The sequence below is a fragment of the Caloenas nicobarica genome, chromosome 6 (assembly GCF_036013445.1).
Source record: "Caloenas nicobarica isolate bCalNic1 chromosome 6, bCalNic1.hap1, whole genome shotgun sequence".
In the NCBI taxonomy this organism is placed as follows: Eukaryota; Metazoa; Chordata; class Aves; order Columbiformes; family Columbidae; genus Caloenas; species Caloenas nicobarica.
The window spans coordinates 20,522,835-20,757,107 of record NC_088250.1 but is presented as its reverse complement, the minus strand read 5'-3'; the positions used below and the strand labels follow the sequence as shown (position 1 = coordinate 20,757,107).

The window sequence follows — 234,273 nt, the reverse complement described above, 5'->3', positions numbered from 1 at the left end:
GCTTAAGGCTTGTAGGGAGTATGCAACTGCAAATCAATCCCTAATGCTTTACTGACTTGCAGCATTACCTGTGCAACAAAATGTGGCCCACTGTCAGAGGACATCACAGTGGGTGCCCCAAATCGGGGTATGATATCATTTAACAAAGCTTTAGTTACTTTTCTAGCTTTATTAGTTCAGCAGGGGAATGCTTCTGGCCAACCTGACAAGGTATCTGTTAATACCAGCAAATACCGATACCCCCCTTTTCCAAGGAGTTTGGAGAAATCTATTTGCCAATGTTCTCCTGGTACATTTCCTTTCTCCAGTTGTTCCTATGTGTACCTTATTTACAGTATTAAGATTGTTTTCCAGACATATTTCACATTGCTGGGTCACTTGTTTCCAAATAGTATATAAATTCACTCTTACCTTTTAATCAAATCGTGGTATAGGGCATGAACTCCCCAATGAGTTTTGTCGTGTTCTAATACAATTTCCCATAACATACTGCAAGGTATAGTTTACCGATGTCGGTTTGAGGAGACAGCCTTCCAGGATCAGAGACATCATGTTCATAGCTGTCCCTGTCTTTTCAGCAGCTTGTCTCGCAGTATAATCTGCTAATTTATTTCAAATTTTCTGACCAGTTTTTCCCTTTTGATACCCTTTGCAGTGCATGATGGCAACTTTTCTACTAACAGTACAGCTTCCAACAACTGGAGTTATCATGTTTAATCTGTTTTCCTTGTGTTCTTAATAAACTTTGTTCTTTTAAAATGGCTCCATGGGCATGCGTCACTCCAAAGTATACTTTGAACCAGTCTAAATATTAATCTTCTTCTCTTTGGATAATTCTAAAGCTGTGTGAGTGCAGCTTTCTGGGCAGAAGTTGTAGGAGGCAAAGGTTTAGCTTCGATTACCTTGTGGGTAGTTGTCACCGCATACCCAGCTTTATATACTCCTTGCTTTACACAGCTACTTCCATTGGTGAACCTGTCCATTCCACTTCTCTTCTAAAGGTTGACCTGGAAAAAGCTTTAACATAATCTCTTGGCTTGAAAGAAAAGACTTAAGTTTTCCACTTTACCTCGTTTGAATGTTATTATTGCTTTCAATTGTTTGAATAGGTCTCATCTTAGTAACAATTTTGGAGACCCAGGCATATAGAAGAACTTATGAATTCCAGTTTGTTTTCCCAATTTATATCTGATTGGCTGTAAAAGGAATCCTTCTCTTGTTGGCCAATAGCTCCCACTACAGTTACAAAATTTTTATCTAATGGTATCAAATTCTGATTCAAAACCGAAGATGTTCCAGTATCAACAAAAAACTCAGCTTCTTTTCCCTGTTTTCCTCTTCTTTCTCCAAAGCTTCATCATCTGCCACCTCAGAAGGTGAAGGCACATAATCTGCACATAATTCTGCCCCCTCGTGGGGACACATAATCTTCTATCTCATCCTCCCCTCTCATCAGGGGAGTTTTCTTTCTTATTCTACACACTGAACAACATCGTTTCAGCTTCCCCTGCACTTTATTCTGCTCCCTTTTTAATGTAAACACAAATGGATCCTGTGGTGGCAAGTTAATACCACATTCTTTCTGCCACTCTGGGTGTTTTCGCAAAGTGAAAAATACATCAGCATACATAACTTGACTCCATTTTCCTTCTCCCTTCAAGAATAACATCAAAGTGCCATAACTCAAAGTTTCATTAAGAGGCCACATTTCCTCATCATCTAATTCATACAATAGCCACTGATTATAGTATTTCATCAAGGTTTCTCTATTCACATTATCACCAGGTGGTTCCCCAGTCTCCTGTGAGCTAAAATATACCCTAACAGGCTCTTTTCAGAATACCACTACTATGCTGTCCTCCCATTATGCTTTATACGGAACAACACTGCTGATCTTATTACAAATACAAACTAGGAGTATTACTACATATATCAATACTCCACAGGTAATACTAGAAACTACCCACGTCATACAATCGTCACAATTTGTACTCCAAGTTTATCCCACTCTCTCCAAAACTTACGATTAACACAAAACAATTCAGGCACAAAGCTCAAATCTATACAACACTCAGCACTACAGTTAGGACATTTTACAACATAGGTTGGATCACAATACCCACACTTCTCACAAGTGTGAACCACAGCAGCTTCTACTGTGTCTTTAGGCATTAAAGTGCATAACCAAAACCAAGGTGCATCCAAAAATTAAACAAAACCACGGTATGCTTTACGGCTGTATACAAAGCTGTCTTTACATGGCAGCAAAACAATAAAATAATCAATACCCGAAGTTTTCCACACAAAAAAATCCACAGAATACCAAAGCCATCATATTCCAGAAAACCAAGTAACCAAAGTATACCTGTAAGGTGCTAACAACCCGGTATATGCTATCCTGTGTAAGAATTCTGTATCATGACTTGTGGCTAGCCCAAAACAAAATGACGGCGCTCAGATTTCAGAAAAGAATGCCTTCTTACCAGAGGTCCTTGTCTGTCCCCGCAGCAATCTGACTGAGATGAGGAGTCTCTCCAGAGAAAATTCCAGGGTGCACCAATAGAGTCCCTGACTCAACAGGTCCTGCAGCCAGACAGAATCAGCTCTCCTGCCTGGCCCGCCAACTGAAACAAAGAAATAAACTTAACAACAAAGTCAATTATCCTGTTAAGCAGGCATTCTTTATTGACAGTGCTGGGGAACACTTGGGATCATCCACAATAAGTGCCCCAACAACTGGATGTTCTTGTGTTGCTTATATTCACACAATTATTGCATATTAATTACAATTTTTGGAAATTTTTAACATACTATACATCTATGCTAAGAAAAAATTGCATAATCATAAGCTTAGTATGAAGTTAGTTAAACTTGATCAGTTTCTTACTTACAATACATCTATTAATTGCTGGTCAAATATAAGCTAAGCACTCTGCTTCTAAACAATGTCCGAGTTAATCTTCTGTCTCCCTCTTGTCATGCAGTAGGATCTAAAACGAAAAATATCCCCTGGTTTTGCGGGTGGTTAGAAAGCATTTATCATGTCAATTGGTTAATGATGGTTACATCTTTTGTAACTTAATCACAGTATACATTAATTTAGTAGCTTCTCTTCACTAGATGTAATGAAATTGTACCATACTCACTTCTGGCAAGGGTCTCTTAATGACTTACTTTTCCCCAAAAAAGAGAGTAAGAAGGGATAATGAATGAAGACAGAGCAAGGGCCTGCCAGGCAGTGTAACCTTGTTTCCATGAGTTCATGTGTTCGGCTGTTAATGAACAGTTGTTAATAGGCATATTAGCTTTATTTACAACATTGACGTACTGAGATTTTTTTAACAAGTACTGGCAGCAGACAAGAAGACATATGTACCATGAACATCCCCAGTCTTGCATATACTTAAGTGTGATTAACATGTGCCTGACATACTGTAAAAAGAATAAGGTGTTTCCCTGCTCCGCCAAAGGCTGCTCTAGGGGCGCTGGTGTTCACTGGTATGTGTGTTTGTTGTGAGTGCTGGGCTGGCTCTACAGTTCTGCTCAAGAAACCGCGAGCACATGCTGAAGAGGTGCATTTTTTGCAGCTTGAGGCCCTGCTGCTGCCCTGGGACACGGCTGCTCGGGCTGCAAGGTCAAGGCAACGCGTGGACAACGCGTGAGCGGTGAGCGTTTCGTAGCTGGGAGGGGTGTCACAGGGCGGGCTGCTCCTGAGCCCTCACAGCCGCCTGTTCGGTCAGTCCTGCCCAGCACCGGCCGCGCCCGCCGCGCCAGCACTTGCTCCCGCGCAATGGCCGCGCTGTGCCGCCAGATGGCGGGCGACAGCCTCTGCTGGTTGAATGCACGGGGCAGGCTTGGTGCCCGCCCCCCGCAGCGACTGGAGCCGAATGGGTGCCAGCTGGATGTCGAATGATAGCGCTTGAAGGAATCACAGATAACTATAAAACCAACTGATATGAATGCAGAAATGGGCTGAGCTTAAGCTAGTTCTAAATTCCAGAGTTTTGCTGGCCATTCGCTGACTTAAGCCAAGCCAACCGCAGGGCAGGGTGAAAATGTGTTTTGAAGAAAGCTCAGCCTTACAGGCAGGGACTCGTTTGAGAACTTGTAATGCTGAAGGAAAGGCCTGGGTAGTATTTCCAGCCTCTCAGTGATGTAAGTGCTGATTGTGGAATTAAGTTGGAGAGGGCAGGATAAGGATCAGTGATGTTGGATCATGGCACCCTGTCTTTCTCAATTATATACAGGCTTTGTCTGTACTAGTCAAATAAATGTGTTCACAATCACTCCCTACCATGGAGGCCCCACTGGCACTGAGCTCAGATTCTTTGGTTTATCACTTGGACTTGGACACCAACAATCTGTCTCATTTTGGATTTGAATCCTGTAATGGTAGGCAAGAATCAGACTATAAGTGTTTTTTAATCTGTAAGTGTTTGTAGTTCATTTCTAACTCACACTTTGTAGTCCTGCTCTGTACATTCTCCATGGCAGTGCTAGTGGCTTAATATATATTTGCACAGCCCAGCACACAGTGTCTTGCACTGTGCTGCACCTTCTAGTAGCAATGTTAGCTCAGAAAGCAAAAAAATCTTCAAATTGATTTGGCTGTAGAAAGGGGGGGAGTGTTTCTTTTTTTTGTTTCTTTTTTTTTTTTTTTCCTTTTTAAAATCTGTGGTATAATGGGGAGCCAAGGCCTACCATAGCATAGTTTTAAAGTGAAATACTTAAGGTGCAAGAACCAATCTCAAAAATACAAAACCAAACAACCCACAGCTCCAATCAAACAGAAAACTTCATTTAGTTCAGGTGACTCTCCAATAGTTCTGCTCCTGCAGCCCTGGCCAAAGAATTAAAACATAGTAATCTGCCCTTCTACAGAATATCTAAGAGATTTGCAGATGGTTAGCGAGCTTGTAAGCTGAGCAAGGAACAAACACATCCTTTTCCAGAAACACAATTCATGTTTATCCTTAGGCCTTGTTGAATACATTACGTTGTCAGAGTGCAGCTAGCAGATCAGAATGTCACCTAGGTGGGTGACTGCTGTTTCTTAGGAACAGCCTTTGCACATTATTTCAGTTGCAAGTTAGTACCAAAGTGCTGGCTTTGTGCTATGACATATTTGGCATGTGAAACAACGTCAAGACTTAAGAGTTCGAAGGCCACAGATCTGGCACGTGGAGAGCTGCTCTGGCTGAGAAGGGTTAGGTGGGGTGCCTAGTTTTGTTACCTTACAGCAGGAAAGTAGCATCTCTAGCCATCAGCAACACGTCTGCCTCTCCACTGCCCGTCCTCACACCTGGAAAGGCAGAACTTAGCCCTAAGAGAAGGCCGCAAACATTATTACTCTGCACTGACAAGTTGACTATGGCCTACCAAATAATCACGTCCTCAGCCTTTGAACTTTTATGCTATGCAAGCAAAAGGTATCTTTCATCCTTAGTTGTGCAATGTAGTATTTTTACTCTCTGAATAGTTTCCCATGTTAGGTTCACAGTTAATCTGTCTTAAAAGCTGCATTCCAACATTGCTCAGCTCACCACAAAGAAAGAGATTCAGAGACCACAGAGATCAGGCTCCCCTTGGGCAACCCATGGCAACAGTGAAAGCCACTTCTGCCAACAAACAACCCATTTTAATAACAGTCCTTGTCTGAGAGCTGTTTATGCGGCCAGCAAGTGGTTGCATATTCACATACCTTGTTTATGGTCCTTGCAGCTTAGGTGAGCTATGAAACCCCAACAGAAGCTAAAAAAAAGGAAATGACTGATGAACTCAAGTTGCAAAGCCTATGGGCGACATAGGCTTGCTAGTTATGTAAGAAAACTCTGCAATGGAAGATTATATTAGCAAAAGCAATGCAGAGCTATGAGCTTTACGTTTGACAAAGAGTGCTAGATGTAATGGAGGTCACTGAGGGTCAACTCATCTGGACCTTGTGATGTGCAGAAAGGACATTATAGCACTGCCCGGATCCTGCGCCCTAAAGCCACCTCTTCACAGCCATCATAATTTATCAGCCAACATCCTCTGCTGGCAGCTTTCATGAACAAACGTGTCATTTCAGTGTTCTTGCTCCTAAATGAACAATAGTCACAAATACCAAATCTTCGGCCAACACCACTACATTCTCACCTGGTATAAGAGAAATAGCTTCCAGTTCTTCATACTGGGGGGAGAGAGAGTGAGAGAGACTAAGCAAGGATACAGACAGTTCAGTTGCTAAGACTTAGCAGTGACCATCTTGCTGCCATCTTGCCCTCATCCTTCAAGCTGATTTCCCTGAAATTCTGATTTTTGAATCTTCAAAATAGTCATCTTTAAAAACAAACTGAAGATTTCAAACCTCCCACCCTGGCATTTGTAAGTACCCATTGTATGTGCACAACTGCAAACCCATACAATGGGTACTTGAATTGGCACATACCATCAGGCAGTGCTTAAACAACTTAAAGTAATAACCTGAGAACTGAAGCTAGCTCAGAAAAATAGCACAACTTATTTAAGAAATACTAGAACTCAGAAAAAAAAGTTGAAATTTTTTATAAATAGCAGCTCAGCATTAATGGTTACTAGGCATCAGTCAAGTTTTATCAACTGTGATGCTAAAAGATTAAACTATAAGAAAAGATGTAAGACGCTATTTCACAACACTGTTTATGCCCTCAGGTGAGCTTATGTTCACACGAAAAAGGGAACAGGAAAAGCATGGTCCCAGGCAGCGACACTACTAAGGCTCAGAAGTCTGATGATAGGAGATGTTTTTGTACATATAAACAGCACGTGGGTAATATCCTTTTAGAGAACAACTGCTAAGAAAATAGAAACCAACTGGAAGTCTGTGTATTGCCAAATAACACGCTGGGCACTGGAAATGGTTGAATTTATAAAACAATTACCTTTTGTTCCAAGGTTACATTTTTATTTGAAACAGATTTCTTACACATCTAACCAGTAGCACCTATTCAGAGAGAAGACCAAAAAAACCCCATCACCACCAAAACAACAACAATAACAAAACACAAACAACACCACCACCACCACAAACCCAAACAAAAACAACAAACAAACAAAAGCCCCACACTTGCTCTCTGGGCACTAACTGTTTAACAATGAAAAGGAACTTACTGTTCCTAACCCACTTCTTGACTGTTTTCATGCCTAAGTACAAAAAAAGTAACAAAAATAACATCTTCTGGATCGCACTGTGCTTGTGAATATTTTAAGCCTAAAAGTACACATCATAAAGGAGTAGGAAGACTTTGAGGAATCTGGGGTGAAATATCGAGAACTATGAGGAACTGAATGTTTTTCAAATGCTCCTTGGCAACTGCCATATGTCACATACAGAAGCATGCTTGTGCATCCTTACCTGGCAGCTTCACGTTGCTGGAGTTCAGTGTACGCATAGTCTTCTCCAGAGTCTCGTATCAACTTGCAGAAGTAGTTGCTTCAGCCTTGACTCCTGTCCTCGCAAAGCCTACCTGTCAGCCTACCATCTTCTGCCTTCTACAACTTGACACCATCTCTCAGTAAGCACATTACTGGCCTCTTCTCTGAAGGACTTGCTGCCTCTGTGGCTGATGCTGTATCTAGTGCTACAGAAGTAATATTTCAGGATAAGGCCTGAAGGCATCTCAGATTCTTGTCTACTATGTCACCTTCCTCCCCTTTTTCTCTTTTTTGCCTTACTCCCCATGACATTTTTAGATAGGGCCTTGTAGTATCATTCAGAATGGCTAGAAAGGGTGGCTAAAAACACTGGGAGATTCCTTGTGGTGTACAGGAAGAGAAATGCTGGAAGAGAGCTGCTAAAGGACAGGCACCAGCTGTCTTTCTCCTTGCTAATCACTGCCTTTGGCACTCTGCACAGCAGATATCCTGCTGTCACCTCTCACCTAGGACTCCTCATTTGCCATCCTCCCACGAGGAGTGCCTGTGCTTTTTTGAACTAGGAAGGAGTGGAAGTCGGCACCCACATTCGCTGCCTAGTGAGCGCTGTGGTTTCAATGGAAGACGCAGGCTGGTCTGAGGGAGGATCACGAGTCAGCCAGTGGGAAAGAGCACCTGCAGACATCGTCCTGAGACACCACAGCCCATCACTGCGAAGGAACTGCAGCAGTTTCCAAGAGGCGGGTTAGCAACAAGCAGCTCACTCGCATTCACTGCTGTTGCCTGTTCAAGGAGAACTCTTCAAAAGGATTAAGAGTAGTAGAAAGCTGTTGTTGTCACACGTGGCTGAACTTGAACAACCTCTACAACTGACTGTGATGCTGAGACCAGCTCATGAGCACAGTGCAGGCGTTTGCTTCCAGCCCTGTGTGTCGTGCAAGGGGGATATTGGCTGTTTAGACAGCAAGTGCACTTCACTAGAGGAGGGTGTTTGATCAGTTTTGTACATATCTCCTTGTAAAGACCAGAAATGTGCTTTCTGAAAGAAAGACAGTATTTAAATTTATTAGGCAAATAATAAATAATGCCCTCAGCCTCCTGTCTGCAGCAGTCTCCAAGCGCTGGTCATATGGCATCTTTCCAGACCACATGGCAGCCAATGAGGCAGAGTTGGTGATTATTATTTCACCCACCTTTGGCAGGAAATAAAACATCTGCTTTATCCTGACAGTGGGACTCCCCAGCAGTTAGGCTAGGATGGTTAAAAAGGCATATAATTGAAAATTATGTTTAAGGCAGCAGAAGGCAGTGATAGACTTCTCAAATTTAGTAAGACTTCAGTCACTGATACTTCAAGAGACATGGGATTTTTCGTGGCCGTAGCCAGTCAGGATCTCTGTTTCACAGCTCAGTCAGAGAGAAAGCTTGCTTGTGAAAAAGGGCACCTTTTCAGCTGGGCACAAGGGACAAATGGTTGTGGCTCCAGACTGCTCACAAGTGGAGCAGCTGTACTTGCTGCTGCTCTGAGTTCTTCTGGTTGACAATGGTATTTCTCATTGCTGTTCAATCATAAGGCAGTGTTAAGTGATTGAACACTGGGACTATTAATGTGAAAATGCAGCATGAGCAGACATGCCATTCTGTGAAAGATATAAGCAGATGAAGATAATTTTGGGGGTGCAAAACAACTTCTAAGATCATCTGTTCCCCTGTAAAGTTAAAACAACAATTATTGACTATGAATGAGTAGCCAGTGGGCTGACTGAATAGCTCAGCTAGGTGGTGATGAAGGAGAAGGACAGCTGCAAGTCTCACCTCCTAGAATGGAGCCCTAAGTGGTCAAAAGAGGCACCCTCAAAAAGAAGGAGGAGTATTTACTGCAGGTGATATGGTTAGAGTGGCCCAGTGGAACTGAGCAAAGGGAACTTTAAACCAAATACTTGTAATAATTATTCCTGTGTCTCAGGATAATCTGCGTAACAGTCTTAGCAGGGAAGTGTTCTAATTGCCTCCCAGAAGAGGACAAAGCAAAGTCTTGGGTTCAGCAACCCAAAGAGTAATCTCGTGCTGAAATACTGGAGCATGATGAAAAACATTTGCTGTTTTGTGGGATGCATCTTGCTCTACCCTCTTCGTATTCAGCAGAGCCTGCTTACAGACACTATAGTGCTCCTCTTTGAACTGGTTTGGCTCAACGGGTGGATGGGCATCTAGTTAGTGGTGGTCATTTTGGAGGGAGGAGGGTTTGTAGAATCTTTAGTCTATGGAGAGTCACTGAGAACAGATTCCAGCTGGCTCCAAGCACTCCCATTAGGATGTGACGCACAACGAAGTCTTAAGTGAATGATGCCTCTGAGTACCCTTGGCAGCAGATAAGCACAAGCACCCTGGCACGTATGGCAGCACTGAAATGTACAGAGTCATAGTCATCATTGTGCCATCTCTTAGGAAACAGCTGACTTTGCTGCAGTTTGCAGCAACAGATGTGGATTAAAGCCTCCAAAAATTTGTAGTCATTTGAGTCAGTAGTACATACTGAAAGGGAGCCTGAGTTCAACCAAAGACACTACTGAAAAGCAAAATGAGACTTTGGTAATATCTGCTTTGCCTACTGCACCCACTTCTCTACTGGCTTTGACTGCGTCAAAAAAAATATCTGGTCCCCTGCTGCTGCAGGTAGCTGCTGTCCTTTGCTCAGCAGTAAAATCAGCTATTGGAGCAGAGGTGTGGCAGAGACTACTCCTCCAGTTATGGGCTCAGAGCTACTAAGGCTGGGCAAGATCCTCACCATCTTCCACTCAACCTGCTGCGGTGTGCCCACCACAAAATGTCACCAAGGGTTCATGTTAAAGTTCACATTCCTGGATGGGTTGAAGCATATTTTGAGAAGGAAGTCAAACCTCAGCTGATAGTGGTGGATTATATACCTACAACTATTAAAAATCCTACTGTGTTTTGTTTCCCTTACTGCAAGTAAGGGGCTATAATTTCTTCCCCTTTATGGTCTTTGTGATATTGTGTGAAATGGCGCTTTTTTTAAGGGTACACTGCAAAAAGAGTGCCTTGTTAACTGTTGGCTACACATTCACAGGTGTCTTTGCTGTCAGTTATTGATGCTATCAAGAAAGCTGCATCCCTTAAAAGGCTTCCAGCTGAATTTAAGCTCCAGGCCAGATACTTTCTCTCTGCAGGGTAACTTTTAACATCAAATCTCACTGGAACAAGAAGGCTTTAAAACTAGGAAAAAATGAATAAGGAAATCAGTGATACCAATTATATGCCAAATGAAGATAAGTCCCTCTGTCTCATTAGCACTGTTTAATTATGCTTGGATTTAAATTCTAAATATAGTTTATAAGAATTCACAAGGGTGAGTGTTTGCTTCCACTATTGTAATCCTCTCCATATCTAATACTTCTCTCTCCTATTAGATCAACAGTTTTGAGGACCTGTCTGAGTCATAAATAAAGATGCCAAGACTTCACCCCTTAGAAATTCAAAATGTTGGTTAAGCAATGGCTTTTGTTTGATATTTGCATTGCTGTGAGGGTCCAGAGGTCTCAGCTGACTTCTCAGCTTCCTGTGCTGGGTCTGTGTGAACACACGGAGAGAGTCCTTGCTACAGGGTCCTACACTCTTAACAAGGCAGAGGCAGAATATTTTCAATATGCATGTACGCATGTATTAAAGCATGTATGTGTCTTTCTGTCTGCTTGTCTATCTATATCTCTATCTATCTATCTATCTAAATGCAAAGCATCAAAGTTTGCAGGAATTTGAATCTTTTCTCCCCAGTCTTGGTCAAGCACTTGACCCTCTTTGGGATTAACTTTAACCTCTTTACCAGTTTACCACTACAAACCTGGTAACAAATATGATTTCTAACTACATGACTCAGTCCAGCTACTAGCAGATTTCAAGAGGAATCTAGAAAGCCCCCCTGCATCTGGGTCTTCTATCAACCCCTTCTATCCAGGGGTTCAGCTGGGAAAGAAAGGAGACTCATTTTCTCACTCCCTGGAGAAAATGCCCCAGAGCCAGTTTTCTGCTCACCAAGAGGAAGCCTACCCTTAGATCATATACAACATACCTGTTCAAAACATCATTGAGGGAAGCTCTCCAGTTTGAGAAAGGCTGGATTTAAACAATCATTTCTGCACCAGCCAATGCTAGAAGGAGGAAATGGGGCGGTTCAGCAGGGAGGAGAGAAGCAAACATCCTTTTTCCCTTCCAAACTTGGTTAGAAATTCAGTGTTAAGATGACCTGTCCAAGAAGACAAAGATTTCCAAAACATCATCAGCATTTCTGAAAGCAGAGCGACTGAAAACACTCACCAGTCTTTGCTAATCCTTTATCAGTGGTTTTGTTCGACTCAGAAATACTATTAATTAATCTACTATTGATTGGGTGAGAATTTCACTGCCCTCCAAACTGCAAGTTTATCGCACTTATGAAAACATTTTACATTTGCATCCTGGATAAGTATGTATCTGTCAAGAACAGATGTAATTGCTTAGTCACGGTGTGCAAAGGCATCTGATGCTCAGTGTAGGCTCAGCTTTGGGTGTCCAAAGGAGAGTGAACATAGATATAGTATTAGATATGAGCTTCAGATGCTCGATTTCATGCATGAATAATCAGTTTTGCACCCATGGGATAATTAGAACACCATGTTCTTCCTACAGTAGTTTAGTCAGGGAATGCTTAAAAAAAGATGGTGGGTTTTTGTAGCTCCTGCTCTCTAGAGATTATTATGCAGAGATGGTGCTGAGGGCTTAGATGCTGGTAGCACCCAGATCACTGTGGTGGCTGCTGTGATCGTTGCTGTTTCTTGGAAATTTTGGTTCTTCATAATCTCTCAGCAAACAGCACAGACCAGCATGGGCTGTGTGCTAGGTCTCTCTCATATGCCAAAAAAGCATTTGCTTCGTCAAGTATTTGTGTGTTGGCACTAAAGAAACACTAAACTACCTGAGGGCCCTGCAGTAAGTGGTGTTGACTCACAGAGGGATGTTTTCTACGTCTAGTGGTGGCTTTGCTAACTGCTGCAGAACATCTCTGCTGTTTGCTGTCCATCACTCCCTTGCCCTCCTCTTAACAAGACCGATTTTGGTCAGTGAATTAAGCTAGTATGCCCCCCACGAGGGCAGGATTAATAGCTGTTGTTCGGAGGGGCGCTCTTTGTTCCAAGCCCTGGCTGAAAACTTTCCTCTTTGTGAAACTGAGCAGAGACCCACAAACAACACTGAAAGCAGCCTCTAATCTCTGGCAATTTAGAGGGGTGTAATGCAAACATGAAAGAACCTAACTGCTGGATACAACTCGTTGCTTTAATGAGAACATGCCCTTGGGGTTTATGACAAACAAATTCCAGTTGCTTTATTGCATTGTGTCTGAATTTCCCCCTGTCGTTTCAGCTGGATACAGCACACTGTTGGATCATGTCTGGAGAAGGAAGTTATTTGTGCAATTGTGGAGGGAAGGAGAAAATCGCTGGCAAGATGTTCATATGATGAAAATTTGAGTATACTGGTAGGGTAGCCAGCTGATTGTCCCCATCAAGAGAGGTGCTCCTCCTGAGGGAAAGCAGGAACTGCGAGAGTAAGCCTGGCTCTGGGGGAGCCCCTCTTCCTCCAGGGAGCACAGCCAGGAAGCCTGAGATGAAAGCGAAGCCCTGTCCTGCCCCAAGCTGAGAAGCTGCTATTTCCAGCAGTGTCTCTCCCTCTGCTCCCCATGCCCACAGCCACTCCCCAGCAGCTGCCCGGGGGCCTTGGGTCAGCTCTTGGTCCTGGCTGAGGTGTTACCCAGCCAAAAAGAGCACCACATTTTCACCCAGGGCTGCCAGCTGATGTGACCTGGCACACAGCTGAGTGGTCATTGGTCTGGAGGCAAGGGAGGCCCTGGGTGCGAAGGGCTCGGGGGTGAGCCTCGCGTTGGCTCACATCAACAGCAAAAAACACGTTTCCAGCTAGGAATGTAAAACTGAGTGGTATTAAGCCCTGGTCCAACACCAAGAGCATCATAGCTCTCACACCTTTCGTGACATAAACCAGCATTTTTCCCTCCAGACATCCAAATGAGTGCAAAACAGTATTTTTAAGTATTAAGATAGAAAATTCTAGTGTACAACCATATCCTAATGGAATCAACTTCTGTGAAGCACTCAAGACAATTTTCACATTAAATATTTGTCTTGGGTCAAAAATATAACAAAATCTTTTGTGGTAAAAGGATATTTAATTGCCTTAAAACACAACAACTGTGCTATTAGGATTAGTAACCACTACATTATATTCTTTAAGTTAAAAACTCTTGCAGATCATATATTGTAGTAGCTATCACTATTTCTTTCATCACATTATAAGTTAGTTTAGAACTACCTCCTATCATTAATCCACTTTTGTCAGCACAATGTCCTGTGAATAACATGATAGAAATTATAAGCAGTGAGTATCACAAAGAAATGTGTGACTTAAAAATGATAAAATGATACTTTAAAAGGCTTCTGAGTTGTGATTCTATCATTTCAAATAGCAAGAATGGCAGTAATAAGAATCAAGTCCAAAGCAGAGAGAGAAAGAGCTGAATCACAGTATTTCCAGTCATTTAAAATTATAAATATATTCTGTGAATCTTGCTTCAAACTATTAAATTGCAATCAATGCGTTTTATAGATTCATCATTATACTATTTGAGCACCTAAGGGTCCAAAGTTTCCTAATAACAGGCTAGGACTTACCACAAAAATTGAGGAGACAAAATTCAGAATCGTTAGAGTTAACTTCTTTTATAGATCCTTTTCCCAAACACTACAAGTCAATACTGCCTTGAACTCAAACAGAAGCCAAGTTTCACTGCAGAAGCTTTGATTCTTATTTCATGACCCTTGTTCCAAGTCAGATGGATTGTATAACCCAGGAAGTTTTCCTCCACCCTTTGGTACACCTCCCCGTTTTACATTAGCTGTAAGAGAGTTTTCTTTTAGTATTTGTTGAATCCATAGCAAGCCAAATACAGCTGAACACTAGCAAATACTGACACTCAACGTCAATTTCTAGGAAAATTAGTGTCGTTAGTATTTAAATCCTCTGCCTGCACAAGGCAGAGAAGCCCTGGCCCAATATCCCAAAGGGATGAGCAGTCCTGAGGGCTCAGTCCCAGCATCCGCTGCTCTAACATTGCCAGGCCCAGGCTCTGTGTCACACCAGTGTGAGATGCAGACAGGTAAGGTAGATGTTCAGCAGTCTGAACACAGCTCTGTGCTTTGCCATCTAGTGGGCTCTGGGAAAGTGTCTGCTTCCTTCTCCCCTGGGCTGCGGGTAAGCGTGTCTGACGCAGGTCTCCAGGGGCAAGCCAAGTTTTAATGCACCTCCCTGATTTTAGGCTGAGGCAAATTTATGAGCAGCAAAGTGCTGCTTATAAAGTTGTGATGGTTCAGGCACCACTACTTGTCCCCCTGTGCCTTGGGCTTGCTTTCTGTATATCCAAATGTGAAACACAATGTAAAACTTTGCCACTAGCTATTGTAGTGATTCACCTTGTATCCACCCAGTGCGTGGTGGCTGAGTCCAAAAGTGTTCTGGACATACAGCAAGTTGCCTAGGGCCACACAGCTGAAGTGTCATTTCAGTCACACCATCTGTCTGGAGCCTCACCTAGCTGACTCCTGCTTGCTTTTCCTCCATTTCAAAGAGGATTGGCTCATATTGGCTTTTCTCCATGATCTCTATGTTCTGTCTGAATTGCTCCTTAGCATAAAACTAGCAAAATCCTTTGCAAAACCCAGAAGGAGAAAAACATGACCTGACTCACTGAATAAAAAACAGAGGCCTTCACATTGCCACCTGATGTTAACAGAGTAAACCAAAGCATGCCCCAAAATAGAAAAGCTGTCTCAATGTAATTCAGCTGAATTCTTCTCGGTGGTGTCTGAGATAAGGAGGAGAAAACCCACTCTTTACAGTTTTCACCATTAGGACCATGTTTTGTATAAGATATTACCTACATATTAAGGTTTACACTTTACCAATACATTAAGGCATTAATATAAGTGGAAAAGAATTATGTTCATGAAAAACACAAGAAGTTAATACATGATAAAGGATGAGAGAGGACTAATTCTCCTATTTTATCTGTATGTGTTTTGTTAATGGGGTAATAAGACAATAACCTTAATGTGATGCTAATTTGTTAGGTTGGAATGTGTTTGGGCTCAGTCATAAAACTGTCCTGACATCTGATAGCTCTAAGACGACAATTTATGAGATCAGGCTCGGCATCTGATACATCCTCATGTAACCTTACAAGCAACATGATGATTTCATGGTATCATATAAATATACATGAACGGACATTTAGCCAATGGAATAGGATGCTCCGGTTTCACTATGGGCAAGTTCTCATATGTAGTTTGCCAATTAATATGTTACTTACTTGGCTTTGCGATAGAAGGACAGGCAGAGAAGGTATTCCAGTGCTCAAATTGGTGATGAGAGCTCTGCCAGCTGCCACTGAGCCACAGCTGCAAGCCTGAAAAGAACCATTTGTGCACTAGTTATAGTGATTATTTTTATCATGAAGAAAGTTTTCCATTATGCAAATGTACAAAGCTGTGCAATAACTCTTCACATGGCTGTTTAGAGGGACAAACCTAAGAGACGGAAACAAGCTGCACCAACTTGCTAAATCAGCTCCATGTATGTGACCATTTGGCAGGTCTCGTTCCTCTGTCATGCTCAGCCCAAGGGCAGATGAAATAGAAATCTGGGAGTATGGTGGAATGTGTTTTATAATACTACTTTGAATCCTTTAAGTCCTTGCTAGTCCCATGGTGGAAACTGCTGTCCTCTCAATCTTGGTGAAGGGAGCAACTACACAACCCCCATGTGCATCAATACTAAAAATAACAGGAAGCCACAACCCCAGGCCATGTGCGAAACTGATTCAAACCCTGTGGATGCGTAAACAGGTTTCCCAAGAGTAACAGCAACCACAAGGGTGATGTCCAGGGACTGCTTATGTTTTTTACACTGAAAACACAATGGCCACATTACAGAAAACGGCGCTGGTCTCAGGGCTCGGGGCTGCGTACATGGCATTCTCTTCCCAGGAAACACTTGTTTCGCTGGGCTGCAAAGTTGTGCTCTGCTAAATACCATGGCACAGCTTTCACACAAAGCAAGAAAACACTTCACTTTGCTAGCAGGCCTGCTGGTCTGATGGTAGTGCATCCTCTGAGGATATAGCAAACGTGGTTTTGATCTCCAGCACTTTTTAAACAGGAAGTCCCTGTGTGTGTTTTAATAACGCACAGAAAAAGATACCCACAGATTTGCACGAGGGGATTCTGAAATTCAAACATCATGTAATTTCTTAATGATATCTGATTAGCTCTAGAGACACTAGATACAAAATGAGATTTCTAGGGAAAGTATTTTCCTTTGATTTATGCACAGAATTTTACTGGCTTGAGAAACATAGCACAGTGAAAAGATTGCAAAGTGACTCAATTACTTTGAGCAAAAGAGAAAAAATAATTTCTTTAACAGCAAGAGTTTTCCTAACATTCTGTTAGGAGTTGAATATCTGAAATAAATAATGCAAGAACCTCACTTGTTCAGAGTATAACGTTAACTCCGAAGGATACTCAAGAACCACGCATGAAGTTCAGAATGAGATAACATAGAGGCTGCACAGAAAGCAAGGCTCGTGTACAACACAAGGCAGGGAACTGTTCTTCATGCCATAGTGCATAGGACTGGAAATAACAGGCTTAATAAGCAGCAAGAAAGACAGGATGCCAGGAAAAACTGGAGTGGACTCCTTGGATAAATAATGTAGCCTCCACTGATATTATTCTTTAAGAATAATATGGGCAAATTTGTCAGGATACAAGCGAACTTGAGCCAAATTTGGGTCCTGGAAGAGACTAGAGAATTTTTCAGGGGTGCTTGCCAAATAAGCATTGAGGACCAAGTAAAACCTGTTTCATTTGTGGAAAGAGTATGTGGAAACACACTGGCCTCAGGTGGCAGATATGTAAGGCCAGGCCTACAGGTTGGCCACTCAGGGGGACCTCTTTATTTTGTTAGACTGTGGTCATAGACACATGAAATTGCTGGATTATTCATTATTCCTCTGGATAGGTTTGCAGTCCTACCTTTCCTACAAACACAACACAGTCCTCAGCTCTCCAATCCATGGCTTCCTGAGGCTGGGTACGCTCCAGGCCTCAGGAGAGGTATTTACACGCAAAGCCCAAGGCAGGATCACACTGGGACTGTGGGATTGCCGTGCCCTGGCCCCGCTGAGGTGGCAGCAGACGGCCATGGCAGGCTGACAGGCACACAGCGTGAGGCCACAACAACAAAACACCTTCAGACCGTGCTGCCAGGCACCCCCCACCTGCGAAACAAGGGTCCTCCCTCTCACAGCAGTTGATACGTAGAAAAAATATGTTAAAAAAATACAACAGCAATCGCGAGGCTGAATTGTTTTTGACACTGAAATCAGGAGACTCTCTTACCACTCTGCCTCCAGATTTTGCGGCCATCCCTGCCCTGACACCCCAACCCAGGCCCCCACGCTGGGCTGGCCTCCCTAGTCCCCTTTCCCAAACCAACCTAACACTTTGGAGAAGACCAGCAAGCCCTGGGGGCTCTTTGAAGAGAAATAAATGTCCCAGATACCCCTCTCAGCCTTCCTGGCGGCCCCCTTGCCGCCAGCAGTGTCCCTCGCCGTTCCAAGCCCTCTGTAGAAAACACGGCGGCAGGTCAGGCGGGGGCCCAGCCCAGGGCCTCCCCACTGCCGCAGCTCCTCTGCTGTCACAGAAGCTTCAGGCCCCACAGAGCTGAAATCCAGAGCAAAACTGCAGCAGCAGCGCTGCTGGGGACCTGCACCCCCCCAGACTGGATGTTTGGTGTCCTGCCCCGCTGGAATTGCTGCAGGCCGGGGAAAACAGGCCTGGCCAGGCTGGCAGCCCTGCCTCAGACCAGCGGCCTCCGCGTGTTGGGGAAGACAAAGCTGGAGCAGGAGCACCCGGGATACTTCAACTTCCAGGGCGTGTTTTCCTTTCCAAAGCTTGCTTATTTTAAACCACACTTTATGCAGTCACCTGTTTGGGCTCCCCCGAGCAGACCCGGCTCCCGCACCGGGTCCCGGGCGCAGAGCAGCCCCCAGCCGTGGCTCGGCGCCTCCCGCGCCCCTGACCCGCGCACCGAGGGCTGGCAGCTCCGCCGGCTCCTGAACGCCGCCAGGCTTGCTCAACGAGCCTCCACGAAAATGGCATCTATCAACCAGTACAGACCAAGTTAAGGGCGAGTAACTTCCCATAGTGAAATCCGAACAACTTCAGTACAAATATAAACAAAACAGAACTGTGCCTAAACGTGGCTGTTTTCCAGCAACAACAAAGCCAAGCATTAACTCTGGCTGCAATGACCTGTAGCACCATAATCATAATTAAAAGGGCAGAACTTCTCTAACAGCCACTTCTGTTTCACACATAGGGTTTCTTTTATTAGATAGCAATGTAGTATTTTAGGATCTTCCAGTAAATGCAGAAATGTTAAAGTATTTATGAATTTAAAGGAAGCCTTGTACGGGGTGTTTCAAAAAGAAGGAACCAATTTCCATTCCTATTATTAGATTAATAAGAATTTAATAAATATTATAATAAGTGTTACTATAGCTCTTCCAACTTTTAAGAATATTATAATGCAACTATTTCAAATAGTGCAGGCATTTTCCTTATTTGTTTTGAACATTTTTCCACCGGAAATGTCTATCTTTTTGAAACACACTTTATTTCCAAGGTTCATTAAAAACTACCTGATGAAGTTTAACCTCATTCCTTTTGTCTACCTGCTGCTAAACGAGAAGAGAGCTTAGGAAATCTACTGGATGGATGACAAGTGATGAAATTAGTGAAATGTACATGAAATACAGAGTGAACAACCGACGGATGAATTACCTCGGAGTGGATCAGCGTTCCTTCATGAGCAGCAGTAATTCGGGGTTCTAGACTCGGCCTCAAGGGTACTTGTATCTCCAGCACAAACTGCTGAACACCAGGCACCAAACACACCAACTCAGACGTCTTCCTGTGACCGCAGAATGACTCCACATGGGGATACAAAGCCTTCATTAACTGTACTGTAAGATGCTAACACAAAAACAACTCTGTATTGGAGGTAAAAATCTTGCAACTTTGATTCAAAGGATGAGATAGTGACTCTCATTTTCTTTCATGTATTTCTATATAGAACTTTAAGGTGACTGCCTAGGTTTCAGAGTACGTGTCATGTATTCAGCCACAAAGCCTATTCCCAGATGCTAACAATAGAAAAAACAAGTCTATATGTAATTAGTGCAATGCATAAATCGTCCAATTTTTAGGTAGCTGTAAAATTTCCAGTTACTTAAGTAGTCCTTTAATACATTGCCAAACTTCCCTTTACTAGGGGTAACCACAATACATTCCAGATAAATAAAAATACAGTTAACACAATCCTGGATCTCTTCCTTAGACAAAACATTCTTCAATTTAACTTCTGATATTGACACATGCAAAGTAAGAAGGAATGAAACCTAATGTGAGCCTACAGCTCATTCTCCTTGAACCCTGCACTCAGCCTTGTGCTGCAGAGGGTGAAAAGGATGCAGTCCCAGTACTCTGGTGTAACATAAGGTGGAAAGAGTCACTATTTGAGTCTAATTTTATTCCATCGGCTAATTTTATTCCATGGTTAAAGAATTCTAGAAGGACCCGCTGAAATACTAAAGTTGTTTTTGTGAGGTCTATTCAGTGAAATGATGTTTTGGTTACTTCTACGACAGATGTTTTCGAGTTTCATGGAATCCTCCCCTGTCACCTCCCATATTACTGAAATTAATTATTCTATTGTCGGCCTCCTGTTTGTAATTAAAGAGAGTTTGCTTTAAATAGCTAAGTGTAGCTCAGTGATATGGTTAGCTGATTTGCCCTCAGTTGAAATGCAAAAACACACAACAAAACCCTTGAAATTTCAACTGTCCTTGTTTATTACTGTTTTGGCTACATTCTCTACAATTTCAGCAGCATCTTAAAGAGACAGTTAATGTTTCTTTATGTACAATGAAAACAAAATGGCTTGCAACATCAGAAACAAGAGCAACAGTTTAACTGTACAATACTAAATGAAAACCTGTGGTAATACAGCCTCCTTTTTCTGCAACATGGACAAAATTACATATAGGTATTCAGCATCAAGAATGGGATAGTAAAAAGAATAGTGAATGGGAGAGAGATACACTGTTCTGAAAAATAAGTTTCTACCATACAAGGCAGTTTGAAAATGTTTCACATTTTAAAATATCTGTACAAGCCACAAGAAACATCTCCTTGTTGATAGGAACTTCCTGAAGTAGAGAATAACCATGAGCAACTTCTACATCTAATTATCAATGCGCTCCGCAGGTTGAGAACGCAGTAAACTGACTTAAGGAACTGTACTGTATATTGCCAACACAGATCTGGTTTACATGCCTTGATTGTTAATGAATTACCTACTCTTAATCTCTCTATAACGTACAGTTGACTTGCACCTTAAGGAGGTCATTTGATTCTTTCGCAAAAGTAAAAGCAACATCATTTAGCAGCAATTAAAAGCGCCTTGAGGGAGACTTAAAAAAAATACAATATCCAATTAGAAAAAGCCATACTTTAAACATTTGTACAGGAATAAGTTGCTGAAATTTAACTGAAAATGTGACATCTGTACAACAATTTACAATAGAGCTAGAAGGGAATTTATCATTATTCCTGCATAGAACATTTATACATGACCTGTTTGCATTTGGTTTCATACTGTTGCTTGCTTTTATCAGAAGCCTGGAAAGTTTCACAAGTTTCAATACCACAGCAAGTAGAGTATTTTTAGAAAATTGAGCAGATTTCAAAATTAGCAATCTATTTGAGAAATAAGTACCAGGAATTCCATTAACACCCTTCCGATCTAAATTCAGTGAAACACCACCACATTTTTGGAGGTACAAGCCTGAGTTGCCAAATAAAATACTACAATTTTATCTGAGGAATCTGAAACAGAACATATCTTCGACTGTCTCACACTCCTTACTTTGGTTTCAAAAGATCAATGTCTTGGAAAGATGGCAGTTTGTTTAGTTTATAACCAGGCACGGAATTTTTCCTGTGTTTTCAATTTGCTCACTACCCTTTTTTATTTAAGTAATGAAAAACTACCCTTCATGTTAGAACTTTCCAGTATCAACCAAATGTACTGTAAGTATTAAAAAGATTATTTACAATGTTCCCCAGAAAAAACTAAAAACCTTTTCTTCAGTCTTAAACACAGTAGACCTGTTAGTGTGTAACAGGCAGTGTCATCCTTCAATGTTTAAAGGTATTTCTCAGAAGGGTACACTTATTCACAGCCCATGATCCATTCCAAACCTACAAATGACACTATGTAGGAGGACTTCAGTCTGAAAACACAGTTATCAAACTTGTCCTGTGTAAAAACACTCAAATGCTTTCAAGCTCAAGTCTGCATCTGGAAACTACACAAAAGTATCATGCCATTCCTCAGCTGGAGAAATTTCAGTATGAAATAATGCTTGACGTAGGTGGCGTAGGGGATGCTGCTAGCCCAGTCATATGCAAGTTTCCTGAAGAATTTGATCTCCTCATATGAGGCAGAAGATAAGTATCATTAGCCAGCTGGTGGACATCAAATCTATCCTCTTTTCGGTATGCTAAACAGCGTCTGATAAAGGCCTAGAAAAGAAACGTAAAAAGTGACAATACTGTTCTAAATAATTACATCTGCTTTCAAGCAAATATGCATGCCCTCCTAGATAAAATAGTTTCTAAACAAATTCTAGTTCTTACGTAAATCAATTCAAATGATAGTGTAACATTTTACTGCTGAGTCCAATGAAAAAATGTAACATCACAGCAGAAAAAAAATCAGCAAATTAATTGGCTTCAAATAGTCACACTGCAAATATTTATTTCCACATTTAGGAACTACACTTACAAGTAAAACATTAGCATCTCACACAATCAGAATTTTGCATGTGTTATCTCTGAACAGCTTAGTAAACACCAGAAGCAAATGTCAGAGGATGAAGAATAGATGGAAGATGCAGGGATAGAATTTCAATGCTTTAGTTGACCTTTGAAAACTGTCATTACCATGTGGGCCATGATGGAAGAGAACAAAACATAAAATTTGACAGTGGTGGCTGCCATGTTCAATAGGCGTTAAATATCTAATAGACTATTTAAGAAACCACTACCTAGCTAGAACTCCTTTCCCAGAAAAAAACTCAATCCCATCTGCTTAAAAATATCTAATCAATTGAAAAAAATCTGAATCTAGCTTCAGGACTGTTCTTGAGACACTATGTTGTCTGATGTTCAGGTCCATATGATGTCTGCCAATCATTTGGTGCTGAAAGTTTCTGTCAAGTCTTATGTCTAGCATACACATAACATTTGGTCTCCTGAGAGCTTAGGCTTCAGCATTTAATGACAGAAAATCCTTATTATTGCTACAGAACTAATTAGTACATCATTACTTAATTCAGAACTTAATTTAAAAGAATAACATATCTTTTCTTTGATAAATCTGTTCAGCTGTTTGTTCTTTGCTCCAATTAAAAACTAGAGATTAAAGGAAAAAATCTGTGATACAAGTTCCAAAGAATCCTGCTAGAATTTACTTCTATCATTTACATATCCAGCATGAACAAGGTGGAAAATTAAAATCACGCGTATCTGTTATATATTCCCATGTTCTCGAATATTTTGGATTTTAATCACATTCTTCACAATAAATCCTCCATAACAAATGAATTGTCAAGAGATGTTTTCAAGATCCTCAGAGTTAACAGTTTGTGTCTAAAATGTTTGTAAAATACTTCATGCTTCTGTGGCAATGTAGGCACATTACTGCGATACAAAGGAGAACATTGCACAAAATACAAAAAAGTGAGGATGATCAAAGGACAGCTACACTCTGAAAACTAATACTGTCATTTCAGGTTCCATATTTATTTCATCTCCATGTTCTCCCCATCAGAATTTCAGTTTACAAGCTGTACTTTTCCAACTGCCAGGCCTATAAATTTGAAAGACAATTTAGATTCTACACAGTCATCATCAATGGTCTGAGTTTACATGTTAGTCCGAAATTGTTTTATATAATTTCCACCAGAGAATAATTTCTCCCTCTCTCTTACAGCTATCGTGGCAATGTTAATAAGAGTGCAGAACACCGAAAGTTTATTTTAGTCTTTCAAACAAAAAACACAACATGGAATACAGAGAGAATGTAAAACGAGTTGCCAGTTCTCTATGTTGAACTGTCTATTCTTTCTGGACATCCTCTATATAAAAACTACTAATGACAAAGAAACACAAAGTTAAAAGACAGGGATATAAACTATCAACATGTAATGTTATCAGTTACATGATGTGTATTTGTCAACTGCATTCAAAGGACACAATTTTTCCAAATGGGGGTAAAAACACAAACCCAGCAAACAGCAAACCAACCAAAAAAAACCCCAGGACAAACTACAATGCTTCAACCAAATTTTTGTAACTTAAACTACAACTTGCTCACTAACACTACTTCTAGAAAATATAACCAATGGAAATATAGCACAAATTGCAACAGCAGGTTTATGTATCCAAAAGACTTATTTTCTTGGGAAGTTACAGCCTCAAGAAATAAGCGTCCTTCCCTTTTAATCTTCAGAAGCTAAATCTTAACATTCCTAATTTTTTTTGCTGCTTGTGTCCCAAATCTAAGTATGTTTAATTAGCTGTTGAAACTTGAATAGGTATTTTTTTCAATGAGCACATCTCTACTGCCATAAACAGATCTTTCAAAGACTGGGACAGTTTTACAAACAAATAACACATACATAATATTTTCTTCCATATTCACAGAATTGGACTTGTGTTACGGATGCTCACTGCAGCAACCATTTGGGAAATGACCTTAATCTGCCTCTGAATAGCTAGTCTGTGGAGATGAGTTTGATACTACAGATGTTTCAAAAGAAGATTTTTAAATACAGGAAACGCTGCCATCCACACCTTTGTGGTAGATCAACTATTTTTGCAGTCTTATTTCCTGAACCAGCATCAACATATCTTACAGATTCTTAATCTTAAGAATTTATGTTTCCAACCTCAGTTTTGAGTTAATAAACACATCCTATGACCTCTCAAGGGGAAGAGTATTAGCAGGCATAACCTCCAGGTATTTGGTAGTCAAACAGTTCTTTAAGCCAATAGGGCTGCAGAAAATAACAATCACTATTTTCAGAAAGAGCTTGTTACTGTTAGCAGAAGTATTTCACAAGAACTTGCAGTGAGACAGCCTGAGTGAGGCACATCAGGTCCTCTAGGAAAAAGCAAAGCAGACAATTTTCGAGGCAGCCTACTTTAAAATCACTTGCAAATTTCTGGAATATATATATAGTCTCACTTTGAAGTACATGATTTTGAGAAGTCCCAGAGTAAGTTTGCTTAAATAAAAGCATCAAAATACTGGTTCTATTATGTTTTCCTACACATTTAGTTACTACATCTCACAGCATTCTTAAGTGATCAGCAATTTTATGGCTGAGTCTTTTATGATGAATATTGCAACCGTTACCCAGAAATCGTACGAAAAGTTACCTTGGCTTCATTGCTCACGACAGGTTTGACCGGGAACTGAACTTCTGTGGCTTTCAGTATTGTATTTTCTTGTAAGATATCTTGCTGTGATTGATTGTGGCCAAATGGCTGAAAAATAAGCACATGATTTTCTTCATGAGAGTTATCCAACTAATTTGATTTCATAAATATTTATGCTATAGTAAGTTTTTGCAGTGTTAATATAAATCGCATACCATTCTGTAAAATAAAAGAGTTTCAGTCAAGATTTTCTACATTTCTTGCAATATCAATGCACACCACCAAAAAGTAACACAAGTCATTTTCCATGTAGATTCACATCTTTGACTATAAGTCAGAGTCTACTGGAAACAGGCATTTACACTAAAACTCTAAGATGTTCAAGCAACGTTTTCCTTACCTTCCTACCATAAAGGCATTGGAAAAAGATTACTCCAACTGACCATACGTCAACCTTATTAGAAATCTTTGGTGGCTCTTTGCCGACTACAAAACACTCTGGAGGCAAGTACCTGGAAAACAGAAATGCATCTCAGTGTCTGCAAGTAGACTGTGGCATCACTAGAACTTACTCAAACATCAGATTATATGAACACTTCACATACACATCTCTGATCTTTTGACGACTGCACAGTTGCCTTACGATCCACATTCCAATATCTTGCACACCCATCTTAACTAACATCACTGTTCTTTGTATAGTCGGTCAGTCAAACAGAAGGTCTATTTCACAGAAATGCAAATACTAACATTCTTTACCCAAATCAGTAATTGTAACTTTTTTTTTCTTTTTTTCAATTGGGATCATAGGTTAAATATGACCCTTCTCCTTCTATCAGAGCAAGAAAAGAAGAAAGCCATATAGGGCATTTTACAGCAAGGCCTGGTTTGGAATCAAAGATAATGTAGGCATAACTTAAAGATCCTTTACATAAGTTTTAAGTAAGAAAGATGATATTAACCAGAGGGGTATATGGCAGACAAAGGTGATTGCTACTTCCATTCCGATAATCTGCAGGAAGCCACGCTTAAAAAACTGAAAGTTGAGGAAGTTCCTGTGCCATTCCTGAATTACCAAAGAACTGGTAAAATGGACTCTTCTTTAAAAAACCAAACAAAACCTCCTGTATATATCAATATGGGGGCAGTTAAGTATTATTTACTATAATATCTAAAATTAAAAAATGCATAAAAATCATTAAAACAACTACAGACCAGACATTGTTTCATCAAGAATATATAAGGCTCTAAAAGAATTTTTGAAGAAATATTTGTGGAAATGGAAATAAACAGAAAAATTAGATACGAATGCAACACAAACTTCGCACAGTATCACAAAATCTCTTCTGGAATACTCATGTACAATTCTGATTACAACATTCCAGAAAAATAAGCTTAAAGTGATGAAAATGCAAAGAAAGCTACTAAGATAATCTGAAGAATGGATAGTCTACAATTCAAGGAAAAAAACTGAAGGCTATAAAAACACCAAGGACTAAGTACCAGGAAGGGAAACAACCTATTTCAGAGAGGACAGTGTTGGCACAGGAACAAACAAGTATAAACTGGCCACAAATAAACACAGTCTGTAAATTACAAGATTAGGTTTCTAATGATCAGAGAACTGAGGTTATGAAACACACTTCAAATCAGATTACTGGGGACAAAACACTAACAAAATTTAACACAAACGTCTGTAAGTTTATGAAAGAGATTCTGTGAGCTAACTACCTGGAAAGGTAGGTAACTGGACCCAGTGACTGAGGAAACCCCTTCCAGGACTATGCTGCTGTTTGTGCAATTTGTTCCAAACAGACTCATCCCTCACCTCAAACTCAATCAAAAGATTTCTCTCCTTAATGAAGATTTTGGGCTTAGAGAAAGCATGAATTAGAAACACAGAGATTCATCATGAACCTATCATGGTCACAGACCTCTTTTGATGTCTTAGTTTACAGCACCACTAGGGCCTGTGGCATTTTAGATGAAATCCAAAGGCCAGAACTTTTTTACATACATTCCTACAATAAAATATTTAAATTGGTGTTTAAATAGGTAAAAGCATTAAAAACAGCAGCAAAAGCCTAACACTTCTAAAATGCTTCAACTTGAACAATCGTCTTTTCACAGCATGTGCACATTGGCATCCAGGCAAGAGTATCTGTGTTTTCTTTTATAAAACTTCTGAAGGAAAAGGCCAAACATTATTATGTGCGACTTCCAAATATGGGAAAAGTTGCAGAGCCAATGGGAATGCCGCTGGCTTCTCTGTTTAGAGTTACGCTTCAGCTCCTGACTCTGATCTTGCTACAGGCAGAATGAGGAAAGAGCAAATGAATTCACAAGTAATAACCTGGCCAATCTAGGCTTTCTGCCCCACCCACCCTGACACAGCTACCGTGCACCCAGGCTCAAAGAGCTACTGTGCCATGAAGAAGCTGCATCTCTAGAGAGCAAATTGTAGAAAAAGCTTTTCTCTAAGCAACAAATGCGTGTTGTCATTCCTGTTCTGTAGGCAACTCTAAATCTTCAGGCTTTTGGACAAGCATGCAAGTGCACACAGAAAACAAATCACAGCTGCTGAGCTGTCATTAACCTTTAGGATGGAACAGTAAATACTCTTTTGTCCTAAGGACGTTACCTGCTGGTAATCCCTGCTCTAAGATTTCCAAGAGCTAAGCACCCACACTTAATCATCATAGCTCTGTCAAACGTCTTCAACCACCTGCAGCCAAAGATTAAACACCTGCTTCTTCAGGGAAACCACGTTTCTAAATCATAGGGATCGTCTCTGCATTTTTATATATATCATATAAAAATAAACCACACACACTCAGACTCTCTTATCTTACTTCTTATGTTACCCTTCTAACCTTTGGGAACATCAACATTCACAGCACCGCACAAAAATCTTTATTTGTCATCCGTGTTAGTATTTTTAATTCTAGCTCTCTCTCCAAATTGGTTTTATGAGAGAGCATTTATGAAATCTGAACAATGACCCAGAGTCTAAACAGCAAAATCAAACTAGGCATTACCAGTAAGTTCCTGCTCCCTGTGAAGTTAAATCCATTCCATCCACACCATAGCTATCATCATCCATTATTTTGGACAGGCCAAAATCAGTAATTTTTATTTCTCCACATGCTGTTCCATCTACAAGAAGGATATTACCTATTCGGGAAATAAAAAAAATTTAAAAGTTACCACAAAACAGCTAACAGAATGTTTTATTTTCAAAACCAGGTTCAATTTTCAGGAACATCTAACTTCACGAGGGTTAAGTGACAACTTTACATCATCTTTACATCCTCAAGTTTAGAGTAACTTGACCATGACACATTTTAGTGCAGTCTCAGGACTCTTTATGTTATCATCATCATCTGAAATGGCTCCCTCAGCTGGGAGCTGGCTGGACAACCAGGAAACACCAAAAAGTAGCGAGGAAATACCAAAACATAGTAGTATATGTTACAATGAAGTTCCATATTTTTCTGCCCAGAAAAAATCCTACACCACATATTTCATGGCTTGTATATCCCACCAAATCATGCCAAGAAATTACAGCAATTCTAAGAATCTTACTCCATGTGTTAAAGTTGTGCAATAATTTCTTGATATAAAAGTAGTTTGAAGTTCCTCAGAGAACAAAAACTAATTAGACCAAGAATACATTCTATACAATTCCATAACATGAGAGAAATCTGTATGAAGAATTTGTTACACAGCAGCAAGTAAACAGGCTGGCACAAGAGTTACATTACCAACCCCACGCTTGCAAGTGCAGCAGACTGAAGCACATGAAGAACACAAGCATTGTTCATGCAAGGTGGGAAAACAAAGGCCGTGAATTCAAGACATTACATAATTTATGACAATGCTCATTATTAATTGTAAAGAAAACTTCTGTAAAGTCCTGTTTTGAAGTGCTTATGCTGGGATGCTGCAAGTGATTACTTATTTCAAGCCTTTGCAGACTAAGAAATACATAAGGGAAAAATTATTTATACATCAGCATTCCACAGTGATCAGACAGGACTGAGCCAACTAATGATCTTACCTGTTTATATTGCTAAATACCAATGTATGTATCTATGTGCTATATGATTTTTTCTATAAATTCAAATCAAAATAATACAAAGTAGGAAAGTTATGACAAAAATTTTTCCACAGAAAAGAATTGGTTTTGGCAATAAAACTAGAAGGAAAAGTACACCCTTTTTTAGCTGTTCACAATAAGCCTGACACACAGAAGATAATTTTGGCATTTTCAGGCATGAATAACAAACAAAATAAGGGATTAAAAAAAAGATTACATTTTTAATCATAACATTCCTCATTTACCTGGTTTAAGATCATAGTGTATAATAGGGGGCTTGATCTCATTGAGATACCGTAGTGCATTTACTATTTGCATTACAATGGACCTAGCTTCCTTCTCTGACATCAATTTATGTTGCTTGAGATAGAAATCCAAGTCATTGCCTTCACAGTATTCTAACACCGTGCAAAACCTGTGTTAGAATTCAGAGAGACAAAATTAAATAACATATCAAACTGCACAATCAGAAACGGAGATATGGCAACCCAGTTTGATCCTGGCAAGTTTAAGAACAGCTGTCTGAATATTAAACTATATGAATGAAACTGTTAATAGAACACACGGCATAACTATTAGCTTATGAAACCTGACATCAATCAGAGCATTCATACTCACCAGAAGAGAAAACGCATCCATATTGATGAGAGGTTAATTTAAAAACTCCCTTAGTTATGTAGGTATGTTTCTCAATATATTCACTATCCCTTAGGATGTGACACAATTTCATGCAAAGAGGTGCAGCCCAGTGACCCTGTGCTACACTTAGGCTCATAATGCTCCTGATGGAAGCTTCCCTAAGCTACAGCTGCCCTGCAGCAGCCTTTGCTCTGCGCAGAAACATTACAGCACTGCATGTCCCATTCACCCTCAGGACATCCTGCAGGGCTTACTAGTCAGGTGTTGCAAAACACTGTTTTCATGGCTTTATAGAAGGACTGCAATATTTAGCTGAGACAAAATTCTGCAACTAGTGGTTTTTATTTTTAAGTCCCCTTAAGGAAACCCTAAATGCTTTGCCTGAGAGAAAGAACATACTATTTTTGTTCAAATACTCTTCATTTCTGTTTATCTAATATACAGCACTAAAATCCTTGCCAAGTTCTAGAAAACGTGTCATTTTATGTGCTTACGTATCTGTATCCAGGGAGAAGTAGTCATATAGTTTCACTATCCGGGGGTGATCCAGTTCTTTGTGTATTCTATACTCTCTGCAGGCATGTCTAAAAGAAGACAGATACATTAACGTTCTACAATCAATAAAATGCCATTCAATTTAACATACGAAGCGTAAGTCATTAATATTTACTTATGGTAGTTTTCTTTCTTTTCATCTCTCCAGCTTTTGTTAAGCTGGTGAATCTTCACAGCAGCATATCTTTGTTCATAAAGATCAAAAGCCTAGAAAAGAAACCCACAAATATGAGGAAGTTATAACCAGAGATGACAAAAATAACACCAAGTAAAAAAAGGAAAAAAGTTGTCATTTAATTCACAAGTCTACTGACAAGTCTATTGTAATGTTACCTCCCTTCATGGGTTAATCAAAGTTTCCTCAAACAGTGTTTAAAGAGTATACCACATTATAATCCTTCTGCTTATTTAGATTCCCTCCCTCCCCTTGAAAATTAAATGTACAAAAGTACATGCCTCAAACATTAGATTTAGCAGACCCAACACACTCTACCTTGTACACTTCACTGAAGCCACCTCGGCCAAGTAAATGGAGTAACAAATACCGCTCATTCAACGTGGGGTGATCTTTAAATCTCGAAAGAAAAAAAAAAAAATTCTATTTAAGGTATACGAATTGAGTCTAAAAGTTAAACTTCTTAGTACTTTTTCTGAAATGGAGTTTTGTTTTTATTAGCAATACCTAATATGATGAACAATATTTCAGTACCTGTTGACTATTTAGGGTACAAATGCTACCACAACACCACCATCAAACCAGTCAATTCTGGCAAACTTTTTCTTATTTTTCTCTATTTCTGTAAGGATAAGAAAAGCACTCTTAAATTTAAACACGTGACACAAGGGCGCTCTCCTTGTTTTACCAAATTTTAGAGAAGTCCCAAACTTCAGCTTTCTGGAACAGACGAAGCGGATATTCTTCTAATTTCACATGAAACATATTGTACATACCTACCTCCTTTTATCAAAATGTATTTTATATAACACTAAGAAGTTAACAAATAACAAACAGCAATATAGAGAAAACATACTTAAGAACTGAATATCTGTTCGTCCTCTAATCAGAAGCAAGAAGAAACCACTCCTTCCAAACACAAAATGATGCTGCAGGACAGAGAAAAGGACCATACTCTCTCCTGAAATACGCAGAAGACAAAGTACATCCTTCCAGCGAATCAGGGGGAAGGGAGGTGAATAGCCATCATATTTCTAGTGCAATGATGAGACAACTATACTCATGAATCTAGGGCCAGTTGCTACTTATCCTCCATAGAAAACTCTAAGAAAGGGTTTAGGGCTAGTCTACTTCCATGTTCTCTACAGTTTTGGAAGTATGGTCATAGACAGTCAAGTATTTGAGGGAAGATGCATATTCTTGGTTATTGTGTGCCTCTTTTAAATATAAAACTTTCCTTTTCCTCACTACGAAAATACATATTTCAACACTTAAGACAATAAAAAATCATAAACAGTAAGTAATGCACTCAGTGTAGAAGAAATAACAAATGTAGAGGTAGCATCACGAGGTCATTGATGGCATGTGAGCAGTAGACCAATCCTTTAAAACCACACTCAGCAAATTCAGATTAATACTGGTCCTTCTACTACATGCATGCCTCTAGTAGAGCCAGTCATGTGAACCTTACCACATTCCCTCTCCACTGCTGCTTTTGCTGCTGTGTGGCTCTCCGTGGCTCAAAACCTGCACCTCACAGGTAGCCCCAGCATCACGTGGGCTCTAAATCCAGCCAAGGAAACCCTAACCTGCACTCTCCAGTTCTCCTGTTATCCTAGTGCGGTTGTAAAGAACACATGCAGACATACAAGCCTATCCTCTCTCAACAGGGCAATACTTCCTACTCTTCATTGTCAAGGCTGGAACCCTGAACAGGTGAGTTTGCTGCCTACTTTATATTTGGGACACTTGGGGAGGGCATCCATGGGTAGCAGGACGTAGAGGGGAAGGCTGCTAGAACAAGAAAGAGGGCTCGGCTTTGCACCACAGCTGGAAGCTGAAATCCCAACAGGATCCGAGTCAGGACCCAACAGCTGCTTTGCTTCAGAACCCTCTCCCTTATCAAATGGCCAAGTTGCCAAGACATGTTAGGAAAGACAGCAGAGGCTACAGACCTAAATCACTTTTGCATTGCTCCTGTCTTCTATACAATGAATGTAAGCTGCAGCTTGGCCACTTGGTAAATACTCAGGTATAAACTTCCACAAAAACACAAACACACAGTTTAAAGCTTTTCATTCTGTACCATAAAATGTGTCAACATTGACTGCAGAAAGGGAGCAGTGAAGGTGCAGTATTCTAGCTGTCCATGTCCTGTAACTCTGTTTTCAAGTAGGACTGTAATTTGGACATTCTTTGCCCCCCATATGTGATATTTACACAGCCAAGTTCTGTCATTTTTCTATGGCATTTATTACTTCTTGATGAAAGATCTCTTTTAGAAAAAAAAAAATCTTCTAATGCAAGCACTGAAGATTTTAAAAGGTCATAATTTAACCTGCAAATAATTGCTTATTTCTTTTTTGTACGACATTTATTTTTAAAAGAAAATATCCTGTAATTTAATTGTAAGCATCAACACCTGTTACTTTTCATATCTAAAACACAACACCAATTTAGCTACAAATTAGCACTATTGCCACATGGTACAAAAATTTTGCGTATTCCTGCAGGGTAGGTATGGGGGCCATTAAAATAGTTAAGTACAATTTCATGTGTCATTGCTTTAATGTTTAGAAGTCTTAGTGTATATGTAATTCTACTGTGTCTAAAAAGTAAAAAATAAAATCCTGAAGTCTTAAGGCTACTCTTTCATAAATATTTCCTAGCGCAGAAAGAAAGAAGCACAGTCCCATCAGCTCCTTCACCCTGGCTGCTCCTTCTCCCCTTGCACTGCCCTCTCTCCTCATGGCAACATGAGCATTTTTGCAAGTGGGGCAAAGAACTAGACCAGGAAATCAATCTGGGGTTAAAATTAATCCAGATAAAGAAACCACAGGAACTAGTTTTAACTTGAATCAATCTCCAGCGTCTGTTCAGTAAAGAAATGCCATTGCAAGCATGTGAGAGCGAACAGGGCAAGGGCATAATGAAGGAGGCAGGGATAGGCAGAACCAGTTCCTTCCCAGCACCAGCGCCAGCTTCATGAGCTGGTGGAACTGTGGTGTTAGTGTTTGTATTCGCCATTGTGGAAAACAGACTCATTTTTTTAGTTATGTAATTATTACTTTCAAACCTACATAGTAATAATTAATTTTAAATAACAATTTGACATTATGATATATTGCCATGCAAGCTGAAGTACAGAGTAAAATTTAACCTGACTTTGCATTTTTCCTTCTAGGTACCTGTACCTAGTAGGAATGAAATTACAGTGCAATAAAATCAAAATTAATTTTAATTCCATCACAAAATTGCTGCTGTTGTTTCAAACCTCCCCACCATATTCCTGCATTATTGTCAGCTAAGTGAATTGCATTAGCTTCTCTTACAAGTATTTTTTTTAGCCTAGTAATATGGTCTAGCAAGTTTTAGCTCTCCTGCACTATAAGCTTTGAATATATGCTATTTCTTGCATATTCAAAACAACCATTAATAAGTTTACCAAATTATAATTCTATTTTTTTGAAGCTTAAATAAGTTGGTGTCTAAAATATACACATAAACAAAGAGAACGAGAAAAAAAAAGTATGAATGAGCCTCTCTCCTGTAGGTAAAATGTGATTTTAGAGCATTATTTTAAAAATAGACATGCAAAATTAAGACACTCTCTTACTGTGAATTATCTTCATTATTTATTCTTTTCAATTCTCTTATGTGAAGATTTCTAACTCTTTCCAAACGTTCAAGTTCTGCTTGTATTTCAGCTTCCTCCTGCAAATGAAAAGAATTAAATATAAAAGCTCATTTACTCCCCATTTGAAAAGGATATTTTTACCCTTGCATCAATACTAGTGGTGATGGAGGAACATTACATTACAAAACCCCGCTGAACTAGAAGAAAGCACTGGTTTTCTCTTAAAGCCAGAAAAATTCAGAAAGATAAGGCAAAAGCCTGTTTCAAGGAACCTTTCTGTCCATGAACCCACAGGTAATGGGATGTTCGCAGTTTTGTTCTGCACTGTAGGGATGCTATTTGAAATGAGAGGCAGCTGGGTTTTGTGCCTCAGCCAAGGAAAGAAATTATCTGGGAAGCGGTCTGCAATTGATGTACAAAGGAGAAAAAACTGAGCTATGTGCAGTTATAGATTTTGTACAAATGGACAAATTAAGAGAAGACATTTAAAATATTTTGAGGCTGAAGTTCAAACCAAAAATGGAATAAAAGCATATGTCATTAATGCAGAAGTGTTCTTAAGGTGGCGACAAAAGACACCAAAACCAAGTTAATTTAAAAAAAGATTTTTCCATTTATATCTTATTAAAACTAAAAATGCAGAATGTGTATACCCTCAGATTTTGAGTGCAATTTCAAAAGAAGCATCTCAGGTAGGAATACATTCCCAACTAATTTCAGCATTTAAAATTATCTCATCTTTATGTGACATATTAGAGAACACTGAAATAGTTGTTTATTCAGATTCTCTAAAAAAGTAAAGAATTCACAATGTCTAATTTGTGGAAATCTATGCATTTATACTTGAAGTGAAAAAATGTATACTCATTGAAAGACACTCTAGAAAGCATTATATCAATGCTTATATCAGTCAGAGTTAGTACCTCTAGAACTTGAAAGCTTGAATAATGGGGAGACAAAATTAGTCCATAAGAGAAAGCTCATAATTATGGAATTATTGTAGCTGAAAAGGAAAGAGAAGGCCTGGCATCTGATACGTATTTTTTTAGTAGCAGTGCCAGTGGAAGCAGTGCCTCACATAATCTCTTGTTATTTTGGCACAGCCTCTTGTATGGCCACATGGTAAACCAAACTGGAAAACTAATAAATCCTTTTTTTTTTTTCTTTTTTTTTCTTTTTATAGTAACCCTCATAAAAGATACATATTTGGTTTTTGAAAGAAGGCAGATCAGTTCTCCAATTTATACTGTGACTGCACAAGCTGGTGGTGCTAGTAAAAGCAACTGGGCAACGAGTCAAGGCACAAGGGGACAGAGGCAGAAGTCAGCAGAGGGGAGAGAAAATGCCGTAAAGCTGGTGTTTCCAAACATTGTACATCATAAAACCACACCCTGAAACAACAACTGTATTTATATAATCTAGAACACATATTAAATGATGACATTTCAATGAGTTGGGGAGTCTGGACCAGATGATTTCGGTGGATATCCTGAATCCTTCTCAATAAGCTAAGCAAAAAACCCCCTCATCCCAAAACAAGACACTAGATGAACCTCCACTCAAAAAATGAAAATCAAATTCCTAATAATTTAAAAGCTGGACTAAGTAACACTAATCTGCCGGCAGATCTGGGTGGACCATTTGTTTTTCCTAACATATAATGTCAAGGTTTGTGGGGTTGGTTTGTTTTTGTTTCTGGGTTTTTATTTGGTTGGTTTTTTTTCTTCTCTGTTTATACAATGTTAAACTCCTTTTTTTTTAAAATATTTAGATTCATCCTTGCAGTTCTCTGTTAAATACTCTGCAATGATATGCAGTTCCTCATAAGCCAATAGTCCTTTACAAAGAATTCTTGCCCTTCTCCCCCTGCAAAAGGCCACACACTTATACACACACAGTTGTCTATGTTCTTCCCAAAGGCTGACAAAAAAAAAAATCCATCAGTTATGCCTCTTTGGGGCTTTTTTGTTCATATATTATGCAATTCAGTGGTTCTTGAAATGTGGTTCATAGGCCAATGCTAGTCCAAAGAGAACTGGCTGGCTGCATTGTTTCCAGCTGTTATTTAGGACACTCAGGCTGTGAATACCTTTAAGCAAGAATGAACCAGCTTAGCTGCCTCAGGTCACTGCTGTATAAAAGGAAGGGAGAAAACAAGAGCCTCTCTCCAGGACTGAAGCTGCTAGTGGGAAAAGAATTTCCTGAGGAGCAGAAGGAAAAGAAAACCGGTGGTGGCAGCATGTACAGGGCACCAAAAAGAAGAGCACCAGGAAAGCATCTGGAGAGTGCAGAGGAGCAGATAGCAAAACAGCAAATGCAGAAGAACTAAAAAATGTAACCAGCAAAGAAGCACTAGGGAAGAAACAGCCATGTCAAAAGATAACAAAATTGTTTTTCTTAGTTAATGACAAAATCTGCATCGCACATAAGAATTAAAGCACAAGTATGTATTTTTGTTCTTATTTTCAGATATATTCAAGCATGATTTCCTTGGAAATAGCATTTGTTTCCCCTCTGGCATTTAGTCAAGGAAGTTCCTTCTTATACAGAATACCCCAGCATCAATGCTCAAGGTGAAAACAACATTCAGGTATTAAGCAAATTTGTAACAGCTTCCTTCATATGTTATTTGAAATTTTCATTAGACTTCAAAAAAGTTAAAGCGTGGGGAAAAAACCTACAGAATTTCACGTGAGGCTGGTGCTATTTCTGAAGCATTAACAATAAAGAACCATGTGGGCCATCTACTTCACTAGGGCCAACAAGTTTATCTGCAGATTCCATACCACAGATTCAAGTACTTTCTGTCATGTTCTTTAAAAACAGCATCAGTGTTCTCAAGGGGCTCAGTTCAGTTTTTTATATGAGGATTTGTAACAGGTGACTTCTACATTTGAAGAGAACAGGCCTGAAACAGACTTCTTGAAACATTTCAAGGGGAAAACCACTATGATCTGTCTTGACTGAACATCTCAAGAACTACTGCTCAGCACATAAATGTACTTTCCTCTCACACTTGTTGAGACATTTTTGCCTGCTTGAGCTGTCAATCGTTTTCACAGGTTACTCCTCAAAAGCTTTGCTTGAATAAGCAATAGTTTGTTAATATCATAATTCTCTCACTACACGGATTTATTAGAATGATGGGCTTCAAGAAAAAAGTACTGTTTGTTTTTTTTAAAAGTCAAAAACTGGAGTAAAATATCTGATTGCAAAAATAATATAACATACAGAAAAAATATTTTCCATAGAAGTAGGAAAATTATATTCTCTCTTGTGATAGGTAGTACGCTGATAGCAGCTGAAGTAGATACTATAGATGATAAAAACATTATATTCATTCAGAAATGGAATGATTTATAAATTGGACCTTTTTAAACGTCAAAAACTAATGTAAAAAGCCCATATATCAAATTTGGCTGACTCCACTTCCTCAGCTCTGGAACAAGAGCAGTATTGGTGGCACCATCACTGTTACAAGGATTCAAGGAATCAGTACAGTGTTAGAATGGATGGACTCAGCTACTACTACCCTGTACTCTCAGTGTTTATGGTAAGTTGCATTAAAAAAAAAAAAAAAAAAAAGGCAAGCCATGATTAGGCACAAAATTGTACAGCACTTTTAGTATTATGTTTTGTAACCAGATAGCTCCCAATAAGCCCTCTTCTTATTTTGATAGTACTAGTTGTTAAGGTTCGGAGCATGGTAAAAAAACCACAAACAAACAAACCAACCAACCCAACCTCAGAATACCATATCAGATACACACCTTTTTGAGATGTCCTAATCGAAGTTTGAAAATTTCTTCTTGTTCATGATACTCTGCGAGAGTCAAGCTGAAAAAAACCCCAAACAAACATGTAATTATAGCTTTTACATGATGGTAAACAAAACAACAGCATTCTTACTTAAATACTACAGAAAATACAGTATCTTATGTGAATTATTTACTACCACAATACTCAGACTACATTTTTGAACCATCTGAACATCTTGGTTTGTAATTTCAGGGTAAAAACGTACTTATATAATGCCTCTGTGTCTGGTGTTCTGGAATATTAACTGTCTCTCCCTGTGGACCATTTCTGTTCTCTCAGATAGCCTGTTAGATTCCCTGGGTGCATCCTGGATCATTTCACCATCCTGGTATTTTTGCTGATCCTACTCTGGTGCTTGCTTCTCAACTGTAACACTTAATGAACCAAAGGATGGAGATCCAGAAACCAACTAGACAAGACTGATAACACTGGATTTCTGAGCTGTGATTTAAAGAAAGTAGTGCAAAATCATTTATTCCAAGTTCATTAACACTATATTTTGCATGAAACCACAAATTTAGTTTTGAATTGGCAAGAGACTCTTTTGCTTGTTCTCTTTTCATCCTCCTTCCAGAACAGATTCCTGGCTACAATTAATTTAGTGGTCCCTCACTGCCTGTAGACTTGCCAGCACACAAAGTCAGTTATCATTCAGATACAGGATGGACGGTCTAATATGAATTAGTAACTATGAAACTATTAGAAACTACTAGAAACTCATGAACTGACCACATGCAGTATCCATCTGACAAATGAACAAAAAGGACACAGAAGACAAACAACCAAAGAAAAGACACCAAAGAGACTTTAAGTTCTGGAGAAGAAACCATATGCGTATGATGAAGGGGAACAGGATGAGGAAGGAGAAAGAGGTATGGCCTCCTTAAAAGGGTTCACACAAATCGCAATAAACAAATTAAAATGAAACATTTTATTTTTTTGCCTAGATCTATTATTTCTTGCATGACGCAAAGCTAAAACTAATAGCATAATACATTCTCACAAAGTCCATATTTTAGTGGGTTCAATTATCAACTGTCCTGGGAAGATAAGTTACACAAAGTGTTTAGAAGGCTACACATGCTGTTCATATTGCAAGTCTAGGGAACTAGAGTGTCTTGAGAATCACCAGTGGTTTTCCCAGAGGTGAGGGACACCAACTCAGATTTCTCTTAAAACAAATGCCAACTTCAATAAAATGTTCAGAAATCTAATAAACTGTAAGACTTCTTCCCCCCTTTTAAATTTGAGTGAAGTTTGCCATAGTTTTCAGAATTCTAAACCCTGTATTTATTTGGTCTCAAGAGTTGTTTATAAAGCAGTGCATCTTTTCAGGATAAAACTTGGTGGTTTTGCAGCTTTCATAGAGCCCTTTCCTATTCCTGATTTTATAAATACTGAATCTCACTGCCCCTTTTCTGACTTGGCCAGGACAGGGGATTGAGTTGACCAGATATTTTGCATGAATATCAGTGAAACTGCTGGATTCTTTTTTGACCACAGCATCTTTCCAATAAAGACAAAAGGCCCCTTAGGTCTGTTGGGACTGAACGTTTATATTATTTTCTTGGCAGTCTCCTCTGGGTTTAGACAATTTATGCTACATCTTAAAAGAAGAGACATTAAAGAAAATGTGGGAAAGCTGGCAGTGCATTCTCTGTAGAGTCCAAACAACAGCAAGAAACCTAAGAAAACAATGCTCTAATTCCTGCTCTAATGCATCTGCTAGACCTATCAAAGAGACTATCAAGGCCACACTAGACAACTCACAGCAGCATCCCTGACATTTTTTCAATACTTCCACTCAAACAGTGAAGTACCCTAATGCAGACTGAGGTCTCAATTAAAAAGGCAAAGGATCAATGCCGATGTGTTATGAAGTTGAATATTGTTCCTTGCAGATTCTTGTCTGTAGTATAAACTACACGTTTGTGCATCTCCAGAAACGCAGACAATAAAGTTAGCCTTTCTCAGAAAGGAGGCTTAGCCAAGCTGAAGCACACACGAAACACACTGAAAATACAAAGTTTATGACATGACCTTCCAGAATTTTCATTGAATGCTGAGAGCTATAAAACCATAGATCCCCTGAAAAACTAACTTAATATAGGAAAGCTGGTACTTTTTACAAAACCTCAGCTATCTATGTAGAGTTATGACAAAGCACCTAGACAGCTCTTCCAAAAAGTTCTTAAATAGCCCTCTTGAGCACAGAGCACATTAGACGTTATACTGAAAACATTAAGATTCGAAGTCACTCTTTCCATATTTCCGTGCTATATCCCAATAAATGACTGTTTTCCATTTTTCTATTTCCTTACAAATCTAACTCTATTAGAGGCACAGCATGATTCACAGCAAGTTGAAACTGTTATTACTGACCACCACACTTTGGAGGAAGGCATATAAAATGCTGAACTGTATGCAAACGTAGTCACTTTAGATTTTGTTTGTTTACTTAAGAAAAACAAAACTTTATTCCCTCATATTCAGAAACATTTACTTTTTTTTTAGAAGTAGGAGTTTATTACTTATCTATAAATATACTATACTTTATATTAATATTAAAATAGAATAAGATGAAGCGCAGTGAAACAGTGACAGTGTGCGTGCTGTCTGTTTTTTAGGCCACCACCCGCCACACAGGCTGAAAACATCCAGCCCAGAGACCGCTTCCCACCTGCATCCACCCACCCGCATCCACCCACCCGCTGCCTTTCCTGGGGCAGTGGAACGCTGGAAGGACCTTCTGAAAACAGAAGTCACCTATGAGACACCATCATTTCCCAGAATCATAGAATCTTTTCAGTTGGAAGAGACCTCAGGATCGCCGAGTCCAACCGTAACCTAACTCTAGCACTAAACCATGTCCCTAAGAACCTTGTCTAAATGCCTTTTAAACACCTCCCGGGATGGTGACTGCACCATTTCCCACAGAAGTGGTTGCTCCTCCATCACCTGGGACATACAGGTCTCATCGGATGTGGAGGAAGAACGGTTGAGGAGTACAGGGGTGGGACGTTGGTCCACTGACTAAACCAAGCTGGGTGGTCAGGCCTGAGGCTAATCTGAGGAGCGCTGGGGAAGAAGGGCAGCTGGGAGTAGGTTGCATGAATTGGTCTGGTAACAGTCTGGTCCTGACTCTGATATTTTCTGCTCAAGACTACCATGCAATAAATGCTGTATTTTAACTGTCTACAATCAAATGAACTATCATAAACATGCAACAAAATCCTGAAATTCCCCCCCAAAAAGCACTGGACATGTTCTGTGCATGTAGTGTAACTTTCCTCTGACCTGTAGGGCCATGGTGTACCACCTGTACTTGTCACTGGAGGACAGCAGACAGCTTACTTAGCCTGAAAAGCTGGATTATCACCAATTTAAACATTCTTTTTAATTAACAAAAAAAGGCCTTCCAGCTGTTTAACAATGTTTTCATAGCCAAATTTCAAAGGCTTTGACATGGTATGCATGGGTAGCCATAACCAATCTTCTCTGCACTTCTTCCTCACAAATTCAGAGAAAATCTATGATCAAAACACACTTACTAGTGGGTACAGACAAGACAAAAAACCAAAATGGCCTTCGTTGTCATGACGATCAAGCCTGGCACATTTACAACCATCTCTCCTCCCAACTATTCCCAGTTGAAAACTCATCCTGGCGACACAGGCACAACAGAATGTGGCCATGCCCCCAACAGCCATACACACATCAATACAAGTTTTTGGCCTCAATTTCCAGAGCGCTCCTTTTTTGGTCCAACCTTATTCTCACTCTAGTTCCTTGAATTTCTACAAGGGCAGGCAGACACTGACCAAGTCAAAGCCTCCCATGAGGTCTTTTCACCCATTGTTTCCATGTTTGCCTTAGAAAGAGACTGCCTCAGGAAAGGAGCTTGTCCTGCAAAGCCCAGACACATTGTTGGCACTCCAGCCTGAAAAAGCTTCTGAAAATATTTTTATTTGTTCCACACAGAACAGAATGCTCCCTCTAAATGGTGCATTTGTTCAGCTACAGTAACAAACTCCACCAGCTCCCTCTGCTCTCCTATCCCCAAGTGCCTGCAGGGACAAGGATGCAGGCAGATCCCACGGAGGCACTGGGAAGCAGAGGAAGGTGATGAGGAAGTGAATACAACAGACACGGCTGAAGCTGCACACGAAGGACTACGTCACCTAAACTAAACAAAACGCCGCTCCTAGAAATAATTGTCAAGTGAAATAAGAGATGCTTCTAAGAAGTAGGGGACTGGCATTATAATCCCTCAAGTCTCCAAAGAATTTGGAATAGAGTTTTCAAACAAATGTTTCCAGGGCTAAGAAGGCAATCTCTATTTCAAATAAATGTTTTTTCTTTAAATAAATTTCAATTTATTCCTTTCATGTAAGACTAATAAAATTACTTTGCTCAGCAGAAAACAGATTTCTCAAAATCAAAACTACTTTTTAGTTTTGGTTGGGGCCACAACAAGGGAAAGAACGATGGAAAACCAGGACAGTGTTTAGACTCATTTGTTGCATGTTATTTAAACACCAAACTCTCCATTCACTCACAGGACATTGGCAGATGGCGACTTCTATACAATAACTTCAGTGCAAAAATTTTGCTTTTAAATTCCTATCAGAGACCATAGTATATCAGGCTAAACTAAAACAATGCCCTTATTAAGAATGCCTCAGACAACACCTTCAATTAGTTTCAAAACAGTTAACACCCATTTTCAGAAAGGGTTTCAATAATATTGGTTGGTACAAAGCTATAGGTCATCTTGTCAATATCTGCAGCTGGAGACATTTTCTAAAGCTAATAATGCAGTGGCAGAGACAATTGTTGCTAATAACTGCTAGCAAGTTGCTTGCTTGTTTAAAAAGATCTACCTAATCACTTGCATATATGTTGTACTGATTTACTACTGGTTTAGTTCATTAATCTCAAGCAGCTCTTCATTTCCCCATGCCTCATATAAACAGAACCTCTTCCATTTGGCTACACTAATTAACATCATTACTTTTGAAGTAACACAGGAACAGTGATAAGCACAAGTTAATAAGAGGAAATCACATACAGAAGATGACAAATTCACTTTAAAATGGAAGTGCACAATAAATAATTGTTTTACCAAGATACACAAAACATATTTAAATCTGTACTGAGAAGCAGAGAGGAGTCAACACATAATACTGCTATACAAAATTATAATGAATCCTAAATATGAATTTTTTAAAAAACCATTTCAAGTAAAGGCCTAAGAGCATGCTGTGGCTTAATCATTTTGTGATCTCAGGACACGTTCCAGACCTTCTCAAAGGTCTGAAATAAAATCTATAAGCTTATCATATAGGCAAGCAATCTCATATCTAGATTATACAATGATCAAATTAGGATACTTAAAGGCAAAACAGTTTTGATTCAATTATAGCTTACATTTATGCTAGCACTAGATACAAAAGGACAATACCGATTGTTCTCTTGGCAATTCCATAATCAGAAAGCGTTTTCATGTGCCATTTAAAATGTAACTGGTTAAGCCAAATAAAACCAAAATTTGAAAAGCTTTTAGTAATTTGGAAATTACCTAAAACTGCATTACACTAGAAAATATTCAGAAGTCTGTTATCAGGAATTAATTTTATCCTACTTAATAATTAGAACATGTCTTCTGTATTTTTTCCCAAATTTATATTTTATCTCCTCCTAAAGCAGCAATAAGATTACGGAAATTTAACACAAATGGAGACACGGCCAAAAGCCATCAAATTACAAGTTCTGCAATTTTTCGGGTCTTTTCCACTACTTACATGTTACTTTTAATAACAAGAGGTATTACATTCAAACAAAAAGGTATTTTTAACATGACAGTCATCTTTACTGTACTATTCAGAAGTATGAATTCCTTTCTAAGAAGAAACGTAGCACTAAGTATTACTAAATAATCAATTGGAGCAATGAATCTTCAGCACTACAAAAATACACAAGTAACACTAACCAAGATTTGCTTATATCGCAAGCCTTACTACTGTATTTTCATGATTTTGTCACAGCCAGTTTCACAATGTGAACTTTAAGAATGATTCATTACACAAAACATATGCAGCTGTCTTCAAACTGATGGTCCAAATGTATGTATTTTGCAGATCTAACCAGAGCACCCCCAGAAGTATAAATTACTACCCTCCACAAGTGAGAGGTGACAGGTGACCACGTTCAACACATGTAGTCTACTTCCACAAGGTAACACAGATTAATTTCTTAGTCTTTTTAACCCTAGTTATTTACTTTTTTATTTAAACTAACCAGCAACAGACAGACTATCAGCTGCAGCCTCTCAGCATCAAGGGCAATATCTAGTATCTCCAAGCAGCAACTTCTTAAAATAGTCAAATTAAATGTCAGGAACACATCTGTCTGTGCCTTGAATTATACCATTTCTGCCTGCAGGAAAAAAAAGTCACTTGAAAAATGGAGAATTCTTTGATAGCTCTCAATTTTTATGTTTAAATGACAAAAACTTTCAACATTGTCAGTATGTGAAATGCGATCAGTAACTTCTGACAGTTGCTCTCAGGATCCAGCATTCAGAAGGGAAAACAAAAATATTTTTTCCGTTTCTTTTTAGACATGTCTTCAAATACTAAAGGCTGAAAAAAGCTTTTCTTGTCAGCTAAAGACTGTTATATGAAAAATGAAAAGATCTCTTAACTAAAGGAGAGGCTCCTAAACCAATGTGGATCATGAAAAGTTCAACAGGTATCAGTGGCATTACAAGAGTAGGAAACCAGAATAAGGACTCATTTAGATCAGAAAAACAGAGGAACATTGCATATACACAGAATGGGCCTTTCTCTGGTGACTTGACCAAAAATATGTTGGACAATTGTGCAGCATCTTCGTAGGCAGTGGTGCAAATTTCCCTAACATCAGCAAGTCCTCAGTGAGAATATAGCTGCTGAATATACCGAGTGTCTTTTTATGCTGTTATTTGAATAGAACTCACAGAGACAATATCTGAGAATTTATGTAAAAGACTGATTGAAATGTTAAACTTACAGCTGTGGTAAATTGGGTCTAACAAAGGGATCGTTTTCTGCCCCATTCACAGCTTTATTTTTCCTCTGCTTGGGTTCAGAATTGGCAGATGGTGCCTGAGAATTATTTGTAGTTGGAGGCTTTCGCTTGGCCAGGAGCTTTCTTTGCCTTTCAATGTCTTCCCTTTGTTGATTCACCCATTCTTGCTGCCTGTAAACCCCAAAAAAAGCTTTATTAAAGTTGCATCATTTTTCATTTTTTAAAGAACTACCTTTTTATCTGATAAAGCATCAAGAAATTTTTAGAAAAGTTACAGTACATGTGGATATGTTTCCTAGGAAAAAGAACACCAATGTTCTTCATGAGGTGGAAAAATGTTGCTAAAGTTTTGGCACAATCTACTTTCAAAATATGTGGTCGAGGTTTTTTTGATTTTGGGATTGTTTTGTTTTTGAAAGTGTTACACATGATTTCTGCACTAGAAAATGGAAAAAAAAAATCTGAGCTGGTGGATACCTTCTTTTATACCATCAAAAGAAATGCAACAGTGTAAATAGAGAGTACCTGATTTTTATAGGCCAAATACTGAATTTGATATGACCATTCCAAATAAATCATCGCTTTGGTTGTATGGCAAACAATTACAGCTTTTATGCAAAACAGAGATACAGATTGTTTTTAAAATTGTCTTAAAAAAACCAATACCCTAGGCAATCACATAATGCTAAGACTACACATTGCCCTTCAAAAACTAAAATCTTGGTGAATTACCTTTACATAAACATATCTCCAAAGATGGAGTCAGACTCATTACCAAAGAACATCTTCTGAGGCATTGCATAACTATTTTACCACTATCTCTGATAGTCTCCCAGATCCTTTTCCTTGGCCCCATCTCTGCTGAAATACCTGTTGCAGCAGCTCTCTTCCAGGTGGCTGCTGTCCCCATCCACTTGCACTAGACCCTGTCTGAGGCTGCCACATTTGTCACCCATGGCACTGAGGAGCTGGATGCCTGAAAGAGCTGCTCCAGTGACGGATGGGCAGGCAGCACCTGCCTAACCACTGAGAACCTCACAGATCTCATCTGCCCCAATGATCACCAGTGATACATGGTTAGCTGCATGAAAAAAAATCACTGATTCAGTTTTATAGCTCTTACTACCAGCTGAGCTGGATAATTATGTGCTGCTCATTTAGTACATTCATGCTTTTCTAAGGATAGTCACAATCAAGTGAAACCAAACTGTCTTTCAAAGACATCCAGCCTTAGTATTCTCCCAGTTGATTAAGGGAGGTCTGTACTGTATTCTCAGCCTTTAAAAGGCAAAGCAAAATACAGTGTATGAAAAACTGCTCCAATCCTAGAACCTTAGTAATAAAACAGTCCACTAGAGGGAACTAACAATTAGTCAGAATTTTAAGAACATAGCATTTACTAACTTCACAAGATTTTGAAATGCAAAGCCATCTGTCCACTGTTCAGTAAATGAAGCACCATGACGAACTGTTGTAAAATGCCCCAGGCGTAATCTGTCTTGCATGCTCTTCTCTCTGCTTGCCAGCTTTTCCTGTGTGCTCTAAGAAAACAAAACAATATTCATGTTTAGTAATACTAAAGTGTTCAAAAAGTCAGTAAAACACCCAGCTTTTTTCCTCCAACAACTTTCTAAGGGAGGGGTGAAAGGACAGTAGATGAAAACATCTTTTATGTAAAGTAAAAGTACTCTTTTATTACTTTACTCATTTATTCTAATTTCTGCAGAACTCAAATATCTGCAGTTGTCAGAATTGGTACTAATGACGATTGGTGCACCAAAAAAATTAGAGTTTGACTCAGTTTTCCTATAGTTTGCTGTTCTTCATAATTAACAAAACATTTTATTTGTAAATACCGCAAAACTGGTAAGAGTATCAGCATCATACAGATATATAATTCAGATTATGTCTGTACATGTCTATTATACTAAATGAGCCTGATCAGATATCAGAGAGAGAGCACCTACTCTACTTAGCCGGGAAACTCCCTGGACAGAGCATCTGTGTTACTACTTGTACCAAACTGACTGAGCTCAGGAATCTCTACGTGGGAGCGCACTGCAGGTAGACTGAACCGTAACCAGATACTCCCTCGCAGAAGCAGATGCCCTTCTCAGAACCAGCCACTGCTACCACATGCATCCTTGGGATGGGCTAAACGACTCAACCTGCCCAGTCTGCTTCAGCATAAGAAGAGCAAGCCCTGGGAACACCACTAATGGACAGAAACTTCTTTAATTGTTACATATGCTTCCTTCTTAGGAAATGCCTACAGCTCAAACTCACACACGCACAAAAAGTGAGAAGTTGACAAAATTAGGATTTCTGTGCAAACAGACTCCTAGACTGAAGAGGAGGCCTGTACGGCCTTTCATGAAAAATGGCCTACGGGATATTCTCAGTCTGAAGGTGCCCACCTAGCACCATGCTGAACGGATCTGAGGCATTTTTTGCCCGCAGTCCCCCCACACTGGAACTTAAAAAGGACTGCAACAATTTATGTATGGCATGCTAGCAAGGAAACTCTCCCTAATTCTCTGACGGACCAGTCTGTGCCCTTGTATCTGACAGCAGCATCTAGCAGCTAGTGTCAGGAGACAGCCTTGGCTGTTTACCTTAAACTTTTTTGTATCCTAATTTGTAATAATCTGATTTTCTATTCATTTTTTGTTAGATTTTTTTTTTTAATAAGGCTATTTTAAAGAAGAGAGAAACAAGCTATCCTTGCCTTTTACGAAATTGTCAGTTTAAATATAATTGGCATTAAATTTGCAATAACTATTTCTTTCATAGTAGTACGAAAGTAAATTATCACCTTAATTTGTTTCCATTAATCCTGAGCTAACATAGCATTTTATCATTTTATAATCGAAAATTGTCTCAGCCACTTAAAACGTCTTGCAAAGAGATTTTATCTGTCTCGTCTCCATAACCGATTATGTTCATAAATTTTGCCATCCACTGTAATCTTAAAGTTAGTCCAGAAAGTTTGCTACCTATTAACTTCTTATCTTTTATGCTTTGCTATTTCTGAATTACTCATGATGGGAAAACTCCCCTTAAATTAAAAAAGGCACTTTTTCCATGATCTGAAAAGGTCTCAACATTTTATTTTGCCTATTCAGGTTTATAAAAACACTTACTGACAGATAAGAGACCACGAATATGAGCAAAAAAGTTAAAGAGAAAAAGAAGGAGTCATAATGGACTTCTATGGCATGCTAACAGTTTTTATCACAAAGATTATAAAAGTAGTAAACTTACCTTTTCAATTAGGAGCTTCTTACTCATTGAAATACATTTGTTTAACCTTTCTTTATATTTTTCAAGTAGCTTTTGTTGTTCATCTATTTGTCTTCTAAGATCACAGTTAGCCTAATAAATATATACAAAATATGAAGATATATCGAAACACTTCGCACTGAGCTGCACTGTGCATTACAGAGCATTCAGCATACAAATAATACATAAAAGCATTGTACCAAACACTTTTCCATTCCTCCAGTGTTAAACTGAAAGTTTAATTTTAGCTCCAGATCCTTTACATCTGATTGCTGAAGTCATGTGAAATCCTAACATTTTTAATTTAAAAGAAAAGAAAAAATTCACAGATAAAAGTTTCAGTTATCTGAATAGGAAGTTTAACAAGTTCCCTATGTTACAATTATATTTAACTTATTACCTTAACAAAAACATAGCAATATTATATTGTTTAAAACGAAATGATTATTAAAAAAAGGATAGGATTGTCTATCCATACTACTGAACGTGCTAAAAAATGGTCTTCATGTACAATTTTTATAATGTATGACTGCACAGGTTAATATGTACTTGTCCACATATAAACACTAAACAGACTATTGAGTTGTAAATACAGGGTGTTTTGTTTCATATTTCTATGTATTACCTTTCCAACACTTCTTTAAAGAGCAAAAGCATTAAGATTTTTTTTCTGAAAACAGGTCTTAGAGCACAGTATAGCATAGGTTTCTTACTAAAAGTAGTTATTTATTGCCCGTAATAATTTCTGTCACAATCACCTCCATTCTGAAACTGTCAAGAGTTGTCCCACTGATAACTGCTACTCACAGATGGAGCAACAAAAAACCACCTGTTACATGAAATTATATTATGAACTTAAGGAGTTAACCAACTGCCTGCAAAACAGCATCAGCTTTCTTTGTACCTTCAGAAAGCATATAAACCTATTTAAACATTAACTAGACATAGCACAGAAGCAGAAAAAAAAATGCTTATGCATTTTGTTTCATAGACTTCTAGGATTTTCAGAAAAAAAAAAATTACAAAAAAGAAAAACTTGTTTCACCTTTTAATTTAGGTAACTCCAGGGTAATTTTTTAAAACAAGGATTATTCAAATATTTAAAATACTTGCTTCAGATTCACTGTCTGTTGTTCTGAATAAACGTCTTTATCCCATGTCTAACACTTACCCTGAGTAAGTCATCTATACGACCTTCTTTCTTTTCCAAGTCTTGATTTTTATTACTTTCTAGTGCAGCTAATTTCAGCATTGTGAGATCAGTCTAAAAAGAATATTTTGAAATATTTATCCTTTCCTTTAACAATCACAGCATTATTTTTCTCATGCTTGTTAGGTAGAGAAATAAACTACTTGAAAACATCCAGCAAGACCAGTACATCTTATTTGCATGTGTTTCAAAAGTGACATGGAAAGTTCTTATTCAAAACTGCTTTCCCTCTTCATGAGAACAACTGTGAACAGTTGGGACAAACCACTAACAGTGTTAAAAGATTTCATCACTGATTGAAAAGCTATTGTTCACAAAAAAGCATACAAGACAGGGCAAGAATGTAAATGTCAGCTAATTACTTTAAATTCTCTGTATTTGATCAACAAGTGAAGTAGCCTTGTTCTGACTAAGTTCTGAAAGAATCTATCATGTCAGAAATGGCACAGAGAATAAAACAGTTGCTTGCAGCTTTTAAAAGTCATGACAGAACTATATCTTGATCGTCTTGATTGCCATCTCATTTTTCTTCTTCAATGTCATATTTTAAATGCAATACGACAACAGCAGCTGTCACTTCAAATACTGCCTGAAAGAGCAGCCACTACTTCTAAGATCACACAACAGCTAAAATCTGGAGCAAAAGCTTACCAACAACATGGTCACCTACATGGTCATCGAACTACTCATTAAGTACATTGTTGGAAGCCGAGCAAGTACAGAATACAAAGCTAAGCAGAAAGACTTAAACCATGACCTACAGAACTCAACAGAAAAATGCTTTGGCAGATTGTAAAAAGCAAAGCTTTTGAAAGCCTTTAAGAGTTTAGAAGTTGAAAGACAAAGAAACAAACATGTCTATAATTTTTTTTTCTACAGTCTGAAGTGATACAGGATAGCTCTACTCAAAAATAGTTACCTGAGTAATTTTAAAAGATAACTGCTTTGGTTGCGTGATAGGGTGGTCCCCGAAAGCTAATAAAGTAGGAGAAGGACTATTCTGTCGAACCTGGAATGGATGAAAACGAAGGGTTTTAGATACAATTGTAACAACCAGTTACGAACACAGCCTTGTTTACAACTATTGGCAGGAAAATCATATAGAATAGAGAAATAAGGTATCTTTATTACAGAAGATACCACTTGGAGCACTGCATTGGGAGCTACCACTACACTGTTATACATCAGTTGCAGTTTAAAAAGAATAAAATGTATTCTCTGAGAAAACTGAGATTGTCACTTTTGGGAAACAGGCAAAGATTTAAGACAATATAAGACTGACACAGGGTGATGTCAGTCTTACAAAGACTTATTTTTCTGATTCTAAGCTTTCACAACTCAAAAATAATGTGAGTTATTTTTGGAGTGGTTATTTTCCATGGGAGAACCAGAAAGGGGAAGTGTGTGCAGATCAGAACACAAATCCTGTTAATGAAACTTCCCAAAACTCACTAGTTTGTGTGAATGAGACCATTTTCAAGCCAAATTCCAGAATCTGTATTACACTCCACACTGTTAACACGAGAATGTCTGGAGTTGAAAGCTGAGGTCTACCAGCAGAAAAACCAAATCCTTTCTGTAACTGGTGGAATCTGTTTCGCCATTTAGAATCACATGTTGGTATGCTTAACACTGAAATACATTCATCAACGACTTGGATGAGGGAATTGAGTGTACTATCAGCAAGTTTGCTGATGACACCAAGCTGGGAGGAGTGGCTGACACGCCAGAGGGCTGTGCTGCCATCCAGCGAGACCTGGACAGGCTAAAGAGTTGGGCAGGGAAAAATTTAATGAAATATAACAAGGGGAAATGTAGAGTCTTGCATCTGGGCAGGAACAACCCCAGGTTCCAGTATAAGTTGGGGAACGATCTGTCAGAGAGCAGTGTAGGGGAAATGGAGCTGGGGGTCCTGGTGGACAGCAGGATGACCATGAGCCAGCCCTGTGTCCTTGTGGCCAAGAAGGCCAATGGCATCCTGGGGTGTATTAGAAGCGGGGTGGTTAGTAGGTTGAGAGAGGTTCTCCTTCCTCTCTACTCTGCCCTGGTGAGACCTCATCTGGAATATTGTGTCCAGTTCTGGGCCCCTCAGTTCAAGAAGGACCGGGAACTGCTGGAGAGAGTCCAGCGCAGGGCAACAAAGATGATTAAGGGAGTGGAGCATCTCCCTTATGAGGAAAGGCTGAGGGAGCTGGGTCTCTTTAGCTTGGAGGAGCCTGAGGGGTGACCTCTTTCATGTTTATAAATATGTAAAGGGTGAGTGTCACGAGGATGGAGCCAGGCTCTTCTCGGTGACAACCAATGATAGGACAAGGGGCAATGGGTACAAACTGGAACACAGGAGGTTCCACTTAAATATGAGAAGAAACTTCTTCAGGGTGAGGGTGACAGACACTGGAACAGGCTGCCCAGAGGGGTTGTGGAGTCTCCTTCTCTGAAGACATTCAAGACCCGCCTGGACGCCTTCCTGTGTAACCTCATCTGGGTGTTCCTGCTCCGGCAGGGGGATTGGACTAGCTGATCTTTCGAGGTCCCTTCCAATCCCTAACATTCTGTGATTCTGTGAAATTGTGCATATGAGGAAAAAAATTAATTAGCATGACAAATGAAGAGAATATTAAAATGATACAGGCAAATTAGGTATCAATTATTTAAAACCAAAATTTATCAAAAACGGAGCTTTTAAAATCCCAAGTTAGGGGTTCGGTTTCCTCATAAGTAACAAAAATCCTCCCCTTTTTTGTGTGAGGCTTGTGAACATCTGTCATTAGAACATTTCAACATATCTTCAACACTTTACATAATTACTTTGTATTTTAAAATGATGTTTTAGAAAAAAGTTTCAGTGTTAATAGAAAATTTTAGTTTTAATATTTAACTTGATCCTTTTTTCTGCTGTTGAAAGAACGAACTCCTCCCCAGGATTCCCTCCTTCGAAAACTCTTCACTTCTATATAGATTCTTTTCAATTATGCTACTTTTAGACTGTGAGAGTATCTCCAGCATTATGAAGTTCACAAACTTACAGAAGAAGGAGCGGAATGTGAATTCTGAGGAGATCGGATTGCAGGAGGTACGCCTCGCACTGGACTAGAGCCGTTTCCACCTTGGTACTGTGGAGAAGATACGGACCTCCAATTAGTTAATCTTCTTATCAAAACACATTATACATCTACTGAATGATACAGCTCATCTGCACACAGAATTTGTAAATTAGACGGTATTTCTTTTATTAGTATAACCTTTGGTCATTCAAAGAAAAGTGTGAAAGAAAATGGTTTTTGTATTTTAGCTCAGGCTGCACCAAGAGACCACTGCATCTCTTCTTCTAAGGTTTAATGCTGATAAATGTACATAAAGAAAAAAGTATCCTCTCAAGATGGCTGTCCATTACCATCAAAAAAATTGTAATACAAAAAAAGCTAAAAGTAAATTTTAAAGCTGAAGTAAATTTTACAAACACACAAAAACCTTACCTCAAAATAGTCACTAATCTTGTGACCACGTCCCCCAATATTCTTTCCTGAAACAAATATATTAATACATTGGAATCGATTAAATAAATTACTTACAGATATGTCTTATATTTTTATCTATACAGTAACTATAGCAAGGTCTTACCACTTGTTAATTGGTTTTCTTTGATGTGCTAGTATGTGATCTCCCTATGTAGATAATCAAGGGATTGTCCATAACAAAGAGATCAACCTATTCCATTCATTGAGAAATCAGAAATTAAGTCACACTTCAATTTCTTCAATTCCTAAACCAAATCAGTGCATGCCTAGACCTCTTTTAGGTAACAGGAAACTCATCTCTCATCCTACAGATCAAACCTTTAGCTCTATGTCCCTGTCTATCTCAAACTTCACTCACTTCTAAAATATCAAATTAACCAAGTCTATTAACATCATATGCTCCAGGTGGGTTATTGTGCCCAAATGTTCAGCCCAAGGATTTCCCTAAGTGCCAACAACACTGTGGGCATGGAGAGTGACAAGTGTTTCCATTCGTCCCAACCTGGTTATGAATCAGCTAACTCACAGGGTTAACTACAGACATAAATAGAGCAGAGCGGGAGAGCAGAATTTCTTTTATCTTAATCGTCAGTGAGACTTCAGAAGCACCAATGCAAATTCATCTTTCTTCAATGTGAGGACCTGTCAAATATGTGGCATTCGAGAGATTGCACCAGGGCCTTACCCAGTGGCATAAATGCTTTCTTCTATTTGACCTCAAGATAACTGATAAATCTTAAGACTGTATTTGTCTCTTGTTCAAGTCAGACTACCTGTTAGGAAACAACTTGAAAACGGACCATTGTTCAAAGCTTTTTTCTTTATAGAAAGAATTTTTTGCAATAAATTAGGAGATCATTACCCATAGGTCTGAAAATGTAATTTTGGACATTTTAGCGAAGTTTTTCAAGCTCTTCTATTGCTTCAGCCCTGAAGAATTCTTCCTAGTCCAGTACACCTCTATATTGGCAGAGCTGCATAACTTTGTGTCAAAGAAATACCATGAGGAAACAGAAACATTTGGTAGCCCTTTTTGTGTCAAGGCTTTTAACAGAAATATTCAGATAAAATAATTCGAAGACCTAGAACAGCACACAGCTACCCCTTCCAGCAGTTACCCAGTTAGAATACATATCACTGCTACTGCCATCTAGCCAGTTCTTTACTGACCCTATAATTCTGCTAGTGATTTCTGTCTTCATGCTTAATTCCCATATATCGCTTTATCAAATTAGAATTTGCTTCCATCCAGATAAATGAGATAGACTGCTTTCCTTTTTAGTACAGAAAAAATCTAATGTCATGTTACAGAACTCTGCACTGAAGAAATACATCAAATTATTTTGGCACAACCAATTACGAATAGATTTACACTGACTTTTATCCCACTTTCAAATTACCTCCATGTTCTAAACAATACTTTTCTTCAACTTTTATGGATTATTATGCATATTACAAAGTCAAAATCCTAGGTATGCAAAACACAAGAGATGGACCTCTTGTTCCTTTTTTCAATAAAACAGCAGTATTTGCTGTGCTTCAACTGGACTATACCACTCCAATATGCTGCAGTTTCCTAGGCCAGTTCCTTCAGAGTACTGCAGTGCAAACTACTTGGTTTCACTGCTGCTGACAGTAAAACAGTAATTATAAGATATTATAATCATGTTGTCTATGCCGAGAAGTTCCTAAAATTTCTATCATCTCTAATTTCAACTCTTACTGGTAGCAGGAAGGATAGGCTACTAGAACAATGGAAATAGGAAATTTCATTCAAGTTCTTTGAACGAAGCAGGTCTCTATGAAGTAACACTTACGAAGAAATTAATTTTAGTCGAACTACATAATGCTCCTACTAATAGCATGTTGCATCATTAAGACTTCCAGATATGGAGCCCATTGATATGTATCTGAAGCGACACTTCCTAGCTCAGTTAGAAACAAAAAAAGCTAATACAGATGTTATCAAAACTATTTCCTCTCTCCTTCTGATGAATTCTCGTCTTGAGGTTAAGCTTCCACCATTCTTCCCCCAAAAGTCACATTGGAAAGAGGAATAACAAAAACTATGCTTTGTAAATATTAAATTGCAAATCGGTCTCAGTCCGATTTCCCCATCCCTCTAGACAACTACACTGTACAGTAATCCATAAAAAAGAAAAATAAAATTAAATTTTTGAATATACCTGAAAAACAAGCAACCAGATATTATAATCCGTAATCCCTTTCTCCCCTTACCTACTGAAAAGAAATATAAACCATAAAAGTATTTTGGATGAGAAGAACTGCTACAATTCTTAAAAAGTACACAGAGTTGTACCATAGCTACAGGTTACACATGCAGTAGCACACAATTCTTACAGGCAATTACCAGCCCAGCTCAGATTTTACTTGCCCATCCCTTTCAGTAACAAATGAGGGAGGAGGAGAAGATGTAATTTATCATCCAAAACCCAACACCTGTTCCATGCAAGCAAATACAGAATTTTTAAGGCTAACAGTCAAAACTTTGTGCATTATAATTTGATTAAATACACGCAATAACTATCTAATTCATTTACTTGTTATTTTACCTTGGCTGCTTTCACTCTGGGTGTCTGCTTTTCTTTTTCTTCCTCTGGAAGGTTCTGACTGTTTCTTCTCTGGAGTCTACAAACAACAAAAAGAATGTGATCCAACAGCAGCTCTATTTATTTATATTATTATTGCTAAATTGTTGCAAAATAAATTTAAATTCTCATTCATAAAACATGATTTCACAATTCAGCAGGGATGTAATTTCAGATCACAGTTAAATAATATGATCCTTGGTCAATCCGACAAATATAAGCTAGAAAAGATATTGAAGGAAGTGAGAAATAATTCTTAAATAATTTCCCAAAGGGAAATTCTACATACTAATTGTTAAGCAATTATACCTTTTCATCCATTCTGGAGTTTATGTTTCACTTATGGCTATATTTTACCAAGATATTCAGATTATAGTTGTGGGTGTTTTAAAGCTTAATACTTAGTGAAATAAGCTGATCTTGATGGTGTTTTCTACACATTGCCACAGTATAAACACAAAGTTCTAGTGCTGCAATAGGAAGCCAATAATGTTATGTATTTTCAGAAGTGCAGAAGTCATCTCCAAACTAATATAAACTGTAGATTTCCAGAATCTTCTTAGGATCAAAAAAAAGAGAGCAACTGCTCAAAATCTGAGTATCTATACAGCTGGAAAGGGTTGCTGTCCCCTCCCCATTATATTTGTATCTCAAGAAATTCAAAGAAAAATATCAATGATAAGTTAAAAAATACAGATCGGCTTAAAATTTATTCCAGAAAGATTATATATAGTTGCCTAGAAACTACAATCAGCATGTACAACACAGATAACAAGAGAGCGCTGTGATCAGAAGCATCTCTAAATTATATTTGCTCTCTTGATTTAAGGATTGAAACCAGTTAGTCTCCCCTGTTTAAGTTAAATTCTACAAGCTGCTCTGGTTGAAGGAAAAGATCCTGCAGCTGTGGGTGTTTTCAGCCTCTGAGCAGCCTCATACCAGCAACTGGAGAAAGCACAGAAGCCATTACATGAACTTTGTTTTACAATCAAGAAATCAACGGTACCTAATCTCTCAGACTAAATTTGAGATCAGTGATAAAATGCTTCATTCTTTTATACCATCATTTTATGATTCCACTGTATTTAGCAATTTGTGCTCAAAGTATTCTTTTCTTAACACAGCAAATGATATCAAAATTCAAATTTCAACTAGAAGCATTTCAAGTATGTTTCAGTTCCAAAACCTTCACATGGTATCTTCAAATATAAATTTATTAAAAATACCCTAAAATATTTATTTTGGCAAAGAACCACTTTAAGTTACCTGTGATCCACAGAAAATGATCAGTCTATAGAAGAAGAGTCAGGACAAGAAAAGCTTTCCTTATCTATACCATGTATTTTTTAGCAGTTTTAGCTCTGTGGATAGCTTCATAAAAGCACCTTCAGAAGTTTTACAATTATAACTGTTGTATTATAACGCTACAAATGAAGTTAAAATTACATAAATTTCATTTTAAATAAACTCTTCCAATCAAAATCTGGATCTTTTACCATGCTATTGCACATTAGCAAACTGTACAAAACGGACTCCTGGAAATGAAGTTATCTTAAGACTATGTGATTCTAAAAGCAGAAAGGATAGCTTAGAAATATTATTTTAATAATTTGCAATTACTGCCAAGTAAATAGGCAACATTAGGCTATCTTCCTACAAAACTAAATCAAAACTATTTAACCAAGCATTTTCATGTTATTCTTATTTTCCAGCTTTCAATTTTGCAGTTATCATTCTAACGTAGTCACTTTTACCTACCATATCAAGCAAAAATAAGTTCTTTAAAAGCTAATTAATGACTAAACATTTAAGATTTCCTCCACCAGAATCATTTTTCAACTGCAGTGACTGATGTCTTGTATTTAAAAACCAGACATTTGAAGAGGTTTATAGTTTTAAAACTGAAACTCAAATAATTAATAAATGTCTATTTCCTTAAGCTCTTCTGATTTCTTTCAGTGTTTAATTTAACCTTCCAAGCAAAAAGTATTAGCACACTAATGAGGTTATTAATGAGGTTACCAAACAAGGTCACATTCACCTTTTCCAAGTACAAAATTCACATGGTAATGGTACAGCGTACATCAATCATTAGAAAATGTTCTCCAAAATCCTTTCTAATGAATGGAATCATACGAATTACAAGAAACTGAAGACTAATGGGGCTGAGGAGTATCCTACTGATAAATGAAGATCGAAGCTACTTTCAGTCACTTCAAAAGGATTTATGTATGGTCAAGATTTAGATTAAAACCCCACTATTTCAGAAGCCAGACAAAATAGTTTTGAAGCTATCCAAAGTTCGGTTGTTAAAGCTACATTAAAGTTACCCACAGTTTTACATATTAGCAGAGCCTCATCCATCATGATCTTGATCCTAGTTCTCTTCACACTTAGAGTTTTAAGTCTTGGTTTTTCACATACTCCTTTACAAAATCAATATTTCTAAGTACCAATTCTCAACTAGTCGATCTCCTTTACAAAAAGATACTGAGATAAATATTTTTATATATTTTATGTATAGTTAAATATTTTCTACCATTATCGTAGAACTGGTAACAGCATAACTCAAGAAGTTATTTTTGTAGAAGAAAAAAAAATTAAAATAATGTTTAATAAAAGTGTTTATTTTTTTTCTCAACACTTAAAATCTCCGGTATGCTTAATAGTCATGAGGTTTTTTTAGTTGTTAATATTTTTCACATGCATAATGAATGAGTTTATAGTTTTCCACAATTATTTTCTTCTAAATTCTACCCTCCCCCCAAAGCTTTACAACTACAGCACACAAATACAGCAGCGCTATTTTTCTCTGCAACACATTATAAATTCCAATTAGATCAAACCTTTAGTTACTTCTGAAATCACATTTATTATGAGAGTTGTGTATTATTGGGAACCTCAGCAACTAAACAGCTACATCCAAGCAGAGCAAAACATTTAAATAACTAAACAAACTGGACAAATCAAGCCACAGACAAAACTGTCCTTTAAATAATTCATCATCTAAAGAAAATAGAAAATAGTATAATATAGTAATATATATAGTAAATACAATAATAGTAAAATAGTTATAAATACAAGAACGTATTTGTAACCAAAATAAGGAGTAATCCACTTTAACAAGGAATGATGGGGAAGGCCAAAATATTGGAAGACTACCAGAAGCACTTGTTCACAACCCTATTTAGCCAATTTAGGATTTCTCTCAACTACAAGTAGCTAATACACACTCAAATTAAGACCTATGTAGCACAGCAACAAAGCACTTAATAAAATAAAAATAATGTATACATTTAAAAATAACCTGGAATGTAGGCCTGGATCTTAAGATCAAACATCCAGCTGGTGTTTATTGCTCATAAGGCTGAACTGAACCCAGAACAAATCCTGGCTTCAAGCTATTTTGCAGATCAAAGTTTACCTCTCTGAAGTATCTTAATTAAAACTATTATTGAGATAAGTTGTCCCTCTTAATACGTCCATCAGACAGAAAAAAAAGACCGCAGTTCTAATGGTTGTATTTTCTGCAGTCCCATGTGCAAAAACTAAAAAAGAAAACATTCGCACCAGAAAAACAACAAGGTGGGGTGTGTGTGGGAAGCCTGCCTCGTTTTGAAAACTAAGTGTCAAAGACTTTCTTTTAATGTGCCACTTGGTGACGAAAACACAGAATGATGACATGAATGTACCATCACGATTTCATCAGAAACCAATATTCTTGCTAGAAACTAATTTCAATTATTCTAAGATTTGCATTTCTACTTTTCTTCTCCCAAAATTTATTGTAATACAACAGTTCTCTTTCGGCATCAAATTATGGTACTGCTTCCTGTATGATGAAGTCTTTATATTTCTACACTATCATCCACAAGAGGAATTCCTTATTAAGACTTCATTGTCACACCATTAAAAAAAAAATTGTACAACCTGTTTGCAATATTAAGAACTAAAGTGTACTTTTTATAGGATTATAGAATATAAGTAACCAGATGTTATTTTAAGAACAAAACTCTAAAAACTTATTAACATATTTGGTGTTACAATTATAATTTAATTTAAGTGCATACTACTGACAACTTTGGAAAATGGGTCAAGAAATAATATTTCATTATTCAATGTCATTAAGACTCATCTTTCAGTAAACAAAGAAGAAACCTGGAGCACTGTGCACTGGAGATCCGTGCAGGGACTTTTTAGAAAAAAAAATCTTCTTCTATTTTAGAATCCAAGTTTTAGAATATTTAAAAAAAAAATTATACCTATGCACGGCTTGAGGTTAAAACACTGTGCAGAGTCTGTAGATATGGGTTGAACTTTCAAACTTACATGCCTTGGAAAATCGTTGCCTCCATACCTCATGTATACAAGTGTAAAATAACATTTTTCTACACCAAAAAGTTATTACATGTATAGTCTGTGTTTTGAGATCACTCCGATACTCACAGACATGTTTTTCTGTCAAGGAAGTGCAATAATGCATGGTAACCTTCAGGCTCATTTCCATTTCCATTCCCACACCTACACCAGCACAGCATCACTGCAACACTGCCCAAAGTATCTCTAGGAAAAGCCACAAAGAAAACCCCAACAGGCAGACAGACTCTTTTGGTTAAGAAAACAGACTATATACAATTGAAAGGAAAATCCAGCTGGGAAAGGCAAAGGAAAAAAACCAGAACCACCAAACATAACAGAACCTTTTTCAAAGAGAAAAACAAGAAATCACACATATAGAACATTTATTTATAAGTTATTGGTCTTGGGAACCAACTAAATTCACTTGGTGCTCAGCCTAGTATAAAATCAAACATCAGACAGTGTCTCACAGCGACTGAGTGAATCAAGAACTAGGCCTCAAAAGGAACCTTCAACATGTGAAAATAACGTCGAAAGCACACTCGAAACAATTCTCCCTCTTGCATGACACATACTCAAACACAGGTCTCACCTGGGCTGGAAACACACTCCTGCTTACAACGGGTACAATCTTATCGATGCAACCTGTGATGTACACAGGCGAAACTGGCCCAGGGGCTCACCCATCCCAGAACAGGTGAACTGAAAGAGCTGCATTAGCGCAACTACATCAGTGCCGGTCACTAGCAGGAAAATCATCTGCTCCAGGGAAGTCTGCACTCTGCACATTAAAACCTAATAAGGGTATGAATCCTTTTTTGGCTTATGAAGTGTAACTAGGTAAGAAAATACACAGTGACAACTGCAGCTTTTACAAATGCGGATGATAGCTACTGTCTGACCTTGGAGCAAACCTATATTTTTAAAAAAAACATAGCAAACTAGTTTCTACAGTATTTTCAAAGATGCAGCCAAAGACCAGTCAAAGTTTATCTGTGCTTGAAAACTATATTAAACAGAAGACAGCGAACTGTTTAAGCATTTTCAGCTCTAAAAGCTGTAGATATCCTCACAGCATGACTACATAGAGTAGCAGAAGCAGTCCACTTCATGACCAAAAATCCAGAGAAACTTTTATGAAGCCATGTCTCCTCCTCCCAGAGATGGTATCTTTTAGTAATATATGCTTTTTCCTATCTAGCCGTTTATTTTGCATTTTAATTTAAAAGTTTCTATATAAAATAACGCATCAAAGTGGAATATAAGATTATGATTTGTTAGCATTAAAATTTTGAGGTAATAATGAATCTGTCCCATATACTTACCTCTGATTCTTTATCACTTAAAGATCCCAAGCTTCCAAAACTGTGATTTGAACTTTCGTTATTTGTTGAGGCCTATCAAGAGAAACAAAATACTGAACATTATATACAGACTTATAAAACACCTAATCCACTATTATCACTCAGTTGTAACAAGTAGCAGTAACAAAATTTCATGATTGCAAGGAAGAATTTAACTATAGAGCACTTGTGACTTGCAAGGGGGATAAAAAGTTTGTCAGGTGGGTGTTTTGACAGGGCACAGTAAATTGTGTATGTCGATTGTTTTTAAGCCAAGTAAAACTTTGTTATATTCAAAAACCATTCCAGTCTTATTTAGGAATCCAATGAAAAGCCCTACCAAATGATTCCACAGAATGGGCTTAAAAAGCCAATATTGCTGAAAGTGCCAGAGACTACTAAAAATTTTTCATTTTTCAATGAAAAAGGGTTTAATTTTCTCCAAGACAGATACTAGGCTACTGCAGAGATTATATTTTTAATCCATTCAATGACAGAAAATTACAACCTATTGAAAATATTATTCTACGTTCTTAAAACAAACCATTTTCCCCAAAGTAACAAATAGGGACTAGTAAGGGGAAAAAAAAACCCCACCACCACAACCTCCAAAAAACTAACTGTGAAATAGTCTCAAGTTACAATATTTATTTAGAAATTTTCTAAGGCTCATTTATTCAGAGAACTTTTTAACATAGAGTGGCAACAAGGATGTTTTATTGCAAGAGGCTGTTCCACATTCACATAACAAAAAGTGCCAATATCAGTTGAGCTTCTTTTTATTAAAAGAAAAAAAAAAATTATGCGAAGAGGAAGTTTCCTCATTTTTTCCTTCAAAGTGAAAGCATAACATTTTCCCAGTTACCTCTGCACATTAGATCAAAAGGTTTTATCTGGCTTTTTAATAAAAATCAGATAAGCCTGTCTCAACATCCCCCACCATGACCGAAGACTATATTAAAAAGAAAAGCATATTCCAAACCCAGCCCAAATCAGCTACTACACTTCACATTCTCTGCTTGGATACACTGAATAGTCAGAAATAAAAGAAATACAGAAAAAACTGATATAATTGCCATTTTATTGATGGTGGGATAAATCACAGGACTAGATACTGGTATTCCCCTCTACCTTCCTGCCTTCTAAAACCAAACAAAAAGCAAGCAGGAAAAAGAAGAGATATTGCAATGTATACTGAAGATCATCTGTGGAGTATTTATGGTCAAAGTTAAGAACAACTGTGTCTTAGGTGAGGATCTGCATCAATCAGGACAGCAGTAATATTATCTTCTGCAAACAACTGTCGAAGCATTTGGTAGTATTAAAAAAAAAACCCAACAAAACACTTTATTCAGCTATCCATTTGGAAACCAACTGGATGAGATACAATTATCTGTTCAGACAGATCTTGGAATATGTCAGGGAAAAGAAGTTCACATTTTACACAGTAGAGTGAAAAAGGAAATTAGCTGTTTCAATTTTTTTTTTATTTCCCCTGGATAATTTGGATGAACAAACTGAGAACCTGAAAGTGGAATGTAATTTAGGTAAAAGTGAAAACAGCTAAACAACAGACAACAAAAAAAGACTTGAACAGATTTATAGAAACGGTAAGCAGCAACTCTCAGGGGATAAAAAGTTTAAAGAAAAGGAACTCTGAGAAACTTGATAATTACTTTTAAAAACAATGTATTACACACATAGCAGTAGACAGATTCTGAGAAGGAAAGAGTGGCAATAAGGGACCAACACAGCTCTATCAAAAACTAATAGGAGGATTTGTAAGTACACTACAAGTTAAATGAAGTTAAAAGAAGGTACACATCTAGTCACGAAAAAGGACAAATAGTTATTTGAATGGTGAGTAATTACCCAAGGAATTATAATGAACTAATAAATTAGGGGAGTAAGTAGTACTAGAGAACCCAAGCAAGAAAGAAACAAAAGACAAGCCAGAATTACTAAGTTTGTCTCTATCTAATTTTAATCATAAGAAATGGCAAGTATACATTTTTGCAGTCATAATTAGAAGGTGATTAAACAAAAAGAGAAAACAACAGTGCATCAACCACACTGTGTCTATCCAACCTGATTCCTTCCCTGACTGTTTAACTTACTTCTTGGGGAAGATGGCAGTAATAGAAGCGATATGCCACTTCTTTCACAGCTTTGTGACAGTTACCTTCACGTCATTCTCAAAAACAAATTAAGATGACATGATGCAAGATCACTATGCACTGATTTCTGTGCTTTATAGTTGGTTAATAGGCATCAATAATATCATATATCTCCAGAAATTTCATCAATGTCTGCTATCAGGTAGTATTTTGTTCTGTAATCTAGACTGGCAATTGAAACGTGGAATAGGAAGTAAAAAATACTAATCAAGTTTGTACAAAATACTTAAAATATGAAGGCACTGCAAACACTTTGGAAACAGAATTCAAAACTACATTGGTCATAGGGGAAATGTGCCTAAAAACTTAGTATTATATCTCTTTTAACATCAGTTTATTAAGTACTACACTTGGAGAAGAACACTGAAATGCACAAATACAAAACGGAGTACCTTTGGTTAGGCAACGGTATTGCAGGAATCAGTCTTGGAAGTTGAAGCTATTGTTTGCAATAAAGGCAAATTATTTTGCAGATGTATCAACTGAAGGGTAATACAGGACATATGGAAGGTAATTAAGCCCTTCTATTCAATGTTCAGAAGGTTTTTCCTCAAGTGTTGCATCCTGGTTTAGATACTAATGGACAGACTGCAAGAAGTCTACAATGAAAGTAGGTAATATTGTATAAGTGTCTGGAAAAGTTGAAAGAATTTGGCTTCGTTAATCTAGATATATTAGTCTTCAAACAAGTTTAATCTTAAGAACAGAGGTCACAGCAGACCCCCTGTCTCTATTTCAAGCCAAACTGTGGTAGTTGGCCATTTGCAGAAAGGACAACTCCACTTAAATACCGGGAAAAAAGTCTGTCTCTGATCACATGCACTACAGCAAAACCACGAATGCCTGTAGAAACTCATTCTTTGGTATTTTTAAGAACAATTCAATGTCCATGTCATAGACAGGTTCAGCATAAACATCCTATCTCAAAGCAAAATAACAGACTAACAAGGATTTTCCTGAGAGCCTCTTCCAACCCAGTACTTTTGCAAGTGAGTCACATGGGCAATGTACAAGTGAGACACTGTGAGATAAATTAATATTTCAAAGATGGTAGACATGGATGACTGCTCTTAGAACTTACTTTAGCTCCAACACTGCAACTTCCAGTACTTCCAGTGCTGCCACTTACTACTCCTGTAAATCTTGCCTCTAACAATTCTTGTCTTCTTGGGTCCAGGCTATGAAGCTCATCCATTGCTCCTAAATAAATAAATAAACAAACAAACAAATAAATAAATAAAGTTCCCTAATGTTTGCAATGGAATATTTCACAAACAAGCCAAACATACCACTGGCCTATGCAAAGAAAGAACTTACACCGCCAACTTGACAAGGATTCACCATCTGCTACCTAATAAAAAATGTACTCAATGAATTCCAGAAATTTTGAAGAAAGTTCTGTGTGTCAGAATAGCCTTGTCAATTTTGGTGAAAACTAGAACTTGTTAGAGGCGTGTAAGAGACATGGAGTCTGCAGCATGCGATACGCCAACCAGGCAACTATTTATAGATCAAAAACTAGCTGACAAGAGCAAAATACTTTCCAGCATAAAACCTTCCAGTTCTTCAATCCCCTTGTTTTCCATATTATTTAAATTGTTTACGCTATCAATGTCTCACTGTCCAAGACAAACAAGTAAGAATCACAGGAAAAAAGGGAAATCAGAAGGTAGATCACAGACCCCAAGAGGTGCAGGGGAAGCCAGGGTAATACAGAGGTGGGAAGGGCAGAGGAGCAGGGAGCGGGATCAGCAACGTGAAAGGAGCCAAGAGCCACAGGGACCCTTGCAGAGGTGGTGCCCCTGCCAAAGGGGCAGTGGGGGCTGCGGGCACGGCAGGGACAGGAGGGGGCAAGGAAATGGGGGAACAAAAGGAGCTTCTGATGAGCTCAGCCTACAGGAGTAGGCCGCAAAACAATGTGCAGCTTTCTAATCTGTATTTAAATCACGGCTGTTTAATGAGTCTGAAAGATGATCTAGACAAATAGTCTTCCGTATTTACACAAATTGCTTTCTTTGTTTTTGTCTTTTCAACTACTTGAACATTTAGTTTACCTTCATTTGGAAACATTTCAGTTGCTTTATTTTAAATAAGATATTTAATGCTAAAGTCTTTATGCACTATTTTAATAGCATATCTCCCAAGTTCCATATAAAGTGGTATAGCCTCATTTTTTTCAACTAAGACACAACTTACCATGTTTGTGCTTTTCAGTGCCATGGGACAACACAGCAGTTCAGAAAAGACTGCAGGTAATAATTGGGTATATTCAAATGGTGCTATGAAAGAAAGCTTTTGGAATTTCCTTTTATGAAAACTGCAGTTTGCAAAGTTTAAGTGCTTTTAATAACTTCCACTCATCACCTAAGCATCTTGACGGCCAAGGCATCAGCACAGCTTTCCACACCATTAGTAAGACATGAGACACTTTCCTATATGACTCTTGGGTACCTCGCAAATCTTTAACATTCAAGAGCTAGACAGAACTTTCTGTACTGCACATTTTGGCCACTCCACGTCATGCAGCTAAGCCCCCTGGTAGAGACAGCGCTGGTTCTGCTGTCTGGCTAATTCCCTTGCTCCTGCAGGAAGGCAGACAACAGAGAGTGTGGTGTCCGTGCTCCTTCACTGCAGAGCCCGGTACCCAGAACCTCCTCTGGCAGAAGAAAATCACACTGAGAGAAAAACAGTCGGGAAGGAGACATTTGGGAAATGTGTTGTAGGTAGAGTCTTCTTTTGAAAAACATCAAACTGCAAACGGCAGGTTGAGGATACCACATTTTGTTTCTGGAGGTGGAGGAGCTTACCCAAACACAGCCACATCCAGAGCTGGAGGTCTTTTTTCCAGCAATGCAGGGGAATTGCCCAGTTTGAAACTACAGTTGGCTTCTTATCAGTGGTTGTAATGCCGCTTCTGTACTTGCCTAGTAAAAATTCCTCCAATTTCTACATATTTTAGATTGTAAGCTCTCCGGGGTACAGACTGTTTTACTACGTATATGCACAGTGCAGTTCAATAAGGAATCCTATTTAAACTCTTGCTTCCTAAAATGTGCTTGTGTACCACTTCCAGGAGTTTCAAAACCAAACTATACACTTTTATGCACAAAAAATATTTCTTACACTTACATATTGTGCAATAAAGCTTTTTTTTTTTTTTTTTTAAAAAAAAGCAATGTGTACAACATACCTTTGCTAGTATGTAATCCATACCTTAATGGGAAAGTATTGCTCTAAAAGAGCATAAGAAACGAATCAGATGAGTTTAAATGACTATTGTTTTGGTTCATAACAGTAAAAGTGTCTAAGTGTATGCCACTCTGAAATAAATAATGTGAGTTTACCAAAGCGACCCATTTAATGAAGCAGGACTATCAATATTTTGATTTACTAGCCTACTTGATAGTCACTGCCCACCAAAGTTCAGAGCTTACTTAAAATTGCTGACATAATTCTAGCAATTATAAACCATGCATATATTACAGAAACAGATACCATCATACCCTATATTGTTTATTTTATGAAATATAGAAAGCAATAATCACTGTAGACAGCGAAGGTTCATTTGAAGTGCTGCAGGGTAAAACTGCTACTGCAGGTCTCATGTACTGTATCTAGATACTAATGTGCTAAATAGACCAGCACCCCTGGGTTACCTCCCCAGTCAGAATGGTAATTTAGCAGGTAAAGGGGTAGTCCACAGCACAGATGAAACACAATCCTCCCTTTTATTTTTCTGCTCAGATTTTAGAACCTACACATGGCTAACAAACACAGTGTATTTTCTTCATTGTTTCTGGTGGAGTGTTTTTTGTTGTTGTGTTTGCTGGGTTTTGGTTTGGTTTGGTTTTTGTTATTGTTAAATATCCAGAACCAAAAAGCAACACACAATTAACACATACACTCTGCCATCCTTCAGATCTGAAGGACAAGACAGAAAATCTGGATTCGAATCTTCCAACACAGAGCAAATCCTAGGAAGATCTATTAAACTGCCTTCGTCATTCATGCTGTAATTTAAGATACACCATTCACTCCCAGACACACAGCTGTTTTTTCCAAGAACATACAGTTCCGTACAATCCTTCAGTACTTAGCATGAGTTAACTACTTTTAAAGCTACCATACACTTTAAGGCACTTCATGTAAGGGACAAAAAATATAATTTTTAAACACCAGACTTCATAAATTCTCCTGCTGACAGAACACCTTGCTGCCCACATGATAGACATAACTTACAGTTTTGAAAATATACTCAGACTTCTTAGTTGAACTAACTTCATTCCTATCCTTGAAGGTCAACTCAGTAGCTCAAAAGACACACAAGTACTTTCATCTAATGTCATTGTAAATATGCTGTAAGACTGGCATTGCTATCACCCACTGCCATTCAAACTTCTGCTGTCTTCCAAAGAGAACACCTGGTAGATTATCCCAAACTCACAGAAGAGCTCAGATTTTAGAATGCTTCTATAGTAATTTTTTTAGAAGTTACCAACGCTACCTAGCTGTTGTATTTTTTAGGTTCTTTCAGAATCGTGTAAAGCCTCTTCTCTAAAAACTGACATAAAAAATACAGATTTCTTGTCCTGAAAAGGACACTTTTTGAAAGAACTCTTTCAAAAAGAACTCCAAACTCCTCGAAGAATTTGTTAAGCAATGATTTATCTCAAAAATCTAAGTTATAAATTCAAAGAAGCAATTTGTAAGCTTTTTCATTCGGTATAAACAATTAGACTGTTTTCTAGCAAAAACAGAGATGTAAAGAATCAGAGGATTATCCATGGTAGTTTGAATTTTTCAGAACTGGTGACCATAAAATAATAAAGCACAACTGCATCTGTACTCTTAAGGCCCCACACCTCCAAACATACAAATACTTGCAAAAGATCCAGTTATTTAACCAAATATTTACTTGCTCATACCTCAGTAAAATGGACATTTTAGGAGAAAAAAATTAGCAGAGAGTTGCAACAGCAAGTCTTCACCTCCTAAAACTGGATCTTTTGTGATACACAGATACAATCTCCACCGCAAGCACTGCCAGACCGCAGAGCAGCACTGCAGACCCAAACACAAGGGCTTGGCAGATCAGACATGTTTTTCTTTTCCACTAAATATGGAATCAAGCTCCAAGCCTCAATCTTTATCTTCGACTCTCTTATTACCCTGAATGGACTCTTGTTATCTGGCAATCAATTACAGCTTCGAGATGAAGAAAGATCAACAGCTTCACACATTGTCAGCTTTCTACAATGAAGATAAAATTCAGTATGCAGAAGCCAGATTCTTCTTAGAACAACTCCCCAGATTAGACTGAGGCCCCCTCCTCCTGAATTCAAGGCCAGTACAAACCACCTTTCACATAAGTGAAAGGCATACTGGTTTGGTCTGGTTTCTTTAACTGACTTACACACATATAGCTTTTAATGCCAAAGCAAACCACTTGAACACACAGACCTATCTATTGAAGAGGACAGTTCAACGATAGCCCAAACATAAATCAAATTTCCTAATGTGCTCCTAGCAGGCACTCAGATTTTATGGTAACACACATTCTATGAGAATTATGCCCAACATATTTTTAGGAACACTTCACATTAACACTGATAATATCACCACCACATAGTCTCTTCACTGACAGTAGCATCCTTTAGATCAGTAAATATAACTAATATCCAACTTAAAGGGCAAAAGGTAGGAATAAAAAACCCCCACATTTAAAATGTCTGGGAAGCAGCTTTTTTTTTTTTTTTAAATCAAAATTCCTTTAAAGGTATCAAACAGTCTTTGAAGTTATGAACACCAGACTTTAAGCATGGTAACCATTCCAAGTATAGAAACCACTGTTTAACAGCATTGCAATGCAATCCCTAAAGTCTTTAAGTAACTGTTTATTTCAATTTGGAATATCCTAAATGTGCATTTATCCCATTACGCTGATGCTCTAATAATTTAACTTCATAACAACTGAGTATGACAGCTCTTGTCAACCCAGAATACACGTGTACGAGCAGATAAATGGAAAGCTTTAAATTATCAAATGCAAAACAGACTACAGAAAATCAGTAAAAACACAGATTTTTAAATCCTTGAGCATCCTCCTAAAAAAAGCCCACAAGACTACTTTTCTCCTTTCACCAAAATTAAGATGCATCTTGTCTCTGCATCCATTTGTATTTCCTTTTAAGTGAACTACTCTCTTGTCTCATTTGTAAAAAACAAAGCAGCAAACCAAACCATGCACTAAACTTCATTCTTCTCTCTTTCTGAAACTCTGGACTTTCCTTACTGCAGAACCAACCTGAAAGGACTTTTTCATTCTCCAGGAAAATAAGATAATGAAGCTAACATTCCTGCCTCCAAGAAAACAAACTATTTGGTACAGTGGTTAGGCAAATGCTAGCAAGTCATCATGTTGATCAAGGTCTCTTCCTACTAACAGTAAAACTTTCTATTTATTACAGCTTCCACTTTATATGTGCTTCAGTACCTTATAAAGGGGAATACAGCAGCCCAGAACAAGTTGCCAGTGAAGGAACACACAGAGCTCTAAAATACAAGCCTAATCAAGTGAAAAAGCAAAGCAAACCAAAATATAGTAAGACATCGAACTGTACGGAGTGAATGCAAATTTCTTCATTTTTATGTTGGAAAAGACACCTGTTCCATTTAAAATAGAACATTTGGGCTGCAAGATTGAGAAATGAATCAAAAAACCACAAAGTTGACCTGTGCTGCTAAACGATGTCTTGAATAGGCTTTCTTCCACAGCGTGTTTTGGGGAATCATAGAAAACAGAATTGGAAACAGCCTTGAAAACTACTAATGTGCTAAGAAAACAAGTTGAGATGCTAGTATGATGGCATAAAGCCAAGCAGCAGTAATTTGAGAAGAATTCAATTCCAAGATAACAGCAGAAACCCAGCCCACTCTTTGCAGAAGGCTTTGAAGTGCATCACCATCAGAATGACTGTGAATCACAATCCCCAGGCCACAGTCACTCAGTTCTGCAGCCCCACAAGTCAGGTCTCACTCAACCTAAATCAGCTGTCAGCACAGCAGACGGCAAGATAAAATACCTCAGATTTGAAGTAAAACAAAAAAGAAAATCATATATATATACACACTATAATATATGTACGTCCTAACAATAGCTACATAAACGAAGTCTAGAGGACACCATTTACCAAGGCCCCAGGGTTCCAGCTCTTCCAAAATACTTAACAGAATAACAACGAACACTGCAGATTACCCATGACAAAGTTTAACTTGGAAATTTAGAAATGCTTATAATCGCTGGATTTCCAATCAAGAGGATTAACTTATTTTACAGAGGACTATGTACCTACTGTAACCTCCAAACAAAAGGTGACATGAAATAGTTCAGGGTACTACATTAGAGCTGAAAACCTTCACTGTAGCTGCACTCAAACAGCAGCAGTAGATGCAATAGAAAAGGGGAAAAATAGATCCTAATGTTCAAGTGAAACTAGCTGTTTGAAAAGTGATAAGAAATTCCTAATGAGGTACATATCTAAGCCCAGAGATAGGAAAGAACAGTATCCATTCAATTAATCAAGAGTCATCTTAAATTCACAGTGAAAATGCAACATTTCTGAGCACCTGAGCTGGTAACACTGAGGCATGCAACACAGAAAAAGTAGTATAAAATTCGTGTTTCTCACTGAAGTTACCTTCTCTGTTTAGGCACTTGTTTCCTAACAAGCACACCCCCTACCACCACCAAGGTGCCTAGGTGAAATTAAAATGTTTTTCTCAGTAATCAAAAGAGAGCTTTTATTCCACAAACTGATCCTCTTGAAGTGAGAAAGAGTGTGTCCAAAAGAATGGGCAACGGGATGCTGGCAAGTGAAAGGTGCTACTGCTTATGGGAGGCTGAGGGGTGAAAGGAAGGAGATAAAAAGCTGGAAAATCAGCAGGCAGACAGGTCAGGCTTTACATAAAACCTGTGGGAGGGAAATAATGTAACTGGCAAATTTTGGCCTAAAAAAGCACAACTATGGTAAATTTAACAAATTATAAGAAAAAAAGTCTTCACTGTATTTAGAAGACAGTAGTTTTTGACAAATACGACTTGAAAATCCACTTCCAAAGTACTTTTATGAAATTTGTGTCTGCTGATTATAGTTGTATGATTGCTGGATGCAAACTTGTTAAAATACAAAGCAGAGAAAATGAGGTTTTTCAGATGAGAAGGAAAAAAACCCCACCAAACACAACAACTTCTGACTGATTTCCCATGAACTAACGAGCAGATGAGGGAGGGGGTGCATTTTGGTTAGGTTACCTGGACTCTGCCATTCAACATTAATTCTTCTGGTGCTGAAAAAACAGGAAAATATTCCTTTTGTCCCTTCTCTCCCCAAGATGCAGCCTATTTCTTTTTGGAAGACTTTTTCAAAGGTTTTTTTCAAATGACCATAGCTCAGTTTTTAAAAATGCTGTTTGAAGCTTGTTTATTTCACTTTTCCTAACAGTTCAACAGTCCAGAAATTTGATCTCAAACAAAGAAAACATCAGCTGCTGGATAGACAAGTAATTTTCTGCAGATCACTCTACAACAGAAATCAATTCTTCAACACTAAAAAAAAAAAAAGAAGTAACGATCTTTAGACTTCATCTCTATGCTGCCAGTTTTTGGATTTCAACTGTCTGGCCAACAACCCAGAAAAGTGAATTACAGAGATACATGTTCCTGAGGGAACCTCTGCTAATGCCTTGAAGAAGGACTCACGAATAAACCACTTGGGCCAGCCCCAGATCAGCCAGGAGACATCTGTGGGTAACAATTTAAGAACATTTAATTCTCCCCGACTTTCAGCTAGGCGCCCTATTCTAAGGTTCCCTTGGCCATTATGTGTCCCATCAGATGGCTGTAGGCGGCAGAGACAAATTTACAAGTTGCCAACCAATGCCTTTATTTGGCCACAAACCAACAACATATACTCATGCGTGTGGGTATACGCCACAAGGACGGGAACTCAGAATGGCTCATTCAGAGCTCAGGGAGTGATTCATACAACCAAGAGGACAACAGCTCCCCAAGGGTCTGTTGTATTGCAACTGGGGCTGAACCAGGCATGCAGCTATGTCCACGGCAAGCCAGGGATGCCTCATTTCCGATGAGTCCCTCTACTGATCCTCGCCCTTGGAAGTACAATTGAATTACCTGAAAGCCACACATGGCTCAAGAGCAATGCACTGGCCTCCTGAAGCAACCAAGAGCTCTTATTTCTGAGTGACAGCGTTTTCTCACACATTGCATAAAAGTAATTTTACCTTCCTTCAACACCACAGACAACACACCTATTGCACAAGTGTGAACACAACCTGTGTGAGGTGCAGCACCATACCTCTGACAGATAAGCACTAATGTAAGCAACAGAAAGACTTGAAAAGAATGAAGAAACCCACCTGATTGAGCACCTTTAAAAATTACATCGCAAACTTTCAAGGTGATAACGTGCATGTTTATGACAGCTTTCAAGACTGAAGTCTGTCTAACAGTTCATGGTGCTGATGGGTCTGAAAGCTACTGAAGCTTTTTTGCAACATCCACTGAAACAATGGCATGCTGTGTCTCATTCCAAACCTGTTCCTATTCAGAAAACAAGTCAACATTTTTATTTGGCACACGAATCCTTATAACAGCTTGGTTTTTAGCCAGACTTTTCTTTATGCTAGCTTTTGCTGAAGGAATTCTTTACAGATCAAATTTTTCCCATCTTGCCCCAGAAATTATTATGCCATTACTTTTGCAGCATTTTTTCCATATTAATGATAGGAGTTGGAAAGTATAGAATAATTAATACAGAGAAGACATGGCATAGAACATTCAACACGGCATCTACCTATCCATTTCCCAAAGTTCTACATAACGCCACGTGCAACACGTACAGGAAGCGTTAGCATAGCAAACACTGCTGTGAGCAACAGAACCACAGCAAGGTCCTTCCTGAGTCTGTTGAATAAAATTTAGCGTGATGAATGAAGGGAAAAAGGCCAACTGAAAGAACATGCAGCATAGTACTGGTATCTTGAAAATTGTTTATCTTGGATTTGCCATCCCTCAACAGTAGTAAAGAGGCTACATTCTGAAGATGGTTATCACTCTATTTTCTCCTCTACACACACCTTGACAAAACCTGAATTCAACAGGTAAGTTAATGGGCACAGTAACAGAAACATCTGCTGTGCCCAACAGCAGAACAATCTACTTGAAGGAATCCCCAACATCTAAAAACCCTCTTCATGTCCAGTAATCCCTCGTAGGCTCTTAAAAACAGTACTGACTTAGGTAAGATCAGAGTGAACTTCCTAGACCAAAATCCCCAACTGCAAGATGTTTCTCCATCACAAAAAGTCCTCCTATAGCAATCAAACAGAAAATCCACTACAAAAAAAATACTCCACAGAACAGTGGCATCAGTGAATAATATCCCTTTTGGAAATGTCCTACTTAAAAATACCTACTCTGAACTCACACAACTACGAGCTTAAAAAATGAAAAAATTGCTAAAAAAAGATTTCCTGAGGAGTTGGCTACAATACCGTATGCAGAACAAGTCTGACTAAGAAGTCAACACTCTGAGCAAAGAGAAACTAGATGGGTGATATCCTGAACATGTTCATTACAAGGAATGGCATCTACTCCTTTGCAACTTGTCCATATATAATCCCAAGTGTCATATTTTCCTGCTTTTTTAAAAACCTGGATTATTCACTTGCAATTTTTCTCTTGATTATTCTGAACTACCAAGAGCGATCAAAGAGCAGGTTCTGATTTGGCAGAAAGATTTTGGTGGCTTTTCAACACCACCAGCTTCATTTATTATGTTTATTAGCGAACTGGCAGAGCCAGAATGTTTCAAAGAAACAAGCAGGTTTGTTAACTTAGTCTTCGCTGACCATTTTGCGCTCTTTGCAGCTAAAGATAGTGATACCTGACAGCAGGTCTACTGACCAGTTGACTCTCACTGTGTAAAGTACTGCTCTAAGCATTCAGTCTATTTAGAATAAATGTATAGATTCTGAAAAACAAATGCATCTTCAGTAAAACTCTTTTTTAATGACAACACCTGATTTGAACATCTGCTACAGTGACAGAACAATCAGAGATACTCATTTAAAGTGCTTTTAATAAAGTTTTGTTCAAGACAACTGTCAGTTTTGGCAGCAACTGGGTAGCCAACTAACACATCCTCCTGATGCTTTCTGACCACTGTAGTCTGTGCCTGCATGAATGTGATATGAACCCCTTTAAAATCTCCCATAAAGCCTTAAACAATCATATCTGGGTCCCATCGGGCTTTCTCCTGGAAAGGGAAGATTCATTATACATTTTTAAGGTCAAAAGCAGTTAATTTTTCTTTCTTCAGAGTTAAGAACAATGTTCTGGATAAGGAAAAACTACACTAAATGCCTTGGTTTATGATTGTATTCTACTAAGCTAGAAGAAAGCTTAGAAGAAAATACGAAGGCACTCCTTTGGGCTGCTTTAGTCTACTGGAGATCCTTGGTCAATCAAAAGTAAAAAAACTCTTTGTTAGTGTCCCATAGTGCAGTATCAGTGATGCTATGTTGCACTGTACTACTACTAGGATGGATAAATGAATATACAATACACAGACCATAAGTTTATGCTTACGATTTCCCTATAAGGTAGGAAAAGCCCATCTGTATTCTACAGAAAGCCCTTAATGTCTTGGCCAAAGTTATGTGAGACATCTGTGGCAGAAATACTAAAAGACTGTCTTCCTGGGTAGCAAACATCTGCCTTGAACACAACTTTATGTCAAGAGAGACACAAACTAAAAGAGCCTGGGCTGCACGCATGCAGGTGACGTGCTGCCTGCCTGTCTCCACCAGCTCCCTTTTCAGGTCTATGTAGAGGAATCTGCAGCAATTATTGTTGCTTCCAGACAGCTCTGTAAAAGGTATCCGGACAGAAAAGGAGAAGCAGAATTTGCCCATTTCAGCTTCATTTGCTGCAAAACCAGACACTCCCTATGCCCTTGGGGAAGAGGCAGCAGGCAGGGAGCACACTGCACGTTCACGGGTCACTTGCTGCCGATGCAGACTAACAGGTCACAAGATAACACCAGTTTTGTGATACTCCCAAAAAGTGCATCACACTCCAAACAAAAGTGTGCTACTTTCTGTCTCTCCATTTCTATGCTGAAAAGCACTAAAAGCCTGGAGCAGTCCTGAAGAAGAAACATCCACCTAGAGAAATACCAGAAAGTACAGTGGATTCATTTGCTGCATTCACTTATAGGGAAACAAACCAGGAGTTCTAAATGCTCGAGTCCATGAAATGGCTGTCTGCAAGAATTTAAAATGGCACAGGCCTTTCACACACATCAAAAATAAACAGCAGTTTCTGCTATCTAAGGAAGAAGTAAAAAGGAAGTTGAAAGCAGAGGTCACCTAGTGAGCAGGAAGGGAGCGTCAGTGCCCCTTCCCATGGGGTTTTTGGTTCTCACCCTCACTCCTCAGAAAAAGTAAACCATGAAGGAACAAATATAAATTGTGCAGCTTTTCCGTAAATAAATTTGACTGGAAGTTACCTATAGGGTTGAAAGGCAGTCCAAAAACCCCCAGCCATTTCATAGAAGAAAAGTTTCTTATTTTTCCAAGTTACAGTACCAGCCATTTGGTATTTGAAAGCTGTATTTGTGTCAATAGGAGTGTGTTTCAGTTGCTAATTCCCGGAACTTCCTAATCTCCTTACTTCTGTCGCTCCTGCTGCCATTTCTGCCCTCATGATCTCCAAATGCTGCCCAGCGCAGGCGGCCCCTGCCCCTCCAGGCCCAGGCCAGTGCTCTGCTCCCTGCAGCACACAGCACGTTACAACTGCTGACCACAGGACGTAACTCTTAACCTATATTGTTCTCTTCATTACATGCTATAAATAAGAAATAAAGCAAAAAATCGTAAGTCTTTCCAAGTATATTAATCTATTTCACTCTTAACACTATGATCAACTATAACTTCAACCCCCATATGCTTAGGTAAGAGGCCACAGTGCAACAAACATGCAGAAAAGCTTATTATGCCTCTAAGATTAAACTGTGACAATAAACTCACCTCTAACTGTAACCACAAGACTCATGAACTATTTTGGGTTTTGAACTACACCATTTTAAGAAAAAAAGGTACCAACCTCAAATAGCACTGTCGGTTTCCTCCTTTCAAAATACCTGCATGGCGCACACAGCATAGAAAATACAAAAACTGAAACAAAAAAAATTTACATTAAGAGATTTAAACTGCAGGATCACAAGCGTGGTGAGAAACCACCACACCACCAGGCAGCTCATGCAACGGGGACCCTGCCCCTGTGCTGAGCAGGGCCATGCTACCTGCCAGCAGCTCACTATCTTCCTCTTGTAGGCACCCTGACTAGAGGATAGGTGGTGCTCAAAGAATCAGGCAACTAGATACTGTTCCTTAAGTTTTTGTGGTTTGTCTTTAAAAAAAAGTACAACTCAATCAGCAGCCTCTGAACTGACAAGACAACCCAACCTTCGCTGAATAGGGGAAGAAACCCATTTCTTTAAAGTCCCTTGTAGGGAGGAGCTTCTCAGAATACAACTCTAAATAGATAAATTACACACACACAGAGCTGACATATTAATGACTACACCTACATTTTCCTAGGACCTTGCAGCATTGCTCCCGTTCTACAGATAGGGAAAAATGAGACTTCTATGAAATCACACATGAATCAGTGAAAAATCAAGTTTGAGACTAAGGGTAAGAATTATTTTAAACTTTGTATTCATCCTTCTTACAGCACAGCTACAAAGCCTGTTGATACCCACAGTATACATTAAATTCAGTTGCAACTTTGTGTACTGAACATTTTAAAAAATTCAACACCCACCTAGTTAACAAGAAAACATCCTATGTAACCATCTGTCAAAAATTCAGTTTTAGTGTTCCTCAGCATTATCATTAAAGAAATCTGCATTACAGCCATTGCTCCTTTCCAGTGCTCATCACTTAATTTTAAACCAGCTTTCTTTTCTGCAATACTATCACTTTCATTCAAGTTTTAGAAGAAATAAAGGTTTCTCACTCCTTTCAATGCAGTGCCTTCCTGAGAACTGAGCAAAGAACAGACTTCACAGAACAAAGTCTGTGATGACATGAATAACATTTTGTAACATAAACGCAGTTGAAACCCTGAGGGCAACCAGAAATTAGGAAAGGGCGGAGTTATAAGTCTTTGATATTGCAAATTAAAAAAAAAATCAGGTATATATATTCAAACCATATTTCAAGACACCAGTAAAAATATTTATGTGCAATTAACATTATCCAACATGTAGAAGCACTTGAACACTCAGCTGTATAGTACATGTTGCCCTCCAGAACTAACAACATTTCTTCTCAGTTAAAGCATAACAACACTATAATGGCTTCTGTGGACCACTGCAGCCTAATTTGAGAAAAAACAAGTGTGATCCAAGTTCTCTTCCCAAACTAACAGAAGATAAAGCAGGACTTCTCAAAGCAGCTCATACCAAAGGCAAGGGAGGACCATGAAACCCCTTGGGTGGCTGAAGCGGGCTTCCCAGAGCCGACTTCCACAGCCCATCGGAGACACAACAGCCAGCGCTACTGGGAGGCAGCGGCGGACCTTAGCAATGGCTGATAAATCAGGATGCGTTTCACCTGGCGTACATTTGCGACGACTGCTTCCACATTGCTGACTTTGGGGGTAACTAAACACCAAGCTAACCACACAGAAGATTTTTTTAAAAAAACTGAATTGATCTATCAACAAATCTATAATGAACTTAGAGGATCCAGAACTGAGCCAGGCTTACCTCCATCAGTTAGAAAAGGCGGACAGGCCAAATGAGACCTATGCCTGTATAGTCAGACAAAGTTAAAATCCCGATGAGTCTGCAGACGTGTGGGGGGACGTGCTGCTCACACCACAGGCTCACTGCTCTAGTGGGCTGTCTATCTTAGTGACGAAGAGACAACTGAAGTTTAAGAACTAGTAAAAGCATTTGAAAAAAAACCAAAAAACAAAAAACAAACCCCAAAAAACCAAAACACAAACAAAAAAACCCCAACACATCAGGGAAGAGAAAGTTTCACCAAGAGCAGTTTGCAGTGAATTCAGAAAAAGGCCGGTTGGAGGCTGCCCTCCTCACCCTGCCCGTGCGGCAGGAGCCACCACCGCTGGCAGGGCTGATGCCGCCACACACCCCAGCAGCTGCTGATGCCGTGTTGCCACCGTTAACATGCACACATGGTGACGTCTATACATGGAGAAGCTTCGAAATATTAGGTGGCAAATGCAAACACAAGTGACCAAGAACGCCACGCGGGTTTTGGTATACCTGTTAGAAAAAAGTCAGTTTAGTCTCTAAGGAAGCCCTTTTACACCCCTAACAACTAGCGATGCTATATGCCTATTTTGGTAGTACTTGAATCACTAATTCTCTGGTTTTATTTACGGCTTTCACATAACAAAATAATGTACTGCAAGTACTACATGCTAACATGATTGTTCACCAAGTGAGAGAAATTGTACTAAAAACATCTTATTTTGCCAGAAATAAACTCTTCTGCTCAGTGTCTTTGGATCATTCATACAACAAACCAAACAGATTCAATAACTCAATGGGTGCAACAAAAAGTCATTTTAATGACCTGTCTTGACTTAAACCTAAAAACCATGAAGAATTTCCATTATTAAAGACAGAAAAAATACGAACAAAATCTGTTATTTCCCCCAAATCTCTCATTTGGACCTCTATCCACAACAATCTTAAAACTGGACTTCACTTTTTCTAAAGCAGAATTTTGACACCTAAGATAAACCAACATTCCTCTCCAGTCTTTCTAGACACAGGCACTGCGGCTGTGAACCCCTAACCACACGAAGCAGGCACCACCGCTGCAGGAGGGCTCCTGCACGGTGACACACCGGGGGACACCAGAGGACGGACTCCCAGCTGCGTCCTCGCAAAACCGCGCCACCGAGTGCAGCTCCAGCTGAGCACAGGCAGCTGATGCTTGAATGTCCGGAAGGTTCCTGCTTCTACCGCATAAACCCGCTCCCTTTATCAGAGATCACCCTCCCTCCAGGAAAATCACCAGCATGCATAATTGCAAGCTGGGCAGAGGGACTGTGACTTCAGGGAGAAAAGGACAGTTTAGCAGGAGAGCAGAGGAGCGGGACAAGACTGGAGGTCACCCCTGTGGCCCAGCACCGGTCGGGAAGGGAAACTGAGGGTGGGAGGAGGCAGGAGCTGGTCCAGCAGAGAGCACACACCCCAGCCGGAGAGCCCCGGGGACGGCGGCACACCGCCAAATTCTGCAACTTCTGACAGTCACTGCTACTGCTGCCTCACCACTGGCTTCCCGTAGAAAGATGGGATCTCAAAGCTGCAAAAACAACGAAAAAAAGCAAAACCAGCAGCTTCTCCCTCTCTCCCTTTCTTTTGTATGAACAAACTCGAAGAAAAAGAGAGATTTAAGGAAAACAGCAGGAAGGTGTTGTCAGACTCTGGCAGAGACTGGTGCCTGTTGTTTGCACTTCTCTAGAAGAGGAAAACAAGCGAAAGGCTCTGAGAGAACAGCACGTTGTGATTTAGCCAGGAGAACAAATCAGGTCAACTTTCAATCACACAACACAGGGAAGAGAGGGAGGGGGGGGAAAAAAAAAAAATCACTATTAAGGTCATTTACTGGAAATGATTTTGTTGTCATAACTTCAATATTTCATTCCCAAATTATGATATATGTTACACATATAACAGAGAGAAAAATAAAAGAAATACAATACTAATCTATAATCTTAATACACAACCAGACTGCTTTTTTTGTGAGCTCTATATGTTTCTATTTTTCTATTTAAAAGCAAATAGCAATGTAAAAAGCTAAACCTCAAGATACAGCAAAACTAGCACGATTAATCTAGCAGCCAAACTTTATATAATCTGCAATACTCATCAGCAGGTTTAACAAAATTCCATATTTGAAAAAATGAGTCAAGTTTTTAAGAAGTATGTAATACGAGACAACAGGAATTTAGAACATTTTTACTAAAGAGCAGCTGAAGATTTTGTGTAAGCTTAGCTTGTTTATGAGGCTGCTGTGGGGGATGGGGGTCCCTAACAACAACATTAGTATTCCTAATGACTAAACAGACAACTCATCGAGACTTCACACACAGATTTTGTGCATATATAAAAGTGTGTACATGCATTATATATAAAATTGCCTCTTCCTTAATACTAACCAGTTGGATGTTCAGGATCTGACAGCACGTATCAAGCAAGGGACTGAAAAAAGAAAATCTATGGATGCAGAATACAAAATATCATCTAACAAGGAAGCAAAGACCATGACATGTGCCTTTCATAGTCTGAATACTGGTGTTACCCCTCTTAGGCATTATTAGTACCACAATCATTTAATAATACAATTTAATTAGAAAGAGGTAATATGCAATATGATTATATAAGTAGAGGTAAATTAAATAGGCAATGAACTTCACAAAAAGCAATCACATACTGAGGCAATAACAAGCACAGCAAAAAGTACTTCTTGTAATATCTCATTTAAAAATTCTAAACCTGCATCTCCAGGAATTACTTCTATTTGTATCCCATAGTAACTTTAAAATATGAAAATCCCACTCCTCATAATGGCCCTTCATAATACTAAATACAAAGGTACTATAACAAGAATTACTCCACAAGTTAAAGTTTGCAGAAAACTTGCAAGACAGACTTTTACCATGGTTCAGTACTGTGAATAAAACTACTGAAACTAAAATGCAACACTAATAATCAAAAAGTTTCTAGAACACGTATCAAAGACACAGCAACCACTCCCAAACAACAGCCGGCTCAAGAAATAACTGACTCGCAAAAGAAACAAAAACCAAACAAAAAATCTAGTGACTGATTAACCAACTCTTAATAACCTATAATCACCACAACTAAAACAAAATAATTACCTCATGAAGATAATGACACTACTTAGACCACCACCACTCTTCTCTCCATGTGAATTCTGACCTGGCTGGTGAAGGGAACACACCAGTGGAGAGAACAGGAAAGGGAGCAGGACACTTTCCTGGATTTACCTGAGCAGTAACAATGGACTTTTACTTTGAAAAGTTTCAAAACTTCTGATACATCTTTTAATATAACTTTTAAGAGAACTGTTAAAAACGTATAATTACCCATCAAGACTAAGAGCATTTGCCAATAAAGACCTCCAGCATAATACCTGCAAATGTTCTCCTACATAAACTGACATAATATCCGTAAAAGATAAAACCCCAAAGCTATTTCAAAGTTACTCTATTTTTCATCATACAAACACCACACTTATTAAAAGAACTGGTTTCATCACAATCTTGAATGTGCAAATACAGTTGGTCTTTACAATGATATCACTTAGAAAAATATAAAGCTTGCTGTAAGTCACAGGTGTCAACCAAAAAAAATTGTCCTGTCTAAACAAACATATTTTTAATTATAATTCTGTATATATTAATTTTAAAATACATGTTTCTACTGATGTTAAAGAAAATATTATTAATAATGTGTGGATTTTATTTTCAATTGCTTTATAATGAAAATGTCAACTTACTAAAGGACACTACTTCTCTCATCACTTTTACTAGGAATAAGCAAAGTAGTAGCAAATACTGCAACCTCCCTGAGGACCAAAATAGCAAAATTCGGGACAAAATTGTGGAACCTATGAGAACACAGCATTGACTTGGAAAAAACAATAGTTAACAAATACAGCTATGCAGTGTACAGGCCCGAGTAGCCTAAGCCACAGCAGTGAAAAAAAGAAGTATTAGAAATCCTACTTGTAGCATCCTCTGAGTTTGTCTCCACAGAATCAAGAGGTCCAAGAGTTCAGTGGTAGGGAAGAGAAATGGGAAACCCCTCTTCTGTTAAAGCTATGTGATTTCAAAGGCACCAGAGACCCACTAAGTGAAGACCAGCACCCCACTTATATTATTTCAACTTAAATAATTATTTGTGTATTTAATGTCACTTTCCAATTTGTTGCTCTTAAGCATACAGTTCAGAGGTCCTATTACTAAAAAAAATAAACATTTGCAATCCGCCAGAAGCTACAGCTGCAGAACACAGCACTTGAAGCATCTCTATGCTTTGAACTCAAGATACAGGCATAAAACTAAATATCTATAACGCTGGGTGCGACATCATACAATGGATTTGTCTAAAAGTATGAAGATTTCCCATTATTCCTCAAAAAAGGATGTTTTTCTTCCTTTTCTCTTATAGGTATAGCTGTATCAGAACCCCAAAGAAAGGGAATCCAGTACTTGCCAATTGCCAAGTAATTATGGTCGGGCTTCATTTCCTGTAAAAGGCACTTGAGTTTCTTACCACCATCCTCATCTCTTAAAATCTGAAGTGCAGAGTGCTTTGTTCTTAAGGACATTATAAAGAAAGCACCACAGCCTTTAAGTTTCCATCCACTTAAAACTATGCAGATAGGATGAGGCAAGATACATTGCTTAATGCTCCTGCTGCCACCGTGCAGCAAGCAGAGGCGGTCCCAGGGAATACCCACTTCCCTGATGCTCAGCTTCACGTAAAAGCTCCGGTAAATTAAGTTTCCCATTTCAAAGTGATCAGATTCCTGTCACAGTTGTGTAATTATCCAACAACCCCTAGCTTTCCCTCTAAATCCTTGGAGGACATTTGTCAGCCTCAATGCCTCTCCTGCTAAAGCTAAAAAGGCCTTTGGAGCACAGAGTGGATAAATGTTCCTATTTGCTTATTTAAAAAATACACTCCAGCATTAAACACTTAAGCTAAACATGGAGAGATAAGAATCTATGGTAAGGCTTAAAGTTTATGATCTATTAAATTCGTACAAGGGAAAAATACATTCAAGCGATGTAAACTTTAATGCTCTGCTGGCAGCCAAACCACCACCTCGCTGGAAGCCACCCAGATCGGAACTCCGAAGCACTCAAGCGGCTTTCGCCATCAGCCACTTCTGCCACTTTCATTTGTTCAACCACTGCAACAGTTGGTTCACTTGGAACCACTAAGGACCAACTGACAACTCGGAAAGCAGGAAGCTCGGCTTTTTTTTCCAAATGATGACCAAGAAGGAACAGTGACTGGATTTGATCTGTTAACTCTGAATCTCGCGAGGCGCGGTGACCAGAAATAACTGACTCATTTCACAGACTACAGACAATTCTACTTAATCTGGTTTAAATGCAAAACACATTTGGATATATTTGTTTCTTCTTATGTATCTACCACAATTAGGATTCATTTTATCTTGCTAATAAAGTTAGCTAAAAGCTTTCTAAAGCATGGGAAATTATGTTTCTTAAACATTAAGAATCTAAGCTGTGTAACTACTTAAATAAATGCATATAGATGTGCACCCTCCTGCCTAGCAAGACGCATGATCAAATTAGACCAATTAGAATCAACTTTTCTTTAAGAAAATAATTAAGCACAAATGTAAAATAAAATTAAAAACAATTATTTAATCAGGATTTCCTGCTCGCTGATTTAAGCCATGATTAAAATTAGTAACATAATCACCCTGATTTCAGTCAATTCCTCCAGCACGGCCCCAGCCCCAAAGGCTCGCACGGCCCCAGCCTTCCCCCGTCAATCTTCAGCACATCCAACCTCACTCAAGCCCTCCTGCTCCCCTCTTCTGGGACTCAGTTTGACTAGAGGTCGATCAATTTTACAAGTGTTCATGTTCCTACCACCTACCACATCCTACCCAGGGAAAGGCTGGCTGCCAGGACTTGTCTGCTGCCATGTCTGGCGCTCTGCTCAGGAATGAAAGGAAGGAGCGAGACCTCCAGAGAGAAGGTGCCTGGAAAAGAAGCAGACCCGTAGTTTCTATCCCAACACAGCATCTCGACAAGGATGGAGTCAGGACGAAGGGAAATGTAGGATTCAAAATACCTTCTGATGCTCACTAACCCTTCTCCACCACTGCTGAACTCGATTCTCAAGTACTGAACATAAAGTGCAGTTTTCGTCCCTTGTTATGTTCAGCAACCATTAGAAGTTTTCCACTCGCAAGCCCACCTGAGAAACTGGGGTATATTATGGCGGCCAGTTTCTGTTTAACCGCTCTCCAGCGATCACAGCTGGAGCACCGGCATTCCCAACAGAAACCCTGACCACTTTTCTTCCTCTACCCACCTTCCCCTCCACCCAGAGCAATTTGGCAAACCAAATTTCCCTTTTCCTTTTTTACAGCTGAAACACACCAAGCAAAATAGAAAGAACATAAAGTTCCTAAAGACAAAGCTTTTCTTCTCTCTAGCCTAGTGTGCTTTTATGTTTTAGGGGAGCTACAGTTCAGGAAATACTCTACTGCATAAACACAATTTACTAACTTCAACATTTTCTTGTGTAAAAAAACTCGGCGTGGATGCAAGAAATTTAGTATGGGAGTAACCTGGATTGGAAGCAAATACTACTTCAATACAGAACCTTTTATCGAGAATACAGAAAGCATAAAGGATTATTTAAGTTTGTCATATTTCCATAATCTCCATTCTTCAGTACCAAAATTATACAGACCTAACTTTGACTGTGATGCACATATATACAGTAGCTTTTCCCAGGAGTCCCAACAGTATTTTGCAGTCATTTAGGATTACCAGGCTTTAAGAAAACCCAAAGAAATGTCAAGACTAATTCCAGACCAGAGTTATTACTAATAAGCAAGTTGACTTCAGCTTGCTGAAGAAAACTATTTACTTGCCAAAAGAAAAAGCAAACAAAAAAAAATGTATAGGGAAAAAAAGAATGAGAGAAATAACAGGCTTTTTATTTGAATTGACAGAATAATAAATAACTACAGACTACCCTTTAATATATTGATTCTCTATTTAAAATGGAATACGTTAATGGGAAATTCTGTTCTAGGCAAGTTAAAACAGAATTAAAGCAATCACCCAAGTACTAATTTACTCTATTCTCTGCATCACTTGCCTTTTAGAAAACCACATTCAGACACGGGCCCATATTTTTTAAAAAAGGTTGTCTTCTCCCATGTCTCAATTGGGCATGATATAAAATCTCGTGAGAATTTGGCATAAGCGTCAGCTCACTATGAAGAACACATCTGCAACAGAAACAGCAATAATATCACAAGCCAGAGTCTGTGCATATCAGTGGAACAACACACAGTCTTACACAACACTCACTCATGCTACAGCCAGCCTAAAGAATCTTTTATGACTGCTGTGCTCATCCTAAGTAAAAATATACCATCATCTTTAAACATGAAGCACTCTCATTCTTCTCTGCTCCCACATAAACTGTCCAAATTCGCAAAATTCTCAATTACAGCTGAATGATAAAAAAAACTATTAATAAACTTACTGAGACCTTACTGGTTAAGCAAATAAAGCAGCTGAGTTTTTGCACGACAAGGAAACAACAGAAAAAAAACCCCAACCCTGGAAGTCTTAATAAGACTTTCATGTTCTTTTCATGTAGCTTTCATGTTCATGGACTAATATAGTGCATGCAGCCTGTGTCACACAATCTGGCATCTGGAAACATTTTGTAGACTGGAAACTCAAGGAGGAAATAAACTGTACCTTTATGCTCAGATATACAACTATCATCGCATCTTAGGCAACAACAAATACAAATAATACACATTTATCAGATTTTTTTAAAAAGTCAAAAGTCACCAACAAAATTTGCTGCATCTACAACATTAGTTATTCAAAGAGTGTCAAATAGATGTCATGAGTTTATTTACCATTTTGTTGCCATATGGGCTCATATTTGAAAACTGAAATTCACATTCCTGTCGTGGTAATTCAAAGTTGTATCTGGCATGCAGTTTTGCTTTTGTAAGGCGTTCAAAGCCAATAGCACAAACAAAAAGTAATTTGCAAAGCATCATGCTTGACAATCAGACACTGCGGCACTGCCCCCGACCTCGAAAAATAAGCTATCCCAAGACATTCATATGTATCTCCCAAAATCTCTTGTCTCTCTGCCTTGTCAGCAATGACCTGAACATCCCCCATTTACAAAACAGCACTTTCCAGCTATGCGCTTTGGTCTTCTTAGTTACACCCATAAAGCAGTCAAAAGTCAAGAAACTTCAAACATGAAGTTGCATGAGTGCAATTATGTGAGCTGTGGCACAAGATTTAGCCACACAATCACATACTGTACGTAAAATAATATCACATAACAGTCCTCCTAAATTCCTGACAGCATCTACTGCAGGGCTCTTGAATAAGTGGCCACGTATCCCACATACAAGTTATTGGCATAAAACAATTGACAGAACTACAGACATTTACAAGCTATACTGAAATGAAAACAAGAGGCTGTTCTGGTACAATAAAAGTGTACAGATGCAATTGTATTCAAGTCTACCACAGCCCTTTAGTTTTAAAACCTTAAAACATAAATTCAAATCTATACAGCTAAGCCACGATGTCCTTGTAAGCCAAGATATAGAAGACAACATCCAATGAAAACTGTTGCTGCAATGTTGTAGTGCATTTCAGAAAAGATTAATTATTTTCTTTAATTTCACTTCTATTCCCCAAGTAGTCCCTTTTTGATACTGACCAGGCATTGCATTTTTTTAAATAACTTTATGTGATAGTTATATATGCCAGAGCTTTTCTGTTTGCTTTCTCCGTATCAGAGCTTCATACAGTATCGCTAGGACTTGCTGAACCAGGGTGCTGTGGGTTTCTGTTCTTAATAAATCAGAACCTTTAAAAGCCCGTGTGAGAGATGTGGGCTCGTGCCACATTTTCCCAGTGAATCACAAGTAAGGCCAGATAAACCACAGCACACGTGGTGCACTCACTGAGGGCCTGCACATCCGAAGGCAACACGGGCAGAACCATCACAGAAGCCAACCAAAGGGATCTGAATCCACAAAGGAGAAGTCCAGGCTGGGGCACAAGATCAGCCCAAGCACCAAATGCTCCGTATCTGGAAATATTCCCCAGTTAACACTGGCACAGGCATCAGTGGCGGTGGAGCACTGATCCAGTATGGGCCTGCAGCCTCCTGCACTGCCCCAAAGCTCATAATGTCCATTAACGTCACAAGGTATCGCAAGTTTAAAAATCGATGAAAGCACAAACGTCTAAAAATACATTGCACAGCAAATACAGCACGTTTATTAGTTTGATCTGACATCATTCTTTCATATATATAAGGCAATGTCTACGAACATGTTTATATTTTGAGGCCTACTGCTTTCAGGCAAGATACTTCATTGTAAAATGTCTATACATAAAGTGTGCTGATAACATCCCACCAGCACAAACACAAAATGTAAACCCAAGTATGGCTGGCAGCATATGCTGATTTTTCAAACCGAACTACCTAGTGAGGACGCACAATTATTGCGACCCAGGAACACCGTGCACACACAGTACATTATAGTACTAAGCAAACACCAGGGTTTTGATTACTCTGTAACCCATGAGCCTGCATTAGAGGATGTAAATTACAGTGCCTAGAAAAATCCAACACCATGAGTCGTAAGAAAGAAAAAAGTAAAAAGCATCATCACCATCACATTAAAAACTAATTTCACAAAGATGTTTTTCAATGTCTAAAAAGCTGTACTCAAGAAACACAATTTTTCTTTAAAATAAATAGATATATAAGTTGTGCTGCAATAATAATTTCAGGCTTATATGCCAGGTATCTGAAATACATGCAAAAATACCTCATGCATACAGTCTACGTGAATATTATATGCACACATATTCATACCAAGTGTTGCAATACTGAAGAAACCTACTCTCAATAAACTTAAACTATATATCGGGCCAGCGGTTGTTGTTTTTCTAAAAGCTTCGGTTTCCCAGAGAAGATGAGCACAAAATGCCTGCCAGTTTGCTCAGCATCTTTAACATATACCATAATTCCTCTCCAGGTATATTCTAGAGCATTTCATGTCAATCTACCTGGAGAAGCGTATGCAAAAGTGACACAGAGTGATACAAGTCTGACAACTACTGGTGTGGAAAATGGAGAAACACAGACTGCGTTATGCATTTTCAGGATGTCAAATCCCTATTACCAAGTCCTTACATAGCTTATCAACCTCCCCCCCCCCGACACACACCAAAAAAAAACCCAAAACACCAAACCAAACAAAACCAGAAAGAAGCAGCTACAGGAAGACTTGAAAAACAAAGACTCCCCATTTTCACTATTATTTCAAGTTAGCAAGTTTCCTGCTTGGGCAATGACGTTTTGCAGACGCTACAAGAAACGCTACCCGGTATTCATTAAACTGGGGCAAATCAAGTAAAATTATACATCTGCTCGGTATGCACGTATCCATCTATAAAAGTTCTCCTCCGCCACTAACCGGCGTTCAGCAAGTAGTTATTTTAGCTAAAAGCATCGAGCAACCCACGAGCTGTATAACTGCTACATCTTGTGGCAATACACTTCAACGCAGGGAGGAAAAAGCAGACAATACCCGAAAGGGAAGAGCGAAGGGACTTGTTTGCTCATAACCTTCATACAGATATTCCCTGCAAACACCCACAACACCCTGCTGTCGCTGTCGGTGTAACACAAGAGGGGAGGAGCAGGGGAGGGAGGAGAAAAATATTATCATCCAAGGCGTGATGGAGGACAGGAGAAAGTTGCAGTCATTCCGCGGTGGCCGCAAGGCGCCCTGTCACTTCTGGCCGTAAAACCTGCCGCCCCCGGGGGCGCCTTCCCCGCGGGGCCGAACCCTCCGGTGTCGGCCCCTCTCTCCTCCCCATCTCCATGATGCCAAAAGTGCCCGACTCCCTCCATCCAGCAACAACGGCCGCATCCTCCGGCGCAGCACTTTCACTTTGCGGCTGGCGGAGGGGAACCGATTCGGGGAAGGACGCGGCGAGCGGCCGCCCGAGAACGGCCACCGCGGGCGCCGGCGGCGGGCGGACGGCCCGGGAGCGGAGGGAGCGCGGCCGATCCCCGCTCCGCGGCCCGGCGGCGGGGGGAACAACGCGGCGCGGGCGGCGCGGCCCCGCTCGCCTAGCGGCGGAGGCTCCCTCACCGCCGCCGGGCCCAGCGCTGACCCCGCAGCGCCGCCGGGGACGCCAGCCTCTCCCGCCGCCGCTCCCCGCCAGCCCGGGACCGGCCTCCGGCGGCGGCCGCCGGGCCCCTCCCCGAGGGCCGGGCCCCCCGCGCGGCCCCGCGGCGCGCTGGTTACCTTCCTTGGGCGGCTTGCCGGGCGGCGCGCCGTGGAGCTGGGAGGCCGCCGCTGCGGAGCAGCCCTGCAGGCTCGGTGGGGACGTGGAGAGCCGGGACCAAGATGGCGGCCCCTCCAAACTTCCACTGCTACTTTGGACACTCATCAAGCTACTTTCCTGGAGCCCGGCAGCCGCCGGGGGCGGCGGGGGAGGCGGCGCGGCGGGGGGACACCCAGCGCCGCGCTCATGGCCGGGGGGCCGGCCCGACACCGGCGCGGGGAGGCCGCCGGCGGGGAGCGGGCTCCGGAGGCAGGCGGGGCGTGGGAGAGACGGGGGCGCGGGGCCGGCGCAACCTGCCCGCACCTCTGCACTGCGTCGCCGCGGCCGCCGCCGCCGCCGAGCAGCCGCCTGTGTCTGAGGCTAACCTTCCCCGCTGCCGCCGGGGAGGGGAGGGCTCAGGCGGGGAGGGGTCATGCGCAAACACGATCGTGAGCCGAGCGAGCGCCGCGCTCCGCCGGCGCCCAGCCCGCGCCGCAGCCGCCCAGGGCCGCCGGGCGGGGAGCGCCCCCCGCGCGCGCACCTGCGCCGCGGCCCCGCGCGCCGGAAGGCTCGCGCCCCGGGCCGGCCCGCCGCCGCCCGCCGGCTGAGCCCCGCGCACGCCCGCCCGTCCCGCGGCCGCGACCTCCCTCCTGCCACCGCCCCCAGCACGGCGCTCACCTTCCGGGCCTCGGGCAGCGCTCCCCCGAGGCCGCGGCGCTTCCCTCCGGCCGGGTCTCCTGGCCGGCTCGGCTCGCCCAAGTCGGAGCCCCCGTGCCGGCCGCCGCGCCTTCCCCCGCGTCCCCGGCGGGGACGCGGGGGAAGGCGCGGCGGCCGGCACGGGGGCGGGAGCGGAGCCCGTACGCGGCGCTGCCCGGGCCGGGGCCGCACCATCGGCACCCCCCGGCGTGGGACTGCGCGGGGCGAGCCCAGCCCGCGGCGGCGGTGAGTACGGGCGGCAACAGCGGGGCTGAGCGGGGCGCTGCCCACCGCCGCCTAGGTGCGTGGGTTTTGGCAGCTTTTCTGGCGGGGTTCTGCAGGATTTCAAGTGTTTTTCTTTCCCCGAACAGGACTGCGTGGTCGTAGAAACTCGGGGGGGGGACCCAAGAGAAGCTGTTGTCCGGAAGAAGAAGGTGTCGCTCACCGGCTGTAACCTGCCTGGCTGCAAAGCATCAGCTCCCAGCAGATGGGCTGGTGCTCCGCAGGATCCATGTGGCAGGCCCCACCACCTCTCACCTGCCTCTCCCCGCAGGCCGAGGCTCCAAGCTGAGCACCAGCCCTGACCTGTACATCTTTCCAAACGTAATTCTCTGCCTTGAGTTTAGACTAAAGTGCAGACATAGCAAAATTTAAACCAAGTTGTCGGGTTTTCCTTTCTTAAAAGTAACATAGCCTTCGCTGAGAATGTGAGGCACATGGCAAAGTCCGTTATGGGACAAAGCCTTTTAATTTATGGGTGCAACTTAAGTATGACAATTACTTTGATTACTTAAAAAAATACCACGGTTTGCAGATATATTGCATGCTGCATATATAAATAAGTATTTTCATCACCCAGGTATGGTGCTCATTTTGTGGTTGCTGTGTGGAGACATCCTGGCCATCTACTAACCTACTTTCCCCTTTGTCTGAGAATGGCAGGAGTAGATCGCTGGTGTGTGGTTGGATCTGTGCACAACACAGATATTACCAATTCTATCTTTTCCTTTTAAAGTGACATCTGTCAAATTATCCAAGATCTTCACCTCCCACAAGTATACAGCATAGCTGCAAGTTTCTTAGCAATTTGGTATTAACTTGGAGTAAAAATTAGTATGTTTATTCGCTAAAACAGTCTGTTCCAGGACATATATTTAGTAATAGCTATACTTTTTTTTTTGGCCGAGAGAAGTGATCCGATACTTCAACCAAGACTTACTGGCTTTTAAGGACTTGATCCTACAGAAGACTTCTCAGACTTTACCTTAGCAAACTACACCAGGAAATTGCAAGTACTTAGGCATGAAGTAAAACAGTGCTAGTTCACTCTGACTGCAATATTAATAGTTAGCAGCTGGCATAGAAACTTCTTGCAAGATTAAAAACAAAACATACTCACAATCCCACAATCCATATGATAGCATAAGTCAATGTGTACCTCATTTCCTGATGAGCATATTCTGCTGCAGCATGCCGGTTTTAAAATCTGCCAAGAAAGAAGCAATAATTTAAAGAAATTCGGTCTCTTTGGTTATACTCATTTGCAACCACTTAATACAAACCCTTGCTACCCTTAGAAAAACATGTGAAAAAGCATTATTTTGCCACTTTTGCTTACAAACTGTTGCCCGCAAGTTATTCCCCTGATATGGTTGGGATTCCTTATTTAAATAAAGCACCACGCACTTTGACTAGGGGAACGGGGTATGAAGAGGAAGATCCCATTCATTACTTCTTCTATCAGACATGCAGTTTGTTACGAAAATTCTGAGATGTCTTTTAAACTGTCATAAATTAACACTACGAAAAATAATCAGATCTTTGGAATACCTTGTCATGTGTTAGAAGGCACCTCAGCACGGGACCAGGAGTGAGTGGGCAGATACTGCAGGACTCCCCACCAGAGCACTCACTAAACACAGCACCTGTTGCTTGGCAGAAATGGGTACCTGCTGCAAAATACAGGTTGGGGTCTATTTTCCTAATATAGCAGAGCTATATCTCTTGGGTTTGGGAGCTGTTGATGTAGATTGAAAACAGAGTGTGAATCATATAATCTCCAGATGAGACAACCTATATAACTTTAAAAATACATGGAGCTGGTATATTTCATCTCTATAGTTCATAGAAAATCTATTTTCCTAATGTGTTAGAGCTGACACTGCTTTTAAGGTATCCCTTTATTTGTAAAGCCACATCGCTTCAGTGTTACCAGTTTAATAGTCTCACAGCAGCAGAGAAGAACATCTTCATTAATACCTTTTAGAAATTTCCAAACATATTCTAAAAGACTTCCCTTATTAGATAGCATCATAAAGGTACATAATGCTTTTCAGAGTCACCGGCAATGCCCTGCCTTCATTTGCAATAAAACTTTATGATCCAGTGGCCAGACGGATAACCTCTCCCTCACAGTGGTGAGCAGTCAGCTCTGTCACCCACCCAAAATGTTAAAAACTACATGCAACTCAAATAGTACTGAATATTAATCTTTTTTTAAAAAATATATAATAAATATTAAATCTTTGTCTTCTGGTTTTCAGGGCTAGAATAGTCTGCTATCAAGGCTTCCCATGTAAACACTGCATATCATCAACATCAGGCATAACTTGAGGTCGTAGATATGGGGAAATTCCCTTTCAGTGGAATTGCATTGGATAATAATGAAGAAGGTGCCACATACCTACCTACAAGGAAAAGCTTCACTCCAGGCAAAGCCCAAGCAAGCTCATTTCGTTTTTCTAACTGTAAGGAAGAGAACCTCAAAATCCAGATCAGAATAGAGAGGAGTGAAATGTGTATGTGCTATTTTTCTCGTGGGAATGTGTCAAATGAAAGTTAGCAAAGGTTTATCACAGTAGGAACCCTCAAATCAAGGACACTTGAACAGAAAAGCATAACGAAATTTCATTATTCCAAAAATCAAAAAGCCAAACAAAAATCCTGAAAAACTTAAAAAAATGTGAGAGCTTTCTACGTTGCCACTGGAATTATTTGTGCAAGAAACTTTTATCGCAGTAATTTCACAATCTACCCCAAAATCTTTACAAAGTAAGATACGTTAACCGGAATATAGCAAAGGAAAGGGCTTAAAAGAATTGATGGGCTGCATAGTGAAAATAAGGAAGACTACAGCAGAAGTGAGTTTCTGGAGACATCTGTATTGCATTGATAAAGATAACCGTGCACTCAGGTCAAATGTCAATTTCAAAACTTTTTCATACGTCCTTTATAGAACAAAAAGACATCATTTCAAACATTACATGTGGTAAAATCCAGAGTTTATCCCAGGTCTTCTTGTGGAAGAATATGCTACAATTGTGGGACCAGTTACAGAGAGATTATCGTTTCTTCCCTATTCTGAGACCTTCACAGGCACAAAATACATTTTGGTGCCCTCATGAAAAAGATGTACTCTATTAACATCAAATAATACATGTTCTTAATAACTGGGTATGTCTTATGTCTCTTTTTCCCACCAAGATAAATTTTATATTCACTGGCTTAGGTTTCATGCAAGCAACAGATACTCCAATACCAGCAAGTGGTGACTGATCAGGTCAGGCAACTGATTATATGAATAATGTATGTTTATGCATAGGTTCTAAATAAGACCCCTTTTAATTATGTCAATAGTTAGAAGGAAGGCCTCAAATTCATTCGACAATCAGAAGCAGCAGAGGTAGAAGAGGAACTTGACTTAGCAGGCTTGTACTTCTCAGAATGAAAGAGTTTTCAGAATTATGATAAATGACAACATCCCTGGAAAAGTATTAAACTACATGCTTCCCAACTTAAATCAGTCTCTGTCAGCTACAGATCAGGGCAATGTCAGGAATCAGAGATCATTAGGGACTTTTCCTTGGATTCTTTTGGTACCTATTTCCTTTACTTGCTTCTTTTGATGAAGAGTTCTAAAACACGACCCACAATGGTGTTACAGTTCTTTTTACCTTTTCATATATTTAATCAGAAGCATTTAATATGTAGCCTTCTTCCATTTTCTTCAACTTGGAATTAGTTACCTCGTTTGACAGCCAGTAAAGCAACCCAGCCTTGTTTCTACCCTTTTCTCAAACAAGCAGTTATCTTCTGTAAGCAATATTCAAGTAATTTGATTTAGAATCATAGAATTGTTTAGGTTGGAAAATACCTTCATCAAGTCCTACCAAAAACCTAACACTGCCATGTCCCTAAGCATGACCTCTACACATCTTTTAAACACCTTCAGAGATGGTGACGCCACCACTTCCCTGGGCAGCCTGTTCCACTGCCTCACAACCCTTTCCATGAAGAAATTTTTCCTCATATCCAATCTAAACCTCTCATGGCACAACCTGAGGCCATTGCCTGTTGTCCTATCGCTTGTTACCCAGGAGAAGAGACCAAAACCCACCTCACCACAACCTCCTTTCAGGTAGTTGTAGACAGTGACAAAGTCTCCCCTGAGCCTCCTTTTCTCCAGGCTAAACAACCCCAGTTCCCTCAGCTGCTCCCTGTAAGATTTGTGCTCTAGGGCCTTCGCCAGCTTCGTTGTTCTTCTTTGACACACTCCACCACCTCAATGTCTTTCCTGTAGTGAGGGGCCCAAAACTGAACACAAGATTCAAGGTGGGGCCTCTCCAGTGCAGAGTACAGGGGACAATCACTTCTCTAGTCCTGCTGGCCACACTTTTCTTGACACAAGCCAGGATGCTGTTGGCCTTCTTGGCCACCTGGGCCCATCAGTTATTTGTAATGCCAGTGAAACTGAGGTTTTGTTTGTTAAAAAGGCTTTGAATTCTTTGTTAGTTCTGTGTCATCCCGGCACTTTGGATAAGAGATCTGCAGTGGTATTTTTTTAAAGCATAAGCTGTTACAGTATGCCATGCTGTGTATTTGCCAGTATGTATGAATTTTATACATAGATATATGTATACACACATGTACACATGCACTCACCTATCCCATATATAGAAGGTCACTCACCCTGTAACTATGCCAGCACCAGCGGCCAATCTGATTTAACTATCTAGTAGAAAAATATTCTTTTAACGAAATAGACATACTGGTACAGCAGCTTGAGTAGAAAATGCCTAAATTATTTCATCATCAAAATGATGTATTTATGACATTTCTAGGTTAGATGGAATGTAGTATGCTGGGAAAACATAACTTGGGAGAAGAAAATATTGTCTTGTCTTGGTGAATGCTGGAAGGTTGTAGCTCAAACACCGTCCTTCCATCTCCTGACAAAGCTGAGCATGTGTGGACCCTCCCTGTATCAGACCAATGTGCTCCTGGCCAGTATGGGCTGGAATGACAGGTAGAATCTTCCAGTCTGTGTCCCATAGCTCGGAAGGTTTAAAATGCAGTTTTGGCACCAGCACAAGGTAAAATGCCAAGTGACTGTGCCAGCATGTGCAGACCAACTCAGACTGGAACCGCTTCTGCACCTGATTCTCACATGGCATTTCTATTTATGACCAAATAGGAATATTGCAATTGTACTAACATTAATTTTTAAGTTTAGTTAAAGTTTTCTAAAACTGATTTAGAGCAATAATATTTTTATAGGAAAAAGTTATTTAGATCTTGATTAAATCAATTTTGAGGCTCACTGAATTAGAGCTGTCTCCCTGAGCCACATACTGTACTACATGCTTTATAATTTTTTTAATATAGCACTTGCTAGCAACTCTGAGTTGCAAGGTAACACATACATAAATAATATACTAGCAAAAATATCTTCTCCAAATATATCAGCATATCAAGAAGCAGAGAAGCCAAAATGAAAAAAAAAATTGTATCACGTTAAGCCTACATTCAAGAAACAGACACAAACACCACGTAAGCACAGATCTATTTTTATCGTCCATGTAATTGTCATAAACTGCATTTATCATACGTTTGATATCATCATCGGTCAGATCCAGTGATCCACCTCTGCTATGATTATTTGTACTGCAAATCTGCAAGAAGCCTGCAAACAGCTTTCCTTCAAACCAAACACAAAAATTAAATGTGTCTTTTTTACCATAGAAATGTTCCTCTCGACTCCAGTCTCCCTGCTCTAGCTACTAAGATTATTAGCTGCATTCCAGTCAGAATCAAGGACAGTTTTACAATCTCTTCTTATGTGTGTCATTTTAATAAAAAATAATTCGGTTTTAAATGTTCCCTGATGAAGAAATGAAAAAACCCAACCTGATGGATGCTGTGTTCACTTTTTTCCCCCCCCACCTGTCTGTTTTCATGTTGTTCTATTGCTTTTCTTCCCGTGTCCCTTGCAATCTACTTGTCTGCTATTCCCTGCAATTTTTTCTTACACTCAGACTATTCCTTTTATAATGCTGCTCTCAGGTAAACAGGCCCCTCTTATCCGTCAGGCTTCTTCTCCATCTTTTTTTAAGCTCATGCTTTTCCACACATCTTTCATACTTCCGTCTCACTCTTTACACCTTCTATCTTCTTTCCTGAAGTATCTGTCTTGCCTAGAGCTTATTTTGTTGCCTTTGATTTTAAGCCATTAGAGACAGACAGTGTTTGCAGAGAGCCATGTCTGTATGTGGTTCCTAATAGCAATGGGGCATGTCTTGATGCTTTTTTTCAGGGAAAAGTAATACCAGTTTAGGCCTGCTGTGGTTTGTTTGCTTGTTCGTTTGTTGTTGTTGTTTTTAATTGTTGAATAAAGCCTTCAAATTTTGGCCAAATAACATCAACGCTAAGCCTGACAGATGATGAAATATTAAAGTGACAGTATTATAATTTACAGATTCCCCGCCTCTGATCCCTTCCAGCTCCAGCTGAGCTGGTCTAGAACTTCACAAAGCCCCCTGTGGTGGCAACAGGGGAGTTGCTTTGCCCCATCTGACCTGACACCCACCTAGTCCAGTGTCCTGTCCAGGCACCTTGTATTCCTCCAAGAAAATGACAATAGCCCCATAGTCAACAGATTTGGGACTACCTGTCCTTCTCACCCACCACCCTGCCACAAACGCACAAGGTCCTGGAAAATAGCAGTACGGGAGACAAGCTGGCCAGCAGATTCCCGAAGGGTACTGAGAAGAACCTATGATTTCAGACAGTTGAGGAGATAAGAGAGGAAAGGCTCTTAAGCATATTATTTAGTTTATCAGTTAATAGTTCCTGATTAGGCCAAAGGTGGAAGGTATACATATAAAACTGATCACAAAACAATAAAATTAATGATGCCAAAGAAAGCATGGAGGGGTAGAAAAAGAATGGGCTTCCAAAAGCAGATTTTAATTGGCTTAAGGACTGAATGGGTGGGTAGATCTTTTGGAAGAAATTCAGAAGGAAACAGGAGCATAGGAGAGCTGACAGTTAACTGAGAGAAGTGTATTAAAGGCACAACAGCAGACTACCCTGATGCAAAGAAAGCACTGAAAGAGAGCAGCAAGGCTTCATCAGAAGCTATTTAACTAAAGAACAAGCAGCAATCACACGAAAATGTGGAAACATGAACAGATGACTGAAAGCATGTTCAAAAGAATAGCACACACATGGGGAACAAATCAGGGAGGCTAAGAGGCAAAACGAATTAAACTAGGGAAGGACCTAAACACCATTAAAAGGTTACACACACACGCACACATGAAATAACCGAGACAAAGGAAGGTTCAGATCCAAAATCTAACAAGAAAGATAGGAAATAATGTGATACAGAGAAGACTAAAATATTCAATGGTCTTTTTTGCCTAATGTGTCTACAAAAACCTTAACATCAGATATGCACAGCAATTAATTTTAACGAAGGTCAAGAAACACAGAGCAGAATAGGGAGGGAATGAGATAAGTGATATTAAGACGTGCCAGGTTCCAATCTTGCTGACTGAAAAGTGTAGTTCAGAAAGCAGTGGATAAAGCTTGGCTGCCTGTAGCCTTGTGTCTCCTGTTTGGATTAGCCCAGAGCAAAAGCTCTGACTGAAATTTATGTCAGGAATATTCATAACATTCTCCCACAAGTTGTCGAATGCCTGATATCATGGTTTCATTTGCACTGATTTCCTTGTTGCCATGGAGGACTCTCTATTTACCTGCTCCTTTTCACAAAAACTGTAAAGATGTGGTACCTTTGAGACCACCACCACTCAGACCAGTTGGGTTGGGAAGTGAGCAACAAGTTCAAGAGGCATGGTGTGGTCTCACTGGTCATACAGTGTGATCATATAAATTGTGTTTCCATAGGAAAATATGCTAAAAAACACCCTGGAACACTTAAAAAGATAAAATAATATCCACGTGATATTCTGGGGGGGTTTTGTAGGTGTTTGTGGTTTTGTTTTTTTGAGAATTTGTGAAGTTTGAGAGAGAGCCTAGAAGACTAGAAAGGATTAAAACACTGCCTGTCTTAGGAATTAGAGTTCAATTGACCTAACTTTCATACATACTTCATCCATCTCTGAGGGCTACTATCATAGGTTACTAGGCTGTTAGTGTATAGGCGTGAACAATATGATAGAAAACAATTAAGCAATAAGACATGAAAATGTAATCTTAGGATCATTATTGTGTCAAAACTCTCTAATTTCCTCCTTAGAAAGGGCAACAGGTCTACTGAATAAGAAAGAAGCAGTAAAAGTGATATCTGCACTTTAACAAAGCTTTTAGCTGTGTCCTCTCTAATTTTGCCTGCAATACAAAAAATGGTGTACATGAAACCAAGTACAAGTTGACACATAAGTAGTTAAAATATTTATCCCAATCAGTATTTATCAACCATTTCCTGACAAAGCAGGATGGCACTGCAGTAACATCCTTCAGGGATTTTGCATCGGTCCTATTCTGTTCAATTTTTCATTGAATGGGTTGAATAATAGAACAGGGAGTAAACTTGTAAAATTTGCAAAAAAATCTAGAAGGGGGTTGCAAACTCATAGGAAAGCCGATCAGAATTCAAAATATCTAGATAACATGAGAAACAGTATAACTGCAACAAGCTCCTACTATATACAGAGAAACTAAGCACTACCCATGACAAAAAGAAAATGCAGTAGATCAATACAATATGATGATGCTTTAACAAGGCAACAGGATTGCAGAAGGGGATAGGAAGGTTTGAGTGGATTTTAAACTAAGTATGAGTCAACAACACGACGATGTTGCAGAAGGGCATTTCTCATTCCAGGAATTGTGCCGTATGTGAGATGCAGGACCTAATTATTCTGCAATCTTCAGTGCCGCAGAGGCCTCAGCTGGAGCATTCTGTGCGATTTTGGGCAATGCACTCCAAGAACAATTTCAACAATTTGGATGGATTTTAAATAAAATCAACAAGAATCATAAGTTATTTTGAAAATATGACTTACAAGGAAAGGTTGAAGGAATGGGGCTTGGCTTCCTCAGAAAAAGACGACTGTGGGGAAAACACATATTTTAAAAGGCAGCATATAGAGAGCCATGATCAACAGTTCTTTGTACCCACTTAGATTATCACAAGTAATTGCTTAATTTGCAGCAGAGTACACTAGATGAAAAAAAATGAAACAACAACAACAAAAATCCTTTCCACGTTATGTCTAGATTAGATGGAATAGGTTTATGGAGGTTGTGGAATCCCCTTCATTTGTGGTTTTTAACAGCAGCCTACACAAACATCTGTCAGGGATGACCTAGTTACCCATTTCCCGCCTCAGAACAGGCATGGACTGGATGACCTTTTAACGTCTTTTTCTGTTCCTCTCCTTTTTTTTCCCCTGTAATGATTTCAGTACTAGAGAACCTGTTTCCTTTAATTTGGCTGCTATAGGTTAGGCAGTACAACTGCTGTAAGCAGCCAAGGCCTTAGTAAAATAAAACAAACCTCCATGTAAAATAAGAAATAATTCAGAAAATGAAAAAATAAAGACACAGACTTTAGCAATTTTAAAACATAAACATGAAAAAAAAAGAAACAGATAAATAAACCCGATTTTTATAATAGCAAATACTATTAACATTTTTTTCACCAGCTTGCATGTATATATCTTTGCAAAAGCTTCATTGAATACTCACTATATTCTGTTAATGATAGAGTTGACTGTCATATTAAGTGACATGATCAACCACATTGCAAAAATCATAGTGCTGTTTTAAATTTAACTCAAAAAATTTTCTTGATTAATTACATTATTTATTAAAATACAGTTCTATTGTCCAAAACATCTATTTTATAACCATTAAGATATCAAATTGAGCTTTTGAATTCTTTTAAAATAGGTAGTAAAGGGTAATTTGATTGTAATTCTTATTTTTAATCTGGGTTTATTTAAAAAGAAAAATTAGCTATGGTTTTCAAGAAGAAACAAAAGTGATAATGAAATACAGAAAAACAACTCGCAGAAAAACTGTGAATGAAGCTCGGTCAGTACCTCAGAGTTACGATGGTATCGTAAACCACATGAGAGCTTTTCTCCCATGCTTAAGATGCTGTTATCAGAAACCTTCTGTGTTTATCCACAGTAGCGTGAGGTATCACCGTTACCAGTACTTAGATAATAATCAAGCTATGCACACACACAGAGCTATAGTTACAGTTGATTTGATGACACTTTCATCCTGAGAGCTAATGCAAACCCTTTTAAAGAAACACAAGTATTGTGTGTTCAAGTCTTCATGACTACTATTAGACTTCTAGATGACTTCCAAGAGTTCATTGTAAAAGATATATATTTCTTTTTCCATTTTTCATAACTACCAAGAAGGCCTCTTCCAGAATAGCATCTAAAAATATTTATTTAAGATTACTTTCCTAGAAGTCTACAATGTTTTCAGACCAAGCTTGTAGTTTACAAAACATACATAGCATAGGATGGTTTTCATGTGTTCCAACCAACCAATCAACAAAATAATCCAATTCCTACTACTGGCCTGCAGTGGGATAAAAGGAAACATGTTGGTAAACCACAGACATCTGGCTCAAAATATGGGATGTGTGGCCAAAGGCCATAACATATTCCATATTACCAAGATCACCACCAAAAATCTGATCAACCTTTCCAAAACAGTGTGAATTATCAGAACTACACTAAATGGTAATTTATTCAAGATCAATGTAATTCTTATGTTTGGCTCTGCTGTTTCTGTAGACAGGCGTGTTTAATTCTGTGCGTGTTTCCCAGATGCTGCTAGGTGAAAATTACCTGAGAAGGAATGTACTGAAGTAGCAAGACAAGAAAGCAAAATGCCCATTACTCCAGTTGGTATATGACTCTCATAAGGTGACTGAGGAGATTAGCTTTAATTTCCAGATGTAACACACAACTGCATGCCAGATTTTTACAATGCAGAAATGTGAGCGGGAGGACATTGTGGGAACACTGACACACACCAATGGGTTCCTTTTCATTTTCTGGATTGGATTTTTGACTGTCCTACATGCCAAAATGTAGCCCTTTCTCCCCCTTCCCAACTTTGTTTAAAGCACACAGACGAGATATGGACTATATAATGTAAGAATAAGTGTAACTGTTTGGGAAATATTGAGGAGAAATTACAATGGTTGTGCCTGTAAAAATAAGTTCATATGCACACAAAACCCCAAATGTATACTACCAACTGTGCAGTTTCTACCTACAAAGTGAAAATTTGTGCCTATAAATACATGTTTTTGCGGGTATGTAGAATTGCTTCCTTTTAAACTCAAATTGAAATTGAATGTTAGGCCTCCCCATCTTTCCACTGCATACAGAATGAATGGCATCATAAGGGAATTTGTATCTCATCTCTTTTTTTTCCACTAAATTGTATTCACAGACTGTTCCAAGCAGCTGTTCCTCTATTTCATCAGCAAGAACCATAGGATAGAGTCGACAAGATTATACTGCTTTCCTTTGGCCCCTTCAGAGAAGCAGAGGAAAAGTAGAGGAGAGGTAAGAATGCAATATGTAAGTGCATAGGAAACCACAAAATTCCCACAGTCCTGAAACTCAGACCTTAGTTATAGGCAAAACCCCACAAATTGCTATTCGATGTGTTAATTGAAATCTAGCTTTCCACATGGTCCCCTTTTCTTCTTAACACAAGGGACACTAGCTGCTCTTGACAAAGAAAAAAATTAAATGCCTGTCATATAGCTTTGCCTTGCTTACTTCAAGAACAAAGGCTTAAGACAGACATTGAAAAAGCATCCAAGAGATTAGATAAACAAATAAAAATGCTTATGTATGTGTATATGTGCATATGATGATAATTCCTAGACATCTTTCCCTCTCCTCTTGCTGCAACACAGACAAAAGATGGTGTCAAGCCTGTTAGGCCTCCTCCCTTTCTCTTCTGCTGCAGCTTTCAGTAGGCACAATGCTTATTAGTACCACAACGAACAAGGATTTTGTAGTTCAAGTCAATCAAATCTTCTGGGGCAAAATCTATGGCTAAATTTTAAAAAAAAAAAAAAAAGTCATAAGTTAAAGACTCAAACGGCAAACCAACCCAGAAAGTAACAGCAGATATTAAAACATGCCATGGGCTGCAGAGATGACACTGACTCTTATCTGCACCTAATCAAAGAGCCTCAAAGATCAAACCAGACACATTCATCACTTGCTTGTAATTTCCTCTATGGCAGTCCAGCAGTGTTTAATAGAGGTATTAACAAAGGCAGGATTTTTTTTTTTGTATTTTTCATCCCTTGTTTCAGTATCAAGCACTGGTGGTTTTTAGTAGTGGATCTGCAGCCCAGTAGCAATCAGTACACTAGAGCAGTCTTCATTATGGTCAGGCAATATTAGCTTTGCAGATTTTTCTAGAAGGCAGAAGAGGTTTTTTTGCTGCACTCTCTCATTAGCTTCCTAATTCCCCAGTGAATATTAAGAGGGTTGGATTAATCATTCTTGCCAATTTTAGTAGGAAGCAGTTACTGTCCACTAATAATAAATATTTATATTTGCAGTTGTTTTCTCTGTTATGTTACATCTTGACCCATAGCTGTTCTTTTCACAAACAATCCATATTTGTTGCATATTTGTAAAAGTAAGTATCAGTATGCAGATACTGTAGCATATTTTGAGGATGTCCTGCTGCTGCCTGGATACATGTGCAATTTAAGTCCTCCATTATGACCTTATTTTGAGATTTCCTCTATTTCCCATCTATGTTATATTTCAATCTCCCTTTTTTAGATTGTCTCCAATTTGTTGGCCCCATTCTTGTAATGAAGTGTCTCTAACTGAATGCTTTCAGTCTGGTTTGACAGATGTATGACAGGATGAATCTAGTATCACAGTTCCGTATATTAAAGATCAAAACTGCATCCTCCACAACATTGATTAAGGGACAGCTTGAATCCATAAGACATTTCAGGACATACTGCTAAAGATATTGCCTTTGAGAACAGGAAAATTGAATCTATTGCATATTGTATAAAAAGCTAAATACTGGAGATACTCAGCACATAGCCTGAAACGCGCTGGCATGAAATGAGGCAATTAAGTGGTCTCACTGTGCCAAGCTGAATACCTCAGGATGGTGACATCTAATACCACAATGCAGAACTTTGCTGTCTTGAGTAAAACTTTCAGTACTTTCAGACTCTAAAAGGAATCTGTCACCTCACACTACTATACTACTTCTTTCTGGTTTTGTATACATCCATTTTTTTCACTTCATTTTTTGGAAATTATTCAATAAAATCCTTGTCTTCCCTTCTTAAGTCCTCTCTACTGTGTGTACACACCCCTTCAAGAGTTTTCCTATTTGCAATCAAGAAAGCTCAAGCTTCTTAGGGACGATCACTGCAAAGAAATTCTGGGGCCAGCTTTAGTATGAGTCTTGTTTTACCACTTACAGTGACAGAAGAATTCCGTAACATAGACAACAGCCGCTGCTGAGCTTAAGGCTACAAGGCACCACTTGATCTGAGAGTCAGCTGATTTTAAGTGTGCAATCAAATACAGGCAGAGAAAAACTGACTGATGTGTCAGAGCCTCCTTAATTTGGAGGAAGATATTACACAGTGCACTGAAGTACCCATTATAGCTGCTATTGCTGCATATATGTATAAGCTCAGCAGAAGGTGATCTCCATCGCTCTGGCAGGAGGCACCCAGCCACTATTCAGAGAAAGAACAAGTGCTTCCTTCCATGTCATTAATCGAGCTGAGAGAAGCAATCAGAAGTACAAAGCAGAGATCCAATTTCACAGGGAGAGGCTGAATTAAATTTTGGAGTACTCTGACAAGTATCCGGGGAGCTGCAGGAAACTGTTACGCAATATAATTTTACCTACAGGATTCATTCTCGTGCAAACACATCAAGGAGTTATTTTCTTAGTTGACATCTAAAAACCCCTATAAAAAAAGAGTATGTTAGTCTTACCTGGAAGATATGGGGCAGTGGTCTTTCACATTGTAGGCAACATACTGGCCAAAGACCCTCTGTAATGTAGCTGATGTCCACAGCACACTACCTACTGAACAGTGGGTCAATTGAGAGTCCTTTTCCTTTCTTCATGAGGTGCAAGATACCTCCCAGAAATGTGTGCATGACAATATCTGCTTTACAAAAGGTAAGACCTGAGGATAGGAAGCTAATACAGAACCAAACAGAACCAAAAAAGAGAGCTGAAAAAATAAACAGTGCCGTGAACGGCTTTAAAAACTTAATTATAAACTGTGTGCTTTATTAATAAAAATCAAAAAAAGCTTTACCACATCTGACATTCTTTGATGAGTTTAAAAAAAATACAAAAACCAAATGCTAGCCACAGTTCCACAAAGAACCCCAACTCATCCTGAGTCTACCTCATTCAGGTATGAAGAAAATAATCACAGAATCATAGAATGATTTGGGTTAGAAGGGACCTTAAAGCTAGTTCCAGCCCCACTGCCATGGGCAGGGACACCTTCCACCAGACCAGGTTGCTCAAAGCCCCATCCAGCCTGGCCTTGAACACTCCAGGGATGGGCATCCACAGCTCGCCTGGGCAGCCTGTTCCAGTGCCTCACCACCCTCATGGGGAAGAATTTCTTCCTTATATCTAATCTGAACCTGCCCTCTTTCAGTTTAAAGCCATTACCCCTTGTCCTATCACTACATGCCCTTGTAAAAAGTCCCTCCCCAGCTTTCTTGTAGGCCCTCTTTAGGTACTGGAAGGTGCCAGAAGGTCTCCCCAGGGCTTTATCCCGTGGTACTCTGCCAAGCAGATCCCTGAAGAGGCCAAAGTCTGCTCTCCTGAAGTCCAGGGTAGCAAGCTTGTTGTGTGCCCTCCTTGCTGCCCTAAGGATCCTGAACTCCACCATTTCACGGTTACTGCATCCAAGGCTGCCCTTGGTCTTCACATTCCCCACCAGCCCCTTCCTGTTGGTGAGAACAAGGTCTAGCATAGGACTTCTTCTCGTTGGCTTCTCTATCACTTGAAGTTATCATCAATGCATTCCAGGAACCTCCTCGATTGTTTATGCCCTCCTGTGTTGTCCCTCCAACAGATATCAAGGCGACTGAAGTCCCTCCATGAGGACCATGGCTTGTGACCGTGAGGTTGCTCCTATCTGTCTATAGAGGGCCTCATCTGCTGAGCCTTCCTGGTCAGGTGGCCTGTAGCAGACCCACACTATAATGTCACCTGTCCCTGCCTTCCCTTTAATCCTGACCCATAAGCTCTTGGTCAGCTCCTCATCCATCCCCAGGTGGAGCTCCATGTACTCCAGCTGATCATTGACATAGAGGGCAACACCCCCCGCCTCCCATCTACCCTGCCTGCCCTTCCTAAAGAGCCTGTATCCTTCCATTCCAATACTCTGGTCATAGGAGCCATCCCACCACATCTCCGTGATGCCAATGAGATCACAGCCCTGCAGGCATGCACACATCTCTAACTCCTCTTGTTTATTCCCCATGCAACATGTGCTTGCACAGAGGCATTTGAGTTGGGACCCCGATGAAGCTGACTTACTGGCCGGAGTGACTGGAACTGCTTCTTGGTGCTCTCCTGCTGACCTGTCACCCTTCTCCAGGCCCTGGGCATCTGTAAAACCCAGAAAGCTGGTGACTAACATTAATACACTGTTCCACAGGATGCTTGCAGCAGCTATTATTGGCTATGGATGTCATTCGATGTTATCCTCTTTCTATGCTATTGCATTGATGATGTGCTGGCAGAGGCTGTATTTTATACATTAGCTTTCCTAGGAAAGCACAACTGCACCTTAGGGGTAAAATTGTGATCGTACTGAAGTCAGCGGCAAAGCTCTCATTGTTATAAATAGGGCTAGAATTTCACATTAGGAGTTATTGTATGGAGAGATGTACTAATCCTTTATTCCTCATCTGTCTCTCTAGGGAAAACTTATTCTTACTTTTGCAAAATCTTATATAAGACTCAATACTGACACATAAAAGAGCATATCTATCAGACCTGACCACTAAAAGACAATGCCTCTCATTTTCTGCCTTCCAAAGAGAGGCACCATTCCCATTCAACTGTCATAGAAACAACAGGGAAAGCGATGCCTGTCTCAGGTGATGGGATTCAGTCAAGGTCTAAGCAAAGGGAATGTAGTTTGTTATCAGATGTATCACGTGTATTTGTTATTCATGTACTTAATAATCAGCCCAAATATGTTTCAATGCCAACAAAACTTAACCTTAAAGCACTAAAATCAGTCGTAAGACTCATACAAACAACTCTGTATACAATTTGCATTTTATTCAGAGAAAATCCTACCCAATTTTCCTATCAGATAACTCCACTTCAGGCAGTAAGGGTAAGTGCCTAATGACACACAGGGCTCCTTCAGCTGCTTGCATGCTAACAACTAATATAATTGTGCCTTGCTTTTTATTTTAAATGGAGACTACCTGCTTCCCATAATAATGGTCCTTCGTTAGAGGACATATTCCATCATGATTAGCATGATACCTACCCAAGTTCCCAATGGGAGTTGTACTTTGGATAATAAATGTAACTTCTTTGTTCCATACAGATTTTGTGCCAGTTCTGTCTCCTTTTCACTTATTCTAGTCACTATTTTGATCTTCTTTTTGATGATAGTACCACAGTACACTCATAAATTCATATGCCAAGTTATTAAAAAGTAAAAAAAAAAATCCAAAGAAGTTATAAAATATCGTGTAAAACTTGTTCAAAATAAAATTTTTAGATCCTATGGGCGAAGGGATAATCCATGGCCAATTGGACATGCTCATTCATTTATAACATTATTTAGAAGCAATCAAAATAGCAGCAAGACATTTCTGCACATTGGTTTCTATTTTTTATGTATTTCTGTATTGTTTCCTAACTGCATTTCAGGCATGCGTAAAGCAATACAACTGCTATCTATGCAGTTCTAAGATTTTGTCTGTGTGTAGCTGGGAAGGAGCAAGTCGGCTTGCTTTGTTTTGGAATTTTAATTTTGTTTTACACTCACATGCACACAAATATGGGTACTTATGTCGGAGCACACAACATTAAAGAGATGTTCCTTTTGTGTAGCTTCTGAGACAGAGCTGAATCATTTCCAAAGAAAGCTCTGTTCTCACACAGTCAAGAGCTTTGCTACTACTGCAGAAATATCTGTTGTTCTAGATGACCCACGTTTTATTTCTGAGCTCTAGCAGATCCCTTAAATAGTCCAAATCTCATTCCTGTAGTGCCTAGAGAAAAGAGAGCAGGATACTGATGGTAATTTGTTATTCTTTGACATGATTATTCACCAGGATGGGACAATTTCTTACATAGCTTCATAACCAGTTGCAGTTAAGCAGCTGTACTGAACTCCAGGATTGCAGCCATGCCCATTTTGCTGATATGACAAATACAAAATATCCAGGTTGCCTGAGAATCCTCTGTTTACCTACAGCCTTAGTGGCCCTTGGTGATGATGGTTATCTTATCCACAGCTCTTGTTATCTGGTCCTGATGCTCAGCAATGGCAAACTGTTTACTGGATAGCTTCTTGGCATGGGATTCAACAATTTGAAAGAAGAGTCTACATAGGTTTTTTGGGGAAAAAAGGTATGATTGCTTGTTATAGAAGATTTCACTTTTCAGTACTGTCATTCCAAACTCTAGCCCTCCTACCTTCGTGTGATAAAGGGTAAGAGTAACCTTTTTGGCAAGGAATGCTGCAGGGCAGTGGAAGAAAAAAAGTCCATCTGGGGACCAGGATGCCAATAACTGAGGAGAGTACACATTCAGAATAACTCAGAGATCCCAGACTCTGGCTTAGAAGAGGAACTGACTGTTATTGCAAAGTTCCCAGAGCGTGAGTGCAGAGTTCACAAAGACATTAGCTTTTTCCTGTTTTCCAGGATCGGAACCAAACTACCACCCTGCCCTAATACAAGCAAGTAGTTATTGCTAGGAATAAACTCAGAAATGCTACTTACAGTCTGATGTGTCTAATACTGGGTATATTAAGGAGAATATTAAATCCCTAATCCCTGTGAGTGATAATGGGTATTTTTCCACAAAGTACTTCCCAAATGTAATTCACAAACTAGATTCATGTCTAATTTCAATGTGATATTGCTTTTGCATAAAAACCACAAACAAATTCCAAAACATTACAGGTCACAAACACCTTGTTAAATACTACATTGTCCATAAAGACTTCGTGCAAGGTCCCTGAGATACCTACACAAAAATGCTGAAACAGAAAGGGACTGAAATAGGTGTATTATATAGAGGTCCCACAGACACAGCAAGATTTCTCTTACACTTCTGATACAGTTTTTTGTCTGACCCCCCAGGTAAAACCTCTCATGACCACTATCTGCTGGAAGAAATTACTGTGAACACATACTGTATGTAGAGGGAAAAAATTATCTCAGACCACAGTCACTCCAACTCCACAGCTCCTTAAGACACTAATTTTCACAATATTTTTGTTTAGTAATATGAGCTTTGTTTCAAGTTTCTAGAATCAAAATGAAGGCAGGCTTGCTAACCACTCAAAGCACTTGCCCTCTTTTTAATTTCTCCTGGGAATGAAAAGTATATTCAGCTTTTCTTCTTTGGCACCACACTCTGCCCTCATAGAAGATTACTGAAACATGAATTTGCGATGGCTATTTCAAGCAGAAATATGTTCCTATGTATAGGAATGATGTTAATTCCTGTCACTCTGAACATCCAAGTGAGATTGTTGTTAAAGCTGGTTCTAAAGGACCAATGGAATTTGTGTCATTCAGTTCAATGACTTTCATCACCTCTATTAGACTAAACATAAATGTAATATAGTCAAGCCAGATTCCAAAGGTTTGTCTTTCATTTAGGCAAAGAACTGGAGACGCAAAAGCTGTGCAGCATTTACAGGAACCTAACCCAGATTCAATAAACCAATTGAACACAAGACGAACATCCTTTCTAAATGCAAATTATTCAGGTGTGATTTGAGTTGCTTAAAGGTTACTCTTCAGTTCCCTCTCTTTGTCTAATGAATGAGAACACAGAACAGCTTAGTTTCCTTTTTCAAAATTATTTGTATTAAGTCATCCTGCTGCTTCTATTACAGGCCTTTTCTGTAAGGAGCAGATACAGACTTTGGACTGCTTCTGTCCTGTGACTGCTGAACACCAACATAAATCTTTTACTAAAGCATTTCTGAGAAGAACGGAAAAACTAATTTTAAAATGTGAGTCTGACAATGCAGCAATGCACAGACATACTCAAGCTGCAGGATTTTCTCTTTCCTTTTCATTTTGCCAAAAGATTGTACGTTTTCCTATCTGAAAGACTAAAACCACAAGTATCAAGAAGGTCACAGAAACTGTAGCTCAAGAACACCTGATATTAAACTGATCAAATTGTCAAAAGATCTAGCTGAACAGGGGTGCACAATAGCTGCAGATCTGACTATAAAATTTCTTTATGATGAGATCTTGAGTGAAGTCGGTGGCAAAACTTTTGCTTGGGTCTTGTGGGTCAGAACAATGTTTGTTATATCAATTTTGAGCAAGTGTCTTAGGAATCATGGGAAAGAAAACTGTTATGTTATATATGTCATACTAGAGATGTTCTCTACAAGAGGGATTGTATTTGTGCATAAATTAAATGCTGCATAATAGTAGCCACTGACTAGGAAGGTGTTGTGGGTCCTCCATGGCATTGGCAAATTAATTAGAGAAATATGCAAGTATATTTTATGCACAAAATTTGCATTTTCCATGGAAATGTAGTTTCACCACAACTCATATAGCAGCATCTTCAGAATTAACAGGAATTACTGAAACTGCAGGGCCTTCAGACAAAGACTGAATGAAAATGGCATTTAATTCCACAAGAAAACAAAACCCAAGTGACTACTACCAGGAATTACTGCTACCTAACTAGGTATATCTCACTGTGTAAGACACAGAGGAGTCACTTCCACTGGAGAAAAGAAGCACTAGCAGTTTTGTGGATATAGAAAATATTTTGAATTTTCCATGTTTCTTTTCATACAAAGTTCAAATGAAATGTAGCAACTGGTCACATAATGTTAGATTTTAAGCTGGAATTGTGGCTATATTTTAGACAATCACTAAGTCAGATTTCATTTCTCTGTCTCATTTCAGCTGCATTCCGTATTTTTTTAATTGTAACAAGGTCTCATCAATTATGTATTAATGGCAGCACATATGAAGTAGCTACCATTTTGAATATTGTAGCTGTCAAATAGACAAATAGCAGTAAGAAGTCCAATCAAGAAAAACAGACACATTCTGTTTTTAATCCTGTGCAAAGATGGCACCCAAAATAAAGATAATTATAATAAAGACTGGTAATAAAGTCCCAAATCAATACCTTCAGCATATTATGCATAACTGAAAGCAGATAATAGAAAGTCCCAACAAAAACGGCTGGATAATATAACATTTACTGATTTTTCTTGTAGTGGAATGAAACCAGGACTTTCTTGCTTGCTTTCTATCTATCACAGGCAGCAGAAATGCACTTGTAGGTCACGTATTAGGCATTTATCTTCTGGAGCCCAGAGATCTTGACTCCATCTACATGCTGATGAGAAACTCCATGAGTTTAGCAGGCATTACAGAGCAACAGACAAGAAGCCTACGGCTTGGGGCAGGCTCATAACCGTACCTTTCAAGACAAGTGTCAGTGTAGTCCTCTGCTCTGGTTTGATCAGAAACAGATTCTTCCCATCATCCTGCTGTAATATTGTCGAGAAATCCCCTTTTGTTTTAAAGTCATCTGTCTTAGTCTTACACCAGTTGGAAGGAAACTGATAAAATTGGTTCTGAACTAGAAGCAAATAAAAAATACTCATTTCAAATTTTAACATAAGTTGCTAACTCGTTGTGGTTTTGTAACTCACACATGGCTGACTAACTTAAAACCTCAAACTTTGCATGTTTTAAGTTCTCACAGAAAATGGGGGCACAGTCTCATTTTGAAGCTCACATCTTATAGTAATGTAATGACTTTTTTTTTGACTAACCAGTCAGCTGCACATGAACTGCTGCTGTACAAAAGCACTGCAGGTTGGATGCAACAGCTACCACTTTGTCACTTAACATCGCTACGGGTTTTTTGCACCCTGCTAAGAAGTTCTGTTCCCAGCTATTTTACCTACAAAAAATAGCTCTTGAAACACACTGTGGGTACTCAGAATAAAAGTTTGATATGAAGTTTATAGAAAAAAAATCCCTATTTTCCCTCAAAACAGTCTTTCCTCTGCTGCTATCCACTTGCTAGATATCCTTCCCTTAATTAAAAAAATCACCAAGGGTTTTGCTTATCTGGACTGTAATCAATCTAAATAATGAAGGATTTAGAAACATAGAACCACAGAATAGTTTGAGTTGGAAGGGACCTTCAAAGGTCATCTAGTCCAACACCCCTGCCATGAGCAGGGACATCTTCAACCAGCTCAGGTTGCTCAGAGCCCCGTGCAGCCTGGCCTGGGATGTCTCCAGGGACGGGGCATCTGCCACCTCCCCGGGCAACCTGGGCCACTGTTTTACCCACCTCATCGTAAAAAATGTCTTCCTCATGCTTCACATCAAGCAGAGCCACGCACTGGCGCGCCCCTGGGCCGCACCTGCCTGCCAGAGCCATACCCGTCAGCCCTCACAGCTCATTCAAGGATGCGCTTTCCTGGAAGGCCATGGTCACTGGGTGGGGAGGCGGCACCTCCGCTGCACACACCCTGCAGCAGCAGATCTGCGCAGAGGACCAGGAGCGAGTCACGGCACCTCGGTGGCACCTGGAAGGTGCCACAGCCGAGGCCGGCCCTGGCAGAGAGGTGTGTGCGTTGAGCCAAACGGACATGGCTGTTAACCAGACAGAATTTCCCCCTGCCCGCCCCACATTTTCAGGTGGGGAAGCACTCAGGGAGCATTTCTTCAGCTAGGATCTATGCAGGCACAGAATGCTGTCAAAATAACACACTGAACCACCAATGTAAAACCTCGCCTCTTCAAGAAGGAGCTTGTACTATATAATACCAGATTATATACTTTTATCTACAGTGAAAGTGAAATTTCCTTTTGTAATTCTGATTCACTGTCATAGCATTTTGAATATTAAAGGTCCTATTTTAGCAAAGTTCCCAAACAAACAAAGTGTGCAGAAATTCATCAGGCAAAACAAAAAAAAACACCAATCCATGTACCAAATGTTGGTACAACACACCAACTGCAAAGGCAAAGATAGTACGAATCTTCTCTGGTAATTATTCAGAGAACTGACAATTTCAAGGCATATTCCCACAAACACACACTCCTCACCCCTTGAACACAATAGCTAAAACCAAATTGAATTGTCAAAATTCACCCTTCTAAGGCTTAACCTAAACTTCCTTCCTTAAGTTAGGTTGCTCTTCTGTTCCCTCCCCCAAAGTCTACTTGTTCCACCTCCTCTGCATAGAGCGAGAGCACACAAGCCATCCTGAGAGAGTTTTGATGCTTAGCAGAGACCGAAACTTGCCACGCTTCTATATTTCTTTTCGTCATTTTAAAATTTTAATTATTTTTTGTTTGCCATAGGAGCTGCGATTCTCAGGAGTACGTGTAATACAGGCACAGCTCTGCTTCTGGTATGAGCACTGTTAACAATGAAACCATTCAGGTCACCAAAGCTGCATATGCATGTCTACTGTTCCCAGATCAGGGCTTTAAATGTTCACCTCTATATTTAGAAATCTGAAACCAAATGGCCAACTTTCCTGATGACTCAGCACCCATACTGACTGCATGAATGTGGAGCCCCAGCAGGCCCCTTGTATAAAAGTGCTTAGAAAGTCCAAATATGAAAGTTGAGGCTTATATACACTTTTGCAGACGAAAAAATGAAAGTTAATTAATAACTTTTCTTTTACTTCTCATCAATACTATCATTGGTTTTAGGAAGAACTTCTATGCATAAAACCTTTCTCTTTTACCTTATGTTAAATGCCTCTTTATAGAATTTCTTTTTTTCTCATGCCTGGACTTTTCTTTAATTGGATGGCAGCCAATTTCCATTCTTCTTCCCAGCCTGCTGATGTTCTCTATGCTCTCATTTTATTTTTATATACACACGCACATCTGTAGGTATGTGTATATACATATAACTTAAGGCCTCTAGACTTCTCTTTAGCAAAAACTGTTTTATTGTGTTTAAAAAAAAAAAAAAAAATCAGGGAGCACAAAAATACTTGGCAGCATTCTCAGAGAGATAAAAAAGGTTGCTCTAGGCTCCCCTGGGGAACGTTTGCATGTTCGTTGCTGAGCTCACCTAGTAGCTGGGCATGAAAACCAAAAGGCCTGAAGACGCCACTGTTCATGTAGTTACACGTGGATGTTTATGGTAAACCTTGTACTGATTCACTTTATGAATACAAATAGTAATACTTAGATAACGTAAGTAACACATAAGTGATACTTACATTCCACTTGGGAATCTCCAAAAGCTTTATTAACATAAATCAGAAAAGTAGGGTATCTTGAAACAAGAACATGAAAATCATATGTAGCATCACAAACATACATACAGCATACTTCTACTAAAAAAGATGCTGGTAACACAGCAGATAAAACTGTCCCATTCTTGATCTCACAGATGGTAGGAAAATCCATTGGAAATAACAGTCAGTTAACATTTGCCTGCATTATCATCAACAATTTGTGGCTTTCAAAGAGTCTTATTATTTTTGTTTTCTTTTAAAATCTGATGGTCTGATTTAGGAAAAGGAGAATAAACAATTTTGAAAAAAAATGGAAGCTCAAAGCATAATGTAAGTTTAAATTATACTGCTTTACTGGTATTTCCTTAGCAACACATACCAATATGCAAAGTGTTTTGGTAATGGAATAACACAATTCCTCTGAAATCTAAAAAGATAGGGAAACATAAATATTCATTTTCACTTCCTGACAATGCATTTTTAAAGCCATTTTTCCCTTTTTTTTTTTTTCAATCTTATCTTCACAAATTTTGTTGTTTTGGACTTCAAAGGACTGTTTAGACTAGGCATACTTTCTCACAGGTACTTTCTCAATTATTTGAGAGGGAAACATAGCAAAAATTAACATGCCTTAAGATTTTCATGTAAATTATTTACCTTAATCGACCATGCTTATCTGGTTGGTTGTCAAGTTTCATAACACTTATTACCCTTTAAAGAATGTTGTAGGATTCTGAATATCCTACACTAAAATATAAACACAGATATGTGGGCTTCTTAAACCCAAACCAAATTTCAGCCCTTAAACAAAGTAAGATTAGTGAAAAAAGCTATCATCTCTGTGTAATTGAGTTTTAATTCAATTCTTTAATAATTCATGTAGATGTTCTTACTGACAGAACATTTTTGTACTACTATGTCTGCATCTTTATTTTTACAAGGAATATTAGGCACAAGTTAACCTGGATTCTAATTGCAAGCAACTAGTCTATTTCTTGAAGTGACTCCATAGACTTTCAGAGTCTTCTGGACTTATATTGACATAAATGACATCGGGATTCTATATCCAAGATTTTTTCAGTTTTAACCCTAAACTCTCTCATTAACATTAATTGTTTCAAAATAAATCAAATATTTATTGCTTCTGATACTCTGCCTCAAGACAATTGATGCAAGAAGAAAACAGTGTGGTTTAGTAGTTTGTTAAATATCTGAAATTATATAATGATACTTACATTCTTTCCCGACTGTGTGCCATGCAGTTTCCCTTTTCATTTGCTTTCATTTATTATTAAAATAAATACATGCAAAATAAAAAGAAACTATAACCAAGGTTCTTGTTGATTATATTGATTCCTTGTAAACTTCAGAAAATGTAGAGTTACTACCAGCATGATTTTGTTCTCTCTTTGTATAAGCTAGCTCAGACTGTTTCTAGTTTAAAAAAATGGACTTTATTTCAGAGTTTGGTAACTATCACTGAGTATTTATTCAATTCACTAATACTTGCTCTTGAATAACAAGATGAAATGTTTACCTAAAATAAGATTATGAGTATGTTTGTCATAATTTTTATCTCAAAGCAAGTCATGCTCAGTGACAATCACAGCTTTGTCACATCATCTTTTATTAACACAAACAACTTTGGTTGTTAGATCACAAAAATGTAAAAAGGATTAAATGATTGATTTTGAACAGCATTGTGTATCATTGGGTTTAGCTCAGTCCCTGTGTAAACAGGCTTAGCATTGTCATTGAGAATTACACCCATTTATGCCAGGGATTAATATGCCAGGGTTTCCCTCTGTGAAACCACAGCTCTGTTCTAAGGATGCAGCTCCTTGCTACTGTTATTTTCTCTTCATTTTACATAAATGCACATTTAACCACCAGCTGCACTGGTAGTTTGTGGGGATGGAGATTAAACCAGAGGTGAGTGCAGAAGATTTAACTGTGCCCCACTTCAGAGTAAAAACTGTTTCTCAGAGGGATTGTCACCCACTTCCAAGTGCTGGAGGGCAAACCTCCTCCTTGAAATGCCTCACACTGTCTTTTCACTTCTCCACCCACCACCACTCCTTCTCATCCTCTCGCTGTTGAGTGTAATCAATGTCATTGGAAACTAAGCTGCCCGTTTCCTCAGAATGACATCTGACTACCGTGCTTAACAGAGTATGCAACAGAGACATTAAAAATGGCAAAGCTTTTCCTAGTGTAGAATAAAAGACCAGTGGTAGGTTTGGCTTCTCTAAGCCCATCTGCTAAATCCTACACTGCACAACAATCCTTTTATTCAAGTTCAAATATGCAGGTCCTCCATTTAAAGAGCACTTGTTATTTGGGAGGAAATGGAGGCTGGAGCGTGCCTGACACTGAAGAAAGAAAAAACGAATGTTGGCTCTGCAATGAAGCCCTCCAATACTGCCAGCCTGACCCAAGCATAATTAATCAATTGTATGCTATTTTAGCAAACCAATTGCTTTTATTCTTTGGCTTTCAGCTTGTCCAAATGCCAATTTACAGTGATATTGTCGTGAGTGACAGGAAAGTATGGTAAGATGTTGTGTCTCTCCTTCTCTGTCACTGTACTGAATTTGTCATTCTATATAAAATACTAACTGCTGTATGATTGCTACAGGACTACATGTTGTCATGCCAATTAGTGTGTTCTTTTTTTTTTTTTAATCTTTATTTTTTATTTTCCCCCTCTATCTTTTCTTAATTCAGTAAACTCTGCCTACTAGGCCCATTTTGTATTCAGGTTTATTTTCCAGCTCTACTGCTGAGCAATGTTACGATCTCACAAAAGGTAACGAGAAAGGTTGTAGGATTGTTGTGGATTGTTTTGTTTGTTTGTTTGTTTGGGTTTTTTGGAGGCATTTTTAAAACTCCTCAACAGTAAATAGTCAGATTTTCCCTTTCACACATACAAAAATAAAACCAGAAAAATCTAATATAACCCACTTTTATTAACTCACAAACCTTTTAGCCTTGTGAACATTGTGATTCCTTGTGTCTTTATAGGGCACACTGTATATACTTATCAATGTAGGTTTGTTGCCTGCCAACTTGACTCATTTAACTTGCTTTTTGTATTGTGTAAAGGGATAAACTAGACCTTCTAAATACTAAAACATAATGTTATATGCCATCTTCTCACTGTCTATCATTCATTTCCCTCACCTGCCTTGCTATGAAGTCTTTTTGTGTTTCTAGGAATTTTCAGCATCTAGTTCTGCTGCATCTTTTTTCTAGCTGAAGAGGACACACTACAAAGAAGACTATACACTGGATTTATGCAGTAGTGATATAGCATTCTATTTTTGCATCACATTTATAACTATATAGCATTCTATTTTTACATCATATTTATAAATTTTAACATCTTGGTTGTTTTTATAACTAGCAGCATACATCAAGTCTGTGTTTTTAATGAACTTAAAAGTTCAGTTAGTATCAATATACTGGAATGTTCAGATTATCCTTTGAGTATTTATTAAATTGCATATGTCATCAGTGGGTTTCAGCTATCGCTGAACTAGTTTGTTTTCTTTCTTAATCTTTCATGTTCCCTTCAAAATTGTAGCAACCCGATCAATAAAACATCCTCTGAAAATGGCACTATCTTGTTGCTAACTCCTTTTTCACAGTAACAATTGACAGGATACCTTTAGTTAACATTAAGCATTTGAAGCTTTGTAACACAGATATTAGGTTTAATATTCTTGATGTACATTATACCTCAAATAACCTAAGTTTTCACCCTCTTGGATGAGTGCTCCTCTGCAACCGCAAGAGTGTTCTAAAATAATAAACATATTCCTTCTCTAAACTGTTGTAATGCCAGATAAAGCCTAAAGATTACTCTGCCATTTTCCTTTTAACTTGCAATTCTAGTTTATATAAATTCATTTAAATTCTGTTGAACAGATGCAAGTATAACAAAAACTGAGACTGGGAGGCACTTAAAGGTGATAATCTGCAGATATGATCTTGATTTAAATGGGACGAGATCAGAACATATGGAATAAATTTAACTGTCCTACCTTGATTGAACACGATCAGGATGCAGACACTTCTGTTATTCTTTTGTATTTGCTTCCCAGGAGGTTAGGAGGGTAGCTTCTGTCACTATAGAGTTCTACTTGAAAGAAGGTAAAAACATTGTTCCCTAAGGAAAAAGCAAAAGCAGGTGTATCATAAACCTGCCTGCACTGTTGCAAACACATGTGCATAGCACATATAAACTAGAGCAGATGAAACACTCCATTTTCGTAATAAATTGAAATACATTGTGCACATATGGATGAAAAGACAAAGCCTATAATATTCCACTAAGATGTGAAAATACAACATCATTTGAGAGAAACAGACTTTGAAAATAGGTTTTTCCACCTCCAATCCTTTCCCCAATTTGTTTACCCACGTTTCACCCTATTTCTACGACAGACCATCCCCCTTTTTCCTTTCGCCTCCTCCATTTTATTTCACTTATTCCTAGACCCAATGTCCTCACCCTGCCACATTGTCTCCTGTTATACATCTTCTCCCTATGTGGCACCCATGGTGTTCTGTTCCTCAGTTCCCTGTTCAGTTCTGCTTATCATTCTTCTTGCTTTGTCAGCCCATACAAGCTTCTTTCTTAGCACACTTCCCAGAGGAAACATTCTCCCCTTCTTGTCTGCCTTTGAGCTGCAGCTTCATCTTCCTCCCCTCCTGCTGGGTGGCTCTTGCTTTCAAACCATGGCAAGTTCTTCTTTTAGTTGCTTGGTACTAATAAAGGGTGGAGGACGGTCACTGGACAGAGAAGTTCCCTTCTCAGCTCAAAGCCCAGTGCAGGCATGACCAATATGCCTGGACCAGCAGGTACAACAAGGAACCTGCCAAGATGCCCATGGCATCCCACATATTAATAGTTCTTACTGTCTCTATACTGATTGTAATTGCATTTGACAGACTTAGACTTGTACATTTTCTGGCTGATTCTCAAGAGGAGGGCAACTGGCACGTAGCTGATGTAAAAACCCCTCACGTCCAACCTCTGTTCCAAACATGGAGGGAAGCTTCTGGATACTGAAAAGCAAAGTGACCTGTATTACTAACGATAACAAAGTTTAATATCTTTATAGTATGTATATAGAGTTTATTTGCAAGGTTGTTCAACCACTCATTATGAAGACACTTAGAAGAAAAAATGGTTTGTGTATGTAACTCCCTACTACTATCACAGCCATTACAAACAGCATACTCTGTAAGGTCTATTTGGCTTAAAATAACTTAAAAATACAGCAAATAGCACTCTATTAATTTAGTATAGATACAATTCATTGCATTCACACAAAAAGAAAAAGCAATCTTCTGCAGAGAACGAAATAAAACTTTCTTGCTTAGATCCCAGAAATAACCCAGCAAGCAAACTTTACTGCAAATGTTTGTGTGTATAGCTTCTGTTGAAACTGCTTAATTGTCTGGTGTGTGCAAGAAAAAGGGGAAATGTGGGATATGTCAACAGATCAAAAAGCACACCGGAGCAGTGAATAAAGATCACAACACAAAACAAAATGAAGTAGCAAAATTTATGTTAAGTGATTTCCACTGGTGTTTAATAAAAATTTCAAGATAGGTTGTTACAATTTTTTAGTCATTATTAAACCACAGAATCTGCAGATTAGCTGAGTCACATGCAAAAGACAAAACAGAAACAGCAGTTTCAAATACAAGAAATGCTTCCATAGTGTCACTAGAGTTCCTGCTGTCTCCCCGTCTGCCCTGCATTTTGACTGTCCTCTTCAGATTCAATGGATTGGTAGATATGGCACAATGCACCTGCCTTGGTTTTGCTGGGAAAAAAAACCCCACAACATTAAAAAAAAAAAAAAAAAAAAAGAAAACAACTTGAGGTTAACAATTAAAATGTTTACTATTTATATAATCTGTACTTCTATAAATTTATATTATTAGAGATTTCAGGTGCATATCCGACTAAAGTAGTAACTGCAGATTTCAAAAGTAAAACTTACAGCCTTTTTCCATACTGGGCACGCTTTGTTTGCAATACCCTAATTTTTCTTTCCCCCAGAAATTAATTAATGATAAGCAATTTTAAACTGCAATTCCTATATAGTTGTCTGCATCTGCTTTCTTTTATTTCAGTTGTCCCACTTGCTTTTCTTTTGCTAATATTGCAATATTAGTTTTCCCAACTAATACAGGTAATTTGAAAGGATTTTAAAAACATGCCCTCGATTAAACTTTTTGAAAACTGAAATGTCACAAAGCCAAAATACAGAAAGTTCTAACCAGATTCGAAAGTTCTTACCCGGAAAGATCTCTTTGTCCATTTCCCCTTCTATCAATCTTACAACTGTCCAGACTAGTTACAGTTCACTTTACAATGGATATTCTACACTTACGAATAGTAGCTGATCTTATTACTTCTATAACAAGCACCATTATTCTAAAAGAGGCAGCCAATACTTACTCTGCAAGGTGTGGAAAAGAAACAGCCAAGTTTGCTTAAGGCCATATGAGAATTCAGGGTTTGGTTTCTTCTGAAGTCACATTTTTGTTAAACTAACAACATAGCATATTAAAATTTTGCCAGAATCAACATATCAGTGTGAGAGGCAAAGCAAACGTTTCATTAGCCTCCACACATGGAAAAATATACACCACACACATGAATAAGACTGCACGATGCTCAGAAGCTTATCATCAGCATCACTCTCCTGGAAAATTCTATAACTGAAAATACTTCGTACTAGACTAAGAGCTATGCATACTCAGAAGTCACGATTAATAGCACACGGTAGCAACCTAATTAAAATATAAACAGGCATATATTTACATTTCCCATGTAGATGCTACAGTCTCTTAAGACCTAGAGCTTGAAGAAACACAGCTGTGTTTTAATCTTTGACTTATAGTACAAGAGTTTTACTGCAGGTCACAATAATGTCATTGCTAACAAAAGCTTCCTAAGACACTTAACTCATAAAACAGTATCTTACTCTAATGGGAGTTCGGAATACACTAGAAATGCAGGATCAGATCCTACCTTCATAAGACCCCTTATTGCACCTCATTCTTTAAACAGATCTGGGTTTATGGAAATTAAGCAGGTCCCTTGTCTTGTCAAAGGGGATGAAGATACTTAACATCTAAATTTAAACAATTTAATTTTTTTAGAAGACCATCAGTTCTACTTAGCTTAGCAGCTAACAACTTGCAAAAAAAAAAAAAAGGGGTTGTTAGCTGTGACATGCTTACCCTTCAGACTAAAACAAAAGCAAGAAAAGAGACTTTCAGAGTGTCACTCTATTAATGGCACTCAAAATTGCATGCATGTTACAGATTACATGCATTCTATATCCTTGTTGAAGTAAGAGAGATTTATTTTATTCATTCACCAGTTTCTTTTTCTCTCCTCCTTGTGGCTAAGTGACTGGAAAATTACACTTACATAGCAGAAGTGGCATCTTTAAACACTATCTCAACATCTTCAGTATCATGCTCTGCATCTGAACACAGTGTTCGTATTTTGTTTTTCTTAAAAGCACCCAACGCACTAGCCTAGTCCTGTCCTTTTACTGTGTCTCCGGAGGGTCAATACAAAATTTTTGCATCTTTTTACTAAGACTCAAGCCCTAAGAAACCAACCTCTCTCTGTAAAAACCAAAAATATCTCAGTTGCCATGTACATCGCCATTTTAGTGTGATTACACTACTCCATAACAATATTAATAAAACGTACTCTGGACTACTCTTTTTGCTCCTCCCTCTAGCATATCTGACGTATCATTGTATTTATCTATGCAAATGTGAACTATTTGGTTTCAGCACTGTTTTGGTATTTTGGTAATCCTTTTCTACGTGACGTTCAGTTTACAACCTACAGCACCTTAAATACAATGTATGTGTCACTAAGCTGTTACACAACCTTGAGTCTGGCCTGTTTCTGATGAGCATGTAGGTGGAAAGTGGAGACTTCAGAGGAATAAGTCAGTCACAGTGGAGGACGCTGATCACTGACCAGTCTGATACCCATGCATATCACATGCAGTTAGTATGAAATTATAACTTACATGCAAATCAAAATGAGATTTTGTCTTCATTATTTATGCACCAAGAAATTTCCCCCCAAAGAGGAAATACAGTCGCAAGACACACAGTGTGACTCAGAAATTAACACAGCACAGCTTACAGTGATACTGAGAACAGATATTCCATTCCTCTAAATCTCTGAAACAATTATCTTTCAGTCTAAAACTATTTACATACTGTGAATTTCAACAGGAACAAGCTACATGCTTATACTTATTGACTATTGATATTCAAGGAAGCAAAATAGTACCTGGTCACAGTTATAAAAGGTGCCAAGATGGCTATACACTCACCCAGGGACAAAAGACTTAGTCCTAACCTTACTGTTAGTTTTTGCTAAACATATACAGTTTTATTGCATATAAAGCAGAAGTCAGAAATGTTTTGGGGTTTTGTTCTTTGTTTTTGTTTTTCCAGACCATTTTTACGCCTATACATTTACCAAAAAAAAAAAAAAATCAGGGAAAGGTTTTCAGTTCAATATATTTCTCCTTTCTAGTGGCTAACACAAGATTTATAGGAAATACACATACTCAAATTTGCTTCAGTTTCTGGAGTTCATGGTACAGTTATCTACAAAGGTGTCTTTCAGTCGTTTCTTCAGGATTATTTGGAGATAGCAGCAATGGTTTCTGGAACTTGCTTTGTATCCAAACTCGTTGCATTTTCACTTTTTTCTTCCTGTTTACTTGCAATCGCCGATCAACTAAATTCTGTACTTCAGTTAATCCAGCCAAGTTGAACATGCTCCATACCTCATCTATTTTTTTGTATGAAGAATTATTATAATTAAATAAAAAGACATTTGTAGAATGTAGTAATTAATGACCTGCAGTTCAACCAAAGATAGAACTAAGTCTGTTTTGTGATTTGAAAGACCAAGGAAACTGCCTGTAAGAATTCTTTTGTTCGAAATTCATTTTCACAGTTCTCGATTTATATTACAGTAAAAAATATTATGTTGAGGCCCAAACCACATTGGTTATTACTCATGGAATTCATAGATCCCCTTTATTCAGAGCGCTCACTATACCAGACTTGAGGAAAACAAATGCATGCCATTTGGTCACTGTTCGCATATTATCAAGATAAAGCTATTTCACCTGCCAAATGACAATCCACACATTCATGCACACATCATTATCTACTTCTTGTCAGTAACCACTGGAAAACTTTAAGTTTCTTTGCCATGAGTAAGCACAAAACAACAAAACATTTAAAAACTGAGAAGGCTCTTTGAATTCAAGAGATTTCCCATAGGTGTCCCAGATCCTCTTTCTCATTTCTAAAATCACTCAGGCTGGGATAAATCGTGATCCATTGCTGTTGCTTACAGTCTAAGTTGCAGAGGGTTAAAAAAAAAATAAATAAAAAGTATTGTGATGCTTGCTCACTTTCACAATTTCAAGTAGCTGGGCTACAATATGCCAGTTTAAGCTGACTGCCGACAAAACAATCTGAGTGAACAGGCAAAGAGCAATACTATCCATAATCAGGAATTTAAGTGTAGCTCCTGCAGGAAAAGCAGCCTCCCAGTTCAGATTCACCAACACAGCAAACAAAATATCGGAGCACTGATACTAACTGTCCTTCCAAGCACGTTTATCTCATTTTTAAGAAAGAAATCAAGTACATCTTCAAATAACAGAATTGAGCATACCATTAGACACAAGATGCTTAAACAAAGATAAATTCCAGTGATGTCTGCAAGCAATCTTGCAGGACCTCAGGCGCAACAAGTGTACACATAAAGGGAATTATTTTCTTACAACAGTTAGCTTTGGGCTTTGTAAAAGCAGACAATTAAAAAAAATAGCTATTAAAACCTTCTTTAAATTGATGTTCTAAGATGAGCTTTTATAAACCAAATAATTTTGAGAGACACTCAACTCTTACTATAAAACTGTACCATTTCATACCTTTGGTAAAGAAATATACTCTGGTTCCATCTCCTCGTACATAAAAATTTTCTGACAAACAATGACCTAAGAAATTAGAGCAGTAATGAAAAAGAGCGTGTCACTTTTTTTTCAAAAAGAGTTAAAATGAACAGTGAACTACAAAAGAATTCGGGAATTACCTTTTTTAAAGCGAAGTTGAGCTGTATCATATCTTCCATAGTCTCGAAATAACAACATTCCTCCAGGTTTCAGTAGTTTAGCCAACCTATTTACAACTGCTTGCATCCTGAGAAAATAGATGGGATACTGGTGAAATTTGCAAATGTAGCTGTTGTTTTAATAGATATTTGGAATATGCACAGATTTCTGAAACTACAGTGAGGTATGTCCATATTTACTACAAAAAGGCCAGGCACTAGTGAATAGGAAGAACTTTTTGCAAAAAAAGCCTCTAAATCAAAAAATTAAAAGGAACTGTAAGAGACTGCAAACTGGAAAGAGAAGAAGAGCCCTCTTCCTTCACTTCAACAGAATCTCAAGAATGGATTAAAACACAGTTTTTGAGTATATAGGTCTTATGGGTCAGATATATGACAGACAATGAATGAACAGTTAGCTACATGCATCCATGAGTTAGACAGACCCTTCTTGCAGTACACAGCAAAATCAAGGGCCTGGAAGGCAGACAAAAACTTATCTGATTTCTTTATGGAGGTGCTGATCATACACACAAAATCAGTATCTGCACACCTAATGGCTGAGAATGGAAAGAAGAATCTGAGTAGTATCTCAGGAGGGAATCTGGCACAACTCCACCTGGAGATACTGCTACTTAGAGGAGGAAAATCTGCATTGTCCAAAATGCTGACAAGTATGTGAATCTTGGTAATATTTAACATCAGCTCTTCCTTATTGAGATTACACCAGCCTGCTGTATATGTGACAGGAGTAAGTACCATATACAATACTCTTTCTTCTTCACTAGATCAGAGCAGCTTCATTCTCACTTTTTAACCTTACCTTGGAGCTTCTTATAAATACATTTGCATTACTCTGCAAAATATGTTACAAATGGCTTGGGTTTGCCTCACTCTTCCAGAAAAAAAAAACGAAGGACTCAGGTTTTCCACATCCATGAAAGACAACAAAAGGCTGTCAGCACCCACAAGTCTACTTGCCTAATCCTACCCTTCCTTGCACAGGGAAGCAGATGGACCATGTAGAAGATGTGGAGCCACTGAATGCTAAAGGCAGGGTAATGTATCTGAAATGAGCTAAAGAAGGGTAAATCCTACTTAACTACACAAAATCAGCACACCTTTACTGTGTACCAAGAGAACACCCTTACACCATCCCCATCTCTCAGGTGGCCTTACCCCAAGAATGTCAGAACTCAAACACTAATGCAATTTGGTCCTTATTTGGCAGCAGTGCAGGCATCTTACCTTGATTTTTAAGGGACAGAATTAGGAGGCAGTTCAGCAGAAAATATTATCATATCTCAAAGAAAACCAAACAAGAACAAAAAGCAGCATACACTTTTTAAGCGTGGAATACCCTTAGAGGAAACCAAGTGCTTTAAAAGTTGTCCTCTTTGTTCATGCTCAACACAAGCAACCAAGTGTGCTGCGACAGACAAAAAAGGCAGCACCACCTAAGAGTAAGACAGTGTTCAAGAGAGGTAGTTGTGCACAGAATTACAGACTTTGCCTATATAAACATAAGTTTTATGCACATACAAAAAAAGTACATGCACGAAAAGTGAAAGTGCTTTGAGAAATCTCACCCTGTACAACTAGAGCATATTAATTACATATATTGAAGAGAGTTTAATACCTTGCAAATTCTGCAACCACATTTTAGAGGGGACTTCTCGCAGAATTGAAGTGTGTTAAAAATGCAGTAAAAGAGTAGCGATTGTTAAAAACTAAACACAATAGCCTGAAGAGAAATCACTAAGTAACAACTGTGCTGAATACAAGTGTGTCTCTCTCCTGTATATTTTCCAGGTCTCCAAAGTACATAAGTTCTGCATCATCATTCTCATGGTTTTCATTTCCCACTTTCAAAGTTTCCAGAAAAAAAAACCGTATGCTGAACAAGACGGATCTGGATTACATATGCCTTTATGCAGCCATTTTAATTCTACGAGATAACAGTAATGACTAACAAATCTTTGGATAGTGGGTCTTACAACACAGATAATTACACAGAAATCTTTATCTGTGTATACACACACAAACACCCATGTCAGCATTTCAATGCTGACAGGGGGAGAAAAAAAAAAAAAAAGCAACCAAACACACACATTCTCAAGTGACTAATATGAAAATATCCACAGAAATTCTGACGGAACATCTGATTACTGCTTCTACAGGCAAAGCCATTGAATGAATGCATCTCTATTGTCCAATTTCTTCCTGGCAGCATCATCACAGTTACAGAGATCTGAAATCTACTGCTTGAATTGTTTTTGAAATCTGGACCCAGGCTTCACATGACTCATGTGCTCATCTCTGAAAAAACAGGAAGGAGTAATATCCTATATGGGAAAGATCTTTCTGTAAAGCTAATCATTAATAACCCAGGCAGGGAGACAGGGAAACAGTGCTCAAGACTTTGGCAAATACCTTTCTGTTTGCCAAGACCATTTTAATGACATTCTTAAAGTAATAAATGTATTACCACATATACAGCATGTATTTCCCTTCATATGATCTAGTTAAAGGAAGAGTCAAGCAGTTTAACCTACATGCCCTCTTCTGCATCTTCGCTATTAAAAAAGGGCATTTTTACAATCAGACACCTTAACAGTCATAAAGCTCGGTTCATTAGGCATTGAGAGGCATTAGTAACAATGCTAACAGCACTCAGCATAACACTATGCATGAAAATTAGATCAAGTTTTCTTAATCCAAACAAGTTACAAAATTCTGAATGCATTTTGGTTCAAATGGCCCGTATGTAAGCATTTGCATGTGGCTACATCAGCAGCCTAAGTCTTTATCAACATATCATAAGATGTTAAATCTTGAATGTTTGGTTTTGATAACTAAAAATAATTTCCTTCTAGAAGATTAGTGGTCTATTTTTTTAATTCATCATTTTCTTGAATCACTGTCACTTTTAATAGGGTTGTATTTAGTTACAATATATCCCTTGTATTTTGATGGAGACAGGAGGCTCATTAATGAGTTAGCCTGACCAGCTTTTCCTTTGAAGCCTGAAAATGAGAAAGAGCATTTAAAATACCTTGTTTTCTGTATATTGTAGCTTTCTAAATAATAAATTAAAGATTCATCATCTTCTTTTGCTTTTCTTGAAAACCTCCAGCAATAACAGAGATTTAACCCATTTGCTTTGCCCTTTAGTCTTCATTTACCTGTCAGGATGAATAGTAGAGAGCACAAAGACAAGGAGAATGACATCCAGGATTTCATCTGGAAAAGGATAGGGTAAAGCATCATCACACACATCATGAACAAAGGCAGAACACCAGGCTGAATTGTAGGACGAATGTGACTGTCAGGAAAAAGATGAAAAGAGGCACAGAGAGAACAGTAGTAGTTAATACGTTTACTGTGACTCAAGAAACTTTTTTCCTTCAATTATTCAGCATTGTAAAACATCTCATATAAAAGCCTTTTCTGTCCAGTATCTTACTCAAGCTGAGAAGCAAGCTCACTGATGGTATTCACTCCTCTCTGCATAGAGTAAGACTTTGTTCTTTGGAATATTGAAAACTTCAGTTAAAAGTTGTCAAAGCCATCACATTCTTTTTCATGAAGATGGCTTCCTGGCAGCCTCCTGAATTACAGACTTACAAGGCACCCTAAAGCAAGCATATGAATTACCTTTACCAGCTCCACTGCTCCTGAAGCAAAATCACAACAGTACAGAAAGGTTCCAGGTGTATTGCTAGGAAAACAAAACCAACATCAGTTAAAAAATTATTATTGTAAAAGATGAAAGTCTACATCAGTGTTGAAGGAACTACAGAGGGCCCTTTGGGGTTCTCCAGAGGTTTGATCAAGCGTGCCTTATTGATGTCTAGCACATGGAAAGCCACATAGGCTGTAATGAACCAATAGGGTAGACAAATTCATAATAGCAACAGGCAGTTGGTATAAAAAGGAGAATTATAGCCTTGTCAGGGAAGAAGTGAAAAGGAAAAGAAAGAAGGTCACAGAGGGCTGTCAGGATTGACGGCAATGTCCTGGTGTCATATTACATAAATGCAAATTAATAGGTGTCATTTTCTTACAGAAGCACTGCATTAAGTCTCCATCATTAGCCTGTGTACGCAGCCTAATTAGCAGTATGATTTGGGCAGGGGTGGGGTGTTGCAAAAGTCACCTACAGTTCTATAGAGGTTTGGGTTCCCATGTGCACCTTGCTGTGCTTTTGATTAGATTAAGCAGTATTGGTTGTTTCCCTCCATTATCCCCTTTGTTTTGTAAGCCAAGATGAATAAGAATTTCCTGTTTTCCCTTCCTTTCCCATCCAAGACTAAGCCAGCTGCAAATTTCCTCATACCATTCATCAGGTACCAGTAACTCTACAGAGTAATTTTTTTCACCTCCAAAAAATTCATTTAAAAGAAACTCAGCAAGCCCCTCCAAACATACTGAGGGACGACCTCATGATCAACTCATGATCAATTAATCTGTCTTTAAAATATTTGAGATTTTGGACAGACGGTTTCTTTAGAAAGGGAATCAACCTCTGGCAGTGCCTATAAGATCTCATAGTATACACAGCTGAGTTAGTGACCCCTCTCTGAGGGCTCAATAGGAGAAGCCTTGTGGACCAAAATATATTCCATCCTTGTTGCTGAGCAAAACTTTTATCAGCTCTGTGCTCGCCATGAGAGCTGGTGAGTTTAGATATTTATCATGGATAAGGACAAGCAGCCAGGCTTTGGATCCAGCTGGTCCCTTGGGAAAGGTAAAGCTGATTGCCTAATTGACTTGTTAGGATGATATTTCAATTTTATTAAAGCAGAATGGGAGCTATGTAAAAAACCAACTTAAAACACAGGCACAGCTTGATCTGGATGGTGATTTCATGATTCATTTTATCAAATAGCAGTAACTTAAATTTTAAGCAGGGCAGGAGGAAGCAGTTTAAAAGTTATGTTAGCCTGGGTGCACTCATACTAGACACAGGCTTCTTTTTATATGCATACAGAAGGCAATTTTTAAATTATTAAATTCAGAGTAAGAGCAACTGTGCTAGAAAGCCAAGGCTGCTAAGAGATAAAAGCTGTTTCCATCAGGTCATATAAAAGACAAACCGATGAGTTGTTCAATGTACCAACCAATGTGACTGACTGGAGGATTTACATAAGAATGGAGATCTCCAGGAAAAATACCTAACGAGTGGATTTTTAATTATCAGAAATACCAACCTATGCCTAATGGCTTCTGTGAGGAAAACACAAAAGTTGGTCTCATCTTTTTTAATACTGCCACATGGTATCTTTTCCCTATATAGTGTTACTTTCCAAACTTTTCATATGAAACAGGGCTCCCCTTCCATTACATGCTGTCTAAAGCAAAGCAGTTGTTTTGGGATGAAGATGCATTGCTAACACTAACAGGTTTCATTTATGACCCTGGTGCACCGCTCAGGTCCTCCTGCTCTGTTTCCACATCTGCAAAATGGAGTATTTTTGCATAGTGGTGATGCTAGCAATCAGAACTCATTGGTAGAATAAAAAACTGTGCCGTACTCAAGCTCTTGGAGGCATGAATAAGAAGAAATCTATTTCAACCCCCAATACATACACAGTCTTTCCAATAAAACCTTCTTGACTACACAGAAGGGAGGACATGCTGTTGTTGCAGCTTTTTCTAAAACCAGAAGCTAAGTGGATTAAGATGTTTCAGGGAATTAAGTGCCTTCCTTGACACTAAAACCTGAAGCAATATGACAAACTGTACCAGCTAAATTCAGAAATAATACAACTTCTTACTAGTAGACCACATGCCATTATCCACTGTCTTCGATTTTGGCCTTTTGAAGAGATATCTGGTACCTTTACGGTGACATATAAGACAAGGGAATATTTCACCTGCCTGAGATTAGCTACAAGAAGCCAGTCTGAATGCACTTGAAGACAAACCTTGTCAGCAAATATGGTCCTCCCAAGACTAGGGTTGATCAGTATGAGGAGTATCTTATACTGATGCTACTAACATTATCTGTGGTCTGCAAGCAATCAGAATTTCAGGGCTGTAAAACAGTCCACCCAACACTTCCTGCGGCACTGGTCTAGCACCAACATTTGAAAAAAATGAAGGAGATGAGAATAGAATTTTCATAGTTGAAAATCCAGCACTACATACCATAGAACTTTCAAAATAGGAAAGACACTGTTTCCAGCACCACACCCAACCTAAAATCAGAAGAGAAACCAAAAGTTAAAATAAATGAGCAAATAAAACCTCATTTTCTATTTTTGTCTTAAATTAGTTGGTAGGTGAGTCCCATTAGACTCAAAAGTATGTTGGACAGAAAAGCTATAAACAGCTTATACCATAATTCTCAAATCACTTCTATAAACATCTTTCTCCTCAATGTCTTTCTAGAGTTAAGAGAGAATCCACCTCATAAACTGCATAGGTAAATGCAATATTATTGTGCAATTTCACCATTTGGCAAGAACACGTCAAGTGCTTGCACTTTAAGGCAGAACTTTCCTTAGGAAATTAGAAACCTGACTTCCAGTGAAAATGGAACCTGACAATCTAACCCTACATTCTGATTTGGCAGAAACTTTAAAGATAAAACAAAGCCCAGATCCTGTGTTTCTCTGAGAGTTTCTGCCATAAATGAATGTAATACATAAAATTCTAAATGTTTACTTTCTTGATACTTACTCTTTATCAGGCTTTTGAGTAATTAACTGGAATTGTATATGATGGGTAGAACATTTGCAGTGCATTACCTCTAATATTCTGTAAGTGGCATCACTACCAGGGAAGGATTCTAGGCTGCCAAGTTCTTCTCCACAGTTTTTACCCTGAGGATTGTCAGCAAGAGATTCTGCTTGGTTTTTATTATATACATATCCCTGTACAGAAGTAGAACCACCTCCATAGTTTTTCTTCCAATTCTCTTCTCCTTCCTCTGACATTACATTTTTGTGTGCAAAAACGTTGGTATTATTTATTTGTGTGTGTTCTGAAGATCTTTCTTCTGTTTTCAACTCTTTTCTCCTTTTTTTTGGAAGAATTTCTGGGAACTCCAGAAACAGCCAGTTGCGATCCTTGAAAAAGTTATTTTTATGAGTCTTGTAAAATTCATTCCAATATTTACTGGCTTCTCTCTCATATTTATCTGAAATTAAGACAAAACAAGAACTTGGTGAAGATGAGCTTAGCTACAAAATACTGTAAAGCAACATGGAATTTGGACCCCAAATTTACAGTTTAAAAATCCATGGTTTCCCACATTGTACACATTTTAAAAAAAACATATGGATTTGGGGTCTGACCTGAACCTGTGCTCAAAATAACTTCCATGAGGGTTTAATTAGATTTTATATCACTTAGGATGGGGCAGACAGGCTTTCTGCATCACCTTTTCTTTTTTTAAATGTAGTGACCTAATAGAACAGCATCACTAAAATATGCAGTCATAAGTTTCTTAGATAAGCTTTCATGTCTCAGATTATAACAGCAGTGCATCTTTCCAATTAAGTGCTCTCCATGTTTCTCCTATTTAAGAAATACTAAATCAAAACTAATTTCATGATTTAAGAAACTCTATGAACAATTTCAAATTCATTGGTAGTTAGTCATCTTTCAAAAAAACCCATCAATCAGAAATGCAGTTCTGTGAACTGGAGTGATAAATGCTACTGCATAGCCAACAGACAGTAATTCACTTTCAACCATTTAACAATACAGTTTAGACAGAAAGTAACAATAGGCTCAGAAGAAACATACTGACTTTCTTACTTTCAAAACACTTCAGAGAGTCTTACAATAGACCTTTGTGTTAACTTTTAATTCACAAAACATTCTGAATGTTAGATTGTCAAAAAAATAGGACTAGAAGGGATTTCACCCAGTCAGGGAATTCATATGCCTTTCCACAGAAATTGGTCCAACTTGTTCTTAAAATACTACTCTTTATATAGATTTGACAGTTTTCTTCAGTAATATATTACAGTCCTTCACCACCTGTACAGGTTGAAACCTTTTCCACTACCTAACCTGAAATTTCCTTATTGCAATTTAAGTCCTGTAACTCTTGTCTGATTAACCAAGCAGATAAAGCAAAGATTGCTCACTTCTCTTTGCAACACATATTTACTTACTTGAAGTCTTTTACTATGTCTCCCATAAACAATCTCTTTTCTAGATTGTCTAAAAGTAACTCTCTTCTTTTTTCCACAGAAGTAATAATTTTTAGACTTCTGTTCATTTTTATTCGTCTTCTCTAGATTCCCTCCTATTGGTTTACTACTTTTTGGTGCTGTACTCTGGTAAAGGCATTATCAATACAGAGCAAAAGGAATACTTTATGAGGCTTACAGGCTGTAATCCTGTTTATAACTCCCAGCTTGCCATTTTACAACAGCACGACTGCTGATTCGGTTAGTGATTCACCAGAACCCTCAGACCTTCTTCTGCAAAATGACAACCTAGCCAATTCTTCCACAACCTAGTATTTTTTTCAAGTGATTATTCCTAAGCAGATTATTCTGCATTTATTTTTAGCAAATTTATATCTTTCAGATCTTTTTTTCCCCCACCTTTTGTCTAGATCTTACTGAATCCTAATCCTGTCCTTCATACTTGAAACATCTCTTCACTTAATATGTTCTTCACTTAATGTCATCTTCAAGCTTCCCATTTCCTGAGGCCACTAATGATAATACCAAGCAGAACTGGACACTAAACAAACCGTTTCTCTGCCCAGCACAGCCTTCAATTCTGAAAGGATCTCTCTAGGCATTCATTCACCCAAAAGCAGTTTCATTAGCTCTCGCTTGCCTAACTTGCTTATGAAAATGTCAAGTAAAGCAAATCAGAAGCCTGACTAAGGATAAATTTCAGGACGTCTGCTGGTTTTTTCCCTATCTCCAGGGCTTGTAACCTTCTCCAAGAAGGAAATTAGCTTGATTTTACATGATTTATTCTTGAAAAATATTTGTTGGCCAATATTCATCTCCTTTGTTCTTCCAAACCCAGTGTCTGCAAGCTCTGGATTTTCTCTTCCAGGAATTGAAACTAATTCTCTGACTCTTCTCTTTTCCCACCTCCCTTTTTTAAAAAAAAGTAATTTTTTTTTCTGCTTTCCCAGTCATCCATGTTCTGTATGGATGTACTTTGTAACCTGTTCTTTCTCAGCACAAGATCTTTCCTCCTCCTCACTAGGAGCAATTGTGCCAGCCACTGGACTGCAGCTAACCCTTTCAAAGGAAGGCTGATAAAAAGATAAGAATTACAGCTTTTTCAATGTCTCTTTTGTTGATGGTTTTCCCTTCCTCATCCCTCCTAAGCATCAAACCAAATCTTTTTCTTGTTTGTTTGTTTGTTTCCCTTTGTTCCCAAAGCATTTACAGAACTGTTTCTTGTTACCCTTGACATCTCTTGCTGAGTGTACATCACATAATGTGTTGCCTTTTTAATTTTGTCCCTACTCACACTGACCCATTAATTATTTTAATATTATTTTAATAGATTTAATATTATTTTAAATATATTAATATTTTTAATTTAAGATATATTATTTTAATATATTTTAATATAAATGCACAGAGTAAGTATATGGTGCATTTCTCCTACTACTCTCATCCAAATCTTAACATACTATTTCCTAAATCGCTACAGCTTTTCAGAGATAAACAAGGCTGAGAATTATCATTAGAGGCACAGACAGGCAGCGGGAAGTGGCAAGGAGGTGGCAGAATGCCTTGTCCTAGAAATCTGCATAATTTTTTAAATTTCACATTTAATACATCCAATTGTATTATTAAAGGGTAAGACCCAGACATGCAGAGTAACCGTACAGACTTGTTTTAGAATGTAAGTGTAGAGTTGATTGAGGTCATATATACCAGATTTCAACAGTGTAAGTTGTACATTCATAGATTGCTCAGCTTCAGTATTAAAAAAAAGACCTTCAACTCAAAAAGTTCTTAAATCATTATCACCCCTTGTTATAGTCACTACTTTTCTACAAGTCTGCTCAGAATCCTTGTACTTAAATTTCCATCAGGTTTTCCAGATTTCAGAACTGAAGGAAAGCAATGGCTAAAGTTGGCCTTTCAAACTGGATTACTATGGTATTACAAAGATTCAAGCAAAAGAACTCTTTACTTTCCATTCTTTTACTGGCCACTCCTGCCCTACTGTGTAAGAACCATGCATGCATTATTATTACCAATTTTTTCTTTCATTTTGTATATTTAAGTGGCCTGACTACTAGATTTGCCAAAGCATGTAAAAATGACAAAGCTAATAAATGTATAACCTAACAAAAAAATACCTTACTTAGTCAACTGATTTTTCTCCTTATAGAATCTTTCATTCGCTAGCAGGCATGCCTGAGGAGAAACTGGACATGCTAATAAGTAAATCAAATTCCTAAAGGTAGTATTATGAGTTCATTCAGTTTAACTTCGTTTTAATGAGGCTCACCAGAACTACTCTATTTTAGTGTTATAATAGTATTATTGACATTGGTCTTTTCTTTTCCCCTTACTGTAATTTCCAAGGCCCCAAAATAATCTGCTTGTTGGCCTCAGTCTAGTTCATTGTTTACACAAATCAGCCAAAACTTAATTCCACTTGCAGAACGAAGCTAAAGCTTTCTGAAGGAACACTATCAGCAGTGCTCACCTATTCAAGTTTTAAACAGAGGGGCATTCATAGGAAATGTCCTTGGATTCTTGTATTTCTTGGCAATAGACAAATGCCTGATCATTCCATTTCTCACCAGCACAAACTAAGTTCTAATTAATTGTAGATGAAGAACGAAAGGTTCCATGAGTCACATGGTTACAGAGCTTACTTCTCAATTATGAGCTCTTTTTCAACTTTTATACAAACCAAACAAAAATATTAGATGTCACTTTTTAATAACAAACATTGTTCTCCTGTATTCAGATAAAGAGTGTGAGAGGTAACAGAAAAAGGCAAGATGACAATCCTCAGAACCTTCAAAGTGACAAAGGGCACACAATCCAAGACACCTTCATGGGTAATTCAAATAAACTCCAACACATGCCCATGTTACATTAACGAAACTGAGCACAGGATCATAATGACACTACCTAATTTGACAGGTTCAAGACGCACTAAGGAAACTGAGGCCCAGGACATCCAAGTAATTGTTTTCAGAATATCTTTCCAATAAAGGAACAAATTAAGAATCCAGTCTCCTATGTTACTATCACGTTGATACTCCAGCTTTAGCATACATAACTATCCTACAGTTTAGTCCAGGGTTTAGTTTGCCAGTTTGAACCTAGAGCTATTGTTCTTGAGAAACGCAGAATACATTGTTTCCCCTCTGAAGACATGTGTGAAGCTCCTTAATCATTTACAGAGCAGACTCTGCACAATGTATTGGAACACCTTCCACACAAAGCGAACACGCTGCTTCCTGAAGCTCTCCCAGCTGAGACTGGCCTAGGTAGCAAGCTGGGACCAGCTGGTACCAGTGCAACTTTCACGGCACTGGGCTGAAACATGGTGCAATGTACAAACACCAGCTCCCTGAAGAGTCCACAAATCATTAAAAAGCATTTGAATACTGTACATGGGAACTTTCATCCCCAGCACCCTAGCTGGCTGCAAATTCATTCCCTTTGATGAAGTAACAGCCCTGTGTAGTAGGAGTTTTATTCTGCAGAAATGCAAAAGGAGCCAGAACTTGCAACTGCCCCATACTGATGAACTTGTTTTACATAAAACCTATTGCCCACCCCAAACACAAAATTGCTCAAATAAATAACTGAATTGCTATAAAAACACACTTTGAGATGATCTTTTGAGGAAAAAAGGAAATAAAAAAATCATGCCAACAAATTTAAACAAGAGAATGTAGAAATAAATAGGCTTTCTCAATTTTAAACCATCCTTAAACGCTTTAATAAATAGCATTAAAATAGGGATTTTTAAGCCATTACAAATTTGTTACCTTGATCTTCCCATTGGACTTTCACAATTGAGTTCTCTACCACTTTTTCCTTGGCAGCCTCCTCTTCTTCTTGTGACCACTGCATGTGGTCCCTGCAAAAGGCAGTTAAAGAATCCACCTTTAAATAAGATTTTCCAGAATCTTTTTCCCAACAGAAAACAGTCACAAATTAGCTACACTGTCTGAAACACATTTTCTTTTTGAATGCAAGCAAATGACCACAAGGAGACTGACAGTTAAAAACCAAGTTTCAGTGTATGATAGAGAAAAATTAATTACTAGTTAGGTGAATCTCAAGTGAAATGATTAGGAAACATCTTCCAACTGCAAAGAAGCTGAAGTAGTATGCATTTTTTTCTTAATAATAAGATTAATCTTGTAAATTGAGTGCATTTACAGGAATGTATTTTGAGTATTCCATTAAAATTTTGTTTCGCTGGATATAATAATAGACCTATCAACAAGCACTCTGATGCAAGAAACTTCTCATGTGACTAATGTTTATGATGATGAACAAAGGTCATTCAGCAAATGAATCAGCTGTTCCTGAAACAGGGAGCATAATCCACCTATTCAAATGGAAGGGCTGGAACTGATGAAGGGGATTTTACTTATTTGGGGAATAGAGACAGGAAACATTTAGAAGAAAGAATGAGACATTCCTAAGAAAAGACATCTAATGCTGCAATGGTTCCGGACTCTATGCTATCTATATTCGTGTAAAGTGGTTCACTGAATGTTATATTAATTCATTAAATGGTCACAGAAACAAGCCAAGATCTTACCCTGATGACTAAACTGCCTTTCCTGCAGATTTGGTGTTTGGATCAGGCCGCAATGGGGAGTACCAAAAAACGTGCTGCTGGCAGCTTCTAAAAGCAAATCAGCTGTCCCTACATATCATCCAGTCCAAACAATTTCAGAAATCAGATTAAATTAGGTAATATAATTCAAGTAATATGTTGGATCCTAATCGCACTGAAATCAATTAACTGAAAGCCTATGACTAAAATTCCATTGGTTACTATGGGAAAAGGAATAAGGTGGCAACTTGAAAAGACTTGATTGCCTCTAAAAGCTAATGCGCATCTTCCTGCTCCATGCTTGGTGATGTGTAGGTAATTCAATTCTTAGACCTTCCCTTATCCTCTTTCGTTAATTGTGGGAGACTAATTGGTATGTATTTGTCTGCTTGCCTCAGACATGATTTCCACATGTCTACTGAAATATTTCTCATTATTGTCCCCAGCAAGTTGCCTCTCCCCTTCCTGTATTTGTTCGGATACCCAACATTCCCGTGCAGCGTCCAGGCTCCGACAGATGTGCTGCAGTAGAAAAGAACGGACTGACCAAACCATTCCTAGGCAGCCATCATCTTGGAAAGACTTGCTTCCCTCACTGCTACCGCCAGTTTTTACCTTGCCTATTCTAACAAGCTGAAACCAAGGACTATTCAGATGGCAATATCTGTCAGAAGGGCTGACTGTATCACTTGCTGTGGTATAAACTTTAGCTGATCAATTTTAATCCATCACTGTGTGTCTGTCAGAGCCCTTAAGGGCTCTACACACAAAACTACAGGTGCCTGAAGTCCTCCATCTTCATCAACAACTGTTTTTTTCCATTTATTCCTCCTTGGAAATTCATAAAGCTGAAGAAAGATCTCTTGGCTCTTTCCTAGAAATTTCTATATGGAGCCCAAACAGCAGGACTGTAGCAGCACTTCTTGATCAAAATCTGCAGCAGAGGGGACAAGGCACGGTTCTTCTGCAAACTATTTACATGGTTCAGTTGTTTCAAATGAGGCAGGTCCTTCAGCAATACAAGCTGGCAGGAACACAGGATACAGAAGAATTCTAAGCACAGAAGTGTTTAAACACAGAAGTGTTTTAAGCTGAACAAGGACAGCAGTAAAGCAAGCTACACATTTTAACCACACCAGGAACTGTTAACATGAGTAGGCCTGACATGAGATCGAGCAACACTACTTTACGTTGAGCTTACTCAACTTATCCCTTTCCCATTAACTTGTTTGCTAACATAGGTCTTAATTATTTCTGAAAACTAACATGTGAAAACTATGCCAATTACTAACCTGAATAGAAGCAGACATTTTTTCTGCCAATGTTTAGTATCATTCATTACTGTCCTCTCAAAATGACAGAAAAGCACTACAGCAAATACCTAAAGCACTAGTTCCCAAATTTAGTTTGCTCAGTAATCCCAGCAGCAATGGTAGCAGCTCTTGGCTCCCTGCCAATTCACACACAGGCAAAAAGAAGGATGCCACTTTATGAAGTACCAAAGATGATGAGTGGGAAACGAAAGGACATAAATCCTCATACATCAACGCTGGGGAAGAGGTACCTCTTATGCTCACCCTGCATGATCTGTTTAGCTCAACCCCCACTCATGCTGATCTCCCTTGCCTATCCCTAGTGAGAATCCCGCTGACTCAGCCAGCTTCAGATCCAAGGACCTCCCCCCACTTCATAGCCAGGTTCTTAATTTATCAAGACTTATGCAACTTCCATGCAGCCTCTGCTCCAACTCGGCTTCATCTGGTTTCCCTTGTGAGCCACGTGGATTCACCTGCAGATCTACTTTCTGAACAACCCTGTTCCTTTCAATCCCACCTTCACAATCCATCCCAACCATCTGCATCATAGTTTGATAATGCTGTATTAGGCTGTCAGCAAAGGCTAGCAAGAAAAACTGAAGCTACACGTGATCAGTTATTTGGAAGTAAATTTAAAAATTAAACAAAACTGAGTTTCGTCAAGGTACAACGCTATTGAAAAAGGGTGGCCTTTTTCTTAAAATCTTTTCCTATACGGACTATATAGCCTACATCTGAATGAGTGTTCACACCGGTAAAGGATTTTTCTACCTAGCAGGAGGTTCCGAGTCTGGAAGATGCTTAAGAACTACACCACATATAGATTTATGAAGCATAGAGATAAACTTTACACTCCTTTAACAAAATAAGCAGCCAGCTTCTGGCTTCCTTGACCAAGGAACATACAGAAGTATAGATAATTCCAGATTTGGCTTTAAGCTGGTATGTGTTGAGGACCATGGCTTGAAGACACCTAGTTTAGAAGACAGGTAACAGATCTATTTGCATGTCTTATCTCATGAGTTAAGCCCAAATTTATAGACTAAAAAAAGAGTAATGAAGATATTAGTTTATTAACCAGAAGACAATTTTTCGTGTTATATTCTTCTCATAAGACCTTTTGATTCATCAGAATTTTATTAGAGAAACTTTTGAAATAATTTATATTAAAAAGTAAAATGGACTACTAAAAATAATATTTTTTTTAAAACCCAGCAAGTTGGAAACTTCGTTTCAGAACAGAAGCTTACCCAACAACTTCTCTGAAAGTTGCCAGCAGGGGACACCTCTGAGGTATGACATCAGCGTAAGCCCTGAAACTTGTCATGTGTTACTTCTATGTTATGTTACCCATTGGTTATCATTAGCCACATCCAGTCACTTCTAATTTTGCTAAATCTTTGCTTTCAAAAATGGAGTGCAGCAGAATTAAAAAATATTTTTTAAAATTATGTAGAAAATAATTTATTGTATAGCTTCTATATTCCCCACTTCTCTTTTCATCAAATATTTCTTGTTATTAAGTTACGATCTATAGGAATAAAAATTCCCAGTCTTCCAAGTATCTTAGGCAGATATTCCTGTACTTTCTAGAAAGATTTAGATATTCTTCTATTCTTCTTATACGTCCTGTATCACTTACTGGTTTGTATTCATCTCCGTTCCACAGTCAAAAATCCTGGCCTTTTCAGTCTCAGTTTTCCCATTGCGTTTACTAGCATTCTCACTCTTTTCTGAGCCTCCATTAATTATGAAATACCTTTCAGAGATGGAGCTGTACTGCTGCAAATCAGGACAATTCTTATTCTTTTTAACATTTACATATTCATGTTTTCTTTGGTATTATATAACTTATTTAAGATTCAATTTACTTTTTTTGACAATTATGCACTCTATAGAAATCTCTGAACTATCTGTTATATCTTCAGTATCCCTTTAGAAGACAAGTAGTTTACATGTTCATTGTGAGATGGTGTAAATTTTACAATACAGCAGTAATCCAGTATGCAGTGTTACTGTACCTAACTGGTAACTTTCTGCCATTATAACATGGAATACTTATGCTCTACACTTTCTGTCTCATAATTCATTACTTATCTGCAACAATATTTTGCCTTTCATTCCACAACTAACTACATTCTCAGCAGCTTTTTACACAAGTCTTTGAGAACCCATAACCGTCAGGTTACTGGTGACAGTCTTGGGTTGTCTCCAGCATTACCTTTCAACCTCTGTTCTCACAGTCTATTGTTACACAGACACACCCCCCCCCATTATTCACCATAGTAAATAATGTACAAAAATATATGAAAATCAGCCTTGAAGAAACATCTCACCACATGTTATGCTCAAAAACCTTAGAAGGATCGGTTAAAATCCGTGATCCAAGTGGAACAGCTGGTCGTCTAGTGCTTTGGTGCCTTTGTTGTATCTTGCTTTTCCTCAGAAATAAAGCAGAAAGCCTTGTAATGAAATTCATTTTGTTCAGAGACCTGAAAACACAATTAACTCAAATTACAGTTTTGCTGTAACTTAATTATGTCACTTACATGAGAAACTGGTCAAATAATCAAGCACCAATATCAACTTTAGTAATAATCTTTTACTATAATATCAATTTAAATGATTTTTAGAAAATAGCAACATCTCTTCAGTACACTGAAAGCTCAAATAATCCCAAAGTAGGCTACTGGAATGAAACCAGTTGAAAGATAAATTATTTGGTATAATTTTGAAGTCCTACCAGATTGGGGAGGTGGGGAATGCACAGTAAAACAATGAACCAAGTTTGACATTGTACCTTAAAGAAGTGATCAGTAAAGAAACCACTTGTTCCAGTGGGTACACTCTGTCATTAAGATTGACATTTTTCACCCCATTCACTAGGTAACTGTCTTCAAAAGGTTTCATTCTAGAACCATGACTCTGGTTTTACATTTTTAGATGGGAAATGACTTTAATTCTTTTTTAAAGTGTAAACATTATGCACCAGAAAACCTTCCAAAATTTCTGCCATTTATCCTCCTGATCCCTCTTTAATGCTCTTTGAAATGCATGGTTTTAAATGTTAAATTTCTATTCATGCAAATTATAAAGTGCTTGAGATTTTTCTATTACATGTATAATTCTCTCTTATACAGTTATATTTTACTTTACTTGAAATCTCTTCATACGGTATTAATAATGAAACATAACAAGTGTGTGTAGCTAGTACCAGCATTTTGTCTTGTTGCGTTTTGGGTTTTTTTGGCATATTCTTGTTAATGTAGACTTTCTAGGAGATGAGTAAAACTAAATACCCCTCGTACTACTTTTACCCTGATGTGCTTTTGTGCTTTTTTCCTTCAAGTGCTCTGCATATGACCTCAAAAATTATTCTTATTCCTACTTTTTCCTGTCTTTTTTGAGTGCTTCTTCTGTAAAAACCACACATAAAATTTTAATGTACTGGAAATACAAAATGTAGTTAGAAAAGAACAGGCACAGTTTAAATACAGACAGAAAACATTCTGTACAAATTGGTTACAAAATGAAGATCTTTATCTTGAGGAAAATAGCACTATTTGATCACAAGTCTTGTACTGTGAATAAAAAAAAAGATGAATTTGTACACATCAGTACAAAGGCTGGCAAAGGAATGACTTCAATTAAAGGAACAATTTCTCATTTAAGGTGTACTTTTGGATGAGTCATGCTTTTAAAAGGGCATTGTTTATTCACTTTAAGCGTACAGGAAAAAAGAGAGAGGAAAAAATATGAAAATTTCTTTTTATTTGTCAAAGATTAAATAAAATGGGGTTTGCCTTTTGGCTGTCAATGCCAAATAAAAATGCAGATAAATTTTGGCTGCTAGAACTGCAATGTGACCGGGACATGGGGCATCACTATACAGTGAAAATACAACACTTATTCCTATTAAAAAAATTAGAATCTCTTCTAATGTTAATGAGTTTATTATGGTTCTTTTTTTTTTTTTTTTAAATGTGGCTCGGTGACTAGAACAATTCCAGTTCATACTGTAATTACTACAAACTGTTCATGTTTGAAAACCTGTATGCATTTTTCATAAGATAATGCATAATCATTAACATATAAGGAATATTGTGACATAAGAATCATGAGACATGAAAATTAACACACCATGACAATTTATGCAAAATGTATAAGTTACATAAAGGCAACGTTCTTGAAAACAAAAACAAATAGAAAATCCCTCAAAGCCCCGAACTACAATCTGATCTAAAATTATTAAGTCACAGAAACGCCTGTATAAAGATTCCATGATTACACTGCAAACTGTTTACAAATCCTCTTCCTCCTTCAATCATGCAAAAAAGACCTGAGACAGTATCTTGCATTTCCTGTGCCAGCATTGATATTCAACATAAAATACAATGATTCAGCTGCCAGGCTAGTCATGTAATTTTTCTTGGCTTTCTACATATCTCAGTGAGAACACGAAAAGATGCGCAGATGGGAATTATAGTCAGATGACTAAGATGATCTTGCATCAGTAAAATCCAGAGATGTAGCTCTTTTGCCTTTGTGTGACAAATGCACAAGTTTAGCTGATAAATTCTGAAACATCGAGAAAATGCAAGGAGAGTGGGGTAGGTGGGGGAGTGACATTTACTGTTGCATCCAGTGTTAAACATGAAGGAACTCCTTGGAGACACACATGTATATCCCTGATAGTTACTGTGATCCATAGATCATGAGATTAATGGGCAATCTGGCAACTAAAAGTTCAAAAGGCATCTAAATGACTTGGACGCCCAAATTACATTTTCAGAAGCACATCATCCACATCGGACAAACTAGAGACACAGGAGAAAAGAACTGTTCTAATCTTGGTTTTTAAAATAGTGAATTACACACCAAAACATGCACAAACCACTTCATTGATCAATGAAATCCTTGAGAAGTATCAGTTCTGAAACTGATGTCAGAGAAAACAAACAAACAAACAAAAACCAAAACGCCCTCCCCCCCCCCAAAAAAACCACCACCACACCAAACAACCACCACACAATCAGAAATAACCTGTCATTTTTGTCTGAGAACCTAGTTCAATGAACTTATCGGATAAAAACATTTTGACAGTTGACTGGTCTCCGGCTGCAAAGCTAACAACTCCTTCCATCTCCAATCACTAATCCTACTTCTAGAGTTTCTGTTATTAAAGAGTATGTGTAGCTTATGTACATTTCTAGGAAAAAAACTACCTCAGAAACAATGAACTTCATAAAATTACTTCTTCTGCTTGGCACCTAGAAGCTTATCTACACAACATTTGACAATTAATCCCCAATGCTCTGCTGTAAAGTGTAGCTGATCTGTTTTATCACCATCAACACTACCCAAACTCAGAATACCTCACACAAAACAGATGCAAGTGGCAATCATGCATACAAAGTGAAAAATTCTTCAAGATAATAGTATAGAGTAACACAGTAATAGAGTAACACAGAACATATAACTATAAATTACCAGTGGCTATTTTTAAAATACATGCATATTAATATTTCTTAATATTTCAAATCAAGGGCAGGGAGGAGGGGGACTTTGCTGTCAACAAGACTCATTCATTAAGTGAATGCTTAATGCTCTTCTATTCTACCAAGAGGGAGCCCTCCTGGGCCTTCACGATTAGTCTTTCAATGATATAATTTTAAAAAATTGTGCACATTTGAAACAGGATATTTCACAACTTCTCAAACTCAGCAGATCTAAACCTCTCAGCTGTTTTTCCTTCTCCTGCAACATCCCCAGCAGTGATGCCGACCTCCCAGCCAGCACACAGCAACTGCAGCAAAACTGCTGCAGAGCACTGACTACCAAGCGGAAAAGAACAACAAAACAAATAATTATTTTGATTTATTCTGCCTCCTGTAGAGACAACACAGTTAACATTGGTTAAAAAGCAACAGCAGATAAAACCAACCAAACAAATCCCACCAGATATGATTTTAACCACATGTACAGAAATGTTGAGTAAGAGGAGGCTGTTCTTACACCACGTGCCATGTAGCCTGTTAAAAAGTCATGCAAAGAGGAAGAGGAAATAGTTTATACAATGGTCAAGGGAGTGAGAGAGAGAGAGAGAGAGAGAGAAAACTGCTCCTTTACTAAAAGCATTTACTTCAATTACCATAGATCCAGGAGATCAGCAATAGAACTTGAAGGTACGTCATCTGGGATAAAATAATGTACGTAGGTACTATATAAAACACTTCTAAGAGTAAGAAAGCAGACAAACAGCTATTATGAACAAGCAGAGAGCTAAAAGTCCTTGAGAGTTTAAAAGACAGAGTATTTAATTCATTAATTTTGTATTAATTGAGAATTGTTTCTCAGCCACTGTTCTCCATCTTGATCCTCCTGTTGGAATTATTCTGCTGTATAAACCACTTTTGCAATATCTTATAAAACTCCAGATTTTATAATTGTATTTTTATTCTTTTATTTTTATGAAGCAATCATACCATTCCTATAAAAAAGGTAAAACATTCTTCAATAGAGACTGTGAACTGCAACACTCACTCTTGTTGGCATATGATTCTATTGATCTTGGAAGACAGTGAAGGCAAAGAAAGCTCCCTCCGCAGGACTGAGGGAATCAACCCCACTAGTTAATACGTTTTTAAGCTGCTGAAGACATTTGGAAAAATGCAACTGAAGAGTAAATAATGGCAACTGCAAGATCAAAGAGTCATGAATGGCCAACAAGGAAGAAAGAAACAAGTACCTTAATCATATTGATGTATTTTATTTACTAAATCTTTCATCAATTAACATGAACGTGAAATAACCAACAAAAGCATTTTATTTGAATTAATTGTACGTGTGGAGTTCAGTTGCTACAGGTAACTAATGTTAATTTGTTCTATACTAAACTAAACCTGAGCTCCTATTTCTTCTTTTTACTTGTAAAGGCAGGGGACAAAACATTCTGACAGAATCTCATAAAAAATGCTGATTCAAGAAAATCACAGTATTTTAAATAAATGTAGCAATTCTGTTGACACTTTAACATATTAAAACATTGTTATCATTTTTTGAAATGTTGAAAGATTTTGGTTTTATTAGGACAAGTGTTTTGTTGAAACTGCATTCTTTCAATTTATAGTAGAGATGTTCTGACTTCACTATCAAAGACTATTTTGCCATTAAAATTAAACTTCCAGAAAGTATTTTAACTGAATTCAAAATACTTCAACTTGTGAAGAATACTTTCATTCCAACTGAAGCTAAAACTGTATTTTGATATCCTAGAATTGTTCTTGGAATTGAATTTCTATTTTTGTACTGAATCTATTTATAGCAACATTTTCAGTGTTAATTGTTCTGCTGTTTCTTGTTTCTAACACCTAAAGGCACACTCAGAAACAGTGTCATTATAAATATTATTGACTAAAATAATTTGAATAATAGAAACTAAGAAGACAGCAGGTCACTCAGTACAAATTCCTTAAGCATTGCATAATGTAAAGAGGCAAACTCACATATAATTCTTTAGGCTACTATCCTGCAAATACGTGTACAATTGTTTAACTTTACAGACAAGATGTCTTCCTACATACCAATGAGTGTAGGATATGGGATTTAAATACCTAAGTATTCTGTGCAATCCTTTACATTTTCCTCCCATTTTTCCAAACTTTCTATGAGGTAATTCATGTCCTTTCCTGTTATTTATACAGCAGAATACAACATGAAGCTCATTTACTAAATTAATCTATAACAGCAAGAGGAAGTCATCAATGGTAAACATAGCTCAGAAATGAGGCTTCCAAGTTAATCTGTGCACCCTCTGCTGGCCGGTGCTTCCATAGGGAGGGGAAAAAAACCAAAAACAACCCACAACCAACTGGGTTGACTTTCTGTATACACATACATGCACAGTGAACGTACATCTACGTCTCCAAATACATCCTTCAATCACTTAAATCGATTTTCAACCCTATCTTCTACAAAATACTGAACATGCAACTGTATTGCCTGACAATCAAAAGATTATTTTTCTCAACACAAACCACGTTTTCCTATTATTTAAAGATGCTGAGAACAGAGATAGAGCAACATGAATTTTACTACTACCTATAATTTACTTCGAAGAACCCCGTTCATTTACAGCCCTGCAAGCCGCCGGATGCGCACACGGACTTTGCTGGGCTGCAGCCACGCTGCCAGCTCGGAGCCCCTGGCGCTGTTGCAGACCCACCAGCCAGGGCGCGGAGCGCGCCGTCCCACCCCGCTGCTCAAGGAGCAACCGCGACCACCGCGTCCGTGTGTTTAGCTCACTTCATCCGAACAACTGCAGAGCACCAGAAAAACACAGGAATCTGCCTTCTGTTATAGTATCAGCAAAGATTCAAGGTTCCACTCAGACATCCCGAAGAACAGACCCAGATACACATAAAAGATAAGCAGCTTCCATATTACCCCATTTAGGGCGACTCTGGCAAGGAAACGAGCTCTTCCACAGACTTTCAGTTGCTCAGCAGGCAAGCGGCTGCTGCAGATGGTGACAACTTTTGGGACATAGCTCTAAAAACATAAAAGTGAAGCGTCATCCATGCCAAGAAGTTGCTGTTGGGCCTGGAGTTTCAAAGAGACTCTTCACAGCCCCGCCCACCGCCCGAGCACCCGCCACAGGCCGCGGGGAGCCCCCGCTACCCAGCAGGGGGCAGTGCCGGGGGCCTCCCGCTCCAGCGGAACGAGACTGAACTGCGGGAGGAAACTTCCCGCGTTTTCTGAACGGAACTGGCGCTAACGAAACTGTCTCGCCTTTATTGAAAAACGACAACGCGTACAACGCTGCCGCTGACACGCCTCACAGGCCGACGCGCACGCGTTTACTTTGGTCCCCTCAGCGCAGGGCCCGGCAGCCGCAGCGGAGCCCGGCCAGGGGCGCAGGACCCGGCGGGGGCGGGTCCCGGCGGGCCGCCGCTGCCGGCGGCTCTCACCGACCTCTGCGCAGCGAGCCTTCTCCTGCCCCGCGGTCCTCCGTGCGGCGCTTCGGCAGCGGCCACGCCGCGGCAGCAGCCCCCGGAGCGGGGCAGCGACCCCGCTCCCGCCCGCTGCCTGCGGGCACCGGCGCGGGCGGGCTGCCGCGGGGCACGGCGGGAGCTGTAGTCCGGGCGCGCCGCGGAATGCCGCCCGCTAAAACTACCGTACCCGGCGCGCCGCGGGGGGAGGCGGGGGCGGGGCGGGGCCGCCGCCGCCTGGCGTGCGCGGTGACTCGGCCTCGTGGCGGCGGGGCAGGCGCGCTGCGGCCCGGGTGGGCGCGGCCGCGGCGCAGCGCGTCGGGAGGCCTCGTCTCTCGGGAAGCAGGGGCCGCGCGGGCCTTTTCCGGCTTCGCCTCACCTCTCGCCGGGCAGGGCGGGGGGTGAGAGAAATCCGGAGCGGGCCCGGGCCCTGCAAGGCTGCTCGGCTCGCCAAGAGCGAGGCAGAAGCGGCGGAGAAAAGTGAGCGTGCCCCGGGGCCCGGCCATGTGCCCGCAGGCAGCCGGCGGCGGCGGGAGGGCCGCCCCCCGAGCCCGCAGCGTCTGCCGCCTCCTCACCCGTAGGGCCCACGGCTTCTATGCCAGAGATGCTGGTGTCGCCCACAGACAAAACCTGGGACTCCTCAGACAGATAATGTGTCAGGTAACAGCGCTGCTCCCTGGCGCTCCTCGGCCGGGGTGCCGCAGAGGCCCCTGCTCACGCCATCCAGCAAGTCTGGGCAGAAAAAAGCTGCAGTTCTGCCGGAGAGAGTTACGAATGGTTATATTTATTTAATGAGGCTCAGACCCAGAGATGTGGAGAGCAGTATGCAGTGGAAAAACTGCAGAACCACTTTTAAATGTAATAATAATGTTAGAAATAGCCTTTTATGATATTTTATATCACTTATTCCCATAAGATGGCTTAATATTTAATACCAATAATAAGTTCATAGTGTTTTAAGGAGCATCAATGTTAAATTTGAATCAAGTTCTCATAACAAAATGAGATAATCAGCAGAGGTCTTCAGGTAAACGTGCCCCTAACGTGTCAGGGAAATTTGCGTTACACAAAAAATAGAAATTAAACCAGTTACAGACTAAAGCGAATTTCATTTTTTTATCAAGATGGTTACTACTCCCTTGCAGTAGTTGATAGAAATGCATTCAAAGTGAGTATGTGGAAGTTAATTGGCAATGGTGTTACATTGAAAATATTTTACTTGGAAGTCAGCTGAACTGTCCACTTACGCAGCTAGATCAATGAGCATGCAAGTTTATTGAAATAGAAATGAGTACATCTGACTTACACAAATTTTGGTAAGACTGGAACCTTTCTTAGTGGTATAGAGCTCCTGATGTCTAATGCACGCAAGAAACTATGTGAGCAGTTTATTCTGTTGACATTTCAGGTGCTTTTTGCAAATAACTGTAAACGCATTTTTCTACCTTTCACGCAAAACACCAACAACAGAATGGAGTCAGATGTTTAGTAAATTCAGTTAGTTACATATAAAAGAATTAGGTGCATATTTACACTTGGGCAAGTTTTGTTCTTGCTCTTAAAAGTTGCCATTAGAGTTTAGTTGCCACTTTTCATTTTAATGCAGGCAACCTAAAGACAAAATATTAATTGTCCGTGCTGTCCATAGTAGCTAGTAAAAAGATCTTTTAATTTCGTTTTTTAAAAAGACAAAATTTCCCTAAAAAAGCTCTTTTGATTTCATTTTTTTAAAAAAATATTTTCCTTCATATATTCAACAGCAAAAGTTCAATTAAATTAAGTTATTAAGCTTCAAATGCCAAATCAAATATTTTGCAAAAGCAAGGTTTGTTACAAAACCCATCACTGTTACAACCACTGTCTGTTACAGGAAAGTACTAAATTCAAGAATGTTTGGACAACTCATTCTGCATCTCCTATTGCCTATGAAAGAGGAAGAATTTACTTGGACAATTACCAGTGCTGTATTAGCAGGTAATAAATTTACAATTTAAAGTTACCCTGGCTTACAGTTTTAACACCGTGATTCTGTTTTAGACATGTCACTAACTTTACTTGTCCCTGTGAATTGAATGGAATTTACTTATGAACAAAAAATTACCAGGTGCATAAATTTTTGTTAAATTACATTCAAATGCTGTTGTGTCTTAATGTGACACCTGTTTTCATGAAGAAAAGTCTGATCTTACTGGTGCAGTATAACTTCAGCTTTCAGAGCACTTTAACATGAGTGGAAGATTATCAGCATTTTATAATTATGCACTAAAAAGTGAAGTGAATGGTAGTTCTGTTGTGATCTGGAAACTAGCAGTGTGCTAAGGAATGTGTCACAAACTATATCCATAAATTCTGCATTAGAGAGGTAAATTATTTTCATGTAAAAGTACAGTGTGCAGAGTGCTTGCTGGTTTTTGTTAATATATTTTGCAGCTCAGTTCTCTGACTGACGTGCTCTCCTGATCTGTGGTGAGCTGCAGAGGCACAGCTTAGGAGGCAGCACAGGGCAGGGTTGAGGTCGGGAAGTCCTGCGCACACCAGGCCCTGTCCTTGTCCCTGTCCTTGTCCCTGTCCTTGCCTGTCCCTCTCCTGAGGGAAGTAGCAGGGACTTGGAGAACTGCATTGCTGAGTAAGTTGTGGTGAGAACAATTTCGAGACAGTGTCATACGATACATAACAGATAAATTACTCTGTCAGTGTAAACCACTGAGAGTTAATTAAATTAATCTATCACAGCAGGGATCTAAATCTACGTACCAGCCTCCTTTTATTCCTGCTGTCTGAATGCTTTCCAGTACTGGGTTAACCTGTCTGGCATCTTTCAGGTTTGTCTTTGTCTCATCCTCACCCTGAGGACAAAACTGCGCACAGTATGAAGCTTTTATGCTACTACTAGGGGGGGTTTTTTTAATGTACATGATGCCACACTTTTATATTATGAAAGGCAACACTGGAAGAGCTTGAGGGGAAGGTTCCAGAATGACTGTTAGTTTCTGGAATATGCTTTCTTTTTACTGTATATCACTAAAGTAAGAATGTTACTATTAAGTTTGTTTTTAGAACAAAAAACAACAACAAAACACACACACCAAAAAACCCACAAAATGTAGAGGTTGGCTTTTAAATATGATGTTATACTAACTATTGCTTATTAGGCCTATTAGAGCAGTTTTAGGTTATATTTACAAAGTAAAAATAAGATGTTTAGATTTCTGACATGCCTAATGGAAAGCAGGATTTACAAAACTGTATGAAATGGCTTGTTGATAATCGTTTACAAAGTGGACTAATGATTAGCAATCATTTTCCTCCAGCATTGCACAAGAGCCAAGAATACTTTATCAAAGGCCAAAGTGTTCTAAGTCAGAAAAAATAGAAGATGCTTTATTATTGGAATGTCCACTGGTAAGATTGCTTTTTACTAGATCATTTTGTGAAAAAAAAAATCTTTCAGTGAAACATATGTAGAATAGAGCATTCTTTCCCTGCAAATTGTTTTCTCAGTGTTTTTATGGAGTTAGGTCATTTAAGGATTGCAACATGTGCTTATTTATTTTGACTGAACATTTAGAGATATACGTCTCTGCATTTCTCAATAGCGCATTCAAATGCTTTTTTGTGAGCTTCTGTGGAAGATATTAAAAACAGTGCCTTTATGCTTATGCAACTAACTCTAATTCCTTATAACAGAAACTGTTTAATTTTTTTCTTTATTTTTTAATTAGCAAAGGCAGTAGATGGGAGTTTTAGTTTTCACCAGATCTATTGACATTAAAAAAAGCAAAGAACCTGAAGACCCATTAAAGCAACTCTGCCCAAAAGCTGTTCTGCTGTTTCTAGCTAATAGATTATATAATTTCCCTCCTCCCTGAGGAGTTTTTCTCTCATCCACTGTCCACAGAGTTTAGGAATATTAGCCCCATTCTTGAAGTGCCTAAAATAAAGCCGTGTGTATACCATTCTGAGCAGTTACTGTCGAGTTACTACTGAATGTCTTATTCTGCAATACTTAAACAATTGTCTCTTCAAGACTGGTATCAGATTGATAAGCGGTTATACTTCATTTTTGCAAGGCAAGGAAATTTTAAGAGGTGTCTTTTCTAGAAAAGGTTACTACCTTGCAAAAAGTGTGACAACAGATTATGTATGTGATAGTCAGATGACTGTTTGGCACAGACATGAGCTTAGAGAACCTGACGTGATTATCAGGCAGCTTTCCACCTTTAGTTTTTGAAGAATGTGTACTAACTTGTTTTCTTGTTACTATGTCAAAATGTTCTATATCCTGGTACAAACCTTTTTCTGATAACCTTTTGTTATGTAGGGGGAAATGCTACCAAGTCCATCAGACTATAAACCTTCCCTGATAGTCCTGACAGTGCAGAACTGGCTTCTACGTCTCTCTGCTGACAGTGGAGAAATACTGGAAAAAATATACCTTGCTGGTTCCTTTTGCAAATTCAGGTATTAAACACTGACTAGGCATTATGTAATTAACAATCATTAGTACTGTACTGGAGAAAGGGAATCATGTTTATTTTAGTACGATCCTATGGCTGACTTCAGTTTTGTTAGTCAAGCACATTACCTGGAGTACTGCTCCCACATGCTGTTTTCTATAGAAGAATTTCATCAGCTTAAGTATTACGGCCTCAAATTTGGTATCAAGTTCCACAAAAGCCACAAAAATAGGCTACTATTGGCTTTTCTCTGACAATTTTATAGCCTTTAATATTGCAATAGCAATGTACCAGGAGAGGACCTTTAAAAGCTGTAAAATAAACTTCATAAAACATAAGAAAAATAGTTTGACATTTTTAACTTGCATTCTTCTCCCTAGGGTAGCCATTTTGCTCTTTAAAAGCAGAACAGTTACTGCTTCTGATAAACTGCATTTTTTTTTTTACTTCTTAGAGTAAATTATTTCCTTTAAGCTGAAGGATAAGAAAGCAGCAATTTGTGGAGGGAAGGAGAAGAATTAAGATAGTGACATTCTCAGTGCTGTGGGTTTTTCGTTATTGCAAACAGCAAACATCTCAGGCACCTCTCCCGAATCAGATACTGAGCAGTTTGCCTGGTCACAGGGATCTGCCTAGTTATAGTAGATTATATTTTATGTGAAGTAGCATTTATTATTACATGGTTTTTAAATGATTAAGATAGGCTTTTCTTGTCACAAATAGGTATCTGAGCTGGGATATTCCTCAAGAGGTAATGGTTGTAAAGTCAGCTCAGAATAAGCTCCCTGCAGCAGCACGGCAGGTAAGTTTGTTGAAAACCTTTGTTGCTCTTAAATTTTTACAAAATCCATTCAAAAAAATTACAAGGACAAAGATGGAGACATTAAGCTTTGTTGCTATGGCAGAAGATGAAGATGTCTTACTGTTAATAAATACCTCAAGTATAATAACTATATTCAGTATTGTTGTTCCTTCCCAGGCAGGTATCCAACAGTCCATATTGTTCTATCTTGCTGTATTCCAAGTTCTGCCTCTTTCATTCATTGGAATGCTAGAAATAAACAAAAAGGTAAGTTAATTCCTCTGTTAATTGTGACCTGTACTGTAGTTGTATAACAAGCATAGTTGAGGCAATTGTCACAGAATTCCAGAAGTCATACTTACAGCTTGTAAAAGCATAGTGCCCTGAAACATTAATTAGCAGTAATGTCCTTCTTGTGTCTGATAGGAGGACTTGGGGTAACATTCTTCATTTCAATGACCAGAAGAGAAAATACAAATGCATTCTGCTATTGGGTTTCTCTTCAACAAGTGCAAGGACTTTAGCCTTTACTTACAGCAATCATAAGAATTAGAGAATCCTAAAGAGTTTGTAGACTTTTCACCTCTTTAAAGAAAGATAGATGTGCTTCTGACCCAGTCCTAGTAATAGTCTATGAATTCTCTATGCAGTTACAAATGTTTCAAACTTGTATTATTATTTATATTGAATGGCAAAATTTAAATATATATCCTGCTTTATCAGTCAAGAGCAAACAACCTTCCTGAGGTCGTTTTGTGGCCTGTTAGTAAGGGTGTATATATTAGGAAACCTCAAGCCAGATGGCAAGTTTTACAGTTCTGGTGAAAAAACATGTCTGTTCTAGGTTAAGAGAGCTCCAGATAAAAGTTACAAATGGAACAGTACAAACACACAGACTCTGGCTTCAAAGCTTTGTGAGCTACAGTCTCATTTGGGATCCAGAGCTATTAGTGGGTTTTAGCTGGTGCTGGGTTGGGTGGAGGCTGTGATTGAGATAGGGCTGGCAAGCAAAGGAATGGGGTTAAACATTTTTCAGGTGGGCCCATGGAAGTTTAGGGGCACTGTGTATTGTTCTGTTCAAAATTAGTATTTAGGACCGAAAAAAATGTTACCAGTATCAAAGGTTTTCTCAACCAGGTTAGGAATGGCAATCTGGGTTCATCATGGTCATAGTAGGCAAAACATCTAAATGAGTACTTCTTCCATTGGCTCGTACTGAGTACTCATCAGAGCAATTGTTACAGCAAGGAATAACGTCAGGGCAGAAATTGGGATTTGAGAATACGCCCAGCAGAGGAAGCAACTAGTGAATGCGGTGCCAAGCCTGATAGAGATCAGTGGAATGTAACTGTTAGATTAGAGTTAGGGTTAGAGTTACTGTTCAAGACTGCAGAATGCAGCTAATGCATCAGGTTTACTGAGATGGTACACCACAGTAAATTCCAAGTTTGGGCTAGCCAAGAAAGAAGGGAGAGTTTAGGTCTGGAAGACTATTAGAGTTGGGGCTGGAAGATGCTGAGACTTAAGCTGAAAAATGTGTTGAGAAAGAGCTATAAGACTAAATAAAAGGCAAGGTCTCAGGAGTAAATGCATCTTTTGGCACCGAACTGATTACAAGATCACTGATAGTGTTAAGATTTAGGAGTATTACAGCTTTTGGTTCTCTTTTTTTTTTTAAAAAAAATTGTTTTAAAGCCTGTTTTAACCCTGTTTTAATTGCTTTTTCATGTAGGGATTCAGATTAAATAAATGAAAACTCTACATTTCCAAGCATCTCTATTAAAAAAAAATTAGGAACTTCATCTTCTGTTATTCATTAAATATCAAGAATGAGTTTGTTGGGTTTTTCTCCGTGGAGATGTGTTAAGCAGTGGCAAAAATGAATACTGCACAATTATTAAAAGGATTAAGTCAGCTCCTTGTGTATGTGTCTAATTTGGATTCAGAGAGGATCCTGTACTCTGTGACAGCTGGATAATGTAGTTGTAGTACAGCTGTACGCAGTCATAGAGCCACGACTAGACTAGTATTTTACCCTAGCAATGAAGAAAGAACATAAGATCTGAAGTCAGTACTTGCAGATTGAGCTGTTAGCTTTGCTTACATTCCTGTGGGATGCGGGGTAATATTCTATTAATGTATGATAATAACTGGGTAACATAATATGAAGATATACTGAGAACTGATTAGAGAATGAATCTACTTGCAGAATATTACTAATTAAACGTTGGGTGTTGTTACTGCAGTGCAAAGTGTTACAGAAACTCAGCAGAACATACTAGTTACAGAAAACATCATGAACTAAAACACTTATCATGGGGTTTGGCCAGAATAAAAAGTTAAAGTCATTGCAAAATTAGAGACATAATGCCAGTGTTTTGCATTGTCTCTTAATTACTTCTTTTCTACTAGAATATTTTTCTCTTCCTTTTTTTTCCAGATATTTGGTAATAGTGTGACAGATGTTGCTGTTTCTAATGGAATCCTGATTGTAATGTATAGCATGGGTCTGGTCAGGCTCTATAACTTCCAGGCCATCTCTGAGCAGGTAATGAAATACAAAATTCTTCAGTCCATACTATTTTGGGGCAACAAATCATAAATACTCATGTAATACCACACAGGTACGTGGGGAATGTGTCAAAGGATAGAGTTCTTTCCTACATCTGTATACAGTCAGAAGATGATAATGGGTGCACTAGAAGAAAATTCTACTCACACCAGATACCGGTGGCAAAACATAAGAGATACAGGGTCAGCCAGGCACTTAGGCACATATAGAAAGGAGCTATGTAAATGCTGGGCCAGGCCGTGCTCTTCTTTACACACCTAGTCTGTAGTTACAGATGAGTATCAAGGCTAGAAGCTGATGGGCATGGAAGATTGATTGATCTGAAACAGAACTGCAGTGAGACTTCTGAGTTTATATTCTTCCAATCAAAAAACAAATGTTAATTCAAAAATAAGACTTCAAGCAGTATCTGACAAGATAAAGAATGCAGTACTAACAGAGCAGTCAAACTAAACAGCATGTAAAAATGCATCACCAAAGCTAAACTGTTCTGTTATTTTAGTTCATGGAACAGCCATTTGATTTGGGACATGAATTCAACTGGAATGGTCAAGTGGGAGTTGTAGGAAAGTATCCATTTGGTCTTCCATGTAACATTAAAATAACAGGTATTTATGATCTTTGTATTATCTTGGCTGGTGGCTTTTATGGATTAATTATTATTTATTTCACACCTAGAAAAAACATTGAAATTATTTACTGTGCTCTAGCTATATTTCTGGGTTTATGTTATAGTAAAAATATGCTTTTCTTTACTTCTAATTACAATCATTAATTAAATAGGACTTACCTAGAAAATTAGTACAGCAACTAAGCTATTTGAAAAACTTCATAAGCAATGCATGAAATGGAAACCCCTTCCTTATTTCTGAGACACAACTGCCCTTGGGAAAGAGGAAGGGTTGGGACTGCTGTTAGTAACACCCAGAAACAGTATACGGTATGTAAGCAAAAGATGTGAGAATGTTTCATCTCACTTGCGGCGGGAATTCAAGGAGACAGAATATAATTTGTCCAAGTTGCATTTTGGTAATACTAAGCTGTCAGAAATGTGCCAGTTTCAATAAAATTAATTCCCGAGAAGAAATTATCTATTAAAAACAACTCTTATGCCTCAAATCATTAACTTCTGAATGTTCTGCTTTATGTAGTGACTTTATTTTTTCTGAAACCAAACAATTATTCCTGTTGGTGCATTTGAGATTAGAATTTGGTGCTGAGACTTTGTTTGAAACTTTTTTTTTTACTTTAAAAATACATTCTCACAAGTTCACACTTGAGTCACTTCCAAAAAAAAATAATGGTAGCTTTCACCAATATCAAATAATGCATGCTTTTATTTATTTAATTTTGAATGTGTCTGTATTAGTTTTTACAGGTGACTGTCCACATAAAAAATGCCTTTGATCTTTATGTTCGCAAACAGTGTCAGAAAATAACAGGCAAACCAAATCAGATTTACATAAACCTGAGGAAATACACAAAGATGAAATACAGACTTACATAGTGAGGGCTTTCAGTTATAATGCAATGTTTTATCAAAACAAAGTGATAGGCTGCTCTAATCGATGTCTTGGGTTCTGCAAAGGGAAACTTCTCAGTTTCTTCCGTGTCTCAGTCTGCAAAACTACAATTTACTGTTAGGGGCCCTGTGGAAATCATGCCGTGGGACCTTTAATAGGAAGCCTATACCAGATTTGTTCTCATGTCTTATATATCATTGGGGTTTTTAGTGGTGAGATTTAAAGCCCATGTACTGGTGAAAATATTTTTGTTGGTGAATCATATTCAAGAGTTTGAGGTTAGGAAGTTATGAACACGTGACAGCCATTTGCCACAGCTGCTTTTTGCAGATAGCTGCATTCCTGTGGGTTTTGAGCTGTTTTCTTTTAAGAATGAGATGGCTGACTGACTGTTCAATGAAATGTAATGCTTCAGTGAGTGAAATGTTAACAGATTCAGAGTTTAAGTTTGTATTTACTATAATTTAACTATGTGCGATTTTCCTGCTTATTTAGTCCTACCCTCCCTACAGAAATTGCCTGAAGGGATGGCAGTTATTACAGTGCTGGTTTTATGGTGTATTAGATAGCCAAGAAGAAGCGTATAGAGATCAAAACTTAGAGGCTACCATGCACCTACCATTTAATTTATAGCTATTGACTGGTAAGGAATTTGATTTTGGTCACAGTAGAAGGTATGGGAAGGTACCTATAAATCTTTGTTATGTCACTTTCTGAAAGGTCCAGAACTTAAAACTGTAGTTTGATTTATTATTAGAGGATATGGTAATTTCATTAAAAAACCACACCAATAAAAAGAAAAACAGAGAGGAAAATACTTTTCTGAGGTTCAGGGGTTTTGGGTGGTTTTTGTTTGGTTGTTGGTTTTTTTCATTTAAACACATACTTGTTAGTGCTGCCAGGAGCAGCTTTATGTTTAGATGGGGCTGGAGAGTTTTAAGGAGGTGAACAAAGAAGCTCAACTGGAGCTGAAGACTGGCAATGCTAGGGAATGGGAATGCTAGGGAAAGGATTTACAAACTGAGAACAGGAGGTGCTGAGCAACAAGAGCAAGTGACACGAAGCAGGAGGGAGGGACTTGAGGCAGCAGAGTCACTCTATCACGGTGATTTAGGTGGCTATGATCTTGCAAATCTTTGCCAAATGAACATAAAAAGAAAGGCATATTTTATCAGCAGCCCATACTGCTTTGTTGAAATACATTTAAAGCTATCATTTAGTCCACCTAACAGAATTTTTGAGGGGCCTTATTTAAAAATAAAATGTTGGTAGGTTAAAATCTTGACTCATTTTTCATTTTCTGACAGATGTTAATATCAGTACGTCCTCTGCTTATGCCTCCATCTTCAATGTTCTCTACATTTTCAGCAGATGCCTCGGTTTTTATAACCTAGATTTTGTTATATCTTGCACAGAATCTCCCATTTCCTTTGTGTTAGTCCAAAAGACAACTAGAAGACAGCCACTTTCCAGCTTGTTGAAAAAACAAAATAAGGAAAAGGGAGAAGCACTATGTAAACATGATTTCTGATGTCATGTGACATCTTAGCACCATTGGTTAGGATCTGGATAATTATCTAGATTAAGCAGGACAAGAACAAGTCAAAATTTGGATAAGACCTCTGGTACACAAAAGTCCGGATAAAAACTTTGTTCTCCTCACAGTAATTCAGCTTGGGTTTTTATATTCTGTCTGTTTAAATGCCCCTTGTAATTTTAGATTTTCTCCACATTTTGTCAATTTTTTTACAGTACTTCTCTGTACTGTTAGAAAGAACTGATCTTTAGTCTAAAATGGATTCAGTTATAGCAGCTGTAGAAATTCCTTTTATTTAGCTTGTTGGTAGAAGTTGCAAACCTCCATGCAGTCCATTTTGTTCAAAGATGCTTCTCATTTAGTACACAGAAGACATGTAGGAGTGGCATATTACATCTGTGTAATTTATCCCAACTGAACTGATAGGAGAACTAGATAACTTTTGCTATTAATTGCAAAAGTTCCTAGATTTTTAGTGATTTTTATGAACTCAGCTACAGATTGCATTCCACACTGTTTTGTTGTATTATGCAAAAGGAGAGGGAATATTCAGATTTAGGAATCTTTCTGCATTTAATAGTGTTCTTTGAGATTACTGCTGTTAGTCTGCTTCCAGTTATTTATCACTATTTTTCCCAGAGAATAGCGACCCTTTTGATATGCTCTTTGCCCATTCATGTGTATGTCCTCACTCATTCAGATGAGCTGGACTAATTTTAATTGTGTGTTACATCTTTGCTTATCCAGCTCATTTGGAATGAAGTAAGTCAAAGGTATCAGCAGAGCAGTTCGGCACGAAGATCTGAGAAGGCAGTAACCTTCCACAGGGAACTGCAGATTGTGCCTGGATGCTAGGTGAGGTAGCATAGATGATGCTAGAAAAAAGATCACAGCCAGTTTCTTTCCATCAGTCTTCAAAAGTTCTGAAGAATTAGTAGCTTTATTGGAATTTAGAATTGTAAGGATCAATGGAATTATGGTTGTTCTGCTACTAATGGTGTCAACATTACTGAATATTTGCAGATACCCCACCTTTGCTATTTGAAGCATCTTCTCTGGAGAATGCATTTCAAATTGGAGGTTATCCTTGGCATTACATCATCACACCTAACAAGAAAAAACATAAAGGAGTCTTCCATATTTGTTCTCTGAAAGACAATGCTTTGGTAATATATTCAGATAGCAGCTTCTCTGAAATGAATGTATATCACGTTTGTCTTCATCTCTTCTTCTGACTGGTGCTCGAGGTTACAATACCCTTGTTTTCCAGTGTGGTGCTCTCACAGGGATCACCCCACAGTGTTACATCTGCTATCCAGTGCAGTCATGTGTAAAATAATTTCTTGGGAATTAGTACTGCTTCTGATGTTTTCTTCATTCCAGTACAATCATAGCACTGTCAGTGCTACACAGCTCTGTATTCTTAGCTTAAGAGTCAATGCTCAAGCCGAATCTCATTACCTGATTCCTTGCATGGTGACATCTTAATGCACTTCAGAGTAGTCAGCCTACCAAATGGCATAACTAAAGAAACACTTCAAGTTTTAAGAAATTGCAGACTAAGTTTCTTTAATGTTTGTAGTTTATGCCTGATTTGTACCTTGTCTCTCTCTGTCTCCCTAGGAATATTATATTACTCAGTTTAATCCCTCTCTCCCCTTAGAAAAATTTTATTACTCAGTTTAATCCAGCATTCCTAATTATTTTTGTTTATATTCATAATGTATTCCTTTGCATGAGCTCTCCATTTCAGCTTTTGTTTTGGATCTGGATTTGCCCTGAAGATGCTTTTGTAATACAAAGAGCTTCCAGGCCTTTTAGTTCTTCACTAAAAAACTTCACATCTGTAAATGTCCTCATCTCTTTTATCAGCCTGATCAAATCAGTGATCCCCCTCCTATATCTTATTTTCAAAACAGATCTTCCACAACCATAGCTGAAGATAATTTTGATTCCAAGAGACATATACAATCCTTTCTCACCTAGCTTTTCCTGTGTGGGTTCATACATTTGAAAGTTTGAATGATCAGGGTCAGCTAAATTTACAACAAAACCCCAAGATTTTGACCAGCTAGCAGCTGAAATCACAAGCTGTCCCAGGCTTACGCACTTCACAAATATTTGCACAAAAGAGGCTGAGCGTGAAGTTTGAAGCTCAAGTCAAAGTTTGTGCTAATGCTTTTCTCATGTCTTGACACATCTCGTGTCTTTGGCACTCAAATTGCCGGAACTGTTGTTGCAGAGTGTAGGATAAATCTTCATTTTGCTTAGTTTCAGGAGAGGTAGGACCACGTATAGCTGTGGTACAATGTCATTGCTTATTACATATTTTAAAAGTTGAAACTGTTTCATGGAATATCTTGAGAATTGGAACTGAGTCTTGTGGTTGTTGTTGTTCCAATGCCATCTTGTCATGATTAGGAGTAATACTTAAAAATCTTCAGAGGTATCTGGAGAGGAGCTCAGTACTTCCTCCTTATTAGATCTGTGAGACTTTCAAAATACTAATATCCTAAGTTTTCCCTTCCTTCTTCAGGCAAAAAATGGCATACAGGATATGAAATGCTGTTCACTGGAGCCTGATTGGATATATTTCCATCCAGATATGTCAGGTAGAATAATCCACGTGGGACCAAATTTGATAAAGTATGAGCATTTTTTTCTCAAATCTTATTTTCATTAAAGGAGAAGTTGTATAACTGCATAAATTCAGTAGTTTGACAATTTGCAGGCCAAAACGCTCATCATGCCCTAGAAACTGTAAAATTTATTGATTTGTCAGAATCGGAAGTTCTTGTATAAACATCTTGAGGTATAAATGTGAGCAGTGACAGGTGACACTAGATTTTGATATGAAAAATGTTCAAGGACCACTGCATTAAATTTTTACTGATAAACATAAATTACAAAAATAATTTATTTCCATTTCATTTATTTCTGATGTTTTATTATAATACACCTGATTTTTTTAAATTATAAATATAGCACTGGTGTACCGCGTGGGTTAGAATACATTGCTTATTTTGTAATTTCTGTTTCTTTCATAGAGTCTTGAAGCTTAAAGAAGTTAAAAATAATACAGATCAAACAGAGGTTGCAGAAGATTTTACAATTGTGGCCAACAGAGAAAACTGTGTGAGTTTATTGTCTGAGATCACAAGGGATGATTTTGAGCAATACATAAGGGGTTTGCGTATGTGAGTAATCACTGTGTTTTATGGGCTTACTTCAAAGTTCATTGAAAGACATTCTGTGTCTTCGTTGTACTTTATGAAAAAAAACTTTGAAAACACTTTCAGGATAGCTTTTGAAATTTCCAGCCATTTCTTTAGTTTTCAGCATTGTTTATCGTGTGCAGTATAACCATGTATCACTGATACAAAATATAAAACGTACTTAAAAGATGGTGACAGATTTCCTTCAAAAGAAGGTGCCGCCAAGTGATAATTGCATGCGGCTCTGGTGCTCAGGTAAGTTGATCACACAAATGCTGGAAATGTTTCAAGTCTCTCATAACTTAGGAGTAAGTCTTCATAAGACAACAAATACATTACGTCCAAAAGTCTCATTCTTTTCTTGGCCATGTATATCTGTTGCTCCCTTGTGACAAGTTTGGCATTCATCTAACCCTTGGTGAGCCAAACCAGTGCACTAAAATAATAGAATAGTAACCCAGCAGGAACGGTGAGTACTTTCCTGCTTGCTTGGTGAGCTGACTTGGAGCTGGAACAGAACAGAACTTTATCACCAGTGGGTCAGAAGAGTGCAGAACCAAGTGGCAAGGGGATGATCAGACCTTCCTCACAGAAATGTGCTGTTAAAGCATCTCCATTGTTTCATGAAGTCTTTTGTGATAAAAAATCACAATTTAAATGTCAAAAAGGTTAAAGACCACACTCGTGAAGAAAAATTTTTGGTAGTGTCTGGAGCTGTCATTATCCTTCAGCATACAAAGTTATGTCTTACATAAAAGCAAGTTTTTTAATTCATGAGTACTGTAAAGTTCCTAGAAATTAATGATACTAATTCTGAAGCTTCTGCAGAAGAAAAGTTTGTGTATTAAAAACTTACACTAATTCAGGAATAAAACTGCCATTGAATTCAGAACGGATAAGCTTTCTCATCTAATGACGTGCCATGCTTTTTTTTTTTTTTTTTAGAGTTTGTTTAGATAACTTCCGTTGCAATAAGAGCAAAGAAATAGGAGTTCTAGTCCTGTCTGTGCTATGCCTTTTCCTTTTGGCTTCCATTAAGACAATGATAGCCCAGTTTTGAATGTTTCTGGTGTTAATGAAGCCCAGTGGGGTGGTGACTTAGCTGCCTTAATTCTCATTCCAGTGCCTTGGCTCCAGTCACTTCTAGTCTAAAAATGATGGTAGCTGAGAACCTTTGCCACTTCTATGGGGCTGAGAACCTCTGAATATAAGTAAACATCAGTAATATCTCAACTAAAGCCACCAAGTTCATGAGCCCTTGTAAAGAAGAGATAGCAGCGCTAGGGCCATTCATAGCTAATGATTAAAACAAGATCAGAGGGATTAAAACAAGGTCAGAAAGAGAAAGACTTGAAATAGATACGTTGCCAAATAGATAGGAAGCAACTAAAATGCTCCGAAGTCTAGAGCCACTTTTTTCTTTTTCTCCAAAGGTGAACAACACTGTGACTGTAACAGCTTCTGGTCGAGTGGTGAAAAAGCGTTTTAACTTGCTGGATGACGACCCAGAACAAGAGGTAACTGATGTAGTGAGCAGTTCATGGATTATGTAAGATGTGTAACTTGCCAGAGGTTGTTCTTGTTTCAGGTGCGGTGGCTGTAACCATTAGCTGTGTTAATCTTTGGGTTCTTTATTTCTCTTCCATGGCTGTCTTTGTCTTCTTAACTTCTCAGTACTTCATTTCACCTCTCTGTCATCTTTTCTCCTAGGCTGACATTTGTGCTTTGGATAGTCTCTTTCTTTTAAGAACTGATCTTATGCCCCATGATACCATCATAACTCTGTGCGACTTCAGTGACACAGAAATGAGATGTTAATGTGAAAAAACATTACTCTTCTCTCCATTCAAACATCTCCTTTAAACATTTCTTATAAAGCATTTTAAGAAATGAAAGAAGCATATTTATTTTTTACTCTGCTTTAGGTTCCTCTAGTCTTTGATATAGTATCTCTAAACTATATTTTTGTCTCCCGATTACTTTGATGAGATTGCAGGATAAGCTATTTAACGCTTTTCCTTGAAGTAACTGCTGCTGGAGAGTGAAAACTCCACACGCCTAGGTGTTGAGTCTTCAAGATGTTATGAAGAATATTTTTTAGCTCTCTATCTAGAACTGGAGCTGTAATTGACATAAGCACAACAGTTAAATTCATCAGTTTCTGGCAGCCATTTTTATTTTTTTCAGAGGAAACAGATTTTACTATGGTAAAAATACACGATGGTGCAATATAGTTCTTAAGGTCTGCAGTTCATTTCTGTCCACTTCTCTTTTTTAAACAATAAAAATCAGAGTCTGCACACTATTTTTTTTCTTGCTATTACACTTGATTTGTGATTCCAGTAGATGTTATGCCGTTATGGAAGAAAAAGACTGGCTTGAATTTAAAGAGTATGTTACCAGGTTAATGACAGTGAGATAAAGGCAATTAAGGCAGTTCAGAATCTTCACCTTTTGGTCTCAGTTCTTCACTTTGTGGAGTGAGAGCAAGCTCTGAACAGAGGTGTTCTTGTGAATGGAATTACCCTAATATACCCATCCCTTCAACACCAGTAGTGGTTTTAAGCTATACTGTCTCTAACATGTCTGCTTCAAGAGAGGGCATGGAGTTTAAATATGTTTCTTCTGCCACTTTCAAAGTACTTTTTCTCTTTCCTATATGATATATATATAATATATGTAGTTTCAGGTTAGGATTGTTCAGAATATCGCTTTCTTGTCTTAAGGAATTTTGCTGAAATATATTGGACAACTTGTGTTGGAAAAGATTCCTGTTGAGTATCAGTCTGGCACAGTTTTCTTTATCAGACCCGAAGACTTAAGGACTACAAGTTTTCCAATTCTGCTTTCACCTGAAAGAAAGAGAGCTACGCAGTTTTGTGAATTTATGTTTGATTTGTAAACTTGAGGTTTTGTTTTTCCTAAGACATTCAAAATTGTGGACTATGAAGATGAATTGGATTTGTTATCCACTGTGGCAGTTACTCAAATAGGAGCTGATGGAAGAGCTCACCTTGACTTTCACTGCAATGAACATGGGATTCTACTTAAGAGTATTCCATTACTGGAGTCCTGGGATGTGGTAAGGAGAATTCATATCTTTTTTTACACTAACACTTCCCCATAACCTTTCACCTACCATTTTTATTCAGATTTGAAGCAGATCTACAAATAGTGTTGCCAAGTGCTATGGATGAGATTTGAACAAAATAATAATCATAACTCAAAAATGTTAAGTATTCCATCAGACAGTAGTTCGTTTATCTGAAAATCTCCATAATTTGAAATTAAGGGAGTTTTTTTGTTTGTTGACTCATTTGTCTCTCTTTTTTTGGCTAGGGAGGGGTTGTGCTTAGTTATTTCTGAAGTATTTATCAACTTGAATAGCCACCCTCTGGCTAGTTACATCAGCTTAATTTTACAACTTGTAAATAGTCTCACTAGCTTAACTTGAACTACTCATGTGTTGAATTAAGCATGGACCTCACTGTGTATATATTTGGAGAGCTGGAATGGGCTGTTCATACAGTCCAAGTTGAGGTGGACATCCAAATCAGATTATCTGAAATATTCAGCAGCTTTGGCACCTCTTTTATCATTGACTGCATAGGCAACTTAAGATCTTAAATGAGATGCTTTGAATTGCACTTAGACTCCTAAAATAGGCCTATGGGAAACCTCTCAAAGTTTTGAAATTCTGTCTTTTATCTGGAAGAGCCATCAGCGTGTATCCACACAAAATTCCTCTCTAATCACAGAGGTCACCAATGTTAAATATTTTTTGTTCCTGAAGGAAAATGGTACAGGCATTAGCAAATGATGGAAATGGAGACTGCAATCAGAATTTTTTTTCTCATTTCAGACTTACAGTCATGAAGTTTACGTTGACAAAGACCTTGTATTACATATAGAACAGAAGCCTAACAGGAGGTTCAGTTGTTACGTTTACCAAATGGTCTGCGATACTGCAAAAGATGATGAATGTTCAAGCCATGAAAAAACAGAAAGAGTATTTTGCAAAAAAGGAGGGAGAATTTTTGAATATATTTAAGACATAAACAAAAACTACAGAGACTTCAATTTGGATGTTATTTAATGACTTCATACATATGATGAGGTTTTATTTCTTTTTTCTGTGTGACATTGTACACTTGTCTGTAGTCCATAATGGCTTCTCATATATTCATCAGTTCATCATTAACGTGAGATGCGCAATTTATTGCTTCTCTTCAGCAACTGGATTGAAATGCTGAACATCAAGGAGAAAGATGCAGACTTACTGATCATGTACCATCTTATGTAGTTTTACCTATGCAACTTTAATACAGACTGTTAATTTTTAAAAGTATGTAAAAATGTATATACATGTAACTGTCATACTACAGATTTTGTATGTAGTAAGACAATGGTAGAGTTGCCATTAAGCCACTTAGCAAAATCCTTCTGTTTGTTTTGTGTGAGAAATAAAATCACTCAGGTTTTCTGGATGTGTTTGTTTTGGTTTAAAAAGAAGTATGAATAAATTATATATTTTTACTGCCTTTTAAATATATCTCTATATATATAACCAAGCAGTTCTCTGGTTGTTCCTGTGTCACGAGTTGTTCGGTCTGAGCCAAAGCTCTGAGACACTCAGCCAGATCACCGTGTGCAGCTGGTCTGATGCACGGGAGTTCCATGTGGTATATGCAGATTCTGCAGAGTGCAAGCTTTCATTTTAATTTAAAAAACACCCACAACAACAAAACACAGGCTCTAGGCTTCATGGTGATACAGGGTGCTTCTAAATGCAAACCAAAGATGCGCTCAGGAGAGTAGCTCTTGGAGGGATGGCCAACATCTGATTGCTCACTACTACCACCATTATCATGAGCAGGATAATTCTAAACATAAATATTTATTTTCACTGCAAGCTTTACTAATGAAGTGTATATCATTCTAGCTGATGCAACAATGAAGAGCTCTAGAAGAATTATAAAAACTATCTGGTTTGAGTTTTTATAAATAAGTGTAATGCAAAAGAAAAAATACAGTTGTGGAAAGGACAACACAAAAAGATGGAAGAAAGTAATGAAACAACAGTCAAAGAGCAGCAAGACCACTCTAATTCCACCCTTGCTTCAATAAGTTTTCACTTACTATCCAGGAAAGAGCACCTGTCTATTATCTGCTACCATATGATATGGGTAGAAACTAATATGAATCTATACTCTTAGGCAGAAGATCCAGCTCTTAAGCAGATATTGATATTTTATGCTCATTTCTTTTTGAATTATTAAAGCAATTCCTCCCAGAGCAAGACATGTAAACTTCATCATTTATTAAATAGTGCAAGTACTGCTTATCAAAAGTTTGCTATACGTTCCAGTGACTGTTTAAGTTATTGCAGATTTTTGCAGTGATATTCTGCTAAATCAGTGTCAATCTTTTGAAAAATGCAGCAATTTGTAATGACCAAAAGGCAGCCCAGACTTCCATTTATTTTATATAAGAAATTCTGAGAGACTAAATACCCAGTGTGTTGCTGCCCTACAAATAATGGCAAATGTTCCATCCTGGAAGGTCACACATAGACATTTTCATTCAGAAACAGGAGAGCTGTTTCTGTTTCTTTTAAAACCTTGAAAGCTATTTAAGGACATAGAACCCAGAATGACTAGCCCTGAACACTTGCTGTGAGTGTATTCACAACCCGACTTATAAACAGGCTGGGACACACCAGAGAAGCAGAACCACTTTAAATGCTCATGGGTTGTGCTTTCCAAGCTGTGAACAGCAGTTTTGCCTTCTGTACCTACACAGAGCCCCAGAAAATTCTAAAAATAAACTTATATTTGAACAGGAGGAAAATCCTGACCACAAACCAGTAGTTTTTTACAGTGTTAAAAATAATCCTGTATCTGAATCAAACACAAATACCCACATGCTTGCTGGCAGGCCACCTGAATCAACACCTTTTATTTCAAGTTAAATTTTGAAACAAAACCCATCCACCAGAAAAATCTAGTATACTTTATTTTCCATGGGGATTTCATATGTAAGCATTTGTTGGTAACTGTTGCTAGCAGGGCTGTACTATTGTGCAGCATCAAATTGAGATGAAATTTGAATAAATGCATTAGATCTGACCTGTAGACATAGAGTTTGATGTCCATGTATGATGACTCCAGAGCACTTACCTTTTCTCTTTTTCATAATGTAAATTAGGTACTTGGAAATCTCTTACACAATCTGAGTAATTCTGTATACTAAAGAATAACAGTATTTGTAAAGTGGAGAAATTCTGAGGATACTCATGTGGTTTCCATTACAGAGCAAAAAATATTCTTGTGCACATGCCCAGCATAATTATCTCTGCAAGCACCGAAGTGTGACATTAGTACAAAAAAACCAGAAACAAAATTGCTTTGAAAAACCAGAAGTAACTCCTTCAAATGTAGTTTATTTTCCATTTATAAATTCAGAAACTGAGATGAATAAAATACAGAAGACAAAAATATTCTTCACTTTTCACAGGCAGTAGCTAACTGTGTTATGGTCAGGAAACCCATTTACTGCTAGCTTTCTGTTTTACAAAAATCAGACTAAGGAACTATTAGTGTGAAATTCTGAATTCCCTTACTCCTGTGTATATTGGGGTGCTTACCCCTCACTCCATGGCTTCCAGCATCTGTAGATAAAGCCTCAAGTAATTAGATCAAACGCAGCCTCAAGTAACTGGATCAAGTGCATACTAAAAGATTGAAGCTGAAAAGCTCATGCTTCCATTATTTTCACTAGCACTAGATGCCCAAGGAAAAAAGAATATATGTATATATATGTATATATACACATATATAAATGTAAATATATGAACATGAGGAAAGATTCTCAAATGTCTATTTCAAACATAGAATTGAAAGGATCTTAGCCACTTTTGCCAACATTCCCAATCAGGTAACTTCACCCAAACTATCTGCATTTTCAGTGTAGATAAATGTTTCTTTATTCTTTTTTTCTGGATCCGTCCCATTACTTTAACAGCACAGTTTCTTGCTCATTTTATTCTCATTTTGTCTTTTTCTCTTGTTATTGAGAAAAATGCCATCTATATTACTTAGCAGTAACTCTAGACTGCTAAAAACTCACCAGCAAGAAACCTGTGACAGCTATCCCACACAATGGAACAGCTAATGAACAAATTAATTTGCTTCCCAGTTATGATGAAGATTGCTATCAGGAATACCTGCTAGAAAGGACACCCGTATGGAGTGGGATGTAGAGTGGGTGTTTTCTTGAAGAACTGTTGTGAGGAGCTGCCACCAGCTGCTTAAAGCTGTTTCTGGGCACTCTGCCTGCGAAAGGGAAAATGTTGGTTACTAAACCTGAAGTGAAACCCAACATGAATTCACTCGTCCGTGATCTTTTTACTTTAGTAAGTAACTTTACTTTGGTAAGTAAAAAGGTCATGGACGAGTGAATTCATGTTGGGTTTCACTTCAGGTTGGTTGATACCAGCTTTGTGCTCTTGCCAGGATATTCAAAACCTAAATGATAACAGCGAAAAAGAGGAAGAAGTAGGCAAAATCTTGTTTTCTAAGGCTGAACCACAAAATAATTCATGGAACAGCAACTGACTTCTTTCATAACTGCCAAGTATAGACGCAGTCATCAATAAAAACCCTTTAAATAACTTTTTGTCTGGAAGGTGTGTGAATGGATCTTATACATACGTAGCAATTCCTCACTAGTAAGAATTGCATAGCATGTGGGAATCATTTCTGAACCTTTTCTTTATCTCCACAAACTGGAGAAATTTAACTAGTCCCTGCTAAAACAAAGAATTCAGACACTTCCTGCAAAAACGTTACTTTTGAAGAACAGATAGTAATTGTCAACTAGCCCTGTTCATAGTTGAAGAAAGTCTTTGTGTATCAACATGAATTCCAGGTGTCTCTCCTGATACTCAGACTCAATAGGTTATGAGTACTAAAAGAAGGAAACAAGTATTCCAGTATTTCAAATCAATGTTGGATATACTTAAGGGAACATATTTTTTTTCTTTTTTTTGCAGCTATTTCACAATCTTAGATTTTCAGACAGGACCACTTGAAGTTTTCTGGTTGCTAGACTTGGCATTTATGCAACTATACTTTAGTATTTATTTCTGCTTTACTAAAGTTACAAAATTATGATCAAAATAACCATCAGGAGCTCCAAAAGAATCTTCTGTCAAGGCATTCTAATATTTATAGATTAAATAAATTTCAAGTAGTCAAACTGCATTAAAATGAACTGCAAACATAGCTTGTGGAGTTGGGGGGGGTAGGTGTTTTTTGGGGTGGTTTTGTTTGTTTGTTTAATAAAAGGAACTAAGTATCTTAGCAGAAGGAAGAGCTACCCTCATCCAATTGTTAAGAATTGCTTTGCTTGGTGTAGATTAACAACTCATTCAGTAAACTGGGAGTACAAATGCCTTATTCCTGCTTGAGTGGGGAAGGAATATTGTGTTTTTAGGAATATTAAATTTTTAGGGAAGAGATAAAGGAAAAATGGAAAGGAAAACTAAAGTTCACTGGAATTACTCCGTGGAGTGGCTTGAGAGCTCTGGCTTACTTGAGATGCTGCAGGAGAAACAATGCATTCTGTGTGACACACAGGACTGCAGACCCCAGGAACAGCTGCTGGCCAGAAGCCAGAGGGGAAAATTATTCTGTTAATATGTTTATTTGGATACTCCACATTCGGACTCATTCACTGGAGGTTTTCCTGTTTTTCCTCTGGATCTGCAGTTAGCCTCAACTGCCTCTAACACAGAACTCGAGCATGGCTGCAGCGCATTTCCATGCTCTGGGGCAGAGACCTAGGAAACTCCCAACTGTTGACACCAGCATATAAACAAATTATAAGCATTTATTTTGTGGACCAAAGTGGCATACTTCCAGCATTTCTACTTCAACAAAATAACTTTCTTTTTTTTTTTTTTTCCACTTCACCATGATGTCTCAATGATCAGCTATCTGGACAGAGAAGCAAAAATGGGATGCCGGAAGAGCCACCCCTACCTTTATTTGTATTTAATAAATGTAGGAGGAATTTCCCAGTCAATGCCTAGGGACCGAAAAGATAGGAAGGCCTGGCTTCTCTTGGTAAGATTTGCTTTGAGTATAGAAAGAGCTCACATCCTGTCTTTCTCTTGTCACCGAGTATATATTCACTGACAAGACTCCTGAGCAGTGGGGAAGAAAATGAGAAAGCGCAAGCCAAATAAAAGTACAAGCAGTAAATTTTATAATCTTCCTTTGGCAGTTCTAACCACTGCTCCATGGTTCCACTATTTTCAAGAATTTTTACAAAATATTTTAAATTATTAGAAAAATCTTTTACAACTCACAGAAGCAAAATGTCTATGGATTAAAGCACAATAAAGATCTTCATTGTGTGGGTAATAATGACTGGCCTATGACCAGTATAGAATTTTGGAGAAAAGCTGCACTATGTGCCTTATTCTACCTCAGTGAAAGCTCTCTCCAGGAGGGACAGTAAGTAAACATTATTTCTAGGAAGGGTCCTATTCAATAGTTGCAATTTTTGCAAAGATAAATTAGTGATGCCCTGAATAGGAAAAGTCAAATGGTTCTGCTGCTTAGATTTGGAACTCAGTGCCAAAAAGAGTAAAAGGATCATTCTGGTTTGTTTCCGTCACTCAAACATTAATTATTTAAACTTATTTGTCAGTATTGCTCATGGTGAGATAACTTCTGAGGGGATGTTTCTAAAGCTTCCACAAGAGTAAGCCAAGTTAGCTGCCAGGACAAACCTGGCTGGACTATCTCAGCAGTTTTGTTTGTTTACAAGATGAACAGCCACCAGACTTCTGAGAAACTCATCCAAATGCTTTGAGGGACACTGTAATTCATCTGGAATGTCCTGTTCTAAGGCTTGGATCTTCAATGACTTGTCTGGCATGGGAAATCAGAGATAAAGTTGGAGGTGGTAAAAGAGCGTGTAACCTCATTCTAACTGCAGCTCTGAAAAGTCAGTTACTGGTCACTGGAAATTAGAAACACTTCCTATATTTAAGAAATTACATCAAAAGCAGAAAACAATTATCTATGGTGAAATGATGTGTTGCTAAGATAAACATTCATGTACATTTATGTCCAGGCTGCAGCTCTCAAAATGTATGAATGGTATAGCAACAATGACAGAAGTTGCCAAGTAGCCATGTACCGCGGGCACACTGCAGGCAGGAGCCCATTGCTGCCTTTTCCAGGTAATCTTTGACTCTTTGTCTGCTTTGTAGGTCTTATTTTGTCTGTCTATTTTGTAGGTTCTTCCAGGTGTGAAGTCACAGTCATCCTACTCCTACATCTGACAATGCAGCAATCCAACAAAAGAAATGCATACTAGGTGATGTCCTGACAGAACTGCTAAGAGGGAGCCCCACACTGGCGGAGCTGGTACTGTAGCTGACAAACACCAGCGTGCTCTGGGAGACGGAGGCTCTGGGAAAGAATAGAGATTATGAACTGCTGTGGCACCTCCCCACAGTAACGGTGAACAAAAGCAGGTGTTCAATGATCCAAGAGACTTGAAGGCCCCATACAGTTTCATTTTTATGCCAGTGGGAGTTTGTGTTCCAAACAGATTATCAAATGCATCATTCAGCCCTCAGCAGTCACCTGCAGGTTGTCAAGTTCCCATCCCCATATAAACACGCAAACTCCTTGAACATCATAGCTGTGCTAAAGATTGCTTCTGATTCTATACCAATCCACGCTTGCACCAAGCGGGCAAGAAGATGTGGAAGAGCAGGAAACAAGGAGAAATACAGGCAGGAGTTACTAATTGTCCTGCCTGAAATCTCTTCTGTATTACCAATGTTCCATGAAGTACATTTAACTTTGTCTAACACTGTATTTTGCACTTTGTTCACGTTTGGTTTATTTAACACTCTGTAAGCTTTCACGTTTCTCCAATTCTATTTTAAAAACAATTTGTTTAAATGTTAGCTGGCAAAACTGAGCTTCATTTTTCAGTTCAATAAAACTCTGTGTTTGCTCTTGTTATTGGCTGCTTTAACAGGGTACACCAGTTTGAGCTATAGGAACTCATGAAGGTCTTCTGAGATACATAGTTTTAGGCATAAGTAAAATCCACTTGGGTAGAAGGTTCCATATGGGACAGTTGGGATGACTGGATGTAATCAAAGCTTGTTGAAAACATTGGGAACTGGAAGCATTTTGCAATTTGGAGATTTAGGTTCATAGAAGGTAGACTAAAATAAGTACTTATTTAATGTTAGTTTGGGGGCTTCACTGAGACAAAAGACATTTTATTAGACCAGCTCGTCTAACTGGAAAGAATGGACGCATTTTGGGGGCTACGAATCCTTTTTTTGGAACTACATGTAAAAAATCTATGATCCCCTGTATGGAACTGACAGGCACTATGAAACTGATGCTTTGCAATCTCTAACATTTCAACATAAATCTGAAGGTTTTACAATACTCTTTAACTAAACACTAAATTTTTGAAAATATAGCAGAGATTATTTCATTGTTTAGAAGTAAAGGATTCTACACGAGTAAAGAAAAAGATACTTTAAACAAGTAAAAACACCCTAAAATGGATCATGTATAAATACTATGCTGTTTAAGCCACATGATATTTTTTATGCATAGGGAGGCAGATTTATGTTTTTATTACATGCTGGTTTGCAATTAAAGAATAGAAATATTCACTTCATTTAAGCAATCGACAGAAAACTTAGTAACATTTTTATGACGACAACATGAGATGACCTGCTTGCCTCATGAGCTAATGACAATCTGGCATCCTTGGAAGTCCATGCATGAGTGCATTTGACAGAAGATTCAGGGCTTAGATCTTCACTTCTCTTAGATGCTGTGACTTGTGAAACTTAAAATCTATGTTCTAGCTACCATTGTGACTAAAATGATCAGGACTTAAGTCCTGAGAGCAGGTCACACCAATCCAGGCAAATTAAAGCTAAACATCATCACACAAGTGATGTTCAAGTCAAGTTTTTCTTTGAAGTGTCAGAGCCCAACTTCTATTTTTAGGAGAACAGAGAGAATAATGAAGAAATATATTTGTATCCCACTCCAATCTGGCTTGGTCTTCACGTCTCTGTGTAGAAGTTTCCAACACTTTAGTAAGTCCTGGGTTTGAATTGGCAGATACTGTACTGAAACTATTTTAAGTTACATAAAACTGTTTCTTTTCATTTTGTAAGCCTCAATTTAAGCATGAGATATCAGGCAGCTCAAAGACTAGTCAGAATGACAAGTATTTTTTTTCTCTTAATCAGTTAATTAATTTCTAATTCGTATGTATTTTGACACTATCAATATTTCAAAAGTTAGCTAATCAAATACCAGGAAAGTAGTGTTGAATATATGTTTGGGCATATCCTCTTACTACATATGACAGACTTCAGAGACAACTGAATGTTCTACAGCAAAGGAAAAAGCAACTGAATACATGATTTGACAAGTGGTATGTGTTATCTCTTTTGCAATTCTGTTTTGTTTTCTTCTGTTTTCCTCTATAACTTCCCTGCAATGGGCCTTTCTGTACCTGTTGGAATAGTCTTAAGGAAAGGTGCTCCCTTTCTTACTTAGTGTACATTGGATATATTTGATGTTATTCAACAGAACAGCGCCCAGAGGCCATATATGAAACTGGTTAGCATCTGTTTTACATTTACAGCACTCAGTGAATCCAATAGGAAGTCAAAGGGAGGATCACGACAGAAGGTGTGCTCCAAGTACAGTCCACCAGTGTCTTTAACTGTGCTGCTACTCCACATTTTCTGCATGCCGTCTGCCTCTTCATTTCAGCAGTGTTCCTGCTTTATCTGTTAGTGCTTGTGGCTGTGCCAGCTTATCTTTACGGCACGCCTGTAAATTCCATTCGCCCGTCAGTGTCCTCGCTTATCACATCCACCAACCTCCACTACAAGCACGAGCACAAACCCCGCACACATCAGCTCCCGGGGAGCGGGGAGAGCGCTGGGGCCCGGGCGCTCCCGGGGGACAGGCGGACACACAAACGTCTTTGCTGAGGCAGGGTTCTGAATGCGAGGGGACGAAGCCCTCGGCCAGCTTGTAAAAACTGCTTTAGAAACAAAACGAAACCAAAATAACAAAAAACCAGACAAGCAAGACCCTCCTCGAGAACCAGCAGTGCTGCCACGGCCGTGGGTTGCGGAGTGCCGCCCCGCTCCCGCCCCCCGGAGCGGCCTCCCCGCCGGCCGGGCAGCGGCTGCGGGGCGGTAGCTGCCCGCCGCTCCGCCGGCCCGCAGCCCAGCCCGCCCGCCCGGCCCCTCCTTCGCGGCGCTCGCTGCCGTGCACGGAGCTCGGAAGATGGAGGACTACGGGCGTTTCTTGGCGCTGCTGGTCTCGGCGCTGCTGGTAGGCTTCGTGGCGGTCATCCTCTCCCTCGTCTGGGTCTTCCACTACCGCGAAGGGCTGAGCTGGGACGGCGGCGCGGGGGAGTTCAACTGGCACCCCGTCCTCATCATCACGGGCTTCGTCTTCATCCAGGGCATCGGTGCGTCAGGGTCCCGGGGCTGCCGCGGGGCTGCCGCGGGGCTGCCGCGGGGCCGGGGCTGCGGGGAGCGGGGCCGGTAGCGGGTGCCAGCGGGAGTGCAGCTGCCCACGGTGTGCGGCCGCAGCGCTGCAGGGAAGCCAGCGCTCCGAGAAGGGACAAAGAGTCCCTTGTAACAAGCCGAAACTGCTATATATGTTTTTTTCTGCAAGCACTTGTTTACCCTGGCCTGGGATTGCCTTGCACTTTGAGTAACGCTTGCGAGGTGTGTTTTCCTAGTTAGCCTGAAATTATGCAAGTCGAGAATGGAAATGCCAGAAATGCTGCCCTAGGAAAGTTTCTCTCTTCTGGCTCCCTCTCTTCTGGCTCTCTCCCATGTCCCAAGAGGAGAAAGGAAAGTTCAGTACCACTGAAGCTAGATCCAGGAACAGCGTTTGTGCCAAAGAAAATATAGCACCATAAGCATAGTTAAAACGCAATTCATCAGCCCAGACTTAGCATAAATTATTGTGTAAAATAGATCTTTTAAATTCATTCTTAATTCTATTGCATAAATCGCATACAGTGATTATGATGCAATGGTGTTTTTTGGTGTTTTTTGTTTGGTTCGTTGGTTGGTTTTTTATAGAGTGTAAGAACTTTCGATTATATAGGGTTCAGCCCTGGAGGTTTCCCTTTACATTTATGACATGAACAGTATCTTTTTTTCCCACCCCACACAATTCGTATGTTAGGTCTTAAGTGCAAGGGTTGTTCCTTGATGTCAACAGCAATATTGGAGTTTGAACTGTGTTTTTGCTGTTAGCGTAATTGGCTAATTCCAAGAAAATGACTAAATTAGACACACTGTAGTTGATAAACGGTATCAGTTTAGGAAAGAAAACAACAATGCTCTCAGCCAAGTTTAAAAAGCAAATGATGATACAGCACCACAGAGGGGCTTATCTAGCCTGTGAATATACTTAAACTAGAGGTAAATATTGCAAAAATTAGGGCACTGGACTGTACCTTAAAAATCCTACATGTGGGAGTGTCAATTTATGCTAATTGCATTAAAACTAATGAGGAATTTTGACACAGATGACAGCTTCCAACAGCAATTTTTAATAAAGTTATTGAAAAAATTCTTGTGAGTTTCAACATGAAAAGTGAAAATGAAACATTAGTAACATCTCCAAGAAGGGCAGATAAATACTGCAGAGAACACTGGAAATTTTCCCATAGTTTTACCACTGACTTTCGGGGGGAGAGGACAGTGAAGATTTTCATTTTCTTTAGTAATGAAGAACCTCTGGAGACTTACAGCATAAATGTAAGCAGGAGCATTTTTTCTTCATAATAGAAGACGAACTAGAATTTTGTCTAGACAAACTCAGAATTTCATTTTTAATAACCTTAATTACATTTTCTTCATTGCTGAATGATACATCGCATTCATCCAGCCAGAATACTTGTCCAGCACATCCGGACATTCGTTCCAGTGGAACATGTTGTTTGCATCACATGTGCGCTCGCTCTTCGGTGGGAGCCCCGCCAGGGGTTGGAAGATGCAGGAGGAGTGGGTGGCTGTCTGGTTCTAGCTATGAAGGGAATGTTGTGATTTGAACATACACCACAATTTTCTTTTTTTTTCAGTGGGAGCAGTGTGTGTTTGCACCTTTCTGGCTTCAAGTTACAAATTACTATTGAGCAATAAACAATGTTTTGAAGTTGTTTTACATAATATTGCTCAATAGGGAAGTGTGATTTCAGGCTATAAATAAGCAATGAGAAACACCTGTTGACTTCTCTAACATATATACCACTTACTGTGATCAAAGTACTGTATTTTATATAAGCATAGCCTTTGTGAAGAAAATAGGGGTAGGTTTTCTGCAGCTTTTTCTCACACATTTTGGTTTTGTTTTTTTTTTCCTCTGAAACTCAGTTTTTCTCTGTGTCACAGAGTAAGGATGTTGCCTCAAGCCTTATATAGGTAAGGATATATGTAAAGTAAATGGAAGTTAACTGAAGCTCAAGAAAAGAAAAAAAAAAAAAAGAAAAAGGAACATATCCAAGGAATCAACTGATAATAGACCATTATTTGGGGAAGAAATTCTGTTATATAACAAGAACAGCAAAGTCAGAGACTGAAGGAGTTATGTAGTAAGTCAGATGAAATATCAACAGATAAGATACCACTGTGGATCTGATTCAAATTTAGCTGATGGAAGTCTGCCATTGAATTCAACGTAATTTGGGTGAGACTGGGGAATAGGATGCCTCTTTGCACACACACAAGAAGTCTTTAAGTAGTTAAAAGCACAAAGGACTTTCTAATAAGTATCTTGGTTAAATTTGTGTGGAAAATTTGAAATAATAACCAAATCAACTGTTTCTTGAGCTCATTAAAGTCTATACAAAGGACAGAAATGTTATATTGATGTATAGGAGGTAAATAAGGAATTCTGTCTTATTTTACACGTGGAAATGTTGAACAATGACTGTAGACACCAGAGCATGTTCCAAAGGAGTATTTGCATGCTAGTTCATGTTTGGCCTGAAAATGATGTTTGGTTCCCTCCCAAAGGACTAATTAAGGAACCCATCAAGATGTAATGTAGAATAAATTATTTTTGAGGATTTCCCATTACTCACCTATAAAATAATATTTTTTTCTATAGAGATGTGACAATCTCTGTTGCAGACTGAGGACCACCATAGTGGTTTTTAGGGTTGTGGAAAATTGAATAAAGAGTAAATCAGAACAAGGAGGGTGGGGTAGTCTCTGTCTCCCATCCTCAGATCAGTCCTCTACTGCTTATGAGTCATACGTAAACTCTATGGAAGATGCTTGCACAATTAATATTCCTCATCATATTTGATTTATAATGTCATATAATTTGTATTTTAAACAGGCTTAAAACATGAGGATGTAGCCTAACATCAGCAATGTATTAATAAGGGAATAAAACAGGTATGTTGCTTAAGAGTTCTTTACAGAGAGAAGAGGAGGAACAATCCTGGTCTGCCACATTACCATGTGGTGTTACAGTGTCAGTTAAATTTCATCTCTATGGATAAAATCGCCTAGGTGGGTGAGATGACCTAACAGCTCACTGAGGCTGAAATATTCCTACTTCTATCCTCCACTTCTCCCTTTCAGCTTTCTCCTTGCCTCACACTTCATCTTCCTACTGGTTGGTTTGTGCCAGCTCTGGCCCTCATCAGAATTAACTCAACTAGCAGGAAACTAACACCCACCCACCCCAGGTACAGTTTTTGCGAGAATAGAAAGTTGATTTGCCTGCACAAAAGGTCTCAGAAGTGCCATAGATGGGAGAAGAGAGATGCTGGGCAATGTGTGAGAGGAAGGAGAAAGAATGCAAATCTACTTTAAAGTAAGCATAGATTTTCATCTTGAAATACATCTAAAGATAATGCTTGCTCTGAGTTATCTCACAAACATGATTACCTCTGCTTCAAACAACAAAACCTCTATTCAAAGGAAAACCAGCTAATTCCTGGAGCTTCAAACATCCAATGGCTGCAGAATTCTCAAGAATTGGAAGGACAAATGAGTGCTGAGCTGTAAGGGTCTCATCACAGGCAACTTGTCAAGAGGCAGCTCTCTTGACAAGCTTAGTTTGAGTCCCTTTGAAATCATAAAAGGACGCTTGTCCATTCTGGTGTTAAAGTGGTTCCCAAAGAATCTAGTAGGTGTTCAGAACTTGCTGAAGGTAAGCAATAGGATCAGCCAAGAAGGAATAGGAGAGGAACTAGGAGTGAAGAGGAACATTCCTTTCTGGCAGGTGCGAGGTGCTGTGCAGTGTACCCTCAGTGCACTCAGAACCACAATTGTGCATCTCACGAGCAATCCATGACACCTCCCTACAGCATGTGTAGCATGTGCCAGTCAGAAATACTAGAGAGCTAACTCTAGAATTTTGCTTTGTACTTTTGGCAAAGAACAGGTGTCACATGCTACATACAAAATATTGCAAGATCACTCTGCACTATGTGGCATGCTTTAAAATCACAGCTCAAAACAGGAGCGAGATCTCAGTAGAGAAGCTTTGTCTGAGGAAGCCTAGACTGTCAAATTTCTTAACAGCAGTAGAGATGCTGTTCCTAGAGAAAGTTCTTCATGGGACTGCTTTAGCATGTTACAATTAAAAATGCTTTAACTGTGTATGTGCTTTTAATTAACTCAGGCCATTTTAATTTTGAGATGAAATTACACATCATGTCTGAGTCAGTTTTTAAGAGCTTGCACCACTGAAAGCAGGATCTTCCTCCTCCTCTCCCCTTTGTTCCCCAAATTGTCTTGCTTCCTCCTGCTGGTCAGAAAAACATCACTTACGACAAAGGCAGGGGGAAGCACATAGAAATAGAGCAAAAGTGGTGATGGGGAAATGGGACTGTATCTTTTCACAGTGACAAACACTCAAATCTGCTCAAGTTGCAATGTATAACATCACACACAGCCCTCAAGGAAAAAGGTTTAAACCAAGTTGTACTATCATTCACATGTCCAAGTGTCCAAGCCATTAGTCTGTATTCCTTTCTTTTCTATTGCACTGTTTATGGGAAACAGCCCAGAAAATTCATAGCCCAGATAGAGATCTGAGACTATGTGGACACATGACTAGGGAGTTTTGATAGTGATTTTGGAAGTTAAATCAATGAGATTACAGCATCTTATGCACCAAAGAAAAATTTTCTCCAAATTTTCAGCTTGGACTTGACTCTGTGATCAAGGACTGAAAACTGAGACCAGGACCTATGCATATCAAGTTTACTTCAAGACATAGAGAGTCCAGTACACTGCTGCACTTGGAATGAATATTGACAATACTATGGGCCATATTGTAAAATGGAGTCATGAGGATTTACTGGGAATACTCATGGTATGCTGAGGCTTGTTTGGGGCCTTTTGGCATACCTGCTTCACAACCTTGGAAATCACAGTCATTACTACTAAATTAATTAATAATAGTCTGATGCAGGCAATTATTTCCATATTAAGAAGATATAAGACTACCATATAACTTTTGGGGAACTGTTGGAGGTGATCATAAGATTGGTGTGCTGAATAATACCTATGACATATAGGTTGCTTACTGTCAAACTGTATTAAAAACCAAGGTTTCTATCTTCCTGATTTGTAGGATTTACGACTGTTACTTTTTAAAAGTAGAAAGCTGAGAACTACCCAAGTGCTGTGTATGTTTAAATACTCTAAGGGTCACTTTCATTCCAGTGTTATATTTTCACACCCTATATAAAAGCATACATTCATTTAAAATTTGATCGTAGTCTGGAAATTTCACTTGTGAACAGTATTTTCTTTGTGAATTATTTAGTGCAATACTGTACTTCCTAGCAGGCATCCAAGTAAAAAAGTGTAGAGAGAACTTTGAAATTAGTCATTTATTATTATTATTCATCAAAACATACAAAATGAATATCCTATTAATTTTCCATAACCTACGCTTTTTGCATAAGAAGCTAGGGTTATGGAGAAGTAATGAGTAAGGCACATGAGAATCACTTAAATAAATTCTTAATCTTTGTATTTATCAGGTAATAATTTTTTTTTTCTGGTGCACATTTATTGCTTAATGTTTGGAAGAGGAACTTTTTAAAAAACATGTATATATTCTTATCTTTTGTTTTAGTACAGCTAATTATATATAAAGATTTGAATTTAATTTCATAAGCAGAAAACTTAAATGAGGATGTGCTGAATCAGCTGAATGGAGCTCAGTCTTTTTGCTCAGGCAAGACACTGTGGATGCGGGCATTAGCCTTGATTGCTCAAGTGATCAGGTGTCCTCATAAATATTTGTCCCCTGCTATCTGAATATACTTATGTGCTGTCACACATGCAGAATTACTACCTAGTTTGTAATCAGATGTACCTGGGGCTTCAGTGATGTAGTCTGGTCTGAGTGTGTCCCCTGTGGAAAGCACCTGGCTCATACGAGAGGCAGGGGACAGCTGTGGCAGGGAAGGAGCAGTGGGGACCGTCAGGAAAGAGCCTGGGAAGAAGCAACTCTAGGCTAAGTTATTCTTATGGACCTTCTGGAGTTAGATCACTAGAAATTGTTGTTTTTTTCACACTGGACAAAACACTGCCTGCTGGAGTTATTAATGCAAACATAAGCAAAACCCCCTTACATTCATCTAACAGTTTTGGAAGAGTCGTAGTTGCCAAATCCTTTTGTCTTCTAAGAGTCAGATTATGATTCCCTTATGCTGAGTAGCATTTTCCCATTTAAAGTAGTCCTATTAATGTCAATGTAATAGCATAAAAATATATATGCAATTAGAGAACAGCATTATCCAAAGGTGGCAAAGAGAATAAACATTAAAAAATAATCTTACACAATTTTTCTCATAGATGTTCTTCTGGACTTAAGAATTGGGCCCTATTCTGCCAGTCTGACAAGTAGCAGAAAAAATCAAAATCCTGTTAGATCAGTTTGAGGAAGAAGGAAGAGACGACACCAAATTGTTTACTGTTCTTTTTTTGAAACATGCTTAAGGTTTTTAAAAATTAGGAAGAAGTCTCCCTAAAAACTATATTTAAACCTCAGTTGTATATTTGGAATATGCTATGCTATGTGTAGGAGAAAAAGCCTAGGCTTTTTTAGAGGATTAAACATTGGATTTTCCTGTAATTTACAATGTGACTGTGTGAATGATGCATGATTATCAAAATCTGAGAGAAGTTATCCTGTAAGGCATAAAATCTTGTTTCTGTTCTTTCTTCAGCTATTATTGTGTACAGGTTGCCCTGGACATGGAAGTGCAGCAAACTCCTGATGAAGTTCATACATGCTGGATTAAATACCATAGCTATGATTCTTGCGATTGTTTCTCTGGTAGCCGTGTTCGAATACCACAATGCCAGCAACATTCCTAACATGTACAGTCTGCACAGCTGGATTGGGCTGGCTGCTGTTATATTTTATTCTCTCCAGGTCAGAATATAACTGTATTTATAAACGGGTTGTAAATTTGAAGAATGTGTTGAATAATTCAGGCTCATTAATACATTCTAACTACTGGGATATCCATTTATATTCTGTGATTTGGCAAATTAGCATGTAAATGTGCAAATACTAGATCATTGACTTCAAAGAAAAATGTATTTTAAAGCATGTTTTATTTGCTGGGATAATGGCAGTTGATTTACTATTCAGTTACACAGTAGTGTGTTTCTAAGCTCTATAAACTGCTGAAGTTAAAGCAAGTGATTTAGTTTGTTGGCAGCATATTTAAATACAGTTAGTGCTTTCATTAAGGAAGCCTCAAATGAAGTAATTGCTTTTATTTTTTTCCAACTATCATAATTTTAAGTAGCAACTTCTTGGCCTCAAGCCTTGTGTTTATCAGCAGAAGCAGCGCAGCAGGAAACTGTGCAGATTGAAAGGATCTGACAGCTCAATGAGCTACTGCTGGCTAACCAGTTCTCCTGCATCAGCAAAACTGTGATAAATGTTTGTGTGCAGGCTTTTAACTGCTCCTGTTGGCAGAGAATTAGTTACCATAATGTAGAACGAGCTAACTTAGTACGGTTTGCATTTGGCGTAGAAGAAGAGCAGGCATGCCCTGACATTTAGTATACACATACAGATGTGATGTTTCTACATATACATTCTGAATTCCCTATATTGTTATTACACTATGGAAATGTATTTTGTTCAATCAAATTGTGATTTATTTTTATGTTTGGTGTTTTTTTTCCCCAAAAAGACTAACTATAAAAAAGTAAGACTTAATTATCTGGTGATCAAGCACAGGAAATCCCCAGCTGTGGGATTTGAGTTCTGGATTTCCATCCTTCACTGCTCAGGCTAGGAGGTACAGGAAATAGTGTTGAAATAGTGGGTCTAACACTTAGAAAAAATAAATAATATCGCAGCATTGTGGAGTATATTATTTGTAGTTGAACAACAGCTAATGAATGAACAATGTTAAGATTTTCCTTGTCTTAATAATGCAGTTATTTCAGGGAAATCTGTGTTGCCACTTTACCAGGTATCAGCATTTTTTCTAATATTTAAGATAAAGAATTACGAATAAGATCTTATTTCTACTTTTCATTTTTCCACTATAAACATGATCAATGGCATTTACTGCCCTGCTTGTCTCATCAATAGAACTGTGGTGTTACTTCCTGCAAACTGGGATGTAAGTCTCTAGTCAGACTGATGTTTGTTAAATGATTGAGCACTGTTGTTAAAAAACAGTCATGAAGTAGTATCTCTGTGAACAGAGACACTTGGCATTTGCCAAGTCTCAGAATTGAAAAATTATTGAGGGGGGATTCTCACATAATACTATACCTACAGGAACAATGGTGTAAACGTATTTAAGCCAAATGTATGTTAATACAGTATAGCACAAGGACATAAATTTAAAAATAGGGCAGAAATGTAAAATGGAGACTGCCTCTTGGAAAGCAAGGTCTTTGGAAAGAAGTACTCTAAGATGACATGAAGCTCAAAATGAGTTCTCATGATGCTGTGACAACAGGAAAAGTAAATTCTCTAATAGGTTATCTTAACCTCCATATATGGCATTGGTGAAACTAATACAAAATACTATGGAATTTTTTTTAATGTAAAAAATAATAATTAAAAAAAGCAGAGAAAAACTGGGAAAGTAATTTGAGAGCTGGAAAAACTATCTTCCAGTGAAAGACTTAAAAAGCTCCAACTGTTTAGCTGATGTAAAGAAGATTAAGAGATGACTTGATTACAATGTATTAAAAAGCTTCCCAGGGAGAAAATACCAGGCTCTTTAATGCAGCATGGAAAGACAAAACAAGGACTAAGGCTGGAGGTTAAAGCAAGATGAAATACAAATTCATGCACTATTTCTAATTTAGCAGCAGGGATGAGTACTGGCAGAACAAACTAAAAAAAGGGAGGCAACTTCAATATGATCAGGCAAGCGTGTGACCGCAACCGTGTGACATGATGGGTTACCTTCCATCACAAAACTAGTGCTAACGGGAAGACTGATATTCCCTGAATAACTTCATGCCACCCACACACATCTTCACTCTGTAAATGCCAACTGATCGGTATCTATCTATGTATATCTCTATATTGTGATATAGATCATTGCCCTTCTAAAGACATGTAGTTTAGTGAGGTTAAATTATTTAGTCCACTCAAGTCAGAAGGTTAGACTGACTTCTGATATTCATTTATGTGTAAAATCTGTAACAGAAACAGAGAACAGGCGTTGAAAAGACTGTAAAAATGTAGCTAGCCACACTTTCAATATATTACTGAACTAGTGACACTGAAAACTTGTGTCTGCACTACTTAGTTTGGTTGTAGTTTCAGCAGTATCAGTAAGTTTGGACACTGATATTAGGTGGGATCATTTATAAAATATTTCATGTCTTCTTCCCAGGTGCTAATCCAGAATTATTGCTTTGGTTTTGACGGGAAACACATTCAGAAATAAAACTGCCAATTCTTTACAAATTTGTATGTGAAGATATCTCGAAATTGAATTTCTATGATGATTTTTATTCTGCTTGAAGTGCAGCATGTTTCCCATATAGCTTTAACTATGAATCTGGTTTGCGTTTAGCTTTTCTTGGGTTTCGCTGTCTTTCTGCTCCCTTTTGCTCCAGTCCCTCTCCGAAGAGCTGTCATGCCAATACACGTTTATTCGGGTCTTACCATCTTTGCGACAGTGATTGCAACAGCTCTCATGGGAATCACAGAAAAGCTTATATTTGCATTGTAAGTATTTTTTTTTACTTGTTTATTAAGGTGCTTCTATTTGCACAGAATTATAACCATCTAGTATGGGGTCATTGGTTTGGTTTGGTTTGGTTTACAAAGACCTCCCACCTAGTAGGAGACTGCTCTTTTTAGGCCAAGATTGTCTTCAAAACAACTGACCTTCTTTTTTTTTTCCCCTTCCAAAGGAAAGATCCTGCCTATAGCACATCTCCACCAGAGGGAACTTTTGTCAACTGTCTTGGTCTTTTGCTTGTCATATTTGGTGCACTTATTTTGTGGATGGCAAGCAGGCCCCACTGGAAGCGCCCCCCAGAAGAGAATGCTAAAGCTCTGCTGCCCGTTGGAGGGACTCCTGAAGGCACAGAAGCAGAATCCACAATGACAGACAGGAGTCATGCAGATAAAGCTGACCTGAGGATCAATAGTGATGCAGCCAGAAAACAAAACCTCAAGCCTGACGAAGCAGCCCAACGATCAACTATGTAAAGAAAATACACAGAACGAGAGTACTATTATACTGCCAAACCCCTCTGGTTTCTTCCAATTTAATTATATTGATATATAAATAGGTTGGGGTTTTAGTTTCCATATGGCTTGCTCAAAGATACTCATGTTTTCTGCATATGAATTTAAATTCCAGTAAGTCCTGAACATATTTTATTGGTTCATGCTCAGTCCTCATTTAAAAAATGAGGGTGTGAATGACATCACATAATGGGAAAACCACATAATTGAAAAATGTTTTCCATATCACTTCTTAATGCTTATATTTCTTATAGTCATGAAAAATTGACAAGATTGAGACTTAGTTTTGCTCTGAGTGATTTTGCAGGTTACAAAACAGAGTCATGAAGTATACCAGACAGAAGAATTTAGTAGCTCACACATAATTTTTCTAGTAATGTTCACTTTTCTAAAGCCCTGATTTCTCAACCCGATTAACCCCCTCACCAACTGCTAATATATACCTGGGACCTGAGGTCATTCAGCACTTTGCAGAACTGCACCATAAAAATGTTAAGTCTAAAATTTTGAATTCAAAAAAAGAAATCAAAGTTTGCCATGATTCCTTTAAAAACTTTTTTTTTTTTTAATCAGAAGGTATGTATTGACTTTTTAACCAACTCTACCAAATATATTGTATATAGGCAACATTTGGCTTTGGATTATGTGCGATCATTACTGAAATCTAAGGAAATTTTAAGACACACAAATGCAGAATTTGTCTTATTTGGAAAGCTATAGATACACACAGAAGGCAGCATTTTACTATTTTTATTTGATAGCACAGCTCTATTGATTTATGGCACTAGACTAGAAATCAGGAGCTTAGAAACCAGAGAAGACTGCTAGCAGAAGAAAGGAACCTGAAGTGAGAAATGCTTCCTCCAAGAAATAGCTGAGCTTTGCTGATTTGATTTAAATGCTACCTGTTAAAGGCAATTTTGGTATCTCTATGCTGGTGTCAAAATCATTATTGTCATGGGCATGAAGACATACTTTAGTCTACAAGCACACTATTAAAAACTCTATGACTTTTTAATTTGAAGTTAAAGTGTTAAATAATGCAGTTTGAGTCTCTACTGGCACTTTATTTTTACAGCTCTTTCTAGTAATCAGAGTATTAATGTATTATGCTCATTCATTATTTTCACAGGTATAAACAATATCTATAATTTTTACTATCATAGAAGAATAATTATAGTAGATGATTTTGATTGCTCATGTCCACAGTGATGAGCCTTTCTATTATAAGCTCTTGTAAAAGCTGCAGAGCCCACTACAAGTCCAAATTTACCACTGTTTGTGTTGCAATATAGACAGTTTCAGACAGCATATAACTTCTTGGGTTTTTTTAGACTATATAAATTTTTATCTACTACACCTTTTAAAAATGTTTAAACACATTAAACTTCAGCAAATGTGCAATTTTTGTAGTTCAGTGTTGCATTAGTGCAAACAATTTTGGTCATGTGCCATTTTGGACCTTCTCTGACAAGAAGCACCTTGGTTTCTGTTATGTGATTTGTAATAACATTTAATTATTTGGTGAATGCAATATAGAAAGCTAGCATAGTAAAATATTTGAAAAACTGTTCTGCTGTACCATTTGGTACTCAAGGACTACATCCCAGAGTTCTATGTTTTCACTTAAATATATTTGTGGATGACTGAGACCCACCTAGCATTGGTGTATTGCTTCATCTGAGAAAACACGTGCTTTTAAATGCCATGGTGTAGACTTCAAGTACAATGGAAGGAATACTACCCTATTTTGTGAGCACCCCTCCAGTCCCACTATGTGCAATGGATCAAATAGCTTTTTGCCTGTTTTTCAAGTTCCACACATTTATCTGTCCTCCCTAAAACGGTTCTGTGCAGCTTCAGCATAAAATCCAAATAGTACTGATAGCAGCCTTCTGAGAGGAAGGCAAGAGCACTTGTTTTACATGACATTAGTGCTCAGTTGACATGATATGATTATGTTATGCGTCTTATTACAAATGTATATGTTGAACATTAAGTAGGAAGAGGGATTCACAGTAGCTTCTGGAGAACACTAAACTGTGCTGTCTTATTCTGATCTTGTTATGTTCTGCCTCAACAAGTCTGTTGTTTGGGGTTTTTTGTGAAATCAGTAAGCATCTTACAGCTGCTGGAGAGAGTGCCCTATTAACACTTTTGAAGTGTAACAGGTGAAGTGGCTTTCCATACTGCACTCACACAGGCAACAGCAGGTTAAGTTGGTATGTACTGGCCTGTTACTATGACTCATCCACCTGTGAAAATGAGCTCATTCAATCCTTGCATAGTACTAAGTCATCTAATAAAAGCGTGCATTTGTGTGGTAGTTGCTTGTCTAAGGATTGTTCTGGAAGAAACTGTACAGTATATTGGGAAACAAAACACACAACATCTGTGATTTCTTTTGTTACAATACTGACTTGGATGTACTGAAATCAACAGCTTTTAGGTGGATGTTTCTATATGCTGTTAAAATTAAGCTGTAGTAACCAGTATGCCTTCCATTTATTCCATATTCAAGGGTAATGATACTTGAAAAAGAACAGTGGCATTTTTTTACTTCTGTGTTCTGATTATATAAACCTAATTGAAAATCAATGATTAGCAAACTTTTGAGGGTAGTCTGCCAGACTATATTTTTGTTTTTTCAACTTTGAGGTTAAATGTGATAGTAGAAACTCAGTGGGGGTTGGAAGATTCTATTCTGGGAATGATCATAATCAGTGATATCTCGTGTATGAACTGTGGGATTCTGGCTGCTTTGCTCTTCGGAAGATCCTGGTGAGATGCAGTAGCTGTGAGCTCCTAAACCTGGCTCATCTTATTGTGTGCAATTTAAAACAGACTCAACATGCTGTAGACTTTTGGCTTCTGTTCTAAACCGATTTTAAAAGTCTTTAAGTATCCTTGCAACGTATGAGGTTAGTTCAAGTGCTAAATAAAAATACATTGGAGAGTAATTTTCTCTAGAAAAAAAGGCATTCCTAAAGCTGCTTCTCAAAGTGCCATTAACTTTCCTTTCATGCAACTTTTCTTACCTCTATTTATGTGTAATAGTAGCAACATGGAAAATTAAAAGGTGTATTTTCAAAGATATAAATGGGAGGTAGAACTCTAGCTTTTTTAAATCATGATTTCTGTGCACGTTTGGAAATCTTCTACATTGTTGTTTTTACAGGGACATGATTGTAGAGCTTACACTCCAAGTTTGGGTTCCTATAAAAACATAGGAAGTTACAAAACCTAACATTAAAAGTACTATTTTTTTAAGATGCCTGAAAAAAAATTAAATGTATTTATGTGCTTTTATGCAGTACTGCCTACAGAAGCAGAACAGTGTTTTTTCCAGCATTAATGAGACTGAGAACTGATGGTGCAAATTAGATTTTAAAACTGAATGTACAGTAATTACATGTTTACATGTAACATGTTTACATGGATATTTTAGTGAGAGACTAAAAGATATTGCCAAATATTTTCTATTTCAGAACTCTTCTTTATGCCTCTGTTTCAGAAAATTCTTTCCTCTCTTTCTAACTGTTCACAAGAACTTAAAGAATTATTTTATTGTTTTCTTACTCGTGGTACTTATTTGTAGATGAAAGCAAATATTTCATTACAATGTCTATTTTACTTATTCTTTTTTGTATGTTAATAAAACTGATTTTTCAAGCTTATGATACCATTGAGTACAGATTTATATTATGGTACTAAAATACAACTTTCTAAGTTTGGCAAAAGATCAAATTATTCTTATGATTACTTTTTTTTAAATGGGAGGATAGTTATACAAAATGAATTAAATATTTTTTAATTCAAGTATTCCTGATGAAATTTACGTACTCTGTAGTGTTAGAAGGACAGTCAGTATATAACAGAAAGTGAAAGAATTCATCGTATAAAGAAAGAATCTGTATTTCACCTTCTGATCATAATAGAAATTCCCCATTCCAGTTGTTAGAGGGGAAAAAAAGACCCCAAACTATCCTAAGTCATGAGATTGCTGTAGCAAATCATAGAATCATAGAATGTCCTGAGTTGGAAGGCTGTAAAATCCAAACACACTCAGATAAATAGCAGCCAAACTGAATGCAGGGCAACGGTTTTAGCCCCATGGAATCTTCTGACCTAAATTTAACATCCGCACGTCAAGTTACTCACCAACAGGTTATTGATCATAAAATGCTATAAAGAGCAAAACTATCATTATGAGCATATCTGGAACAAGTAAGAATTAAGGGATGTTCTTGAACTTAGTAAGGTTAATTGGAAATTCTTCCAAAAGTGTAACGCATAAACAGATTATTCCTGAGTATCATACAGCTGTTGGCTAAAACTTTTCAACATCATCATCGTCATGGAAGAGTAAAAAATACTGTTACAATTATCAGCATAGCAGAAAAATTGCTGTATTCAAACCTGACAATTCCCTTTTGCTGAGAATTTATCTGTCTCCTGTAGGCTGGATTTTTTGGGGAAAGTTCTGGTAAAATAGTCCATATTTTTTTCAATATGTTAATTATTACAAAATTTGGTAAAAGCTCAATTGTATTCACACTTGAAAGAGGGGACTCAAAATTTTGGCAGGAGGACTGCATTTGTGTGGAGAAGTGGGTTTTGTAAGTAGTTGATGGAACCCTTGTAACTTATGTACAGAGTTTCGCCTTGTGTTATGGTATGAGCAACACTTTTGATCTCTGTACCACTAGTCGGCAGTAATGAAGGGTAAATTACTATACAGGAAGAGACTTAAGTCCAGGTCACAAAAATTGAATGATAACCATTCCAAGCAATGTGGCTAACAGAAGAGTGGGGGTAGAGGTGAGAAATCCAGTTACTACTGTACACATATCAGAACTTTGGTTGTAACTAAAATGACAGGGCCACGGATATCTCTAATAGAAGTACAAACAACTGGTATAAATTTCAATGAGCTCACTTAGGTTTGCTAGATGTGGTCACCAGAGACTACCAACTAACATATGTTAGCTTGGGGCTTGAGTCCATAGGCTGCTCGTTGGTTCTCAAATTCCATCTTTTGCCTATCACCAAGTCAAGCAATAGCTATAAATAGAGCTATCAGAAAATGGATAAAAGTGAAAATGTTTGCCGTTCTTATTTAAATTTTCACTAGCATTTCATTCCAACAAAAAAATTTCCATCTAGCGGTACTCAAAGTCTGCAGGATATTATTAAATAGTGTGAATAATAAGCAGATTTGAAAAGATTTTTTGTAGCAGATGATCCTTCTCACATGTGCATACAAGCAGTAATCCACTAGGTGGCAAGCACTACCAAAATGGCCTTAGTTGATACAATATGATGAGTCATCTGCCTTACAATAAAATTACAAGGTTCGTAGACATAAAATACACAGTCATGTCAGAATTTATGTGTTTAGTTTTATATTATTTTAAAGGGCCCACTTAAAATACAGTATTTCTTAATCTCTGATGTTGAAAATAATTCTTTACTGTGCTCTACCTCAGACTTCTTAAACTCCTATTTGTAACTTCTGTGCAAGTACGAGCTTGGTTAAAGGACACAACAAAGATAACATAAGAACCTGCAAGTTTAGCGATAAGCTCACACACAAGATATGCAAGTAGCAAGTATTACACAAAACCAGGAACTTCCAGTACTTTCGCCATTTGATCTTGCATTCTCACATAAAATTTGACCCTGATAAAGTGAGCATTAGTGCCAATTTCAAATAACCAAAAAGTAAAGCTCTTCCCTCTGATACATGCTAACATCTTCTATTCTTAATATACTCTATTTGTGGACATGGACTTTGTAAGCATGTTTTCTGATATAATCCACTGAATATACTAGTTTCAGTACTACTGAAAGACATTTTATACGTGGTACCCTAGTGCTACTTCTTGATCTCACTTGCTTACGTGTCCTCTCAGGCTATACTGGAAGAGACTTTTTTCTCCTGTAGCCAACTATGGCAGTGATTTCATGGTGTCAGTAATAGCGGGAGTACTGATGTAGACAGGGCACTGTGGTTTTTCACAAAGCTTAGTATTCATGTTTAGGTCAACAAAGTGGCAAAATTCAGTGTAATTCTGATTCTCCAGAACATTACTCTCATTATTGTTATGACTATTGCATCAGGTAAAAATACTATGTTAAAAGACCTCCAGTATAGGTATTATCCTAGCAATTCTGCTTGAGTGCTTGATCTTTTTGTTAAAAACATCAATTGCTGTTGCAGTTAAGGAATAGCTCATAGATCACTGTGGCAATGGGAGCACTACTACTGTCTGGCTACTGTTTCAGAGCAGATATAGAGAATGGGATTCAAAATACAAGAACATTTACATGAGGATTAATTGCTGTTATTACTGCATCTGTAATGAGGAATTTGAACAAAAGCTCAGTAACACACAGCCTCTGAAATCATTTTAGTCTGTCCCAAATGCAATGGATAATAATTTAGATAATGTTACAATCGTCAGGGCCTTGAACACGCTAATAGGCCTTAAAAGGCCTGGCCAGCCTCACCTGGAACCCTGACCCACACATGCAGGGGCTTCAGTCCTTGCTTGTGTCCCAGTAGACCTGAATTCCTGGCCTTGTTTCTGCCTGACCCCATCACTAGTGATCACAGGACCCTGACCCTCAGTGGGTTTGGTTATGACCTGTGGATTGCCTTTCCAGCACGGCTGTTGACCTGCCTCAGCACCATGAACTTGCCTGACGATGTTGAACCCTTCTGCCATTTCCATGCCTGCCCTGCTCCCAGCCAGCCCTCATTGCTCCCTGACAGCAATTCTGTATATTCAGCCTCTACTCTGCACTGGATAGATCGGTCTTCATGGAGTATTTGCTGTAGACAAACAGTGGCTTCTCCATTTATAACTATTTATTCTCTTCATATGGTTTTATGGAAATACTTGGCTTTAAAAGCCTTAAAGTTACATTTTAGTTATAATTCACAAATAACAGATGACGTGCATGAAGGGAACAAATATGTTTGCTGGACAGTTATTAAATAAAAAATAAAGCACTTTTTATATGCTTTTATAGAGGGATACAAAATTACATCACCCCTTCACAGGTCTCCATATTTACTAAGAGTAGCAGCTGGAAATGTATGAGTATGCTTCTTAAAGTTTGTAGCAATGTAAAATCAGAAATAAATCTTGTCCTCATTCTATCGCATCCTTTAAGCGGAAGTTGGAAAGGTCTTGCAAAACAAATCTGCAACAGCTTTCACAGTGCTGCAGTAGACTTCCTGGCTCCTTTGTCTGTACTGACAGTTACACAGCTGGTGACCAAAAATAACAACCGCTGCCCAGCAAAGGAGGCAGCATTATTGGTGGACTTGGATGAAATGTCTTTTGGTACCAAGCAGTGGGACCCAGCCAATGAAACTGCAAAAGCTGAGAAAGAATTTGTCTGTTCACAAGATTGTAAGTGTATAACCAAAAGCAGTATTTGTCTTGAAGAATGTGCATACGGACCTAAGCATTGCTATCCTAGCCTCAAATAAATGAAAGTTCACAGACAACACAAGCAGTCAGCCATTCCCACACTAACGGGCTCAAATCCCTTTGAAAAAAGGTATCTTCAGGTAAGGGTTGCTTCCAGAGTTTTCAGTGGACTTCAGAGACAGTAGAGTTCAATGTTATTCCAATCCCTGACTGTACCTGTACTCTGTACCTGCCTTTTCTAGAAATTAAAATATTCTGGCACATACAGCACTCATTTTGATTTCTTCCTTCATAAGCCTGTGCCAGTCATCACGGAATCTTGCATTTTCTTTGTGATTTTCAATTGCTACTCACTTGGATACATTTCTGTATTCCATACTAACCATATCAGGCTTTGCCATGCTTATTTATTCTTGCCAGAATGCACTCCTGCATTAGCTGATTTTATTACACTTAATATGGTTGAAATGGCACTTTTATTCTATGACCTTCTTTTCATTAGCTTAAAATAATTTTTCAAAACAATCACCTCCAGGCCAACATTTCTCACGCTTTTTTTCAGACTAACAGTCACATTTTTACCATTTTTAGTTTGAAGAAAATGCATTCAGTAGTTTTCAAGGCTCAGGCTTTCAAACATACACAGATACAGTTGTTTTTGTTAAATATTTACCGATTACAACAGTTCCTTATTTCCATTCAAATTTGTTGGTTTTTCCTCCCCTAATTATAAACAAGTAATACATAATAACTCCTTGAACACCACTTTCAATTTTTTTTTTATTTGAAATTCCTCCTGAAGCTTGTCTCCTCTCTGCTTCTGCTAAAGTTATAAAGTATTTAGAGCATCTTTTGACTTACTATCTGAATTTATTAAATAAAACTAATAATAACCTCAATATCTTTATTATATGAATTATGCATAAGTTAATATACATACTATATGCATGTATTGATATATTACCTACATTACATGATTGTAATTTATACAATAATAAATACATTGTATTACAATATATCAATTAAAACATATCTTAATTACACAAAATAGATGTTAACGTAATTTGAAATCTATAACAGCTATATAACAGGCTGATTTCAAAAGAATATGCTGTTCTCTGGGTAAATACAGCACAGTGTATCATAATATATAACACCACATTATATGATCTCATGGTCAATTTTACCTTTAACAATAATGCAGTTTAAGGAAACAGATTATTGAGCCTAAATACTGATAGGAGCCTGAAAAGATAGGAGAAACAGAAAAATTACCTTTATGCAAATCTTATGCTGTACCACCTGCCAGCTTGTGTCATGCACTCCTCAGCCATCACTGAATCTCCTGTGAACAATGGAAGATTCAAAATAAATCCAAATCAGAATAAACCACAGTTTTACAGTAAAAATTGCTTAGTCTTCCCTAATGATTATACTTTGGGTTATCCACTATTACTGAACTGACAAATGTAGTATTAGTTAAGAAACTTCTAAAAGCATTTCCAACATTTTCTTAGCAGACACTGAATCAGAATTTTCAATTGCTACAGTACCATAAAAAAGTCTGCCTAAAATGTATTTCAGTCCAATGCCTAAGAGCAATTTCCCATCTCTCAGCTTTCTAGTACCAGCTCTATTCTTCACAGTGCCAAAACAATTCAAATACACAAGGAGTCATATCAGCATTCTGTTGAGTCCTACATGTTTCAGCAAATAAAACAAGGTGATTTGACAATCCCAGATATAGCTTAATCTTTTTGGATAAATATAAAGCCAGTAAATTGAAGCATTTCCTCTATTTTAATAAAATGAACTCCAATATCTAATTGATTCGTTTCCAACACTAATTTAGAGACAGATTTTCGAAGGCATGAAATCCTATTAAGAATGCATCTAATTGATTTTCAGAAAGAGTTGAGGACTTGATCCTGCATTCACTGCAGTCAGTGAAATTTCCATTGATTTAAATAAGAACAGATTCATACCTGCAGAGACTAGCTGCTATTTGTGCCTTTCACATTATCCTTTCCATAGCTAGATATCTTTTCCCTTATTTTTTTTGCACAAATGATCTACATACTTGATACGAAGTGAAAATGCTAAGAGCATATATTCATATCAAAATAAAAGAGGAAAAAAATACTGATTTTGCACATACACTCCATATAATTTACCTCATATTATAAAAAACCAACCACCCACATTTGCAAAGAAAGGTCATGAAAGTTTTAACACCAAAGATGAGTGAACACGCTGTAACTGCCATTCAGTTTTATGGTAGCTCTCTTCACTGAAGTAAATGAGATTATTTATGAGTAAAACAACTGAAGTATTGCACACATAGTATAGTTTCTAGGTATTCAGAAGTAAATAAGTTTACTCAAACAAGTTTGAGTAATTACACATCAAACTATTTCTTTACTGATGCAAAAGTGAAGAAAATGTTATCAAATATTCAGATCTATCAAATGATCGAATAATAATAAATTATCAATAAATGAAACACTGTGATTTTATTCTGTTTTATTTAGTAAAGAAATGCAACTGAATATTTAAAGTCTATTACTACCTAGTGAATAACTGCCTTTTAAGAGAACTGTCATACTGATATACGCAAACGTCAAAAAGTATCGGTAGTGTTATAATTCAAATTCATCTAGATGAAACAATAAGATAATTAGGTGTAAAAAAATTCACAGTTTTGTTCAACACAGTAGAGGATCAATTTCATCTAAAGGCAAGTGGAGTGTACACCATATCATCTGATCCAAAGAAGTGACCTTCTTGATTCAAATGCAAAATGCCTATTCCTATTGCAGATGGAATTTACCAGAACAAAATGTTCAATGGAAAGATTACATTTCCAGTGGGGCAGAAAGGTATTTGTCAGTGTCTCATTACAGCTTTGATACAAACATCTTGGATTTCAATTAGCTTTGAGATAGAATGGCAATAATCCAGCCCTGAGACTACAGACAGATCTTTGTTTCTTACACCATTATATGTGGATTTTTGTTTAATTTGCAATGATATTGTAAGATTTCCAAAAGAAAAGAAACAGAAGGAAATAACATTCCAGTCATTTTAATGTCAGAGATATCACTTAGTGATGTCTGTCTGATAACTTTGTACTAGGAGGTGAGAGTGACATCATTTACATTTTTTCCAGCATAAATGAAAAGTGCTGAATTCCTTGAACCGTAAGTGTCCCATCAGTTCTTCTGCTCTCACTGTCGCACCTCCTATTATTAACATACCATAGCCAGTCTGCTGCATTTGATTCTTTTCTATGAAAAGTAATTTGCCTTCTCAATGGAAATAAATACGTAAGTTGCTTTAGTATATTTCAGGAGTTCAAACAATGGCCCACAGAAACTTCCACTCTACAGAGGTCGTCTTTTAACTTTACAAATTTAGAATTTGCAGTGATTTAAAATGTTTACTTCTAAATATAATCTGATATCTAAGAAAACTAGTATGTTCTTCTGAGTTGATCATGGAACTAGGAGTTGGAAGGGCAGTTTTTAACTGTCACTTTAATTTCTGTGACTGATTTCAAGTTAACGCCTATGAAGCTCTGGATAATATTTGTCACCCTTTATACCTGTGTCATGAGGGTAACTGTGTCAGCTTATGAAATGTGGCAGAAGGAAAAGCTCAGAAATGATGCAGGTATGATTCAGTTGTTGATTTTTTGTTAATAAAGAAGTTTTAATCTGTGATATACAGAGAGGATTTTAATAGCACTCCAAATTTTATATGGTGCCTTCCATTCAAAAAGCTTCCTTTCAAACATCAATTCAATTGGCTTTCACTGTAAGAAATATTGTTATTGAAATAAATACAGTTAATTTGACACATTAAGAAACCGATACTAGGAGAAAATAAATATATGTCTGTCACCTAGGAACCAATGGCAAAAACTACTGGTGGCAAAATGTCACTTTTCCTCCTTTGATATCAAGGTGAAAAAGACAGGAATTAAGTCACTTGCCCCCACAATTCCAGAGCAAGGATAAGAGCTTGGAAAATGGTCCATTTTAAGCTGAATTGTTCTAGGTACTAGCCACAAACTTCTTTCTCCCAGAGTAATTTTACAAAATGCTTGATTTATCAGTAAACATTAAAAGGATAAACATAAAATGATAAAATCTAATGATCTATATTTTTTACTTAATCTTGAACTCTAAATGGCTCTTGTAAATATATCACAACAGTTGGTCAGTAACTGTCTGTGGACATATACAACGAATTAAGCAAGCATCTATAATGGATTTTTTCCTCACTTCTGAATTGCAGCCACCTTCAGGGTAATGAATAGCAAGAAAAGATACAATAGTTTTTAGCTATAGTGAAATGAAAAATAATTTTCCTGATTAGTGAGAGTACTGCTTATATATCACATACTTCCACTGACTGAAAAGATCTGTAAGTATGTTTTGCTTCTACATACATATTTGTAAATACGTGTTGGAGTTTGCTAGCATTTCTAGCATACACAATACTAACAAAAATTATGTTGTTTAATTTTTATCATATTGCTATAAAAAAAAATCAGATTTAACAGGTTAGACTGCTTTGGATATGTAATGCAGAACAAGACCTGCCAAACCATACATGTAGGTTTTTTTCCAACAATATCTGAACATATTCTGTTTCCTGTAAAATAAATGGACTTCCCTAGCTATAAACATGTATTTTATGTTTTATTATGGTGAAATGAAATTTAGGTTTTATAAAAATATTTTAATGCAAGTATAATGTAGTTGAGTTTATTTTTTTCAAATTGTTTATTTTTTGCAGAAAAGCAGAGTTTGATTGTAAACTACTAAAGCTGCATATGATTCCACATTGTTGTTTTACAAGATCTTGCATGAGAATAATTAAATCAGTTGGTTTTTTTTTCTTTCTGTACTCACAGCACCATAGAGACACAGACTTGGAAAGGGCATCCAGAGATTTAGTCCAACCTGCTTTAGCAGAATCAGTGTACTTGAACATATATTATAATAGTTGTCCACTCTCCCATTAAAACTATCCAGACAGAAGAGATTCCAGTTGAAAATTTAACAAAACAAAAAGAGAAACCGCTTTCTCTGAGACAAACAGGCTCCAATCTTATAAAACTTCTTCTGACAGAAATTACAGATTTGACTTCACAGAAAACTGAACAGAGAGTGCTCAAGACCTGTAGTGATGAAGCCTATGGTTAAAAATGTCTACTGGATAAAGATTTCCCAGCAGTAGAGTATCCACTTATACACATACATACCAGAAAAACATACCTTATTTGCAGGAAATTGTATACTTCTCTCAGCCTTTAAAAAACTCAGATTAGTAGTCTGATTAGTAGTTTAAATTTTTAACATTATGTGTGCATTTCATCATCTTATGGTTTTCTTGAGTCTTGAAATCATGTGTCATGGGAAAGATGTACACTTAAGTCTATACAAGTTCACACATACATATTCCATTTACAGGCTTTACAGAAGGACAGAAGGCCTTTTGCAGTTTTTTCTCTTTGTCTTAATACAGATGCACTGATGTATATAAGGGCATTGACTGATGTACCATTCAAACCTAAACAGATGACTTCTGGTCAAAATATTTTTTTAAAAAACAAACTGCTTGCACAGATCAGTCTATTTAACAGGAAAACATAATCCAAACAACTTGTCAGATAGATTGAATAACAGGATATTAGAGTGGTCAATTTTTGTTCAAAGTAGAAAGATCCAATTTATCTTGATTTAAAAAAAAAACAAAACCAAACCACAGGTTAAGACAATATGATGTGTTTGTCTAGAAAACCAATCTATAAATAAAACAAAATAAACCCTGTTTGGAGTATATAAAATTAAACTGTTAGTCCTAAACTAGAAAGTAGATGGGTTTAGCTATCCAAATCATATTTACTGTATATTATGTGTGGTGTGAATTTTAAACTTTTTTCTATTATTTTTTTCATAGGAACACACACAAAATTTTGCAGATTCTCAGTGATTGATTTTAACATTTTTGAAATGCAACAAAAATCCAAATCAAATTCAAATACAGTTTAGCTACAACAGTCTTCACTGACAGCCAACCAGATTTTTAAATTTTTTTTTTTTTTTTTGCATAGAAACTGTTGCAAGATCCACAGGAAATCCCCTTACAAACATTCCAAATGATGTAAGGTTAAACACCACTGTTAGCACATTACCTCTGTGAACAAGGAGAATGAAGTTCTCTCATACTCTGGTATAATAAATACTCAGCCACAGAAGAGCTACTTCCAGTTTGGACCAAGTCCCTATAGATTTGTTTGGGACATGGAACACCTCCCTGTTATATTGTCCCTTCTTGCTGCATTTGCCCTGCCACTTGTGATATGTTCCAGTTGGGTACTTACTGTGAACCAGATGGATGCAGTAATTGTCACAGGAGATTTACTGCGTCATCTCCTTTCTGATGAGGTGTTTTATAAATATGGCCTAGGAGCTTGGGTTCTGCTAGTAATAAATACATTTCTGACTATCTACTGCCTTGTGACATGTTAAAAGCAAAGATTTGTTTAAGTTTAAAAGTAGGAGATTTCTGAGAAAATTTTTACATTAAAAATTGCTGTTTATGTGTTTGCTTTGTAGTTCAAGCCCATCTAATTTTTCAGACCTTCTACCAACACACCAGCAAGTATTTTATTAAAGAGCCCATAAAGGAAAAAACTCTACCTTTACTTACATGGCTGTTAGCAGTAAAATGACCCCATGGCACCAGTCCTAACTGAATAGAACTGAGTCTGTGACTCAACTAATTCTCAAATGAATGTGAAAACATGAGAAGTTAACTGTTACAGTTAACAGTTACAGAAGAATAAATATTATTTTATGGTAATAACAGAAGACTGGAAGCTAGGAATGCTAAATGCTAATCCCTGTGGTCTTGTCAGTTAGTCTTTTTAGCTCTTGTTTCATTTGTAAATAATTATGAAGTACTTGATATGGGTAATTATTTAACATTTCTAGAATGAGTTAGTATGCCTTTGTTCATATTAATTCTAATCTAAAACATACCTTAAGATTATATAAGATACTCCTTTGGCTTACATACAGCAAAATAACTGAATTTCTAATTGAAAGTTTAAAAAAGCCCCTGAAGAAAGTGAACACTTTCTCTCTCCTTATTTATCCTATTATCTTTTGGGGCAACAGTGCTAACATAATACATACAAAAGGAACTCTGTTATCATCTTAACAAATATTCAAATGTATTCTACCTTTGATGAACACACAAAACTTCCATAAATGTTAATGGGAGACAGGTGCACAAACTGAGGGTAGAATATAGCCTGGCATACAACAGATCTGAAAATAGTTCCTTTTGGCTGATCTCTTGGCAGATTTCATACTCTCTCTTAGAACCATTAAAACTGGTGCAGGTTTTGGTACATTACAGGTTCCCTTAAGAAGCTCTCATTATCTCCTCTCTTCTTAACCATATAATAGAAAAAAATGAGAGTACCATACACAGACCACACCGAGGAAGGAGAAGTCGCCTTGAAATTTTTTGACTGGTAAACCTGTTTTCTATAATACTTAGTAGTGAATCACTCTTAAGTGCTGGACCATTCACTAGTGTATGTGTTTTGTGCCAAAGGTTACCAGATTGCAAAAGTGTTCTCATCTCAGAAAGGACTCATCGTTCAACATCACCTCATTTTGACACAACAGAAAAAAAATATGTCCATTTAACAAGAATAGGAAGGAGGGAGAAGGACAGACAGAAGCCTGCATTAGCAATGGAGCAAATTTTCTAAGGGAAAAGCACAGACTATTAAAGGATACTAGCAAAGTTATAGCTTTATATTATGGGATGAGATCTTGCTGATAATCTCAATTCCAGTAAGCTTGTAATATGGACTTTTCATTTTCCTGAAATATGAGAAAAAAAGAAAATAAAAATGGAGCCTTAATGGAGAAAGGTAGGCCAGAGACTGCCTTTTCACAGTCCCTCATACTACTAGAGAGGACAGTGCAGCTGTGGCACTTCCTTGGGAAGGGAAGGAGGGAACCACTCTCTCCAGCATAGACCTTGGGCTCATGATCCAGAGCAAATTGCTGTTCTCCAGTAGCACAATGAGGTGACAAAACAAGATGAGGGCCTGCTTGCCTTTGCTATCTACCCTTCTTCTGATTCAGGCAGCACAAAGTGATATTCTCGAAAAGCAGAGGCTCTTCTAAGTCAAATGATACCTTGTTGTCTTTAGTCTGGATTCCTGCCCATCTGCAGCAGAGACCTGATTTATCTTTGTCATTCCTTTACATGTCTTAAAATAACTTCTCAATAATACACAAATTCTGTTTACATGGGTACACAATTGCTGTTAAAGCTGATGTTCACGTCTTAACCAAGCCCTGTTCATCCTAGACCCAGTGCATAGGATTGATGTGTAAAACCCCCTAAAAGCTGTTTTCCCGGTCCCAGATACAGAGAAGGTCCAGCTCACAGTATAACTCCTCCACATTCTTAGAGACCATTATCAAATTGGGGTTCACTCTAGCAAAAGATGCTATCACCAGGAAGCTGAGGCAAGAAGAAAACACATCTACAACCAGTATGTTTTCTCAAACCTGTGCTCCCAGCGTATACCTCAAGAGCCTTCCAGCCGATGAAAAATATATCAGATTATTTAAACTGCTATTACTTGTGAAATCAGTGAGTGCTAAAAAAAAAAAATCACAAATTTATTTGTATAGAGTTACCATTCTGTCAGTGTTTGTGTCACTGCTAAACTGACCCAGATAGAGCTATTTGAAATCTATAGCTATCATTTACAAAGAAAAAGGGGGATGTTAGTGCTGCAAAAATTAGCTATTCTAGTTTCTGGGTTCTAAAATGAAAGACTAATGTAAAAAATAACATGACCTTCAGCAGATATATGTAGGTTCAGGACCAAGAAATACACTTAAATGTTGAAGATCAATCACCAAAAATCAACTGGCTAAATTGATTACAAATGTGAAATATCTGGCTCCTACATCCATAATTTTAAATGGAAATTTGAAAAATATTGCTGGAAAGCTTCAAATACAAATTAATGTTTTATGGCCAAGCAAGAAGCATAGGTAAAATACAGAAATAAAACACACATTCCTGTTCCAAGGTACACACATTACACGTTATTGTAAATGATATTAGAAATTTCTGGCAAATAAATTCTAAGATGACAGCTGTCGTTGGAAGTTCATTACTATCATCTTCATATTTCCATCTCAGAAGAAAAATGCAACCCCTTCTCTTGCACGTCATACAATTTTCTTTGACAGTTTCACTTATCGTTTTTCTGAAAGGTAACACCCACACTCTTATGAAATGCATTGGGGTTATTCAATGATCAGAAGCCATCTAGACAACAGACAGTTTTTCTAATTTTTCTTAGGGTATAGTATGAACTCTGACTCACATGGAAGACTGCAGAGGAGTAAATAATCAACGCTGACTCCTGCAGCAATTGAAGTTCTCCTGGGAGTTACCCAGTGAAGTACCAACCAACCTGTTCAGTTTATGATACAGAAGAGGACTGCACCCTCACAGATCTTGACTGCAAATGCAGTCTTTTTCCAGTACTTATCAGCAGGAGTTCAGAAGGTATACTCACCAGACCGAAATGTTTGCAGATCCAGTGATTTTAAATAATTTATTCCAATTTGTAATAGCAGAAAATTTAATCCTCTCTGGAGCTGATAGTTATTGCCGCTAAAAACTTTATTTCATGGTGTTGTGAATACACGCTCCACTTGAACTATTTGAGTTGTCCATATTAATTCTGCTCTGGTGAGCAGTTTTTGGAAGAACAGCAGCCTGAGGAATCAAGCACTTCATTGAGACAGTAGCCAGTAGCCCCAGCTCAGCAGTTAGGAAAAAAAAAGCAGAAAAGTTTGATATATTGTATGGGAATATAGTGCAAGATTGGCGAGGAGGTTAGTTAAATGTAAATACGCTCAAAGTGACTTGCACCTGTCTGTAGAAAAAGCACATACATCACACTAATTCTTTTACTGACCTTGCGTGCTTGATGAGTAGAACTTCTGTGTTAGATAACATAGGCCTGTGAGAAACTCCAGGCACCTTATCACTATGTCTGAGATTCCTGCTTTGTTGTGAGAAAGAGCAGGAGGCTGCGCCTGCCTGAAGCCTTGAAATACAGGCGAGCTCAGCAGGCCCAGCGATCTTCCAGCAGGGCTGAACTTACCAGCGCCTGCGTCCCCGCTTGTGTCACCTCTGCCTGGGAGCTCAAGTGCGACTTCGGAGATCCCCCAGTAGAGAGGTAACTAAAATAAAACTTGCTCTTTGCAATGCATTCGTGGCCTCTAGCTCTTCTTGCGACTTGCCTGCGTATGTGTACACATACATGTTTCCACAGGATACGAGCGGCAACATACTTGTTAATTTAGGGCGACTGGGGAACAGCAAAGTCACTTATTACAGTTGGTACGTGTATCAAAGCGCACTGTGTAACTCCATTCCTCAGGAGCTCATTGCTGCAGCTGTGGTTTGGCACAGCTTTACCCGCCCAGTGCGGCGGCCTGCTAATGCACGAGGCCTGTCGACCTGACAGCTGCACCCTGCTTGCTGACATCCACTCGGAGCAGATTTAGCGTGGGTAACTTTGTCCCTGGCCTGACACTCACAGCAAATCAGGCTTTTATATATTTTATCCTCAGGTCACTGAAGCGATTACGGCTACCAGCCTGTCTCACCTACGGTTAAAATCACACAGTTCAGTCAGTGTCCGCCATCGGGCTGACTCGTTTCGCCGCTCGGCTGCTGGCACGGCGATGACCAGCGCGGGTGTTCCGTCCCGGGAAGCCGAACCGGAGCAGGGAGCGAAGGCGCCGCACGCCCGCCCCGCCCGGGCCCGCTCTCCTCAGGGCGGCGAGGCGCAGCCAGGCCCCCGCGCGGCGACGCCGCGAGACGCCGCCACACGCCCTGCCCGCGCGCTCCCGCCGCGCGAGCCACTCAGCGGCCCCTCCCAGCTAGTCACGGCGGAGCGCGCATCGCAGCCTGGCGCGCGGCGGCGCTCGCTTCCCAGATCCCGCGGCCGCTGGTCGCCGCCGACGTGCCCCGTCCGAAAAGACTACAGCTCCCATCATGCAACGCGCGGCCGCGCCCCACTCACTCCGTTGGGCGCTGAGGACGAGGCCCACTCAGCGGGGCGCGTTGCATGCTGGGCGTCGTTGTTCTCAACGCTGATTCACCGACGCTGGACAGGCGGGGCTCGCTGTCAGAGCTCTGGAGGCATCTCATCCCCGCGCCACTTCGCGCCCGTTCTCCGCGTGAATTCTCTTGAGATCGCTCCCCCTGACGGCGCGAACGAGTGTCTGATCACACTGCGGCCCCTTACCGGCCTCCGTGTCCTTCCGCAGTTCCTGCAAGTTCCTGCGCAGCCCGCAACGCCTTCAGAGCTGGTTTGAGCCTCAGCGCCCGCCGTAGGCCGCTGCCTGTCAGCTGCCGGCGCCTTTGTGAAGCGGCGGAAGCGGCGCGCGGCGGCCGAGGGGCGGTTGGAGCAGCAGGAGTTCCCGCTGACAGGTGCGCGGGGTCCCGCGGCGGCCGAGCTGCCCCCGGGGCCGCTGCCTCTCCCGGCTCCGCGCCGCTGCCCGAGGGTGCGGACGCTCCTTCTTTCGGCCTCGCCCTGTCGAGTGAGGGGCGCGGCAGCAGGGTGGGACCGGGGGCGGCCCGCGCCGGGGCTCGGCCCTCAATAAGTGGGAGAGGGTACGGGCGGGCCCGGGGTTCGGTGGTGCCGCCTCCTCCCGGGCTGCAGGGTGCGGCAGGGTCGTGTCAGGGCGGGCGTGCGCTGCCCGGCTCCCGCGCCGGTACGGCCCGGGGGGGATCGGGGTGGGGAGCGGGCTCCTGGCGGCAGCTGGTTCGTGCCGCTGTCACCTGCCGGCGGGGTGGCGCTCCCGGCTCGGCCTCAGGAAAGCGGATGGGGGCGGGAATCCGTGCTGTGGTGACGACGCGGCTTCCCAAGCTGTTACAAAGCGGCACGGGAACGCCACTTGAAAATGCCGGCAATAGGGGGGTTTATTTATTTGTGAGCACTTAAATGTTTGCAGACAACATGAAGGAACACATAGGCTTATCCCAATATACATACTACTAAGTATACTGGGGTAGATGTATGAGGCTTGTGTCATTTTGCATTCTTTTCTGTGCTTAGATGTGCTATGCAGACACTTGCAGGTATACTTAATTTTGGATTAGTTAATAGTTATATTACTAATGCTTAGTCAGGTATTTTTGTTATCAAGCTTAGCGTAAAAGTATTTATAGATCCATTGTCTGTGGTAGAACCACTTCTGCACTTTCTTTACTGACTTGGATTTGCTTACAAACAGTAAAATTAAGCTTTTATTCACTCAGTCCATTCACAAAGTTTTTCATATCTGTGTTCTAAATCTTTCTTAAGATCTGAAGGTTTTTTTTTTCACCTCTTGTTTATTGTTGACCTTCTTATCTGTATTTAATTTAGTTAATTAGGTAGCAAAACTTTTTGTAGAATTTTTGTGTACAAAACGTTTTGGGGAAAATTGATAATGCACATATTTTACAGGTTTTTTTGGCCATTGCATTTGTACTTACTTTTCCTTGCAATTTATAGTAATCCTACTAAATCTTTTAATAAATCTGTATTTATGTCTATATTATTTTTAATATATATGTTATTTTAATACAACTTTATATAGAAGGATATATGCTTACATACTGCTATTTAAATTGTTGAAGTGAAAAGTACAGAGTATTGTGTTGGTAGTGTTGTTGCTTTCAGTTTCATAATTGGCTCTGTAGCTGTATAGAATTATATGGCAAGATCGGATGGCCCCATCTTTGAGCCTTAATGTTTCTTTCAAAGCAGTTCCTTCAAACAGTGTCAGAACTACCTTAGGAATGGATGCTGTCACAACATCATAGTTCTGTCTGTTATAAATCAGTCTCTTTAGTATTGAGAATGCATTAAATGAAAGAAATGTGGAAATAGGAATGTGATTTTTTTTTTTTTTTTAATATTTTAAGACTTTTCACAGTTCTGGTTGTAGTAAACTAGTATATTTCCTTTAATGATAGTGTATTTAAAGGAAAGCTGCTATCTTAAAAAGACCAAAACAAAACCCCAAACTAAAAACAGTGGTATGATTTGTGTTGGTCAGTGTTTCAGCCATGTCTGACAAAAGTGAACTGAAGGCAGAGTTGGAGCGCAAGAAGCAACGATTAGCTCAAATCAGAGAGGAGAAGAAAAGAAAGGAGGAAGAAAGAAAGAAAAAAGAGGTAAGAAATAATTTTCTCTTTGAAATTTGACAGTTTGCATATGTAAGTTGCCCAAAATTTAAGGGTACATTTGCTTAGTCATTTGCTACATGTTATTCAGGGAGTGTCTGTTTAGTGGTCGGTTGCTGATGCAAATGTAGCACTTTTGTTTTCTCATAAAAGAAAATACCCACTGTTTTCTTTAGATTTAACCATATGCAAGTTAGATTTTGATTTTAAAAAACCGCCTACACATGCATAAAACTTGGATTTCTAAAGCTACGTGTCTGCATAGGACATCATTAATCAGCTGACTGTGACATATTGCACGAAAGATCTGCTTAACGCATTGTGATGGTGTTATTTAGAGAACTCATTTCTGAAGTGCAGTTCCAAGGATGTCTGTTAGAGTTGTTTGTCAGTATTATTATTGTATAATGTGCTACATTTGTCTGCTCTTTGACTGATCTTTAGCCTGAATTTTAAAATCAGAGCAACACTCAGGATGTATATGTTACTGTGTGTTAAACTTGGTTTGTTAACAGTCTTCTGGATTTCTCTCTGCTAAAGTACACGACGATCAGTGATTTATTAATATGTTTCTCCTAAATGCAGGTTATACCTCATAGATGAAACTTTTCATGGAATGTTTTGGTTTTCTGCAGTGCTTTTTCAAGACTTCTCTGTATTTTGGTGATGATCTTATAGGTGTTCTAAATTAGCATATGACTGAAGACTGGGCAGCTGCCAGCTACATGATTTGGACAAAGAGGGAAATATGTCAGATTATGTTCTGATGATCTTGTAACAATGTATGGCCTGTATCTGAGATTCCACATGTGACACATTAGCTTATCAGTTGATAACTTGCTTTTTTAAAAGGAAATGTGCAGTAGATTAGAAGCATGATGTGCAGTCATGTCAGGAGCAACTAGTCTTTAATAATGGCATAGGGATAGAATAGCTTAGTCTAAATTTCACTGCTTCCATTAAAGACTTATATAACCAATTTCAATTTACAAAAATATTCACTTGCCAATGACTGAGTTGTGAACACCTTTAACTATGAATTGTATTTCTGTAATTAGTCGTTAAATGAGTGTGGAAAGATATGGAGTGTTCTGCATCTTGCACAGCAGAGCTTGCATTATTTCTGAATGATGGGAATAGGGGTGTAATTTTTGCTTGGGTTTTTTGTGTTTGTTTGTTTGTTTGAAATCTAGCAGGTAATAACACAACTTAAAGAAAACTACTTAAATACCGTGTAAATTTGAAGATACTGCTAAGTTTTTTAGGAATATTTTTTTGGTGAAACCTGAGGTCCAAAAGAAAGCTTTCTCATTGAACAGCTTGTTGATGGTTTTGTTTTTAAAAAAGAGCTTAAAATGCACACATAGACAATCATCTGTTTTACATCTTACACATTTTTTCTTAATTGCTACACACTTTAACAGCTGCTCTGTCTAGCCAAGTGTCCTGATGCTTTTTTGACCAGAGGGGTGTCTCTTACTGTCATTCTAACCCTATAGTGTTTTCTTTGACATGGTTATTAACTTTCCAAAATTGGAACAATATGACTGTGTCCTTAAAATACTTTTATACACAGGTACATAATACTTTTTTTTTTTTTTTTTTACCCTCCTGTCTTTCACTTTTACAGTGGTTAGCATTAGTATAAAAGAAGTATTCTTGAACTTATGGTCAGTTATTTTGGTAAATGAGAAGACATTTTTTTAATGTTATGTGTGTCTTTAAAAGACAGTACCAAAGCTACGAGATTTTGTGATTCCTTTCTATTTTTTACTTTAGTAATTCTGATGATCCCTTCTAAAAAGTCAAATATCTAACCTATATGATACTAGGTGTCAGTAGCTTAAAGGAATATATGAGATCTCAAACTAAATGAAACAGTTTTTAATACCTGTTAAATGCTATAACTTAATTATTGGATTATTTTTAGACTGATCAGAAGAAAGAAGTTCTTCCTGTGCAAGAAGAATCTGATCTTGAAAAGAAGAGAAGAGAAGCTGAAGCATTACTTCAGAGCATGGGGCTGACACCTGAGTCACCTGTTGGTAGGGATGTTAATATTCATTTGAGATAAATGTTTGGAGTTGGTTTGTTTGTGATGGTCTGTTTTTTTTATTTGGTTGGGGTTTTTTGTTTGGCTTTTTCATTTTGGTTTTTTTGGGGGTGGATCTTTTGGGGGGTTTTGTGGTGATAGTGGGTTTTTTGTTTTTGTTAGGATTGTAGTATTTATATAACTAGCATGAAAATTCTCTGGCTACTATTTTTGGGGGTATACATGTCTGGTTTTGTACTGTTTCGTCCTGCATGATCTCTGTTAAAAATGCCAAGTGATGTGCTTCACTACACATTACTAGTTCTATCTTGTAAAATATATGTTTTACACTTAGTGAATTATTTGGAGTCTTTTACTTAAAATATACAAATATCATGCATTTGCTGTTCTTTTTTTTTTTTTCTATTTTCCCTGCTCATTATTCTTCTTTATTTTTTTCTTTCTCTTTTTCGTAATGCCAAATTTTAGTTCTGATGATTTTGTACAGAGTTGGCTTGTTTCCTTTCTGCATCTTTTACACCCTAATGGTGGATAGCTTGAGATTAGATTCCGTCATAGAAAAAGTGTATTAAAAATGCTTAAAGGAATTACTGTCCTGTTAACTGCCAGAGGGAGGCAGCTCTCTTATGGAAGTGTGCTTTTGATATCTACCATACTTCTTATATAAGAAGCCAGAAGTTAGTGAACAAAGTAACTTTCAAGAAGATATTATAGTTGAACCCTCTGTTGGTGGAATTTTGCTCAGTCTTTTTATGAGACTGTTGGCCTTTAGGTTTTGACTGCACTAACAGGAAGACTTTCTTGAAAATGGTGTGTCCCACACGAGGGCACTGTAGCATCAGACCTAAGCTGCTGGATTCTTTTGTCCATGCCTACTGCTAGATAGAGCTGACTGACTTTTGTACATGGTAACAAGATATGTTTCTAATGTCACCTCTTTGATTAAGAAAGGGTGACATTAAGGTGTCATAATTTCTGATAACGTACAACAATAATATAGGAATATTAAGGCCTATGGGCATTTCTATTAGTGGAAATTATTCAGTAGATGGCGATGAGTTGAAGAATATATATTTATATATTCATATTTATATAAGTATACCCATATTTATATAAGTAGAAAGTCTAAGTGTGTGTATGAGTTTATGAAGTATAACTCTAGACTTTTACCTAAGTCTCTCCTGTAGGAGGGATGAATTTTTCATAAATTGAAGTATTCACTGTGGTTTTGTAAATTTAGGGTAGAATTTTTGTCAACCAGAGTCATGTGTCTGATTTGGGATGGGATGGAAGCATTCTTCACAATTCACAATACACTTGTGATTTCAGGAAATTCTTTAGAAATGGTGCAGACCTAAATTCAGAATTCTCTCTTGCCTGACCCCTGATGGAGTAGATACCAATTTACATATATAACTTGTGTTCAGTTGATTAAAGGTTCTTTTAAGGGTTGCTAAGGAGTGAATACGTTCTGTCAATGTTTTGCATATTGCTGAAACTTGACGCATATAAGGACCTTCAATACGCACCTTGATTCTTAAGCATAAACTTAAGTTTCATTAAATGAGTTTCACTATTTAAAAAGAAAAGTTGAAAGAAATATCAAAATAGCTTTGTGTTCGCATCAGATTGCATGATAATATTCACTGTTATGAATCAGTTCCAAAAACATGTTGCTTTTGAAATGGTAATTGCAATCTTCATCTAAAATGGACTGACTTTTAAGAAAAAGTTTCATTATAACCATACTAGACTGTTTGTCAAATAAAAATAAGGAAAACATGAAAATCACCCAAAACCCAACACTAAAATCTGTTGTAGTGCACAGGATTTATGTTGATTCGATTCAAACTAGAATATGCTGTATGACAAAGCCACTTTTTTTTTGGTGCATGCTTCAGTGATTATATATTTTGAAACAAGACCACCAGATATATAAATTCAAAGTCTAATTTTTAAGAAAAACTGATGTCAAAGCTATATTAACAGCTATCTTCCTTTTATGTTTAAGCAACATGATTTAGTGGAAGTTACCCTTTGAAAATTGATGCCATCATTTGTCAGAAGTTCAGTTTAAAAATATTTTTTCAATTCATTTTCTCTCAAATGTCTTTCCCTCCATGCCTTTTTGTATGCTCCAGATGCATAAATGCCAAACAATTGCATGAAAGTCCAGCATGAATTGTTAACATTGTCTTTTCCCCTCTCTTTCTATTGTTCATTTTCATCCATGTATTTTTTTTGTTTTCCATCACTTTTTTTTAATACTTCATGTTAAATTAATTTGAAAACATCCTAAGCTGTGCAACCTCTGCGAGTAGTAACAGCGGATACCTGTCTGTTTCACTATTTAGTCCCTCCTCCTACCTCTCCGTCTTCCAAATCTGTGAGTACGCCAAGTGAGGCTGGAAGCCAGGACTCTGGTGATGGCGCTGTTGGATCTAGGTATGTCATATTCCTTTGCTTAATACGCACATTCTGAATAATTAAGCTTTAGAAGAAATCAAGGTTAATTACTGGATTATAACATAATAGTATGAGGCTACGGTGTTACTGAATCTGTGAACAGTGACTGTTTTATACAGGAGTACTTTACTTTAAAATTTGAAATGCAACTACTCTTCCTAATTTGAAATTTCCGACATTAACATGGAGCTGTTTAAACTTGAAAGTTTACAGTAAAATGAGTGTGAATGTCTTGTGGTAATGTTCTTGTAAGCATGATTGTCTCAGAACAATGGAAAACTGGCAAAGTCCAACTTCCGGGCTCTTCTCAGCTTTTTCTAAAGGAGGGTGTATATAGATAGTTGGCTATTTCCTTTTTTCCTCTATTCTATCTAGTTTAGTTGGTCTAATAAAATATACTGTCTACAAACTTCACCTTTCTTCTGGTTTTGGGTGGTTTTTTTTCCTCTCCTTACTCAGAACAGTATTTCTCATTATTTCATTTTACAGCCATCCCTTTAGTACAACTATGTTCTCTATACTGTACTGTGCTCTCTGATGGTATGTTTCTCGGACATAGTAACATAATGTTGTATGCATCCATTTTCTTATGAAGCCTTGAGAAAACTCGTATCCTAAGCCTCTATAGCTTCACACATTTAAAACTAATTCTTTCTTGATGATTTCCCAGATATGAAAGCATAAAAAGATTGTGGTCTTGAAGGTGTGGAGGTATGAATGTATAGCTAAAGTGAAGGCTGCATAGAGTCACATTTAGAGTCTTGTTGCTTATTCTCTGCCCAGCAGATAACATTCTTCCCCTTCCCCAGAGAACAGCTGTCTGTGTCCTGGTCTATTAGCACAAGTTTATACAATGTTCCTAATGTACACATACCCATGAACCTGAAAGTTAATGGGAAAAGCTGGACTGTGTGATAACCCTTAGCATTATACCTGGCATTTCACAGGTGACTTTCGTATCAATAGGAGATGTGTTAGAAAGCCCAAGTTGTTCCACTATGCTTGATAATCTTAAAACAAACCCTTTCATATTAGTGTATTATTTCAGTTCCAATTTATTTTGGTTTGTTGCCATTTGTTCTCTAGTCATGCTGCAACTATACTTTACAAAGATGATCTCCTGTCTTAGTTGAGTCTTTTCTATGATGCTGAACCTTGCCTGTGACTTGACTTTAGTAATCAGTAGAGCAGTGTTCAGACCGTGTTCCTGCTGTTACTTCCATCTGTTTTGCTTTATTTTAATCAGTAAGGATGTTTGGTTCCCTGTTTGATACTGTTCTCTCTTTTCCTCAGTTAAGAGTACAAACTCAAGACTGGAAATTAATACAGTTGCTTACTTTTAGGTTAGATGGATACCTCATCAAATTAGTTCAAATGCAGAAAATACTTTTTAGAGGTATAGGAAGCATTAGGAATATGCCTGGATACAGAGAAGTTGTGGAAGAATAGAAGTATGTGGAAGAATCGGAACTTCAGTTCACTGAAGCTTTAGATAAAGTCATTTAACTTAAGGCATAACACATATCTGGAAAGCAACAGGAACAGTATTTTACATTATTTTGATACACATTTAATAGGTGAATTTTATCTCAGAATGTTATCTTTATTTTAAAATAATATATATATGAGATTTAACTGCATATCCTGTACTGTTTGTTGACTTGAACTATTTTAAAAGGCAGACTGTCCCTGGTACCACTAAGCAACTGTTCAAAGTCAAAAGAATGCTTCGAAAGCAGGAAAGTAACCTCAGGAAGGGCTAGATCTTAAGCAGGCACAAAAATTGGAGACTTAAATTTTTAGCCCTTTCCCCAAGTTCCTCTCAAGTGGGATTGAAAAAGTTGAGAAAATGTTTGACAAGTATTGTGGTAATGCAGCATTTGGATCTGTACATAAGTCATCCTTTGCAGAGCAACATGAACATTGGGGGTGGTGATTTGGTTTTGCTTTTTTTAAAAAAAAAAAAATGCATGACTGAACAACACATGAACAATCTTCAGCTTGAAGTCTCAGGCACCAAATTAAACTCCAAGCTTAAATCTATTTGGTCAAGAAAAATAGAAGAGAATAAGTATACTGAAAGTGGTTAACTTTATGGTAAAATGATGTGTCTTCTGATGCACAAAAGATAGGGAACGCAACAGCAGTTATGTAGAGAGATATGCTGAATATGAAGACTGTGGATTTGTAGTTCTTAAACTATAATTCATTATTATTCTAATGTCTACTTGGTACAAGAACAAGTGCATGACACACCCATATTTAGGTGTTATGGCATTGTCTGTACATTTTTGAGGTCAACTTTACCTTTAGGAATTCTGCACCTAGTTTATAAGAACATTACCATGTATGGGATGGAAATGGAAAATTACCTTTTACTGACTTACCATAGTAAAATATGACATAGTTTTTAATTTTTCAATTTATTACAAAACATGATTTAAAAAAAATATATAATAACATCTAAGAACTTCAGCAAAACCATGCGTGTTCATCTTTTAACCTCTCATAAAAGCTTGTTTTAAAATTCTGCCTAAATCTGATAGCAGACAGTAGGCTAAAGGACAATTCATGGAGAGGGGATGAAGGCTAAAAATGAAGGGAAAGGGAAGATTTATTTCCCCCTTCATATTTCTTCTGATACAAAAGTGACTTGAAATGGATTTATTCTGTTCATTATTCCACATGACTTTGAAATGTGTTATTAATATAAAGCCCACTCTTTCTAAGAGATTTACATATCTTAAATGGAGTTGGCTCCAAATCAGATGACACTTATAAGCCCAAGGCAGTGCTTAACCCATAATTACTGCAATGTCACATCTTAGAAACTCTAGCAGTTCTCTATCCCAGTGGAAATGTGGTTTTGCCACTCTACCAAAAGGCTTATGTGTTGACTCATTTCCTTTACCAATATGACAGTTTCCTCCACATATTTACTGCTCTGGGCAAGATTGCATTACGTTAACAAATCTGTCTTCATATGACATGAACAAATCCAAACAGATTTTAAAAGGGATCTGAAGTTTTTAATGGTTCTTGTCAGTATTTAAAATATTTTTATTTGCCTCTCATGAAGGCTACATTTGTTTGCAGATCTTTAACTTTCAATCTTTAAAGTAACTTAATTCTTTCTAATAGCTCTGAATTCTGTGTTTTGCTTTTTTAACTTTTGTATTTACTGCATGTATTATTGCACTGAATGTTTGCTGAATTTCCCTTACCTGATGTTACATTACTTTGTTTCTTGTGAACAATGAAATAACTATAAGCTTACTGTAACTCTAGCATTTCGTAGTGTGTATTTGCTTCACTAATCTCTGGCCTTTTTTGCTAATGCTGCATGATTGTTCAACCTGGGGTGTCAGGACGCTGCATTGGGATACTGATCCATCAGTTCTTCAGCTCCACTCTGATTCCGATCTGGGGTATTGCATAGATTTCTTATATTCCCTGTTTTGTGTACGTATGGATAATAAGTATATGAGCTTATTATTTCTTTAAGACTTCAAGTTATTATTAGGAGACTGTTCTGTGAGTAACAGAAATTCACTGTCTCTAGACTTGGTGCAGTTTGCTTGCAGTGGAAAAATTTTATATTACTTAATATATATAAGATGCTAATTTCTAATAGCAAAACTTATTCATGTTGTTCCTTGAGCTGTTGGCAAAATGTAAATTTAAGAGTCATTTCTTTAAAATAAAAAGCTTAGAATAACTGTATTTAAAACCAGAGTGACTCCCATCTTTTCTTATGAATATGTTTATAAAAGCTGTAGCTCGTTATAAGTATTTACTAAAACCCATATTGTGCTATAAGAGTTCTGATTCTGCCCACCAAAACCTTTCAAAAGGGATTACTCTTTCTTTTGCTTTTATCTCAGGAAAGGGGTGGATAAAAAACTAAATTTGATACAGGTAAATTGTTGTTGGATCATTGCAGTATTACTACAATACATACTGAAATTAGCTTTTATAGGAAGTTACAATGTTTTGTGGTCTTTGGAAGTACATTATGCATTGTAGTTTGATACTGGGTATATCTGCATTTATGGGATCCTCCATAAGCTAAAATTAGAACGCTCAGAGATTTTTCAGTATCATATTCTGGAGTAATGTATTGTGGATAAATCACTTGTTAGTGTGTGAGTTTCAGATTAGACTTCCAATTCTGCATTCTAAATAGTATCTTAGAGGTAGGCAAAAAAGGGCAGCAAAGTTAAAAGGACTAGAAAATGCTTTTTCCTTCAGAATCACTAAGCTGGTTTTTAAGCTTTAAATTCCTAGAACCATTGCTGTACAAACATGACTCGTGCGAGCAGATCTGTTCCACTGAAAACAGGGATGTCATATATATAACAGTACCCAAGTAAACCACACAGAACAAAACTTTCAAATTGTATCCTATAATTCATATATATATTTGCACATCTTTTTGTTGCAGATGTATAAATAGCTGCTGACTTTAAACAGTAATGATAATATTCTATTAGTCATAATCATGTGACTTGTTCACAGTTAAGTTTCTACTGGGTTTGACTAAGCAGTGCTGTGACATGATGGCTTGGCTATTATTCTAGGCAAAATGTGATGTAATTCATAAAGTTAAATATTTTTTCTGATTTCTCTATTAATTTTATTTAGACGTGGACCTGTTAAACTTGGAATGGCGAAAATTACTCAAGTTGACTTTCCTCCTCGAGAAATTGTTACATATACAAAGGAGACACAAACACCTGTTATGACCCAGCCAAAGGAAGGTGAATGGTTAACCTGTTACAACTGAAGTTATTTTTCTTTTCTCTTAATATAATAATGATAACTGACTGAATTAGAACCAGCACTTGTGATCTTGAAACTTAATAAGGTAGAATGAAGGTTGATCTGTGAGATAATTGATACAAATTCTATTCTTAAATTCATATAGGTCTTGCTTAAGAGTGTTACTGTCATTTTGCATCTTGAAGCATTGAATTTAGCTGCAAATGAAAATACTAATCTTGACCTAGTTTGTAGGTAGTTCCATAATGAAATATCTTTAGTTGTTTAATATGTGTAAAGGGTAATACAAGCGATGCAAAATTATTGTTGCTCCAGTCTACATCAATGTGCTGCTCTTGTCTGGAGTGTGTCTTGAAGTCATTTAGTCAAGTTTAACTAGATGCATGTGACACTGTGAATAAGTGTGCGGGGGAGGAGGAGAGAAAAGAAAGTAAATGCAACAATAGTTCCTGTTTAGAAGTTTCTTCCCTTATCTCTGGGTATCCAGTGTAAGAGATCAATGTGTCTTCAGAACACAAACCAGATCTTTCAAACTTCATTATTCAGTGAACCAGAATAATGCTTTTCTCTAATTGCATTTCTTTTCCATTCTTCATTTTTATCTGTATCCCTGGCACAGATACACGATTAGCGTTTTCCTGCTTTCATTTCTCCCATGCCCCTACCTTTTCCCTTCTCGAATCCCTCAGGTTTTTTTTCTTCCCTTGTGTCAAATTAATGGAACTTGAAGACTTAGTTCATAGTTTGTGCTTGAAGAGTTTTACTTCTGCTGCCTGCTGTCAGTGGAAAATGCCTGGGGTTGTATGATCTTAGTTTCACACCCAGTAGATAGGGTGTAGTTGAGGTTTAATGTAGTGGAGTTGGAAAGATGGGTCATCTGTATTTCTGCATTTACCAGAAAGCTCTCTCAATGCAGATGATGTCTCCTGATCCATTCCACCCTAAAAATAACACTGTTTTCTTGAGGGCCATCATCATTATTTTATATATGTGTACTTCACAGAAGTCACTTACGGTTGCTTTTTCATCATTTCATTGTCGAGGATCTTTTTGAGGTCTGTCTTAGGATTGCGTAAATACATTCATAATTGAGCTCTACATTCAGAATTTATGATGACATCCAAAATAGGACAGAAGTTTAAAAAAAATAAATCTTGCTGCCTCCAAAAAAAGGGAGTCACTAGGTGAGAGACTTTTATTATGGGAAGAAAGCTTTGAAGCCTTTAAAACAATTGACAGAAGCAATATGCTGGATTTTTAGAGTGCAATTACATAAATTAGAATTAGAATGGATCTCATTGATTCTTATTTCTTCTCACAATCTCAGTTCCCGTGTTTTTAATTTATTTATTTTAGCGGTTATACTGTAAACTAAAGATAATCTTACAAAGTACACTTGAAAGTTGAGCTTGCAACTGAATTTACACATACAAGTAATCTTCAGTAGCTCCCTTGTACAGCAACAAGTTGCATGTCAGGTTAGATTCAGTGATCACATTTCCTTATAAAATGAAGTGAACTGGACCTTTCTTAGTTATCGTATTGAGATTTTTACAGTGCTATTGGAGCTGTGCTTTTGAACAAAGGAAAATAGAGGCAATTTTATTAGATATGCTGTGCAGTCCTTCTGCAGGTTTAGGTCCACTTGTGCTGTAGGTTGAATTGTGCTAACACTGTATGGGTGGGGGAAACAAAAAAAACCCACAATCCACCATACACCAGAAAACTAAAAAGCAATCCTCTTTGGTCTACTTCTGTGTGCCACAATGGTTATGTAGTTATATTGTAAGCTGAATTAGGAAATATTTAAACTACAACCAATCTGTCTGGTGGGACAGGTAGGAAGTAGGAGTAAACTTGTTTAAATCAGTTCCTAATTGTCATGGAAATATTTGTGGCAACACAAACAAAATGATAGTTACACACTGGAGATTTCATGTCCTCAACTTAAAGTTGGCCTTTGGAGATGCCTGGTTTTGATTCTGTGTAAAGAAACAGTTACAAAAGAGTACCTTTCACCTGAACGGTTCTGGATTTAAAATGTGAATGTCACTTATCTCAGAAGTTGATAAAAAAAGACTCCATTTGGTAGTTGAGAAATACAAAACAGGAAAACTCTGTAGTTAGAGAAGGAAAGTAGACTAAGTTTATATGTTCATGCTTCTGTATAGTGCAGATGTTGCACCATCCTAGACAATATTCAAATGTTAAGTGACCCCCCTCCACTGTCTTGCAGATAAGAGGCTTCTCTGTTTTGAGCCAGTGAGTCTCCATTTGTAATGAAAGAAGGATCAGTTTGCATGGAGCCCTAGATGCTAGAGCTAGGAGGTAGCCTCAGTGCTTGTGGCACTATAGCCTCTTTATGCTAAGACAAAAAGTATAGCTGCTGGAATTACGACTTTTCCACGTTTCTTCACCCCCACCACTTTGAATTGTTGTCTCCAAAGTAATAGATAGCCTTGTCTTTCTCTTATGCAACGCCCAGCTCTTAATTTTGAAATGTGACAGCTTCCTGAGGCAGTGGAGGCTAACAGTGTGCTAACAGTTCTCATAACTTCCATTATTTTATTGCAGTACTGGTATGTGCATTTATTATGACCTCAAAGTATTTGAGAAACTGCCTTTCTTAGGAAGATTGATTCTTTTTATAATATTGTAAAACAATAAAATCAAGATATCTCCTTGAAGGCAGTTTCACTCTGTGATTAGAGATGGAGTCATCTTCAGAGCATGAAGTATTTTGCCACAGAAGTCATTCACTGTATTCTGAACAGTATGGATTATTAAATTTTCCCATTAATTTAAGTTAGTAAACATGTTTCACAGTTCCTATAGGAAGATGCCCACATCCAAAGTAGACTTAGAAGGTAAATCTGCAATACTTGTTTTATGGGCTTTTTGTATGATGGGTGCAACGCACAGCTGCTCTTTCCTCAAGGTCCCATTTATACAAGTGAGTGAATAAGGATATAAAAGAGAAACACAGGAAAAAAAGGTGTCAGAGTGGTGGTCTTGGTGCTCTCAAACTTCTTGCTTTGATGAAAATATTGACATGTGTATGTCTTTAGTACTTTTTTTTTTTTCCCCCCCACATTCCCCACCCCCCCCCCCGAATTTTCCATAGTCATAGTCTTCTAACTTCTTTATTATGTAAAAGAAATGAAATCAGGAAATGGTTCCTTTTTCTGAGGAATATATCAGAGAAAATATGCCTTTTTTTTTTTTTCCCCTTGTTCTCTTGGCATGTCCTGTTGCTGGTTTTTGGGGGCGGGTTTATCCTTCTGTGATACAGTAATGATGGCCATATTTTTTTTTGTTTGAGACCAAACAAATTTATTTTGGCTTGGTAAGTGGTGTGCCATACTCAATGCTGTTCTTCCTTATTTCATAACTAATAAGCCTAAGCATCTACATCTCTACACCAGTACTACACTTCAGTAACTTCTGTCACAATCACAACATGAACATCCTGTGTTCAGGCTGCTCCATTCCCCAGCGTCCTTATTCTGCTGTCCCCTTCCCTACTCTCTGAGTCCATTTCTCACTAACCATGATGCTGTGTATAACACTGCCTGTTTCCCTCATTGTCCAATTCTGGTGACATGCTTTTTAGTTGGTGTGGTCAAGTGGTTATTAGGACTGTTATTTAGCTTCTATTTGGCATGCTGCATCAGGAAGCAGATTTTCAGATCTCTCTGAAAATGCACTTGAAATTGTGTTCCCTTCATACACTCATTTCTTTCTAGCAGGCAGTAGAACCAGTTTCAGCAACAGAGATGCAATTTAGATGTGAACTCTGGTATATGTCTTAATGTTCTGCAGGCTCCATGTTGGCCACCGCACAGAGCACTGTAATCATTGGTGCTCAGTTTTTTTTCTTATCTGTATTTCTTGCTACACTGCACTGTTTTATAATATCTCTTACTTTGTGATTTGCTAACTCATTCTTCAAATTTGCGTGGAATGAAGTTAGTCATCAGTACACCCAATAAATATGTTTTATGAGTCCTCAAAGTAGTTAATCCACAGAAAGATAGGCATATAGCGGAATATGATTCTGCTCAGCTGTCACAGTTACAGCTTTGCTGGGGCTAACGGAATACTTGTTATTTAGTGCTGCTGTACAGTATCGTGCATGTGCAATCACAACTAACTGCAGACAGTGTTATTGTATTAGCTCTGCTCTTTGAATTATTGTCTGGTAAAATCTCAAAGACACAGAATGAAAATATTAAGCATTTTTGCCCTTTTAAATCTGACCTAAGCAAAATAATAACAATTTGGTGTATAGGATTGGCTTCTTGGATGCCGTTACAGTGAATGAAGCATTTCTGCATTTTAATATTTGAAAAAGAAATAATGGACCCTTATATATTCATGTGTCATCCTGTACGTGTCTTAAATGTACAGTGAAATATAGATGGGAAAACTTGATATGAAGACATTCAGCTTAACAAAAGCCACCCATTTCACAGATGATTTAACTTTGATTAACCTACTCTGCAGCAACAGATTACTCAGACAACTGGAACTTCACTCAATAGTGTTATTGCAGAGTGCAGCCTAATTTACAGCACTGCTTTTCTTCCTGTCTTGCCAAAATACATCACAATTTCAGTGTTAACTCAAAATAAAAATTCAGTGGTTCATTAAACCTGTTTTTAGCATTCATTAACGAGAAATTTGTCACTATTAAAGTAGTGCTATTTTTGTGCAATCTTTACTGCTCAGTTTGTAAACTTAGATCCCCTGTTCTCCTTTCAGAAATAACATGGAGTTAATCCCTTAGCATACTATAATTAATATTCATCAATATGTTGATGTGACAGAGTCCCATTTCTTGTCTTCGTGGCCCTATGACTTTTCTAAGTCTTAGCAGGCTATTTTGAAATGCAAAATTGTGTTTGGTATACTGACAATTGAAGTGGCATAGAATGCCAGTAGGTATAGTCAATAGTGAATAAGGAGGATGAAATTAGACAGTGCCTTTAAGGTTTCAAAATTTTTGTAGCTGACTTGAAATAAATGCAGTACCCCACTGTATCATGGGTTCTTCACTTACTAGATGTGGAACTTTTTTAGAAATAGGAAGTCCAGTCTTTCAGTTTTTGCTGGGTAATATATAATTGTTATGCCAATTCCTTGCCAATACCAGCACCTGGCTTGTTATTAAACGAATTCAAGATAAGGGAGAGGCAGGAGAAGTAACTAAACCAAAAAATTCTTATCTCTTTTGTTGTTCAACAGCTTCATGCTGCCTTTTTTGATTGTAAACTTCTGTGAGAAAGCATCCTAGTTTCAGATAAGAAAGCATCCTAGTTTTGGATAATGAGGTTAAGAACTTGCATATGTGGGAGGTTTTTTGTTTTGTGGTGGTGCTGGTGGTAGGTTTTATTTTTCTTTTTTTCTCCAGATCCCTTAATGAGAAAGTTTGCATATGACTTTTCTTTAGAGAGAAGATTTTAGATTTATGTAGTTACAGATAAATCACAGTGAGATGACATGTTCAATTTCAAGTCTGATATTTTGAGAATATTAAAATAAGTGCTGTATCCTGCATTTAAATGCAGTAATATCAGCTAGCTGTATGCAATGAAAGTACTATGAAGGAATTTAGATCTCTGTATAATATATGCCATTTATGTTTCAAACATTAAAAGGCAGGAGCAATCAACTATATGATCTTTTGAATAAAATATGTAGATTAGAAGGTCACTTAGCACTAAGGGGTTGACCATCTGCATTTGACAAGAATCTGACTCCTGTCACTGAAAATGGTACTTAGAATCAGTGTAGTATGACTAATGGGGGGGTTGGGCTGAAATTTTTAATTTGGAACTTTCAGAGCTGGAATAATGTATGTGGGGTGACCCAAAACCAAATTTCAAAATTTGAAGGCATCATTTAAATCTGCAAAATTGATTGGCAGGGCAAACAAGAGGGAGATGTTTGTCCAAGTGGCTCTAATGTGAATATTTTGTCCCGTATGTGGTGTTCTCAAAATCATATGTGTTAACTCCCATTACATTTTTTAATTAATTGGTGTTCACACCTATAGTGGTTTGACATTCAGAATTCCATTCTCTAGAATTGCTACAAGTTATACAGTTTTCAGGTTACTGGTGCGCTGTACGAGCGAATCCATCTAAAAAGGAGCAGTGTCTCTCTGTTTCTCTGTGTGATTATTTTGCCCAAAAAAGCTTTCATTTTTTTTAAGTAGCACAAAAGCTGTAATTGGCATGCTTTGTAAGGAAGTGTCAATGTGCAAGAGAGTGGAGATCACTAAGAATTCTTTTACGCGTTCTTTCCCCTTTGCACCACCGCCTCCTCAGCAGGGTCACTGAGATCACTAGCTTTTCTTGAAATGGCCATTTTCACTGGCAGGTGCATTATACCCTGTATTTTCAGATTGTTTTTCCATTCTGAATGTTTGGCAGGTTGATTGCTCTGGCTGCATTGACAGAGAAAGGGCTGACAAATGCGGTTGGGCTGGCTGAAAAGACAGTGATTACTGTTTTCCTTTGTGGCTGATTGAGGCCCTTGAAAGGAAAGATTTTAACCTTCACCATTTGGTTCAAAAGTATGAGCATATATTGAAATCATTCATGCCATTTATCCTAGTTCTGTAAACTTGTCAGAACGTAAAAATCGCTCAATTTCAAGTAATGTACGATTGGCATACGTCATTATCATTTTGATTAAGTTGGAGTTTGTATTATTGCGTGCATTATATAGTGTCATTTAAAGCTTTCTTTCCTGCAGGTACAGTTATATTTTTATTGCCTATACTATGGAGTTAGAAAGATTCAGACCTCTTTAAACCTATCACTATGTGTGTGGTTTGGCAGCTGGTATGGCCTACAAGCTGTATTTTGTTTGCAGGGTAAAGGCTTGTCTGCAGACCTCCTGGAGTGCTGGTAATTGCACAGGCTTGCCATTGGAGAAAGACATGATTGGAAGCAGTCAGGCAGAAAAATGTTGTGCCATCCCATTGCCACCTCGCAGCAGAGAGACAATCCCAGCAGTGCCATCTGGTTGCTGCTATCTAGTCAGCTGGCCGGGCTGCTGGGACCGTGGCTTGGCAGCTGGTTCCCATCCCTTGACCACCTTTTTTTTTTCTTCCTCCTTTTTGTGTGCGTGGATGTGGCTGCTTTTTTTTTTTTTTCGTTAGATAACTTTGCACTTGGGTCAGGGAGATGGCTGCAACAAACAAGCCTGGTTCCTGTTGAATACTGTCTCATTACTCATGATGAGGCATGCAGCAGACGACTCCTGCTGCCGTTCCCCTATAAACAGATGACATAGCTGTTTAACCAATAAAAATAGTCTTTTCAGAAGCTTATTCTAGAAAGTGGCTGAAGAAAAGCCAGGAAATGCATATTCCGCAAAACTAAGTAATTTAAAGTTATTTTCTGGTTTACAGTATTCAAAGAATAAAATGTAGAAATGTAGAAAGTGCTGTAAACCATGTCAGTGTTCCTGAACATTAACATTTTATGTTATTCATTGCAATTAGGGAAAACACATTTTACTGTAAAGTTCTCATTGCCAAACATGATACAGATAATGAGACTTGCATTTAGAATGACAGAAAAAATGTAATCTCTCTGCTATTATCTTTAGCAAAATTTGCCTCTCAGAATAGCAACCTGAAAGCTAATGTAAGCCATCTTCATGCCATGTGAAGACCCATTAGACTCTGATGGTTTCAGATCACAAGTAAGCAGCTGCTCTGTAGACTATTTTAGACATTTGATTTTTCTTTATGCTGCAGCATTAATGTGTCAGTATGTTACACAGAACATGCATCCACCACATGGTTTTGTGCGGAATCATAAATGCTTGTAAGAGAGATTTCCACTTTGGATTCTTCGCAATTTCTTATGTGTCTTATTTCAGTTTACACAACTACATAATTTAGTGCAACTAAAATCCAGGTGTAGACAGTGTTCCAATGATCTATTGGTTTGAGATGATGTTATCCTGGGGACTGCATTTTACAAATACAACCATTTTAAGCTAAATGATACCATTTTAAATCAGCTTATTTGTGATTCATATTGAATGTTACTGTTCCTCTTTAAAAACATTGACAGACTCACCATAATGTTTCTCCTTAGATGAGGAAGATGAAGATGATGTGGTTGCACCAAAACCGTTAGTTGAACCTGAGGAAGAAAAAACGTTAAAAAAAGAGGAGGAGGAAGAAGGTACAGTTCACTTCAAGGCATTCTGAATGTGCGGTAAAGAAAGGCATCGATAAATTTTAAATTTCTTTCCATTAACTTGAAATTATTTTGATTTACATTTTAACAATCAGCTAGCAAAATATAAAATGTAAAAATGTATTTAAAATCTATGGATGTTAGGAAATTTTCAGCATCATGATAAATACTCTTTTTCTTTCTTGGAAAGAACTGATGAAAGTGTGCAGTCCAGAGAATGTACATATAATTCTTTTCCAGCTGCCCCTCATGAACTTACGGAAGAGGAAAAACAACAAATTTTGCATTCTGAAGAATTTTTAAGTTTCTTTGACCACTCCACAAGGATTGTCGAAAGAGCCCTTTCTGAGCAAATCAACATTTTCTTTGACTACAGTGGAAGAGACTTAGAAGACAAGGAAGGGTAACGTGAATGTTGAATACTTTACTGTGAATGTGCAATATTGGTAATTGAAAAAGTGATCCAAGGTTAATATCTTCTAATTGCCTTAATAGAGAGATTCAAGCAGGAGCAAAGCTCTCCTTGAACAGGCAGTTTTTTGATGAACGTTGGTCAAAGCATCGTGTCGTCAGTTGTTTGGACTGGTCATCTCAGGTACAAAACAGTGCTTACATGAAGCGGTTATCTTTGTAAATTCTTCTAGTTCTATGAACTTGACTCTTCTATAAGTACAATTGATACAGGCTCTATTTCTAAATGTGTTCCTTACATGTTCCATAGTTTGCAAAAACCAGAGCTGTTAATCTTTTGTGAAAAATAGCGAAAGGTTTGTATTATGAAGAAAGTCTTCGGCCTATTTGTTTCTGTTTTATGGACTACTTTGTAAGAGGTTAACTGTTAGCTTCACTAAAAAAAACTCACTTAAAAATACTGGTTTTTACATTTAAAAGCAAGTTTTGAAGAACAAGACACTAATGTGTATGTTAATGCTGTTTTATGAGCAAAATTTGAAACAATTACAGTTTTAACTGACAATTTCTCATTTATATATAATGTGAAGTGGCTTTTGTTTTGGGGTGTTTTTTTAAACCCTGTTTTGGCAAAAGAAAACAAAGATTCTAGGATTATCTGGGCCATTAACTAGTCATCTTGCTTACTTTGAGTCTCTCTCACTTATTTCCCAGTACCCAGAATTGCTTGTAGCCTCTTACAACAACAATGAGGATGCACCTCATGAGCCCGATGGGGTGGCCCTTGTATGGAATATGAAGTACAAGAAAACTACCCCAGAGTATGTCTTTCACTGCCAGGTATGATTCTGTCTCGCGATGGTAAAGGTTTTCTGTTGATGAACTTGGACATGTACTTTCCTTAGCTTGCAACATAATTATTTCATTGGGCTGGCATTCACTTTAACCCCATGTATTTGCAAACAGATGTTGATAGCTAGAGATTTCTGTTTAGAAACATTATTCTGTTTCAGAATTTCTAACGTAATTCAGAATGAAGTCTTGCTTGAGAACTGGTTTTTGTATTTTAATTTATTTAAAAACCAAAAAAGCCTTCTTGTGTAATGGTTGAACGACAAAGAAGGTTTGTGTGTAAGGGAGTTAGTGGGATTGTATACTACTAGATCTTAGTTTACTGAATAAAATGAAGATGGCCTAAGGAGATGGAGCAAGGATGAAAACTGGAAACATATGTGTCAAGAAAAAGGCAGATGGAGGTTTAAGAATAGTTTTCTGAAAGATAAAAACATGCAAATCTCTTCCATTATGCCAAGCCTGGGATAGCCACTTTCTTTTCAAAATGCCATAATTCTGAAAAATTACATAGTTGAATCAAAATTTAATCTTGAGTTGTCAGATTACTGTCAAATCCCAGATTGCAAAAGTAACTATTGTATCAAAATGGATCTGTACATTCTCTAACAAAATGACTGCAGAATGTGGCAAAACATTATTAAAATATTGTGCATTCATGGGCCTTCCCTTGCTAACAGACTATGTATATATATGAAAGAAAATAACTTCATTTTATAAATACAAATAGAAGCTGAAAGACTAGGGGTTCACAAAGGGTTTGTGAATCCTTAAGTAACTAGACAGTGAAATAGTGTATTGAATAAATCCAGGCAAACAACTTACTCCGATAATTGGTCCCATTTTTTTAGTTCTAGACATAGCATCGTTGAATGATCATTTCTGTGTATTTTATTGTTTGTTTGTTTTTCTTCCTTTCAGTCAGCAGTGATGTCAGCTACATTTGCAAAATTTCATCCCAATCTGGTGGTTGGTGGCACGTACTCAGGCCAAATCGTACTCTGGGATAATCGCAGCAATAAGAGAACCCCAGTGCAGAGAACTCCACTTTCGGCTGCTGCTCACACGGTAGGGGGTGAAATGTCTTCAAGGGCTGTTCCCTGTTGAGATGTATTTAACCTCTAGGAAACTCTGTCCAGTGTGCTTGATTGATAATGCTTAAATGTTTATGTCCATATTTTTCCAATGCTGTCACTGAAGAATCAAGCTATTCATAAAAATCAAAGTGTCAGAAAAACAAGTATCAGTTCTGTAGGGGAGTATTCTTTGTACATACTGTGATCAATTTGTTATGCTTTGTTAAATGGTGGAGTTGTATATTTTACTGTATATTAATTACACCAGAATTGGTTGTTACTTGGAAATTCCTTTTTCTGATAGTATTTTACATTTCTTAGCACCCAGTGTACTGTGTGAATGTTGTTGGGACCCAGAATGCTCATAATTTGATTAGTATCTCAACTGATGGGAAAATATGCTCTTGGAGTCTGGACATGCTTTCCCAACCCCAGGTAAGGTAACTTTGGATATATATGTATAGTATCTATTCCAGATGAATATTTTGTAAAAACTTAATGAATCTAAAAAGTATTAATGAACATTTTCCCAACACACAGAATTATACTTAAGGTAGCTTGATACATATTTGATAAAATATTTCCCCGCTCATGGAATCAAGTATTGTCTGTTGGTCCTTTTGTGTATTTTTGTTGCACTTGTGTTAGTGGTAAACACGATTTTAACAAAAATAATTTTCTTATTCCTGCCCAATTCTGTGGAAGTAACATACAAAAAAACCTCGCTACTATTGAGATATATAAATTACTTTGTAGATGTTAGTGGTTTTGGTTGGTTGGTTTTAAAGTAAGTTGCTGTTATTTTCATTACAGGATAGCATGGAGCTGGTTCACAAACAGTCCAAGGCTGTGGCTGTTACTTGCATGTCCTTCCCTATTGGAGATGTCAACAACTTTGTTGTTGGCAGCGAAGAAGGCTCAGTGTACACTGCATGCCGTCATGGCAGGTGAATACACACTTTCATTATTCAAAGGAAATAAAAATAGTGAAAGGATAAGTCCCTGCATCCTTTACACTCCTAAAATTATATATAACGCACGTCTACTCCTTTGTCTTGAAGAGTTCGAAATAGCTGTATATAAATTCCATTGCACATTTTTTCCCGAGTAAGATCTTCATTAAAAACGGAAGAAGTTGGAATATTGAATTGGTTCTCTGCTGCCTTGTGTGCCTAGGAGTTGTTTGTGTTGATGAAGGCAGTGTAGATAATTGCAGTTTTATTCATTTGAATTGTAGCAGAACATTCCAAACTTTGTATCGGTTCTGTAGATAATTGTACAGTAACATCACGCACAAATCTTAAATTGGCCAGCCTTTCTCCTGCTGTTCAATCTATTTTGAAATTGTCTGACTGTATCTTATCAATTGCTTTCTTAAATATAATTGAGTGTCCAGGTTTCATCTCAAATACACATCACCCTTGCTGCACAGCTTTTTGGTTCCAAAATACCCAAAATTGTATCACTTTTGTGTAACATCTTTCCCATCTGTTCTCCCCCTTCTTTTCCATTGCTTCTGATAGGAGGCTATTAGGGATATACTGTTACTGGTTTGTGTCTGTACCCTGTGTCCCTAAGGTACTTGCAACTTCTCTTAAGTCAGTGGGAGTTTCATGCTCATTCCTGAGGCCCGGATTTTGTTCTTTGTATGAATGGAAGTTTTAGCTATTGCTTGGAGAACAGTGTAGTTAGATGTGGGGACTGGTACCTGCTGAATTAGTCTCTTCTTGCTGTGGTATATTGTGGCACTTAAGGTTAGCAGAAAATACATGTTGAAGTTATGGTCCATATTCAAGCCTGGTCTTCTGTGATCTGTTGTGATGAAGCCTTTTGCAGAAGGGTAATGTCCATACAAAAGAGCAAAAATCTTCTTGTGGCTATATTTAAATTGCATTTCAGTGCTGTCTGTCTGTAGATGTATGGTTTCCAGATAAATTAACCTTGGTTGTATATTCTAAAACAGCAAAGCTGGAATCAGTGAGATGTTTGAAGGACACCAGGGACCAATCACAGGTATCAACTGCCATGCAGCAGTTGGACCTGTAGACTTCTCACATCTTTTTGTCACCTCTTCTTTTGACTGGACAGTAAAGCTTTGGACAACTAAGGTAACTTAAATAGATAGTTCAGTGGTTTTCTTCGTAGTCCTTGACACAAGGTGGTGCTATAATGTAAGCTACCTCAACTTGAGTCAACTGAAGTCAAATGTGTGCGCTCTCCAGGTTCCTAGCAGCAGTCCTGCAACGAGGAGATAGCTGATGAACAAAACTATAGTTAACAACATAAAGCTTTGCTTTCAGACTGTACATCATTTGTGTACTTCTGATCCATTCTGTTCATCCTTTTGCCCTCTGTTATCAACAACGATTACAATATAAATCATATTGTAAAATAAGTTACGTCACATTATGCATAAGGCAAATGTTTTGCTACAATTTTGTGGAGGACTAAGAGCACCAAAACTGATGTCAGGTGAACTCCATGAGGCTCGCAATTAAATATCTGTCATTCCCATTGCCAGAGTTACCTCTTTTGCTGTTTGTTTGATGTCCTGAGGAATGCAAAGCAGATGAAGCAGAGTTAGAATCTCCCAGTAACAGCCTGAAGTGCTGTCAATGAATTATCATTGGCTTGATTTACAAGATTCTTAATGCATTAAATTTACAATCTCTTACAGTATTGGCTTGCTACTGATTGTTTTATAGCAGCAGCCAGCAAAAAGGTTGCATGCTTTGCAAAGCATCCCTTTAATAATGGCATTAATTTTTTGCTGGTTTTGCTGAGGCATTTTTTAAAGTAAGTCAAAATGTGAATCACTTTTTGATTATTGCTGATAATGCTGTTGAGAAGGTCTGTATTTTGCTTTACCCCTTAGCTTTTTTTGAAGTGCAGAGTTTAGGTATTACATTGTTGTGTTTGCTTTTTTCAGAATAACAAACCTCTCTACTCCTTTGAAGACAACTCAGATTATGTTTACGATGTGATGTGGTCTCCAACTCACCCTGCCCTGTTTGCCTGTGTGGATGGGATGGGCAGGCTTGACCTGTGGAATCTCAATAATGATACTGAGGTGAGGCAGTCGGCTTAATAGTCACATGTAGCTGCAAAAATGTTTGTACACTTCAAAAAATTGTCAGGGGTTTACCATAGTGGTTTAGTTTGGGTGTTGTTGTTGTTGTTTTTAAACATTCTGTAGTTCCAGTAGTTTCTGCATAGTATATATCATTCTTTTATTATGGGGTTTTAACTGAAATGACTCCTTATAACAAATAACAGTGGTAATTAAATTGTTTTACCTGTAACAAGAATGCAAAACATCTTTTGGTGTAACACTGATCCATGTTGTGATAGCGATTATGGACGTCCCCCAATATGGTCTTGGCAGCCTGTAACTTAACAGCGTGAACAAAACTGTTACCCACACACCACCATTGCTCCTATTGCCATATTTCTATTGCCGTAGTAATACTGCAGTGAAATTGTAATTTGTTTCTAAACTTAGATAATTTGGGGTTTTCTGGTGTGAGTTATAAATTTAATTATATTATAAATCTTTTCAAGGACATACTGGAGGTAGGTGAGAGGACAAAACAGACAAATATTTAGTACTTAAATTTCATCTTTTTAAAACTGCATGTAGAAGAGCATGCAGTTCTGTAGGAGCATGTGCCAGCCCATGGCTTCAAATTGGAATTACCTGGTTCTCACTTTTGGACAGGATTTGACCTGCCAAAGTAGCTGATTTCATCCCTGGCCTCTGTTGTAATCTTCCGTGAGATCCCAGGGCCCCCCTCCTTGCTGTCTGGCTGAACGCACATCTGTGCCTCCTGTCTCATGACCAGAGTGCAGATGGGCAAAGTACAAACATCCTCTATCAAAGGCACAAGAGACAGAAGATGTGTTGGTTTGGTCATGTCACTGGTGACAATTTAAGGCATACTCTGCCACAGGTGAAGTGTTGGGCGCTTCTTAGGGAGTAGGTGTGTTCTGTAATCTATAGCTTACGGAATCCTCCTGCATTTTTCACATTGTGTTTTAAATGGATACAGGTGCCAACAGCAAGCATTACTGTGGAGGGCAACCCTGCTCTGAACCGTGTGAGATGGACGCACTCTGGGAGAGAGATTGCTGTCGGTGATTCGGAGGGACAAATAGTTATCTATGACGTGGGAGAGGTATGTATACCGTGTATTGTGCAAAGTATGTTACAAAACACTCAAGTTTCTCTAACTTTTATTTAGCAACTTGCTTTTAACTTTCTTCCCCTGTGATGAGAGGAATAAGGTTTAATTTGTATATTCAAATTAATGTTTCCTTTTGTGTCTGTTTTAGGTATTCTAGCATAACTTTTTAGTATGCTATTTGGCAGCCAATGAAAAAGTAAAAACATTACTGTAAAACTGATGAAATAAGATGAAAGAATCAATGGTTTTCTTTGTAGATATTTTATCTTCTTTGCAACTGTGGTACATATGAATTCTGACCATAGCTTGAGAAGTACCAGCCAAAAATTGAGCAGTGAAGCAGTCTAGACTTTGTTCCTGTAGGGAAGCCGCTGCTATTGCAAGCGTGCATACTGCAGTAGTACTTAACTGACTGGATGAGGATGTGGCATTAGTATTCCCCTTTGGAGAGAGTCTCTCAGATGGAGATGTACAATGCAGCTTGTAACAGGATCATTACATACTTAAATACAGGCTTCTCAAATTCTGCTTCTTTTATTAGTCAGAGCTTTTGGTATTCAGACTATTTTCGTTAAATAAATTTTACATTAAATAAAGGTAAGCTTTTTTACTGGAACCTCTTGTGAACATTACTTGAGCACTCACTCAAAATGAGCTCGTTTTTTGTTTATCAGTAGGTTTAAATAACGTTCTCTGTGTCAACAGCAAATTGCTGTTCCTCGCAGTGATGAGTGGACTCGATTTGGTCGAACACTGGCAGAGATAAACGCTAACAGAGCTGATGCCGAAGAGGAAGCTGCAACCCGCATACCCGCGTAGATCTGTAGAAACAGGCAGCAGCATTGACTTTCAGATGATTTGATGCAAATCTTAAACGTGTAAGCATGTCTCAGTTCAAATAATAGCTTAAGGACAGAATATATGCATTCAGCTATGGACTTTGAAAATGTATTAAGATCACTGAAAAATCAGATCTTGCATTGTCACTTTTTATATATATATTACAAGCACATTCTTGGATTTGTGTAACTTTTAATACAGTTAACTTTGACTTTGCAAGGAACTTCTTTTGCTGAAACACTAACCTGGTGTAAATTTGCTGTTGGGCTTCTGAAATTTCCATTTTGTAACGGTATCTACTTCTGAAAACTAAAAGTTCTGTTTCTAAACTAACCTTTCTATATTACACTGACTAACCTTCATTAGGTAGTAAATCTCTGAAGCATTCTTTAATTTGAACTCTTTAAATTACCCACAGATATGCATGCGTATGTTCTAAGTAAGTTTCATTGTTTATACATAGATAAGCCCCAGGCTCTTGTAGTAAGTAATATATGTGAATAAGAATTTGTCTGTAGCTACGAACTTCTTCGATAATTAGACCTGAATTAATTAAATACATATTGAAAACCAAGCTCTTTTGTTTAGACTGATGCATTAAAAGGTGAGACTGATTCATAAATAAATATTATGTGAGCGCTTGTCAGCTGCCCTGACCCCTAATCTGTGTCCCCTCAGTGGTTTCAGAGTAGAAAGTTCCTGGGAGCTTCTGCTTTCATTTTACTGCACACACCACAGACTTGTTTTCTGCCCCAACCTCCACTTCCTACCATGGCAGTCAACCAAAAGGAAAACAGGCTACTGTTGGGAAATTTTTCTTTTCCAAAGGATAAGGAACTAGATTTTGATTTAATTTCCAGAGCATGATGATTCGCATTCTGTCAACTACAGACTTGCTACTAATTTTCCATTTCAAGCTAAAGAAAGATGTTTTCATTGCTTTTTAAAATTTTTATTGAAACAAAACCAATTAATGGCTTGAAACAGAATGGTTCAAATCTCTGTTAAAGCTTAAATTTTTTTTAGTACATCTTAAGACATTACAAAATTTTGCATCAACACTGGTTTTGGGTTTGGGGGGAGGGAATTGTTTAGGATTTTTTTTAGTAAATATTCTGACTTGTACTAATTAGGCACTAAACCAGTATTGATGCTTTAACTTAAGACTGTAGGTTTGTTTCTGGTATTCTTAATCCACTACAAGCTTATAGTTTTGCCAGAAGAGCTGTTTTATGTGCTTAAAAGTAGGAAATAGGTTTATATTCCTTAATCAGCTTTATGTTCAGAAGTATTCTTATTGTTTCTTCATTGTTTAAGTTGGGCTTTTTTTGTGTTTCTCCTTATCTCAGTTCTGTTACAAGCAGCTCAGAGACACAGGCAGTTCTGTCTTCAAGAGGTTCTTTTTCAGTGGGTTTGAAAGTAAAATGTATTTAGGCCTCCATTCGTGTTGGCTTGTCAAAAGTCCGCCTCTCTTTTCTATGCAAAGTCTTGCTGTTCAGTTTGACATTTACCTTGTATGTTTTCCTCAACCTCACAACTGGCTGTTCAGTTGAGAAACACGTGAACTATCTAAAGAACAGGCACATCATGTGGTGATTTTTACCCTTCAGGCACAAGTATTGTTAATGAGCAGAATGTTCTGCTGTCTTGCTGGGTTTTTTTTGGCTGAGTTGTGGGTTTGTTCTTGGAGGGAGAGGGGGTGTTGTTGTTTTGGGTTGGTTGGTTCGTTTGGGGTTTTGTGTGTATTTTTCTTTTGTTGTTGGCTTTTTTCTGAGAATTGTTAATTCTCATTTAATAATGTATTTCCTTCAGACTTATATTTTCAGCAATCCGGTAAATAAGACTTTCTTTCAATGGATTGTGGCATAAACAGGTCATATGACATTAGTTTTAGGTAATTTCAACCTTTTAATAATTTTCAACAAAACTATTCCGTAGTCACTCCTGCTTGTGTTCCTCCCTCTCAAAATAGTTGAGTACAGGTTAAAAATGTTGTAAAACCCATACCTGCAACATTAAGAGACCAACAGTGATGCTAGATACTGTAAATGACCATCCTGGGAGCCAGACTGTCCAGTTTTGGACCTGTAAGAAATACAAATGCTGTCTTGCATTGTAAAGTCTCCTGAGGCCTTGATCACGTCAGTCAACAAGCTGTGACTGTGATTAAATGCCAGTGGGTCTCAACTATTTTTGTCGCTATTTAGAAAAGCACAGAACAAAATACATGGATATGGGAGAGAGCTCCTGGGAAGCCTGTCTCTAGAAAACTGCACAGAACAGGTAATTTTTTAAACAGAAAAAAAATAAAAAGACAGGAAGCCTTCTAATGGGGTTATATATATGCATGTTGCAGAACAGTGATCAAATTCCCAAGTTCAATGTACTGTAACCTCTAGCTCACTAAATATTCTTCAGCACCAAAAGACTTTTGCATCTTGCCAAGAGGCTAGAACTGAAGAAGGGCTTGTCTGCATTTGTAGCGTTCAGTTTTTAAGAAGCCATTTCTTTGTAAGCTGACCAAAACTCTTCATATTGGCCTGCTGTCACCTGAGCAAGAAAATCATAGAAGGTCCAATCTGTTTATACCACTGTGATGCTCTGTACTCCAGGGTGTTTAACCCTGAAAGAAACATATAAAACTAAAGATAAGAGGTTGTTATATTTCAGTAAGCAAGGCTGGAAACCCACTCATCTCTTCTCTGGCTGTAGGGGTAGTACTACTTTTCTTCTAGGACTGTAGAAATCCAGACTCTCCTATTTCCTCTGACATTTTTGCATTTAACAATTACATCAGCTAAACTTTTGGCAGACACTAAGCCAGAAGTAGTTCAAGCTTTGCCTTTCTCCTCTTACTTAGCAGTCCACTCAACTGGAAGTCTAAACAATCAGTTTTTTATATAAAAAGAATATAAAAGTAAGTCTTTCCCCCTGCAGAATGGCCTAATCTTTCAATAATAAAACAATCTAATAATAAAGAGAATGTCGTCTTTTTTTTTAATAAAATGGTTTTCCATTCTGGAAAAAA

At 38.2% G+C, this 234,273-nt stretch overlaps 5 protein-coding genes and 2 long non-coding RNA genes across 14 annotated transcripts; 4 read left to right on the top strand and 3 right to left on the bottom strand.

Moving 5' to 3' along the window:
- Nucleotides 1–20,433: 20,433 nt before the first annotated feature.
- Nucleotides 20,434–90,639, bottom strand: TLK1 (tousled like kinase 1). Of its 3 annotated transcripts, none has more exons than XM_065637839.1 (21): nt 90,550–90,639; nt 64,669–64,787; nt 61,393–61,464; nt 55,673–55,748; nt 53,058–53,104; nt 52,608–52,694; nt 50,501–50,590; nt 49,543–49,635; nt 48,354–48,464; nt 46,494–46,630; nt 45,072–45,260; nt 37,970–38,036; nt 34,179–34,276; nt 30,881–30,962; nt 30,503–30,594; nt 30,327–30,416; nt 29,439–29,608; nt 28,133–28,268; nt 25,495–25,606; nt 25,095–25,202; nt 20,434–22,172 (listed from the first exon to the last, which is right to left on the bottom strand). In XM_065637839.1, exons 2-21 carry the CDS (start codon nt 64,780–64,782, stop codon nt 21,996–21,998), a joined length of 2,148 nt encoding a protein of 715 aa, XP_065493911.1. In that variant the 5' UTR covers nt 64,783–64,787; nt 90,550–90,639; the 3' UTR covers nt 20,434–21,995. The 3 variants fall into 3 exon arrangements, with proteins under 3 accessions (XP_065493911.1, XP_065493912.1, XP_065493910.1); XM_065637840.1 differs by lacking the exon at nt 90,550–90,639 and adding an exon at nt 90,196–90,262; XM_065637838.1 differs by lacking the exon at nt 90,550–90,639 and adding an exon at nt 89,853–90,149.
- An 83-nt stretch (nt 90,640–90,722) lies between these two features.
- Nucleotides 90,723–93,134, top strand: LOC135990384 (uncharacterized). The gene is made up of 3 exons (XR_010606406.1): nt 90,723–90,813; nt 90,939–92,532; nt 92,904–93,134. It is a non-coding gene; the product is annotated as an uncharacterized LOC135990384 (long non-coding RNA).
- Nucleotides 93,135–119,370: 26,236 nt separating this feature from the next.
- Nucleotides 119,371–147,769, bottom strand: METTL8 (methyltransferase 8, tRNA N3-cytidine). Of its 5 annotated transcripts, none has more exons than XM_065638116.1 (12): nt 147,635–147,714; nt 147,107–147,211; nt 140,998–141,153; nt 136,543–136,634; nt 131,333–131,724; nt 130,731–130,780; nt 128,235–128,298; nt 127,763–127,902; nt 124,560–124,666; nt 124,399–124,464; nt 123,013–123,239; nt 119,371–119,449 (listed from the first exon to the last, which is right to left on the bottom strand). In XM_065638116.1, exons 2-11 carry the CDS (start codon nt 147,109–147,111, stop codon nt 123,049–123,051), a joined length of 1,263 nt encoding a protein of 420 aa, XP_065494188.1. In that variant the 5' UTR covers nt 147,112–147,211; nt 147,635–147,714; the 3' UTR covers nt 119,371–119,449; nt 123,013–123,048. The 5 variants fall into 5 exon arrangements, with proteins under 5 accessions (XP_065494188.1, XP_065494187.1, XP_065494186.1 ...); XM_065638115.1 differs by lacking the exon at nt 119,371–119,449 and adding an exon at nt 119,563–120,216; XM_065638114.1 differs by lacking the exon at nt 119,371–119,449 and having other exon boundaries at nt 120,242–123,239.
- A 176-nt stretch (nt 147,770–147,945) lies between these two features.
- On the top strand, nt 147,946–166,236 carry DCAF17 (DDB1 and CUL4 associated factor 17). 2 transcript variants are annotated; one of them, XM_065638157.1, is made up of 14 exons: nt 147,946–148,311; nt 149,522–149,625; nt 150,963–151,053; nt 151,973–152,112; nt 152,832–152,910; nt 153,088–153,177; nt 155,351–155,458; nt 155,985–156,090; nt 159,566–159,708; nt 161,079–161,188; nt 161,590–161,677; nt 163,191–163,274; nt 164,684–164,839; nt 165,620–166,236. In XM_065638157.1, exons 1-14 carry the CDS (start codon nt 148,156–148,158, stop codon nt 165,806–165,808), a joined length of 1,644 nt encoding a protein of 547 aa, XP_065494229.1. In that variant the 5' UTR covers nt 147,946–148,155; the 3' UTR covers nt 165,809–166,236. The 2 variants fall into 2 exon arrangements, with proteins under 2 accessions (XP_065494229.1, XP_065494230.1); XM_065638158.1 differs by lacking the exons at nt 155,985–156,090; nt 159,566–159,708.
- LOC135990460 (uncharacterized) lies at nt 149,025–204,045 on the bottom strand. The gene is made up of 4 exons (XR_010606413.1): nt 203,088–204,045; nt 194,318–194,387; nt 168,983–169,091; nt 149,025–153,159 (listed from the first exon to the last, which is right to left on the bottom strand). It is a non-coding gene; the product is annotated as an uncharacterized LOC135990460 (long non-coding RNA).
- LOC135990084 (plasma membrane ascorbate-dependent reductase CYBRD1) lies at nt 174,957–189,177 on the top strand. The gene is made up of 4 exons (XM_065637452.1): nt 174,957–175,317; nt 182,074–182,282; nt 184,915–185,069; nt 185,258–189,177. Exons 1-4 carry the CDS (start codon nt 175,131–175,133, stop codon nt 185,556–185,558), a joined length of 852 nt encoding a protein of 283 aa, XP_065493524.1. The 5' UTR covers nt 174,957–175,130; the 3' UTR covers nt 185,559–189,177.
- Nucleotides 204,046–204,410: 365 nt separating the features above from the next.
- DYNC1I2 (dynein cytoplasmic 1 intermediate chain 2) lies at nt 204,411–231,819 on the top strand. The gene is made up of 16 exons (XM_065637300.1): nt 204,411–204,613; nt 206,230–206,347; nt 208,287–208,401; nt 210,764–210,854; nt 215,520–215,635; nt 223,778–223,867; nt 224,123–224,285; nt 224,378–224,477; nt 225,008–225,133; nt 226,067–226,213; nt 226,543–226,656; nt 227,035–227,168; nt 228,185–228,329; nt 229,151–229,291; nt 230,271–230,396; nt 231,111–231,819. Exons 2-16 carry the CDS (start codon nt 206,240–206,242, stop codon nt 231,222–231,224), a joined length of 1,830 nt encoding a protein of 609 aa, XP_065493372.1. The 5' UTR covers nt 204,411–204,613; nt 206,230–206,239; the 3' UTR covers nt 231,225–231,819.
- The last annotated feature ends 2,454 nt before the right edge of the window (nt 231,820–234,273 follow it).

Excerpts from the sequence above, each read along its gene's own strand:
- TLK1 (XM_065637838.1), bottom strand. The coding sequence starts at position 89,997 with ATGAGTGTCCAAAGTAGCAGTGGAAGTTTGGAGGGGCCGCCATCTTGG. Across the intron at positions 30,417-30,502 it reads AAGAAAGAAAACTACCATAA|ACATGCCTGCAGAGAGTATA; the intron begins GTAAATATTAAT and ends GTCTTCTTTTAG. Across the intron at positions 25,607-28,132 it reads CAGGGAGCAGGAACTTACTG|GTACTTGCCTCCAGAGTGTT; the intron begins GTAATGCCTAGT and ends TCTGTTTTCCAG.
- METTL8 (XM_065638116.1), bottom strand. Across the intron at positions 136,635-140,997 it reads GTTTTTGAGCATAACATGTG|GGACCACATGCAGTGGTCAC; the intron begins GTGAGATGTTTC and ends TGCCTTTTGCAG. Across the intron at positions 123,240-124,398 it reads AGTATATTTCTTTACCAAAG|ATGAGGTATGGAGCATGTTC; the intron begins GTATGAAATGGT and ends ACAAAAAAATAG.
- DCAF17 (XM_065638157.1), top strand. The coding sequence starts at position 148,156 with ATGTGCCCGCAGGCAGCCGGCGGCGGCGGGAGGGCCGCCCCCCGAGCC. Across the intron at positions 148,312-149,521 it reads TCAGACAGATAATGTGTCAG|GAAAGTACTAAATTCAAGAA; the intron begins GTAACAGCGCTG and ends TGTCTGTTACAG. Across the intron at positions 152,911-153,087 it reads TCCCTGCAGCAGCACGGCAG|GCAGGTATCCAACAGTCCAT; the intron begins GTAAGTTTGTTG and ends GTTCCTTCCCAG.
- LOC135990084 (XM_065637452.1), top strand. The coding sequence starts at position 175,131 with ATGGAGGACTACGGGCGTTTCTTGGCGCTGCTGGTCTCGGCGCTGCTG. Across the intron at positions 182,283-184,914 it reads TTATATTTTATTCTCTCCAG|CTTTTCTTGGGTTTCGCTGT; the intron begins GTCAGAATATAA and ends GTTTGCGTTTAG. Across the intron at positions 185,070-185,257 it reads GAAAAGCTTATATTTGCATT|GAAAGATCCTGCCTATAGCA; the intron begins GTAAGTATTTTT and ends CCCCTTCCAAAG.
- DYNC1I2 (XM_065637300.1), top strand. The coding sequence starts at position 206,240 with ATGTCTGACAAAAGTGAACTGAAGGCAGAGTTGGAGCGCAAGAAGCAA. Across the intron at positions 215,636-223,777 it reads TATGACCCAGCCAAAGGAAG|ATGAGGAAGATGAAGATGAT; the intron begins GTGAATGGTTAA and ends GTTTCTCCTTAG. Across the intron at positions 229,292-230,270 it reads ATCTCAATAATGATACTGAG|GTGCCAACAGCAAGCATTAC; the intron begins GTGAGGCAGTCG and ends AAATGGATACAG.